Source organism: Megascapheus bottae, chromosome 7, assembly GCF_031878675.1.
Source record: "Megascapheus bottae isolate mThoBot1 chromosome 7, mThoBot2.hap1, whole genome shotgun sequence".
Lineage (NCBI taxonomy): Eukaryota > Metazoa > Chordata > Mammalia > Rodentia > Geomyidae > Megascapheus > Megascapheus bottae.
The window spans coordinates 75,559,477-75,847,834 of NC_143515.1; the positions used below are offsets into that span (position 1 = coordinate 75,559,477).

The 288,358-nt window shown below is 39.0% G+C and overlaps 1 protein-coding gene across 2 annotated transcripts; it reads right to left on the reverse strand.

Moving 5' to 3' along the window:
* Positions 1-152,090: 152,090 nt before the first annotated feature.
* On the reverse strand, positions 152,091-154,328 carry Lratd1 (LRAT domain containing 1). 2 transcript variants are annotated; one of them, XM_090336215.1, is made up of 2 exons: positions 154,131-154,328; positions 152,091-153,024 (listed from the first exon to the last, which is right to left on the reverse strand). In XM_090336215.1, the coding sequence occupies exon 2, from the start codon at positions 152,983-152,985 to the stop codon at positions 152,092-152,094; it is 894 nt and encodes a 297-aa protein (XP_090192341.1). In that variant the 5' UTR covers positions 152,986-153,024; positions 154,131-154,328; the 3' UTR covers position 152,091. The 2 variants fall into 2 exon arrangements, with proteins under 2 accessions (XP_090192341.1, XP_090192342.1); XM_090336216.1 differs by lacking the exon at positions 154,131-154,328 and adding an exon at positions 153,778-153,831.
* Positions 154,329-288,358: the final 134,030 nt, after the last annotated feature.

Below are 288,358 nucleotides of genomic sequence, written 5' to 3' on the forward strand. Positions count from 1 at the left end.
GTTGGTCTTCAGGCCTGTTTTTGTGCCAGTACCAAGCTGTTTTGAGAATTATAGCTCTGTAATAGAGTTTAAAGTTTGGTATTGAAATTCCTCCAGCGCTGTTCTTTCTGCTAAGAAGTGTTTTTGCTATATGGGGTCTTTTATTATTCCATATGAACTTTTGAATTGCCTCTTCTATTTCTTGAAAGAATGCCATTGGGATATTGATGGGTATTGCGTTGAATTTGTAGATAGCCCTTGGCAAGATTGTTATTTTCACAATGTTGATTCTTCCAATCCAGGAGCATGGGAGGTTTTTCCATTTCCTTAGTTCTGCTTTAATTTCCTTTTTTAGGGTTTTAAAATTTTCATCAAAAAGGTCCTTTACATTCTTAGTTAAGCTAATTCTTAGGTACTTTATTTTCTTTGAGGCTATTGCAAAAGGAGTTGCTTTCCTGGTTATTGCCTCGTTCCTCTCACTGTTGGTGTAAAGGAAGGCAGTTGATTTTTGAGGGTTCATTATATAGCCTGCTACCCTTCCAAAGTTTTGAATCAGCTCAAGGAGCTTGGGAGTAGAGTCTACAGGATTCTTTAAATACAGAATCATGTCATCTGCAAAGAGGGATACTTTTACTTCTTCTTTCCCTACATGGATCCCCTTTATGCTTGCTTCTTGCCTTATTGCACTGGCTAGGAATTCTAATACTATTTTAAATAGGAGTGGAGAGAGTGGGCATCCTTGTCTCATTCCTGATTTTAGAGGGAATGGCTTTAGATTTTCACCATTAAGTGTAATACTAGCAGTGTGTTTGTCATACACAGCCTTTATTATATTGAGGAATGTTCCATGGTACCTAGTTTCTCCAGAGCTTTTAACATAAAGGGGTGTTCACCAACCAAACAATGGACAAAGGCTTCATATCTAAAATATATCAACAACTCAAAAAATTGAATCACTCCAAAATTAATCTCCAAAGTAACAACCATCCCATTAAAAAATGAGCCAAAGACTTAAAGAGAGTCTTCTCTGAAGAAGAAACAAAAATGGCCTATAGACACATGAAGAAATGCTCAACATCTCTGGTCATAAAAGAAATGCAAATCAAAACAACTCTAAGATTCCACCTCATTCCAGTTAGAATGGCCAGGATCAGGAAAACGAATAATAACAGATGCTGGAGGGGATGTGGCCAGGAGGGATCACTACTACACTGTTCATGGGAGTGCAAACTCATTCAACCACTATAGAAAGCAGTATGGCAGTTCCTCAAAAGACTAAACATAGAGCTCCCCTATGACCCAGCAATTCCACAACGTGGCATTTACCCAACCATCCAGAATCTAGGGCATACTAAATCCACTAGCACAACAATGTTCATTGCAGCATTATTAACCATAGCAAAGATATGGAACCAGCCTAGATGTCCCTCAGTTGATGAGTGGATCAACAAGTTGTGGTATTTGTACACAATGGAATTCTATGCTGTTGTCAGAAAAAAACGACATTGACCCATTTGTTAGGAAATGGAAAGACTTAGAAAAAATCCTATTAAGTGAAGTAAGCCAGACTCAAAGGAACATAGGCTCAATGGTTTCCCTCATTTGTCATAATCAGTAGAAACCTTGGGCTCTACTAGCGGAGATCTGCAATAGAGCAAAACCTTGATACATATGGCCATATAGTATGAAGCTAATTGAAAGGACCTCCAGGATATTGAAACAAAAACCATATAATGAGTGATTGCTGTCCTTAATGTACTATGTTATCTCTCATCTCCTTTGCTGTCCCTTAGGTATCTCATATTGTTACAGTATCTCACTTTGTTATCTGATATATTGAATTTATTTGTATTTGGTTATTTGAAATTTGATAGGCAAGGGGGGAAAACCAAGATGGGGGGGTAGAGTGGAGGGGAGGGTAATGGTTACCAAGATATGCGAAAGGGTATCAATGTATGTGAATTAATGCACCTTCTATCTGGCAAATATCATGTAACCCTTTTATTAATTACAACAAAAATATATATAAAGAAAGAAAGTTTAGGGAAAAAACACATTTCATAGGCTGAGGAATAATAATTAAAAATAAAGGAGGGGGAAAGTTTCTTTTTATTTTTAATATCTACAAAATAACCATTGAAGCTTGCTGTAATTTCAACCCTCTTTAAAACATTCTAATGTTACTTCAGTGGGCTCTTAATTTGGAAAGAATGAAGGAATCATTTGGAAAAGTTTAAAACTTCAGAGAGCTGTGTGATGGGCCCCTGGCCTGCTATAGAAAAGCAGCTTAGTACTTCAGGCTGGGCTTTTCCAACACCTTGCTGTGTAATCTTCATAAAAATTACTTTTAATGTACCCTAGCTCGGTTTTCTCTTTGAGATGAGTAGATCAGGCTAAATGATCCAGAACACCTTTCTGCTCTTAAAAAATGCCAACTATAATCTTATTAATTTAGTTACATAAATTGTAAAAATGAAAACTTCAGAGAAGTAAAACAACTTCTTTACACATTTTACAAGTGAATGGTGTAAAGGGAATTATAGAAAGAAATGTTTAAAATTCTTGAGAGAATACTTTGGAGCAATTTGAAGCAATTGAAGAATGTGGATTTAGATACAAAAATTGATTGGCTAATTGCAAACCATTCTTAACTACTCATTAATTCACTTTGAAGAACATGATTTGCTTAAATTAAGTCCCTGAATATTTTTGACAGGGATATAAAAGTGTAATGTTAAAAAATAACCAACCCTCTCTGCACTTCGAGCTCTTTTCTATGTTTGCAGTACTGAGGAATTGAACCCTGGTCTTTGTTCGTGCTAGGTAGGCACTCAACCACTAGGCCAAACTCCCGGCCCCCAAAGATTATTTTTTAAATCATAGCTTCATTTTAATCATTTACTCTAAGTATGATCTATTATCTGATATCTATCTCAAAATATTGAGCTAATAGTACCTTGTCATTAGCATGTACATTATCTATTCATATTGCTCCTTCTACGCTAAGTATACTGATTTCTTGTGTGTAACCTTTGATAACTAGGAGGCATAAAGTATGAGGATCGCAATCTGAGGCCATCCTTGAATAGAAGAACTATTCCAAAGAGCAAATGACTAAAGCCAAACATAGGGGTAAGTATGATGTCTGAGTTCAAATCTCAGGACTGGCAAAGAACACAATTGCTCACTTAGTTGGAGTTTGCTTTGAGGAATCATACCATAAGCTTGCCAGAAAGTGGATTCAGAGACAAGGAAGTGTTGCTTTGGGCAAGCCACTTCTATCATGGGTGCTGGTATTGTCATCCATAAATAAAATGATGGGCTGGGTTAGACTAGGTTTGCTTAGTTGAGGATTTATGGCCTTTAGAGGTGTGCCAAGAATGAAGAAATTATATGAAAAAGAATGCACCTGCCAAGTTTTCTGGGGTGAGCATCTCGAGAAGCTCAGGGGAGTCCGTGATGAGTTAAATGCATCCCTCATCAATGATCCCCTGGCTCCTCAGCCTGTCAGCTGTGGACCATCGGAATGCCAGTGACAACTCAGGAGAAAAGATTTTCTGGGGAAACTGGTGGCTGAAGCTATTTCCTGGCAAAATATAAAACTGGTATTTTGATAACCCCTTTTGGCAATAGTTCAGAACAAGGAAAAATCAAGGGTATATTTTTATTGGTCACATAACCCAGCTTGACCCTCTAGTTCAGTAAAACAAATGCTATTCAACCAGTTCTTCAGAATAGCTGCAGATGATGTGGCTGCTAGGAGAAGATATGGACATAGAAAATGACTGTATTAATCTGTGCAGTGTTAGAGTTTTATAACAAGAGAGACAAGTGTAAAATGTTTGCTTGGGTCCCACCACTAACGGGTCTCTCTTAATCAAATAAAGCTCGGCTTGGGATGAAATCTTTTTCTTATGGAAGGACCTACAGAGAGGGACCTGGTCAAGATTGGGCCTGGAAAAGAGCAGGGAGTGGGAGATTCAATAAATTTGGGGCTTTCGTGGGGCAAGGGGAAGAACTTTTGAGCTGAAAAGAGGGGTAAGCCTGAAATCCAGAGGAAAGAGGTTGATTAAGATCCTGAAGTTAAAGCTAGAATTTAGGCTCTTTTACCAGTCTGCTTCACACGATGTGCACTGGAAAATGGGCGTGGGAGCCATCTTTCCACACTGGAAAAATACTCAGATCCCTTTAATGGTCAGAAGGTTTCTTCTTGGTCATTGAGATACCGAGTCTGAATGGCAGATCCAGAGGTTTCTAAAATGCTCATGTGCTACAGCCCACAGAAGTTGCTCATCTGGGTTATCTGGCCTGGCCGCTATGTCCTTGAGGCACTGGAATGAGAGCAGAGATAAAGACTGCCATGGGGCCTGGTCTCCCCTGAATCTTTAAAGAGCAGGTGCTTCTTTCTGTGGCCTGCTTGCGTGGAAAAGGAACTCATATTTTCAATCCTTCCATTTCCTTTTCCTTAAGAAATCCCCAGCTGCTTTTTAAATGAAGACTTACAAACAGCAACAGGAAATAAGAGAGCACATGCAACACAACAATGCCTATTACTTATTATTTATTAATACCCTATGTATTTAATGATGGTTAAACACTATTTACTAGGGAACTGTCTGCAAAAATGTTGTTTATGTCTTTCTCTTCTGGGATATTCTACTTCCTTGTGCAACTTAGAGTTTTAAACTCCTCTCACTCACTTCTGTGTCTTTTGCTTTTCCAAAGTCTATAATACTAAAAATCTTTGGATGAACTAGCAGTTTCAGAGGGTTATTAATCCAGAGTTGATTTTTTAAAAACTTTTTCATATTGGCATTGATATATTTTGTTGAAACAAAGAGCAAACTGGATGCACTGGCCATGAAGTTCATTCTCTTGCACTGTGTTTCAGAAATTTCTACAGGCAGATTAAAATTTGTAGAGAAAATAATTCTCATGAGAGATCGACCTGGAAAAGTCCCATCGTCCTCCTCTTCTTCCCCCATCTTCCTCTCTCCTCTCCCTTCATCAGCTCCCTTCCCTTCCTCCTTTCTTCCTTCCTCCTTCCCTCATTTCTTCCTCTGTTTTCTCCCTTCCCAATTCCCTCTCCCTCTTTTCTCCTCCCTCCCCTCCGTACCCTCCCTCTCCTTCCTTCCCTTCCACCCTTTCCCTCTCTTCCTCTATCTTTCTCACCTCTCCTCTCTTCCCCTCCTTCCTCTCTCCCTCTGCCCCTTTTCCTTAGCCCTCTTGTTCCCTCTCCAGTCCATCCTTTTCTCCCCTTCTCCTTTCTCTTTTTCTGTCCCCACATTTGGTCCCTCTCCTCTCCCATGACCCTTCTCTCTTTCACCTTCTTCCCATCTCTTTCACTTCTCTTCTCCCTCCTATCTCTTCTCCCTTTCCTCCTCCTCTCTTATCTTACCTTCTATCATCCTTTCCCTTCCCCTTCCCTTCCTTCTTCTGCCTTTCCCTTCCACTTTTCCCTTCTCCTTCCTTTCCCCTTCTCTTCTATTTTGTCTCTTGCTCTTTTTTCCCTCCCTACCAGTCTTTCTCCCTCCTTCCCACCCCTCCCTCTATCACCCTCCTGCTCTTCTTCCTTCCTTCCTTCCTTCCTTCCTTCCTTCCTTCCTTCCTTCCTTCGTTCATCTTTCTTTTACATGTTCTGTGCACTTAACAAGTTGTAGACACTCCAGGAGCTCTGAGGAAACATATACATTATAATTTGTTCCTATTCTTTTTTATTTTTTATTGTGATTAGTAGAAGGGTTACATTATATTCACCAGATAGAAGGTGCATATAACTTCACAAACATTGATAACCTTTCTCATGACATGGTCCACATTTCCCTCCCACCCTCCCCCTTGCTTATCTTGATTTCCCCCCTTCCCTATCCAATTTCAAATAACCAATTAAGCACATACAAAATATATCAGATAACAAAGTGAAATATTATAATAATATGAGATAACCAAGGGATGGCAAAAGAGATGAGAGATAACATAGTACATTAAGGACAACAGTCACTCATTATATGGCTTTTGTTTCCTTCTCCTGGAGGTCCTTACATTTAGTGTCATGCTATTTGGCCTAATGTCTCTAGATTTTGTTCTATTGTAAATCTCTACCAGGAGAGCCCAAGGTTTCTACTGATTATGACAAATGAGGGAGACTATTGGGCCTATGTCCCTTTGAGTCTGGCTTACTTCACTTAATATGAGTTTGTCTAAGTCTTTCCATTTCCTAACAAATGGGTCGATGTCGTTCCTTCTGACAGCAGCACAGAATTCCATTGTGTATAAATACCACATCTTGTTGATTCACTCATCAACTGAGGGACATCTGGGTTGGTTCCATATCTTTGCTATGGTAAATAGTGCTGCAATGAACATCATTGTACTAGTGGATTTAGTATGTCCTTGTTTCTGGACGAGTGGGTAAATGCCAAGTAGTGGAATTGTTGGGTCATAAGAGAGCTCTATGTTTAGTCTTTTGAGGAACTGCCATACTGCTTTCCATAGTGGTTGAATGAGTTTGCACTCCCACCAACAGTGTAGTAGTGATCCCTCCTGGCCACATCCACTCCAGCATCTGTTGTTATTAGTTTTCTTGATCCTGGCCATTCTAACTGGAGTGAGGTGGAATCTTAGAGTTGTTTTGATTGGCATTTCTTTTATGACCAGAGATGTTGAGCATTTCTTCATGTGTCTATAGGCCATTTTTATTTCTTCTTCAGAGAAGACTCTCTTTAAGTTTTTGGCCCATCTTTTAATGGGATGGTTGTTACTTTGGAGATTAGTTTTGGAGTGATTCAATTTTTTGAGCTGTTGATATATTTTAGATATGAGGCCTCTGTTGTATGGTTAGTAAAGATCTTCTCCTATTCTGTAGGCTTTCTAATTAATTTACTAGCTATGTCCTTTGCCATACAGAAGCTCTGCAGTTCAATGCATTCCCAGTTATCCAGCCTTTCTCTGATTTGTTGTGTTTCTTGGTCCTTACTGAAAAAGTTTTAACCTGTGCCAAGGAGGCCTAGAGTATCTCCTATTCCTTCTTGTAAATTTTCAGTGTGTCGGCTTTTACCTCAAGGTCTTTGATGCATTTGGAGTTAATTCTAGTGCAGGGTGACAAAGAAGGATCCAACTTTAGTTTTCTGCAAGTGCTTAACCAGTTCTGCCAGCACCACTTGTTGAAGAGGCTGTCTTTCTTCCATTCTATTTTTTTGGCTCCCTTCTCAAAGATTAGGTGGCCCTAGGTCTGTGGTTTAATATCTGGGTCCTCAGTTCTATTCCATTGGTGTTTGTTCCTATTCTTAAGAATAGGAATTCTTCCTAAAGGGAAGAAAGATGCCATAAGAATAGGAATTCTTCCTAAAGGGAAGAAAGATGCCATAAAAGCTGCCAGTAACAGACAGTTATAGCTCATTGTGAGAGGTGTTATGCTAGAAGGAGAATCGGGACACTGGTGCCCAGAGGAATGGCCCAGAACCAGCCTAGGCTGCATAGGAAAAGCTTAGTGGAAAGTTGATCTTGAACTCTTGAAGACTGTGAAGAAATTTTTAGGTACCTAAGTGTAAGGTAGGAAATTTCCACACAGGATAGGTAGATGTGTGTCACAAAGAGTTCTTCCTGGATCCTTCCCAGGTGTAACCTTCAAGCATCCCCTTAGCCACTGGCTTGCTCCTGTGGGATTCCTCTGCCTACCTGAGCCATTGTCTACAAGTTCAGCAATCAGACTGTCATGTGTCCTTCAGACTCCACTCTAGTATTGTTGAAAAAATTAAATGATCTAGAGGATGCAGCCAGAAGTGTACTAATGATGCTGTTCTTGTTATGAATTACATACCACTCAAGGGGAAGCACAGAAATGCTGGGACAAGGGGTGAACTAATTCAGCAGTGATACTCACTAGACAGTATGTAGAGAATGAACTATACGACTTGGGGGGGGGGGTGGTGGTCAGGGGAGAAATACTGGGAGAAAATGAGGGAAGAAGTGACGTCACTTAAAAAAGAATGTACACAATGCCCAACTTATATAACTGTAACCCCTCTATATGTCACCCTTTTAATATATTAAAATGAGTGAGAAGTAAAATGTTTATATATATATATTCCTCCCATCTTTATGGTTCAAGACAAGTCTGAGTTTGTGGGAAAAAAGTAACTTGAGGAAACTAGTTTTCCCGAAGGAGGATAAGGAGACAGCTCATCAAATGAGAAGTGGGAGAACCCAGTTCCAGTGCTGGTGGACAGGGATGAGTGGGTTTGGAGCTGCACCTTCTTTGGCAGATGGAGTGGAGATAACTGGGGAGGACTGGTGGAGGTGTGTGAGGGAGGTGGTGACAGAGTGCTGATGGCTGGAACACACAGGCTGCCTGGGTGGGAGAAGAAGTAGGTGGGGAGAACCGTGGGATCACGGGCTGGATGATGTTGGCAGCAGGAAAGAATCCTCTGGACAGTCAGCCTTCAGGTAGACATTCCAGCAGTGGAGAAGTTAGGACCCCGCACGGTTGTCACTTGCTTGTCAGTTATAGAACTGTCAGCCAACCTGGAAATACGTGTAGTATTTTCATTACTCCACAAACCCTCCTGGAAGAAGCAATGAGTCTGCGTGTAATTCAAACCACCGCAACCTTTGAGAATAAATTTAACACAAGAACTCTTTTGGAAGTGCATTATCATTTATGGGCCTCCCTACTTGGTTCAACTCCCCCACACTCCCACATGGACTGTCACTTAACTTTTCTCTGTGCTCACTTCATTTTCCATTTCATTTACTATTTACTTTGTGCTGGTACTGAGGCTTGACCTTAAGGCTGGGGCACTGTCACTAAGATGTATTGCTCAAGGCTACTTTTCTACCACTTGAGCCACAGTCCTACTTCCTGCTTTTTGACAGTTAATTGGAGATAAAAGTCTCTCTGACTTTGTTGCTGTGAGGATGGCAGTTGACTTTGCATTGGGATCTTTAGATTTCACTTTCTTGAGGAGCTAGGATTACAGGCATGAGTCACTGGTGCCTGGAAGTACTCTTTAAACTGCTTGTTTTTTGTAAGTGCTATCTAAATAATATTTAAATGTGTTTCATATTGCAAGAAACAATGGAAATCCAAACATAAGCAGGATGCTGTCCTTAGTCTCAAGGAACTCATCATGACACAGAAAAGACAAACGGACATGATATAATCTGCGATGAACATAAAACATGAAGGGACAAGCCAGTCATGAAATGATTTAGGAGAAGCACCTAGGTAATGGTTCTTGAACTGAGTCTTAGTGGAAAACTGGTCTTTCAAGTCAGAGGAGAGGGCAGATTGAAAGTGCAGAGTAATGAATACTCCAGTTGAGTGATATACCAAAGTGTGCCCGTGGAGACACTGTCGCTGACTAGTGACAGAGTATAGAAACAGTGCTAGAAAATAGTACCAAGAACTTGAGAGAAACTTTAGGTGTCATTCATGTGAAAGGTGACTTAATGGAAGAATGAATGACAAACAGTTCCCAATCCAGACACATGATCTCTTCTGTCCTCAGGTGGAGGCTAATTACTAGATGGAGTCATCTCCATTGTATGAAACCACGCCAGGTGGAACTCTGCTTATAACTTTTCTCTGCTTCATTCAGGCGTGGCAAGAATACTTTCACAGGATAAGTTCTTTTCCCACTTGTTAAACTTTGGTGGCTATGACTGGCTAACCACATTTGCAGAACCTGCTGCTGTCACAATGGTATTGTTTTTGTAAAACTAATGTCTATGGTGCTTTGGGGGTGCAGAGATGAATATGGATTGATCTCTGCTTTTAGGAAATATTTAATCCAGGTGGGATGAATATTCAGGTGTAAGAAAATTGGAAAGTGAAACACAAAGTGAAAGGCAGACAGGAGTGTGTGGGAAATGTGCCATTGAGAAGACTGTGGGGATACTGAGACATGGCTCACTGCTGAGGGTGGAATATAGCTTGTATTCCTTAAATGGAATCTTAGAGAATGAGTAGGAGCCAGCCAATCAAACAAAGCAAAGAGAGTCCTTTTCCCATAGAAGAAATTTCACCATTGGAATTCTGGACCTCTAAAGGTGCTCATAGAAGATGGGTGGGGCTGAGGGAGGAGGAGGTCAGTTCTAAGAAACTGCCTCGGTCTGGCTTGTGATACTATGAGAACATTATTTTAAAGTGTAATGGAGAACTATAGATTTTAGTTTTCTATGAATCATGTAGTAGGAAGAAACAGAGATGGGGAAGATTCAATAGGAGGAGACCAGTTGTCTGATGGTTACAACAAACCTGACAACAAATGGAAGCAACTGGATTAGGACATTTTTTTAAAAAAGGGTTAAAAATTACTGATTTGGGGAGAAGTATGACTATTGTGGGAGGCCCAATCATTTGACTAAATCATTTCTCCCCTTTTTTTGCCTTGGTTATGATGTTGTATGAGATTAGTAATAAGGAGGAAAAGTTAGGTGATTGGGTATGTACATGTGGGGGGGCAGGGAGGAAAAGGAGAGGGAGGGATAGGGAGAGAGAGAAACTAAAGTTTGCTCTTCTACATTTGTTGGATGTGAGATAAAGATTTAAGCTTTCCAACATATAGAAAGAATTTACAAGTGAAGAAGAGGAAAGGGTTGGGATTGTTTTTTCCCCAGAACAAATGAACAGAGAGAAAGAGAGTGATTTCTCTGTTTGAAATTATAATTCAAAAACTTTAGATCTTATTCACTGTTGACACAGCTTTCCGCTATTTTCCCAATGGATAGACTTTGGCTGACAACAAAGTGTGAGTGCCAGGAGCTAGATTTATTCTGTAAAGAAATTCCTCCTGATGTAGGGAATTCTGGGCTCTCAGTCTATGACTGTGTGTTCATTCTCCCACCACACTTGGTAGTTGGTAGTCTGTATTTTCAGGCTAATATTTGTGTGAAAGTTCTGGATCACAGGAGTGAATGCACACACACTACAACTTCTAGTTAGTCGCCTGTTGTGACATTTTTCTTTTGACACAAATTTTGATTTTTTAAGTTCAGAGAATGAAGGAATTTTTTCTACCTTAGAGACAAAGAGCATGAGAACATTTGAGATTCCTAACTAGTCTTCCTTGCTCTTTTCCTTTTTTCTTAATAATTCAGTGAATAACAATAGAATATCTGTCACATTTCAGGTACTATGGGGGATATCACATGGTCCTAGCCCTGAAGGAGTATGGTCTAATAGGGAAGATGGTAATATAGAAAAATAAAATCTGATATAGGGTGAGGCTAAATAAAATGAACTCTAGGATATAGAAACAAAAGGTTTATCTCATGCAATTGTTGTTCTTAATATACTATGTTATTTCTCTTCTCTTTTTTGCCCTTCTGGTTAATCTCATGTGATTACTGTATCTTACTTTACCAGGTAAATTGTATATACATTTATTTGTGCATTCAAAATAAGGAAGGGAAGGGGAAAAACAAGATGATTGGGAGGGGTGGTGGGAGGGAAATGAGGACAAAAACATGAGAAGGGGTATCAATGTGTGAGAAATAATGCACCTATTACCTGATCAATGTAAATGTAACCCCCCTATACATTATCCCGACAATAAGATACAATAAAAGAAAAAAAGAAAAAATGGTGAAATGTGAAGGTATTAGAAATGTATGTATGGCTTAGGAGGTTTGGAGTGGATTGTTACTTTGGTATTTTCTGAGTCATATCACTAAACAGTTTAAAATTCTTTTTTTTTTGGCAGCACTGCAGTTTGAACTTGCCAGTCAGGTGTTCTAGCACCTCCAAGCACCCTTCAAGCATTCTTCTTACAATAGCTCATCAAACTGACCCTAGGCTTGGCCTATTACTAGCTCTGACTAACTACAAATTGAAAAGAATGATGCAAATACTAAGTATTTTGTTCAGGTGTTGACCCTGAGTTCTTCAGCTCAAGGCTACTATCCTACCCCTTGATCCACGACCCCAGTTACATTTTTGTAGTGGTTAATTGGAGATAAGAGTCTCACCTTCTTTAGTGCCGGGGCTGGCTTTGAACCATGATCCTCAGATCTCAGCCTTCTGAGTAGCTAGGATTACAGCTGTGTGCCACTGCTCCAGGCTTCTGGACACTCTTCTTGATCAAGCTGGTCATCATTCTGTGAGAAAGCCTGGTACCAACTGCCAGCCCTGTAATGAGACTATTTGTATCATCCAGTTGGGCCACTGCCTCAGCCAATGTTGTGTGAAACCAAAAGGCTCTTGGCCAGGAAACAGAGTCCTGATAAACAATAAAGTGATGTCACTTTCACCCACTGAAGTTTGGATTCGTTTGCTACTCATCTGGTAACTAAAGCCGGGCTCCTGATGTCTTGATTATACTTTCTTCTGTCACCAAAGCTTCTTCAATTGCTTTCTTTCTTCCTTGCTCACTGCTCCTAGCCACACAACAAGTCTCGCTAATTTTACTATGTTGACTTCTCACCTATTTACCTTCTTCCTACATTCCATCATTTGTTCTTGTTTATAGGTAGCTCAACGGACCTATTCCTTTCTTCCTATTACTTCGAATTACATTTTCCTCTCTTCCTCTAGGATTTCCAGTCCTGTGAAGTGACACTTCTCATGTGTTTTAGAGTTGTGGTCAGGTGGAAGGAGTTACTTTGTGTATTGTAGCGTGTTTAGCAGAATCCTTGTACGTAACAATAGCATCCTCAGTGTTGATACAATAATCAAAATTGTCTCCAGACATTGCAAACATTGCTGAGGAACAAAATTTCCTCTCTTCCCCATGGAGAACCACTGTTTAAAGGCTTGTTTCTATTTCCCTGTTAGAAATCCCTTTGATGTCTGACCATTACCTCTGGTTTATTTTTCAGCTGAGTCCCCCTTTCTGGCAGGGTAATGAGGAGTGTGAGAGGTGGAATGATGCACTGAATGTTTGCAGTTCACTTCTGATCTAAAATCAGCAGTCCTATTTAATTGTTTAATTTCTCTGCTCCTAAGCTGAAGATGTCAGAAATATAAAGGTGCTCTGTGGTAAAATACGGAAAGCTTTTTTATCTGAACCCCTTTCATTCTGATCTGCAAAAGACATGATCTATCTTTTCACTTTGTAAAATTGCTAATAGATGTTACTTCTCGGGATCTGATTATGTGCCAGACACCTTCGTGCTCAGGGCTTTAGAGGAATTACCAGACTTAATCTTCACAAAAGCTTCAGAGGCTTGGCACTACTTTTATTTCTATCTTTCCAGTGGGGAAATTTAAATTGAATACTCTTTCCCTAATCGCCCAAGTAAGAGGCCAATGTCCAGGATCCAACCAGAGAAATGTTCTCTGTGGCATAATATTATGACAGAGACAATAACGGCTTTCATAGCACCACAGTCAGAAAACAGGATCTTGGGCTAGATCTGTTCTTGAATGAGTGAATCTACTTTTCTAAATTCAAGTTCTTTCAAGTTCTTTTCTTCAATAAAAAATGGAGAATAATATGTATCCCACATCATATTATAGGGTTAAGTGAAAAAAATCTAATGTGTAGGACACAGTAGATGCACAATCAAACTAATCCAATTCTTTTGCTATGTGTTTAATACCTAGTCCTTCATCTACGTCACCCATGAGTTAAGAACTGGAGATATGCATGTTAAAAGCTGTTAAGATGTTTACTGTAAATCAGTGTACAAATAAAGTTTGAAAAAAATGTGGTGTGTATTTTATATGGAGAGAGAGATAGAGAAATACAAAGAGAGAGTTTTGCATGTCAAGGATATGCCCATATAGGACAATGTTTAATATAAATTCCAGGAAATCATTTTCTCTGTCATTGTTATTTAATTTAATAGGAAAAGCAAGCTTCAGAATAGTTGAGGTTTGTGTTCGTTACATGGCGGGTCACTGGCAGAGCCATGATTCCAACCAAGGCCTATTTAATTTTGAAATCCAAACTCAGCGAGTCAAGTCATCAAATTTTATATTTTAGAGCTGTTTTATAAGTTTTAAATAAATGCCAAAATTTCACTGGGTAGAAAGTACTCTGTAGGCAGCCCAGTTGTGATGTCTCATGCCTGTAATCATAACTATTCAGGAGGCTGAGACCTGAGGGTTTTGGTTGGAATTCAATGGGTTCGAATCCAGCCTGAGCAGGAAAGTCTGTGACACTCTTATCTCAAAGTATCCAGAAAAAGCTAGAAGTAGTGCTGTGGCTCTAGTGGTAAAGCACTAGTCTTGAGCACAAACTTGCTCAGGGACGGTGCCCAGGTCCTGAGTTCAAACCCCAGGACGGAATGGAGGGGGGAGAAAAAATTCTGTAGGCATAATATTCCTTCTGAAATGGAATTCTATGGTGACAGTGGCCATAAAGAGCCTGGCTGCCTGCACAACAGAGAATCTCCTGGGGAAGCACACCAGGAAAAGACAAATGGAGATGAGGAGCCCTTTGCACTTTACCCTGTTTTACATGCACCTCTCCTCCCCGCCCCCAACTGTCTAGAGACCTGAAAAATCTTCAAGATAACATAAAAAAAAAGCTGTGAATAATTGTTTTATGCTATAGGTCCCTAGAGAAATTAAGAAGTTTGGACAGTTAAAGAAACAATGCTATGAGAAGAAGCCCTAGGGAAATTAGACTTCATAACAAATAGAAATTACCCTGAAATAATGGATAGCTTTCTAGTTATTCTGAAGTTCAACAAAAAAGAAGCAATCAAAGAGACCATTTCATGACTGAGAAATTAAAAAAAAATAGAACACAAAACACAAAACTGTATTTTGGACCATGAAACTAGGAGGCATGTCAAAGTCCCCATCTCTGATGGTTTTTACAGAGATAGGCCTCAGGGACAAGCCCGCTTAGTGTATTCCAGTAAACCAAAGAGCCATGTGAATCATTTTCATCTATTAGTGTCGTTTTATTTGTTATTGTTTTTTTGTTGAGGAGCTGTGAAGTTATCAGGAGACTACAACAAAAACAAAAGGAAATGTGATGCAGAATTTCACAAAAATAAATGAACTGAGTAGAACATGTATCCCTAGGGAGATCTAACTACTAACTGAAAATGAAATGGAATAGATTTTATAAAGAAAAACTGTTTTTGTTGATGCAATAGGATGATCAGCAGTAGATTATAAGGCCAATAGTAAAAGCAAAACTAAACCAACAAAAGGCATGATCATTATCCTTGATCACTTACAAGGCCTTTCCTGTTGCCTCCATCTCTTCCTTGAAGGGTTCCCTGCTCCAAGGATTTAGGCTTGGGGATCTGAGAACTCACAACAATGACTCAGAGTTTTAAACATGACTGATACATTTTTCACTGACAGTAGGATTTTTGTTTGTTTGTTTTCTGATCTGGAAGAAGGTAAAGAATCAAGTCTCATTTATTTTTCACCTTCCACAGAGCCTTGCCAACCAGTGGTGGGGAGAGAAGGTTGATTGAAAGGATGGACTATTCCGGGGTTTACATTTCTGGAAAAGAACCTGTGAAGAAAGCCTAAGAAAATTATTTTTCCTACTGTAGTGACAAGGTCATTGTGTTCACAGGAACAGTAATACTGACAGTAAATTCATAACTCTGAATACCCTTCAGGCGGCTCTTTCTCACTACTTAACCTTTCCAAGTCCTTGACACACTAACATAATTATATCCACCCTGCTTGAATTATTTCTTTCCTTCACCAGGCTGAATGCAGCATGGGAAACATCTGTGAGAGAGTGATATTGATCTAGTTTACAGTGGTGCTAAGAGTCAATTCTCATTATTTCTGTTGGGTTATGTTCTCTATTCTATGAAACCACAATGAACACTAAACTAGCAAACACTGAAGCACTGCTTCTAGAATAAAATGTAGGGTTAAGTTCTAACAATCTCCGTTCATAATATTTTTGTCTATCAGTGAGTACATTGCCTTATTTTGGTATGTATTTCTGTATGGTGATACTTTGTAGAATACAGTGACAATCTGATTCCTTAACATGGAACTTAATAAACACTACTTTCATGTGTGAGTACAGCTCTAACGCACACCTTCTCTGTAGCATATATCCCTCTCTCCCTGTTTTTCCGTCCCATTGCCCATCTATAAGTTATACCATTCATTTTCTACATAGTATCCAATGAATACTGCTGATGCATTAGTTCACTCTGTCTCTCCATTTCTGTGCCTTCCCCGAAACCAGGTGTACTTAGATACAATACAAAAGGTACAGGAAACAAAAACAGTGATAACAGAGAAAATGAAATATCTAAAAACCTCTTGCTTTCATTTCTTGTAGTTTATTTTGATACGCATTATTTTGTATGATCATATACACATAGCTATTTAGCCTTTGTGATCCTCTCCTGAGAATAACTTCCTTTGGTCTCACTGTGTGAATGTCTGGTTTCTGTATAATTTATCACATCCAAGTATATGCATTTTTTGTCCTTTACCATACAGTATGTCCATTTTTAGATTTATAGGCACATTTTAGTGATCACCAATGAGGGAAATTATGCAGCCTATGTTTCCTTGGGTCTGGCTTACCCTTGCTCAATATTATTTTTTCCATATCTTACCATTTCCATGTGTCTTTTTAAGATGGCTGTCCATTATTTTCCAGAGTGACTGGACAATGTCAGTTACATGTTAATGAGCTAAATATAAGCTATCTGGTTTAACCCACATTTGCTTGGGCACTGGTTTTGTGATTTTAAAGAATCTTAGCCATTTTTATGGAGGTACACTAACATCTCACAGCATATCTCTTTGTTGATTAAAGACATGGGAAGTGACTTCATGTATTTATACTTTGGTGAAATGTCAGTTCATATCTTCTGTCCATTTTATAGTTGGATTTTGTATGTCTTTTATGCTTCTGAGGTTCTTTATGCATTTAACTTCTAGAATTTTGACAAAACTGAGGTTTGAAACCAGTGCCTTGATCTTATTAGACAAGTACTCTGTCCCTTGAGCTATCCCTTCTGGCCATTATTTGCTTTGTTTTTTCAGATTGAATTATGTGCTTCTTGGACCACAGTTCCCTAGCACTATCTCCCAAGAAGATGTGATTACTGTTATACACCACTAAGCCCAGATTAATTTTTGTCATTCTTTTTAGAAAGCCATTATTTATTCATTTTTTCAGAGGTGGAGATTATTTATTTAAGAAAATTTCTATTTTTAATTTTTTTCAGTTTTATTAATTTTCTGTTAGAATAATTTTTGCTGTGGTTTGTTTTATGCTATTATGAGATATTTTTCTCATTTCTTATGTAAGTGTTTTTTGCTAACAATTTCCCTCTCAATACAGCTTTAGCATGGTAAATTGGATTTTCATTTTATGTTGTCCAATTCTATTTCTTACTTTTTGCCAGACCTAGGGCTTGACCTCAAGACCTGGGTACTATCCCTGAGCATTTTTGCTCAAGGGTAGTGCCCTGAAACTTTAGTCACAGATCCACTGGTAGCCTTTTGGTGGTTAATTGGAGGTAAGAGTCTCATGGTTTTTCTTGTTAGGGCTGGCTTCGAACTTTCATCCTCAGATCTCATCCTCCTGAGTAGCTAGCCAGCACCACCCAGGTCATCCTACCAGCTTTAAAAACTTCTTTTGAGACTTTCTTTTTGACTCAGCAATAATTTCAGAAAAATATTGCTTAGTGTCCATGTTTTTAAGGTTTCGTTCTCACCTTTCTGATACTTATTTCCAGCTTAACTTAACAAGGCTAGAGAACATTCTGCATGATTCCATTTCCTTTAAATTTGTTGAGGCTTGTTTTATAGACAAAGATATGATCTGTCTTGGTGAACATTCCACAAGTATTTGAACAGCTGAACAACGTGCTGCATTTGGGTGGAATGCTCTGTGTGTGCCAATTAGATCCTATTGATTAGCTGTGGGTTTGGTTATTTTCTTGTTTGTTTTTGCATTTTTAAAGTTCTACTGGAATTTTGTTATTAGTCTTGAGTGTGTTGAAAAATTGATCTTGAAATCATCAACATAATGGAGGAGCTGCTTATTTATTCTGCAGCTCTAATTGTTGAACAAATGGTACTCAAAATACTTGCATATTTTGAGCTTCTATTTTTTGGTGGGAAGACAGGAATGTTATAAGTTTCCTGATGTATTTAACCCTGGGTCATTATGTTGTGTTTCTCTTTGACTCTAGTAATTTTCTTTGCTCTGAAGTCTACTTTATCAGATAACAACAGTGCCACTCTTTAAAATTATTTTCTAACCTTTCCCTTTCAATCTACCGATGTATAGAATTTGAAGTAAATTCTTTCAAGTGACATATTGTTAAGTTGTATATATTTAAGCTACTCTGAAAAAAAGCTATTGGCTTTTGATCCATGAGATCAGACATTTCAGATTATTATTGCACTGCAAGTACCTGCAGCTGGCATCATTATATTTCTTTGGCTATGGTTTCGTTTTGCTTTTCTTCTGATGAGATAATTAAATATGTTTAGGATTTATTTTTAGTGCACTGAAAAATATATTTGTTTGTGTAGTTTTCAGATCATCACTCTGAAAATTATAATAGATACATGCATCCCACAATAGTCTATTGGTTTTAGTATTTCCCGCTGTTTGACAGAAGTGTGAAAGTCTCATTTTTATTTAGGATTAAAAAATATCTTTTCCACTTGTTGAGGAATCAGATAGTATTTTTTCTTTTCAATTGCTCAAAAAGATGCAAAAATGCTTATATAGAAAAGCACATTCTACTGACCTTATTCTATTCATTCTTTTTCTGTCTCCTTTTCCTTTCTGAAATACTCTATTTCTTTTATTTTTTTGGCTCAAAAATTTTCCTTTAGCTAGTCTTTAAGAGTAGGATTCTGAGTGACAATTTTTTTTTTAGTTTTTGTTCAGCTGAGAATGTTCACAATTGCCCTTTATTTCTGAAGTAGTTTCTGCAGATACAAAAGTTATGGTTAAAGTTTTTTTTCTTTCCAATACTTGAAAAATGTTGTGACCCTTCCTTGTAGATTCTATAGTTTCAGGTGAAATTTTTAATATCATTAAAACTGGTATCTCTATTTTGGCACTGTGTCATTTATTTGTGTTCAAGCTCTGTATTCAGTTTTCAGAAGTTTAATTGTGATATATTTTGGCATGGGTTCATTTGAGTTTACTCTGTCTAGTATTTGCTCAGCTTTGTAAACATGTATGCATGTAACTTTAAAAAATTCAGAAAAAAATCTTTCTCTTCTAATACTCTGCTGCATTTTCTCCAATCTTCTAAAACTCCAGTGATAAGAACTGAGTTTTTCTGATTTCCTCTACATCTCTGAGACTGTTCATTATTGTGTTTTCTTTGCTCCACTTTTTCTATTGCTTAATTCTTTCTGGTAATTTTATTGTTCCATCTCATGTTTATTGATTCTATCATGTTTGATTGTGTTGATTCTGCTGTGAAGTTCACTCAAGTTTTTACTTTATATTTTTATGTGTTCAGCATATGATCTCTGATGATTTGATGACTTCCTCTCTGCTGAGTTTTCCTTTTGTACTATATATTTCAAGAAAATTGGTAATAGATGGCTTATGCATTTTTATTCTATCTGCTTGTTTTTGTTTGCTTAAGCTGCCACAACGACAATTACCAAACGTGTATTGGGCAGCATCTTTTATTTTTATTTGTTTTTTGTCTCTTGGTGGTGGTAGAGATTGAGCTCAGGGATTCCCAAAAGACAGTTCTTTTGTTTTATTTTTCAAATAGCATAACATGTTAACACTTTTCCTGGACCAATCTTTGCTGTGCCTTTCTTCCTATCTCCTTCTTCTTAGCTGAAATTGTAGGCATGTGCTACTATGCATGGATCACTGGATAGTTTAAACAATAGAAATGTATTTTTCTCACCATTATGGAAGTTAGAAAGTCTAAGGTCAAGTACAGACTGATTCACTTGCTTTGAGTGCTTTTGTTTAAAGAATTTATTAACATTGATTTTTACATGATATTTCAAATGATGTATTTAACAAGTATTCAAGAAGGGAATCTCTATATACAATCACTGGCACTTAGATTTTAGAACGCGATTAAAATTAGGCTTAGGGTTTGTATGTCATAGATACACATTAATCTATGTAATAAAACATTATGTCTATAGGGTCATAGATTTTTATGTCTATGTAGTTGTGTTTATATTTCCAATACCATGTCCATAGCATTGGGTATGCAAATATTGAGTCCTTGCTCTTGTACTGTTTGGATCTAATAGCCACATATTAAGGATACCATGCGCCTTTTGTTCCTTTGGTCTTGACTTGTCTCACTCAACATGATTTACTCTAGACTCATCCACTTCCCTGCAAATGCCATTAGTTTATCTTGTCTGTTGTCTATGTAGAATTCCATTGTGTATATATGCCACAGTTTCTGTATCCATTCATCTGCAGTAGGGCATCTGGATTGTTTTCATCTCCTGACTATTGTGAATAGTGCAGAGACGAACACAGCTGAGTAGGTGTCCTTATCATATCTTGGGCTATGATGTTCAGGATAGATGCCCAGGAGTGGTATGGTGGGATTGTAAGGAAGGTCAATTTTCAGTTCTTTAAGAAACCTCCACACTGCTTTCCAGAGTAGCTGAACTAGTTTACAATCCCACCAGCAGTGCAGTAGGATTCCTTTTTCTCTACAATCCTGCCAGCAACTGTCAAATTCTTGGCCATTCTTGTTGGGGTAAGGTGGTATCTTAGGGTTGTTTTTATTTGCATTTTCTTTATGACCATGGATGATGAGCATTTTCTCATATGCTTTTATGCCATTTTAACCTCTTCTTTTGACAAGTCTCTCTTAGTCCCTGGCCCATTTAGTGATTGGTTTGTTGGGTTTGGGGGGGATTAGTTTCTTGAGTTCCCTGTAGATACTGGATATTCAGCATTTGTCTGATTCATTATTGGTAAATATCTTTTCCCATTTGGTTGGCTGTCTCTCTACTTTAGTGGATATGCTTTTATCTGTGCAGAACCTTTTTATTTTTAGGTAGTCCCATTTATCGAGTCTCTCTCCAATCTATTCTGACCCTGGGATTCTGCTCAGGAATTTTTTACCTATGAGTTCCAGTGTCTCTCCAACTCTATCGTGTAGTAGTTTCAAGGTTTCCGGTCTGACATTGAGGTCTTTGATCCATTTTGAGTTAATTATTGTACATGGCAAAAGGCTAGGGTCAATTTTTAGTTTTTGCATGTGGCTGTCCAGTTTTGCCAGCACCAATAATTGAATAGGCTGTGTTTGTTCCACTGTATATCTTTGGCTCCTTTGTCAATACAAGTTGACTATAGGTATGTGGTTCTATTTCTGGATCTTCTATTCTGTTCCATTGTTCTTCTGGTCTATTTTATGCTAATACCATGCTTTTTTTTTATTATGGCTCTACAGTAGAGTTTGAAGTCTGGTATTGTAATACCACCTGCATTGCTCTTTTTGCCTAGAATTGTTTTGGCTATTCTGGGCTTTTTCTTGTTTCATATGAACCTTTGGATTGTATCTTCTATTTCAGTAAAGAATGTCTTTGGGATTTTGATGGGGATTGCATTGAATTTGTATAACAATTTTGGCGGTATGGCCATTTTCACTATATTGGTTCTCCCTAACCATGAGCATGGGATGTTTTTACTGGCTTGTATATGGCTTTCTTCTTACTGTGCTCATATGTGACAGAGAGAGAAATCATGAGCCCTAGTCTTTTATGTGAGAGTCCCTGTCCTATTAGATCAAGAAACTGTACTTAGGACATTCTCTATCCTAAAAAATGCCCATAAAACCTTTATTTATAAAGATCATCATTTTGGGGAAGATGTTAAGCTGTCAGCAGAGTAACTTTAGCAGGGCACAATTACATTTGTAATACTGATTGAAAACCTTCTCAGTAAATTCCAGCATCTGATATGGATTGACGTTGCTTTCAGTAATTACCATTTCTCATTCATATTGTGATTTTTTTTGGTTCTTAACATGATAGGTAGTTTTTAAACTTTATTCCAGATATTTTGTGTATTATGTTGGCAGATGCTGTGTCCTATGTAAAAATGTGTCTTCCCAGAGAGCTATTTAGACTAGTTTTAAATTAGGTAGATTTTAGTCCACTTGGAAATTGTTGTCCCAGTGACAGTTTAATTTTATAATCTTTGTGGCAATGTTTTGATCTGCTTGGCTTCATAGAAACTACAGGAGTTTTGCCCATCTTTGCTGCAGCCACCACAGCTACCAAAGGAACAGAAGAGTCGTCCCTGGGCCAAATTAGCACGACTCTCTCCTTTGAGTCTGGATGGGTAGTATTTGCTCAGTCTACCCAGAATTCTTCCTTATTTGGGGGCAGGAGATGAAAATTTCAAGGGTGGACAATAGTGTTTTCTGGATTGGACTACTTGCTGGGGCTGTTTCTTCCCATCTGCCCATGCTATATTTATTTCTTATTCTCTTTTTGTCCACATTTTACAACTTGTGGTACAGTCCATATCTGATATACTTCCCCTGAATTACTCAGCCAGTGCCTTCTTCATCAATAAGGGTGTTTGTGAAGATGGTTAGGTTTTTACTCCATTCTGACAGGTTTGTCTAGACAAATGTGGAATAGAAATCAACCTGTGGAGACTTTTTTTTTGCCAGTCCTGGGGCTTGGACCCAGGGCCTGAGCACTGTTCTTAGGTTTTCTCAAGACCTGAGCTCTAACACTTTAGCCACAGCACCACTTCCAATTTTTTCTATATATGTGGTACTGAGGAATCGAACCTGGGTCTTTGTGCTTGCTGGGCAAGCACTTTATCACTAGGCCAAACTCCCAGCCCTTAGAAATCAACCAGTTTAGTACATCAAACACAAGGCTTGGATCTTCTCTGAGAAGTGTCTGTTTTCATGGTAGTTATGAATTGGATATATAGCGTCCTGTTCTGTTGAGATGCCTTTGTTTCTATCACATAGTTGCCTTTTAGAGGCAAGTAAGAAAAATGATTGCTTCTTCTTCTTGGATTTTTGTAAAAGAGTTTAAAGGATTTCAGAAAAGAAGTTGCAAGCTTTTACATTGCAAAACAGGCTATTTAGCAGGTATGAAATTCATCTATAAATGGGTAATTATTTTATCTCCTGTCACAGAGGAAGCAAATGTTCCTTAATTATGGCTGATAGGACTATAATATCAAAACTGGAGAAGACATCACAGAATAGCTAGAGCCAAACCTCATATGTTACCCATGCAGTAAATGAGACTTACTAAAAGCAATAGTTTGTCTCTGAGATCACAAAGAAGTTAGCAGTAAATGGGTAATGTGACAGAGTGGTTAAGAGTGTGCCCTTGATTCATAGCGCTCTGAGTTTAAGTCCTGGCTCTGCAATTTCCTGGCTTTATGATCTTGGACTTCAGTCCTATATCTTGTCTATCTAATTTAGTTTCTCAATGGTATGGTAAAGAATCTATAAGATACTATCCTTACTCAGATAGAGAATGTGTTTTCTACCATTCCAGAGACTGTTCAGCTTTAGGTTAAATGGTTTCCAGCGCTATGATGGCAAACAAGTTGTATTTCCTGTTATAGGTCCCATTCTAGTTTCATTCATTTTTTCACTAAACTATTGCTGAATAATAGCTATGTACAACAGTACTGGAGTGACAAAGTGAATAAAATGCCTCTTATTTCCTGTTCACCTGTTCACGATATGGTATCTGAACCTACATGAGTTAGCTGTTAGTGATGTATAACTTTAGTTTAATTAACCAGCTCAACAATTTTCAGAAATTAAGATTTCTAGGGGTTGGGAACATAGCCTCGTGATAGAGTATTCACCTAGCATGCACCAAGCCCTGGGTTCCAGTCCTCTGTACCGCATGCACAGAAAAAGCCAGAAGTGGGGCGGTGGCTCAAGTGGTAGAGTGCTAGCCTTGAGCAAAATGTGTCCAAGGACAGTGCCCAGGCCCTGAATTCAAGACCCAGGACTGGCAGAAAAAAGAAATTAAGATTTCTAATGTATTAACAGGTTTCTATTAACACATGCCTTGCATAACCTTTGGAAATCAGGGTTTTGGAAGTTGGAAGAACTCTTCCTTTGGGAAACACCAACAACTTCCTGGACTGAGTCAATTTATTTGGCAGAAAGTTTAGTTCCAATAAGGTGATTTGAGGTCCATTCAGAGTTAATTTGTTGTTTTATCAACTGCCTGTAGAACGTCTACCTTAATCAACAATTAATTAGCTCCATTCACAAGGAAGAAGTAGAAGAAAAATTCAAAGAGGGAGAATGGGGGTATGGATGTTAATTTTATTTCTTATCTCAGAAAACTTTTGACCTTGGCTTCAAAGTAAAAAAAATAAAGTGGAGGCTGTTAATACCGATAAACAAAACCATTCCCTTCAAAGACATTTTGAAAGTGACATGCAGCTATCAGAGGCCGCATTCAGCTAGGTGCAATGGTTCCAAGCTTGAGACTAGAGAACAGCTCCAAGTTAAAGCAATGTGGTACCTTAGTACCATGCTGGAGTGCCTTACTAAGGACGTATGGGCTTTGGACTTCATGGTATGAGAAAACGGATGAGTATTATAAGCTCTGAGAATTGCAAAAGTTAACTTTCTTTTTTCCCTATTACTGTCAATTGAAGCTCAGTTGTTTTCCTCTCTAAAATTTAAAGGATGAAAACAATTAAATGTTTATAGAACACCATGCTTTTTCTTACCAACTCTTAGAGGTGTTATAAGTTATTACTTTATACATACACTCATAGAAATGTCTCCAGGATGTATGGCAGTGGAACCCAATCTGATTCTGACTGTGAGAAACATCTTGAAAGCCTTTGCTTAGTCTGCATATTGATGGATAACCATTTTGACCTGCCTGCTGTAGATTTGCCTTAGGGTCGAATAATGACATCCTCTGCCATTTTCAGAGAGAGAGAGAGAGAGAGAGAGAGAGAGAGAGAGAGAGAGAGAGAGAGAGAGAGACAGAGACAGAGAGAGACAGAGAGAGACAGAGAGAGAGACAGAGAGAGAGACAGAGAGAGACAGAGAGAGAGACAGAGAGAGACAGAGAGAGAGACAGAGAGAGAGACAGAGACAGACAGAGAGAGAGAGAGACAGAGAGAGAGAGACAGAGAGAGAGAGAGACAGAGAGATTTGTTAGATTTTTTTTCCCTTTAAATTCCCCCAAACAATACAGGTAGGGAATGAAGAGTCTTTGCTGAAAGCTGTTATCTAGCTTAGGCTGAAGTTCAGTCATAAAACAGTCATTAAAAGATGAAAATAAAGCAGTTGTTTTTCGGGATTAACTGGTTCTGGGCTCTATTTGCGTAAGCAAATTAATGAGCTGGAAAGTCTCATTTTTACAAGTACTAAATTGTAAAGACACTACAGGGACAGACGCTTCAATGTTATTGATGTCTGTTCGAATGAGACAACAGAATCTAGAATACTAAGGAAGCTTCCTAATTTAAAAATGGTCTTCTAACTGCTAGCAACATCATTTCAATCTTGGTAGAGGAGAGAACGGCAGATCTTATGTCTCATTTTCTTTGTGGTGGGTTTTCAAACCTGAATGCATAGTGCCAAATTACCAACTACAGAATGTATGTTATGAAATTTGTCTCTCCAAGATGGATGAGTTAAAATGTAAAAGAAAACTATTCTCTTTGGAGCAACTTTCCTTCATCCAGTCTCTTTCTCCTTTCTTCCTTTTTCTTTTCTTCTTTTTTCTCTTTTCTTTAAACATGTATAGCCTCCCCCTCCTCTTTCTTAAAGCATTTATAGCCTTAGTAAGTTGTCAACTACAACTAGTGACTAATTCACAAGGCTGGAGAAATATAATCTCCATTTGTAAGGGACTCACAGTCTAGTAAAGGAAACATGTACATGAAATTCATAAGTAGGTGTTCAGAATGGAGCATGATATAGGTTTTGTTTCCAGTGTCTTTAAGCCCAAAGGAGTTTTCCTGAGTCAACAGGAAGAATGGGAGAAGGTCTATCATGTGCTTTGAAAAAGTCTAGGATTGCAGCACTGAGCTGATCCTCTTCTAGTAAAGACTCAATGAAAAGTTTTGTGAAGAAGGTCCCAATAGCAATTCTTAAGAAAGAAAAGAAAAAGGCATGATTAGTTTAATAATTCAGGAGAACAAATGATTGTCAAATCATCAAATCTGATTTTTTTTTGTTATTTTTGTTGTTGGTCTTAGGACTTGATCTCTGGGCCTTGGGCTTTGCTCCTGTGCTCTTCAGCTCAAGGATAGTGCTCTATTCCTTGAGCCACTGTGCCCCTTCTGGTTTTCTGGTTAATTGGAGATAAGAATCTCCCTGATTTTCATGCCTAGGCTGGTTTTGAACTGCTATCCTCGGATCTCAGCCTCCTGAGTAGCTAGGATTACAGGTGCCTGGCTAAATCTGATTTTTAATAGACAATATTTACTTATACTTTTCCAGGCAGTGCCATCCTAGAATGTCTTAGCTCTTCAAATCAAATGAAGTCCTAGCATAAAAGAGACAGACAATCTTTATGGAACTGTATTTCTATGGAAATTCAGAGTATCATACTTCGAGCTGGATTCCCACGCCCAGTATGATCATAGGTTACACTGATTCAAAAACCACTTTTCACATGACATATAAGCCTCAGACCATTCAGGTACCAAGCCTAGGAGACTGTGGCTGCTCCCACTTGACTGCCATGATCTCAGAGGCCTGAGAAGGTTAGTGCTGCTGTTATCATGCTTAGCAATGGACTGAGCATGAATCTGAAGAAACTTTAGTTCACTCCCTTCAAGTTCCGCTGCATAGACTGCACGCCACGTGTGAGATAGAATAACAAGGTGAAGACAGAGAATGAGATCTGGGCATTGCCATCACTCCTCACACCTGGCACATCGCTAAGAGAGGACCTGGTAGCATAGTGACAGAGAAATGGACTTTTCAGCTGTGCAGAAGTCATATGATTTAGTCATAAACCCCACAATGATGTATGATTCATCCATTTGCTCCTTTTACCAATCTATTTTAAAATATCATCATATGTACTTGTAGGCACGGGGGGGGTATAGTGGCAAACAAGACAGGCAAAAGTTTATTTTAATCTGACAGCTATTCAGAGTTGGGGATCAGAGCACAGGTCAATAAATGCAAAAGACAGTAGACCAAGATAAGTTCTGTACAGAAGCCTATTGCTGATAAGAGTGGCAGGGCTGTTGACATTTTAGTAAAACAGCCAAGAAACAGCTGATAAGGAAAGAACTAAAGGGGAAGATATCCAGTGAAAACTTTTCCAGACAGAGGAAATAACTGAAGCAAAGGCCCTGGGGTAGGAATCATCCTGGTTAGTCTAAGCCAACAGTTACCACCAGAGCTGTTTGCAGAATGGAGAAATTGTAAGAAGGAGCTAAGCTGAGGCAGAGAGGTCAGTGGCAGGCTAATAGCTGCCTTGAGATGAGGCAGAAAAGACGAAGGATCAAACCTTTGGAGGGGACCTGATGCAAACCAAAATGCTTGTTCCGAAGACAAGATACAGGTGTCTGTCACAGACCTCAGCTCCTCTGTCCAGAACATTCCCAAAGCCTCTGACCCTACCTTTAGTTGTACATGACTTTCTGGTTTTACAGTATACTTCATATTCTGCTGCATTGACTATCTCCTCCAAACTCCCTAAGGGAATTAAACCTCCAGTTTTGGAAGATCACACAGCCACAGAAAATTCCCTTGAACACTATAGATTTCAGAGGACTCATTTATAAACATTTAACTTGCTAATTTATCAGATACTCTTGTCAGTGATAGAACAAAAAAACACTGTACAAACTAATGGTTCTTCTATATGTCATAATATTACCTTGTTTTCTTAATGATTCTGTAATAATCTCTAATCTAGGAGGAACCTGTGATCTGTCTATGAGTGTTTATTCTACTCCTCCAATTCCTACTGTCCTGACTTTATCCTAATTTTTCCTACCACGTCTGTTGTACTTGCCCTTTTGCTTTCATTATTGGAGTCCAGGTCCATCTAGGGAGACATACAGAAGCTACTGAATTAAGTTTTGGTCAATCTTTTCTGTCTCCTCTTTTGTTCTTACCTTCCATATTTCAAAATTTAGCCCTACATTGTATGTTTGTAGTCAAATAGTTGACCTCTTTCCAAGACAAAAATCATCTTTCTCTTCCAATTTCACTTCTTTTAGTCCTTATAAGAAAAGGAAAATAGCAGAAAGTCCAACTCAACAGTCCAACAGGTTTTATTCATGTTAAAAACCTGTGAAGGGCAATGGAGTCCTTTCAGCCTAGTTGAAAGGGAAATGGCACATCTCTTTCCAATTAAGATCTCTAAAATATTAGGCAGAAAAAGTAAAGTGAGGTGGGGAAGATGGAGCGGAGATGAGAGAGCAATCTCATCTTGAATAAAGAGTTTCAAGGTTTTAACAGCACCTGTGCTCTCCAGGGGCATGGGCACTGGACACAGCCTTGACCTCAGGCCCTCTTCCAAGGCCAGAGGGTGTGTTTGTCCAGGGGGGAAGGGGAGAAGGGATACTTGAGTGGGGTCAGCAGCAAGGACAGCTCTAATATATGGCTGTCAGGAGGGAAGGTTGACTGCTTTCCATTTATATTATTTTCAGTCAGTTCTAGCACAGGATCCTCATGGTTCCAGAGGTTACTCACTGCCTCCGTTCATGTTTCATCCTTTCCTGTTTCTATGATTTCCATCTGAAATGTCTCTCAAGGGATATATGCTAAAGGTTTATTTTGCAGTGGATAGGATTTCTGGAAATCACTGGATCCAAGGGATCTAACCTCATCAATGTATCAATCCATTAACAGGTTTATAATGAATGGACTGATTAGAAGACAGACCTTGAGATGGAGACAAAAGGGCACTAGGGATATGTCCTTCCCTTTCCCTTTCTCTGACCTTTCCCTGCCTCCCTCCTTCTTTCCCTCCCTCCTTCCCTCCCTCCCTCCTTTCTTCTCTTCCTCCCTGCCATCCTGCCTTCCTTCTTCTCTCTCTCCCTCCTTGTCTTTCTTCCCCTATTCTTTCTGCTTCCTAGCACTGTGAGATAGAAGGTTTGCTCTAACACACTTTACCCCCTGTGATCCTTTACCTCTCCAGAGTCCCATAGGAATGGGGCTAGGTATCACAGACTGAGGCCTCTGTAACCATACTCCAAAATAAATCTTTCCTTAATGTTAAATTTTTAGATGTGTCCCAGTGATGGAAAGCTCACCAACCACATGGTTTGCCTTAACCACTTCTATTTGAAATAATCTTCCTTTATTTCCTCCTATTTCCAACTGTCTAATAATTCCCCAAAAGTTTCCTGGAAGACCTCTCAACTCCAATTTCTCATCCAATGAATGACTTTATGTGTATGTCACACCATTATCTTGGATAATCATGTCCTATTTCCTTATCAGTCCATTGTCTGGTAATCTTTAGTTCTGAGACAATATATGAATTATTTGAGAGTGACTCTCTGGGTTCTTATAAGACTTTTTTAGTATCTGGAAAGTTAGCATGGCTCTTGGAAAACAAAAGGAGATCCAGAGCTGAACAGATGAAGTTTGAATGCTGAATGCTTGGTTTATTCACTGCATGATTGTAGATAAATGGTCTAGCATATCTGAACCAAGTTTTCCCAGTTTGAAAATGGTTATGACAGTAGTTGCAATGGTGAACTGACTCTAAGAAGCAGAAATACTTGGGTGATATAACTACTTATACTGGTCATAGAAGTTGGTACTAAATAAATTACACCTACTATTTTGCTTATTACCAGTGTTACAATCATAAAATAAGTGCCATTTACGACCTCAGCTCACTTTGTATTGGGCTCAACTTCCCTGTTGTTAGGTCAAGGGGGTTGAAATAGGGTAGTTGTTTTGCAAATGCTTATGAAACCTCATATTTTTCTCGAGTGCTCTTTTTAATTTAAAGAACAGACACTGAATTCAAAATGACATGCCATCATTAGGGCACAAAATTATTTTCAAATTGCAACCCTAAAGGTAGCTCTGAGAAAACTCAATATCCTCTCAGGTCCATTCTAGATCTAACATTTGGTCTTCATTTTGTGGCTTTTGAGGTAGAAAGAAGCCACCATCCAACCAGGCAAGCAAATCCTTGGCACAAAATGTTCCTACTACTGAGGAATACACCAGCCTCCTTCAACTTCCCCTAAACCCAGGTGGGGCCCTCCCTTATTTACTTGCCAAGGGAAGTCCTTTGTGCTAAGGAAGCATTCCGTACTTAGCCAGTCAAAAGATCCTTTCTTACCATGCCCTGGACATGGAAATTCTCTTCAAGTTCAAAGCAATGGGAACGGTTGGCTCTGAGGATAGGAAAATTTACACTCAGTAAATGTTATTGATTTCCATGCTCAGGAGATTAATTTAGAAAAAAGAATCAGTTATTAGTGTGAAGGTGATGGCGATGATGGAGAAAGGGAGGGGGGAGCAATCGATACCGGGGAGCCACCATTAATGTACTCCCGTCACTATCGTTTTGACAGGTTTACAATCAAATGCTATTGATTTCTCATCAGGCTGTTCAGCGGGCTTCAGGAGGTGAAGCTTCTGGGTTTTGAGAAATAAAGGGTTTTCTAACAGATGTTTTGACTCTGGCATTTAGACCCAGGAAAGAGAGCTTGAGATTTGCTGAGTAAGCTTTTAATTTGTCTTGTGATTTCAGTTCATTGGCACTTTGTTGTAATGGGCTGGAAGGGAATTACGAAGGGCTGAGATATCCCTGATGGGAGACACGGCGTTGTGTAGAGAGTGGGAATGAAGCGGTTAGTATAAAGGCACAGGGGAGGAATGAGATGCTCAGGGTGATGTTAGACTTAGGATAGGAGGTGGGAGGTGAGTGACTCCCTCTGAGCTCTTGCCTTGCACCAAACTTTGCCTAAGTCATATTATTTGAACCCCACTTCCTGAAATTTACAGATACTGAATGGACATTTACATTCCTCAAATAACTTTCCCAGTGTTTCCCATATGGAAACTCTTGGGTACAAGCTTATTTAAACCATTCCCTCTCTTCACCCCACCCACCAGATATTTTAGCTCCCTCGATGATGGAGGCTAACTTATGCCTTGTCCAATTTAAGAGGCCCTGATAAATTAAAAAATACTTGTGAATTTCTACCTTCACATCTCCTATTTCTGCTTCTAGCTACCTTTATTTGCATTTTCCAGTAAGAGTGGTAGGTATATTGTTTGAGTACTTCATTCTTCCTGGTTGGTAATGATGATTCTTGACCTTGACCCCGGGTACATGTGACAGAAAGGATGACCAAGAATCTGTTGATGGGTCCGGTGTCCATCCTTGTGAGGCATGAGTTAGTATGTCATACAATTTCTCGTCTTTTTATGCCTGTGGATTTTCAAAGAAATGACCCAACTTCTAGAATTCACAGCTGGATAGACTGTTAATACTCACAAAACAATCTTAGGAGATCTTCAGTATTAGGCCTTTGTATGAATAATCTGTTTCTGTCTTGGAGTGAAGCTCACTGGACTTGAATTCAGTGAACTTATTCAAGAATAAGTTCTGGTGTTGTCTCCGACTTAATATAAATATATTTTGCTCTCTAAGCATAACTTTCCTCATCTATGCATGAAAGATGTGGAATGGAACAAAGCTCTGAGACCTTCTCAGATGGATTCTTTTACCCAGGTAGGACAATTTTTGTTGTTGGTGGTGGTGGTGTTGGTGTGGTGGTGGTGATGGGGCTTGAACTCGGGGCTTGGGCGCTGTCCCTGAGCTCTCCAGTTCAAGGCTAGTGCTCAACTACTTTGGGCCACAGTGCCACTTCTGATAATTATTTTTAAAAGAAAAAAAGATTTGTTTGGAAGGAAAATATATTTTTGACATTATTTCTACATTTCTCTTTCTGAATCACAACTGAGAATAGTACATATTGTTAAAAATCATATCTGAGCAGCATAAGTAGTATTAAAAATAACAGGTCTAGCTACCACAAATAGAATAAGGAATAATCCTGGCAGATTGAGCAAAGCTATCTGATAATAGGTTAGATATAATAAACTCAATATTCATTTAATGTACTGCCAGCCAGCAAACAATGTGTGATATTAGGAGCTTAAAGTTGTAGAAAAGATGTGTAAGGAATTCTTTTTCTTTTTTCGTCTGTCATGGGGCTTGAACTCAGGGCCTGATTGTGTCCATGAGCTCTTTTGCTCAAGGCTTGTGCTTTACCACTTTGAGACAGTGTCACTTCCAGTTTTCTGGTGGTTAATTGGAGATAAGAATTTCATGGGGGACTTTCCTGCCAGGCTGTTTTTGAACTGTGGTTCTTAGATATCAGTTTCTTCAGTAGCTAGGATTACAGGCCTGAGCCACCGGCACCTAAATGGTTTATTTGCTTATTTGAAAAATTGAAGGTAAGGGAAAAACAAGATGAGTGGGAGAGGGTTGGGAAAGGAAAGTAGGAGAAAAATGGGAAGGCGTAACAATGTTCAAGAAGTAATGTACCTGATGAATGTAACTGTAAGTCCTCTATACATCACGCTGACAATAACATTTTAAAAACATCTATTTAGTAGGCTTTTTTTCTATCTATCCAGGTAGTAGAAAAAAAACATGTGGGTTTGTTTTTAGAACAGAATGTGATAGTTTGTATAGAGTATCTAATTTGTTGCTTGATAAAAGCTCCTTTAGGGTTGTTTCATTTTATTCTAGTGGCAGAAGCTAGAGATTTGTTTTTCTCAAAATTCATCTGAAACAAAGCTTGAAAATGAAAGGATTAGGGGCTATTTTAGGGGCAGAACTAATATTCTGTGATTCATAGATGACTTCTCTAGGGCAATCCACTAAGACTTTGCAATGCCATCTGTCAGCAAGGCTCCGAGTCTACTTGGGATTACTTAAAGAACAAGGAAACAAACCTAGCTGCTTTGAATTGAAAAGAACATAGGTATAAGGTACTGGATAGGTGAAGACCAGCCCACTTCTTAGCCTCAAGGCAGCATAATCTAGTGACACTCAAATGAACACATAGACTGAAGACAGATTTGAAAGAACAACTCTATGGCAGACAAAAGATGCATAGGGCAGGGTGGTAGGACATACTGATTTAGATACAAGAGGAACAGTGATGGCATTCCTACGGTGACATTTTAATTCATGGTATTGACATCATCTTTGTGCAGACCCTGTGTAAAGAGGGACATTTAGAAGGATGCGTGTGCTCAGGCAGTTAGCAGACTCCCTAGTCAAACATGCCACAGGCATGAAGCGTGAGTGGTAGGTGAAGCCTAGTTGCCTTTGAGCACTGAAACTGTGGGAATGATCATTACTGGAATGTAACAGAGATTCTGCTAACTAGTAGCATCAGCAGGAGATGTTTCCCTTTGTTGTGTTCTTGATTTTGTAAACTTCTCCATCTCCTCCTCTTTAATCTTCAAGCATCCTAGAGCTAGCTTTCTGCATCCGTTTGGAATGTTTTATAACGGATGAGGAAAGCTGAAGACAGGTGAAAACTGACATGGAAGAGTGAAGGGACTACACATAGTGTTACAACAAATGACTCCAGTTTTTCAACTCATATATCTGTGCTGTAGTTTAGTTACAAATTAGAATTCTAGTAACATATAACAATAAGCACAAGAGGAAACTCCCCTTAGAATCCTTGAGGGAAGAAGAGTTTGCCTGAGTATCTATCTGTAGAAAGTTGTTTCAGTATGACTCACCTTTGTTCTTTCCACTTCCGGTTTTGCTCACTTTCTTTTGCTCATTATCTACAATTCTGGGCCAATGCTTTCTTCATGTTAGACATGGCTACCTCCATACTGACCTCAGGCCTTTGTGATAAAACCACCCTTAACTGCTTTGCCCATAATTCTGCAGGACGCTAGCAATGCTTTTGTGCTTTCTCAGACTTTTTGTTAACTGAAGGGAATGATCACCACTAATGGGTGGTACTCTGCTAATCTACTGATCATTTTGCTCAGCCAAGGGAAGAAAATAAGCTGTGTCCCTTCAAGGCCCTCGTGTGGGTGAATTTCTCAGAGAGGAACTTTTCCCACAGTCCTTCAGGGTGTGGGTCTCAAGTCCCTCACAAGAAAGTCGACGTGCAGGTCACCAGGGCTTGGTCGCCCTTTATATCTGTCTTCCACTCTCTACCTGGGCAAATAGCAGTCACAAGTTATGTACAGCTATATACATTTCCCGGAAGCCCAAGTTGCTCTATCAAAACTAGTATCTCCAAGATTGTCAGTAGGACATCTCACTGTAGGAGTTTGCATCTAAAGTTTCTTTTTACATCTTGTTACCTCTATGAGATCATAACATCATTTATTCAAGTGTCATGACAAAGACACTCAACATAGGAGCTGGAAACAATGCCATTCTAGCAGCGGTCACTGCTCCTCAATTCTGTCAGTTAACCAGACAAAGGCCAGGAGCAGTGCTTCCAGTGGACAGTTCGATCTTTCTCATGAACCAAATCAAGAGGGGAGAAAACTATAAAGACATATTTCTCTATCTGCAGAAACCATTGTAAAACAGAAAGATTCCTCCTGTTATAATAATTTTCCTTAATTTACGTAATAATTCAGAATTTGACAAAGAACTTTCACAGCTCTGCACCTGAAGAAATAATAATTAGTAATAATCATAATAATAATAACCCTTTGGCAATAACACAGCAATTTCACACAAATTGTCCCTCTCTCGATGAATGACTTGGGGCCTGTGTGGCAATAGTAACTCATTCCCCAAAAGACTTTCTAAAGATTCTGATTACCTCGGAGTGTCTGTACTGGATGGGAAGAGTGAGGGACAATTCACTTCTCAGAAAGTTTGCATAATTTCTCATCAAGTCATCTGTCCTTTTATTGGCAGTTCTGACATGACCTTATGGCTGTGCTTCTCAATTATCTCAAATCCATATGCTGTTAAGATGCTAATAAGGGAGGAAAAAAGTCATTACCTGAAGAAGCCACCTCCTGTAGATTTCTTTTGGGAGGTTCTGTTGGCAGTCCTTTTGAGCCATAAAGGAGTGAAGGGAGCGGACTGCCCTGATTTTAATTCTTAGAAGGTCGCTGGTTAGACATATAAAAGGGCACACTCTTCTCCCTCACCCCTTTATAAAGAAGGCTTTAAAATATTTAAATCATCCAGGTTGCCTTTTCCATGGCTCCATTATGGAAAGCAACATTAATGACAGTGCAGTATGAAGAGGGCTGAGGCAAGCCAGACACTTGGGGAACAGGAAAGGGGAGGTTTTTATGAGGTTTATAAATTTCCTACCTTTATACATTTAATAAAAAGCTTGTGTCTAAATTATGAGAATGTTCTTGAGAATGAGGCACGGGTTTTCACAACCTTTAGTGTCTGAAGATATTTCAACTACAAAATAATAACTTGACTGGAACTTCCTGGAGTGGGTAAGTAGTAAAAATGACAAGGGGCCTTCAGAGATGTTTTCATTGTATCCATTTATCATCTAAAACTCTAGTACAAGCAGGATTTACTGGAAGAATAACATATTCCTATATATTAAATGCTGGGTATGTTATAACTTCAAATGGGCTTAGAAACTATCTATCCAATTACATATGTTCCTCCAGAAATTCAGTTGAGATTACTGCACAGAAGTGATTTCAGACTACTCCTTTTTCACATATAATGACTTCAATGCTTGCTTTCCCTTTTGCTCTTCTATAGCTTATGAATTACTTATAACTCTGAATAATCATTGTATGGGATTTTTCCAAGGTGAAAGCAAGAACTCCAGTGGATTCTCCTCTGAGACAAGACCATCAGAAATGTTTCTTTGGGCAACACTCCCTCTGAATACCATTCCCATGTCAAGATTAGCACGTTAATTAAGGAAATCAACATGTAATGAAAAGGCCATCTGATATAAGATTGAAATAATAGGGTCAACCACCAAGGTGGGGAGGGAGGGTGGAGGTGGGCAAGGGATAATGAGGTGAAAGAAGCAACACATGGATTTGAATGTTGGCTTTGTCTATGTCTTGGCTAGCCATATTCCCTCATGGATTCCAAACGATTTTCAGAAGAAATGAAGGCAAATTATGTCGCAGTATTATTTTGAAAATAACTAGGAGGATGAATGTGCAAGATCTTCATTCATTATCATTAACTCTGAAATTGATGACTATAACCAAATTTGTTAAGTCATATGGTATTCACTGTGGTCTTTCTGGGGACCCTGCACTGTGTTAAGTAGGCCCTTGGCAGCCAACACAACAAGTTGGTGTATACTCAGTGTACCTTGTTTCTCCTTTTTCAAAATGAGTGTCCTGACATGATGACTTATTGACCTGGTTGACAGCCAAGAGCCAACCTGGAATTGCATTGCATTGGTCAACAGTATTAGCACAGTATGCTCACTCATTTTACATTGTACGTTCCTCATTGTGAACTGTGATAAGCAGGGACAAGGCATTCTTCCAGTCATTTAGTACTCTAATGGAGTCAGTAAGTCTACAGGGAAGTAAATTGAAGCAGTTAAAAATTAAACTTAACCAGATTATGAAACTCTGGAATTCAGGCCAGTGTGACTGGTATCTCACACAATGTCCACCAGTTACCTCAGAGCTTTTGGACCCACTGTTCTTGTATGTATGTCTTTTTACTGTTTCAACTTCTAAGGGGGTTGTTGTCTATGATAACATCAATAGTGGGTATTTACAGAGCACATGTGTACAACACTAGTTAAAACACAATTTACCAAAGACGTAGAAAGGGTAAATAAAGGACACTGGAGCATGGAAAGAATCAAAGCCTGTCACACTCACTCACACACATACACACACACACACACACACACACACACACACACACACAAATGCACATATACATATGCACATGAGAGAGAAGAGGAGGGGGAAGGAACAGAATCAAGAGATTGGGCGTGTATAAACTTCACTGTACACATCTATGAAATTAATGCCACGAGACTTCCTTACCCTGTGAATGTGTGCTAATTAATCAACTAAATTTAAAGATAATCACATATGAAAAAAGGAATAGAAAAGAAAAGGAAGGCAGAGCACATAGGATTTATAGGGGTTAATGATAAGACTGGACCTCATAGGGTCCTGGTAAAGTGTGATGGAAGGTTCAGAATCCTCTGGAAGGACTGAGACTCCAGCCAGATTGATGGCATGCTCTACCGGCTGGAGTGCTGGGGCGAGGACTCTGGAAGCCTGTACCATAGCTGCTCATGTGTGTTTCAGCATCTTCCATTTATTCCATGCAGGTCTACCTGGATACCACAGGAGCTTCCTGGTGATTTTGGATGCAGGACTAGACTGTATGACTGGCCATGAGATAGCCTTTGAAACTTAGAGAGGGTCATGACAGAGTTTGTAGTGAGTCCAGTTCCTGGCAGGGGACAGTGGCCTCCTACAAATCATTTCTCTTTTGTGGTTCTTTAGGAAGTACATCTCTTAGTCTTAAAGCCGCAAAGGCAGATAATACTGAGATAATGACTGGTTCAGTGTCTGCTCAGTTGTGCTTACTATCATTTTTGAGACCATGTCAGAGGCACTGTTATTTCTTTCATGTTAAAGACTGCAACCATTATTGAAAAGGTTATGCAGATTCTGCAGCTGAGAGTTCTATGCAAAGCCGTAGGTTCTCCACCCATCCCAGAAGCACTTGAACATGACCTCAGGAACCCAGCTCTGCTTTGGGAATTTCCACTGGGGAGGCATTTAACTAAACATACTCGAAAGAATGAAGAGGCTTCTTGCAGGAATGGAATGGCTGTGAGAAGGGCAGTTTCTCTCGAAAGACGTCTCAGGGAACAGTTAGGAGGTGGGAATGTATTAATGTGACACAATGGGTAAGGGGTCATCCTGAGTCTGAAGATCAGTAGAGACAAGTCTTAGCTTGTGATTTTAAGAAGTCTTCCCTCTATCCTATAGAGTTTTAACCAGGAGTTTTTAACTAGGGTTGTAGCAAATTTGGAATTCAAAAAAAAACAAAACAAAACAACTGAACTGCCACGGAGTAAGACATTAAAGAAAGGAGTCACACAAAGCTGGGTATGTATTGAAGGATAAACAAAGACATGATCGGTGATGTGCAGTCTTCCTGACATTTCCATAATGGTCTAGCCAGGAGGTGGGGGTGTGAAAGGTGCTGACAGTGGAACAGGGACTGTGACTATCTCTCAGACCTCACATGTTCTTCTTGCAACTTGGTGGTGATGCGGAGTGAAGCCACACCCCATTCCACATCCCATTCACCAAGGCACAATTCACAGGAGTGTAATTTATCATCATCTCCTTTAGTGCTCTGCATGTTTTGTGATGGATGTATTATTACGGATGAAAGATGAACTTAGTTGTTTTTGTGAACTATTCCCTCTCTTTTCAAAATGCTTTTATTATCTTTAAGTAGTTGCACAAAAATATTGCCATTCAACAACACAGTTTAGAAATGCAGTGCATCTTGTACAATGTCACTCCTTTAAACCTTCTCACCCACCTCTCCCAAACTCCCTTTTCCTTCACTTTTCTTACTACTAGATTATGAGTTCTTTTTGTCTATTTTAAAAACAAAGCAGTTTACGTAAAAAGGGTATGTGTGTGTTTGTTTTGGGCTCTGAAATCAGGGACTAGGTGTTGTCCCTGAATGCTTTTGCTCAAGGCTGGTGTTTTTACCCCTTAAGTGGAAGCAAAGCTTCACTTTTAGCTTTCTTTGGTGGTTAATTAGAGATAAGATCTTCCTGCCTGGGCTGGCTTTGAATCTCTATCCTCAGATTTTAGCCTCTTGATTAGCTAGGATTACAGATATGAGCCACTAGAGCCTAACTATGGTCTATTATTTATCCATAGTCTAGCAGGATTATAAAATGTATTTGTTGGTCTCGCTAAGCAAGTCCTGTCTGTAAGTCTGAGCAAGTGGTGTGAATGGGTGGTGGCTATGTGATGTGTGGAGATAAATGGGTGGAATAGCCCCATTTGTGTGTATAACCTGCTACCATCTCTTCTCCAGAATGTAGGTCCGTAAATCAATAAAGCGAAAATGGCAGGAACCAGAATTGAAAATACACAGTGGAGAAAATCTACTGAGACATTTATAAAATGTTTATCTTTTATGACAACTTCATGACAAGTGAATTTCACAGTAGACAAGCAATTGGAAGCCAAGGTATGCTTAACATTAGACATCATTAGAGAAGGCACAACTGTTATGAATTTCATAACAGGTTGATTAAATGTTCTTAGTGAATCAATAATTAAGTAAACTGGTCATTTATTGAATCACTGACCTATTGATTACTGAAGATGTAGTTAACTTGGAGTTTAATGGATGATTTGTTTAGCTGTAGAAATCTTTTTTTGGCTAATAACAATGCAGATGTGTATTTATTATGCTATGTGCATTAGTAAATAATAACTACTTAAACGTACTTGGAGATACAATGCATTAAAGTCTTATAAATGTGTTTCACATAAGAAGAATCAAGAAACAGAAAGCTAATAAAAATAATAGTTAGGCTAACTAGAAAGCCTACAGAGTAGGAGAAGATATTCACTAACTATACAACAGAGGCCTCATATCTAAAATATAGCAACAGCTAAAAAAATTGAATCACTCCAAAACTGATCTCCAAAGAAACAACCATCCCATTAAAAGATGGGCCAAAGACCTAAGAGAGTCTTCTCTGAAGAAGAAATAACAATGGCTATAAACACATGAAGAAATGTTCAACATCTCTGGTCATAAAAGAAATGCAAATCAAAACAACTCTAAGATTCCACCTCACTCCAGTTAGAATGGCCAGGATCAAGAAAACTAATAACAACAGATGCTGGCGGGGATATGGCCAGGAGGGATCACTACTACACTGTTGGTGGGAGTGCAAACTCATTCAACCCAATGGAAAGCAGTATGGCGGTTCCTCAAAAAACTAAACATTGAGCTCCCTATGACCCAGCAATTCCACTACTTGGCATTTACCCAACCGTCCAGAAACAAGGGCATACTAAATCCACTAGAACCATGATGTTCTTTGCAGCATTATTTACCATAGCAAAGATATGGAACCAACCCAGATGTCCCTCAGTTGATGAGTGGATCAACAAGTTGTGGTATTTGTACACAATGGAATTCTAAGCTGCTGTCAGAAAGAATGACATCGCCCTGTTTGTACGGAAATGGACTTAGAAAAAAAATCTTATTAAATGAAGTAAGCCAGCCTCAAAGGAACATAGGCTCAATGGTTTCCCTCATTTGTCATAATCAGAAGAAACCTTGGGCTCTCCTAGCAGAGATTTTTCAATAGAGCAAAACCTGGATACATAAGGCCATATAGAATGACACTAAATGAAAGGACCTCCAGGATATAGAAACAAAAGCCATATAAAGAGTGATTTATGTCCTTAATGTACTACATTATCTCTCATTTCTTTTGCTGTCCCTTGGTTATCTCATATGGTTACAGTATTTTACCTTGTTATCTGATATAATGTGTATATGTTTATTTGGTTATTTGAAATAGGATAGGGAAGGGGGAAAACAAGATGAGGGGTGGGGATGGGGGGAGGGAAATGGAGACCAAGACATGAGAAAGGGTATCAATGTTTGTGAAGTAATACATCTTCTATCTGGTGAATATAATCTATTACTTACAATAAACATATGAAAAAAATAATATCTAAGCTCAGAAAATAAAATCTTTGAAAAAATGGTTAGCAATCTTTTGCTTGCTTCCCATTAGTTGGGATTATGTCACATGACATAATAAATCTCAGCTGCCAGGGCACTTGGGGAATGTAATTTTTAGGCTAGCTCAGACTTTTCTACATAACTAAGGAAGAATGACAAAATTCACATTGAAAATATTTCTTTGGTAAAGCTGAAGGCATTATCTTTTTATTGATTTTCAAAATTCTTAACAATGCAGGATTAGAAACTTTTTAAAGCTATTACCCTGCCCTGTAATGGATAATATTTTATTTAAAATCATGGGAAGTTCTGAGTGAAATATGGAGCATCTCATTCCATCCTCTTTGTTTCAGTAATGAGAAAGGTGAAGCTCACAACTGCCATCCACACAGTACTTTGTAGAAACACAGTAATCTAGCTGTACTCCAGTGCTCTCCCCTGGAGCTGTCTTCCTTCTGGGCCATAAGAAGAATTAATCAATTGGATATTTTTGTTTATTTGTTTTTTTTTACCATTCCTAAATGAAAACTCTAGCTATCAACTGCTTTAAATTTTAATTTATTTCTCTTTCTACTGTGGAGTTCAGTTATTAGTTAGCTAAACATAATTGTGACCCTTTACTAGCTTTTCTTATAAAAAAATCTCTTACACACTGTGTTATAGGATCACATGGCTCCCTGAACTGGGAAAGGTATCCATAGGTCTTTCACTTCCATTCTTCATTGTGGAGATATTAACCTCATAAAATGCTACCAAAAACCTTTCTAGAAAAATACCCGAATGGAGAATTGCAGATGGGTTTTGCTTACCTGTTTGTAAGCCTGCTGCTCTAAGGTCTATATGTTACCATGAGTCAGAACTAGGGATTCAATCATCTTACAATTGCTTCTCTGAAATAAGTGGTTCAGTTGCAGGTCACTTTTTTCTTCCTGATTCCCTGTCTTTTACACTGACGAAAGGCTGGACTGGAATTGCCATCTCAACTCCAGTTGCATATTCAAGAACTGAAGTTTTATTAGTTTTCAGTGTAGGGTGTAGCCACTGGCGTTTTATAGATGATGCCAATCTCTACCTATAATGGAAATCCAAGAGGCTAAAATAAGCACCAAAGTACAACCCACTGATAGCATCAATGTACAACTGAGATCTTCTCAGAACTGCCCATCTCAGGCCTCATTTCAACCTGCTGAATCAGAAGCAAGCAGAAACTTAGGTCCCTGCAGCAATGCCTTTCAGATCTCTCATTTCAGATTTTGTATGTTTATGCCATAATATTGCTTTACAGAAATTGTCTCTAAATCCCCATACATATAAGTTCTCCCACATTAAGTTGGAGATTTGCTCATGATTTACTCCAGCCATCTCTAGCAGGCCATTTCTGTGTCATTGTCTCCAGGGACCTCTATCCCTTCACCATATCCTTGCTGAGCAGCCTTGGTTGTTTCTGCCTATGTGGTACAAACTGGTGATATTTCCTGTGGTTCTCTAAGAGTCCAGTCTAAGTGTGGGCTCGCCTGGCTTACCTCTAGTGTCACAAGCACATTCTGTTCTGCTCTGACTTGTGAATTGAGGGGATATCAAGTTGCTGCCTTTGGATTATTTTTCTCTCTCCCTTACAAAGTCCACAGGTTGCTTGAGGGTAAGGACTATGTCTACTCATTCCTATTGAATCTCTGTTGGTTCTCAAACAGTATGGAGGACCTACAAGAAATATTTATGTTTCACAGCACGCTGGAACGAGATGACTAGTGACATAAAAATCAAACAGACTGGTTTATAGATCAGATGAAGTGAGGTCAATTTTTGTTTTACTTTATGTGAGGGGTCCTGGGCCTCTTCCATTTCTGACATTTGAAGTCTAGAGAGCTTTTGTGTGACTGTCATCCAGACATAATCCCTGATGTTTTAGTTCTGACTCAAATATATTTTAACAACACGTTGGCACATATAAAGAGTTTTTCATCTATGCTTTGTATTTGAGTTGTACATGGAGTGTATTTATGAATTTTCACATGGACTCGAAATAAAATGCCTTATCCTGTTCTGGAAAATAATCAGCCTTCTGTGTGTCTGAGATGGAAAGATGGTAGAGAGAATTCAATAAGGATTAGGTGGCAGAATGCTTCTGTTGGTTTTGTCTTTGGCCTTTTCATCCCCTTGTTTGGTTTTCAAGGAAACCATGACTTTTTCTGTCTGGTGAGGACAGGGTCAGTGATGGATATGTGGATTTCACCACGTGGACCAATCTTCTCTGAGCTATAGACACAGCCACATGGTTTACCACATCCACATACCCATTCTGATTTGATCCCTACAATAGCCCAGAATAGGGCTACACATGGAAGGAGTACGGTTGTCCCTGTTTGCGGTGGATGAAGGGAGAACCCAGAGGCAAAGTGATACGCTCCAATTCTTGGTGCTCTTCAAAGGGCTGGTTTCTATTGTGTCTCCCTGAAAAGCATCTGGATATATTTAGTCTTACAGATTTCTTGATCCTACCTCCAGGAGATAAGGCTCAGAACCCTATAAGTTTCATAATCCCCACAGAAATGCCTTAACATATCAAAGAAGGAGTACTGTTTGGCAAGAAAGAATCCTTTGTAAAGAATAAATTTGACTCCCCTGAGGACCACAGTTCCTCCCTTTTAGGCACAGGCTCTAAATCTTGCCATGTTGTCACTGCCACCAACAAGAAAGTGTAGAGGGAAGGACCCACCATGCCAACTGACATAATTTCTCCATGAAATTTTTATGTGAAATAGCTACAAATGGAATTTTTATTTGAAGAGGTTGTACAGATGGCCCCAAGCCTCTGTAAGACTTGGGAACTATCTTCCTATGACTGAGTGAAAACCAGACTGGAATAATTTTTTAGAAGGCTGGAGTTAGCAGACAGGATAAACTGTAAATGGAAAATTGAAGATGAGGTCGTGGGCTGTCTCTGCCTGACAGCCAGTTTAATTTCCTGGGTAGAATTTGTTCTCCAAGCGAGAGGAGTTCCCTGAAATGGGTCTAAATTCCTTCATCTCCTTTTAGGGTGGAGAAGACTGGGAGAAACAATCAGAGTACCAGTTTTCTATCTGAGACTGCCACTGATCTGATGCTCCCATCTTAGGGGACCTGTGGGTACAGACAGGTGTGACTCAGCCAGCAGCTTCTGAGAAAGGACTATGGAGTCTGCGTGAAACAGTGTGGCCAGCTCATGCCATTAGACAAGGTAGAAATAAACCCTCAGGTCTCAGAGCATTTTTCCCTTCATTAAGCATTTTTTAGCTTATGAATCATCACAAGAAACCCAAGACGTCACTACCCACATGTTTCACTGGATAAGATCGATGCCAAGAGAGATAAGTTCTCTGTTCACCGTGGTTAATATCCCAGAGCCACATTCCAGGTCTGATGTGGGGCCTGCTTCTCTTTCCACTGGCCACTGGCCCTGAGAAGTAGGTGTTCCACTCTTACCCAAAAGCTGGACTGAGGCAGAGGTGACAAGCTCAGTCCCTATGAGTGCACAGCCTGGGATTTAAACCTGGTGCTCTTCAATCTGATGCCGAGGGTCCTAATTACCTCATCCCTCTGTTGTGTTTCTTGAGGGCTTGAATATAAATTGTGCTTCCCAAATACTTTTAATAGCAGCTTATATGAATCATACATAGTTTAGTCTATGAGCCCAAATGGGCACTCATGAACACACACACACACACACACACATGCAACTCAAATTTGAACCTTCTGAACTAAAATTCTCCTATCACACATTCTTTCTTTCTTTCCTTTTTTTTTTTTTGTTTGTTTGTGGGTCATTGGGCTTGAACTCGGCCTGGGCATTGTCCCTGAACTCTTCAGCTCAAGGCTACCGCCCTACCCTTGAGCCAAGCCCTACTTCCTGTTTTCTAGAGGTTAATTGGAGATAAGAGTCTCTGGTCCTTTTGTGCCTAGGCTGGCTTTGAACCTTGATCCTCAGATCTCAGCCTCTTGAGCAGCTAGGATTACAGGCTGGAGCCACCACGCCCACCCAGCCCACACTCTTACTTTCTATCTTAGTCTTTCATGTATAAGATGATAGTCATAACCCGCTGGCAGTCTGTGACCTACAGTTTGAGAAGCCCTCTCTGTTTTCTGCAAGTATTCTCTTGTGGTATGTATTTATATCTTTTCTACTAATTCAAAACCACAAGTGGAAGGACTGGTGATGCTTTGACCTGATGGGTTTGATTTTGGTTTCCTCTAGCTGTGGGGCAGGCCACAGGCTCCTGGGTACCTCCCAGACCACAGAGTTGTCAGGGTGTTGGTAGCGTCAGGGGATGCTGGGGCTTCTGGAAAATGAGTCCATTCTTCACAGCCTCCTCCCCTTTCCTAAGGACTGTGAGCAGTAATAAACATGTGCACAAACAGGGAGACTTTAGTGTGTTTATTGCTGCTATTGAGAAAATAATGTGATAATAAACTGGGCCAGTAATGGAAATTGCTCCTAAGAAGAAAATTATGTTATTAGGAGTTACATGCTGCCATCGGCAGGCATTTATTTCATCTCTCCGAGTGAGAGCTACCTGGCTGGTTGGCACTGCTCTGGGGATCCTGGCGGTGGCCGTCACATGCCTTGCTCCAGTGACCAATTTCAACGTTTGGCCTCATTGACCTCTTCACATGGCTGATCTTTGGAAAGTGGAAGGCTATAGTGGTATTATTGCATTTTAATTAGTACACTGCATTGAATCGCCTGGACTGGATGTGAATGAAAAAAACTCTTCTTTATGAGAGGGTGAAGGAGTTAACCCTGCATACAGTTTGAGTGGCCTAAGCGGAAGAGAGTCAACTTTTAAATCAGCTAATAACTAATTCTGTGTTCAGTTACAGACATAGGGGTGAAATTAAGGCTTGAGAGCGTAGCTCCTTTAGTAATTAGAAAGGAAATGACAGAAAAGAACCCCTTAGTCTTGAAGAGCCAAGATGGCTTTGATGTTACCCAGACATTTATAGATTAAGATCAAAATGCTCTTTGAGCCTTTTTCTTCACACTTGGCATGTCTCTTACTGTTCTATTTCACCATGTTGGCTCACATTCCGTTTCTGCTGAGAATCTTGCCATCCCAGTTCTACCTGTCAAAACCTTGCTCATCTCTCCACCTGTTGCCCCAACTGTGATATCCTAGTGGAAGCCATTCCCGACCCCGAGCAGCCCTTTCTGCCCTGCATCAACCATGGACTGCTGGCTCCTCTGCCAGGGAACTTGTACAGGTGTTCTGAGTGTAACTGGAACTGTAACATATTCTTCTTGAGACCAAAACTTGGTCAGCTCAGTTTCAGGCCTTGGTTCATTGCTGTTTCCCTTGCTAGTCCAGAGTATGTCAGAAGCCAGCAGGCACACCAGTGATCTCAATCCACTGTTGCTGGCTGTAGGTTCTTCGCCATGTGGGATGAGACAGGAGCTAGGTCAGACACCCAAACCCAGGCTCACCTCTAAGCAGATAGCCTTCGTAGACTTTGCCCACTGGTACTTTTCCCTTACCCCAGTGCTGGCTTTATAGTAAGTAAGCTGGAGAAAGCCAAGTTTCTCCCTGAAAGCTGAAAGGGAGGCCTTGCTGGGTTCTTTTGTGATGACAATTTTGTCTTCCATTTTTAGTAATCTTATACTCCAGAGGTGAGAGCTCCCCCAACCTTTAGTGTTTCCTCAAGGAAAAGAGCTTCCTTCTTTCCTTGCCCTACACAGACAGCAGGGATTGGCCCAGCAGGTCAAGCTAGGTTTGTTCCTAATAGAACTGGAAACACTTAAGGTGTTGGCCAGCCACTGTGGGGGGAGATGGGGGTTTGGAGGGGATCATGCTGTGTCTTACATTTCCAAAACTCATTCTGATGTGTTTTCAGACTAGATTGCTGGTGACTCAGATAGTCATGTAATATAGCCCCTGACTACTACACACAATGCACCTTTACACAGAAACAGAGATTTATAACATGGAGAATGCATAGAAGACTTGATTTGTAGATAGTCCTCAATTACTTCTCCTTTAATAACAGTTGTGATTGTCTTAGTTTCCTCCTTGTTCGTTATTGCATGAGCACAACCACTGTGATGCTTTGCATGCACACAATACAAGCTTGGGTTTCGCCCACACCCTTGTCCTAGGAGACTGGATGTACAGTCAAATGGGAGAGGGAGCAGATACCATTTCTTTGAATTTGTCACACAGAGGAGCATGTTATTTACTGATGTCTGATTTTGCTTAGTGTTTGAAACAGCTAACCTCTTCAGAAGAAAAGAATAAATGTTTCCAGACCTTGAACCGTATCTAACATAAAACATTCTCTTGGTGAATGCCTACTTCAATTCTAACTACAGTAGCTCCTCAGATGAGTGGTAATGACCTTGTAATGACCTTGTGTAGGCCTCTCCACCACCAGCCTACTTTTCTTTCTCTTTTGGCCACAGTAAGTTTGGTGAAATATATGAAAGGGATTTAGGGGAACAAAAGGAAAATGAGGGAGGCAAGAGATGTGTATTTGTATATCTGCATTTATTGTAGTTTCTTTCAACAATAGGGAGAAACAGATCAGAGCACAGTGTTTATACTGTACATTATTGGCCATTCATCTAGCTGACAAACTTTGGTAGGCAACTGGTAGAAAGAAGAGGCTCAGCCAGTCATGGATTGGTTGGTTCCCTCTTACCGCATTTCTATATTAATGATGTTAGTACCTCAGACGTGACCTTGTTTGGAAGTAGAGCCTCTGTGGATGCAGTTAGCTGGAGTCGGTGGCCCTTATCTAATATGTCTGCTGTCTTCATACACAGGGGAATTTAGAGATGACCAGGCATCCAGGAGAATGCCATATAACAAGAAAAGCCACGGTCAGTGTTGCCAGTGATCCCAACGACCACCTGGACTCAGGGTCGAGGCTGGGAGCTGAGTCTCCATCATCCCCTTCAGAAAGAACCAAGCTTGGAACAACTTGATCGGAGCCTTCTAGGGTTAGAACTGTGGGAAAGGATGCATTTCTGCTATCCAGATGTCGTGGTGCAGCAGTACTCTTCTAGCTAGAGGCTCCCTTGTGGAGAGTTTATCTACCAGGGGTCAACTATGGTCCAAAAACATAAAATGGAAAAAATAAAAATCCCACAAATAGACAATTCACACCTTGGACTTGTGCATCGTTCTGAGAAGCGTGGCAATGATGACTCTCTTACCTTCCAGCTCTGCCCTGCGTGGGATGTGAATCTTCTCCGTCTCTCATATCAGCGATTTTGCTGCTGTGGGTGGCTCAGTGATTGGTCATCCCATTGTTTTCTCCACATCCCAGTTACCACCCAAAGAATAACAATAGTGATGCTGCGTGGTTTCAAATGTTCTCTTTGACTATGATAACTTATTATTAAATTGTTATAACGACTGTTCACATTTTTTCATTGTTTCCATTTATTTTTGAATTAGAATATATTTATATGAGAAGGCTCCATTGTGCTCGTTGAATGTATATGTTTCTACATATGTGTCCAAATACATATGATTAGGCCTTCTGCTATATTTTGATGTGCTTTTGTTGATCTCATACTGTTTCTAGTTTAAAAGTTGGAGTATGTTAGGCTGTGTCTGTAGGGTAAATTCTGGCTGATGTAAGGTTTGTTATCTTTGGCTTCAATGTCTACCCAGGGACTTGGAATATATCCCCTGGAAGAAGAGATCTGTATCCTCACTGTTACAGAAGCTTCAGCAAACTTATACCCAGCCCTGTCAACTTTGGTGGAACAGGGTCTTTTGGGTAAGAGTCAGGGGTCTGGGTTCCTCACCATCCTTCCAGTAGCCTCTGAAGACAAGGTATATCTGAGAAGCAGGGTCCTCTCACCTCCACAGTTAGTTATCCTTGGGCGTCCACAAATGTCCTTGTCCCTGGGCCTCTCACTTTTGCCATCCCTTGGAATTTTCTCATGGGTTTTGTGGGACATGTGGACATGTGATGGATGCTGTCAGACAGTATGGTTCACCTATTAAAATGGACATACCTACTCATTCTTCTGGTCTCTCACTCACACAAAAAAATTAGTGTGCCATCTTACTACATAGTGTCACATGCAAAAATGAAGCATGTCCACTCTTTCCAGCATCGGGTTGTGCTCTGACTACAGGGAAGTGCAAAGGTTGTTAAAGATGATAGGATTTCTCATTTCAAAGAAGTCAATTGTTCTTTGAGGACTGTGTTTTCCCTGGTGGATTGCTAGTTGACTCAAAAGAAGCGCAGCTTCCTTCTAAAATGTATTCTTTCAGGCAAACAGATCCCACCAGGCCCTCTGCTCTCTCCTGTAGACCTCAGTAAGTAACGTGGAGAAATTCCTTTCTAGGCAGACCCAGTTCACAGTGTATATTGGAAAGCAAAGGCTGGAGGAAACTCTTAATTTTTCTTCTGGCCACTCTAACCTCTGAGACCTGGCTGCTTGTTGAACAGCACTGGCTTCACAATTGCTGTCATTGCAGGGTCATTTTGATGATAGGCGGTGACTCAAAAGTTGTGGCCTTCTTCAGCTCATCCCCATGGGCTGCAATTTATCGGGCTTGTTCTAAGCCCAAAGGTGATTTTTTTTCCCCTGTAGAATGTTTGGTAAGTTTCTGCTCAACCATTTCTTATGCTGCTGAGGCATGACACATAGTTATCATGCTCTAAAAACTGTTTAGATGCCTTCCACCCACTTCCAGCCAAATAACAGGAGAGAGTTTTCTTAAAGTAAAAATTTTCCTTGGCCTCCTTAAAGTGTAAGAAGTGCTTGTTTGTCCCAGTGGGAGATTTCCTTTCTGACTTGAAGCAGGAAAGGGAAGGAATGTGGGCTGCTCAGAAAGACAGGTGAGCTTGAACTTTGCTTTCTAAAGTAATCTTTGTGTGATTTTCAGAAAGACACTAAAAGTCATGTGTTCCTGACTCATAAGTTATTAATAATGCTTTTCCATTTTATTTTATTTTTAATAAACCCTTTTATTTAGGTTTTTGCACAAAGGGATCTCAATGTAACATATCAATGTATATGAGCACAATGCATCTTAATCTAGTTATCCGTTCCATTGCCCCCAAATGGTCTCCTTAAGTTACTTGGTGTCATTTTCACATATGTACAAGGAATTCTCCCACCAGTGATCTTGCCATACAGTGAATACTGGAGTAACTATACATAAATATGCCACTGGTTCTCAAATCCATGAATTTATTAAAAAAATAAATTTTGAAATGGATGACTTAGTTCACAATCTATTGTGTTCCCAAACAGCTTTATTACTAATTTTTTTAAAATTAGTCCTTAAGATGGCTTGGTTCTTTGGAATTGTGATTATCTCATGCAAAACAGGTCAAAATATTTCATACCTCTCTTATCTTTTTATCATCACAGAACAATTGTCCACAGAACTCAAGTTCCCTTAGGATACTTTTCATTGGTGATGGGTGTCAACATTATTCCTTGAACCATATACACATCAGCTTCAAGATCTTATGAATGATTTTCACCTGCTTGGTTATACCAAGAAATTGGAACTACATTCTGCTTTCTGGAAAGCAGGAAGGAGTTTTCTCCAAAGTCTACTCTCTGAGTCATCTTTCACAAACTTGTAACTAACACAAAAGTCAGTAGAGGTGAAGTAGAGATACTGCAAGGAATAAAATAATTGGAGTGGAGGAAGAATCTGATGCTAGTAATCATAAAGTACTGATAGGTCAGGGGGGTTCTAAACATGGGATACTTCAGGCAGTAAAAGACACACCTATAGCATCAGCAGATTTTAAGCCTTTGGTGTGTAGCACACTGCCGGCTAGTGCAATCTGGGGTGTAGGAGATACAAGAGCTCCAACTCAAACCGCCATCATTTCTCGACACTCTCAGCTCTTGCTCCAGTGTTTCTGTGTGTTTGGATTTCCCTGATGATGTACGCTCCCATCCACAAGTCCTGACACCTGCTGCCGAATGTTTCCAGTGCCCTCCCTGGAGGGACTTAGCCTGGAACACACTGGGTTTATTAATTACCTATTGATTCCAATGGTGAGTTTTCAAAGAGCTTTTAGTTGGGAAACCATGTGGTCAAAATTGATTTTTTGAAAGGTCACTCTGCTGGCTTTGTAGGAAGTGTAGCTGCCTGGTGGAGGGGGGAGGGAGGGAGAAGAAGAGGTGGAGGCTATTGGGTCCTGGGCGGAGGAGGAGCATTTTTTTAGCCAAGATAGTAAATGGAAGGGGAGTGTTTGTCAGCGCAATGGTGTGGAGTAAGAGATGGATTCAAATCACTTCCACCATAAGGAAGTGATCACATTGTCTAGAAAGTCTGAGGAATACACTCCTGAGAAAAAGCGGGTGTGTGGGGGGGCATCAGAATGGTTTTCGGACAGGTTAGCCTGGTTGCCTATGTTCTCCACTGACACGACAAATACATTTCATCTAGTGTACGCTCAGTAGTTTCATGAGCCAGAAGTAAAGCAAAGTGAATGCCTGATCTCCGAGGACTGTTTCCCTCACATTCCCAGCATTCTCCTGCAGTTCCAACCAGACAACCTGCTAGTCCCTTCAGCTAAGTATGCCAAGTCAGCACACTGTTAGAGGGCTTGTCCCATGCTGCCCCGGGCTGCAGAGACCCCAATCAATTCCCTTCCTGTCCTGACATGCACAGTTGGAATCTCTCTCCTCCCTGGAAGTCAGAAGTCACTTGTTCACAGTGAAAAGGTAACTTTATAGAGGAAGATTGACTTCTGTTTACCTGTGGCTTGTGACCTCGCAAGCACCATCGTTGGCGAAATAAAAGTCACCAAGAAATCCCTTTCTGGGTAGAATCTTTCATGACTGCAAATGCAAAATACCCTGAATATTCTTTTGGTACAAGAGCTGATGCAGAAGAAATTCATCCAATAAAATCTGGCAGCAGCGTCAGAACAGCCACCTGGCAGGCTTCCTCAGATTCCTGCTGGTGGCATTGCTTCCGAAGTCAGCCTCGTATTTGAACCCGAGACTTCTGTCTCCCTCTGAATGGTGTCCAGGGACTTGCTGTTGGAGCATCTTTACCCATTCTTGGACCCAGCCAAGTTTTAGGGATTCATTATGAGCCTGGCCTATCACTGCATTTTGGCTCCATAAAAACACATTGTGCGGCTCTATTTTCTCTCCATCTCTGACTCTTTAAACCACTGATCTTTTAGGGAAATGTGTTGGGAAGAGTTACTTAACCTCTCTTGACTCTAGTCATTTTTGTTGTTGTTGTTTTTGAAAGGCTCTGTCTCATCCCAATGATTGGGATTCTCTGCCCTTGAAGACCTTTTCAGGTAAAGGGCTCTTTTTAGGAGCAGGGAAGACGGTTCTGCTTTGGAAAATGGCCCAGAGCATCCTATTCAGTAGGAACTTTGCTTTACACCCCATCTCTGGTGAGTTCTCTTCAGGAAATCACATGATCCTGGGTTCAGCCATTCATAATGAGAACTACTCTTCCTTTAATCTTTTAACAAAAATATGCCAGAGGGAAGGGGATGATCCTGACATTGACTGCAGAGCGTGAGAAATAGCATGTAACAGTGAAATAAAACAAGCTATTTGACTTCTGAAGAAGACTGATTCAATACCAGCACAGAAAGGAAAGTCTGTGCTATGCTTATCACCAATTAACCACCAAAAACCTGGGAATGAAGCTGTGGCTCAAGTGGTAAACACTAACCTTGAGCAAAAGAAGTTCAGAACAGCATCCAGTCCCAGAACCAGCACAAAAAAAGAAAGAAAGAAAGAGAGAGAGAGAGAGAGAGAGAGAGAGAGAGAGAGAGAGAGAGAGAGAGAGAGAGAGAGGCAAGAAGGAAGAAAGAAATGGAGAAAAGAAAGGAGGGAAGAAAGGAAGGAAGGAAGGAAAGAAGAAAGGAAGGAAGAAAAAAGAGCAAGCTTTCTTAGTGATTTAGTGTGGAAAGTATTGCATTCTATCTTCAAAGGTTAAGCTACCAGAATAGAAATAGAATATAGTCTGGCCTCCTCTTCTGTGGGCTCCATGTTTGTGGATTCAACCATCTGTGCTTGGAAAGACTTAGAAAAAATCATATTAAGTGCAGTAAGCCAGACTCAAAGGAACATAGGCTCCATGGTTTCCCTCATTTGTCATAATCAGTAGAAACCTTGGGCTCTACTAGCAGAAATCTGCAATAGAGCAAAACCTTGATACACAGGCCATATAGGATGATCCTAAATGAAAGGATCTCCAGGATCTAGAAACAAAAGCCATATAATGAGTGATTGTTGTCTTTAATGTACTATGTTATCTCTCATCTCTTTTGCTGTCCCTTGGTTATCTCACATGGTTACAGTATTTCACCTTGTTAGTTGATATAGTGTATATATGCTTATTTGGTTATTTGAAATCAGAGGGAAGGGGGGAAAACAAGATGAGGGGTGAGGGTGGGGGGAGGGAAATGGGGACCAAGGGATGAGGAAAGGTGTCAATGTTTGTGAAGTAATGCACCTTCTATCCGGTGAATGTAATGTAACCCTTCTATTAATTACAACAAAAATATATGGGAAAAAAGCATTTGAAGAAAAACATATCTGTATCAAACATTGTCATTTTTCCTGACTCTCTCAAAAATAGAGCATCACACTCATTTACATCACATTTACATTGTAGTAGGGATTGTTAGTAATCTGGAGATGGTTTAAAATATTTGGAAGGGTGAACATAGATGGTATTCAGAATTCTATACCAGTTCATTCAGAGGTTGAGTCACTGCAGATTTGGGTATTTGTGAAAGATACAGATACAGTTGGAAGCAACTCCCTGAAGACACCAAGAAATCAATGCAGTTTAGGAACAATTGAATTACACTTCAGTTCTGCCTGTATATGTAACTTGGAACAAATACTATATACTTTGAGAACATGAACGTATGGTGAATGGGATTTTCTGAGGGGAGATCTAACATCCCAAAGCCATCCTCTCCAGGGCACCTGGGCTCTGTGAACATTTTTGTTTCTGGAGTGAAAGTTTAGGAGCAACTCCTACTGTTCCCATGAGCTCAACCTAAGATCAACTAGCATCTCTTCTGTATCCTTCACTTTGTTAGTCAGGACCAAAGCTACCATTAGCTTTGAGGGAGAGGATTCCAATTACTTATCTCTGTCATTGGTGGATGTTTCTCACACATGTTACTTTTCTATTATTTCTAACATAAAACATGTTAAGGATAGAGAAGAGTTTAGAAACCCAATGCAAGGAAGAGGAATAAAGCCAGATAAGACATCTAAGAAATGAGAACAGATATAAGATAGTTGAGATGACAGTCAGTGGTTCCATGGAGCTGAGTAGCTCAAGTTTTACCTGGAGGAGTAATTTGTAAATTGAACATTGAATGTTTTGAAGATTCTGTGTCATAGTCTCCTGTGACTCGCTAGTATCCTGCGTATGAACTAGCACACGTGTTTTGAATCAGCAAATAAGCGAATGGAAAAGTATCAATGGATAAAAGCATCTCTTATTTTTCTCAAGCAATGGCAACCTGAAGATGGGGAGAAAATTAAGACAAGGTAGTCACCAGTAATCCCTGGAAAGATCACTTGTCAATTTCAACACAGCAAAGGCCAGAGTAAGATGGTTCATGGTCCTTCCTGTTGAACTGTCTGGAAAGACCCAGAAGAAATTGAGGTATCAGAATAGTTGTAGCAGTAGTGCCTGTGAATCAAATCCTTTAGGGCAATCTCCCTTAATAAATTTGCCCAATTGCACATCGGCTTAGTGGTTATATTTACCTGGAGGTGGTGGGGTTTCTCCGAAGAGTGACAGTCTTGAAAGACTACCCAAAGCCTGGATGCAGAAGAACTCTGGCTCCAGGGCTCCCAGAGTAATTATAGTATCAACCGTATCATCAGTGCCAGCCAGGCCTCCTGAGAAGGCTGAAATCAATCTCTATCATTTTGCTTTTATTTCTTCAGCAACTGCAAGTACAGAAATCAACTGGGGATAGTCTAGAATTTAACATGTGCTTATCTCTTTTGTGAGCATCATTGAAATCAGAGAGTGCAATTAAGTCATCCTGATACCAATATAAAAGTCACTGATTCCTGGAGAGAGAATTTGAGATGCGGCACTTCCCTCCAATAATCTTCAGCATTTTACTCCATTGATCATCCATTTTTTTCTTCCATTTCTGAGCACCATCACTGACTACTAGCATTCTGACCCCTTGACATAATCCAACACTCCTCACTGTCTTAGCCCATGTAAAGCCCAACTTCCAGTCACCACATTCCAAGTCTGTCCCTCATATTCCTCATCCTTCCAGGTAAACTCAGTTCCATAGTGCAGTCCTAGACCCTGGGTTCACTGCCTCCATTCTGCACCTTTGCTCTGACATGGTCTGTACCTGAACTTCTGCTCCAATCGCTTTCTACACCAGCTCTCAAAGGGGCTTCCTGACTGATACAGTCACTGGGCATTAGAACTGATAAAGACACGAGATGGCTATAGAGCTATCATCAGATGGAGACACTTTACAGAACTTTTGCAGAGCAAATGAGAGTGGACATGGGAATGACAGGCCAACTGTGATTCTCCCAGAAGACGGAGGATGAGGGATGACATTACGGTTTGAGTCTGAAGTGTTCCTGAAAGGTCTGTATGTTAAAAGCTGGGACCTTATCCCAAGGTCAGAACATGCAGTCGAACTTTATGAGTTAGGGTATAAATGCAGGATGCATAGTCATGGGGTATGTACTTGAAGACATATTGGAACTCTTCCTCTTCTTATTCCCACGATTCTCTCTCTCTCTTTCTGCCTTTCCCTTTCTCTCCTTGCCTCCAGCTTCCTCCTCCCCACCCTTTCTCTTTCTCTATCTATCCTATGCTCCTACACATCCAAAGCAAACAGGACCAAACAACTACGGACTGAAATCTCTAAAACCATAAGTGAATATAAAGCTTTTTCCTTATCAAGTTCATTATCTCAGGGTTTTGGGTAGCCATAGATTCTCATCAGATTCCTTTGTATTGGAAGCTGTCTGGACTTTATTTCTCGCAAATATAATTCTTTTTGTTCAATCTACCATGCAGTTGTTTAGCATTATTGATGTAATGACAACACAAAAGTAAACATTCAAAGTATTTATTGATTGATGCAAATGATATATTATTAGTAATATGAATGAGCTCTGTAAAATCCTTATTATAGGCACAGTATAAAATTCGCTGTATCAGTAGACTGGGAGTGGATAGCGGTTGGGGAGGGGAGGGAAGTTAGAGATCCTCAAACCTGGTTTATTTCAAAGGACTTAATGTTCACTTTGTTTCCATGTAAATACCTTAAGCTCCATTTCCCATAGGACTAACTCTACTCCAGTTAATATTCCAAAGCATTCTCTTAAAGTCAATTTCACAAGTAATTATATAGAATCCCTGGTTAAGATCAGAAGACATGCTTCTAAAATAGAAATACTGCACACAAAGGAAAGGTCATCCACCCCACATGGTTATTTTATAACCTATTGTCTGATATTTTCCCCAAGACAGAGATTTTAATAATTAAGGGTTTTACTGAAAGCATACAGTGTTGCTAATTAATGCAATATATAATTCCCTTAACTCCTCTACATTCTATGATACCATTACAATGATGTAATAATAGGACTTAGAATGCATCATTTTTAAACCTTTGACAATGTGAACAAACCTACATTTGCACAATAATTTGTAGAATCGCACCAAACATGTATATCTATCTAATATTTGAAGTGAGGTTTTGCCCTACCAGGAATATCCTACAAAGTCCCCTGGAATTACTACGATGAATCTGAGTCTTTCTGTGAGAACTTTCTAGAAAATCAGAGTATGTTGATTCAGAGTTCACTCTCTTCCCTGAGGACATTTCTCCTGCTTATAATTCTGGAATTTTTAGTCTTCTATACACAGGAAAGTCTTCAAATTTAACATCTTTTAAAGGAGGGGAAATTAAGTTTTCTTAGGGGGAAATGTTGAGTTCTCTTAGAGAGTCAGCAGGAATGGAAGACAAAGTCAAGTGTGTAGTTTCCTGCATCTTATGCTCTTGTTCCTCAATGGCTATCCAATCAAAAACTTGATCTCTTAAAACCCCAGACACTTTTCTGCTGACTGTTCCTGGGCTTATTGAGAATAACTCCAGGGTGGAGGTGGCTGGGATGCAGGCCAGTCTGATGGTTGATTGATGTATCCATTTCCTCTGTCTACTGGAATTATAAGCAGGAGAAATGTCCTCAGGGAAGAGAGTGATCTCTGAATCAACATACTCTGATTTTCTAGAAAGTTCTCACTAGGTTTAGTGGCTTGCAACACAACAGTATAAGGGGACTTCAGTCCAAAGTCCAAAGTGAGGTGCACTGGACCATTCAATCCAGGTACCATCGGGACTGAGCTCCTCTAGAGAGGTGACAGAGAATTAACTATTTCCACATCCTCTTCGGCTTCTGAGGACCACACACGTTCCTTGGCTTATGGCCTCTTCAAAGTCAATACTTCTCAAGTAGTTTGCACATTCCTTTACTTTGACATGGACATTATATGCCTCTGCCTTTCATATTTAAGTACTTTGGAGATTTCTCTGAGCTAATCACAGGATTGATTGTGCATGTACCCAAATGTGAATTCCTTTTAGTACTACTTTTAGAGTCAAATGACATCATTCCAGAGTTCAAGTACTTGTTTTTTGAAGCTCACATACCAGTCTTTCTTTGCCCCTGGTATTTGGACAGTAAGTATGGCATTGTCCTTAAGAACAGATGATTATCCACCTTAAATTCACCTGAATTACTCTTTGTCACTGTATCAAGACAAATCTGTAAGTTCAAGGGATTAGAACATAGATATTTTGGGGAGATCATGGTGCCAAATTGTTACCAGAGTGCATTTTATTTCTACCAGGCATGTTCACTGGGGTCATAAGATAGCCTAAAGAACAATGCTACCACCATTACCATTGTTAATAATAATTAATAATAATGCACTTTTCTCCTTTCTTCTTTTTCATTGCTTCATCTTTCTTAATGAGCACATATAACTGTCTTTAACATTATTACTTCATTCAACCCTTAAAACAGTCATAGGAGCTGTGAATTATTTTCCTACTTTTTATATGAGAAGATTTTATGGGAAAAGCATAGGGTTGACACTATATTTCAATTTATGCTCCTGTTAAAGAGTTAATGACCAAGGAAAACTAGCATATAAGCTTAAAAGAAAGGAACACAACCTATCTGACATGATTTCACTCCGCCTTACTAGCTGCCAGTAAAGATGGTTTGCAATAGCCACAGGTTTTTTCAGCCATGTCATCTGAATTTAGGTATATGCTCATGAAGACCAAAAAATAAAAAAGCCTAGCTGGGCACTGACAGCTCATGAGTATAATTCTAGTTGCTCAAAAGGTTGAGATCTGAGGATCTAGTTCAAAGACAGATCTAGTTTCTTGCCAGAGCAAGAAAGTCCATGAGATTCTTATCTCTAATCAACTATAACCCCCAGAAAATCAGAAGTACCACCATGACTCAAAGTAGAAGAGCAATAACCTTGAAAAAAAAAAGAGATCAGACCTTGAGTTCAAGATCCTTGGCTGAAAAAAAAGGAAGCCTGATCCAGGGTAAGATGCTTTTCCTAAATAGGACATGTATTTTTACATATGCATTATAGGAAGCATCCTAAATATTCAGATAGATGTTGGTATAATTCTCAGTGTGCAACTCCATCTGATCTACTTGGCAAAAATTGTTTCAGGGAAATATAGTCAAACCATTCCACAAAAATACTTTGAAGGAGTCTTTCTAAATGGAGGTGATTCAAAGCTTAGACTAAACAGTCATTCTAAGCCACATGCTAAAATTTATTATCTGTAATAGCAATATTACTAGTGCCCATGGCTCCTATCTCTAACACATTTGGCTGTGAGGCTATATAAATTTAGGCTTCTAAATTTATATCAAGTAGACAGTTCAGGTGGTAATGAAATGCTTTAGGTAAGTATAATTTTCTTTTCAAAAGGAAAGTGACAAAGAATTGCCAAGGTTTGGGGGTATAATAACATACTTTCTGTTTAGCTAGTGACACTGCTCCAAAGAGTTCCACTTTCTTGGACTACCAGTACAGAGAGACAAATTGTTCTGATGCCCTTGAGTGAAAAATGGAAGGTGAGGCCTTTTTGGTTCCTTCCTAATCAGGGTCTGAACTGGGAGGATGGAGGGAGGGAGCTGCAGAATAGCATAGATCTTCTTTCCAATGGCAGGGTATGGACCCCTCATGTGTTTAGGGGGCTTATGTCATTATTTTCATGAATAGTATTCTATTTGTAACATCATATTGACCTCCATACTGTTGTGGGATTGGAAAAAAAATAAGGTCCTATCCATTCTTAGACAATTCTGAATTGTTCAGTCTTTTGAATTGTATCTCCTGCCTGTCCTGGGGCTATAATTTGAATCTGTGTGTTTTTACTCAACTCTTCATCATATACTGCCTCCGCCAAGCCTACACATCTGGCTTTTGGTTGGTCATTTGGAGATTAGAATCTTGTAGATTTGTCTTCCCAGGTTGGCTTCAAAATGTGACTCTCAGATCTTACTTAGCCTTTCTGAGTATTACAGATGTGAGTCCAATCTGTACATCCCTTGTGCTCAAAAGGCTGCTAGAGTGGGGGTGGGGTGCCATATAAGCTTCCTAGGGCTGCTTTGACAATGCCACAAACTTGGGGGCTTCATGCAACTGAAATGGGTTCATTCATAGCTTGGGAAGCTAGAAGTATGAAATATGTCCTTAATGCCATATGTTCTTTGAAGATCTAGGGACTGACTCATCTTCTTACCTATTCTATCTTCAGTGGTTGTAGCTCTGTCACCCTGGCCTTTGCCTCCATTTTCATATGACATGATTCCCTGTGCGTGTTGATTCATGTCTTAATGTTCCTTTTTAAAGGAAGCCAACTAGTATATTGAGTCCTTGACCCACTGTGACCTTATTTTGCTTGGCTTGCATCTTGACTTGATTCCATTCAATTTCACATGAAACTGACCTTTTTTGGGAATGGAATACATATACATATATATATATATGGAGCATAGCTCCATATAATATGAATACACACACACACACACACACACACACACACACACACACACACACATATGGAGCACAGCTCCTAGTTGTAGGAAAAACCTAACTTACGGATACTCATTTATTTCTACCTCTGTATCATGACATTTTGATGGAGACAGTGATTTAATAAATGAGATAAATTTGAGTTCTTATGCTCAGTAAACAGACACTCCAACATCTATGGCAGAGACTTCTTTTCTTTTTTTTTAGATATTTCTTTCTTTTTATTTATTTATTTTTTTATTGTAATTAGTAAAAGGGTTACATGATATTTGCCAGATAGAAGGTGCATTAATTCACGTACATTGATACCCTTTCACATGTCTTGGTACCCATTTCCCCTCCACACACACCCCCTACCCGTCTTGGTTTTCCCCCCTTCCCTATCAAATTTCAATTTCTTTTCTTAGGAACGCCTTCAGAATTGGTGTCTGGACAGTGACATGGTACCTAGACATTGGAGTTGTTAAAAGGAAGATCCTGAAAGGATGAAAAGGTTGTGAAAAGGAAAGAGAGGGAAAAGAGGTCAACGGAGTGAGTGCTATTGAAGAGAGAACTTAGCCTTGAAGCTCAGGTTCCAGGCTGAGTTCTCTGTCTAGAATTGTCAAGAACTACCTCTTGCTCCGTGCCCTGCCCCAGAGACAAGTAGTACCTGGGATAATTAATGTTGTCCAATCCATCCTCACCTCATACTAACAAATGAATCCTGTACCAACTCAGTTGAGCAGATCCTCATGCTTCAATGCCATTCCTCTCCCACCTGTAAATCTGCTTCCATAAAGGACTATTTAAGAGTCTGTCCTTTTCTTTTATTGAGGGATCATATAAGAAATGATCAAATGAAACATGTTCCAATATCTTCTGTAAAAGAACTGCCAAAGAAAGGATCCCTTCCATTGTTTTCTATGTCCTTACATAAAGATCTCTACAATGATTGCCTCTTAAAAGTGGACACCAGGAAACAATTTGTCTTTTCTGCTACCCTGTTTTTTTCTTGTGAGCAGGAGCTGATGACACTAATAAATTTGGTGCTATAGAGTTTTGCTTTTGTTGGTGGTAAAAAAAAATTGCACATGTTCCTACTTTTTACTAGATGTGATTCTAGGATTTTGTTTGCTTTTGTATTGTAGCCCATCTGTTAGAATAAAAGCATAATCATTTTAGGAGGTGAGGAGAAATGGCCTGGTGGCAATGATTCCTTGCAGTATCAGAATTTGACTGTAATAGTCAGAAAGGGTCTACCAAGTTCCGACACTTTCTTTAATATTCTGAATACCACTGCGACATTGGGTGAAAAAACAGCCCATCACATTACTTGGAACAAGAAGTTTACATTGATATGGAATATATGTAATTACATGAGTTATAAAGTAACTTTAAGAAAGATGTGTAAGTAAGAGTAGGAATGGAGAAGCCAGCAGGACTTTGAGCAGATGCCTTGCGACACCACTTGAAAAAGTGAAGTTTCTTAGTATTTCTCCCCATAGATAATGAATGATTCCATTGCTGTTCAATGCTCCTTTCATTCTTCTCCAGGGCAACTTGGTCTCTACAGAACCTCAGGATGTCTACATTTCAGAAGGGCTGCTCGTCATGATACATTCTGTGGGAATCCCTGTGAAGTCTTGCCAGGGGTGAGCTGTAGAACAGCAGCCCCATGCTAGAGGAAGGACATAAATCAGGACTCTACACTCATTCTGTCCCTTATGAATTATGGGGGAAGTTGGTATTCATGTGAGGGTGTGTGGCAATATACGTGTTTGTGGATACTCCTGTCATATTTTGTTCCTAGGCATGAAGCATCCTCAGAGTTTACCACAAACACATTTTGTATTTTATAGTTATTCTCCTCTTAGCTGACACCACACACTAGATAAATAAGATTTCCTCTGTATGGAAAAAATGAAATAAAATATGGGCATAGGACCAACGGATTTAAAAGCATGTGTTGTGAATACAGCTGTGGGAAAATAGCAGCAGAAAGTTCAAAGACTGAGGAAAAGAAAACTGGATTCAAACTGCTTCCAAATGGAAACAGTGGGGATGGACTGGGATATGTTCTTTCCTTCCAATATAATTCATTCATTCCAACATAATTCATTCATTCATTCCAATATAATTTTGAGCACTAAACACTGTTAACCATTCCAGAACGATTGTGACCACAGACAGATACTACTAAACGGGGTGACAGATCTTATTTAATTACTTGGATGATTACACAAATATCACACTGCAATTCTGACTAACTCCGTCAAGAAGGGAATGCTGCTAATGGAAGGTGGTGAGAGGAGTAACCTGGAAAGTGAGTTTGTGGCTAACAGGAGAGCAGTTCATTCACAGTTGATTCATTGAAATGCCCAGAGAGCATCTCAGTTCCAGCTAGCCCACAGGCAGGTGAAGGGGTCAGAGTCTCAAAGAATGCCAGCAAAGAAAGGAACTGATGCAAGCCCTCATTTCATCAGAGAGGGAGAACCTGGGCTGGATAAGGTACACAGTGCAGGTGAGGTGACCCAACACTTACCATCTCCTTTCTAAGTCTTGTTTTCCTCCCAGTACCTCCATCCTGTGAGCACTGTGTGTTTCATATGGTGGTCATCTGATGTGTGTACATATGGATATTGATAGGTGACTTAATTGGATGCTTCTTCTTTACTCTCTCACTACCTAGCACGTAAGCTCTAGAAAAATAAATACATTCTCTTGCTTTCACCTGTCACTGCTTATCCTCCTGGTTGTTGGAATGCTTGGCACATACTTGGCATTCAAGTAGCATTGACTAAATACATAAGAACACTGACCCCAGACTATAGGGGGTGTTGGTGGTTTGTTATCTCCCTGTCCTTTGTCGCTGTTGCTGGGAGATGAGGCCTGTTTTGTGTTGACCCCCTGTCTATCTCCATTCAGAGAGGGTGGAGGGTCATGGAGGTACATCACCCAGGTACTGCTGCTCTCTTCACTCTTCACATTGGAAACCAGATGAACTGACTATGTGTTGGCGCTGGGAAGGTGGAGTCTTACCAGAGTCGATCGACTCTGAAGATGCAAAAGAGAGCATTGGAGCGCTAGATAGTTACAGGTGCACGCTCATGTAAGCAAAATTCTGGAGGGAACAGCAACAATCAGAGCCCAGATTCAGTTCTCTCGACAGCCTCATTCTGTACAACAGGCATGCTGCACCTGGGGGCTGAGAATTTCCAGCCAGGACTTGGACATCAGACAACAAACACATAGCACGATTGCTTCCAGGAAGGGCCCCATCAGAGACGCAGAGAAACTCACGGGGTGGGGTGGGGGTGCTGTGAACAAAGCAGTACAGCACAGAGAACGCCCGATTGGGCTCCCGCTTTGGGTCTTCTCATCCTTTTCTCTGATCTCCTAAGGCAGTAGCCAAGCACTTCTTAGGCTGTCTTCATGAAGTCTCTACTCTTTGCCTCGTGACAATGAGGTGAATAGCTTTCAATTCCTGACCTTAGAAGGCTTCTGACAAACAGGAGATGGAGAAAGGATTACAAAGCAGGGTTCCATCTCCTGACCTAAGGAGGAGGGACTTGCTTCATTGCTACAGTCCTGCTGCTTGGGGCATCCAGGGTGCTTCATTAGACATAGAGTTGAATAAAGTAGTTGTTACTCATAGGCGTCTCCAGATTCTCCCTTCTTCCATGGGAGAAGAACAGGAAGGGTGTGTGTGTGTGTGTGTGTGTGTGTGTGTGTGTGTGTGTGTGTGTGTGTGTGTGTTCTTGGGATTTGAATATAGGGACTAGCACTTGCTAGCCAAGGTCTTCACAACTTGAACCATACATACTCCTGGCCCCCACTTTTTTTGCTTTAATTATTTTTCATATAAGGTCTCATGCCTTTTTACCCTTTGCTTTTGTTTTCTATTTTTTGGTTCATTTTCAGTCTTGGGACAGTCTTCCACCTCTGCCTCCCACGTAGCTCAGATTAGAGATGTACACCACCATGACAAGCTTATTTATTAAAATAGGCTCCCACTGATAGTTTTTTTTTCCAGGACTGGCCTTGAATTGGGGTTCTTTTGACTTGAACAGCTGGGATTATAAGAATGAGCAACTGTGCCAGCCAAAGGGGATGTTTTTAATTTTCACTGTGACAAGCTGAGATTGAAACAATTATTAGACTGTTGGTATTTTAGATCCTGATATCAACAACTCTTATTTTGGAAAAACTGATCTTTATGTGATGAATTTGATGCTCAGGAGTTAAAACTCAAAGACTTTCATGTCTCTGATGCTGTTTCGCTCAGTGTTGTGGACTGCTTCGTCTGTCTCTGAATCACCCTCAGGTCTTAGGGGGATGTGGATATTTGTATTATCAGATGACTTCACTTCCTTGGGATGAGTCCAGTGATTCCAGCATCTCCTAAATTCAATCAGCACAGTCTGGATATTCTCAGCATTCTGGAAAGATTATCCTCAGGTCAACATTATCATAACAGCTATGGATGGATTCATATACATTAGGGATGTACAAGCATATTTAGCTCTTGCAAGGTGATACTTCCAAAACTGAGTGGGCAAAAAAACCAGGCCTACATTTATTCATGTTTGCATGTGTGAATGTATGCATACATGCTTGCCTTTACTTCAGCTAGCTAAAAACCAAAGCTGAATTTGAATATGTGTCTCGAGGAAGAGAGTTACCAAAATCAAATCAGGTCTCATTCCTGCCAGAGAGACAGTGATCCAGAGACCATCACCCCAAAAAGTTCAATGCAGCCGGGGGAAGACCTTCTCCCACCACATGCATCAGAGATTGTGTTTCTCTTTGTATCTAGGATATAATCTGTTTTTTTTTCTCCTGAGAAAAACACTGGATATGGCAAAAGTTTTTTTTTTTTTTTTTGCCAGTCTTGGGCTTGAGCTCAGGGCCTGAGCACTGTCCTTGGACTTTCTCAAGGCTAGAGCTCTACCACTTGAGCCTCAGCACCACTTCTGGCTTTTTTCTATGTATGTGGTACCGAGGAATCGAACCCGGGTCTTCATGCATGCTAGGCAAGCACTTTAACCACCAGGCCAAACTCCCGGCCGGCAAAAGTTTTAACCTCCTGAAAAATTTGGAATGTCTTTTGATAACACCTAACGTTCATTTGTCCCATTTGTTTGAACTCTGTGCAACCCCATTTTGTGAATATTTACACACACACACACACACACACACACACACACACATATGCACATCCACCCTTTGCCTTTGAGCCCTGGTAACCCCGCTCTCTGAATTAAATTTGGATTTGCCAGCAGAGTGGGCTCCACTCCATTCTGAGAGACATGTCCAGAGATCAGGGTCAGATTCCTGTATCTTCTATCCCCAGGCCTCTCGTGGTTCTCCAGTCAGTCTGTTTGTAATCCTGTGCTCCCCTGGTGACTACTATGCTGGGCTGTGCTCCCCACCCCAACACCCACATGCACCTCAGCTAGAGCCACACTCAGCCGATCCTGAGAATATTGTGACTGACACCAGCCATCTCACAGCCAGGTCCAGTGAGGTCTTTGTGACCTCCTCTGAACATCATCCTTCTTCAGCCTACTTCCATGGCAGCAGGTCCATGGATTACTTGCTGGGTTATTTCATTTTTTCTTTGTTCTTTCTCCTAGTGCTCACAAGTAAGCCTTGCTAAGTTTTATCATTGTGAATTTTCCTAAATTGAAGGCGTTCTTTCTCTGTCACGTATAGGTTCAATCTTGTTTTAAGGACCAGCGTCTTCTTTCCTAACACATTCCTTGAAGATTCTCCTTGAGGCTGTTCCTATACAAAATGAGCAAAAGGAATGCATTCTTGGCCTACTAAAGCACCTAGCCTCAGAAAAATTCTGTTTGTTCCACTCTTCCTGAATCAGAGGTCTCTACCCAGTTCCTAGTCATCCAGTTGTATCCAATTCACTATATATTTTAAGTACATCTGATCTTTTCTTAATGATATCACTGAAATAACTGTAATGTCCTACACATTGACCTTGCCATGACTCTGCCCCCATTCACATTACATTTTTTTTGCCAGTCCTGGGGCTTGAACTCAGGGCCTGGGCACTGAGCCCTTGAGCTTTGTCAAGGCTAGTGCTCTACCACTGGAGCCACAGCATCGCTTCCAGCTGTTTCTGTGTATGTGGTACTGAGGACTCAAACCCAGAACTTTGTGCATGCCAGGAAAGTACTCTACCACTAGGCCATGCTTCCAACCCTCGAATTACATTTTTAAGAACCATCTCTTAGTAGTAAGCTGGCACTGAGTCATTCAAGTGTGGTCCTTGAATTCTTTTCTCTAAAGGGTGTGGTATTGTTCAATCTTTACATCCCTGAGAGAATGCCAACCACAGAAGAACATTTCATATTGGACTAATAACTCCCTTCCTTTACATCTCCCCAAGTAGAGTAGGAATGACAGGACTCACCAGTGGAATCCTGGGAGATTGACAACTATGAATCTGACTTTCTCCTTTAGGCAAAGAATAGAATACGTAGGTGGCCAAGTTGGATGTTCCATTATCTGGTCTAGAGCACGAGTATTTTGCCTGCTTCATTTGGGAACAAGATGGAACTCAGAGAAGGAGGCAGGTGTAATTTTATCTGCCCCATTACCCTGAGCAGTCTTTCTTACCAGACACAGGTATATCTGTCTGGATCTATGTCTCCCACAATGCTGGAAGGAAGACTGAAGCCTATCTTTTTCTATTTTTGAAAGAAGTGTCACCCAGATCCACTCCCACTCCTACCTGTGGTTAGCGTCTCCTTGTCATCCTCGGCGCTTCTCACAGGAAAATCAGTTCAATCAAGAAGTAATAGCTCATTATTTCAATTCAGTCTTTCACAGAACTTTTTCTGAAGGAAAAGTCTAAGACTTATTTTTTCTCCCTTTACGAGTCAATATCACTTGATCAACTTGATGCCAAATAGCAGGCAGTTGCTTCTAAGACACTATGGACAAAGTCAATGCCCGAGGAAGTCTCAGTCTTATCCTGAGCACTGAAAGGAGGTCATAGGAGATTAAGGAGAACCCATTTGGGGTTGTTGATCTGCATCCACACACTTCTTCACAGCATTCGTGTTTCAAAGGCAAAACATCCAGGGCGTGATCAGCTAATGATTAATCTAGAAATGCATAACATATAGCCTCACCTCTGTTCATCAACTAAACACAAAAAAATATACCTGAATAAACGTTGTAAATCCCCAAGAAGCAGAGCCACTTAAAACTTGGCTGTGGGGTGTGTGTGTGTGTGTGTGTGTGTGTGTGTGTGTGTGTGTGTCTAGACAGAGAAAAAGAGAGACAGAGAGAGAGAAAAAAATCAGAAAGACAGGAGACTAGAACAGACAAAAAGACAGAGAGGAGAAACAATGTGGCATAAACATATATATTCTTATCTTGGAGTTATTGTCGGACACAGAAAAACCTACCTCTGTGTGAAGACCAGGAGACAGTGAATATTGATCACCTTCGATGGTAAATTTGCCCCCAACTTTGCCTATAGTAAAGAAGAAATCCTATTTTGTGTTGGTCTGATTTCTCTGGGAAGCAGACCAGACCCCAAGAGAAGATTAAATGCATAATGATTTATTCATTTAAATTGCCTGAGTAAATATATGTAAGCCAGGGCAGGTTAGGGAAACAGCTGGGCATTATTCACATCTGTACTGGAACAGAGTGGAATGTTGAGTGGGAATGTCTAGGACTGCTGTGCTGTCTAAGAAAGTGTTCACCAAACTGACAATCTCTGAGCCAGTCAGCTGACCCTATGTCATGCATCTCCCTGGAATGTTTACCACCTCATCCTTTCAAGAGCTCTCTCACTGGAGGCAAAGCCTTGTTGAATCTCATGCCTGCCTTAGCAGAAACAAAATACAGTAACGCCAACCTTCACTGGAAATGTTAAGGATGTTTCATATTGATTTTGATTTAAACATTCCTCGTCACTCTTTATTTCATTTATTTATTTATTTTTGACTGATTTTTTGGCAGCTCGTAGGTATTGTGTCCCTGGTCCTGGCCATGGTTTCTAGAGAGCGGCCCTGAGCAATTTTGGCTTCAGTACAAGCACTGATGGATTTTGAGGCTCTGGATCAATGATGCTCCCTGTGGCTTGAGGCCTGAAAGGCACATTCTCACAGCCACTGTATGCTCTTTCTGCAGGAAGAGAGGGAGAAGACTGGAGAAAAATGCCCACATGGGAGAATATTAGTGACAGAAACCAGCATGTCTCTAAGTCAAAAAGGTTCGGGGAAACTTCCCTTTTGGGAGCTGCAGGAGGAGATGGAGAGACAAAGCAGGCAGGAGGCAGCTGGAGAGACCCTTCCCCCACCACCGAATGAACAATACATGAAATTAGGTGCATAAAATATTTAGTATAGATACAGCTTCCCTGAAAACAGGAAACCACCATAGGAAGAAAAACCTCTTTGTAAGGAGTTATGCTCATCTGAGAACGGCAATTGACCCTTCCTTAACAGTTTTCTTCAGCTATAATTGGCACTGGAGACAATGTCAATCCTCAATCACACAGCTGACTCAGTTGTATGTTGAGACGGAGGTAACAAATGACTTCAAAGTATCATAAATTCAATGTGTGTGTCATCTCAAGTAAGAAACCCATGACTTTTTCCTGGGAATCATACAATAAGACAATGCTTTGTTTTAAAAAAATTGTCAGGCTTCTTTCTTTTTTTTTCTTTAAATTGAATTTATTTTATACCTACTGTAGCATTCAAATGCTTTATCATCTTACATGATTTCTTCAAAGTATATTATTAAGGGTACATATAGAAAAGCATTTTTTAATAAATAGAAACAAAGCATTGTTTCCAGCTTTTATAAGATGATATAAAATTTACTCAACAGAATTAATTTTATTACTACGTGGAAGAGGGAATCACTAACTTTTGGTACAAACAATGCTAGCCTTCTTTTAATTATTAAGAGTATTAGCTGCCTAAAAAATGATACAAAGCATGCTGTGATTTTCAGAATCAATGAGTACTTAACAAAATGCAAAGTGACAATAAAACAGTAAAGATTTTCTACATACAATGATACAACAAGTAGCCATATATTATTAAGACAAAGCAAACAAAAATTTGTTTTTTATACTTGACCTGGTTGTGCTTTGGCTTTGCCACTGACACTTTGGGCCCACTTGGAGTAGGGGATTTCTTTTCTTTTTTTTTCTTATTTTATTGTCAGGATAATGTATAGAGGGGTTGCAGTTACATTCGTCAGGTAATGGGTGCATTACTTCTTACACATTGATACCCCTTCTCATATTTTTGTCCCTATTTCCCTCCCCATCATCCTGTTTTCCCCCCTTTCCTTTCCTATTTCAAATAAACGTTTATACAATATACAAGGTAACAATGTCAGATAATATAACAATGTGAGATAAACCAAAAGGTAAAAAAAAAAAGAAATCACATAGCACATTAAGAACAAAAATCACGTAAGATAAAGCTCTTGTTTCCATATCCTAGAGTTCCTTTCATTTAGTCTCATCCTATATGACCTTATGTACTTAGGTTTTAGCTATTGTAATCCTCTGCTTGGAGAGTCCTAGATGCTCAGCACCATTTTTTAATTAAAGAATTTATTAACATTGATTTTTATATCATATTTCAAATATCATGTTTAACACACAAGTATTCAAGAAGGGAATCTCTATAATCACTGGCACTTAGATTTTAGAACATAATTAAAATTAAGCTGAGGGTTTGTATGTCATAGGTACATATTAATATGTGTTATAAAATATTATGTCTATGGGATTTCTAACATTAAAATTGCTTTTAGGGTTGGGGTATAGCTCTCTACTAGAGATTCTCCATAGCAGTTAGAAGGCCCGGAATTCCTTCCTCAACATGTTTCTTCAAGGTATGCATCGTGCTCTTCTAATGACCAGGAAGTTGCACTGGATAGACCACCACAGGAATTGAGAATTGGTCGGAAGCAGGCAAGATCAGAAGTGCAGAATTCACAGTTCCAGGCCAGTTGGTTTCTTAAGGCCTTTTTTTTTCTCTTGAAATTGTTTCCTGTTTCAAAATACTATCTGTTCTGATAGTAGCTAGAACTGATAGCAACACATGCACTGGACAATCAATAGACATGCATGGAATAAAAAATATGATTGAATGAGCATGTGAAATGGTAATGATTCTAGGATGAACAGCAATTAGATGCAGCATTATGAATTAAATTCAAGAATAACAGTATAGAAAATATTGACTAGTTCAGAGCAGAAGCAGAGATGGGAAGTGGAAGAAGCTAATGACAAAGGAAGCCTGGTCTGGGGCACAGAAGACCCTGAATGCCTTGAGTGAGCTGGACTTGGCCCTTAGAGAATGGTTGTAGGATAATCTTGGTAGATTTCTTCAGGATAGCACTTCTGTTGAGAGCCTCTGCTTGTCCCAGACTGCTAAATAACAATTATAGATGACTGTAGACAAGTCAACTCTTCTCTCCCAGAGCTCACACAATGAGATCAACACTTTCTCAAATGTTTAGTCCTACCCTGAGATTTAGATCTACAATTCTTATTCCTGCTCTGTTCAGAGCGGATGAATCTCTGCGGATGAGCAAGTTGCTGGATTTGAGCTACCCCTAAATTAGAATTAGAGAGCAAAACTTGCATGATGGAAGCGGAGTGCTTTCTCCCTAAAGGAAAGAAGGACAAGACATGTATAACACCCTCAAAGTTTTGTTTTCCTCTCAGTTTGTCACTTCTTAAGCCCTCTCTTCAGACACTTGTTCAGCCTGTTCTCTCTACTACTGTAAAGTTTCTGACCCTTGCTGATTGACCATCTAAGTGGAAGGCGTACTTTCTTTTTCTTTTTTTTTATTCGTACTTTCTTTTTTTAATTTAACTTGTCTATATGGCATTTCACACTTTTCTTTTCTTTTCATTTTTTTCACATGGCATTTTCTTTTTTGGCTTTGCATAATAAAATTCAGTGGACAAATCATGTGTGACTTTCCCTATTCTTCATGTCTCAGACATCAGAGATTAATATAGTTTGAGGGACTCCAGGACTTGCCTCATCTGAAGATTTTAAATGACAAAAGGAAAATTCAAACTCAACCATTTGAAGGATTTAAGCACTTCTTTCCTAAAAGCAAATTCTAATTCTCAGATTTAAGAGTATTCAAACTTTGCAAACCCCAAAGTGTACTGGTGGTATATACAGCCTTTGTGACAACCACTTTGGGTTCTTGGAGTAGTCTTTTACTCCTTTTAAACCTAGCTATGGCTGTGGATCCTACCTGATAGACAGACCAGCAGGCAATGGGGCGTGCGCTGGTTTGAGTCCTCCCAAGAGCTGTGTGTTCTAAGTCTTACTGACCTCCATTCATGAGTGCAAAAGCCAAAGTTCCAGGAAGATTTATAACCTGTCTTAGGTCATTCAATAGAGATGAGGTTATTCTCAAATTCCAGGTCAATGTGTTTGATTATTGATCTATGTCTTTTCTTTCTTGTTTCCTACCATGGATTGACAATGCCTTACTGGCTAACTTCCAGGGAAAGCATCACTGGAAACACACACACACACACACACACACACACACACACACACACACAGCACACACACGTACATGTGTATGTCTTTCTGATCAGAAATTATCACTAGCAATTTATATGTGTGCGGATCTTTTAATCAGGGTAGTCACTGGATGCTGGAGCAGTGACTCCACACTTCCAGTGAGTGTATTCAAATACCATTGGGAATGGCTTCCACCAAGAGAGAGTGATACTTGCTCCTCTGTGACAGACCAGATCACTCAATCAAGCTTTGTAGTAAGTTCTAATTAGCACTCTTGTAGCTGCTAATTGTTTTGGCTTTTTGTTTTCTTAAAACTTGAAATTGAATGATATCTAAAAGGATTCAAAGACTTCTTTAATTTCAGAAGACTAACAGAGAGACAATTCCAACCTGGTTATTGCTACTAAATCTACTAAATCTCCTCTCATGAGGTAAAGGAGGTCACAAGGAGAAATTATTTTTGTGTAACATAAGTTCAATTTAGGCCTTCTAAAGAGAAAAGATGATAAATACATTTTGAATGAAAACTATGGACCACTATGTAAACTATGGGGTCTTTCAAAATGGACTTTTTTGTTCCATTTCAGAATATCACTCCGTGATCATTCCAGGGTCAGGAAATGATGTCTTTTCGTGGGCTTCATTAAACTGGCTAGTAACATCCTTTGTATCAGCTGATCACTATGTAATATCTTGTGCTATTAAAAACTATGTGCCCTTAAATATTTATAATAAGGAAAGTAATATTCAGCATCTTACATGCATTATTAACAGTCCCTAAATACATCTTCTAAATCGATTGCAATGTGCATTGTAATCCTGCCAGGGAAATTTACCTTCTCATTTCAGTTATTACGTTTGGGGACAAGAAATGATGGGTCTCCAAGGAACACGGTGGCCCACATACAGTGTCTGTATGTTCTGTGCTTCCAGAGGGATGTTAATGACTCCTGTGTGCAGCCATATTCAGATTAAACCAGAACTTCTCTCACTGGGGTTTCAGAAACGTATTACACGAAAGGAAACAATCAGTTGAGCTTGGAGCCACCTGCATTCCTGTCCCATCTTTGTTTTGATTTGTGGTTCATTGTGGTGAAGTCCTTGCTGAGCTCTCTTTTCTTTCTTTTAGAAATGAGGACTTGGGCTAGACAGGCCATTTCCTCTGGGGGAGCATGGTGGAGTTGAGACTCACACCTCTTCAGATGGAGGAAAAGCAAGTAGGAAGACCTGGCCAGCATTCGGTGTAAGTGCTCTGATGGAATCAACTTCACAAACTATAACCACAATAAGCACAATTATCCCAGCTGGATCTGAATCAGTGGTCAGGTTGTAGCTGTGTGACTAGGAATTACTCAAGAGGAAATGAATCATCCTGCTGCTATTCATCCTGGAACAGGAAGTAGTATCATTTTTACAAATAGGGTGCAAAAGACTTCCTCATCTACCTGGTAAAAGAGTTAGACTGAAGAAAAATCACAGATGTGGAGAAGTCTAGAAAAATACGGTAGGTCAGGGACACTTGGCTCTGATGAAGAAGTTAGTCAGGGAGGGAATCCGTGGTTTGGATTTGTCTCTGGCTCTAAGAGTAACAAGCGCTGAAAGCTGCTAAATTCTCTCTTGCTTAGATCCTTAGTCTTCAATGGCATCTTTTTAAAAATATTACTTAGAGGCCGGGAGTTTGGCTAGTGGTAGAGTGCTTGCCTAGCATGCATGAAGACCCGGGTTCAATTCCTCGGTACCACATACATAGAAAAAAGCCGGAAGTGGTGCTGAGGCTCAAGTGGTAGAGCTCTAGCCTTGAGAAAGTCCAAGGACAGTGCTCAGGCCCTGAGCTCAAGCCCAGGACTGGCAAAAAATTTTTAAAAAATTACTTGGCTCTGAGTTAGAATTTAGAGACAGTGGGGAACGAGGGACTGTGGTATATTCCCCCTGGTCCAGACTGCTGTGTCAGGGAGGCCACTGCTGCTATTTTATCAGCTGCTGCTGGAACGGAGGCCTGGGCTCACCCAGGGTGCCAGCGTGGACAGTCTGGAGAGACCTGTTCTAGCTTCCTTCTGGGAAGCTCTTAGGATGAGTAAGAGCAGGGTGGTGTCTGGGGAAGGCTGGAGAGGCGAAATACCTGGATATGCCATGCAGACAAGTTCAGCTTTCATCAAGGAAATGGGAACAACCAAAGTCTTTTGAGGCTGGCAGTGATGTGTGGGGTACACGTGCAGTAGAGGAAACCTTGGAGGCAGCATGTTGCTGCGACAGGGATCAGAGATGCCAAGCAGCCCAAGGTCATTCCCAGGATTCTATGCCAGGTTTCAAAACCACCAGGTGCTCGATTTGTGCTTTTAAGTATCTGGAATAAAATTGGTCCATGTAATTCAAGCTCTGGTCTTGAATTTTAAGTAGTTCAAAGTCTCTGTTCTACACAGAATAATTAAGTCATCACTTTAGGGGCTATTATGATTTGAATCCTTGGAAAAAGACAAGGAAAGCCTGGGCATAATGACTTACCGCTAATCCCAGCTGTTAGGGAGGCAGAGATGGAGAGGACCGTGGTCTGAGATCAGCCTGGGTGAACAGTTAGAGAGATATCATCTCAACCACAGCAGCAGCAACACCAAGCTTGCTGTGTGGGATGACAGATTCATCCCAGCTAGACAGGAAACACACAGAGAGAGATCGTCATTAAAGCTCAGCACAGGCAAAAGCATGGGGCTGTAACTCAGCAATAACTAAAGTAGGAGAGAGGTTGCGGCTGTTCCTCAAACTGTAGAGCTTCTGTCTAGTACAAACCCTAGTACACCAAAACACACACATAGAAACTAATGAGGAAAGATGAAGTCGTATGTGCGTATGCAGGTATGCAGACGCGTGCAATGCCTGTGCACTAGCATGTGTGATGATTGGATTGGAGAATATTGTGCATAACACAAGCTGTAACAAAGTATCTGTGATCTTGTTCCAGCCCTGTGCAATTAGCTATTTAAGTCACGAGGGATTGCAGTTTACGTGGGTCTCTGTTCTGCGTTCCTACAAGTGGAGATGGAGAGTGAATTTGACCTCTAAGGATCTCACTAGACTCCAGGTTTGTACCCAGAGTTGGTACCCACTGTATAATGAACAATGAATTGTCAGTTCCCTGACATCTTATATATTTTTATAGGAAAGAACAAGTATGAGAAAAAATGAAGAAACAGTATATTAACTTTGACTTTGGAGATTTCATTAAAAAATGTTTTTAAAAATAGTATGAACAAGCCAACAGCAGAGAGACCTTTCACCATGGAAACGGCGGAGGCAGACATTGTTCTATGGAAATCAGTGGAAGTGACAGCATGAATGTGTAAGACGAGGTGGGAAAATATGATCTTTTGGCATCTGCACATCCATAAGGGATGAACTTCTGAAATCAGATATCTGATGGTGCTGAGCTCACTTCTGTGAAACCCAGACACATTGTGACAAATGGCAGGGCAGGCTTTTCCACAGCAGTACTGCTGGCATTTTGGACCAGGTACTTCTGGGCTATGAGAAAATCGTGGATCTGGTACTCGGCTTGTCCATCATGACCCACTTGCGATCAGATAATCTCATCAGGATAGACACAAGAGCCAGGCTCCAGGTCTAGCCTAAATGCCCTGTGGTGGAGTCTCCTCACCAAACCAGCACCTTGCAGAGGATGCAGAGCAGCATCCTTGACCCCCTGCTCTGTGAGTCTGAGACTCCTCCTCTCTTTGGTATGGAAAAATGCACATATATATGTATATATCCATACTTCTCAGTGCCTTCCTTCCTGGAGGCTGAATTGTCGATTGTGCTCAAATAAAGGCTTTCCAGAAGGATAAGGAAACCTACATGCTGGGGACATACAGACCTAGTTTGATTCTCAGCTCTGCTGTTTCCTGGTGGTTTTGACTTTGTAAAGAGTTGCATAAGCCTTGTTTTCTTCATTGGAGATGATGTAGAAAACCCTGTGATGTGGTTGAGGGGTAAGATCAAACTATATTGATCAAGATGCATTGTGTGCATAAACCTCTTTGTGCAATGACAAATACTTGTGCCGCTACTTAAAGATTATAAAATAATTAAAAAAAAGCAAAACAACAAAACCCACAAGATGATGCAAGTGAAGAGCTGAGAGTATAGATGCCCTATGCAGGCAGCCATGCTAACCATTATTAAAAGAAGGAGCAAATGTGAACCTCCTGTTTTGGTTCAGGTAGCATAAATCATGAAAAGTATCTTGCACTGAATGAAGGAACCAACCTCGGTGACACAAATATTCACTGTACTATTAATTGCAAGCAAGGACAGACAGCTTTCAGGTTGGATAACTGAGGTGTGGAGACACACACCATTCCATTTGGTGGCATATAAGAACATCAGTTTTATTCAATTCAAAGGCCAGACTTAATCTCTCCAGAGATGAGACTAGAAGGCAAGATATCAGAATTGAAAATACTGCAATTGAATCAGAGGAAAATTAACATGAATCCGAAGGAAAAGGACCTGAGCAGTAATATATCTTCCTTGGCTATAAATAATTATAGCTGAATGAGACTGTCCAGAGAAGTGTAGGACTCAGATTTCAGAGCATTTCGGCTAAGCATGTACTCACTGCCTGAGAAAAGCTAATGTCATGCATTCATTTTATTCTAGTATTCAATTAAAAATGCATTTATCAAGAGATTTTTTCCCCCTTTGTCAGCTCTCTTCTGCAAAATCTGTTCCAAAGAGAAATCTTCCTTCCAGTTCTTCCTGGCCTCAATCTTTCATACAGGTGGAGGGATAAGCACTGATTCATGGGTCAGAGAATTAGGTTGTATTGCTTTTGAAATATTGGTGCATGGTAGGAATGGTTTCCAATTACAGTGAACCGAGTATACAGTCCCCTCATGGTTCTATTTAAATAACTGCTGAATCGCCAAGGCTGCCTTCCTGTTTCTAGCTCCCTGAACAAGTAAATAATGGAAAGAGAGAAGAAAATCAGCCTTTGTAATAAATACCCATACAACCTGCCGGTGGGCCCTCATTCCTTGTTCATATTCCCTCCCTTCCACCACTCAGGCTTGGGAAGAACAACTCTGAAGATAATAGTGGCCTCTTAAAAATAATAAATTAATGAAACCTGGAATCAGAGCTTAATATTTAGTTGCTCACGTAGGAATATTGGCAGCGGTGTGCTGCAGTGGGAAATACGATGAACTTGGGAATAGGATGGGTGTCGGGTTGACTCTTACTTTTGGAATTTGAGTTCCAGTGGATTTGGAGTCAGATCTGCCTGGTTAAGCATTTGTCAAATGAATAGAGCAACCCATAATTGGCAGGCTGAGAACCAGGAGAGTGTGGGGGTCATCTCTTGTGGAGCTCTGAACACCCAGCAGCCATTAAGTAAAGGGACAAAGTGGTAGTACATTGTTGGTTTTAATTTTCTTCTTAGATGTATAATAGATTTTCATTGGATTTATGTTTATAATAATGACAGAGCTGATAACAAAAATTGCCCTGAAAGCAGGTGTACAGGTGAAGTTTTAAAGAGCAGCAAAATCCTGTGACAGTTGGAATCTGAAATTTCCCCCTGAAGGATGGTCTTTGAAGCCATGAGTGGAGCCTGAGGATCTAGATCTAACCATCTGTCCAGTCACTTATCCCTGATGGGAGTCATAATTTGATTCTGAGATGTGGTAGAAAATAGAAGATGGGGCCTTTTTGAAGCAAGTGGGTCAGTGAGGTTGTGTCTTGTTCCTGAGCCCTGTCTGTCTCTCTGTCTCCTGGCTGTCATGATAGGAGAAGCTTGGCCCTACCATGCCCTTTGTGGTGATGGTTTTCTGCTTCACTCCAGGCTAAAACAATGAAGCCAGATGAGTGTGGACTGAAATCTCTGAAACAATTAGCCAACGTTTTCCTCCTTTTACATTATTTTTCTCAAATATTTGCCACAGTGAGAAGGGGATGACTGACAATTGCTAGAAGATCAAACAGAGGTTGACATTCTTTTAGGAATGACATAGTGAGTGTGTGAGCTATCTGAAGATGTGTGGGTGATTGGGGCTTATTGATAACCATAATCCAATACTTTGGTACTGTGTGTGTGTGTGTGTGTATGTGTGTGTGTGTGTGTGTGTGTGTGTGTGTGTGTGTGTGTGTGTAAAACAGAGACATGATTGCAGAAAAATAGACTTGCCACTCACCTGCCTGCTAGAGTCACTCAAGTAGGGAAAGAAGGAGATGCTTTTTATGGCTGCTCATCTGACAGTCCTAAGAGGGCAGAAGCAGGAGTTCTTATCAGGTGGTAGGAAGCTGGGGATTCAGAAGCCCGGGAGGAAACTGCATTGAGGTGGCGTCAGTGGTCTGTGCCCAGCTGGCTCAGGTGTCCAGTGAAATGGCTTCCAGTCTCTCCCTGGCACTCAGCATGAGATGAACTCATTGCTTCCTGACTCTATCATCCATAAATATAAGAGAAGACAAGTCTTCTGTAGGCAGAGGCTGCTCTTTACTACACAGTGCTCACCCTTGTTTTGGATTCGTTTGCTTTTGCCTTTAAAGTGAGATCTAGATTTTGAAGGAATCTGTCTTCTGTCTTGGATCCTCCACTATTTACCCCACCAGCTTGCCAGGGATGACACTAGAACTAAAACTGTGGTACTTGGAGTTACAGTAACATCATAGAAGTGTAGACAGGGGCTAGGTCTGCAGGGGAAGGGTCTACCCTACAGAAACCCTCTTACACAGAGATGTGACCTACGTGACAAGAAATAACATGGAAGACACCTACACAGCCTTGTGCCTGTCTTTTTTCTTCCTTTTATGCCAGAATACAACGACTTTTAAATTTGTGAGGTCTATAAAGACTTTGGTACACTGCAAAGCATTGTATACCTTCAAATGTACATGGTTGGCAATGGCTATAAATCATTTCATGGCTGGGTTTCTGTTTGTTTGCATTTTTGTTTCAACCAGATCAGTTTCACTGAAGTGTTGCTAGTTTGAGGACAGAGTCACCAGAAACTCCAGCTGCAGTGGGTGTGAAAGGCCTCATTTTGGTGGGAGTTATCACCAGAAACCTGTTGGTGCCAGGCACAGACTCACACGGCGAGACGGCTTCATCACCGCGCTCGCCAAATGTGATGAGAAATCATCAGATTTAGGTCAGCTTCCTTCCTTAATGAGGGAAGAGGAAAAAGAGACTTGCCAGTTGAAATGAAAAAGAGCATTTCTATCCTTGGCATCTGTTCGGTTTGCTAAATACTGCGGCTAATCCAAGCGTGGCAATTTTTGTGCAGACCTGAAGGATTGTGGAGGCAGGGCCTTAGTGCAGACTCCGTTCTGGACATCAGACGCTGAGGGTAGAATACTCTTCATGTCTCACCCTCCTGGGTTTCCAGGACTTACACTGTGGGGCTGGACACACAGAGGGGAAAACTCCTGAAATCTCATACCTGATGACTCCTATCTGGATAAGTTCTGTAATGAGGCAAGTGGTAAAAGTTTGCCAGATATTGTAGGAAAGCAGTGAGAGCTTCCATAACAGCCAAGGCAGGGTCTCCACCTCCTCTTCTCTTGATGCCACCATGCCAGTCTGGGCTTCACCTGCCATCCACTGGGGTTCTTGTTGACTGACTGTCTTCTGTGGGACCAAGCATCTCGAGTGCTAAAACTGATGACCAATCTTTCTATTGACCTTTATCTCTTTGTGTTTCCCAATAGTGCACATGATTTCTGTCCCAGTAGAGCTAATAAATGTAGAGTGTTATTGAATGGTGATTGGGAACATGAAGTGACATTTGAGCTTGAAGAATATTCCAGGACGAAATAGTTGAAACTATCTATATTTTGGGGAGAAAAAAAAGGTTGGATTTTCATGAGCCACAAAGGGTGAGTATGAGCTCTTTTGGGCCCAGTTTGGGACATGGGTGAGCTTAGCTTCTTTGGGAATCATGGTCCGGAGAGGCTGGAACTTGGGTTGATAGAGAAGTGGTAGGAAGTTTAGGTTGCCAAAGGACTTCAATAACTCCTGAGGTTTATCTTTTGTGCAGTGAGAAGCCTGTGAAAAGTTATGTGGATAAAAGGCATTAATCAAGAGATTGATGTGAGAGTGGGGAAGACCTGAGGTAGACACGCTAGGGTTGCCTTAGAGGCTGGAGCCATGCTGTCCGTGAGAAACCACGAACACCGAGACTAAGGGCTGGCAGCAGCGGGGTGAAGACCATAGGTTACCATTCATCCATCATCATCATTGTGCTCCCGGTCAGCCATGTGACCTTAGCTATTCAAAACCCAAAGACCTTTATCAAATCCCCTGGAAGGTTGTCTTCTATGATGCCCAGGTTTAAGATGAGCTTGCTGAGCTTCAGGGAGATTACGTAAAATTTTAAATTCAAAAAGTATATACAAGGAAATATCCCATCAGGAATTAGAATTCAATTCTGTTGTGTTCTCAAGGTGGAGTGGAGCCTCTGAACCACCGCCACTAGAAGTCACTGCCCTTTCTAATGCCATCATCGGAGAGCTTGGTTTGGAGTCATTGCCTGGCTGATTCCCTGAAGGCTCACCTGAACTGCACGTGCTCTGGAGGCTCCCTCCCGTGAACGACATACTCATCTCCCTCCTCAGCCGCTCCCCCTACATGTTCAAATTTTGTGGGACCATGTGAAGGGATTTTCCTCTGAAAGTTATTCTCTTCTCCTCTCACCAGCATGCTATGTATTTTACTTAGAGATTGACAAATTAACAATCACTTACTCACATCCTTTCTTTGTAACCAAGAAAATGAGTCCTAGAGCAAAGTCCCTTTGTCAAATCGTCTTTGAAAGCTAGTGCAAGGTGAACCAGAACCTGTCTCCTAACTTATTTAATCATCATTTTCACTGCCTAGGAAAGTCTTTCCAACAATATGTAGTTTCACTTAAAAAGCTGTCGCAAAAGGGAGTTTAGCATATGGCAGGTATTTTTAATTATAGAAGTTAAAGGCACTATCCTTGGATGGAGAAACTCACTTTGGGAAAAATGATTCCTATGTTGACAAAATATCTAACTCCACCCATCTGTTCCTGCATTTTATTTACAAAACACTCATGCCTGAGACTTTACTGCATGGGAATGGAGGGTCCAAGATCAATCCTGTTACAGAAAGTCCTAGATCAGACATACAGAAGAAAACATCCAAGCCAATGAATAATTCTTCAGTATCTCTCTGCAAGTACTTTAGATCAAGATACATAAAACTGCATAATTAATTCAGACATCCCTGCTACCCTCCCAAACCACAGCTCATGAATGGAACACCTACTCTAGGTTAGCTACCATGTGGACGAGCGTTGTCATATTTGTTATCTAATTTAGATATCCAAGTGGCCCTGTGGGAGACAGATTCGTTCCCCTTTTGCAGCAGAGCAAATGGCATTCAGGGAGCTTCAGAGATACACTCAAAATGGGAAATCTAGCATCTGGCACCTTTAACAGCTGGAAATAGGATGAACAGAGGGGGATAAAGCACACTAGGATGCAATAAGAAAACAGAAGAAAAAAGTGCACAGGGGGTAAATCTGAAGTCTCAGAAATGGGATTCCTGCAACTTCTTTATACCCCTGCCCCTTACAAAGGCACTGAAAGCTTTGTTTCTATTATATTAAGTTCTCCTGTAAAGATTGCTGGGGTGGAGGTGGTGGGGGGAGTTGTCCTCTCTAGTAGTAGACAGGGCTGTGCTGGAGTAATTGCTTCACTGAACTTGAACTTTTTGCTATATTCATAGACACTAACACTTAGGGGCCAAACAGTCACTGAGAAAGTAACAGTGGTATACAAAACACATGCCAGTTGTTAAACTGACAGTCAGAGAGATGCCTTTTCAGGTTAAGAATGTAACTATCTTCAATCCAGAAAACTTCATCACCTCAGTGTCAAAGTAGTCTAGGAAATGTGGTTGGCAATAAAAATAGTGCTCAATGAATTTAGGATGAAAGCAAAAGATAAGAAGTACAGGATACTGGTTTTAAGTTATGGCCTGCAGTCTAAATCTTACTCATCTCTTGTTTTCGGAAATAAAGTTTTAATGAAACACAGCCATGCATCTATGTATCTCTGACTGATACACTATATAAGGAGAGTTTAGTAATCACAGAGATTATATTGTTTTTATGTCTAATTATTTTTAATTTATACTTTTTTGTTATGAATTTCTTTTTTGACTAATATAGACCACATTAAAATTGATACACCTCATTGTTGTTTTGTGTTTGAAGGCTCCTAATTCTGTCTCTCTTATTCCCATTGTTTGTTTTTTGAATGACTTAGCAGTGTATTTATTTTTTATTTTATTGTCAGGATGATGTATAGAGGGGTTACAGTTACCTTCATCAGGCGGTAGGTACATTGCTTGTTGAACACTGATACCCCTTCCCATGTTTTTCTCCCACTTTCTCTTCCCCCACCCCCTCCCAATTATCTTGTTTTATCCCCTTCCCTATTTCAAATAAACAAATCCCATTGTTTCTTTTAAAAAGCTTCCATGCGGTTTGCTGCAAATTAACCTCCAAATAAAGAAATTAGAACCCCCCCCAGAAAAGAGCCGCATAGAATGTTATTATGGTATAGGATATGAAGTGTCCCCTAAAGGATTTCTGTATTCAAAGCTTGGTGGCTAGCTCTGATCTCAGGTTGATCAACAGACTGACCTATTGGTAGATTCACCATTGGTGACATAACTGGGAGTTGGTAGACCTAGGAGATGAAGCCTGTTGCCCTGGGGAGAGGACTTTGAGGGTTAGGAACTGTCTCTGGGTTTACTTACCCCCCCACACCCCTTCCTGATTAGCTTCTACTCTGAGATTAGCAGTCTCTCTATCATGCCTTTCCACCACTATTCTCCGATTCACCTAACACCCAGAAACTATACAGGCAGCCATCCAGGAGATCAAAACAAATCTTTCCTCTGTTAAAATGGTTTGTTTGCACTGGGGTGTGTAAAACTTCTATCTTCTTCTCTAAGCCTTGCTTTTCCTTAGCAGAATCTCTCTTCAGAAAACATACTGAAAAAGTAAAATCCTGTTTGAAGTGCACAAACTTCCTGGTGTCATTGGAGACACTGAGCATCCCCATCACATAGGAATTATTTTGCAGTAGCCCTAAAGAAGGAATGGTTAAGAGCCTCTGCAAAAAACCACAGCCATTAAGCACAGGTAGTAAACTTGGTGGCAGAGCTTTGCTTAGGCTACCTAAATCTGTGACCTGCAGCTTTGGAATGGACTCCTGCAGAAGCTTCTTGGCTTCCATGTGATTTCTTATCTAAAGAAAGTTTTAAAAGCTTTCTTTGGTTTGCAATCACTACAGCAGGTCCTCTACTTCAGTAAGACCTGATAGCACATCATCTGACCTCTTTCTTCTCAGCCTCTTGTCTTTTATGACCCAATCAATGATCAGACTGTTGTGAGTGTCTTTTGGCTGTCCTAAAATACTCTGTCCCGATCTCACACAATCTGGACATGTTGGAAGTCACCAGGCAGTTACAGCTCCCAAACTTTGCACTGGTTTGTCTTATGCCCCACTCAGAGAAAGGATACCAGTTTTGTAGACTCCTGCAATCCTCGGGTCATCTTGCAGCAATGAGAAGAGTTTATAATCACTGGTCAGTTAGCTGAATTTTCACACCAAATTATGTTTGATTCTAAATAATAGCACAAGTGAAAAAAGAGTTTGGGACTTTGGTAAAGACAAAATGCTTTCAAGTATTAAAGTTGCATATGATAAATACCAATGGCATCACTGAACTGGTCCACTATTTGGCACAAGATTTAAGTCTAGAGGAAATGTCAGCCTTGATAACAGACATTGTGTGAAACCTGTACTTCCACTTGCTACTCCCTCTGAAATTCTGAAGATGTTTCTTACATCAAATCATCAAATCAATTTTCAAAATGAAGAAAGAGTTCTGCGACTGTTTAAAACTTCTTTAAAAATTGAGAACTTGTTGAAACATACTAACTTATTAAAACTGTAAACTAAGTATAGAAACTTGATTCATTTTAAAATTGTGCATCCTATATGTCCCAGGTATTTGTTTAATATTATACAGGAATTTCTAAAACATTCCATTTTAGGATAATTGTCCCACAGATAATTTTATCCTGAATTAATACATATTTTCATCTCAAAAATAATGTTTTTTAAAAAATAAATTTGTCATAGCATGATAAAACGAATATAAATGCCTGGAGCACAATTGGATTTGTGAACATCCAGAATTGTAGGGTCTGAAAGCCTAAAAGTTCATTCTCTGGACTCCTAATTTTTCTACATGTCATTTTTCTTCTCATTTCCCATGCTGTGTTTTGACTTCTGGCTGCTGTGAGTCTTGATGGGTAAAGGCGTTTACTTCCTTCAGCTCAAGATTGAAAATCTCAGAGAAGCTTCTGATTGGTCCAGCTTTGCACATGTATCCATTCCCGGAACCATCCAAGGTGGCCATTGTGACCAATCAGAAGACAACGAGATCTTGGCATAGGTACAGTGTGGCCTGTGGCTATGGTCTGATAGCAGAGGAAAGAACATCTCGGATGCAGAATTTCTGGGACTGGAAGCTACTTCATACAGACCATGACTCATGGCTGCTTTCCTTCATTTTCTTCCCTACATGCTGACTTCAAGACTTCAGCCCACATCTTTACATCCTCAGATAGGTGGTAAGTAACTTTCTAATCACACCTAATATTCTCCACCCAGGCACTGCCACTACAGGATCTCCCTAAGTGCAACTGCTTCATACTGCTTAGAGGAAGTCTAAAATACTTAAATCATTGCCATCCCTGCAACTTTATCACCAGCTACTGACTTCCTAAATCCGTTTCCTCACATGTGCTCTGTGCTTCAAACACGTAGCTCAGACAAATGGCAGTTGCTTCTCTGAGACACATGCTGCTCTCTGTGCACAGAATATCCTGCCACTCTATTTATCCAACTATTTTCTAACTTCGGAGCTTCTTTCTTTGGAATATTCCCCAACAGCCCAGTTCCCTGGATACCATCTCACTCTAAGTGCCTACCAAACTTACCATGATGGCCTATGCTGGCTTTAGCTTTTATAAATTTCAGAAAAGTTTGGGTAGGCCCCATTTATCTCTGTGTATTCAGACAGATGGTCTGCCATCACCACTCTTTACCCGCTGAAATATTTGGTGTTCATCTACCATTACTGACCATTCTCTTTCCCACCTGGACGACACAGAATTACCACAGTTCTTTCTTCTCAGTTCCTCTGGGTATGTATTTGAATCATTCAACTGAAGTGGGAAAGACTTTTATTGGATGTATCAATATCATTGAAGAAGATCCAACCAGAAGCAACCACTCTGGACCTGATATTTTCTGTCTCCTACATCTTAGAGCCAAGCATTCTTCATTTCAAATATTATAGAATTCTCAATTTGACTAAGAAAACCTTTTATAGTTTGCTTAGAATTTAAAAACACATTAGCTTAATTTACATACACAAGCAGGTATATATATGTGTGTGTGAATATGCTTTATATAATATATAATCATCAATAACCTTCCACATGTCTTCAGACCCTAACTGGATATTTCCATGTTCATCTTTGCAGTCAGACAATGACAAGTGCTGGCAGGGTTGTGGAGAAAGAGGAACCCTACTGCACTGCTGCTGGGAATGTAAACTAGTGCCGTAATAATAATAATAAAAAATCCAACATGTAACAAGAAGATCTGGAGCTTGGGAGCCCTAATTACTGAGTAATAACTTCTGCTCAATTAAGCTTACAAATCTCATGATCTGAAGATGGTAATGTTGTTTGGAATCAGAAATACAGGATTTGGGTCTTGGCCCTCTCCTTTCTGAAAAAAAAAATCACAAGGAATTTTTATGTAATTTCAGTGAGCCTTTCTTTCTGCATTTATATAATTACCAATTTTCACCAGTTAGTGCCACAAATTAAAAGGTGACATGTAGGAAAGCGAGTTCGACTTTCAGTTATTACAAAAAATAAATACAAAGGTTCAAACCTTGAACTTTTGATCTGTGAGCTCCATGGGAAGATACAGTTTGATATTTCTCCAAACAACACATAGAGTGTCAGAGGCAAGTTAATTGCCTAGTGCAAAGACTATGCTGGCTGTGCTTAACACCTGCCCATGAAGACTCTAGGGACTGTGGAAGGTTCGCTGTGGAAAGCAAAGAGGCACAAACAGATGTGCCTGACACTTTCTGGGTGCCATCAGCAGGAGAGGAAGCTGCTGCCTTTCCTCTGTCTCCAGTAGTTTGACTTTGAAATGTAGCCACACTTTGTGAAAATCTTCCCATTGAAGCTTCATTGTCTTTACTGTTCCTCAGGGCAGCCATTTTTTCCTGAGAACTCTATGCTGTGCACCATAACTAAGATGCTTGAAGGATGATTACAGATGCTGAAAGAATGGCGGAGGCAGCAACGCAGACTTCAGAGGTGTGCACATACCCGGGACAGGACAAGTTTGACAAGCACTTACAGGGAAGGCAGTACTTGTCAGTGATTTGATGTCAGCAATGCTGGAAGATTTGCCCAACTCTTCCAAGGCTCTCCTTTTCTCCAATTTGGAAGGAAAATCAGTTTAGAATTTGTCTGGAAGAAGACAATGGAAGGAAAACAGCAGGTGAAACCTTCAAGTCTGACAGATTGCTTCTGGTCTTCACATTAACTCCTTTGCTTTGATCATGCATATTTGTAAATAGCTTGCAGTTTTATTTAAGTTTTGAATAACACTTCTAAATGTACCCGGCACATACCAATGTTTAGAACTAACCACTTACAAGGTTTTCTGGGAAAAGTGTGTACGTATTCTGCCCCAAGAAGCTGGAGGTTTTGCAAGGAACTGTTATTGTACATCTTGAGCTCCAACAAGCAGGAGGCGGTAAGCCACACACACACACACACACACACACACACACACACACACACACATGATCTGTGTCCCATAAATATTAACAATGCATTAGTCAGACTAAGGTATTCTGTATTTCCTAAGAAGTGTCAATCACAAACAAATAGGTTCTATTTGTAGAGAAGAACAGATTTAAAATGACAACATCAGAGCATTTCTCAGAATCTTTGGAAGGACCTGCACTTAAAAAATTTTTAAAAAGACAAAACCACAACAAAATTTCAAGTGAGCTATTTTGAATGTCTGTCAGATATGAGATTCTCTCTCTCTCTCTCTCTCTCTCTCTCTCTCTCTCTCTCTCTCTCTCTCTCTCTCTCTCTCTCTCCCTCCCTCCCTCCCTCCCTCCCTCCCCCCCCTCCCTCCCTCCCCCCCTCTCTCTCCCTCCCTCCTTCCTCTCATCCTTATATCCCAGATGGAGTGGTTTCTGGGGAAAAACAATCATGGTTATATTCAGGAGAGCTTACTTGGCAAGAAAATTATGATTGAACTCATGCTATTGTGACATAATGTAGGAGTTTGTAATTGCAATTTGTTATGAAACAGTTGGACTAAGTCCTAAGGAAGGGTGTTTTAATTCTCCATGGAGACAATGGGGAAAAGTGCAGAGGCAATGTGGCATACCAGTGCAGTGTGAGGCTGACCTCTTCCATTGGTATTAACTGGCAAATCCACAGAAATTCCAGGTTGGCTCTTTGCTCCATAGATCTAGAAACAAGCATACTAATGTACCAGAGTTGATCCTTTTGGGGAGACCAATTTCTACTACTCAGGTATATAAACAAAGGGCAATGTTGTTTATTAACCAAGAAAGAATTCTCAGGCCAGCTCATCTTTCGTGCTTACTCCCTTTACTCCCTGTAGAAAATCTGCATTAGAAGTCAAAGCTTCCAATAAACTCACAATCAGGAAGCTGAGTGAGGATGTTTTAACCATAATGTGTAGTGTTGGCATTGTGAAAAACCTTTAAAGACCCACCAGGTCACCATATGCCAAAAGAAACCTTTAAATTTACATCCTAGACCCTTCTCACTGCTAAACATCTTTAATGTAAAGTCTCTATATTTTCCTTTAATTTTAGCAATATTTCTAATTATTTAAGATTTAGGCCAGACAGATGAGATGGCCTCTCTTCAAACTGATGCTTTATTTTTTTAATTTTATTTTTTATTGTCAGGGTAATGTATAGAGGGGTTACAATTATATTCGCCAGGTAATAGTTGCATTACTTCTCACACATTGATACCCCTTCTCATGTTTTTGTTCCCATATCCATCCCCCACACCCTCCCAATCATCTTTTTTTCACCCCTTCCCTTTCCTATTTCAAAAAAGCAAATAAACATATATACAACATACTAGGTAACAAAGTCAGATATAGTAACAATATGAGATTAACCAAAGGGCAGAAAAGAGGAGAGAAATAACAGTACATTAAGAACAACAATCACACAAGATAAAGCTCTTGTTTTCATATCCTAGAAATCCTTACAATTAGTCTCATCCTATATGACCTTATGTACCAAGGTTTTGAGCTATTTTAATCCTCTTCTAGGAGAGTCCTAGATGTATACTAATTATTACAAATGGGGGAAACCATTGAGCCTATGTTCCTTTGAGGGTGGCTTACTTCACTTAATATGATTTTTTCCAAGTCTTTCCATTTCCTTACAAATGGGGGAAATGTCTTTCTTTCTGATGGCACCATAGAATTCCATTGTGTGTAAATACCACATCTTGTTGATCCACTCATCTACTGAGGGGCAACTGGTTTGGTTCCATAACTTCGCTATGGTAAATAGTGCTGCAATGAATATCGTTGTACTAGTGGATTTAGTATGTCCTTGTTTCTGGAGAATTGGGTAAATGCCAAGTAGTGGAATTGCTGGGTCATCAGGGAGCTCTATGTTTAGTCTTCTGAGGAACTTCCATACTGCTTTCCATAGTGGCTGAACGAGTTTGCACTCCCACCAACAGTGTAGTAGTGATCCCTCCTGGCCACATCCCCTCCAGCATCTGTTGTTATTAAATTTCTTGATCATGGTCATTCTAACTGGAGTGAGATGGAATCTCAGAAGTTTGTTTTGATTTGCATTTCTTTTATAGCCAGAGATTTCAAGCATTTCTTCATGTGTCTATGGGCCCAAAGTGATATTTCTGCAATATTTGCTCAGTACTTTGAATGCTGTGCCATGTGCAGGGAGAAGGCATGAACTGGCTCTTATCTGCCGATCTAGGAAGTCTCTTCTAGCCCAACTTTTCACTTGTCTTCTAGCAAAATAGTGCTAACAGAAAACAGGGCTTAACCTTCCTTAAAAGATAGTTGAGACCTCCTATGATTAAAAAATCTGGTTTAATTGCTATTTTCTCTAATCATATGTTCCTATTGAAAATGTAGCTTGGTCACAAAGCACTTGTGTAGCAAGTGCAACCTCCTGGATTTGATCCCCAGCACCAAAATAAAACATTGGTACATTCTGACATATTAATCCCATCTTTTGATGCTGGTTCTCTCTCTCTCTCTCTCTCTCTCTCTCTCTCTCTCTCTCTCTCTCTCTCTCTCTCTCTCTCTCTCTCAGATACACACACATATTTAATCTGGGGATGCTTTTGAATACTTATTAGATGCCTTCTTTATGTATGATTTGCCTACCTGTAATCCTGGCTACTGGAGAGGTGGAAATAGGTAGATTGTGAATTTAAGACTAGCTTAGGTGAGGTTAGCAAGACCCTAACTAAGAAATACAATAAAAATAGAAAGGTTGGAGACCTAGCCCAAGTGGTAGACCACTCATTTACTTAGCAAACACAGAGGACCATGCTCAATGCCCAGTACCACAAGAAGAAAAGGTGCCTGCATTTGATAACCTTGGAACATGAATTATCATTTTCACATGTTGGATGAAGTAACTGAAGCTTAGAGAAGTAAATTGCTTTGATTTTTAATAAATGTATAATTTGACCAACAATGTGAAAGTTATAATTGAAATGACACAGTTCCTTGTACTCACAAGATGAGAACGCTTATTTGTTGAAAAGTCCTTGTGCAATCTTAGACGGTAAGCAATAAGTCAGGGAAGCATGACACAGAAAAAGGAGGCCTTTGATAATATGAATGTCTTCATTTACAAGGTGAAGTGACAATTCTTGCTTCACTAGTTGAATGTAAGAGGATTTGTCAAATATATATTTTAGTGCTTAGAATATAGTATGCCATAAATAAATAATAGCGATTACTATTACTGATATTTTCTCAGTGGTACACATGTAATCTCTTATCTCTTCCATATTGGAATAGTAGGGAAAGTTCAGAAACTTACATCATATTCATAGGCTATAAGGTTTTATATGTATGTTTATGTTTTATATGTATGGCTACTCACTTCTGTAGTACATAATGCCTGGGTCCATGATAACTGTTTGACAAAATCTTAACCAAATTCATAAGTGGAATCATTCTTCCCCCCCCCCACCAATTTATTCAATTCCCTTTGTTCTCACAGTAAATTCATTCTTAAAGGAAATGTCTCATATTTAGATTTCATAAAAAATAAATCAAATTCTTCCTCTTCTATTAGGTACTATTGAAGGCATTGTCTCTCATTATTTAGGTTCCCATAGAGATACTTTCAATGGGACTCCGAGATGAAAACTTAACAATTTCCAACAATTTTATGCTTCCTTTGAGAAGATCCTAACGTCAACCTTTCTTTCTTACTAATGCCACAGGAAAAGAGACGGCTGGTGGAAAAGCAGGTATAGGTGTGTCAGTGTTTCCTAGTTCAATGGAACTAGGGCTCAAGAAACATATCATATTCATAAACTGCTAAATGTAATGGCAACTCCTTTGTATAACTACCCAAAGATAAATTAAAAAAATAAAGTAAAAAGAGTGAAAGAAATTTCTGTATGGTGTGATTTCCAGTTTTCTAAGCCAAATCTTTTCTTTAATTGCAATAAGACACATGAGATGAACCAAGGCAGACAGAATTGTATTATCTGTATATTCCATAAGTGTGTTCATTTTGCCCCAGAAAAGCTCTGCCAGTTTGAGCCCATCAAAACCGTTGTCTTCTCAGAAGCTTAGAGTATGAGTTTTTTGGAGCTTGCTCTTTTCAGATACAATTGAAGATAATGCCACCCTGGAGTTAAGAGTGGGCCCTAAACAGAATAAGGTCAGTAGATTTCTCAGACTAGGAAGAAATATAGGGAGTACAGAGAACACAGCATCCAGGCAGAATCCCACGTGAGGTTGTACGTGCATTGGAGCCCCGGGACATCAAGGAACCCCAAGGTTTGCCTTCAGCCTCCTGGAGTTACTGGGCAAGGGACAGATTTTTATTTTCCCCTCAGTCCACCCAGAAGGATCAACTCTGTCCACAAGTTCACTTTAGCTTCTTAAACCATGAAATAGTTGATTTCTGTCACCTAGTTAGTGACAAGCTTGCATAAGAGCTTTCGGTAATTCATGTAGCAGCTTTGGCTATTAAAAAAATCAATGATGAAACTTACTGAGGTGCTTTTGAGTCAGAAATGATTGAGCCTAGACAAACTAGAATTCACAATTATTACTCCCCAATTGAATGATTTACCCTGCCAGAACACCTGAAATATAAAGCAACACCACACATGTACTTGAAGAGAGATGAAATCCTGGCTGGAAACTCATTGTGTGTGTCTTTGCATCAAGACTTCTCCCCTGGTCTTTGCTTGACTGTTGTTTTGTTTTGATTTTCAGCTGACCTTTGTTCTGAATTGAACTTGAACAAAAGTAATGGGATTTGATAGGGCAATAAGATATTGGTTCGGTTTTTCTATTACTTGGTGAATTCAATTCATGGTGTGAAGAGTGTCAGGGGTCTTGCTGAAGATATTTCAACTTCTGATTAGCATTTTAAAGAAGATGCTTTAAGTTGGAATTCTATTCAGCCTCAAACAACACAGAAAAAAAGCAAAGCCACTGATGGATATTCCTATCAGAACCACTGTCCCAGTTCTGAGCTCCAAATCATGGTTTCTTCTGATTCCCCAGGAGATAAAAAAAAAAGGAATGTAAATACAAGTAAGCACTGAGGTGAGTGGAAAATCTGTGCAACCATCAAGTGTTTGAAAGGGTGATCTACTGGGAAGTTAAGAACCCAGAAGCAAGTGGCAGTTTGGGGGTTTGTGTTTCGTTAAAGGATGAAAAGTTCAAGGGCATTCCACAGTCCCTTGAACCTCACAACCTTCTTCACTGAGAAATGTAAGTGGATGGAGGACAAGCAGAAAACATCTTCATCCCCATCATTCAAACCACGTCCATCCAGCATGGACCCCTGGTCTCATACCTACTGAATAGGTCAGCTAGAATTCAACTCGAAGTTGAATTCTAGATTCCAGCTCTTTCCCAGAATTCTATGCCTGTCTCTTGAAGAATCTCTAGACAGCCTCTTCCTCTGGCTGCTGGGAATGGCTGGTTTCTCTGAATCTAATCTCAGAGCTAGTCACTAATGATACTATAAAACACTGGGGAGGAATACACTGGGGAATGATACTATAAAACACTGGAGATTGTATAATTACTAAAATCTATAAACTTTGTCATCTTTGCTGTTTTCAGTGTCAATAAACACATTCTAATTTCCAAGAAATTCTTTGTCCTCCTGTAAGGTGTGTGTTTTCTTAAACATCACGTAAGAATTACAGAATAATTCCTAGTGAATTTTCCATAAGAATTAAAATGAGGTAAAACCATGCCTCTGAGTTTCCTTAGAGCAGGAGGTAAGCCCTTTTTTCAGGTAGTAGAACTCAATGTGAATTCAATGGTATTAAAATCTTAAAAATCAAACTAGCATTTGATTTATGTTATTGAATTTCTTGGATGTAATTAAATTAATTTTAACTAAAAGCACTATTAATATGAAGTTTTTGGAGGCTGCATCCAGGCTCATCACTGCGCAGACGAAATAGTTCATCAATACCAGGCTAATTTTATTAGCAACAGTGAGTGAACACTCTTCACATAAAAATGTCCCAAGTGGTAATCGACAATTAATGCTGCTGTATGTTAGGGCTCTCTATTTCTATTTTTGTTTTTAGTTCTTCTCATGAAACTTGGTAAGATTTGTCTTACTCTAGTTCTTGAATTAATTATGTAAATAAAATGCTACATACCTAGAAAAATAAAGAAAATTGTCTTAAGATCTCACAACCCACCCCAGGATTTCAGCACTTTTGAATGGATTCGAAGTCCTTGCTCATTACCCAGTAATAAATCAATAATAATAATTCAATTTTTATTTCATCTTCTGTGGCTGAAATGACAGACAGTGAAGACATGTGACTTGTTAAATGGATAAGTGACCTATTGTTCATCCATTAGTCATCCAATAAATATTTATTGATTATTATATTTGAACAGTGGTGCTGAAAGTTGATGATGTAAACACAAATATGACAGTCAACCATTATGGCTCATGTCTGCAATCCTATCTATTCCGAAAACAAATACCTGGAGGACAGCCATTGAAGGCCAACCGAGGCTTGCTAGTCTGCCTTTCAATAACAAACAGCAAAATGCATTAGAGTACCAGTCTAGCAAGAGACTCTGAGGTCAAGCTCCAGTATTAACATAAATAGTAAACAAACAAACAAAAATAGATATAAAACCTGATGTCTAGAAGTCAGCATACTGAAAAATGAACCACGAGTGATGAATGCAATGAGCCAAGGGTTGAAATTGAAAATGGAGTTAGTTGTATGACTGGTACCAGTCTCTGAGAGGTACCACTAGAGGTAAAAGGAAGAGAAAAGGAGGGAGTGTGAGGAATTGAGACTGGATGCAGTTTTCAGGACAGAGGCCTATGTCATGTACAGAAACCTTGGACAGAAAAGAGTTAGACAGGGTACAAGAACTAAAGAGAGGCCTGTACCATCAGAGCACTGAATGAATGGTTTGGTTGGGGATCGTGAACATAACTTTTCTCTTCCATGAGAATTCAGGTAGCAATGAGAGAAAATGAAGTTTTATGAACAGAAAACAAGAGGAGAGACAAAGGTCAACTGAGCTGAATCTTGCTGGGTTTTGTAATGAGATGGTCAGGCATTTGTGTGGCAGAGCTCACAAAGATATTGAAAGTCTGCTCCTCATGTAGGCTTGGGCTCTGAATGTTTTCAAGGTCTTCTCTCTTCTTGCTAAATTCACAGAGGCCTTGTTTATTCACCATGGACATAAATGTGATCTACATATAAAGAATTTTCGTTTCTTCTTTGTATGCTAATTACTATATCTTCAAGAAGGTTTTTACTTTATTCATCTAAGATCCCAGTTCTTAGGATCTCTAAGCTTAATGTTGAGCCCAGTAGGTTCTGCAGTAGAAGAAAGTGTCCATCGAGTATGGTTTTATGAATGGGCTTTCCAAAGAAGACTTCTGTCAAGGAAGTTTCCTCATTGTCAGTTGTTTCTCCTGCACCCACTGATGTCATACCAGCTTAGTATTCTTGGTCATGATGCATTATATATATATATATGTATTTATGTATATAATATATACATGTATGTATATATATATACATCATAGGAGTGGATCATTATTTTTTTAAGTAGCTTTGCACAAATATTCATGAAGAATACTGGTCCTTAGATTTTTTAAAAAATCTTTGACAAGATTTATTTCTTCCTTCACTGTTTGATAGAATGTAGTAGTCAAACCACCTAAGCCTAAATTATACTTATGAGAGATTTTAGGTTTGGATTTCTTTAACTGATGTGCGTATGGGCGTGTGTGTGTGTGTGTGTGTGTGTGTGTGTGTGTGTGTGTGTGTGTGTGTGTGTGTGTCTGCATGCATGCGAGCTGGTCCTGGGGCTTGAACTCAAGGATTTGTTCTCTCTGTGAACTTTTGTGCTCATGGCTAGCACTCTACCACTTGAAGCACAGCTCCACTTCCAGCTTTTTGGTTGTTGACTGGAGATAAGCATGTCATGAACTCTTTAATGCCAGGCCTGGCTTGGAAGTGTGATCCTCAGATCTCAGCCTGTAGAGTATCTAGAATTAAAGGTGTGAGTCACTAGCACCCAGCTTATATTGTGATTTTTAATTCATCCGTGTCCTCATGTATCAGTGTGTGTGATTGTATTTCTCAAGGAATTTGTCCATTCCTTACAATTTGAGGAATGTCATGAATAAAGCTGTTCACAATGTTGTCTGAATGATTAAATTTAGTTCCTGGTGCTGGTGATCTGTATCTACTCTTTTCATTTTTCACTTTTCATTTTTATCATCTTTAAATATAAAAGTCTTAGAAGTGATGCTGTGGTTCAAGTGGTAGAGTGGTAGCCTTGAGCTGAAGAACTCAGGGACAGCCCTTAGTCCCAGAGTTCAAGTCCCTTGACAGACAAAATAAAAGAAATATAAATATGAAAATATTTTGCTCAATGTAGTACATTATAAATGTCACTTAGGTCAAGATGGTCTATAGTGTTGCTCAGATAGAATCGTGTTGCAATCAGGAGTTTGTTGTTCGTTATCAGGTTTTAAGAAAATACTTAAACTTCCCACAGAATAGTGACGGTGTTTTCCCTTTTGTTTTTGTCTTTTGTTCCTTTATGAGTTTTGAAGCTCTGGTGTTCAACTTATCTATATTTATAAAGATGGTTACATCTGTTGTCTATCTGATGGATTGATCATTTGAGCATTATGCAGATTTCCTCTTAAACTTTACTTCTCTCCTTTAACTTGAGTAACATTAATATCCACATCTAATCCATTATTTTTTATATTTATGATTAATATATTCTACCCCATGAGACTCATTAACTCATCTGTGTCTGTATATTTGAAGTGCCTTCTTAAAAAGCACCAATATTTTATTGATGCTTAGAATCTTTGTTGTATTTGTTATGTTCTATCTAGTATGTTCTACGGGAAGCCAGTAGAGTTGAGCTGAATCTTAGTATTTTACTATTTGTTCCTTCTCTTTCTCTTGTTTCTCTGTTACCCTCTTTTTTTTTTTTAGATTATTGGACTGTATTTAATAATTCAATTGTACTCCAACCATTAGTGTTTTTATAGTGATTGTTCTAAGAATTACCTTATCTGCTGCTAATATTGTACAGTCAGCATATGATTCATTTTGTACCTTTCCATTAAGAATCTGCAAATCCTTCAAACTCTGGGTTCTTTTTATTGTGTATTCTTTACACATTTTACATAAATCCAAACTGTAAGCCCTTTAAGATAGTGTGTCAATGTTTCATTAAGTGGTTCTATGAATTTTAAATAAGGAACAATGCTATTTCATGATGATACAGGTAACTGTTCTTCATTTTCTCCCAAATATTTGCACTTCCATCTGAATTAAGATGAGGAACGTTAGCATTTTTTGTGGTAAAAAGTTTCCTGGGTTCTTCTTTTCATTTAACATGTTTTGTATTGGGTTCATTTTAGAGGAGAATTTTGTCTAGTTGATCTATGTTGATGGTTCTTAAATTTCTATTAAGGAAGATTGAATTCCGTTCTCTCTTCCTTCCAGCTTTTCTTGTACTGTCATACAATTTTTCCCAATACTGGAGCTTGAAATTGTACTTGTCCAGCTTTCTTTCTTGACTAGTGTTCTACTTATCCCTTGAACACTGACTCCAATTTGCTTTTTTGCTGGTTATTCTGGAGATGGGTTCTCTGGAACTTATCTTCAGTAGGCTGATCTTGAACAACAGTTCTTTGGATCTAAGTCTCCTGAGAAGTGAACCACTGATACCTGGTCGATATTGTTTTACATGTCTTTTTTCCCACCTGTTAGATCATAGGATTTTCATTCTCTCTCTTCTCTCTCCCTCCCTCTCTCTCTCTCTCTCTCTCTCTCTCTCTCTCTCTCTCTCTCTCTCTCTCTCTCTCTCTCTCTCTCTCTCTCTCTCCCCCCCCCTCGCTCTTTCTTTCTGTATATATCTCTCCACCGTTTGATTATATTGAAAACAGGTACGCTTTCTTTTATGTTTATCTTTGTTGGAATTCATTGAAATTCTTGAATCTGTAAATATATCTTTCCCCAAGTCATGGAAATTTAATCAGTAATTCCCATCTTGCCTTCTTTTTTCTTATTTTAATTTCTTTCTTTTTTAATTTCTTTCTTTTTTTTTTTTTTTTGAGGGTCTTGGAGCTTGAACTCTGGGCCTGAGCTCTTCAGCTCAAGGCCTACCCCTGGAGCAACAGCCCCACTTCCCATTTTCTAGTGATTAATTGGAGATAAGAGTCTCAAGGTCTTTCGTGCTAGACTGACTTTGAACCTTGATCCTCAGATCTCAGCCTCCTGTGTAGCAAGGATTATAGGTGTAAGCCACCAGTAATTTTCTTACTTGAATTTCTTATATGAATATTTTGTATTGTCTCATTGTTTTTTGAGATTCTGTTCATGTATTTTCTCCTTCTTTTTCACCTCTGTTTATTATACTAGATAACTTTCCCTCAACCATCTTCAGATTATATGACTTTATATTCAGTTATTTCCCTGCTCATTCAGGGCATGGTTAAAATTTTTCTATACTATATGCTTTACTTATAGAACTTCTATTTTGGTCTTGATTTTCTTTTTCACAGTTGTTAGGTGATTTTTCTTTTTGTCAACTTTTATGTGCACATTTCATTTATAATATATGAACAAAATTATATCTTAAATTACTTGCCTACTGATTCCAACATCATGGACATCTAAAACTTAGTCTTCATTGTTTTTGTTGTTATTTTTCCCCTCAAAAGCAGAGATCTGCAAACTTTCTGCCAAGAGCAAGATGGTAAACAGTATACATGGAGTTATATTTTCATATTATAAAATCTCTAAATTCTAATATAATAGTCTAAAGAATTTGGGGGCTGTTTTGTTTTGTTATTTTGTGTTATGAGAGGTGTTGTCCTTAGCTGGTAGTTTGAGTGCTAGTAGTCATCCCTCCGTATGAAAAGTTTAGAGTTCAACTGGAGATTTGAGCTAAAACATGTGCACATAATTTAGAGGTCTTTCTCTCTTTGGGGAACTTTCACTTCACTTTACAATTAATGTGGTTTATATAAATTTTTTTGATTCTGTTCAGTTTTATTATTGTTACTATTATTATTATTATTATTGCTATTATTATTATTCTTTTGCCTGTTCTGGAGCTTGAACTCACAGCATGGGTACTGTTCCTGAGCTTGTGTTCAAGGCTAGCATTCAGCCATTTGAGTCACAATAGTATTGACATTTTCTGATTAGTTTATTGGAGATAAGAGTCTCATGGACTTTCCTGTCTGGACTGGCTTCGAACAGTGATCCTCGGATCTCAGCCTGTATCTGTTCAGTTTTGATAGCAGCCAGTTTTATGTCATCGTGAATAGGCTGAGGCCTTCCCGCAGGCATATATTATAAAACTAACAAATTCACCCTATGACTATAAGGTTCTTCTGAGTATCAACTCCTTTCAAGAATATTCTTACCTTTATTTGTTCTCCAAACCCTTTTTCTATAGTTAATTCTCTAGCATATATTTCGTGTCCTTTGGAAGGTTTCTTGGACAAAGCCTTTCATGCATATCATGAAGGAAGATGAGATACAGTTTTGTATTGAACATCATTTTATAAATACATTTATTTGTTTATGAAATAAGGAAGGGAAGTGGAAAATAAGATGAGTGGGAAGGCATGGGGAGAGGGAAAGTGGGACATACACATGAGAAGGGGTATCAGTGTTCAAGAAGTAATATACCCACTACCTGAAGAATATAACTATAACTCCTCTATATGCTACCCCAACAATAAAATACAATTAAAAATAAATACATAATCAGTGGAAATGCATGATGAAAAAGCAAAAAAATGTTTAAATCATTTTGGAATTTCTTCACATTCATAATTCAGATTCACACTCAAAGTTAAGCTAAGACTCGTGTGTATTTTATAAAGTCTCATCTTCTGTGTCACCTGAAGTATTGATGGTGTGACATTCTGTTAAAAACATTACTCCACGAGTGTCTTCAAGTTTTCCTTTCAAGCTAACTTCTCTGTAAGTTTTAATGCTAGTACTTTAATTTATGTTTAAGTTTTTTATATAAAAGTATTGTACATAGGGGTTACAGTTACATAAGTCAGGTATTGAGTTCATTTCTTTTTGAACAGTGTCACCCCCTCCCTCATTTCTTACCACTTTTGTCCCTCCTGACCCTCCCCCACCCCAAGTTGTATAGTTTAGTTCCTTTCTGGTGAGTATCCTTGCTGTTACCCTTTGTCTTGCTATTTCTTTTTTTTTTCCATATTGCAAGGTTGTTTGCAATGGAATGCTCTTAGATGACAATCTATTCACGGTGTTCCTCAAGTTGTCACCAATGGCCTACTAATGAGAATCTCAGGAATATTGTTCTCCTGTAATGCAGAGAAATATGTAGTATATGTAGATGTACGAAATGAAAACTGACATCTGGCCAATCACAACTAGAAGACCCGAGTTCAAACTTCAGATGCTAGCATGTGCACTGTGGGCACGTTGTAATCGGCTAAATACGGTACTTTGTAAAAGGGAAAGCTCTTCCAATTCTAAGCTCTTGATCTCTAAATATTCTCCATGGATTTTGATATCTGCTTTTCAACTACCTCATTCTTCCTTGAGTTCATTTATGGTGGTAACTTTTCAAAATACAGGGAGTAGTTGCTGACATCTATTACCATTCAAACTCAAAAAGTTCTTCTGGAGTTATATCATACCTCACTTCTGCTCATTTATTGATCAGCACCAACTTAAATAATCAATTCTAACTGCAAAGGAGGCTGGGAGAAGAAAATGTTAGATAAAGCCACTGGCACCTAAAGAGTACACTTTGTTCAATGTGTGGCAGCAGGTAAGTATCAGAATACTTTCACAGTAAGTATTATGCAGTAATAATACAGTGGGTGAAATTGAGCTTTGGTACTAGAATTTTTTTCACACCAACCTCTGCCTATAATAGCTGAATAATCTTGGGTAAATTACTTAGCTTCTATAAAGCACAATTTTCTCTTGCAAAAAAATATTAGAAGTAATTGTGTCACTTAAGTGACCGATCTATGCAGGGTTTTTGTGATATACCATAATATACAATTGATACTTCAAAGTGTCACAATAAACCCTTAGCCAAGGGACTTTCTGTCCCTTAGCATGTGGTACAGAGACCTTTGTGCAGGTGTTCAGTCTTCCATCCCCTCAGATACTCACTTATTCTATACTTAACAAGATCTCTTTCAGTGGCTTTCTTTTCCTGAATAATTCCTAACATTTGTGTGTTCTGTTCAGTCTGAAAAACCATCTTGTAAATTATTGTGATATCCTCCTCATTATGGAGATTAATATATTCCATAGAGTGCCAAGCAATGCATCATGTATATATTAGTGATCTCTGAAGAAGAGCTTGAAATGGACTTAATAAATATTGTTCAGCGATAATATCTGAAGATCACTGGGCCTGGGGCTGTAGGGCACAGAAAGGTAATCAAATTTTAGTCCTTGTGCTCATATTCTAGTAGGGGAATGTACAAGCACTGTAGTTATAGTAGTTTTGAGTGTTTGTTATGTGGCACATGTTTTAGTATATTTAATATGTTTTATTTACTTTGATCCTCACAATAATTCTATCAGGCAAGTACCGCCATGACATTCTTTTACCTTTAATTTTTTAAAAAATATTATCTTTAAGTACCTGAACAAGGGGTTTCAATTCAGCATGTCCATTTATGAGGCAAAGCCTCTTATCAGAGTCACTCCTCTAACATTCTCCCTCCTTTTATCCCAAGCCTACCCCATTCCTCAAATTATCTGGTTTCATTGAGTATTATGACTGCATTTGCACCATCCCCTCACATTCCTCGCTCTCTTCTGCCACCTTCTTAAGCCCTGATCCCCTGGGACAAAACAGGTGTTAGCTTCCTGACATTCTTTTTGTTAAACTGCAGTTACTTGTTCAAATGAGTTATACTATTTTAATCTACCACTTCCTATGTTTTACTTCAGGCAGTTTTATATGCATATGGCCCTGGATCTGTTTCCGTGTGTGTTTACAGTTTATATCTAACTTTCACATATGAGAAAAAATATGTTGCCTTTGTCTCTCTGAACCTGATTTACTTTCTTTATCATTATTTTAACATTAAGTTCTAAGGCATCTCTAGTTGTTTAATTCAGCATATTTGTGACTACAATGAAATCTGTAAGGTTAAGGCAACGGAGTTTCATAGGTTTAGGGACTTGCTCAATCTTTCAGTCCCCAAAGTCTGTTATTGCCTTGCACTTCTACAGCTGCTAGCAACTGTGGTGTGGTAATTTGCAGGAAGTGCAATTCTGACTAGAAGTAGAGTAGAACTTGGAATTGCAATGGGAGCTTGATGCATGGAGATGGGTGAGAAGGAAAAGTTTCTTGGGGAAAGAAAACAGCCTGATTGAATCTTGGGTGAAGGGAGGAAAGAATGATTAGTAGTAGCATGTGAAATTTGGAAAAGTAGCCAGAAATAGAAATAAATAGATGAGCAATGTTTGGGGAAATAGAATCGACAGAATAAGGAAGTAATAGAAAGAAGGGATTCCAGAGCTTTTTTTAATCCAGAAAACTAAGATCGATCGATCTATCTATCTATCTATCTATCTATCATCTATCTATGTACCATCTGTATAACTATGTATTATCTACCTACCTATCAATGTGAACAAGTGTCAATGACAGAAAGTATGGCAAGTTTTGTCCATTAATTTTTGTTAAGTTTTGTTAATTAATTTCTTCATTGATTATGCATGGAGATAGGCCAAGGGGAGCTGCTAGCAAAGTGCCATTGAACTTGCCATGTGATGCACTGTAAGTGACCTGGTCTGATCTCTGCCTCATTCACTTCAACCAAAAAGAGGAACAATTTTATTTCTGTCATGTCAGCTCAAGGTGGAAACATGACCTGGCCCTTCTCTTCCTCTCGTGTTTTCATAAAGGTACCTAGATGTTCAGAGATTGGAATCCTGCTTAGCAGACCCAGGGCTGCTTTTAACTCTGCAGAAGTAATTGAGATTTATGAACTTCTTATTAGCTCCTTGAAACAAAATGAGAAACTTGAAATTCCCATCTGTCAAGATTAAGGAGGGAAGAATTTATTTCTTGCTCTTAAAATCTATAATGATTCCTTTTCACCTTTCCCCTTTTGTATTACTTGGGGGCACTATCTCCAGGAAGAGTTAAAGATGGGTTAGGAAAAGAAAATGGATGCCTGAATCTTTAATTCTGCAAGCAGGTTGAAAATTTACTCTGTGTAGGAATCCTACTGTAGAGATATAAAGATAAGAAAAAGAAAATACTTGATCTAAGTGCTAAGTTAAGTGATGGTGACTTAAATCATTATGATTTATATTACAGGCGAAGAAATTCACATTTTCCTACATCCTCTGCCAAATTTCTCTTCAAGGTCATTTTAAGGAAAGATTATCTACAATTACCAAAGTCATACTTATATTCAGGTTTTGATACCAAATCAAATACCCAAATTGGTCTGTTTTCTTTGTTCAGTGCATATATTTAGGAATGGTTTCTGAGAACCTTTGGAGTCTGGCTATTTGTCAAACTAGAGCTTACTAGGAAGAAGCCCGTGCTGGGAGTTTAATGTGAGAAATAGGCTATCAGACTAGATCTATAAAGTGGTTGTTTGTGCTTTGTGTGTGTGTGGGGGGGGTGTGTGGACGAATATATGTGCATGCATGCATATGTGCATGTGTTATGTGGGGAGGGTGTGCATGTGTAGGTTGTTTTCTCTACTCTCATACTGCAGAAAGTTTTACATGTGAAATTTTTCTCTAGAGTCTATTTTATGAAATATAATTGAAATCAAAATGCCAGTGATTTTTAATCATACTCCCAATTTATATCTCATGTAGCCATATGCCAGTGTTCTCGCAGTGTTACAGGGATATGAATTATGTTGAAATTGGATTAGGCAAATACACATTTTCCTTAAAAAATAGATTTCCATGGCAGTAATTTAATTCCACCAACTCTAAAGATTCTCTCAGAAATACTCTGTGTATCTTATCAGCAGCTCGTTGTGAATTTTCTTCTGGCTACTTTCTTTGCCTTTTCATTTTCTCCTAATACCCACTGTACTTAACAAACATTAGCAACCACAGGAAGTCAATTTATATCAAAAATATCCCTAAATGTAAGGAAATCAAGTCTTCAAAAGAAACCATTAAGATCCTTCTTCCAATTCTTCAGTTTTGGGGAAAGTAAAATAGGATGCAATTAAGTGCCATTTCTCTTCCAAGTAGATGCATTAAGCCCTATCACAACCTGAGAATTTAAAGTTATTAGACCAGGGCTTTAGAGTCCCCGAGGTTGTGAGGCAGGTATTATCTTATTGTCCTATAATAGAATTAGAGTTTGCTGAGGACACTCGTATAAGCAAAACAGTCCAAGCTGTTGGAATAATTTTGCAACACTAATAAAGGCAAAGGCTTAAACATTTAACAGGAGAAAAATAATATTGGACCAAAGATTCTGTCTTAAATACATGCCCAGTTTTCTCTTCTATTACTTTAGAAGTGATAATAGGGCGTGATCACCACTGTGGCTCGTGACACCAGATAGTCCCATGTTATATCCTTGTCCCTGAACTTCTCAGTTGCTTGACCTTGACTAAATTATTTAATTTCTCTGTCTCAGACACCTGACAAGGTTGCTCTGAGGATTAAATGATCTAATATAAATGAAGTAGTTAGTGCAATGCCTTACACAGAGTGTCCATTCAATAAGTGATTTCTATGTTACTTCTGTTCTGTTTAATTTACTATACTTGGATGTGGTAGAAAATATAGTAACCCCCTCCCCATCCTAACTTCTAGAAGTGGTGAAGAAGATCTTACATATAAAGAAAGAGACTGTGCAGATGGGAATAAATTAAGACTTGTTTGAGTTATACTGGGGGGCTCATGTAATCACAGGAGGGAAAGGAAGAATTAAGAGGGTTAAACAGGGACAGGGATGTGAAAATGACGCAGAGGGCAAAGTGAGGTATTTGCTGGCCCTAAAGTATGGGAGTGGCTGCGAGTCAAGGTAAGCACACATCTCCTAGAGATGGAAAAGATGGGGAAATAGAGTCTTTTCCTAGAGCCTATGGAGGAAACTCAGCCCTGCAGACACCCTTGATTTGGTACGATTTCTGATCTTCAGATGGTGAGATAATCAGTTTGTATTGCTTAAGCTCTTTACTTTTGGTTTTACTTTTGGTAATTTGAGAACTAATATCGTGAACTCTTCGCAGACAGAATGATTCATATTGCTTACCACATGGGGAACATGCTGCATAATCAGGAGTTCAAACTCTCTCACAACAGGAGTGCCTATTCTCAGACACATGGGCATTTCATTTTTATAAGACAGACTGACTTCCTTTCTTTTCAGTTTGCTTTCTATACTACCATGAGGAACGTTTAACTTTGCCTGCAAGCTCTTTCTCTCTTCTCAGTATATAAGAATACTTATTTGCTTTCTTAAGACTAAACCTAAATATCCCCACAGTCCTCGACATTGGTCCTCACCACTGCCCTTCATCCTGGTTACAAGGTTTGCTTTTCATGGGCCTCATGATATACAAACCAAGTGGACCTGCTCAGGAGAAATTTCCCTCCTAGCTGGGCTCCAGTGGCTTGCATCTGTCCTGTCTGTAATCCTAGCTACTCAGGAGGTTGAGATCTGAGGAGAACAGTTAGAAGCCAGCTTAGGCAGGAAAGTTTCTGTTATAGTTATCTATCTATCTATCTATCTATCTATCTATCTATCTATCTATCTATCTATCTATCTATCTCTATATCTATATCTATCTATCTATCTATCTATCTATCTATCTATCTATCTATCTATATATATATATATAGAGAGAGAGAGAGAGAGAGAGAGAGAAAGTGGAGCTGTGACTCAAAGTGCCAGCCTTAAGCAAAAGAGCTCAAGGTCAGCACCTAGGCCCTAAGTTCAAGCCCCACAATTGACCCAAAAAAATTCCTCCTAGCCAAAACATGGGTATATTTAGCGTCTAATGTTTGTCATTGAGGAAAATAATGTCTGGCCTCTAGCTCCTATACATTTTCTAGCTCTGACAGCCCAGGAAAGAGCTGAGCTTGAGACGGAGCTAGTGACTTTAAAGTATACATAAAGTATGTATCATCGTTCTGTGAACACCAGTGTGATGGGTTTCTTATTTTAATCCTCAGGCTTGTTAGGGTATGCTAGGCTTGCCTGCAAAGAGTCCCCACCCATACCCATTTCTCTTCCCTGAAAGCTCTAAGCATTTAGGATCATATGTTTACACTGTAACTAAGCCCTCACAGCCTGTAAGCTGCCTATTTCCCAGCTCTTTGCTGCCTATCTTTCCTTCATAAACAATTGCATTCCTCTGTGAATTCTCTCATATATTTTTCCACATAAAAATCACTATTTGGTGTTCAGCCAGGAAGTCATCATGTTAGAAAAAAATAACAATAATCTTGATTGATTTGATATTAAACCTGAGGCTTTTTGGTAAAGAATGATTTCACACCAGTCCAGAAAACATAGTGGGCTAAGAATCTGAGCCAAGTTGAAGTAGTCAATTTTAGTAGGAAAGGGTGCATGGAAATGGTCAAATTAACTCTAGAGCAAAAGTGAGGAAAGCAAACATGATATGAGGATCACAGTTCAAAGCCAGCCCAGAAAGGAAAGTCCAGGAGGCTTTTATCTCCAATTAACCACCAGAAAACCAGAAGTGATGCTGAGGCTCAAAGTGATAGAGTGCTAGCCTTGAGCAAAAGATCGCAAGGATAGCCTCCAGGTCCAGTTTTCAAGCCCCAGGATCAACAACAACAACAAAATAGCCCCACAACAAGCAAACAATGGAGAACAAGACAACAACAAAAGTAATTGACCAAAGAGGAGAGAATTTATTTACCAGTATCACTTCAAAGACAACTGGCTGGATTTGTTATTTGGTTTTTATTTCTCATCTGTTTTTGATAGCATATAGTGAACAACTCATACTCATTTTATTGGTTTTACCAACTCCTTTGGGTGTAGCCAGGAAATATCTACTGACAAATTCCAGCTCGTAATTATCGAATGAGTGTTGTGCTCACTTAAGAGAACAATGCATCCTATTTCTAAATATATCCAAGTAGAAGCTCTGTGATCAGTGCAAAAAGCCTTATTGATGTTACTGCCATAGCATTCACCTCTAAGTGCTTGTGGCCTAAGACAGGCCACTCTCCCATGTGAGGAACATTACTTGTAGCCTGGCTTACATAGGAGCTGACTTAGCTCCATCTATGGGGGCCCAACCAGTAACTATACCAAACATAGTATTTGCAAAGGTAGACCCTCTGCCAAAGTTCCTCTTCTTTTCCTTGAAATGAAGACTAATCAACAACTTTTTTTCTTCATGAATGTGAGTGAAGACCTAAAATTATGGAAGTTTAGCATTTGGTACCACACTCCTGAAGTTTTAGTAAGCTATCTAGAGAAGTGGCAAAGTTCACAGCTACCAAGAAAAGTATGACGTTCAGAGTCTGCTTTCCAACAGTTATTGATTGATATTGGGGAAATTTAGCCATGGAAGGAGATTTCTAGTTCTAAATCATCCAACTAAAGATTAATGGATGCCATCTTACACAAGAACAAATAGAGAAAACACCATGTTTTAACTCAGCCAATATTTATTGTAAGTTTCTCAGGAGTCAGGCACTGTGGCATGAAGATACTGGAATATATAAAATTACTGTTTCTGTCCTCAAGAAGTCTGAAGGACATGCTTAGGATGATAGGCATTTTAGAAAATTAAAAAGTAACAAGAAGCTGAGTGCAGTGGCTCATGCCTATAATCCTAGCTACCCAGGAGGTTGATATCTGAGGGTATCGGTTCAAAGCCAGCCCTGGCACTAAAAAGTCCCTGCGATTCTTATCTCCAATTAACCACCAGAACACTGGAAGTGGAACTTTGGCTCAAGGGGTAGGGTGGTGGCTTTGAGCTGAGGAGCTCAGTGACAGCATCCAGGCCCAGAGTTCAAGTCCCACAACTGACAAAAAAAAAATAAAAGGAATAAAGAAAATTTGATCTACGAACATAACCTAGAAAAGGTTTAGCATGTAATGCTGTTTGATGAGCCCACTGACTGACTGAAAGATGCACAAAATACAAATAAAATGCAGAAGAGAGTGATGGATTGGCGGTGAGGGCCTTGACGGGCAGCAGAGTTTTATGTGGGAAGTTCTTGCTGCACTATGCTGCAGATGACATAAGGAAGTTTCACTTTCAGAAAATGTGAGAAGGGGTCTCCAAACGTTTGCCTCCAGCCCCCCATTCTGTTCCTTACCGTTCAGTGTCGGAAGACAGGTTTGGCAAGGCTTCCCAGTCCCCATCATGTATTTAAAATAGCTGCCATGGGACCCAGAGTTTGGCCTCGTGGTAGACAGCTTGCCAAGCATGCAGGAAGCCCTGGGCTCAACTCCTTGGTACTACATATACAGAAAAAGGCAGAAGTGATTCTGTGGCTCAAGTGATAGAATGTTTGCCTTGAATGCTCATGGACAGTGTCCGGGCACTGAGTTCAAGCCCCAGGGCTGGCAAAAATAAAAGCAAAACAAAACAAAAAAACAACCCCACAAATAGCTGCCATGTACTTTGTTCTGTGGCCATCTGAAGTCAGGTATGCATTGTCAATCAGATTAGAAGGTTCTAAAGCTCTTAGTTTTCCTGTTCCTTGAAAAGTTTTACTATGATCAAGAACTAGTGACATTAACATTTCTCCATTTACTAGCTGGCATCCATTACAGGATTTAGTTATTCATTTCTAAAAGCTTCCAGCTACTGCTATATCACGGGAAAGCTGACAGATATGTAAGTTCATGCACTAGCAAGAGAGCTTCTTGTCTCTAAGCTACTAAGATAGTTAAGAATCCCTGTAGTTTATTTTCTTCAAAGACCCTAATTCTTATTTCTTCGTAAAACTTCTTTGGACACCCTGTAAATTAAATGCTAATGTACAGCTAAGCCTGTTTTGTTATGAGAACATTTTTAAAACCAGTAGTTGAAACTGTGATGTCTGGATATTATTCATGAAAAATTTGGAAGCTTAGTATACAGCTTCAGAAATCTAGTGGATTATTGGCACATGAGGGATAAATTCTAAGAAGTGATAGTTCTTCTAGACAATCTTCCTTCTGAATGTGGTCATCTTAAGCAGTAGTCTTTAAGTTGGCTGGTGCTTGTCACAATGTGTTTTTTTCTTTCTTTTTTTAATTTACTTTTATTGTTGGGGTGATGTACAGAGGAGCTATAGTTACATCCATCAGGTAGTGGGTATATTACTTCTTGAACACTGTTACCCTTCCCATGTTTATCTCCCACTTTCCCTACCCCCACCCTCTCTCACTCATCTTGTTTTTTCCTTACCTTCCCATTTTCAAATACACAAATAAACACGTATACAATATACCAAGTACCAAAATCAGATACTGGAACAATATGACAAAAAACAATATGGGAAAAAAGCAACCTTTCCTTAATATTAAATTTTTGGAACTAAAGGCTTATTGTTCTAACTATATCTACTATATTCCTATTAAGTTTTGTAGTATTGATACCTCACTCTACTGATACCCTTTCTTCTACACATCATTTAAAAATATGAAATCTATGCCAGGGCATAGTGGTTGGTGCCTGGAATCCTAGCTACTTGTGGTTCAGAGGCTGAAGGTTGGGGTCTGGACAGAGTTAGACTGTATCTCAAAAATAAAAATAGAAGCCAAGTATTGGGGGTGTGGTTCAAGTGGTAGAGCTGCTTGCTAGAATGAAAGAGTTGCTGGTTTTTCTATCCTTAGTTCTGTAAGAACAAGCAAAAATAACAGGAAGCATGGCGTAGTGAGTGGCTGATAAGTTATTTTTTATAGTATATAGGACTGCTTCATACAAAAGCCTATTATATGACTTACCTACTAATAAACTCTTGCCAGCTGATTCCCGCCCCACACAATGATATAGACCTCATAAAACTACTGTTTATAGACATTAAAATAATCTAAAGTGATGATGTAAAATTTATCTTTCATAACTCCTGTAGCTTCCAGTTTTATTTTATTTTTTGATTCAGTTCCACACGCATTTTTCTCCTGACTATATCCATCAACACCTGACTCCAATGCTCAAGCGTCAGCTCTTGCATAGAATTTAGTTTCAAAACTGGTGTATGAACACGTGTGTGTCAGTTCGTGAGTGCAATGTACCTTTATGAACGTCATCCCTTTTCAGCCTTCTCCCCACCTGTCCCAGCTCCACCCATCTTCTCAATGCTCCTAATTCCATGTTCACATATTGACATTGATTGTTATGACTGCATTAGCACAACCACTTCAAGATAATAATACACAAACAATGCCAACGTTATATGATGAGCACAGTGGAATATTCTAAAATTTCAATTGTGTAATATTTTCTTTCCGTAAGTTGCTTCTTTAGTACTGCAAGATTCCTGGTATTTGCATGAATACTGAGGTTCTTCTGATAGTTATGAGAAAGCATTCTTGTGATGATTGATGTTCAAAACTGCTTAAAAAATGTCTTAGGATATTAGGACGTGATGTTATTCTCCTGGGCGGATAAAAAGAAATGGAAGCATTTAAAAAAATCTAAGTGGACTTTTAAAAATAAAGAATGGAAATAGTTCATATTTTTAAACCTATTGCACTAGAGCTGAAAGCTTTGAAAGCCAGTTTCAGTTTTTGTCATGTAAATTTTGTGAATGGACTTAAAAGTGTTTCCTTTGCCTGTTGGGCTGTTGGCCGCTGCCTTCCAGCCTCATCAAAATCAGCAGGGAACACACTTCTCTACCTTGAAAGGTTCCTCAGAGGTAGGATGGGTGAGCAGGTGCTTCCTGGGGCGGGATGAGATGTTAAAGCTCCAGCTCAGAGGATATTTGAAGTGCCCCAACACTGAATGCAGTCGATATGCCTTGAGTTTTGAATTTCAGTTGGAATGTGACCTTTAAGACTCAGATATGTTATTGGGGGAGGGAAGTCTTGAGGCTTGCACTCAGGGTCTGGACACTGTCCCTGAGCTCAAGGATAGTGCTCTATCATTTGAGCAACACTGTTACTTCTGCCTTTTCCTGTGATTGAATTAGAGATAATGTCTATCCTCAGGTCTCAGCCTCCTGAGTAGCGAGGATTACAAGCAAGAGCTACTGCCACCCGGCTAATATTTTAAATTTCGATGCTGATATTTCCCAAACACTTTGTGACATTTCAACTTTTCAACTCTCTCTCACAGGAAATAATAAATTGGATATTTTTTTTTAAAAAAAATGTGTTCCTTTCATTGTAAGGCAGTACTCTTTTGGATAGCTTTTTCAAACATAGATATAATATATATGTATATATTATTTTTTAAGATGTTGGACAGAAGGGTTACCATTGCATAAGTCTGGTAACTCTTTTTGGACAATGTCACTCCTTTGTTTTCTCCCAGTTTCCCTCCCATTCCTGACCAAGTAGCAGAGTTCATTTTCCATATAGGGTATACTGAATATCATAATTGCATTTGTTTACCTTTCCTCCTTCCCTTTCTGTGTTCTCTTTTACACCTTAAAGAAAAAAAAATACCCAAAGCAAAAACAATCATCACTACCACCACTACCACCACCAATAACAACAACAACAAAACCCATGTCTATATTTCTTGGAATATTTTAAATGTTCAGAGACATTGCACTTTTGGTTCCTCCCCTAAGTGGATACTCTTTGAGATTGACTGTGTGTGAATTCCTAGAATCCAGTATATGGTATCCACAGTTATGTTTTAGATCTAGCTTCCATGTATGAGAGAAAACAAGTGCCATTTGTCTTGCTGAGTTTGGCTTACCTCACCTATCATGATTTGTTCTAGGTCCATCTATTTTGCTGCAAATGACATAGTCTTATTCTTTTTAATGGATTGGTAAAATTTTATTGTGTAATATATACCATATTTTATTGGTCCGCTCATCTTTTGTAGGGCATCTGGGCTGTTATTGAGAAGTAGATTTTAATACTGTTCTTCTATCTGTGTATTATAACAGGATCTAGGAAGCATTGAAGGCGTAATTTGTTTCTTTTTGCTGCTGTTTTTTTTTTTACCACAGAACACAATGATTGCTTATATTTCACAACAATTTGTCTAGTCCTTCTTGAACTTAATTTGAAGATAGAGTATTGCAATTATAAGATTCAATTATGAAATCAAGAAGTTGAAGTTCTCTTCCAAACTAGAGAATTGAAATCTAATGAGAAATCACTGCATTTATTAGGCTTGTCGTCTGGCTTTCAGTGCGGAGAGAATTTCGTCAGTCGTAGGAAATTTTAAGAAATATTCTGCAAAGAACTGACCATTGTGTTCATGCATATACAGGTACCTCTGGACCCCATTCATACATACCCTTTGGGGATGGTAAATGGCTCAGGAACATGAATTCCTCATGTAAATTTACCCTCTCCCCTCAAACGCTGTTGTTTCTTTTTTCATATATTTTTATTGTAATTAATAGAAGGGTTACATTATATTCCCCAGATAGAAGGTACATTACTTCACATACATTGATACCCTTTCCATGTCTTGGTCCCCATTTCCCTCCCCCCCCCGTTGTTTCTTAAAGAAGAGAATTCCTTTGTTCCCTTTATTCTAATATTTTTTAGTTCTTTTCCTTGAATTGAAATGCCTCTATCAACTTGACCACAGATCATTTTCCTTCTTCTTGAACTCTTACCAAAAACCGACCTCTGTTTTCCTGAGTCATTTTTTAAATTTACTATAAATTTCTCCAGTCCTCCTTTTACTTGATTTTCAATTTTTCTTACCTTACTATATTCAGCATAAAGAGGATTTATGAAAACAGGATATGAATTTGACTGGTTGGTAGGAGGTAAGCCACAGGGATGATCATTTTTATGCAAAGACAAGGCTTGCAGAGGTCTGATAGCTTAATATAAGTAGTGATACAGTTTCTACTAAAAATGTTTCAAGATTTCCTGCTAATAAGAATTGTGGATTGGCAAAGCTAACATTTGTGAGTGAGTATTTCTTGGATAGGAAGGCTAAATTGTTGAAGGTAAAATGTCAAATAAAATGCAAAATAAAATTTTGTAGGCATTCTTACAGAGATACAGTATACACACAGTTCCAGTTTACATATATTCCAGTTGCTCAACAGTAAAAAGTCTAAAAAGGCATCTTTTGGAGGCAAACGAAAGAAAAACATTTTATATCAAAGATAAGTTCCAAAAATCAATCAGCATGATTCCATCAGCTCCCAGGTACATTCCGTAATAAGTCTGTAAAATAAAGCCAAGTTGTTATACCTTTCACAACTTAAACTGCTATCTCAGGAACAAAAAAAACCCATCAAAATGGGGATAAAATTCCCAATTCCTAGGGTAGTGATGGGATCTGTATCAAATAATAAATGCTAACCACTGGGAAGTTATTGGTAACTGGAAGGTGTCATGGAGATGGCTAAATTTCCTCTCAACTCCAAAGAGCTTACCATAACATTATTTTTCACTTGATCTCCATATGGAGAATGTGAAACACAGAGCAGAGTGTGCCTGAGTTCGACATAAATTTAATTGTAGCTCTATTAGGCAGATATATGTCATTTCCTCTATATTAATAGCTTCAAAGTACTTATATGAGGATATCAAAATGAAATTTCCTGAGAAATAGCAAGGTAAAGTACCAAGTTGCACAACCAAACATTTTTCAGAGTTTACAAAATGTTTAGTTGAGAACTGGCTCATGGACTCTGGAATTAACCAGGTAAGTCAGATACATGGAATCAGCTGCAGATTCCCCTGCTCCAGAAAGAGTAACACAAGGGGAATTGCTAGTTACTGAAAAGAACAAGACACTAAGAGACTAAGTTAAACCATTTTCTTTATTTTGTAGACAATGAGGTTATGCAACATCACCTGATCTGTGAGGGATGGGACGTTAGGTGGTTCTGATAGTCACCCAAGCTTTTTCTCTGGAGGCAGTTTCCAAGCTTGAAGTAGAGTCTAGAGTCTCCCTCAAATGTGAAGCTAGAGTTCTTGAGGCAGAGCACTAGAGAGAAAGAAACTTGAAAAGTTCTCGGAGGTACACACTAGAACATATAAACTCGGAGGTTGAACAATTCCAAAGAGTTTTAAGAGGCCAGAGGCCAGATACCTAAGAAAGCTCAAATGGCCCTCAGGATGTGGAGTAATGGAGGAAGAACAGTCAATGCCCCTTGTTTCTAAAGTGTTAGACCAGTAGATGTGTGGATGCTCCCTGTGGATGAGCTGACATGACAGAGGTCACTGGAGAGAAGAATTGGTAATTCTTGCCAAGTCAGCCACTCCAGAAAGCCCAAGCATTTCCAGTAAGAGCTGATGCCGGTTTGAGGAAGGAAGTGGCAGATGACCAAACAGAGAAAAGATGTATCACTCATTTCTCCAGGTCACAAGATTATTTCTTCTACTAGCCTTCACTGGCTAGGAGGAGTAACCAGCTAGTCTGTACAATGCTTAGTGAAGAGAAAAATAGTCTCATCACCTACATGTCCTTTCCTTCAAGAGAAGCAGCAGGAGCTATAGGTCTTCACGTGAAGGAAGAAGAAGAAAAGCCCAGATTTAACTAATAATTGGAGTTGGGTACATTCTAATTTCTGGAAGAAACTGAGAGTTTATTACCTATGAATGAGTCAAAATGCATAAGAAATCCCCAGTTTCATTTTAGCACCTGAAGAAGATAAACTCTATTGGACATATTGTGAAGGGGCATGGAGAGGCAAGCCAAAAGAACATACAACTCTGGGGTCAATAAACAAGTTACACTTGCTGATAACAAAATGGAGTGGTGCCCTCCAGTGCTTTCTTTGACTTCTTTAGATAAAGTTAATTATCATTCTATTTGTGCAAAATTACTCCTTTGATCAATTGGTATTTCATTGTATCAGGGGAGTCCTGTGAACAAAAATATAGTATAGCCATCGTATTTTTAACAGAGAAAAAACTACTATTTAGAGGAATTGACTTTTTGGCCCCACAAAATGAGAATCTGCTTTCTCATAAATAATCAAGAAATAAAGAAATAAATATAAATAAATACTAGAGATGTGTTTCTCTCAGTTTGGAGGAACAAGGTTATTTCTGCTAAAAGCTGGTATACAGAAGGAAAGAAAATGAGACATAGTCAATGAACTTTCAGTTTTGAAAGTATTGCATAATCAGAATAGATGCTAGATTGCACTCTATTGGGATGCAGTGTCTAGGTCATGTCCTAGGCTTTAGAGCTAGCTGTGAACAGGATACAGACACAGAAATTTGAAAACTATTATGTGGAAGGAAATAATAAAGATCAAGCCAGAAATGAATAAAACAGAAACAAATAGGCTGCTGCAAATCATCCATGAAGTAATAATCAATGGAACCAATACAATGAGAAATGAAAAGGGGATATCATTGCCTGGATAGAGAGGATCATAGAGAAAATCCCAGCTACTTAGGACCTAGATGTTAAAAGGCTGTGTTTCAGTGACCTGAGCCAACGTGTGAGATCCTACATTAAAAAAAATGAACCAAAGCAAAAAGATTGGAGACTTTACTGAAGGGTAGGTAGAGCACTTTCCTTGAAGGCTTGAGGCCCTGATTTCAATCCCAGTAACTGAAAAAAAGAAAGAAGACTCAGAGGGGTGCTTTAATGATACTATAAAAAGGAAGAATAAAGGACATATTAATAAGCACCAGCAGAGTCTAGAGGATTATAGGATTATGTTTCAAAGAATTGCATTAAAATACACTTAAAATAACCTAGAAGAAATGGATACATGCTTAGATGCATATCAACTACCAAAATTGAGCCAAAAGGATATAAATAACTTAAATAAATGTGTAATGAGGAATGGTACCCAACCTGGATTTTAGACAAGACTGGAAAATGTCATGGCTGACTTTTACCATGTATTTAATGAAGAACTGACATCAATAAGCCTCAAAATACTTCATAAAATAGAAAAGAATCAAATGCTGCCAGACTAGTTCTATGAAGCAAGTATTGTCATATTACTAAATGTGGATAATACACATACATGAAGAGTTATTTCCTTGGTGAAAATAGAAGCAAAATTTTTCAATACTTTTAATACTAATTCCATGACAACCCCAGCCAAGTAAGGGGTTATATTTTATGCTAAGTATTAGAGAAAATCTTAAAGATTTTAATGAGAAGAAAGACTCAGATTGGCACTTTAATGATACTATAAAATAACTTGCTTGCTAGGTGGATGGTAGGCTGTGATACCATTTAGCAATCATTTGTAAAATTTGCGGTAAAAGGTGATAGTGCTTTGAACTAGTGTCAGGCATATATAGTTAGTCAACAGCAAAATAGGAAAATTGATCGATGTGTTTCATAGAAACCCAAAGATTTTAGGCCAAGTGAAAAAACAAAATTAGGAGATGATAAAGAGAAACCTAAAAATGCTTAAACTTAACTACAGAGCTGGTAATAAAAGAGTGTAAGATAAGACATAACTTTGTGTAGTCAGTCAGGAGTTGACAATTCCTCACAGTGAATTGCAGAGAACCAGTAAGACAATTGGAATTGCACAGAGCCAGGTTCAAATTTGACTTCTTCCAGTCACTAGGCATGTCTACTTAATCATGCCATGGACCAACAAAGAGCTGACGTGCAAATAGAGGAGCCCTTGGTAAAGGTGACACATTACACAACAGAAGCCTCTCACCAGCTGTTCCAACACCCTTCTTTCTGGCCCTTCTCGTCTACATATTCCACCCTTCATTCAAAACTTTACTTGGTCTGTAATAGGCTAGGTCTTGTGGAGATGAATAAAATCTGAGACTTCAAAGGTCTCCACATGATGGGGCTTATTTCTGATGAGTTTTTATCCCCCAGTGTGTATAGAGCCATTTACCAAGCATATGTCTTATTGCCTCATCTGATCTCTGTGTTAAGGCTTTGACGAAAGAGGTCTGAGAATCAAACTTGACCACTCTGAACAGTAAAGAAGCTGGGTGGGGTTGAGCCTCAGGGTTTTGCCTTCTTCACCGTAATCCTGGCCTCTGATAACACGGCCATGTATGTATGTTTTACAAAAAGAGATTTCTGCCTTGTGTGTTTTCTGCCTCCCTGTGCTGCATTATGGTGAATTCAATCAGTCCAAGGAATAAGTTCAGTCTAAGAAAGTCTTTGGACCCTTGGTTATCTCATATTGGTATAGTATCTCACTTTGTTATCTGATATATTGAATTTATTTGTATTTGGATATTTGAAATTTGAAAGGGAAGGGGGGAAAACCAAGACGGGTGGGGGGTGTGGGGGGGGGAGGGAAATGGGTACCAAGACATGTGAAAGGGTATCAATGTATGTGAATTAATGCACCTTCTATCTGGCAAATATCATGTAACCCTTTTACTAATTACAATAAAAAAATTTTAAAAAAAAGTCTTTGGAGATAAAGAAAAGATAAAAATAGTGGCTCAGTCAGCGTGAGTTGGTAAATTATGTGTAGAAAGCTTTGTAAGCTCAATTGGATTAGAAAATTTAAGGGAGTTTTTTGGTTTTTTAATGGACAGGATGATTCAGTGGAGGTTTGACAGACACAAACCAGTCTGTGTGACCCCTAGCCACAATGAGACTTTCTGAGTTAGGGTGTTCTGTTCTGTGAAATGAAGCCGGTAGAAGTCTATCTAGTGTTGGTTCAGCTCAGAAGAGAAAATAGACAAGAATAGCTTTTAGTTAAAAATTAGTTTGTGAAAAATCAACCTTAGTGTTTATTTCTGCATTGTAAGGTAAACAGTCTGGTAAACTGTGATCCGAGGACCGGTGAAGAAAATCCTGTCAGGAATGGACATATAGGAAGGACCTTGAAAGCCCACAGCATCTCTTGGGACCCCCACAGATCTGCTGTGTTGACGGCCACATGGAGAAGAGCTATTATCCTCAACAGTGGTTGGTATAACTTCTGGAATAATGCATCCATACCTTGGATTCTCTCATCTCTTCTTCTTTCCTTCTCTGGACATCTCTTTGATGAAAATGGTTGTATCTCTAATAGTAGGTGAGAAAGTAATTAAAGATGGAGGGAAATAATTGGAAGAGAAATTAATTAAAAGAAGGGACCCAGGACCCAGAAACAGTATTGGAATTCATATTTTTGCTCTGACTTTGCCTTCAACACCCAGAATAGACAAGGCACACAGCAGGTTCTCAAGAAAGGTTTTGCTGTTGATAGATCTAAAATACAAGAAAACAAGAGTCCTTTCTCAGGCTCCTAAGCATATAAAATTCAGGATATGATTCAAGTTGTAATCACTCATTATTGCAGTTGTAGCCTGTATTCTATTTCAAAGGGGATCTTTTGTTTTCTTTGTAAATATCTTAAATAGATTGCATTCACTGACAAGAGAATGTTTCACTTTTGGAAGACTTTTGCATTTATTATCCTTTTTGCTCCTTTTTTTTCTGGCTGCCCCCACAACTAAGCACAGGCCACCCAAGATATTGATACAAGATGCTGGAGAGCAGTTTTCGTCACTTAGAAGAAAAATTTAACTTTTTTCTCCCTAATACTGTGCTACATACAGTTAAGCTTAACACTTTTGTTGAAAACTGTGAGTCATTTTTCATAAACAGGGATTGTCAAAAAGTGCTTGATTCACATTGTAACAACAACAAATATAGAAGAACTTCCAAGCTGAATAAGCTCCAAATTTTCAGTCATTCTACAAAGGAAGGAAGTAGGATAATTACTGTCTTTGGAAAAACTCTTGGCTTTATGAGTCTGGAAGATAACATAGTTACTATATAGTCAGTTTCCCCCAAATCACCTCATTTTCCTGGGGTAATACTATTTTCAGGGTTGTGTGTATCTATCTATCCATCTATCTATCCATGACTAAAAATATAGTATATTTAATTTTATAGTTATATGATTCAACATAAATTAATTTTCTAGTGAAGAACACAGTAGAATGATGTCTAATTTGGTCAGACAAAAGCACACCTAGGAAAGCCTGCATGGGGTAATTATACCTCTGCAAAAATGTTATGTTGAGGTAGAAGGAAATTCAATGTTAAACCTTTCCACCTGTGTAATGTATCAAAGTAGACAAGGCATGATAACTACTTAGTACAAATATAAATAATAATGTATCATGTCTGTTGTGGGGTTTGGACTTTGAACATGGGCAAAGTCCAGCTCAAGGCTATCACCTTGTCCCAGATCCTGGGCGTTGTCCTTGAGCTCTTATTCAGCTTACCCCTTGAACCATGGTGCCACTTCTGATTTTCTAGTGGTTAATTGGAATAAGAGTCTCATGGTCGTTAGTGCCAGGCTAGCTTTGAACTGTGATTCTCAGATCTCAGCCTCCTGAGTAGCTAGGATTACAGACATAAGCCACCACTCCCAGCTATAATCCTCCTTTTATAGCATTAGAATGTCACTGTGGAGACATCAGTAAACCAAGCTAAAATGCATCTTTCATCTGCTTTAGAGAGACACAAAATTCCCATCATACAGCTACTCATGTTAGGACATCTCTCAGTTAGTTTACTAAATCAGCAGAAACTGTTTCACACTCATGAATATAGGAAGTGATAGAAAAATAATAAGGTATGTATTTCAAAGAAATTTATCCTAAGAAAATATGGTAGACAGGAGATCATGGGCAAACATTTCCATTGTAATATAAAAAAAGAAATAAGGTCCTACAATCAAAAGAGCTCTCCATGGTTCTGTCCTGGGAAGTAAGTATTGGTGCTTATCTGGTATTTGCTGTTTTCCCCATGGGAGCAATTTGTGGAAGAGAGCTGGTCAGAAGCAGAATCATATCTGTGTTCTAGCCTAACACCATCTTGAAGACATTTCTTTAATGAGAGCTACATTGTCAAGGCTATTAAAGGCTTTGTAACAAAATTGCAATGAGCAAGTATTAGAGCTGGAATTCATTGTCAAATAGGTATGACTAATTCTATATTGCCTCAATATTTCACTGATAAACAAAAACAATTATTCCAATTGTTCCATAACTACTCTTGGCCTAGTGATGACTTATGCCATGACAGCATTTTTTTAGTCCTTAGAACAAAATTATAGTTAACAAAACTGAAGTCCACAAAGATAGATAATTTGATCCAAGTAAAATGGTCAGTTTCTGGGAGAGACAGGATTCAAAAGTCAGCTATTTCACAGTCCAAAATGTGTTTATTTACACTATAAAAAGTATCTTCATGCATGATTCCCAAAAGCATATGGCTCAGAAAGAGACTGGCTTGTTGAAAATGAGGAAGACAACCAATTGTCATCACGGTGGCCTCACCTTTGGTAGGTAGCCAAGGAGAACGTGATGGCTGACACTGAGTAGATGATGCAGAGGTGCAGCTGTTTGCCTGCATTAACTGGCAGAAGCTGGCTGATAGATAAAATGTAGCATTTATTATATTGTAGGGGGCAAAACACTAACCAAACCTATAACTAAGAAATATTCTGAGAGACTAAATAATATCCTACTTAAAATGAAAAAATGAAAAAAAAATATTCTGATCCCAGTTTTCCATTTATTTTAGTCGTGAATTAAACACTTTTCTATTTGTTAAACAAGACATTATTGGGTATGATAACCAGTTCTTTTTATTTTTTTTCCAGGATTATTTGTGGGTCACTTTTTTTTTCAGTTATGGGGCTTGAACATAGAATCTGGGCAACTTCAAGGAATTTTAAACATAATCCTGTTGGCCAAGACTGATTCCTATCTTGAAAGTGCTAATACATTTCAGCTCCTTCAGCTCCTCAGTGAAAGATCATAAATTTGTCTTGCAAAAATTAATGGAAAAAATCAATTGGGACTGAAAAACGAGATTCCACATAAGCTTCAATAGCTACTCAGTTTGGCAACTTAGCTTCTATCTTTGGGCCTCAATACAACGAACCACAGTATCTAGATCTCTTAACGTTACGGTAGACTGCATTGGTTGTTGACTATTGTAACATCTTTCCTGCTTCTCCCTGTAAGGAGACTCTTTGAAAGGACATTGATTGTTGAGGAAGATGTTCTCTACCAGGCTGACATTGGCTGAAGATGCTACTTGCTTTCCATATCTCTTCTCTCACTACAAGATTAGCATATGAGTCTGCTGGGTTTGGCTCACCACATGGCTAAAATAGCAGGAGTTTCTTATCTCCCAGGGCTGAAGCACAGAAGTCCAAGATTAAGGAGTTATTCGGAGTATTGCTTCTTTTTTGTTTGTTAGTTATTTCTTTTGAGTCGTGAACATAAGTTTCTTCCATTTTCTTCCCTGACTTCCCTGGCTTGTAGCAGCATTCTCTCAATCTGTGGTTTGCCACTTGGTTCTCCCTCTCAAAAGCTCTCTCTTTATCCCCATTTCTCCTTTTCATAAAGGTATCAGACATTAATGACTTCATCTTAAGCTAATCAGTAGGAAAGATCCCATTTCCAGGTCAGCTCACTTTTACAAGTATAAAGGGTTAGGATATTAGCATCTTTTCTAGGAGACAAGCTTCTATGTGTAATAAACTGATAACACATATTAGGTATATGCCTGAATAAGAAAAATCTTTGTTGCTGTCAGCCACTCTGAGTTGAGAATTGTTTTACTGCTGTATAAAAACAAACAATAACGGCAAAACTCTATCATCTGCTTATAAAATTAGATGAGATATGAGTAATACTTTGTAACCTCCATAGCCTTATACAGAAGAGAGAATTAGTTCTGATCAATTTCCAGTTACCAACCTGTATCACAATGGAATCTCACCTTGTGTTGTTGAAATTCCCACAATGGTTTAAGAAAAACACTAAGTTCCCAACTATAAGGTCTTTCTGACCTTGGCTCCTTCATTGCCTGTCTTTGAGCTATTCTTTCTTGACTATAAGATTCTGTTTCCCTGTCTGTAAAATGAGTGATTTCAGTGGTTCCTAGGGGGCTCCGGCCCACTCAGACGCTGTGTTTGGCTCACACTCCCCACTGTTTTGTTCCATGGATTAGATCTCCCTGGTTTTGCCTCAACTCACTTAGCTGCTAAATGTGTTGCTTTCAGAGACATGCTGCTTTCTGAAGGGCAGCTGTGTCTGAATAGCTAATGGATGTAATCAAAGAGGCAGCAAATACTGCCTCGTGAAGATAGGACTGTGCCAAAGAAAAGGAGTTATTTCAGAAAGCTCCATCCCAGGAAATGAGTGGAAATGTCTGTCTGAGTCAGAAGTAGATGCAGAATGCCTGCTCAAGTGATTGGCATTTCTTTGAAGAACAGCGGGCTCTGCAGAAAGTGTCCAAGTATGGTCTTCCTCACGGGAAAATGAGCATCTTAGACTAGTTGGCTCGAAGGCCACCTGGGAAGTATCTGAATCTGATTCCAGGGCTATTTCTGAAGCTCTGCTTCTGGGAGCTGTGATTGTTCAGCTGACAAGTGATGCTTAAAAAAGGATGGGAGTGAGGATCCCAGGCCTTCAGGTTCCCAGCATTGCTTAACAAATGTAATGCCTGTAAATGCTCTGTGTCAGAGGAGTGGCTAGGAAAGTGACAAAGACAACTTCGGAAATAAGTTATGAGTCTACTTTCACTCTCTCACTTACCTTGAACAAATCCTTTAATGTCTCAGTGTTCATATTTACTACTTGGTAAAGTGTGGGCAAATACTCTTACTACATAGCATTGTTGGATGGTTGACTTAGAAAGGTTCTTGACACCTTATTGATGTCATTTTCTTGTTTTATTGACTTTTGATAGGCATGAGCGTAATACATAAAATTAACATTAGACAGACTTTTCTTTTATATTTTCAGGTCCCTGCATTAACAGATGAGGTAACTTAGATGGAAAAGAGTTTGCATATTTTTCTAACGTCATACAGTTAGTAATATAAATGGTATTGCAAAGCCTCTCCTGTTGGTAATCTCTCTGTTGCACTAGCCTTCTAATGAATATAGTTTGCTCCAAAAATATAGAATCCAGGTGATATAACAGACATCAAACATAAACTCTGAAAAGCTAGACCCCATCTCTTCTTCACATTCTCTTACCATGTCAATCCAGTAGTTGATTGGAAGGGATTAAGCTGTAGGATGAGGTAACACTTTTTATGAGGCTGTATGAACAGTTTATCTCAGCTATAATTTTTGCCTTGATGGATAATATGAGTATTTTTCTTTAATTACAAAAAGGGTGTTTTTCATCTGTCTTTCTTTCATGTTTGGCTTTTATCTCTGGGACTCTGAAACAAGGCAAAGATACTTAGTAGTTAGGCAGGGAGCCTTGGGTAGACACAAGTGAAGATTTTACACTGTACCGGAAGAAGGTTTTGTGAAAAGCTTCATAGTTGTGTTGTCTGCTATCCCAACCACCTTCCAATGCAACTCATGGCTCCTGCAAACCTCATAAAATCCTAAACTCTCTATGGAATGGTCCAGAAATTCCTAAAGTTGTGCTTGATTTGGATGTGCTTTAGGAGGTAGATGAAAGAATAAGGTTAACTCTTCCTCTTTCAATGTGTTCCCCTGGCTCATGGTAAGAGATCTAGTCCTGAAAGCCTTATACTCCACTCTCACTCTGGAAGTTTCCTGATTAACAGAATTTGCAAATGCTAAGTTTCCTTTCACTTCAGAAATGTGTGACTCACTCTTTCATGTAATAAATTATCGGGTAAAGTTCTGCATAGAGATTGTGAGCCCTAGATCCCCTGCAAGTTCTTTATGTGATTCAGTAATTCATATGCAGAGGTAGAGTAGAGGTGGAGCTGGAAAAGGAAATAGTTTATGAGGTATATTGGCCTCTGACCTAACCAACTTCTCTGATGCAGTTTTACTTGCAACCTCGCTACCATTTCAATCCAGCTCCTGATTGTGTTTTCCACTTGGTTCAGAATCAGGCAAGGTAGAGACATTCTCCAAATTGGACAGCTCATCGGCTATTCATATGAATTGAAAAATGAGTTAAGGGAGAGAGCTCTCCAAGTCAATTAAGCTTGCTATATGAGTGATTTCCCACATGTTCAAATCAGCCATTTTGTGTAGCTGTAGCAATCTGTAATTGGGAAAGTAGTTGGACAAGGACAGCAGTCCAGGTAGCTTACATATCCATCTTCCAAATTCTACTCTTCAAATGTCAGTTGAAGACAGCCTTCTCTGATGCCTTGGACAACTGAAATTTCTTCTACTGAGTTACACTTCCTAGTCGATTCTCCCCCTGTAGCTTTTAGCAGTTTCTAGCACAGTAGTTTGCTGTATCTTTCCCCCAGTGACCTCTTTGTCTCTGTGTGTATATTCTGCAAATACTACATTTCTCTATAAATCTGATCAGTATGCAACAAAGACCAGGGGAAATTATATTAATAAATTGAGACTGGAAAAGGACAATGGGTACAAAAGCAGATGCTATGCAAATAATTTTTCCAACTGGCAAAATTACAAGCTGCTGCAGTTGTCTGACTTATCTACTAGTCTAGAAATAAGTCAGCCAATAAGAAACTCAAATTGTTTTTTTTTTTTCTCATTTTGATTCAATAATATTAGACACCATTTTTACTTGCAACCTAGTCATGGTAATTCAAACTTTTCCTTTTTATTCTAAACCCTCCTCAGCTCAAATTGTGTCTACTTGATCCATCCCTTAACCCCTGTAACTATGAACGCTGTCAGTAATGCTAGAAGTAAAGTTGTTAAGAGATGGAGCTTTGGAATTTAGCAATCATCAGTGACAATCCTCTCATAATGTATTATTAAATAGTGGGTTGCAAGTACTTTCTAGAGGCACAGCATAGCACTAGAGTAGAACTAGAAGTCCATTCGATATAAATTTGAGACGTGACTTTGTATTTAGTAAGATAAGTTTAAAGAAAAAAGGCCAAAAAGAAAATAGCTGATGCATTTCTCGTATATTTTTCTGTATCCTCTTGACCCCATCAGTATATTTGAAGCTCTTTCTGGCAATAACTTCTTGACTGTCACTTTATACCAATTTCTGTAGGCCCTGAAGATAGAAACTGAAGACCTTCCACCCACATAGCTGTGGTCTTCATTATGCATACAGATAATTAGGGAAAAAGGTTGTAGGATGTGTACACAATGCTGGAGGTGAAGAGAGAATGGGGAATGAAGAGAAATTTTTAAAGTTGGAGAACACCTATTAGGAGATTATTCTAGGAAAAGGTAGCAGTGCATTTTGAGAGATCAAAAATAATGTGCACTTGTGACTATTACAAGCTAAGGAAACCGAAAACAAGGGTAGATTGTCCTTTCTGGATGTTACATTCAGTTTGCCGGCTTTCTATTTATACAAAGATCATGACTTATTTTTTTTCCTTCTTCCTAGGCACCTTTTTGCAAATTTCCTCTTTACTTCATATTAGTCAAGTTAAATTTATCATTGTATGAGTTAGATATTTCTATGGCATAACTAGAACCTCTTGTTTTGGTCTGAGTCTCAATTGATAGAATAAAGTCGTTGGCTCTTCCCCCATTTTCTGTCTCCACACTTTTTGTGGTGCAATTTTCTGGTTCCTCCAACAACAATGGAAAAAATGTTCTTTTCCTTGACATCAGACATATCCACTTGAGTTTCTTTTACTTACAGCATTTTAGCAGATACGACAGGAGCAGAAGTTTGGCCTATACTTGTGCACTGGGCTTTTTCTCCTGCTCAGCAATGTTTATCCACTCCCTGCTTTTCATAAGATGGCTCGATCATTGTGGCCTTCTCATAATCAAAACCACTTAGAGCACTGTGGAGATCTATGTCAGCTGAACCCACAGTTTGTAGACAACTTGTCCAGACAAACTCAACCTAGACCAGCTTGGCTGACCGATTGATGAAAAGCAAACTGAGCTGAGAAAAGTGAAGCCACCCATATTTTTCTCTCAGGACAAAACAAGACCTGTTGTTGTATGTCACCTATTCAGATATAGTTTTTAAAAAGAAAATGGTGACTGAAATGCTTTTCTGGTTTTTTTGTTTGTTTGTTTTGGTGGAGGAAGGGATTGTTCAGTGATTGACAACCAACCAGAATTTCACACTCATTTTCTGTGTATGTCTATCTCCTTGAGTTGTTCTATTTGCACATATCTTGGTCTAAAGAGAGTCTCATGGTCTAGAAACCCAGTGAGATCAGATGTCATTGGTGAAGTTCACAGTCTAGTTGAGAAGATAAGAAACCACAGTGGATGCGGAGAAATGCCATGGAAGCCATTTTAGGAGAAAAAGTTAAACTTAGGTAGGGCTAGTCAAGGCCTGGCATGAAGAGAGCCAATAAACACAGGCAGATCAAGCAGAGCCCTAGATCTTTCAAAAGAATAACTCAGAAAGCTTGAGGCTAAGCTTATGCTGCTTCCTGGCTTTATTTCGACTGCAAAATCAAGCACAGAATTTACTCTTTGATTTTTAAAATTGTATCTGTTATCTGATGCTTAGCATTTGCCTGCCAAATAATACAAATCTTTATGGACAAAGGTTTAAAATAGTTGCATGGAAGAATAGGTGACCTAAGATTATGGAAAAGTCCTCAAAACTATGTAAATTTGAGACTCAATATTCATAATTCTTATTGAAAGGATTAAAAAACATTTGAAAAGTGCAGAAGAGTTTTACCAACTTAGAAATTAGTGTCTTGTTGATAATCTACCACAATCTGTTTACATACTATTCTCTAATATTGACGGAATACTAAGCCAATAGCATAATACTTTCTCTTATGCTATTCAGCTTGATCTATTGGACATCTTTGAAAGTGCCAAGGCACCTGAATATAATGACATCAGAAAAACTCTTTCACTCATTCTTTTAGTAATGGTCAGGCACCTTCCCAGACAAAGGGGAAACTTATGAATGAATTCATTGGTATTGGTTGATAGTATAAATTTTGTAGTCACCTGTATCCAGCTACAGTATGTGGGAGCTCAGAGACTTGGGTGTAAAAGTACAGAGCAATAAAATTACTTGTATGAAAAGAGTCAGTCTTAGATTGAGCATGTTTATAAGTTCAAGAAGATGGAGAGATATCTTCTATTCAAATAGTCTAATACTAGATGAACAAATAGCTGGAAAACACAATAACAAAGCCAAAGATAAACTGACTAAAATTTATTTTAAAACACTACCTGAATAATACTATGCTTAAATTGAGAATTTGAAAAATGCAATCTTATTACCTCACTCTACTAAAAATAAGCAAAACCCATAGGAAAATTAGAAAAATGGGACCAAAGCTCTACTTAGTATGAAATAAGTCATGCTGACTAATTTCCTGGCTTAAAGCATCAAAGTGAATTGAATTAATTAAAATTTAGAAAATTTTAGTAGGTATAAGAATAACAACAAAATCACAGGACTTGTAGGTGTTACAGGTCACAACAATTACTAATTAAGAAATTTATAAATAGTGTGGGTAAATCCAAATTATGATTAAGAATAAATCATTCAAAGCTGATGATACTGCCTCAAAAAATCATACTAATTTTGAATTTTCCCACTGAACCCTCAATGATAAAATGTGATTGAAGAAGAATGAGAAACCTGAATAAAGCATGGAATTGAAAAAGATAGAAATAAAATGATTCTAAAAGAATCTAGGCTCAGTTTTGCATATTTTATGTTTTAATAGAATAATTCCCATGCTGTTGAAATTGTTCCAGTGCAGAGAAAAACCAGAAATAATCACTAATTTATTTCACCAAAACATTACAATTATAGCACAAGCAAAGTAACAATGACTCACCTGTAATTCTGAAAATAAATAGGAACAAAAGGGAAAAAAATCCCTTTGTATAATACCAAGAAATAGAGATCCAGAGTTACATTTAAAAAGTAGCATACCCTGATCATATAGATTTTATCTTTGCAATGTAAGACTTTTTAAAATAAAATCACTGGAATTATTTTAGCACATCTTAGAAGTATTAGAAAAAGAACATTCTAATTGCTCAAAATAGTCTTGAGAAGTCATTTAATTAAACTAAACTCTCATTCCATATTATTGAGAAAAAGAAAGACAAGCATCCATGCCTTATTACCCTGGCATGTAACAATACTTCCTAAATATTATATAGAATATGTAAAATCAATAACAAGCTGCGTACTACTGGTGAATCAATAGAGAGATGCCCATTAAAAAAATGGAGCAAGTCAGGGTCAAATAAAAACATTATCGTAGTGTCACAAGAAACTAAAGGCATAAATAAATGCAAGCAAGAGTGTGGGCAAAGTTCTGCCAGGCCTGGAAGCCATGGGTTACAAAGCATTTCCCATGACCTCCTCGATTCCAGTCTCATTATCCAGTTAATGTAACCTTTAATCATTTCAGTGTAGTTCTTTGCAGGCATACTGACATCATTAGAATAATAAAGAATTTGGAGAATGCCTTGCTTCTGCTTATTACAGTTCTTACCTGGAATGTATAACAGGAATGACAGAGAGCCAGTCTGTGCTCTGTGCTATTTCTGTTGACCAATGTAGTCATAATAAAATCTGTAAAAACCAGACCTCTGTGGTGGAGGGCACTTATGGTAAGCAACTAGATAGAATTCCATGCTTTGTCTCTAGCTGATCATTTTCATTTGGGATCTAATGAATTCCTTGTTCTCACACTGTGGTAAGTCCTCAGCTTCCTTTGTAGGTTGACTAAGGCGTAGACAATTTAGTACTGGGTGGCACACAAAGGTTTCAGTGATTAAACCTAATATAGGGTATGAAAAAGGACCATGGTATCCACCATGCTCAGCAGCCTTTAACACACACATTTAGTGACACGACTTCACTAAAACGATAGAGAATTACAGTCTCGAGGTGAGGCTCAAGAACTTCAGGGCAAAGTCAGAATACAGCAGGGAATCTTTACCCTTGAACGGGAGGAGAGTGCCATGACAAAACCACTCATGGGAGAGTGGTGGATGGAGGGACAACCCACACCAGCTGAGCCTTCCAAAAGGATCAGGTAGTCGAAGGACACATGGCAGAAGAAAGCCAAGACAGCACAAAGTTCACCTTAATGCTCTTCCCTTGATTATGTCTTAGATCCAACAGGAAATCAGGCAGCAAAGGGGCCTGTGGTTGTGGTTCCTGGAGGACTTGCAGGCAGGGGACAGACCATAGGGGACACAGTGCTTCTATCCAGAGAGGGCAGCAGATAGTATCTCACAAAATGCCAGAACTGATGATGGTCTAGAATAGATGGTCTAAGACTATACTCTAACACATCCTTGATTCAACAAATATTCATTGCATGCCTATCCAATGCACAAGGGTATAACTATGTTATAAATCAATCAGGAAAGAAAGATAATTCAATAAATGGCACTAGAAAATTGAGAAGCACTTTGGAAATATTAGATTAGGGCTTGTGCAGTACTGTGCAAATGGACTCCTTCAGTATCCTACCTACTTCTGGCTGGCTTCTTGTACTACAGAGACCATGAGGCCTAAAACCACAGGTTATACAATGCTAGGGTTCAAAGCACAGTTTCTGGAGCCAGAGAGTCTGGGTAAAACTTCTGTCTCTGTCATCCATTAGCCACATAATAGGGAGCAAACACTTAACCTATCTGTTTCTCAGTTTTCTCGTATGTAAAACAGAAGTGAGGAGAACAAATAATAGTATTTATCACATAAGATGTTGTGAAAATCAAATTACGGAACTATAAAGGCACTTTAAACCAATGCCCAACACACAGTATATATTGCATAGGGTTTTTGCTAGTACTGTATTTCTCAGATATCGGCTTTGTGCAGGAGATATGATTCTGCAAAAGAAGGCAGCAGAAGTGGCACTATGAAGTGAGTGGCTGACATAGAAAGGCTTGGTCTCATGGCTCATGTAGGGGTTCTGCTTCTCGGACCCCGTTGGTGTCTATCGTATGTGTTCTCAGAACTTTCCCATGGTATGACTGAGAATTTCTTACTCCTGACTGTGTAACAATCCTGGAAATGTACTGCTTCAGCTTAACTCCTGTAGGCAAGTTTTATTCAGCTTGAATCAGCTGAAAGGGATTATTATTCAATATTTGACCAGGATAGATGCTTGCTTTCTTTCCAAAAAATTGTTTCTCTAAGATAGTGACTTATTTTATTATCAAAATAAAGTCATTTAGGGCCGGGAGTTTGGCCTAGTGGTAGAGTGCTTGCCTAGCATGCACGAAGGCCCAGGTTCGATTCCTCGGTACTACATACATAGAAAAAAGCCAGAAGTGGTGCTGAGGCTCAAGTGGTAGAGCTCTAGCCTTGAGAAAGTCCAAGGACATTGCTCAGGCCCTGAGCTCAAGCCCAGGACTTGCAAAATATATCTAAAAGAAAATAAAGTCATTTAGCAATTAAAAAAATCAAATTAGTATTTGAATAATCTGAACTTGAAGCAACTTAGAAATGCACTGAAAGAAAATTATAAAGATGCTGTCAAATTGTTTATATCTTAATGATCTGACCTGGAATTAAAGCACATGCCAAAGATCAAGAAAAATGCTATAGCAAATAACATAGTAGTCCTACCCTTTAGCATGTTAGAGTATATATATATATATATATATATATATATGCATTACCATCAAATATTAAAGCACAAGTAGAAATGTATTTAAAAGAGAACAGCAAGAAATTTATATTGAATAAAGACTCATAAAGCATGCATTTAATAGCAACTTACAGTTTTGCAAATTAAAAGTAAGGCTTCATTTTTCTTTTTGAGGTTGGAAAAAAAAGAAAATAAAAAGATTAAAGGATTTATCTTCATGTTGGCAAGGGCAGCAGTAAGGAAATATGCTCATTCTCTGCTGGTGGGAATATAGATTGGTGAAATCATTCTAGAGGACAATTTGGTAATATTTACCAAGGTTTTATGCATCCTACTCCTGGCTCTGAAAGACATGCTTCAAGCTGTGACTGGTACATAAAAAACAGCTTGAAAACAAATTCTATTTCAGGCAATTGCCCACAACCACTCCCTGATTGTTCCTGACTGACTGCTCTCTGCAAATCTCTTCAGCCACCAAGTCACAGCTCCAAGCCTCAATTTTGGACCCTGGGTTATATCAAATCCTTTGGACTTCTGTAGTTGTCAGATTGGACTTGACATCTCATCCAGTCCCAGCCCCCAAACTCCAATCCAATGTCTGCTTCAGCTTTAGAACAAGATCCCCTACAATCTTGCAAACTACATCTGTAGCTTCTTCCTCTTCTGGCTGGCCCCAGCTAGGTTGTCTCTACCTCCATCTCTCCCCTCATTCGTCAATATCTCACCAGGCCCCTAAACAGTGCCAAGGACGACTCATTTTTCCCAATGCAGAAGATATTACGTATACATATAATGGAAACGTCTCCTTCCTTTGATGTTATTTGTGTCTTTCTTCCTTTCATATTATTATATGTTACTGTATAGGTGATGACCTGATTCTTATTGACTGTTTCAAGAATGCAGTATTTCTTGGACTATATTTTCTGTAGCTTTGCAGTAAGCTTTTTTAATGATTACTATTCTCTTCCAATATTTTTGGATGCTTTCAGCTCTGGGGAAGTAAAATCCCTCTCTTCTCATTTAAGACTTAATGGATTTTTGTGAGTCAGCTTTAGTAATTCCAAAACTTCCTATCTTACCTTTCTCTGTAAAAATGTGACCAAAAACCCAAGTTGTCTTTAGATAGAGACAGGAATAGAAGGTGTACTGTGCTTAATACCCCTTCTATTCTTTGTCATAGATCCACTTAATATGGGTAATTTTCTAACCATTAATTCTCTGTAGAAATCACAATGAATTTTGAAGAGATAGTGAGTGGTTAGACTAAATGGCAAGTGTAGTCAGCCAAGAATCTTTACTTTCTCATTTCAGTACCTGTAATAGCCTTTCTGAAGTATTGTATTGACTGTCCTGTGGGAGAGACAGCACGTGGATATTTATCTGAAGATTGACCACTTTAGAAGTTCAAATAGAATAACAATCCCTTGGAGGTGGCTTGTCTTACTTTCTTAAATGCCTAAAACGAGTGTGCACTCACACACACACACACACACACACACACACACGCACACACACATACACTCACATACTCATGCACACAGGTGAAACTTTTCCTGGTAAAAGTCACCTTTAAAAAAAATTAAACATTCTCATCTGTTCCAAAAGCTTTCCCTAATGTGTGTTTAATGTCATTTTTACTGACTAAGTCCAAATTGAATCTATTAAGCATAGCTGGGGAGAAAAGTATGCAAACTCCATTGTATAAAACCACAGGATGTAGAAAAGAAGACCATTTCATTACTTCTAGAATATAAGTACACTCAACAAATAGGTGCCAAATATGTCTTATGTTTTCTTTGCTTGGTGCATTGAGGGTCTTGGTTAGACCATTGCCATTACAATGGGTGAGGAGAAAGAGAAAACAGATGAAAAACTGAAACAGTGAGATAGGGGCATAGTGTGGTCAGAATGGAAGTAGGTGGTGGGTGGCACTCCTGGGGATTTTGGAGAGAGCATTTGAGTTTGAATGTAGACAAGTCTATCTAGATGGTAAAGAAAGGAATTTACCAAAGATGCAAATACCAGTGAGAGATAATGACAAGAACAGTGGCAAGAAGTAAGAAAGAATATGATTTACAGGGGTCATTGCCAGTGAGAGGCAAAGCTTCTTGAATAGGATAGGATAGACTAATAGGTAAAATGTGTACAAAGTCTTTCATCCATCTCTATCAGTCCTGGAGATTGTTTCAAAGAAACAAAACATTGAAATATAGGAAACAGTGTCAAAATCTAACTAAAAGATTTTAAAATTAATTTAATGACTGAAAATACTTGCAGTTGCATTTGATGTAAGAAAACTTGTCCAATATGAGACTCAGACTATGCACTCATTGTGTTATAATTGGGTAGGACTTAAAAGCATGAGGATTAAACATAAGAAAAGATTATAAAAATTTCCACAGCAGGGAATCGAAGCAAATTCTTTTGGTTTCATTCCTAAGCTTTTAGGATGATTTAATAACATTGTTTTTAAACAATCATGATTGTGCACATAAAGAAACTCCAATGTAGAGAACTCTAAACTTTTAGACTTAAGGTTGAACTTGTATCTTGACTTTAGATTTATCATTTAGGGTAATCGAAACTACAAGGTAACTTTGTAGAAAAGGTGTGTAAAGTTGTGAACTTTTAATCAAAATATCAAAATATATCACAAAAGTCAGAATATTTTTTTACAGAGGCAGCTCCATGTTCTACAAGTGTGATGAAGGGTCTTCCAAGATCAATTCACAAATTTGCTATAAACTATTAGTTTAGGATCTCTCTACTCTAGTTTCCCAGATGAGAAAATATGTCAAGCCTGTATTTGCCTATAGTTTATGTTGTAGTACTAACCTGCTTCTTTCAGGTTCCTTTTTTCATCTGAAAACATGATGACATTCCGTACAACTGGGCTTAGATATGATCCACACTGGAGTAGTCTGAGCTGCCATGCTGAAATACTAGAAATCTTAACTGAGATCTAGGACCAAAAAACACCTTGGAAATTCTGATAAAAAGATTTAGTGTAATGTTTTATAGACCCCTGCAGTCTGGCAGAAGAACTAGAAACTTCACCAGAGATGACTTCCTACAGAGTAGCTGAGATAGAGCCAAGTGACCCTTCCTCTAATGATAACTATGATAAGGGAGGTAGGAAAGCTGCCTGTAGATATTGATACCCATAGCAAGAAGATTCTTGATGAGGACTCAATGTGTAAAAGAAGGTAATCACACAACACGGAAACTGTGTAACTTCTAGGGCTAAATTCAACTGTCGTGATTTAATAGAGTTCAAGTGTAAAAATCAATTGTATTCCTAGACTGAGAAGTCACAAGTTAGAACATGAAGCTATAAAATTATCTGAGATTCGAGAGGAATATATATAGATGAAGCATAAAGTTAGCATCTGAATTTTTCTAAACACTTGATTGAACCCTAAGACTCAAAAGAAAGCACATTAACACAAATGAATGACTGAATGAGTGAATGGCTGACCATTTGCAGAAGGAAACCTGGAAAACCAGAGTGGGAAGAGATTTTGTTGGCATTCTATTGCATGGTGAAGAATGCTTGGAGTCAGACTTATCTGACTTAATTTACTAGATGTAGCAAGACAAGAAAGAAACCCAAATGTAGTGGAACAGTGAATGAGCTCGTCAGTCTAGAGTCTATAAATGTCGAAAGCATTTGTACCAATAAGATGAACAATTCACTTCAATGGTCACAGTTTCCTTGCGATGGTCATGTGGTGGCAATGAAGAGTCTAGGTGAGAATCTCAGGTCTCAGGGACGATGCACAGCCATGACACACTGCAGGCAGAGCTTGTTACCTAATCCATTTGAACATTCTTCCAGCCTACTCTCAACTCTGAAGTGAACTCTTTCTCACCCATAAGAACAAGTTCAGGTTTCTTAATCTGATATGAAATGGACTTCTTGACTACTTTTGCTTACTTATTCAGCCTAGTTTATTTTCATTCTTATTTTTAACTTACGTCTCAACTACAAAACAAAAACATTAAAGCACACATTTTATTGTCCCTATGGTGTGTTTTGCACATTTCAGTATCTCTGACATGGGGATATCTTTGTTGGTCAATGGTATCCCACAACTAATTTGCCTGCTCTTTGCATCTTAATGTAATCTCCATATAATGATGGAATCCTCATAGATGTTTTGATTTCTTCAAAGATTCTTTGATTAGAGGCATAGAAATATTTCCCTGTTTTCCATAAGTTGTGTACCTGATGATCTGAATCTTTCACTGAGCTGGCACATAAGTCTGTACTACTTTAAGCTTTTATCCTTTCTACATCCCTCTATGATCTGTCAAATGAGGCCTCCTCTGCTCCCAATTCTGACAGTATCTTTTTCACAGTACTTCAATGATTTTTTCTTCCATATCTTCCTGATTTATGAGACAATGAGATCATTTATTCCCGTATCTTTAAGACTTGGTTGAGTGTATAGTGTATAGCAATACTGCTTGTAAATAGTATGATGGATGGTTGAGATCTTTTGACAATATGTTTTTCCAGAGTCTGATACTTCTTCCAAAAACACCCACTATAGGCAGGGCCAGCAACAGTGGAAACTCACACAATCTGAAGATAGACTTACAGGCTAGAAGCGAGGCATCTCCAAGGTCAGGCCAGGTAGCGAATGGCAGCAATCTTGCCTTTATTCATAGGGCTCAGGCAGATTGTGAAATTGTCTTAGCTCCATGGGAAGTGCTGCCATTATCTGTGTCACCTTCCCGAGGCATTACGGGGGTGGATTTGTCCTCCACAAATGAAACAATCCAATTGGCTCCTCTGCAGGAACTTTGCAGGCCCTGGTCTCTCTGTTGGCAAGGTCTTCCTCAAAACATGGTTCTTTGCCATCTCTTTGTTCAAACCTCTGCTTAAACACAGGGGTGACAGAGCCCTCAGCTCTTCTGAAGTAGCATTCTCTCTCATGTGTGTGTCTGCACTTTCCTTATAGTCACAGCCTTGCTTAGCACTTCACCCACTCACGACTCGCGTTTTAATGTGTCCCAGTTATGTTTATTCCTTTATTGTTTCCCTAGGTCATTTCAATGAAGGCTAAGACTTCATTCACCTCACCCAGCCACATAAAAATTGCCCAGTATACAATTAATGTTGAATCAATAACAAATTAATGAGTGCAATCCCCTCTGCCTTCTCTCAGTGGCAAGAGAGAAAAATGTGAGAAAACATACCTACACTTTTCAAGAATTTATTATACGTAATGCCATCAATTTTGTAAATTCCCTAGCACTGATGTTCAATATGTCCTGAGTTACTAAGCATTTATAGCCCTCTTGTTCTTTTCTAAATGCATGTCCTTTTTTCCCCGCTCTGGTCTTTATCATCATAAGTACCCACTCCTATTCTAAGAGAGAATTTTAATATATGTTTAACTATGTTTAACTCTCCAGCCAAAGAACCATGCATTTTATTTCCTTACTCAATAACATTAATGATTTCTGATGGTTTACTCCTACATTGTATTTGCTAGACATCCCAGACATTTTATAGTACTCCTGTGCAAAACATGCCCCAACCACCATAGTCTGAGCTAAATTGGCTCATTTGCCAGTATTATAAGACCAGTTTGAGTGGTAGCCCTAATGTTCTCTTCCTTGCAGCTTTGGGCTTCCTGTAGGATGCAGCAGTAAATTATCAAAGAAGACAAAAAGCCATGCTATCTCTGAGGTTTTTATATTAAATTCAAAAGTCCTTAGAAGGATGGCAGATTGTGCACTCGTCTAGTTCAATATCTATTTAGCTAGTCACAGTGTCTGGACCCAATACCATGATATAGGAATACATTAGGATATACTTTCACTACGTTGTGACAAACGTCCAAAATAACAGTAATTTACACAAAGAAGAAATTATTATTATTTTTCTACAAGTCTAAGATTTGTAGCAGCGAGGAATATGAGTTTCCTTTTAGTCCAGGCTCATTTCATCTAGTGTCTTCAACATTCCTAAGGTTTTATTTTTTAGTCTACAAGGTTTCAAACTGATCATACCCAAGCTCTATTCCAAACAGTAGGAAATAGTGAATCTTAAAGGAGAAGACACATTCTCTTTCATTAAGAACACAGTCAAAGGATGATGCACCACTAAAGCTCTTATACTTCCCATGATCGGAACCACGGTACCTGAACATGCTTCAGTATAAGGAAAGCTTAACCACACGTGCAGATAGCTCAACCATAATGCAGTAATGTTGTTCTTACTATAGGAAGAGGGAGTAGTTAGTGGCACTTGACTAACTTTCAACTTGGTTGGAGTCTGTAGTGGCATCTCTGCAGCTAAGAACCAGCATTGGGAGATTTGACATTCTGACTGATTCCTCTGTGGTCCAGAATGTTATTTTTACAAGACAATTAGCTGGTTGCTAGGAATTGGTTTTTTTTAGTTTTATAGGTTCAAATAAATATATGGGTATGTGTTAAATATTTACATTCCACACTTGACCCTCCTGTTGAAATCCTCATCCCATAGTGATAGAATAAGAAATAGGATCTGTAGGAAGATGGGGGGTGATGATGGGATTAGATGATGGGAGATAATGGGAGGAGATGAAGCCCTTTTGTCAAAGCTAAGAGACCCACCCCCACTCCATCAGCTATGGAAAGTTAGGTTGAATAATAGCTGGTCATTTATGAGGAAGTAGACTCTCACCAGACATAAATCCATTGCCACCTTGAATTGAATTGCTGTTGTTCATAATATACTTAATTTATGCTATTTAGCTGCAACATCCCCAATAGAATACAGCATTCTGCAGACACTGAAAGATAAATGAGAAAAATAATTCAGAATGAGAAAAATGACCATTGACTTGCCCGAGCAGTTTGTGTTAAAAGGATCACAGTGGAAGCTGTGAGAAAAGCCAAAAGAAATTGGAAAGTCGCTGTAAATGTGTGAAGAAGGGCAAGAAGCACAAGCTCATTGCAAAGAAGACATTCCATGACACCTTGAGACGTTCTCATAATGTGCAGTCTAGAGCGAAGGGTTTGTAATGATTATTAATTGACCCTCCAAATTCTTGAGAAATTCAGAACACATGTTCAGAGTGGCCAGTTTAACTTGCCAAGAAAGTACATAGCTCACTAAAGATAGAACCAGGGGAAAACCAAACCAAAATGGAATCCACAGTTCCTCAGTCCCAGTACAAGGAAGAGCCATTCTGAGCTCAGTTACTGTTTCATTCATTTATCCTTTGCTCAACAAACTTAAAGCAACAAAAATGTTTATATAGATAGATAGATAGATAGATAGATAGATAGAGTTATTTGAACAGAGAAAAAGCACAGTGCTATAACCATCACCCACATTAAGAAGGAGTTTGTTTCAACAACTTAGCAATAATCAAATTTGCTGAAATAAAATATTGAGATGCATCTTTTAAAAATCTATCTAAAAGTACCTACTATCTTAATATCTAACACATTATAGATTAATTTTTCCATGTATTAATATAAACAGTAATACTATAAGAAGTATAGTTTTGTTGTTTTGTTCCATATTGTGTTAGTATGAATCATTGTTATTGCATGTAAGAATAGTGATTCAACTTTATAAATGTGGAGTATGAAACCTAATGTATATTAATAAAATTATTTATATATTCTTCCGGTAGAGGTTTGAATTATTCCCTGGTTTTTGCTATGATGAATAATATTAATTTTAGCATATGTAGAGACATCTTTTGTTACACCCGTGTATGGGTATCACTTTAAATGCTCATCTATGGTATGCAAAAATTCTAGATGTTATATAACTTTATTACTTGAAGTTTTCAGTCTTTTTATTTTAGCTTGTGAATAAATGTGTAAAGTAAAAATAGAAAAAACTTCCTTAGCTTAATAACTAAAAATGTTAACTGTAATGGGAAACATTATATGTAATATTGAAATTTTAGAATCTACTCCTTCTGTATATGGGGGGGTCTCTCTCATGCGCTCTCTCTCTCTCTCTCTCTCTCTCTCTCTCTCTCTCTCTCTCTCTCTCTCTCTCTCTCTCTCTCTCTCTCTCTCTCTCTCTCTCTCTCTCTCTCTCTCTGTGTGTTCTAATATGTGTACCTTGGCTTAGGCTCAAAGCCTCAGATGTTTTTGCTCAGCTTGCTCATGGCTGCCACTATTCTATTTGAGCCATGTCTGAAGATCAACATTTTGCTGGTTAGTTAAAGATGGATTCTTGTAGATGTTTTGCCCATGCTGGCTTTAAACCTTGCTTCTCCAGATCTCAGCATCCTAAGTTAGCAGGATAATAGATACTGATGTAACATTAGAAGCTATTTCTTTAACATTAAGAAATATAAAATAAGTGTTAGCATTGGAAATAATGGTGAATAGTGAAGATAATTATGTGTATCCTAGCAAAGGTAGCAAAATGAATAAAATGAAATAAAGTAATGAAGTAAAACTATCCCCAAATTCTGAATGGAGGCAATAAGTATCAGTTTGAATGGTGATTCATGTCACAATTAAAGATATAATGATTTATATATCATAGTCCCAACTACTTTCATATGCAATTGATATAGGTGTTATAGCTCAGGGGTAAGTGCAGCAATTATCTGCATGATCTTTTTCAGGCCCTACTGGGATGGATTCGCCCACTACAATCCTCTTGTCTCTGCAGGAATGTTGCAGGCACTGTTCCCTTTGCTGGCAAGGTCTTCTCCAAAAGGGTCTGCCATTCCTTTGTTCAAATCCCTGCTTAAATACAGAGGAGCAGAGCCCTCCATTATTCTGAAATGGCATCATCTCTTACCTATGTTTCACTAACTCTTCATGAACATTTCAGTATTCCCTGAAAGCACATCCTAATATAATCCTTCCATGTATTCTTGGGTCCAGGCACTGTAACTTAGCTAGTGTCCTTAGTAGATATTGAACTAGGTGATTGCACTATCTACTGTATTGGTAAGGATTTGGGGGGGGGCGGGTCATGGGGCTTGAATTCAGACTGGTTGCTGTCCCTGAGCTCTTCAGCTCAAGGCTACCACCCTACCCTTGAACCAAGCCCCACTTCCCATTTTCTAGAGGTTAATTGGAGATAAGAGTCTCGGGTCCTTTTGTGCCTGGTCTGGCTTTGAATCTTGATCCTCAGATCTCAGCCTCTTGAGTAGTTAGGATTATAGGTGTGAGCCATCACATCCGGCTTGGTAAGGATATTTAAATTTGATGTGAGCATTGAAGATGGCACTGCTTTTTGTCTTTTTTGTTCATTTGGCTTGGCATTCTACAGGAAGCCCAGCACTTTGAGGAGATTGGCACTTGTTCAGGAGGTGATGCCGTTAGGGAACTTTAGCCTGCACTCTGTGCTGTAACACAACACCAGACAGTCTACAGGAATCCATTAGTTGAACAGTAGGGAAGGATGATCAGATATAAAGAATACCGTGAAACCCTCCATCTCTGTACCGCTGCACAGAACAATGTGGATAATTTTTTAAAAAATCTGGTTCTAGGGGTTATACAACTAGATGAAAAATGTGACGTGAATAGCACAATATCATTTGTGTACTTAAAGTCAAATCATTTTTATTTGACCACATAAAGTAAAGAGCGACACTCAGCAAGTCAAACTGGCATTCTGTGTTGAGGGCAAGGGAGATAATAATAGAGACTAGATATGAAAGAAATTAATCAATCAGTGAAGAATAGAAGGTTGCTGGGATCAATGGTGATGAAATGCCATGAACACAGACATATAGTAATCTTTTGAAAATGGTGTATATGTGCCCTGAAATCTTTCCTATCCATTCAACTAGTAATTCAATATCCAGAATCATATACTAAACAAATAATTCACAGTAAAGAAAAAGTATTTGTCCAAAGAATATTGGACAAATATGCAACATTGTATTCAGTATTAGTGTACACAGTAAAAATATTTAATAATAAGGACAATGATTAGATAGCTTGTGGCATATCTATTAATATAATAATTTATAGCCATTAAATTCATGTTGACATAAAACATGCTGGCACTGATGATGTTATCAGCATTCTCATAAGTAAAATGTTGTTATATCAAATTGCATTTGTGTGCAAATGATTGAAATTGAGGTATGTGTTGAAATATTAGAAGAAATGCACACATGTGATTGGTGATTCTATGTGGCAGATGGTACAACAGACCATTTTTTTCTCTTTTCTCTTTCTTCCTGCAGTTTAATAGAATTTGGGACTTTAAAAAATGTAAGACAAATTATGCCCAGAAAAGAAAGCATTGCTTCCAGTTTAAATGCAAATCTTCTAAGAAATATGACTGATTATGAGCTGTCAGTGCTTTTTCTAGGCGTAAGGAGGGGGAACAAATGATAAAGCCGTCTTAGGCCTTGGGCTTGGGAATAGCCAGTGTTGCAGGCTTTACAAATTAGAGTGCTCAACTGGATCTTTTGATTAAGTCACTGACATAGAGGACCGATGGGATACGAGAGTGAGAACTGGAAAAACCCACAATGGGCTGAGGGGAAACTTGTTTACACTGCTCATAAACCAATGTCAACCCGGGTGGTATACTTTTGAAAACGGCCATCTACTGGGGAGTGCATCAAGAAGATAATCTATTTCTTACACTTTGGGAAGCTTGGAAGTTCAAGATCATGGCGACAGTTGCTCATTTGGTGTCTTGTGAGGGCTTCCTTTCTGTCATAAACGGAACTTGTCTTGTTTAATCCTCACTTGGTAGAAGAGGTGAGCTATGACTGTGAGGACACCATATGGTATCACTTCCTTGTCCTAGTGCCACCCCCAAAGCTCCTGCCTCCTAACAATATGGGTTTTGGGTTCCTGTGAATTTTGAGTAAAGCAAACATTTAGACCACAGCATACAAAAGAAGATTGTTGTAAAGGAGGTATTCATATACTGCGGTCTCCTAAGCTCTCCTAAAGACCCAGGATACAATTCTGTCTACCTCAGGCTTAACAAGAATGACTTCAAGGGACATTAGGATTTCTTTCCAGAACATTCAGAGGTCAAGATTTTGGTCAGCTGTAGGATCAGCGTGTGCTGGAATGAAGACAGCTTGTTCCTGTTACAACTAAGGAGTCTTTAATGAGGCATAAAAATGAGGTGAGATCAGCTAGGGGTCAGGGGCTGGGGATGGGACAGGAACTGAGGAAGGGGCTCTTAGTGCAGAGATGGAACCCTGAGTTTCAAGAAACGGGGGGGTTTACAGTATCTTGTCAACCAAAGGCATGGCCTTCTGTTCACAGATCATCTCTTTTACAGCTGCAGAATGTGTTTGGGGAAGGAAAAGAAAGAGATGTTTTCTGTAGGTCTTTAGCAAGGGTAGCTCTGGCAATTTTCAGGATTTCTGGGGGGTAGATGAGTGTTTCCAATTTAAGTCATTTTTCCCATCATTTAGTCTGTATCGAGCAGTTTATTTTGAGAAACAGTCTTTCTCAGCACCCTTTGAGCATCATTATTATGATGAAATTTTATTTCATTTTCTCCTGACTTTTGTCAAATTTTATAACTCCATGCTTGGAAATCTAAGAGAATAAGGAATGGGTAAGAGAAGATTCATTCCCCCCACATCCTGCCCACTTGCAAATTTACCATCAAAAAGGAAATATAGGAAGTATTTTCAAAAATAAGGGGAAAGAAGGTGGGAGCTGCATGCCTAGCTACTCAGGAGACTGAGATCAGATCTTGAGAATCATCATTTGAAACCAGCCCCAGTATGAAAACACATGAGACTCCATCTCCAAAATAACCAGCAAAAGCAGAGCAGGAACCCTGTCTAAGTGATAAAGTACCAGCTGAACTCCAAAATAAGACAAAAAAGAGAATTAGAAAACCTGAAATTCTAATAGTAAAATAAAACTATTTAATTTCAATTAATTTCTGTTGACTGTCTTTTTTTTTAATAGAAGCATGGTAGGTGGACATTTTTGTAGACATTTAATTCCCCTCCATCCTAGCCCTGTGAGTGGGAGTTTATGGTTTCCTTTCCAAAAAATAAAGAATAGATGCCTTGGCTAGAATCAACTACAGGCAATGAGTTAAATGTATAGCCATGTAGGTTTTCAAAGTCTAATTTTCCTTCCATTGTTATCATTCTTTCATTCTTAGATGAATTAGTTAATGGATTTTTATTTGTTGGGACTATTCTAACCTTGTTAGTTCCTGGTTCATGAGGAATAACTATGACTCATCAAAACTGGAAATGTCATGTGTTGATGCACTCTCTAGATTGGAGAGACATAAACACCGATTCACCGTGATGATGTCTCCTAGGACTGTTCTCTTAGCTAAGTCAAGCAAGCCTCTACATATGTGAAGAGATACTTCAGCCAGATCTCTGTCAGCCTGACTCGTGTCATTTCCCTGCAGTTAGGAATGGCCTACCACTTAACAAAAACTGTTTTGTACAATCATTGTAGGATGTTGCCAGAAAAAATTTAATTAAAATCATGTCTTACATTTTTTTGTATCCACAATTTTTTACCTACAATAAAAAAAATTAGAACCATGATCTGCATTGAATTTTTCCAGTCTCAATTACCTGTGAAACACTTTTCCAATGTATTATAAATTACAGAATATTTGCTAAACAATAAATAAAAATTCCTTTGAGAATGAAGTTGGATTTCCAATGGTAGACACAGGCTTCTTGCCCACTACCCTATTAGCCAGTGGGTGCTCTTTTTGCAGTTTAGGATGACAAAGAAAGGAATTTCAAGACGAAAGTTTGATTCCTTTTTAACTTTTAGACACACATCTGAAAAGTTCATTCCAGGATACAGAAAATCAAGTCTAAGTGAGTTGTGAGGATATTGTATAGTTAAGGCAGACTTCAAATGGGCTTGCATTTTTGAATATCCTAGTACATCTTTTAGTTACATAATTTAGGCACATTATTTATTATTATTATTTTATTTGTGTGTGTGCCAATCTGAGGATTAAATACAGGGCCTAGGTACCCCTTAGCTTTTTGTTCAGGGCTAGCATTCTACTTTTGGCTTTGGGAGTTGTTAATTAAAGATAGGAGTCCTATGGACTTTTCTCCTTTGACTGGCTTCAAATCATGACCTTCATATCTCAGTGTCCTGAGTAGCTAGGATTACACATGTGAGCCAGTGTAGCTAGCTTAGGTACATTGTTTTTGACCTAAGAATTAATAGCTCATCTCAGAATCGGCTACTATGACAGAGTAAATAGACATTAAGTAAGAACCTTAGGTGAGTTTTCCCTGTGAGAAAGACATTTGATGATTACAGAATCCTGTTACAATTTGTAAGCCGGGTTATCTTTAGTGGGATGTTGCAGCTTCCAAGCCTCTGTGTCCCCATTTTCCCCCCTAGAGGACAGTAAGGCTTGAATGACATAGGTTGAATAGAAATATAGCAGGTTACCATGTAAGCTACATAAGCTGAGCAAATGTCCATTGTTATCTTTGTGTCATTGACCCATTTGCTTTCTTAAAGAAAAAATTTCATTATTATAAACCAATATATCCAATGAAAGAATTTTCAAGGAAACAAAACACCCTCATACTACAAGAATGGAGGCTTAAAATGTTATGGAAATACTTGCTACTCAAGATTGCTCTGATGGATGTATTTTTCCTCTAAGCAGTCCATATTACATTCTGAATGTAATCCTATTGGAAACATAGAACTCCAGTATCAGCAGTCTTCCTTGAGGCTTCTTGTCAATTTGACAGATTTGACAGGCAGACAAATTTAATTTATTAAAATATTCTATCTAGCATTTTTAAAAGACAAGGGGTTTTTACACTGTGAATGGACTGTTTTCACAGCCTTATTATAATAAATGCATAAAGTCAGCTGTTTTTCTTTAGGATTCATTTACATGAGATTCAGCATTTAAAGAGCTGTTGCTTCAACACTGATACCCAAAAGTTGGGGCCACTTCTATTCTTTGCATATAATCTAGAATCTCTTCTTTCAAGAAATAGGAATTCCACACGAGACGAAGTGGTTTGTATGTTCAACAATTTGTACAGACCATGAACTAATGTCATTTCTAAGGGACACCACTTTCCTAAAATTGTTCTAGCTCAATTATTAATTCTGCTTTGGTAAGAGTCTTGGTCTTTGTTTCGTACCCAGCATATGATCATTTCCCTTTTGGTATCTGCCATTTTGCTTCTTCTGTTCCTTGCTAGTTCATCTTTCCCCTCCGAACTTTCCTGTGACCCTGTCCTTGAATTCTCTCCTTGATCCAGTGAAGCATTTGCATTTAAGATCTCATCCTTCTTCAGTCTGTTATCACTTTTGGGGGTCCAGTGAGTTCTGTGAAGCTAGTATATTTGCACAGCTTTCCATTAGACAACTTGTCTCAACCCGTGAACTGGGTCTTAAGAAAGCAATCTACCTGTCAGTCAAAGACTCTGCCTAGAAATAAGCAGTAGGAGGTGAACTGACAGGTGAGTCAAATGCTGATGACATGCTAATCTTGTCAGTTCCACTGCAAAAGGGTTTTGAAGCCACCCGTCTTTTAAAAAGTCTTACTTATACAGACATTTTAGGATGGAACCTATTCTGAAAATAGCATTTTACATAATTTGACACAAAATAGTTTTTCGTGTTTAAATCACAAGAACAAATCTTTGATGATATTCTCAAGTATTAATAAAAGTCCAAGAATTGTTTGAGAAACATTATTCACATATCCTGTGCTGGTCAATGAGTTTGATTTCTCAAAGCTAATGTATACTTTTAAATATGCCTTTGTTTTCATTGTGATACATTATCTTTATAATGAAATTGTGCCTTGATAATGATCTGTATTCCAGGCTCCAGTGAGATAGGATCAACTGTGCCATTCTTGTTTTGAAGGCCAGTGTAAGCTATTTACCTGGCTTAAAACACAGGCTTGCCTTTATTGGTGAGTCAACAACTACTGAAGGAGTTGATCTCTGAATAGAGTATTAATTTAAATGCAGTACTTATTCTCCTAGCAGGATAGTTGTCTTGGAATGACATTAACTCATTAACTGAATTGAGTTACCTCCACATTGGTTGAGAGGCACATAGAGAGCTGTAGTAGCCACTAAGGAACCAAGGGCCATAATGCCAAGATCCCTGCCTCAAGATTAAAGCCAGCTTTAAATGGCAATCGGGTTCCCAATGCCTTAAATCGATTATGCTTGGCATAGTTTAGAGGCTGAAAATTGGAACCTTGCACGGACAGAATGAATGCTCCATGTTTGGATAATGCATTCTTAGTGGAAGAGGATTACTTGGGTCTGTTGTTGCTATTGAAGTGCTCGCAGGAAGGAAGAGCAGCTTCACAGAAGAGACCCTAAATGAAGGGAATCCTTGACTGAGGGTGAGGAGGATTTTGACCAAAGAGGAAAGAATAAAACTTCTTGGACAAAGGGGCACAATGTCCAAACTTTTGAAGGAAGGAGCCAGTACAGATAGCTTCTTCAAAATAACTGCTGTAGGATTTGGGGGTCAAGTTTGTGTGGAAGTAGAACAGATTGGCATAAAGTTTGCATGCTGTCAAAGAGCCGGGATTTTATCAGATAAGTTAAGGCAAGTGCTTTCAGACAGGAATGGGTAGTAATTATTTGGTTTGGAACACTTAATTTTTGTTGGTTTATAGAGGGTGGGGTAACTTGCTGTGCTCCTGTTTTCTTATGTGGCTCCTGTATCGCGAAATTCGACAGAAATATAGCAAATGCACACAAGAGGCCGTGATCTCTGAAATCAGAATAGCGAAGCTGCGCAGTGAAGATTCTCTCCCACTGTCTCCTTTGGAAATTGCTCTCTGGGTGGTGTTTCATCAGAATCCCAATTTATTCGGATCTCTGAACCCAATTTAATAACCATATTTCATTCTAAGGTATGCTACTCTTGAGTTTTGACACTTTCCCTCAACAAGACAAGATGGCTTAAAACCTCAAATTAAAATGGCTTTTCTTAGATACCAACAGCTATACCCATGGCTCCCAATAGATAAAACTACATTAAATATCCAGAGGTACTAAAAGAATCATATAAAAACTCCCTGGAAAAAGTGTGGGGCTCTGTTTCTAAGAGTTCCAGGGGAAATATCAAGCATAAAAGTATTCATATTTTATAAGGCATTAATTCAGCTACTTTTTCAGTTCGCAGTTACATATCCAAATGCCTTCAAAGGAAGGTAGTGTTCTTTGCCCCTCTTCTCACCACTAGAATGTCAGACAAACTGACTTTCATATAGGGGAAGATGAGAAAAGATTTAACAGCCCAAGAGATAACAAACCTTGGGTTGTCAGTAGACTTTTTGTGGACTGACTAGGTTTACTTCTTTTAAGGCAAACCTCAGATGCTTGCTAAATTTGCAACTCTCAATTACACAGGGGAGAAAAAATTGTATTTTTCACCATAATAAAACTTATATAATTCATTCATGAACAAATGTACATACTACTATACCCCGGGCAGATAAACTTTTCAAATGATGTGTGGCTGGTCTCTAGTCATATGTGGTAGAATGTAATGCTGCTTGAAATTTAGTGGGGAGCTAGCTTTTCTCCCTTCCCCTATTCTTTCGTTCATTCAACGGACCCTGACTGAAATCCTACTGTAAGTAAAAAAATGAATGTTCACGCCCATACCTAGTAAGTTCCAGAGAGACATAGCCAGCAGTGATACTTATAGTGGAGGAGAGAGAAACCTGAGGTGCCATGAACAAATTACCCTGTGAACAAGTAGAAGAAAATGACCAAAACCACCCTAGTGGAAAGCATGGAAGTCGGCCATGAAGGATGGAGACTTAATGGATTGCCCCTTGGGAACTGAGATTGTCAATTTAGTACCAACCACAAGCCTGAAAGTCACAGAAGCATGAATGAAAAGCACATGGTCTACAGCCATCCTGTGTGGCCTGAGTGGGGGCCAACAATTGAGGGCCAAGTGGACTATGGTATTAAGGGATGCTTGAGGACCTCACTAAGACATTGGGGGGAAGGTTTGTATTTGTGGTGAGGGATGTGCTGGCATTTGGAAAGATTCCCAGACCCAGTGGTTTGTGGATAGAGGAGCAGAGGATAGAGTTGGGAGGAAAATCTCAGGGAAAAGCAAAGTATAAGTTGTAGATTCCGGTTGAGGTAAAGAGCAAATGAGATTCAAATTAGGCCAGAGATTACTTCTGATTGTAGCTAAGTCAGTATTTATCATAGTCCCCAGATAAAAGATGGCAGGCCATACTGCATCAAAAGAGAATAGAGATGCATTCTCCTCTTCTTTCTGTGCTCTTCTTCCTGTCCCCTGCCAAGCAAGTCAGTGATTACCGGGTCTGTGAACCTCTCTTTCCTAGGCTTCTTCTGAAATCTGTGCTTAGGGCTGAATTTGGTTTTGGTTTAACACACACACACACACACACACACACACACACACACACACACACACATCAATCTGAGAAACCCTCAGAGATGTGGGTAAGGGATGTATCGTTAGTTTGCCCATTCTAAAACATCCGTCAGTGTGCACCATGGCTTCTCAGAGATGGTAAAGCCTTCTTGGGATAGATTGCCCAGTGTTGTACTGTTTATACAGTTACATTTGAATTATTTCAAATATTGGTTTAGCTCTATCCCAAATATGCGATGAGAACTTCCCATAAAATAACTATCTGTAGTTGATCTGAAGTTCCAGTGGAAGTGAGAGGCCTCTATTTCTATTGGCAAGTCTGACAACATTACTTCTGAGTCTTGTTTCTCTTTGGGTTTTCACCCCGTCCCCAAACACACACACTTAATGGGACACAAAAGGCAGGAGAAAACAGAGTGAATGATTGTCTTTGAGATGTGTTATAAAATCACCAGTTTTTCTCTCCTAAGTTTGTACATCAGTGAGGAGGAGAACGCTAGTGTGGAAATGAGGGAAGACTTAGGATGCGGCAAAACTGTCAGAGAAGAAAATGGATGTACTTATATCACAAATTACCTGCTAACGCAAGTATGAACGGACACACTTGTAATTTTCAAGGTTCTGAAGTTTCTCCTTGTTGCATGAATAAAACAATAATAACTATATTTGAGACTGATAGCAAGAACTTTCTTAGGAATTCTATAAACAATAGCCTTATATAATTTTTTGCTGAAATATTGAATGACTTGCAAGTTAGCATTCATGGGGCTTGAACTTGGCCTGGGCACTGTCCCTGAGCTATTCAGCTCAAGGCTACCACCCTACCCTTGAGCCAAGCCTCATATCCTGTTTTCTAGAGATTAATTGGAGATAAGCGTTTCAAGTCCTTTAGTGCCGGGCTGGCTTTGAACCTTGATCCTCAGATCTCAGGCTCCTGAGTAGCTAGGATTCATTTTAAATGAACTTATGAGTCTGATATTTTGGGTACCAGTTCTACTCACAACTAATATTTCATAATCATCTACCTGCTGGACAAAATTTCCAAGACTTACATACGCATAAAATAATTTGATTATAAAAGTTAAGCGGCATACCAATTATCTCAATATTTATTGTATTAACGAATAATGTCTATATACACAAATATGTGTGACCATACTGAATCAAATCTAATTTTCCCAGAGACTGAAATGAATACTCGAGACCTTCTCTACATACCAAGGAAAATTTTAGCAATAGTTACAAGAATGCGATTCCTTTTGAAGGAATAATCTTGTGATTGCAGGCAAAAGGAATCCTTCCTTGAGATGAATGAGTGATGAACTTTGAGACAAGACACAATTCTTAGTTTGCTTTCTCTTCTCTCATCAAATGATAGGAGAACATTCTTTATTTTCCCTGGACTCTAAAATAATTTCCCTTTTTAAATTTAGACTTTCCTAGACACAAACTGAATAGTCCAAATACCATTTAGTTGCGATCAGTCAGCCTGAACCCTCATAAACTATTTTCACAGAGCATTCAAAGGTGTATAAACTATCAATTTCAGTGAGAGGGATTCTAAATTTCCCTTCCAGTGGTGTACATTCTTGATTTCCTGGTGATGCAGAAGCTGACAATCATTCCTAAAGCAGTTGCTGTCTCTTACAATTATGGATCGCCGATTGCATACCTTGCCCTATCAGCCATCAGGGACTGGTGAACTCCACAAGCCTAGGGAGCATTCATTTGATATGTCATCCAGAGGCAGCATCTTAAGAATTATCCTCCGCAAGAACAGCCGTATTTCTATTCCCTCCAAACCCCACCCCACCCTGCTCTTTTTGCCATTTTGTTGAAAACACTTAAAAATCCTAGACCTCTTAGATTACAAGTTCAAAGGTGGCAAATTTTGAGTTCAGAAATCAGACAATCTTAGAAACTATTGAATAGCTGGAAAATATGGTCTTAGCTTCTTTATGTCTTCAGTTAGAATAGAGAGCAAGGATCTTAGGTAAACAATGTTTTAATTGTAAGTCTTTCTATTTCAAAAGACATGGAAACACATAGTCTCGCTTTTTAACCTGCAGACTATTGCATGTGTAACGAATTATCTTTGAGGTGAAAACACAAACTAAAGCCTTTTCACTTGTTTAAAAAGAGACAGCATGGCTCCATCTGTCTCAATGAAACTGGCAGAAGGAAGTTTGGAAGATATTCCAGTGAATAAAGAAAATTAGGTGGCTCTATCAAGACTATGCAATTTGTTGTTAAGGTCACTCAAATTTAATGCTGCTCTATTATTGCCTAACAAAAACTTAAGTCATACAGATGTTGAAAGCATATCACAAAATGTAAGTAATAACTAATGTGATATCTGAAGACTGCTAAGGACAGGTTCATGATAAAGACAATTCACTATTTTGAAAATATCAAAGTGTCATTATTAAAACCAAAGCACTCACCGAGGAAGCATGCTACCTAGGGGAGGAAAGCATGAATGTTTTTTAATCCAGTGAAATTATGCAACAGGGTTGAACTTAAAGCTCAATTCTGTGACTGAGATTAAACTTTACAAGTATTTTCCAACTGCAAGTTAAATTATGCTCTTAATAAAATGTTGTTATAATGTGGGACTTAAATGTTTTTAATATTGAGAAATACTTTATACATATCAATTTGGATCACTGATATATTTTTGACTTAAAATGCAACATATTTAGCTTGTACAGACTTTCTTGTTTCGAAGGAGGAATACACTGTCAAATGAGGGCATTTTATGACTAATTCTGTTTCAGAGTATACACAACTCTTCTTCATTTTTAAAATAGTATGTATGGTATAGCACTACTAGAATGATCTGTCTTTTATACTTCTTTTCCTTTTAGTGGTAGTTGATTTCCAGGTTTACCCCAGAAATTGGGGAAGGAAAGATAAAGAAAGATTTTCTATGCCCTGGTCACAGAAGGTAGGACAGAATTTATCTCCACCCAGGCCCCTGCTCATCAAGGAATGAACCCATGTTCTCTCATACCCACAGCCAGCGCTAATTCTCAATGCTTATTAAAATGTTAAGAAATAATGGCTTAAGTTGTATAACTCTGTTGTTACAATCTAGTGAGACAATATTAAATCTACCATACACGTCAAGTGAATCTCATGCCATCAATCAATTTCACCTTTTTGGATTTTTGTAGCCTCATCAATGATGCCCTAAAAAGAGAAGCCTTTTGCAAAAGGCTTTTTGAGAAATAAAACTACTAGATAATGTCTTGATAGACTCTCTCCAATGTCTTATTTTAAGAATTATTTGGCATTGTTCTTTGTTAACATCGACCAAGAAATGAACAATTATTTTCATAGAAATAGGAGAAACCTTACAAACCTTTCAAGTTTCCTTTGTAATCAAAACATGCGGAAGTGTTGTCATCAGTCAAATCTGTGATAGGCCAATACACTCACGAATGCCATTCTAACTGCCCAACTCATATTTTTATTGCCATCTAGTTTGAGCAAATGTCAAGCTGATTTTCTTTTTCCTGTTAAAATAATCCTCTTCATAAGAGAGAAATCAGAGACAAGAGATCTCAAAATTAGGTGTGAGAGCCTCACTCATGACTTTGGCTGAAGTCGCACTTTGTGAGTGACAGGTGGAAGACAAAATGTCAAGAAGGAGTCTTGTTGGAACAAGTGCTTATGATGGTGTTTAATATAGCAGAGAGCCAAGGTACAGTTGTAGGTCACAGTAAAGAATATGGAGTCTGTAGATACAGTAAGTAATTTTGGCTTATGATCTGCGGTCTATTATTTGCCAAAGTACTAAGTCAGGGAAATAAACAACTTTCAATTTCCCATACATGCAACAGTTAAGTCGATTGTTACAAAACTTTTGCTGTGGTATGTGATGAGAGAAAAGCATAGGCGTTTAAATATATCTTTTCAAAAAATAAATCACTCGATAGACTTCAGAAAAATACTTTAGTTCATATTTCAGTGATTTGACCCCTTGATTCAGAATTAGGAAATGAATCCAGAATGAAAACCCACAAAAGAAAAGAAAACAACAACAACGACAACTGTAAAACCCTCACCGAACAAAAATGCTTCATTTGCTAGGGAAAAGGCATTTTCAGTCTCAGCTAACCTCAACTAGTTTTTATTGCATTAATACAATGCCAAGAAGCTGGCTTTGGCCATATATATTTGCTGTCCACTAAATTATAGCTGTCAGCGTGTGATGATTGCTTTCAACAAGTTTCTAAACACTATCCTGTGACAGATTCCTTTGAAAGAGAAGTAGGTGCTGCAGTAGGATCTCCACACACCAAGGTCAAGTAACAAGTAATTAGGCTGGCACTAGAGCCAGAAGAGAGAAGTTTGCAAATCCTTGCCCAGGAAAGGAATTTCACAGGATTTAAATGTTTTGAGATACACATTTGTTTTTTCTCTTTTTGTCCTCTTCCTACAAATACTTCTCTGTTTTCTGAATCATTTGTAAGGAAGAGAGAAGAAAAGGCAGAAACTCTGCAAGATTCCTTGGGAAAGAGAGTAAAAGAGATAAAAGAACAAATCGGAATGCAAATGGAAAATGGTAATGATATATTAAAAAAAAAAAAACCACACAAGGAGAACAGAACTTCCATGGAACCTGCTAGCAATCTCCACCAACCAAAGCAGTAAACCCTTCTAACTGACAGAAATTCAGTACAATACACACGTTAATGAACGACTCCACCAGTGCTAGGGCTGCTGTTTTACCCCCCTCCCGCCCGCAAAGTAATTACAATATATTCAAAAACAGAATTCTCATAAGAGCTGAGAAAAATAGAGTGAAAAAGGCAACGTTTAGCTAAGCTCTTAGCTAAATCCACTCTTAATGGCCCCCAGTATTTAAACTATCATGGATTAAAGCCATGAAAATAAAAATTTCAATTTGAAATTTTATTAGCATGTTGCTAAGATGGTCAATAAAAGCATCCACACGATAGGCTTTGTTGACATCGTTGGAAAACTGCTGTCTCCTTTTCAAAATTTCGTTTCCACCCTTCCCATCATCTAAGACCTCTATGTGAGGAAAAGCCAAACTAAATACACTGGCTATGTTGTTGTCCTAAGGCTGGGTTTCTAGAATGTTGCCCTGCCCCCCCCCACTCCTTCTGGTCCCAAACTCTTAAATAGGTGACTATTTTTAAAATGCAACCCAAGGAGGAAGCGATGTAGTGTTCAGAACAATGAGCGCCCTTCTCCAAGTTTCAGACATCAGGTAACTTGCCGTGTTTCCCGGGCGGGGCCGGCTCTCCTCATCAATTTGCTGCGCCATTTTCCCTCCAGATTGGCACCTGAAACATCCCCCTTCATCCATCCCGGAACACTGCCAGGCAAACGCGGGTGGGGTGGGGTGGGGTGGAGCGGCTTCTGCTTCCTTAGATGCAAACAATGGGAAGCAAAAAGAAAAAAAAAAAACAAAAATCCTATCAACCTATCTAAGCTTAGCCCGGAGCCTGGAGCCTGGAATGCTCTGTCGGGAGACCTAGGAACCGGGGGTGGGCTGCACAGTCCCGGGCGGTCTCCGGATACCCCACGGTGCTCGGGGCTCTCTCTCTCTCTCTCTGGGAACTAGTCACAAGTGCACACGGTTCACAGCCATGGCTACCGGAGCTGAAGTGTGTGCAAGTGTGCGCCCTGAAAAGCCTAGTCCTCGCCTCCCTACGGCCTGTGCGTGCGCATCTGGGGGGCTGAAGACCCCTTCCTACCACAGGGTAGTCACCCCCCAGTTGGGCAGAAGTCACTGATCATTGATCCCCCCCCAAAAAAAACCTCCCACAAGTCTGACCCCCAGTTTCTCCCTGCCCATTCCGCCTTTCCCTCTGAAACCCCAAGGGGAAGGCGCGCGCTGAGCTTCCCACACGGTCGCCGTCCCCCGGGCTCTCTGCAGGCGCGCGCAGTCCGGGGCTCAGTTCCTGAGAGCCCCTGCTGCATGCAGGAGGAGGGCGAGGCTGCACCCCCTCCCCAGCCCACCCCCTTAAAACCGGCCCCCACCGCAGGCGGCCAGGCCGCAGGGGAGCGCGGGGGAGCGCGGCGCCTGGGCCGGGCCGGGCGGGGCGGGGGCGGGCGGACAACCCCCCCCTCCCCGGCCCCTACTCCTTGTCCACGAAGTCGGCGAGCTCCTGCAGCACGCGCAGGCGGCCGCTGGCGTCGATGCGGCGCTTCTCGCGGATGAGGTCTTCCAGGCTGTGGAACCGGGCGGTGTGCACTTTGCTCTCCCCGAGGTGCACCTTGAGATAGTAGGGCGGCGCGCCGGCGGGCACCTCCCCTCCGGCTTTGAACTCCCGGTTGCCGAAGCGGCACCAGGCGGCGAAGCTCTCCGAGTTCGTCCAGCCAATCTCCCCGCTCTTGAGGCCCAGGTGGCCGCAGGCGTTCTGCACCACCAGCTCGGCCACCAGCGGGCGGTAGCGGTACCAGCTATTCACCACCCGGCCCACGTTGGCCGCGCCCGCCTCGTACAGGCTGTCCTGGCGGATCTCGCCCTGGTGCAGGTGGATGATGTGCCCGCCGCCGACGTAGACGGCCCAGTGCGGGGCGGGCGCGGGCTGCTCGGGCGCCGGCGGCAGCCACAGCAGCTCCAGCAGGTCGCCGGGCTCGCAGAGCGCGGGCAGCGCCGAGACCGGGTAGACGCTCAGGTCGGCGCCCTGGGGCCCGCCCGTCACTTTGGAGAAGATGCATTCCTGGCCTCGGAAGGCGGAGAACTGAGTCTCGTTGAGGAGGAGTTGGTGCAGCAAGTGGTGGTGGTGGTGATGGTGGTGGTGGTGGTGGTGGTGGTGGCGGCCCGGGCTCTCGGGGCAGGGGGCGCAGCCCGGAGGGCCTTTCACACCGAACTTGTCGGGCTGCCCGCGCTCGTCCAGGTCCTCCTCCTCATCGGAAAAGAAGTAGGCGACCCCGACCCGCAGCTCGTCCTTCTCGATCCCGGACGGGTCCCCCGTGGGCAGCTCGCTGTAGTTGAGGTGGGTGATGCGATCCAGTTGATTGCCCATCAATGACACGGCCAGGCGAGGCGGGCCCGGAACTGGGATCTAGGGAAGGAAGAGGAAGGAGCAGCGCCTTCAGAACGAGGGGGCGGGGGTGACAGTCCTGGTGTCCTTCCCCGAGACGCACGGCTCCCCCGGGGGACCGGGGCTCGCGGCTGCCCACGCGACGGCGCCGGGACCACCCGCGCCGGCCGAGTCCCCCCCCACACCCCGAGGCCTCTCCGGGGCAGGGACAGAGGGGCAGGGACGGGGGCGGGGGGGGAGGATCGTGGGGAGGAGCCCACGCCAGCGGCTAGCTTCTGACCTTGCCCGGGGAACCAGGTGTAAAGTCTCCCAAACAAAATCTCCAGCGGGCTGAGAGCGAGCGAGCGAGCGAGGGAACGAGGTCCCGCGGTGGGGGGGGGGGCGCGGGGCTGGGGCAGCGTGGGAGGCGCCCCAGGAGGACAGGAGGGCGCGCCATGAAGGGAAACGGGGGTGCCTGCCGCCCCGCCGGCTGAGCCCCCACCGTGGGATCCGCGCTTGCCCGCCCACCGCCAGGCTCAGCTTTGGAGGTAGGTCTCCCCCACCCGTGACCGCGGCACATTCGTGGGCAACATTGCTGCGCCCTGGGCGTTCAGATACCGGCGCACACAGCCACGGTGAGAAGGTCTCGGACACCCCCATGACCAGTCTTCGCCGCGACACACTGGCACGCGCACGACCGCCTCCCTCCCCTGCCACACACACACACACACACACACACACACACCCCGGGCAGCCTTGCACACTTGCCGATCGCCCAAGCCCCCGGGCACACACCTGCCCACGCAGGCAGGTAGGAGCTCTGCGCTCACTTCGCACGCCTTTTCCCCAGCCCCGCGGACCCGACTGCGCCAGGGCGAGGCTGCTCGGGCTAAAACGACCTAACAAAGAGCCGGGGGGGGGGGGGGGGGAGGAAGGCTGGGGGAGCCGGGGGGGGGGTACTAGTGCGTGTGCGCCCTGTGTGTGCCTGTGCGCCCGTGTGTGGGCGTGTGCGCCCGTGTATGTGCGTGTGCATGTCCACTTTCACCCCCAGCGCCCCCCCCCCCCCGCTCAGCCCCCCTGCACAGCATCCCAACCATCCAAAGAAGAAAATCCCGTTTCCCAAGGCAACGAAAACCGCTGCTCCATACCCGTGGTTTCCCTGCTCCTGAGACCCCAAACTCCTTTAAAGTCTCCTCGTCCCCATGGGGGCGGAAAGGCGGCTGTCGCGAGCGGGGCCCGGTCGGCACGTGGGGCTGCAGTTCGGCTCTACCCGGCGCCCAGCGGTGCGGTGCGGTGCGGTGCCCGGCGAGGTGCCCGTGCGCTGGCTTCGGCGCTGGCTGGGGACGTCAGGCTCCACCTGGGCAGCCCCGGCTCAGCTCTGCTTTCCCACTGTCGAGCCGAGGACTCCAAGTAGCCGGAGCCGCCGGTTCCAGGGCCCGCCCCGGCTCTCTCATTGGTCGGGACAGGTGCCCGGGGCCCGTCGATCTCCGCTGGGGTGGGCGGGGTCGGGGCGGGGCTCCGGAGCGCTCCACCCCGCCCTGCCCCCAGCTGCGGGGAAGTCGCCGGGCCTCCTGGGTTCGCGTGGGTGTGAGCCCCCGGGGTGCTGGCGCGCGTGGGGCGTGGCGCTCCTGTCTTGGGGCGCTGCGCTTGGCACCCGTACCCCCCCCCCACCGCCTCTCCCAGCTGATGGTAACGGAGCCACACACTCCGCCTGCGTTCTGTGTTCCAAAAGCACAGACTCCAGCAGTGAAGCTGAGTCTGGGGATGGAAGGAAAAAAAAGAAAGAAAGAAAGGGCAGAGCACGCAGCTCTCAGGTTGGCCCAGGCTGACAAATAGCCGGGGCAGGGGGAAATCCGTGATGAGGGTTCCGGGAGCCTGGATTTCTGACGTCCCCTGTCTCACAGACTCTTTTTCTAGGAGGACACCAAAGCCTCTGAAATTCCACTGATGGCACTGGGGCCTCTGGGAAACTGCTGGCCCAGAGCTTCCTCTAGGTTTCCTCCTGCCTTTGAGAGCCCTGTCAAAGGACACCCCCAAAGTCTTGTGCCCTTCCCCCTTCCCTGAGATTCATTGGCTTCTGGGCTTTCTGTTACAGGACTGGATTCCAAACAGTGATCATGAAGCTGATTTTCCAAACCTCAGCTTGCCATTGCAAAATGAGAAGCATGAAGGCGGGTCTGGTCTGGATGGAAATGTCTTGAACCACTGTGTTCTGGCTATCCCATGCACATAAAGAGAACGCCCCTAAGACAAAATTCCAGACCACCATTTCCCGGACCTTATTGCATGAGCTCAGCGCCCTTCTTCTTTTCTTACAAACCTGTAGCTGTTGACTCGCCTCTTCTTTACAAACTTACCTATGAGCAAAGGCCCTGTGGTCTACAGCCTTTGCATTCTGGGTGTTGTTCCACATGGTATACAGTAGGCTCCCTCACTTCCACTCTGAAAAGAGACTAAATGGATGGATATTCGAATGGCCAAGTCTCTGGAGGATATTCACTAATACAGAATAGTCAGAACTGAGGTAACTGAGTTACAATGCCTGTGCCAGCAATCCGCCAGAGGTTTCCAGAAAAACAAGACAGCCAGTGATTAACCAGGCTATGTAGTGTTTGTTGGCTGAATAAAAATCTTGCTTGTTTGAGAGAAGTTAGTGAGCCTGAGGTTGGTGGAGAAGGTCACATAGTCTCCAGTCCATGTGTATCTTTTGGGCATCTCAAGTTACTAGGACAGCCTCTAAATGGGATGATTGATCAAAGAAAGTGTTTAAGAATTACTGAAGAACAGCCATCTGGGTGTATGTATATATACACATGTACACACACACACACACACACACGCACGCACACATATATATGTAACACTGGGTTAAATTTAGGGGTCTTGGCTCTCCTTTTCTATTTTTTTTGTGCCAGTAGCGAGGCTTGAACTTAGGATCTAGGCACTATCAGCTTTTGTGCTCAAGGCTAGCACTCTAGCACTTGACCATGTCTTTACACCTCCTGGACTTTTCTGCCTGAGCTGGCTTTGAATCTTGATCTTCAGATCTTAGCCTACTGAGTAGCTAAGATTACAGGCATGAGCCACCAAACACACCATGGGTCTTATTTTAATGCTATTTCTTTCTAAGGTATAGTGTCACTTTTTATATCCAAGCTAGTTTGGGCTTCCACCCTCCTACTTGGATTTCCCATCACTGAGAATGAAGGGTAAGTAGATCTGGCCCAGCCATTGGGATTCCTTTGTAGCTGGCATAATAGGCATAAGCCACTGTTCCCAGCCATTAGTTGAGACAGAAATCCCCAAATGCCTTTTTGTTGAGGCTGGCCTCAATCTGCAATCCCTTGGCCTCTGCTTCCCAAATAGCTAGGATTATAGGGCTGAACCACTAAGCCTGGCTCAGCTATATGATGTGATTTCCTTTCATCTTTTTCAAAATTTTAGTCATTGACTATACACAACTTATTAGAATACAAGTTGCCAGTCTTGGAACAGGCTATAAATAATAAGCCACTCTTTTTGGCCTGGAAGTCAAGAGAACTGAACAAGTGAGTTGTAGGTCTTGTTACAAACTGGCCACGAGGGATGTCTGCAAGAGGATGTCTGAAGAGTTCATTATTGCTGTTGGTGAGCAGCTCATTGAGGGTACCTCAGCGCTTGACTCTGAATAACCATGTGTTTATTCTTTAACCATCTTTTCATCATCAAGATCAAATCTTGCATACAAACATTTGCAGCCTACTTGCTGTGGTCAGCCTGAACTGTTCTCTTCTCTGCTTTTCCAGCCTCCAGAGCAAACACACTGCTTTTCTTTGCGGTGATATCCCAATTAATGTAAAACATTGCCATTAGTGCCTTGAGATATAAAAGTATCAATCTGCAACTGATACTTTTGGAATCTCCCTGTTCCATCTTTTCTCTTCCTAGGATAAAAGGCTTACTACTTTACTCATCACAAGGGAGAGTAGATACCTTGGGAGTCCCCTTGAAACAATTAGATTTGAGAAAGAAGGTAGCTGAAAGTTAATAGGTGAATATATCTGCAGGTAGCCTTCTGGCATTTATAAAGATAATGAAGAAATAGAAGGAAGCCAATATTAGAAAATGTTTGTGTTCAGCCTAAAATTGCTTGTAAATTGGTTTGCTTATTATTTTTATCCCCGTACTAACTGCTTTTCCATTTACAAAAAGTCAATGTCAGAACAGAGTTATCTACAAACACAACTTGAAGTCAGAACTCTGTTTTAATACTTACAAGCTAAATAACCTTGGGTGAGTGATTTAACCTTTCTAGAGGTGAATTGAGGCCATCATCTATAAAATATAGATAATAACATAATGTACTTCACAGAGTTGTTGCATGATCATGTATGCAAGTACAATGTTTGACACATAGTGGATTTCCAGTGAATGCAATCTCCTTCTTGGAGGAAGGGGAGAAGATCCATTGCATGCCTCATTTGCTGTGACATCTGTCCATTTCTGTTTTTCCTTCCGCCTAGGCGAGGGCTGGCATTAGATCTGGTTATGGAATGAGACTGTTCTGGGCTTGTGGTGATAAGAGGCCCTGTCTGTCCTTAGAAGTGCTCTGAGTTCTAAAACTCGTTCTGGCTTTCTTTATGTGAGATCTGGGGCTGATGACATCCAGAGTCCAAAACAAGTTTGCACCAGTTTTAGAAGAACATCTCCTGGTGTGGTTACCAGGAACAGAAAAGTCTTAGGAAGTCATGATTAGAGTTCTATAAGCTTTCTATAATCCTTCTTTATGGATACCAATATTTTTCCCTCTTGATTCCTTCTTCAGCACAGTAGGAAAGGCTTTCCCTCAGATTTTACTGACCAGGTAGGTCACTGGCTCAAACTGTGATCTTTTAACCCTGCAACTGGAGGCAAGGGCTCAGAGGAACGCACACTGTCTCCATCTTGCCTAAGCATTTTGTACTTAATGAAATGAATTATCCTGCTTCCTGTCTGCCTCAGGCAGTAAGCGTACTATCCTGATTGGTTCTAAAGAACACTCTGTAACTATCTGAAGCAGAGGTAGAACTATGGCTTCCCCAGCCACACTTTCTTTCCTTTAAGGCCCACAGCTAAATGCCATCTGAAGGTCAGAAGTGAGTTGTGGCCATGGACGGAGGTGGGAATAAACCACTCACTCCCAGGCTGAAGTGCAGAAATGTTCACGAGATCCTTTATAGTCTTTCCTTTCCCATTTGGACACAGGTAGACGATCCAGGGTAGAACTCCTAGGACCTAGGAGATAGATAGAAAGAGGCCTAGAGTTTGGCCTACTGGTAGAGTGCTTGCCTAGCATGCATGAATACTCGGGTTCGATTCCTCGGTACCACATACATAGAAAAAAGCCAGAAGTGGTGCTGAGGCTCAAGTGGTAGAGCTCTAGCCTTGAGAAAGTCCAAGGACAGTGCTCAGGCCCTGAGCCCAAGCCTAAGACTGGCAAAAAAAAAAAAAAAAAAAGAAAAGAAAAGAAAAGAAAAAAAGAAAGAGTCTGGACCTTCTGAATGACTATGCAAAGCAGATTGATGATCCTTCCCAAACAAATGAATAAACCATCCTGGGCTGAGCCACTAGAAAACTTGTGGTCCTTTGTTATAGCGGTTAGCCTGATGGATACTGATTGATACCTAAACATGTTTGTACCCAGTGCGAATCTTCCTCTGGGTCCCCCTTTAGCTTCAGGTTTACATACCTTGGGTGTGATATCACACACACACACACACACACACACACACACACACACACACACACCCCTTTAAGTAATTGTACCAAGGAGTTGCCATTCAACAAAACAGTTTATGAATACATCTTGATTATTATCATCCCCTTGAAGATTCTCACCTCTCCCTCCTAACTACTCCCTTCCTTCTTTTTCTTAATTTTGTGTTCTTTTCCTCAACAGACTAAGAAGCACTCAATGACCTAAATAAAATCAAATTTGGATGGTCGGTGCAGACCATGAGAGTTGATGCGTGCATACAGTGTATTTGACAGCTGGAGCTTTCTGTCAACACTCAGTGCTTGCATGGATGATGGCCTTTATTTAGCCAGCTGTCTTTGTATTTCAGCTTCACTAATGCTTGGCATATGCGTTAAAATAGGTAATATTCTAGAAGATTTGAATGTGTTCTACAGTACTACATTTTCTCTAATATCATCTGAAAACTGTATAAAAGACAGACTTGCAGGTTCTTTTCCTAATTCCTAATTGAAACGTGAGCTCAGGGTTGGCTCTGGGAATCTAGAGGCTATCTCTCACAGACATTCTGAATGCAGTATAATAATCACTAGTCAAACAGTATTCACATGTAATAAATTATTCTTTTTTCTCTTGAGCCCAGAAACAACCCCTGTGGATGCAGCTCTTAATAAATACTTGGAGTTTGGTTCTCTAGATATTTTCCGGTCTGTTTCAATAGAAGTAAGGCTCATTTTAGACTTGCTTATGCTATGTTGCTTAAAGAAAGGATACTCATTTGCGATCAAATGTACGTGAAGTCGAGTGGCCGGTTTAAAAATTGTAGTATAGTTGTATGACAGATACGACGATTTGTCTCTACACTATTGTATCCCAGCCCACTGTGCTTCTAGGGTTCTTGTAAGACTGGAAACCAGAGGCTTTTGGTCATGAGCATCAAGCATTTGCTTGAAAAGAGTTATTTCATATTGCTTTTTGTATTGCTTCTGGAATTTCCTCCCTTTTCCGGCTCCCTTCCTATCAGAGATTCACAAACCTGTCACCTGTGCTTATAATAACTTCTTGTGCCTTCTCAAGGAACTCTTGTGTCTCTTCACCCTTTTCCTTCTTTGTTTCATATCACTTCAACTGTTCTAGCTTTTTCTCAGTTGCATAAAAATATTTGTAAATCCAACACTTCCCGCATACACACCCATAGCTAGTACTGAGAATTGAACTCAGGACTTCATATCTTTAAAACATCTCCTAACTGCATGTTGCCTAAAGATCCTCAAATGTGAGTGGTGACACACTTTGGGTCCAGGTCACCACAGCCTGTACTCTGTATACTCATTGCCGTGCTGCACAGCTCTTGTACAGAAGGAATGGAGGGCTCCCTTGATATTAATCTGGTGTTTCTTACTGTCTTCTGAGAGCCATGTGGGCCACATGAGAAGATCCTCTCTTGCCTCCTCTGGTTTCCTTATAGCTTCTCTGACTATGCTTAGCAACAGGTGGGCTCATCCCCTTCCATTTGTGGCTCCAGTGTTGGTTTTCTTCAAGATTCTGTTTCCAGGTGCCCCTCCCAATGCATCATTGACTGTGATCACATTATACATCTTACAGTTTTATACTGGAACTAAAGACTCAGATACCCGACTGTCTTCTAAGACACGTCGGTGTAGCTGTCCTCGGGTGCTGAGTGGGTGCTATCCCCAAATGAACCTGGACTTCTCTCACATCTCTTGTGTGTTGATTATGTTGCCCTTCTGTGGTTAACACAAAAACCTGAGAAGCAGCTATCACTTTTCCCTTATCCCAGCCCCACCGATGGCATGTAAGTCCCATTGATTCTAACTCAATATCTGTTTCCTATCTTCACATTTGACTCATTTTTACTGCTGTCACCCGAGTCCCATTCCCTAATGAATCACTACAGGTGGTTCTCCCACTCCACTCTTTTCCTCTTCTCTCCCTCGACTTCTACTCACTGCACAAAGAATGAGTGCACTCTGTCTAATCCATATGTTGCTTTACGTTACTTTCATGCTTGGAATGCTCAGTGATATTCTGAGTCCTTTTCCTTCAATTCTTCCTCCTACTTCCTCCTCTTCTACTCCCAGAGTGACTGCATGGCTTAGCCCTGGTTTATTGTTGTGCATAATCTTCTGCTATCTGACCTCTTGCTTCTTGTTTCAATCATGCTGTTCATGTCTGTTCATTGAAAACCATTTATCTGCTCACTGTTAGCCCATGCTCTCCCTTGTTGTACTGTTCAAGTTCTCTGAATGGAAAGTCTTTCTTCCATCTTTCTCTGGAAAGAATGTTCAGGTCTCCATTTAAATTGTGCCTCCTCTTCATAGCCTTCTCACTTGCTGCATTGGCCTTAGAGGCCCTTCACGTATTCTGTGCCTGATTTTAAGCTGGAATGTTGACATTGCCTCGCTCTGAGTGTGTGTGTGTGTGTGTGTGTGTGGTGTGGTCACACTTGTGAGTGCACACGAGTTGGAAGATTAGTAGTGCTTTGGAAGGAGGGTCTGCATTGGCCCCTAGGTACCTGTCATGGCACTCTGTCTCCGATGTTAGGTAGAAGATTAAGATGTCTCAGTTGTAGTTGAGAATTGAATTTGAATTCATAGCCCTTGTGAGCCAGGAATGTGCATCTTTCACTTCTTTCTTCCTCCCTCCTTTTCCTCCCTTCCATTTTCCTCTCCTTTCTCTAGTCCTTCCTCTTTTCCCTCTCCACTCTCCTTTACCCTCTTTTTGCTTTCTATTGCAGAAGAGGGAATCTATGCCAAACTACTACTGATAAGTGCATTACTGATTAAGAGACACTTTCACATTTAATACAGTGGATATGTTTTTATTTTAAAACAGCAACGAATAACAGATACTTAAACTTGTGTTTTTCTTGTTCTTCAGTGTATTTTCCTTTTATGTTATGGTTCTTTTTTTATAACTACCAATGATAATTGTTTTCTTTGCTTAATATTTATCATAATGAACTATTTACTTTTCAAGATATCAAAAGTTTGAATCCAATCACAGACAGAGCACATAGTTAATAAAGTGTGGTTTGTGTTTTAAAACGTGTACTAAACAATGACCCCGACAAATGGCTAACAGCCTATTTCTAAATCACCAAGGGCAAAGAGCTTAATCAATTTATGCATTAACTCTTGTTGCCATTCTGCCATTGTTCTTCCTCTAAAGCTGTCTTAATTGCTTTCTGTGTCTTTTCCTCTGATTCTAATATTGGAGTTCTCATCATAATCAGTTTTGCTGTAGAGCTTCTATTTTTGAGTGTCTGAATTCAAATCCTGCCTCCACTACCTAGCTGCTGCATGACAGTAGGAGAAATGATTAATTTCTTTCTGTCTTGAATTGTTTGTCCTTTAAGTATAAAGAATGTTCTTTTTGTTCCAGAAAGGGCTTTGGTCTGTTTTTAATGAGATAATACATAAATGTCTTTCACACAGTGTGCAGGCTAGAAAAAGTCTTATGACTATTTGGGCTAAAGCAAAGAATTTTTCCTTTTTCTTCCTCTGTAACATCTCTACTATTCCATGATCTTTAGTGATAGAATTATATTATGTTTGTTAGTAGATGTAGTAGTATAGAAGGCACATACTCTCAATGCAGTTTGTGTTAGATAGGCGGTGGTGGCTGGCAAATGAACAAATGGGAACTAATAGATGTTAATGTCAACTTATTTTTTTTCAAGGATAGAGAAGGGAATTACAATGAGAGTGTCAGGATGAGGCTGTTTTACAGAGACTTTGAAGAACAAACAGGCCTTTTCCATCAGGCAGGAAGGAGTGGAAACCTGTGAATGTCTACTCCTAAACAAGTGCTCAACAAGGTGGGTCCTTAAACTAGGTAAGGAAATAGGTGAGGAGGCCTGGATCTGCTCTGCTGTTGTTGGAGCTTCCTTTTCTCTTTCCCATGCCTGTGTTCTCTTGTTCGTGCTTGCTCTGTCACATGCTCTCTTGCCCAGTTTACATAGCAGTAGATAACAGACCAAGAGGGCTTTCAGTTTCAAAAAAAAAAAAGGAACAACCCAGGCAAATGTTTAAAAATGATCTAAATAGCTGCCATCATTACAGAAAGCTAACATGGTTTGGTGAGTGTGGGATATGAAGGAAGCATGAGCCCTTCTGTGACACAACCTGGCCTACAGTGCCAGGTATGTAAAAGGGACCAGAGGAAGGGATGGAGCTGACAGGTATCTGTTAGCTTGAGCTGCTGTAACAAATACTGCACACTGTACAGCTAAGATAACAGAGCCTTCTTTCTGATAGGAGTTGGTCGCTGAGAGTCCAGAGACACTGTGACAGCCCTGGTGAGTTCCTGATTTGCAGGCCACCACCTCCCTGCTGGGTTCTCCCAGGCCGGGGAGTGCAGGAAGTCCTTCTTCTGTGGAGATGACTTATCTCATTATGTGAGCTCCATGGACTTAACAAACTCACAAAGATCCCCACGTGGGAATATCAAATACCTCCAGGCTGGAATGACTGTTTTAACGTAAGAATTGTAAGTACAAAAACATGCAGTCCACAGCAGAAGATACGCCATCATAAGGACCTGAGATAGTGAGAAAGTAGAGGAAAGTGTGGCTTTGAGATCTTTGTAGAAAGTATAATAAACATTAAGGATTAGTGACTGTTTGGATAATGGGGACAACAGGATGAGATCAGAGGAGAGAGAGGCTCTCAGCTTGATGGATTGGACATGAAATTATACCTATGGTTATCTGAGTGTCTAACTTCTCAAACCATAACACTGTTTCATGGAACCTTTTTAATTTAAATTTTTGTTGTTGGTGGTGGTGGTTATGGGGCTTGAACTCAGGGCCTAGATGCTGTCCCTGAACTCTTTTGCTCAAGGCTAACACTCTATTGCTTCGAGTCACAGCACCAGTTTTCTGGTGATTCATTAGAATAAGAGTCTCATGGGCTGGTTTCTGATCTCAGCCTCTGCAGTAGCTAGAGTTACAGGGGCACTAGGTGCCTGGCAAAAAAATCCTTTTATGGCTTCTTTGAATTCAAAATGAATACAAAAATCCCTAGCAGCTTGTGCATATTTATCTTCCATTATTCACTAACTATTCAGAAGGCCTGTTTTCTTATCTAAAAATGTCACCAACCCCACTTCCTACCTTCAGGGCTTTGGTCACAGTGTTCTTTCCATATGGCCTGTGTACTCCACCTGATCTATTCTGGAAAGCAACGCTAACCTACCACCCCCACCCACCCTCAATGGAAAAACTTTTACAATGATGCAGCTCCCTCCTCTCTGTATCTGATTTCTCAATACATTTAATCAGCTACCTCTAGCAGACAGAGTGCTTCTAAGGCTGTCCGTTTGCTGCCTGGATACATGAGGAGATTATACTTCTTCAGCTTCCTGCAGTTACAGTTTTTAACTTGAGTTTTGGCAACAACAGACACTAGGTTACTTTTGGCCTTCGCAGTGACAAGTCTTGAACCTAGAATGCTTTCTCAGTGTAGCTCTACCATTTCTACATTTTGAAGGAAGAAGCATCTGGAGCTCAGAGAGATGGACTTTAAAATTCATCTGAGTGACTAAAACCAAAATAAAGCCAAACATAAAGCTTTATTGTGGGTAAGCTATAAGGAGTTGGGGATTAATTTGCCAATCTAGCATGATTAAGTCTATCCTGAATAAGATGACCTCTAATACTTGGTATCAATTTATAGAGTAGGAATTAAACCATGGATTCAGCTTTTATTGCACAGTGTCAATGAAAGAGAACTTTCTGGGTTCTTAATAATTTTTTTTTCTTTAGTTGCTTGTCTTCAGGGTTTGGGTGCTGTCCCTGACCTTCTTTTGCTCAAAGCTAGTACGCCACTACAAGGGTCCCAGCACCACTTCCAATTTTTTTGAAATAATTTTATTGGAGATAAGAGTATCATGGACTTTCCTGCCCCTTATGGGCTGGCTTTCACCTGCAATGCTCAGATTTCAGCCTCTTGAGAAACTGAGATTATAGGCATGTACCACTGGTGCCTGGCAATACTTTTTAAATGGAATTATATATATATATATATATACACACACACACACACACATACACACACACACACACACACACACACATATATATATATAATGGCTTATAGACAATAGGCTTTTTCAGACAGGGGACATATTGATAACAAAGTGTTCACCCCAATTCAACACAGTTTTTCACAAACTGTAATGAGTATTCACCTCTTTTCAACTAGTTTTTCATCTTGTACCTGATTTAATATTTGACTTAATTTCCTCAGGGTAGAAAATAGACAGTACTGATCGGTATCAAAATTTAAAGATCTTTTTGCTTACTACGTTCTACTGCATTACACTTTGCATCCATGAATAGAAATAAAACATAAAGATCAAAACTTCTGTTTATTAATGTCCCTTCTTAGAAGTCAGTTGCACCTGTATCTTCAGACTGCTGGTTTCAGCCAAAGTGTTCTTAAATGTTGTTATGCTACCAATGAGATTGGGCCCTCTTTTTCCCATCTGTATATAACAGAAAATTGTATTGCATCTTTTTCTTAATATCTCTATTTTGGTGGAATGCCTCTAATTTGAAATGTGTATACACTGTCTCCTGCCCTGGAGGGCTTTCATCAAAAGGAGATGTCTTAACAAAAATTGAACACTAACAATTTTCTTTTGCCCTGCTGTTTATTTTAGAATAAAAATCCCATGCATCCTTAATACTTTGGTTTCTTCAAGTTATTATCTCAAAAGTGATTTTAGAAATATTACAAATAATAATACATGATTGAAAAGCAAAGGAGAATTTCCAACTGGATGACAGCACTATTCATAAAATCTTCAAGTAGTCCCCTTCCAGCCTGAAATATTGGCAGAATTTCCCACCTAATTCACAGGGATATCTTCATAGATAATTGAAACCCTTGTGCTCACTGTTTCTTTATGTTTTCTTACTCAAATCAAATCCTCCCTTGTGATTAGCAAAATATATGTACCTTTAAGGCTTTGAAGTACACACACACACACACACACACACACACACACACACACACATTCCTCTTCTGTGGCTTTTGTCTGAAATAAAGGGAGGATGACGAGAAAGAATTTGTTTTATATTGTTTGTCAGTACTGTATCAGTAATTGAGACCTGGAATGCAAATTGGGAGATTTGAGCATTTTTAGTCTTGAAATCTCTGGTGGTTTTGAATAAACATACGTCTTTTTTATTAGACCCCTGTTCGCTATTGACTCCATTGTGGGTCACAACAAGAGTACATAGGAGACCGAATGAGATAGCATCCTTCAATACACATGTCTGGGCTCTGTTCCAGACCTGTCTAGGAGAGGGCCCAAGAAAAATGTTCAGTTTTAGAAGTTGGCATAGGTCCACATATTATCATCCTGTGGCTGTAGGCATTTGTAACTGAGAAAGTCTGGAACATGATAGGAGGGGAGAAGGCAGGTTGTGGTGAAGTATTGAAGATGGGGTCCTGGAATAATGAGGGATACTGCTGGGAATCCATGGAATGAGATGCCACGGCACCGAGGGGCTGGTGAGACGTCCCACATCTTCCTTGCCACTTGAACTGGCTTCTGTACTCATATATTTATTGCTTGTTTGTTCATTTTCTTGTTTTGTAGCGTGCATATGTATGCTTGTAGTAATGAGGATTGCTGCTGAAATACATTTTAGGAAGGCCTCTCAGGAGATTCCTCACACCTCTATGATGGGGTAAGATCCTGTCCTGCCTTCACATACCTCAAATTGTTTCCTAATAGGAGAATCACAGAGCCTTGTAGAGGGTGGAAGCAGACTGTGAAAATTGGCAAGCTTATCCCTTGTCAGGTGGTCATTTCCATTCAATTTGGTCTGCACCCATAAATATCTTGGAGTGCTATTATATACAGTTAAATTATAAGAGTGGAAGGGAGATAAAGAGAGAGAGAAAAATGAATGACAGTTAATGTCTTTCTGGACTGGCAAGAGGAAAGATAGATTTACAGATAACTATAGGAAAAGAAGTGATTGTAGGTATAAAAAAATGCATACACAGAACAATGAGATTCATAGAATCGACTAATTGTGGCTGGTTCAGATAGGGAAGTTTCTAGATAAGGCTGCAGGATTAGAATTCCCCTGTGCTGTCTTCAGAAAGAGCATGAAGGAAGATTCTAATTATTGTGTCTTGTATTTTATTCTGTCTCAAAGCAGTGGAAAGTCCTTCCTCCTAATAGACTAATCAAATTAATGAGACATGACTTTCCTGCCATCCCTGAAATGCTCGCAATGTACCCTCTGTGTTGTGTCAGTGGCCTTTTATCTTGCAATTGATGTCTACTTCCTGAAAGCAGGAAATGTGTCCTATGCTTTGGTGAATTCCCTTTCTTCATTGTGAGTGAAAAACCAGTGCTAGTTAAATAAGAATGAAATAAGAGTTACCCATAAGAGCACCAATAAGCACAATGGATATTATTTAGAAGTGATCAGAGGACTTTGATATCTACAGATGTCATCCTAGCTCTATATTAAGAACTTGGTATCTCCCATTTACAGATAGAAAAACTGACACATAAGGGCATGTACAATTGCATGCTACCGTAGGATTGCCCAGAATTCTTAGCTTATAGTAAAATGCTGATGAGAACTTTTCTATTTGCATAAAAGTATTTGCATTTTATAGGTGAGGATTTTAGACTCAGGGAGAGGAAATGTCAGGCAGGAAAATTGCCTCTGAAGGAGATGGTGTGTCAGAGTGGACATACTACCATAAAGAAAACACATACACTGTTGCTGATGGGCCCTGGACAAAGTGCTCTGAGAGAGACACTTAAATGCACACGAGATCAGCTGTGTTCTAAGAGAACACTCAGGGTCAAACTGTCTCAGGGAGGCCAGAGGGACATGGACTTGGGAACAAAGTCTCCTTGACTTTGCCAGCATATGTCAACTAAGAGAAGTGACTTGCTTTTGCTTGAGTTAATTTTTTTCATATATTTTTTATTGTAATTAATAGAAGGGTTACATTATATTCGCCAGATAGAAGGTGCATTAATTCACATACATTGATACCCTTTCTCATGTCTTGGTCCCCATTTCCCTCCCCCATTGAGTTAAATTTTTTTAAATATAATTTTCTTGTTACTCTTAAGCTCTTGAACAGAGAGGTTGCCATTTCATAAGTCAGGTAAGGAGTACATGTCTTTGCTTTTCCCAGTCTCCCCTTCCTCACCCTGCCCACAGCTGCACAATTCATTTTTCATCTAGTGAATACTGAATACCATGATTGTATTTTCTCCCTTTTCCTTTGCATTCATCCCTCTCTCCCTTCAGTACCTTCCTCTTGACCCACTCTCTTAAAAGGAAAGAACAACAGTAACAACAAACCCCAAAGCAAAACCACACCACCGCTCCAAACCATCCTGTTTCCATTTCCTGGAATTTGTTTTTGATAAATAACATTTTAAATGTTCCTACTGTATGGTATCCTTTAGTCTGACAGTGTGTGGATGCTTTGAGTCTGGTACTGGTGTCCAGTTCATGATTTAGATCTAGCTTTAACAAATGAGAGAAAACCCGAGTCCTTTGTCTCCTTTGGGTATACCTTGCCTCACTTAGCATGAGTTTCACTAGGTCCATTCATTTCCCTGCAAAATGACATATGTTTATTATTTCTAATAAATGAGTAAAATTCCACTGTCTTGGGGGTGCATGCATCTGTTTTAGGGCATCTGAGCTATGTGCAGCGATGAACATGGGTAAGCAAGAGTCTTTACCATATCCTAACTTGTAGATCTGAGTAGACGCCCAGAAGTGGTATGGGTGGCTCATAGGAAAGATACATATTTAGGGAAGATCTGTGTTTAGTTTTTTTGAGGAACCTCTAAGTCTCCTACCCCCCATCTTCACTAGCATTTGTCGTTGTTCAAATTCTTGATGTTGCCAATCTCATTGGGTGAGATGGACTCTCAAAGTTGCTTTGCTTTTTGTTTCCTTTACGGAAAACAATGTTGGAGTTCAATTTTTTATGCCCCTTCTCCAAATGAGAGGGATAGCTCAATGTAATTTATGAAGATCTTTGTAGGTGCAACACACTAAACAATCTGTATAGACAAAATGATAATAGGTTGAATCATTTTCAAATAATAGCATACTTACTGACATTTGTGAGTCTAAAAATTTTTTTTTGTTGTTGGCCATGAAGCTTGAACTTGGCCTAGCTGCTGTCCCTGAGCTCTTCAGCTCAAGGCTATCGCCCTACCCTTAAGCCACAGCCCCACTTCCCGTTTTCCCGAGGTTAATTGGAGATAAGAGTTCCAGATCCTTTTGTGTCAGGGCTGGCTTTGATCCTTGATCCTCAGATCTCAGCCTCCTGAGTACCTAGGATTACAGGTGTGAGCCACCACACCCAGCCTAAAAATTCTTTTTTTTTTGCATTCAATTTTATTTTGTTTCGTAAAAATGATGTACAGAAGGACTATAGTTACATAAGTAAGGTAATGAGTGCATTTTTGTGTGAACAGTGTAAAGCCCTTTCTTCATTTTCTCCCACTTTCTTCCTGGGACCCCCTCCTCCCAGGTTATAAAGTTCATTTCCAACATAGTATTGCATTGGTTCACCCTTTGTCTGGCAGTTTCCCTTTGGCAGATTTCCTCTTCCTTTCTGCAAATCATAGAAACCTGTATACAAGACAAAAGATACAGAAATCAAAAACCTTAGAAAGGAAGAAGTTACCCATTAGTGGCACTGTAACTGCTGCAGACTTGTGATGAACATCAGAAATAACTTTAGACGGATGCGGTGGCTCACGCCTGTAATCCTAGCTACTCAGGAGGCTGAGATGTGAGGATCACCATTCAAAGCCAGCCTGGGCACTCAAAAGTCCGTGGGACTCTTATCTCCAATCACCCACTGGAATAATCAGAAGTGGTGCTGTGGCTCAAGGGTAGCCTTGAGCTGAAGAGAGGGACAACACCCAGGCCCAGAATTTAACTCCCATGGCCCACAACCAGCCTAAAAATTCTTAACAGATAAAATTGAGCTAACCCTAGAGTTCCTGCAATTAGGTCCCTAATAATTCTCCTTTTTAGGGATCGATTAAAGCAAGGTAGATGCCAGGAGAGACTTTTACTAGCATACAGGTCCATATGACATAAAGGAGGGATGAATTATCAATTAGCAACCAGAGTTGCTGATGTAGTATTTTTTCTGGGTCACATAATGACATGGATGATGACAGAGCATAGAGCACCGACTCCCCAACTTTCTGTTCTCCTGACACCAAGTGTAGTATGGAATGGAACAGGAGTCTGTCTCCACAGCTCCAATAATTAAAGTTGAACACTCAGTTGCTTCCTTTAAAAATAAGGTGAAAAGAACCTTATTGGTTCCCTCTCAGAGGAAGTTTATGTCACCTGTGTTTGAAGCTATGGAAACATTTTGCAAACTGTGGCATGATGTGTGCCTTGTAGGTGTGATGGATAGTTTCTGACTGACAGGAGCCAGTGGCTTCAGATATAACGCTATAGGACAGTGGTGGGCAAGCCTGGCCTGGATCACTTAGTCCCAGCCCCAAATTGGATTTAAGGGGATGAAAGAGAATCTATTTCGGTTAGCCTTATCTAAATCCCTGGAGTGACCTGTCTTGCTTCCCAGATCTTCATCAAAACAGAGTGTGGACAAATCAGATGAGAAGGAAACACCACTATGACCTCACCTTTGCCAGGTTCTTGACACATTTAAGGAATTGTATTTACTTGGCTTGATTCTTGTGGCTGTACATCCTGGTATTTGGGTAACCTTGAAACCATCACTTTCTGTAGGCCTGAGTAAAAACTCAGCCTCTTCCAAATCTGAATTTTGGTAGGAACAATTTCTGAGATTCTGTCCAACCTCTTGATTTAAGAAAATTTTTAAATGAAGGGTTTATTCTCCTAGAAATTAAAGTAATTGCTGCTCAAGTATTGATGTTTTATTAGTTCAGTAGGTGAATAGTTCACTGTGTCCTGTTATTTTTTTTTCTTTTTCTTTCCTTTCTCTTTTTTTTCTTTTGCTTTTCATCTCCCCACCCCAAGATGAGCCTTAGATTTTTTTTTTAAGTTTTAAAAATTGTTTTTATAAAGGTGATGGACAGAGAGGTTACTATTACATAAGTCAGGTGAGACATTTCTTTTGGGACCATATCATTCCTTCCCTTGGTGTTTCCCAGGTTTTCCCCTCCCATCCCCACCCACAAGTTGTGTAGTTCAAGTTCATTTTCCTCAGCATGGTTTCCAGTGAGTAACTTAGTTGGGTTTGTTCAACTTTTGGCCGTCCATTTCTGTGCAAGTTCCCTTAGCCTTCCCAAAGACAGTACATGAACAAACAAGACAAAAAAAAGAAAATAAAAAAACATCAAAGATGAAACCTCTTGTTTCCATTTCTTGGAGTTCATTTCCTTGGATATTATTTTATATGATCAGGGGCACAGGAACAAATAAGCCTTGCTGAAACCCAGGCCTGTCTCCTACAAGAGCAACACAATCCCTGCTGTGTGCTCTGAGAGACAATGTGACTCAGGCTGGAGCCAGCGCCCCTTAGTGCTGCCCCTAGGAAAGCAGGGCTGTGTGAAGACTGAACCCAGAAATCAGAGGGCCTGTCTCTCTGGGCCTTTCCCACCTGTGTGGACTGGACTCAGACCTTAAAATCTGAGCTCCAGGAATTAATCACTAAGATGTAGTAGTCATTATATCCTTGCTAGTTACAGAACTCGAATAATCAGGGAAGATATTGCAAGGGCAGGGGAGAAAAAACTAAATGGCAAGGAAAGACATTGGCAACGTTGCAGGACAATATTAGGGAAGGAAGAGACACCTGAGCACGACTGGTTCTGACATGGTTTTCTTGCTTTAATTTAAGCAGTGTGTGCATGGAAGATGACTTCATAATTATTAAACAATATTTTCTGATGCCATGTATCATTTGTATTTGTCCTTTTTTGCACATTGGACATGTTTCAAATGTTATAATATGTGTGCATATAACAATGTATCATGTGTCTGGGAACAGGTAAGCACTTAGTGAATGCTTTGTTTGAGGTGTAACCAGCTGAGTGAAGTAAGTTAAGATGAATGCTTTCTTCCTCAGTGTCTCATGTTGCCTTTGGAAGATCCAACGTTGATTTAAAATTCTTGAGCTTCAAAGACTCCATGGACTGGAAGAAAGAAAACTTACTGGGAAACTGTTGCAAAGTATGAGTTCTCTGAACAAGAAAAATGACACAGGAATGGTACCTTAGAAAGTTGTTTATGTTCTTGAATCATGACAATCAGACAGGAGACTGGTAAAGCTTGATGTACTAAAAACAGATACTTGGTTAGACTCAGGCACTTACCTATTAAATTTCTGTTCACTCAGTGCTTAGTCAGGGTTACAGGGAATTCTGTAACAGAATATAATACATACGAAACCTGACAAAACAAAACAAATGAGATAAGGCAATAGATTCTTTCCAAACTAGCATTCATCATAGCAGAGTAAGGCATTATTACTAATAACCAATGAATAGTTGTAGAAAAGATAAATGCACTTACTCTTCTTAGGTAAACATTAACAATAGTTGTTACTACTTCATTCTCTCTCCCTTTTGGACACAAAAAAATGTTTATGTCTTTTTCACAGTGGAGCAAGACCGTGTAAACTGGGAAGGGGCATCTGTCACCCCAGGCAGGGATAGTGAGAAGTCTATTTGAAGTTTTCCAGCCTTCAGTTGTTTTTTTTTTTTTTTTTTTGGTTTTTTTTGGGGGGGAGGGGTGTTGCTTTTGTTTTTTCAATTTTACTTTTCTCAAGATTTTTTTTTTGCATGAGGAGACTTTCCAGAACGACACAGGATACATTGCTGAGAAGCCATTTACATATAGAATATATATGTATATATATATATGTATGTATATATATGCACACATTGTTGTTATATCCCTGAGGATATAGAATTGCTTCCCCCATCTTCTGCATTATAACTTGATTTTCCAAGACAAATGCATCCCCTAAGGCAACTGGCATTGAAGAAGAGAGACATGTTGATTTATATGGGTCTTTGATTTGTAAAATTCATACTTCTGAGCAGTAGTTTCTTTCTTTGTGTACCCTTTAGTGTCCTCCCGTACAACACAGTGTTGAATAAAAACGGCAACCATATCTATATGTCAAAATAAAAACAGTCACGTTTCGTCCTTTCCCATCTGAGCTGTGGGTAACTCCAGTTTTAAAGGAATAATTGGGTACAAAGTGCCATGTAGGCATGGATAGAAATATGTGCTCCCATTATTTCCCCCAGGAAACTGCATGAATGGCATGCAGAGGAGAACAGGGTCAGCCCGTGACCGCTAATGTGATTAATTAAAGGGCTTAGTATAAATGGCCAGTAGTATTTAGTGGTACCTTGGAGGGATTAATGCTGGTTAAACACATGGGTGGAGGAGGCAGATTAATGAGTGACTCAGTGACTGTGAAAGGGGTTGGATTATTTTTCAGTGGAGCAGTTAATAAACATCTCTACCTCCACATTACATGTGAGGGATCTCAGTTTAATCCTTTAAATGCTTTCACCATCTATAATTAGGTAATTAGTTTGAGGAGAATTGTAGCACATGTACAAGGAGAGAGAAAAACAACAACTGCATATGAATAAATAAGAGCTGTTTGTTGTGTATTGAATCAGTGCTTCTTGTTTCTTCCTTGGTGAGGTGTAACTGTGGTTCCTTCAGGGAAGGGAGGATGGATTTGCAATCTGAACAGAACACTGCACATACCAGATCTGGGAACCCCTGGCCCAGTATTAGGTGTCTATGTATTCATTTCTAAGCATGAATCAGAGGATTGCCTGGAATGTCTTTCACGGGCAGATAACATCAGATTGAAATGAGCCCACACCAGAGTTCTTGCATTAAGGAATATCTTGCTACATATTATTTTACATGATCAGAAGCACATCTGATTTTTAATTATCCTCCTACCTTTTCCTTCCTTTATTCCATCCCTCTTCTGTGACCTTTACATGCATTCACACCAGGATGACGTAGGTGCTAGGGGACGTTCAGAGCCTTTCCTATAACAAGTTAACAAGTTATTTGGAATGTGAGAAGTTAAGACACAGACCTACACCATGTTAACAAATCTTAAGGTAATGAGAATGTTGTGCTACCTTAGCGGGGCATGTACGTGGTCTAGGTAGGCCTTTGGAGTGTTGGTTTCAAAATCTTCCTTCCCCTTCCTGCTTCTTCTAATGTCCCCTGTACATATTTTCATTCTCTTCATTAAGTTTATAGCCTATCATGCCTGCTCTGATCTATTGTGACAATGAGGCCTACAACACTATTATTATTATTATTATTATTATTGTTGTCACATTGGGCTTAAACTCAGGGCCCTCACACCTATTATGCAAGAACTTTTCCAACGGAACTATATTCATGGCATTTCAAAAACTTTGTGTTTGAGCTCATTAACTTTTCTCAGCTTTGAACTTGAGATTCTCCTGACCTTATCTCCCAAGTAGCTAGAATTACAGAAGTATGCCACTACATGCACCTATTTAAAAATGTATTATTTTGTTTATGTATATATTTTTACATATATTTTATAAAAGGAACTCAGCTTCTATTTGTCTACATTCTGTATTTCCTTCCTTTAGACACCCAGACAACCCCTTTGCCTCATAAGACCCAATCACTGAGACTTACGCTACCCCTTTCCTGGGAGCAATTAATAACTGTTCTTCCAGATGTAGTCACAACCTCACGATTACAAAGAATGTTTTTTTTTTTTTTTTTGCCAGTCCTGGGCTTGAGCTCAGGGCCTGAGCACTGTCCTTGGACTTTCTCAAGGCTAGAGCTCTACCACTTGAGCCTCAGCACCACTTCTGACTTTTTTCTATGTATGTGGTACCGAGGAATCGAACCCGGGTCTTCATGCATGCTAGGCAAGCACTTTAACCACTAGACCAAACTCCCGGCCCCTACTAAGAATGTTTTATGAGTTTGTTTTTTTATTTTAATCATATATTTCTAATGTATAAGAATATAATTCATTTTGAACATAAAAACAGCAGCCTTGCTTAGTGGATTCCTACAGACAATAGAATCTTTAATATTTCCTGCGTATACAATTGTATTATCTTCACGTAGATGATATCTCATGGGTCCACTACACATTGTGTGATGATGTTTTTGTTTCTAATTATTTTCCTAGCTAAGTTATATTTTGGGAATTTGTGATTAACAAATCTTGCAGTTCTTAAATTCATTCACTGTGCCCAGTTTTCCATGAAAATGAACCCATCGAGCTCTTCTGTTTATTATTGTTTTAAATATTATTTGTTAAGATTATTTTTATGGATTTTTAACTACTAGTGATAGTTCTCCATCTTTTTGTATACTCTAATTATCTTTTCTTTTCATCACATTTATTTTAAAGTTCTACCTTTTATCACTGCTTCTGTTCAGATCTTTTTCTGAATAGGCTTTTGGTCATATACTACTGCACTTTACTATGCTGATTAATTTTGATTAGATGACTAGCTCAAGTCCAGCTCCAGCTCACAGCCAACTTGGCAAATTCTGTTGTAACAGGGTTAGGCCCACTATACCTCTGGAAAGGGCTTCTTTTGTCTTGAGGCATTTTTGTTTTTGCTGGTCCTGGAGCTTGAATTCAGGGCCTGGGCTCTGTCCCTGAGCCTCTCTGTGCTCAAGGCTAGTTTGAGCAACAGTGCTTCTTCCAGCTTTTTCGGAGTAGTTGAATGGAGATAAGAGTCTCTTGGACTTTCTTGCTATGGTTAGCTTTGAACTGTGATCCTCAGATCTTAGCCACTCGAGTAGCTAGTATGGCAGGCATGAGCCACCCGTTCCCAGGGTTTGTCTTTAATTATTTAAATATAATTTTATTGTTAATATTAAGATGTGGTATAGATTACCTACCATTTCATAAGTCAGGTAACGAGTTTATTTCTTTTCTGATGATGTCACTCCTTCCTTAGTATTGTCTTGAGAGTTTTATAGTCTTTATTGCTCATTCACCTCTCTGATTCTTTGAAATATTTATATATATGTATATATATGCACATGTATGTGTGTATTTGTGTATTTGATTTGACTTTTATAATTGATTGTGTTTGCTGCAATAATTGCTGTATGTTGAAGATCTCTCTGTCTTTCTCTATCTCAGAAACAAAAATTCTCAAAAGTGTTTTCCAGTTTATTGGAATGTAAGATTTAACAATCTTATCTCAAAACACTAGATAGGTTACAATAGGAAGAGCCAACCAATCAATGCCCAATCAACAAAATTACCTTGGGTAATCAGTCAAGATTTCACCTCTGTTACTATGTACCTAAATTGTAATTGTAAATCTATCTATCTATCTATCTATCTATCTATCTATCGTATTTATATATACTACATGCATTTTATTTGCACATATGCACACCCACATTATATAATATGAACAATTCAATTGGCAAAGCTGTACAGTGAAAGAGCTGTTTTTATTAAAAATCTGTATATTAGAGAAATTTAAATTTCTTTCCTGCTCTGTTTTCTTTCTTACCTTTTTTAAGAAATAAAGAATAAACAACACATACCACCTGTTTCATATCCAAATAAACAAAGAAAGCAAATTAAGTTATGAAACATTTCTTGGAGGAAAACAATTATTCTTATTTTCAAATTCCTTTAAAACTCATACCCTAAGTAAAAGACTGCTTCAAATGTGTGATGGATGCCTGGCATTATGTTTTGAGGGAAGACAATTTCAATGCTTCAGTATCCAAAATATCCCAGTAGCTGAATTGTCATTGCTCTAATTTACCCTGAATTTTCTTTCCAGACTCTCATCTTTTTAGGCCCATATAATTCTCAATAAATCAACTTATGGTTCCAAGTTTTTCCATTGAAAATTTCCATATTTAGTGATTATATCTTACATCCCCAAGCTTTGTAATTATCTGGAGCTCCTCTCATTTAGTAAGCTATAGTAGTATAGGCCCACTAGAGAAAATCATCAGTATCATATCCTCTGCATTGCATGGCACTTGAGGAGCTTTCTGAATTTATTCTGACAGTCACAGTTGAGCAGAGCTGAATTCAACCAAAGCTAAGCCAAAGACGATTCAGATTTCAAGGTTAAATTGATGCAATGATTAACCATTGGATAATATGTGTTAGCGCTAACATCTGTAAGTTTCTTGTAGATTTGTATTGTCTATTTTTCTTTCTTTGAAATAACTTTTCTGTTTCCAATTTTATTACTTTTGAACTTAAGCACTTTTTTTGTTTTTTGCCTGAGCACACTGTCCTTGGGCTTTCTCAAGGTTAGAGTTCTACCACTTGAACCTCAACACCACTTCTGGCTTTTTTCTATGTATGTGGTACCGAGAAATCAAACCTGGGTCTTCGTGCATGCTAGGAAGGCACTCTACTACTAGGCCAAACTCCCGGCCCCTTAAATACTTTTTTATTAGTGTAAATGAATTATGGAAGGAGGACTTCATTGTGGTAGTACAATTTGTATAGATCAAATTCACCCTATCTATATTATCCTTTTTTTTAGCCACTCTACAGGTTTTCTTTGTTTCATTATGCTATTTTCATACAGATAAATAATGTACCAAACTTGAAACTGTTCTTTGTTTTTTGTTTTGCTTTGTTTTGTTTTGTCAGTTATGGGGCTTGAACTCTGGGCTTGGGCACTCTCCCAGAGCTCTTCAAGGCTAGTTCTCTATAACTTGAGCCACAGCACCACTTCCTGGACAATGTTTTTGAATATCAGAAATTAAAGTTTCCCTCCATCATCTGCAATCACAAATATTCACAAACAGATGTTCATCTGTTCAATGAATTGGATGGAAGTTTTGGAAGTTTTCTTGCTGTGATCCAAATTTAAGGCAGTATAATTGAGGTAATCTAATACTATGACTCCTGAATGGGGTATGAGCTAGTGTTGTTATTCTCCAAATGCCTAAAACAATATGTAAATCATTCATGAGTTAGGAAGTTGGGATTCTAGCACCAAGCCTTGGAGACTTCTCAGAATCACTGATTTTCTGTGACTTAATTTTATTATCTATGAAAATGGCATTGGGATGGGGGAGAGAGGCACAGCGTGTTACAGCCTTAGTGACTCACAGGAGAGAGAAGGCAGTGGGCAGAGCTGCTTTCTAAGAGTGTTGAAAATTACAAATACATTTGTGGTTGACACCATGACTTCTGAGTGTGTGAAGAGCAATTGGAAAGCCTGAGATCAGACTTTCTGACTGCTGAAGGTCCTCTCAACCATATACTAATGGAAACACTAGCAATTGATCTATCATGTGTTTTTCTCTGTCATGAAAAACCTTCAAAAGGCTTATGGTGAGCTTTGCTTTGTCTTTCTTCGGTAACTTCACAGGATTTCCTCATTTCTATTCTAGACAGAACTCCTGAGAGGTCGGAATTGGGATGCTGTGTATATTTAAGTCTCATCTTCCTTTGTTCAGACTTTGCTGAAATTATGTCAGGAATCCAGTCAATTATGCATAATTATGTACCCACCAACTATGTTTTGTAGCTTTCCTGTCTGGGCATTTTTTTTCAGAGTCATTTAAAATGATTCTAGCTTCCTTTTCCTTAAAGAGAAAGGTCATGGAAAGGATTCTTTTATTAAAACAGAACAGTATCCATCAAAGTAAAATTCTCTTTAGCAGTCCTTCCCAATATTCTTGGTGTCCACAAGGCTTCAGCCCAGGGTACTTAGAATGTGATCAAAGCAGGATAAATGAGACTAGGGACTGAAAGAACCAGGGATTCTTCCTATTTCCCTTTTCTTGTGCATTTATCTTTCCTTGTTCCACTATAGTTAAACATTTCTTCCTCCAGACTTCTACCTCATGATACCTGCCTACTGAATTAAAATATAGAATGCAGGGAATGAAAGCTGCCAAAGCTATCACAGCTAGCTGTGACATTTTCAGTCAATGTCCCATCAGGCTTGTTCCTGGTCTGTAGTGTTATTGTGAGATGATGGACCCCCTCAGAGGCGGGGCCTACTGGAGGAAGTGAGGTCATTGATTACATGCCCTGGGAGAGGAAATGGGACTGATCCTTTAGCTTCCCAGCCCCAGTGGGTGACCATCTCTCTCTCCTGGGTGCTCTTAGCCTGGGAAGATGGGAAAGGTAATCGGTTACCAAAATCACTGGGGAATGTCTGAGCAAGTGAGTAACATTTTGTGATCGCTCTGGCATAGGAAGGTGCTTCCTTGAGAAAAGCTAGATGATGAAAAGCCACTGAAGCATTTAAAAAAAGGTAACAAGCCTACTGGGACATGCAACTCCTAATGAATTGAGCAGCCTGTGGAAGAAAACTGACAATGCCAGTGCCCTTGGGCACTGATTCCCTAACAGTTTTAAGCCTAGAAAACATCCTAAACTTTCCCACTGAAGCTCTCCCTGTATGGTGTCTACCATTCCTAGACCAAGAGCAAAGAGCTTCCACCAAACTGGACCCATATTATTTGTGTTTGCTTATAATAGTTGATCAGTACATTATCATTATTTGCAAGAAAGGATGAAAGTGTCTCAAACTAGAGAGAAGCAAAAGGGGTAAAGGAATACATTGAATTTTATCAGAAGATTTTTTAGATGAAAGACCAAGATCCACCTTTATATTTGGTAATACATATAAGTAGCTCTCAGAAAAGAAGTAGCTCCCTTATCTATCAAATGTGCTAGAATATATTTTAAAAACAGTTTCAAACTTAAATGATACCCATTTAAGTCTCCTACCCTTTTGAGATGTTTTAGTGCTGACAAAGTATGAGCTACATGCATTCATGGGAGAACAGAGTTATCCTTGATTGCATGAAAGCTGGTTATGAGGGGTAAGTTTTCTTATGATCTCCAAGATGATGAGGAAAGTCTGGGTCCAAGGAAATTTCCTATGGACATTAGATCAATTAGGTTGGCTTCCACATCCATGATTTGCTATGGCTCTGAATTTTATCTTGTAAGAGGGAAGGCTTTTTTGAGACAGATGCACACTTATGTGAGTGCCTCCTATGTACTCCCACATAGTGAGATGGCTATTTAAATCTTTAGCTCTACCTACATCAATGTCACAGACAAATGTGGAAGACTATTCTATTACAGCTTTAAGAGTCCTTGAACTCATACCATTTTTCTCCCATAGAGAAAAACATGCACCATGAAGATTTTGATACCTATTGTCTGATGCATTTGTAAATTTCTTTTCTTTTCTGCACAAAAAATACATGCTACTCTATGTAGATTTAAGTGTGTGTGTATATATAGGAAAAGGTGATTAAATGGAAACTACTGGTGATGTGAAACTCTTAGAACTAATTGCTGTTAGCATTCAGAGTATAAAGACATATTCTAGTTGTTCTTGCACATATTACAATGATTAAGAAATATGTTCTGGTACATATGTTGTTCTATAATCTAGTTTTCTCATTTCCAATATATAAAAAGCAAACATTTTTAAGGTTAGTATAATTTTGCAACATAGAATTCACATTGATATATGGTATTTCATTATGAGGACAGATTTCAGTTAAAAATACCTTCATTTAGCATATTTAGTACTCATTCATATGTAGTTACAAGCCCTACTATAGAAAATATCCTGTTAATTTTTAGCACCTCCTAAAAATGCATGTAGTATTTACCTGAACCAGATATTATATTGAGTATTGAACAACTGTATGAGCCATTAACAAAGGAAAATAAATGTAACATGTTTCCCTGCCATATTGGTATTTAAATATGTATTAATTTTTGAAAAGAAAATATCGTTTAAATGTTTTATAACCATGAAATTCAATCGGAAGACATATGTACACATGTACATATCTACATAGTCACTTCTTTGATGCCCAAACATAGTATCTATATTCACTATACTTTGTTCTTAGTTATATATAGAATAAGTTTTAGAATAATCTACTCAAGTGGAATTTCTGGGTCAGTGCAATTCACACAGTCACTAACATTGACATACTTTGGAAAAGTGCCTCAAGAATGAAGGCTGATCTTGTGTATACTCCAGACATGAATGCGCAAGAACATTCTGATCAACATTACCAGTTGCAATAAATGTTACTTCATACACTTTAATATCACTTGAAAGTTCTGGAGCTTGGATGCCCTCCTTTGTCTACTAGGTATAATAAGATATTATACTCAAGGGCCTGTGGTTAGGGTTATGTGAGATAAGGCAGGCAGTAGAGCTTTCTTCATTATAAGGGCTCAGTAATGTGCTCAGAATGGAGTTGAGTTCATTTTGAAAAGCCAGTTCATAGATATGGCTTTACTGATAGCTTCTCATCTGAATCTTTTGTAAAAGGCACAAGGCTTCATTTATCTAGAAGGTAGAAAGAAAAATATGCCTCAACAACTCTGAAATTTATTTTGTAATCAAGTGAGCCATGTGATCTGGAGTAGAGCAGGAACCCTCAAAAAGTGGGGACTTTCATAATGAGCATAATCCTTGATGAAACTTGGAAAATATGAAGGATAAAAGGACCTCTTCCTGCTGCTCCCTGCGCTCCGCCTGTGGAGTGAGAATTTGGCATTGAGCCTATGGACAGATAGCCCAATAGTGTGTGTGTGTGTGTGTGTGTGTGTGTTTTCCTGGACTGGGAAGCAATAGAGCCTGATAGTAAACATTTCTGTGGGTCTGAATTTCAGCCCTGCAACTTGTTAGCTAATTGAATTTGAGCCATTTTCCAAACCTGGGTAAGGTTTACAAGGTCTGGTAATTATATTCAGTAGAGTTTTGTGAGGATTAGCTGAGGGAGTGGGGGTGAGTCACCTAGCAGAGAGTCTGGGACTTGGTAAACATCCAACATGTAGCTGTTGTTACATTCAGTTAATCCCTGGCACTTTGCCTTTGGTTTGCATAGAGGCTTCTTGGGACCACTGAAAGTGGCTTGCTGGGATGCCAAGGTCCAAAAGATTTTGCCCCTGATATTCATCAAGGTCTACAGCAACCTCTTGAACAGAGAATTGTGGGAAAACCTTCCTCCCACTTTCTTATTTTTCTCCCCACTTTCTTAACTGTAACCATGTTGCTTGTTGATGTTACTTTCTTTTTCTGAGTGCTTTATTTTGTCCTCATGAGTCACATTGTCTATTGGGTCTCCTTTTTGTTTTGTATTGGTGTCTAGCAAGCTTAGAGGTGAATTTATGGTTGATCTCTAATATGTCTGGCTACACTGAATGTATTTATACCCCAGGCACCCTGCTGTCTATATCTTATCTATCTTTTATTCATTCCTCGCCTGCTTGCATTTCTTTCAAATTTAGTATTATCTTGTATGTATTTGGTAAACAATTTTCAATTGCTTTTAGGACAAAGCAGGCAGAACTAAAGAAATAAAAATAAAAGAGAAAATAAAATTGACCCACAAAACACACATTCTAAGGTAAATAATTCCCATTCACAGATGCTGTGATTTCCTTCCTCATATACCTGACTAATGATTTTCTTTATTTTCTTTGGTCTATTTGTCTATCCACTCATGTTCCTTAACTGTAGGCATGCATTGCATTATTTTCATAGAACATAAGATAATAAACATGGTCTTTTATTATGAAAGGTCTTCATAAAATGGCTTTCAATGGCTGTCTAGTGCCATACAGACTGACCACTATTTAAGTATCCTTCTGTTAATATTTAGGTTTGTTCTCCCTGATAGTTCCTTTCTACAAAACATTTATATGTTAAAACTATTTGACACTGTCATGTCTTTTATATCTGTGCAATGTCTTTGTACCCCTTTAATCAAAATACTTTCACATGCGTCACTGGCAGTAGTGAAAAGGGTGATTCTGATGAAGATCAACAGTCAGTTGTAACCTCCTTGCACAACTTTTGATGTTCAGGAGGAAATAAAAGAAATTAAAGTACGTAATTTCCATCCTGGCCAAATCAGAACAATAACATTCTCTGAAACAGCCTTGAACAAGATGGGCAAGTCTAAAAAACATGGAATGAAAATGACTTTTCCTGTGGCATAGATAGAGACATCAACAAGGAACAGATATGACTTAGAGATTAACCTTAATGCCTCTTGTGATTTCTTCAGTTACCACAAGTACCTCTGACCATCTAAAACTACCCCCCAAAGGGCACTGCATCCTTGCTTTGCCATTACTTCTTAGAGGACCCAAGTTTGTGAGTATTGTCAACTCTTCCACTCTTCCTCCCACACTAGATCCCTTATCACTTTTGGGGGGCCAAACTACAAGAATTTTGTATCTCTTGGTATACTGAGTTGGAAATTTCTCTCACTTAATTGGGAAAGTCTGAAAGGCATTTTGAGATAGAGGCTACTTGGACTTTTAGTGTTAATTAAGGACTAAGAACTTCAAATTCCTGCCTTGCTTCCTTGCCTGTGACCAGCGATTTAAGCATTTTGGATGCCTTTTTCCTCAGGGTAGCATGCTCTGCTTCAGTTTCCTGTCTTAGACTACTTTATTTCTAGGCTACCTTGGAGTTGAGGTTCATGATTCCTTCAATGTTGTCTGCAAGGATTCTACTGATTTTCTAATACCTCTTGCTTGCTCAGTTTTCTGAGGAGCAAACTGAGTTTACTATAGACCCTACGTAGCATCTACCATCTTGAAGACCAACTAGAATTTTGATTTTCCTAACGACATCAGGGTAATAACTGGTTCACAGAGTCATTTTATAACCATGCCAGTAAGAGACTAGATGATGCAACATTCATGGATTGAATTAGTCTAACTCTGTTTCATTATAATTGCTTGGTTTGGATTTGAGAGCTTTACATGAGCAACTGGAGAGAATCAATAAAGAAAACCATCACCAGCTTCTTAGTAGGCTTTTGTTTATTGTTTAGTTTATTACTGACAACATAACAAAGAGAGCGCTCTCACCTCTAGCTCCATAAAGAAGTTAAGTAACTTATGGAAGTTTAGAACTAGACAAAACCAAATCCAGTACTCAAATACAATCTCCACAAGAATACCACCTAGAGCTTATAAAATAATTAAGAGCATATTTCTCTGTAAAGATCAATTAAAGATGATATTGGCTTCCCTGGTCTTCTATTACATTTCACTGTCAATGAGTGGTCACATCTTGAGTCAGCACACTTCAATCTTGTGCCATCCTCTATCTCCTTCCTGTAACCCTAGTTCTGCATTCGCACATCAGCAGGTGATGTGTGAAAGTGCTATGCCTCCAAGAAGTTTACTTTTGGAGTTTGCCTGTTGAGAAAAACAATTCTATCTTGTTCCAGTACCAAAGAGATGAGATTATGACCTAGCATATACAAGTCATATAAACTCAGTTTTGTTCCAAAAAGAGAAATCTTGTGTAGATCTTGTGTAGACCACCCTTTTTTTCCTTAACTAAGCTTCAATTTATGGCATTTGACTTTATCTCGCAAAATCTTTAAACATACACAGCAGCAGTGTCTGCATTTGAAGATGAAGACGTCACAAGTGGCTCAGAAGACACATTGGCATCTGTTCTTTACTCTGTCTCACTCTCTATGTTATCATTATTATTTTCTTTCTTTTTTTTCTTTTGAGCTTCTGAAGTGATCTATGTTTGGGCAAGTCAACAACACAAGTCAAACCTCCGCCCCATTTTCTTTCAGGTTCTTCCAAGTAGGAACTGGGGCTACCCTTTCAGAGCCTGAGTCCGAGGACCAGCCCAGAGTGTATTCTTTCTTCAAAACGTCTTTTCCAAATGGTTACCAAGCATGCCATTGAACATGGGGTCCTACCTTTGGTAATAGTGGATTTGCAATAGCATTGCTTCTGATGGATGGAATCTATGGCCTGCAAGCCTGACCTTAAAGAAACTTTCCTGAAGTCAAAGCTCAGGCAGCTAAGCTACTTCTTATAAAAACAGGAATGGTTAAAGTTAAGGATCAATGTAACCTAATAGTGATTTTAAAGCAGGATAAAACATCCACAGGCATAATTAATTCATGCATCCATTAGTTAATTAATTCGCTCATCCCATTATAGGATCAGGGCATGCACTTCTCCTGCATGTGGTATCTCTAGAATACAAAGGCTCACGCTGTGTTTGGCTGTACTCTTACCCAGAATGAGGAAGGACTCTGAGGATTTTTCTGCTTTCTTACACAATGCCTTCCTTCTCTGCACGGGGTTTTGGGACTTATTTCTACTTGGCAATGTGATGGCTGCACAGATGACCTTGATGAAATGTGTCCATGCATCGTGACGGAAGTCCATCACCCTTCATGGCGAAGGAAGTCCACAGTTGGTGCTGTCCTGAGTCTTGCTTGGGACTGTCCACTCCCCAGCACTGTTGATCTTGAGAACAAGGTGACATCAAACTAACAAAGGTCCTGTGACACAATGTCATTCAGCAGAGCTTGAGGGAGTCCAGGAAAAATGATGTCCCTTATGAGGCTGTTGAGAAAGCTGAGAAGTCATGCTTGTCTGGAAGAAGGCTTGAGCTGCCTGGAGTAGGGCATTGAAGAGGAACCCACTACTGTGTTAATTGCAGAATTATGAAGTGCTCCTCTCTTTTTCTATCAGGTTAGGATATATTTTAAGCTCTACCAATGAACTTTCTGGCTTTCGGGAACTGAAACCTTTCTGAATTGCTGATTTAAGAATTACTTAGTAATTTTCTACTCTTTCTTTCTGGGGGATGAGCATTTGGGGGAAGACATTAAGATATAGAGGTCCAATCAGATCTTATTTCACAAGAATGCTAATATAATGACCACTCTAGGTAGACCAGCCTTAGGATAACAGTGTCTTAGTCCTGTCATTATACAGTGGCACAACTTGGTAATGGAAGCCCTGAAGAAACAGAAGAAAACTAAAAATATTCAGGTAGAGAATCTACTTTGACCCATCATTCATTCATCCATCTATGCATTCATTCATTCATTGCTGAAGGAGCCAGGAGATTGTAACTAAACCTCAAGTGTTTACTACTTAGGAATAGAGTAAGGGGCACCAGAGTTTTTGTTTGTTAGTTTGTTGAAGTTTGTCTCATTTTTTCATGATCTGCCTGGTTTAGTGGTATCTTAGCTTGGTTTCTCCATGGTGGTACTAGCACCTAGGACACAGCTGATCCTCAGTTCCTTCAACCTCCATAATCTTGAGCATCCCCAAGGTCATGGAACCTGGTGCTAAGAAACTCACTCAGGGCTCTTCAGAATGGTCCCCTCCAGGCGGAGCACTACTGATGGTACCTTTGCCATTCCACAAATTGATGAGTACACTAAACCCAGGGTAGTCTATTTTTTTTAAATTTATCCTGACAGTGTGACCACACAAGTCATCTTTTTTAAAAAAAATCACCAAATAGGACTGGGGTTTATCTTTCCTTAATTTTTTGATAGATTATGAAAAAGAAATCGTTTTTGAGTAATCAGCATGGCAGAGGGGAATCTCCATTTCTTTCTTTACCACTGCTGCCTAATGTACAAAAAATGCTCTTGATTCCAAAGTAATAAACCAGGTACAAGAAAATAGATACAGTTTTTTTCCCCATAAAATGTTAGGCATCTTTTCATGACTAATTTGTAACAGCTTCTTCAAGACTTATCTTCACCAAGTAACCACGAGACTGGTTGTACTCATTAACCTCAAGACCCTCTTTCCCCCTCTTCATAAACTGGGGTCCACCTTGAATACTCTGTAATCCTAAAAGGATGGCATATCATGAACACTGTGACATGACCAAATAGAGAGACCTTCACTTACACATAATTTTGTTTGTACTATATGAATAAAAGTTGATATTTAGAAAATAACAGAATCACGTTACTGTCTGAATAGTCATTCCGAGTTAATTACGCAGTGAATCTTAATTACCTACATTAGCTTAGCCTGGTAAGTAAAATGAAATCGTTTCTGTACACTGCCTTCCAATCTGCCATTAATAGCATAAACAGAGATTCAAATATTCATTTGCTTGGTCAACAATCACCAACTCCAAGGTACTTTTAGCTCCTGGTCATATTTTCACCATAGAGTAACAACATTCTCCACATCTAAGTCTCCACATCTTCTTTTGAAATAAGAATGACAGAAGCATAGTCAGTTCAGGCTGCTATAATGAAATATCTAGATAAGGTGATGTGTAAGAAATAGAAATAGTTCTCTCTTGGAGCTAGAAGCTGGGAAAGCCACAATCAGGGCATCAGAAAATTTAATGTCCACCGAGGTCCTCTTTTCTGGCTCAGAGGTGGCACCTTACTGTGTCCTCACAACCTCTTAAGGTGCACTAATCTCTTTGGGGCTCTATTATTATGAATCAATTTTCCCTCAAAGGCTCCACATCCTCATACCATCACCTTGATAGTTAGCAGCCAACACAGGATGGGCACAGCAAGCCCTTAATAATGTCTGCAGCTTCTTGCTTCTAAGAAACACAGGGCGTGAATGGCAACCCTTAGGACCTTTGCTCAGGAAGTTTAGATTGGTCTAATACAGTTAAAATTCTTCCTCTTTGACTCTTGAAATCTTGTATGTGCAGATGGTTCAGCTCCCATTATTGTCAGAGTAGTGACCTACCTAGTATTAAGATTGATTTCATGTTTTTCTGGATTTGGATATCATGTTTTGTGTCTTTCTTCTTCACCACTTACTGCAGCATATTTCAGAAATCACACCTTTGTCTTTGTTTGGCTCATTCCAGCAATAAGAAGACTGAGTCTCAGAGTGAGTCAATATTTTAACCAAAGTCCATGCAGCATCTAATGGCAAACTCCAAAGTGGAATAGTCTTCTAGCTTACATTCCTAGAAAGAAAAAAAAAACTACTTAGTTTGATGAAGTTCAACCATTTATATGCTGAGTATAGAAGGGAAACAATTTCAAAAGACTAATCACAATAATGAAAAAGTTCCACTAACAGAACTTTAAGAAAAGAAAAAGAACTTTAAGCTCTTTGATACAAGCATAACATTGGAAAAGGATCTTGATGAAGTTTCCTTTATCCAATATGCAGTCTTAACCTTCTCCAGTGTATCTGGAAACATGGTGCATAATTCATGTAAAAAGAGTTTGTTTTCAGACTCTGGAGAGGAAAAAACATTAATGGCAAAATTAAGGGAAGGTTATGACCATTTTTGTGCTAGGATAGAGCAGACCTGAGCAGCCACCTGAAGTTTGACACAGGCCCCTTCCTTAGGAAAGAAGCTCAAATAGACATCTTAATGAAAGCAGCTACATCAATGAGTCTAGAATCTTACTGACCTTGCTCTTTCTTATACAATGCCTCATTTACCTCTGCAGGCCCTCCCTTTCAAATCTGAAAGCATTCAAGTTCTAGGACCTCAGTAGAACAGTAAATGTAGAACCATCCTCATTGTGTTTCAGAGATGAGAAACAAACAAACAAAAATTTGTGTTGAAAATTAAAAGGACCTCCAGGATATTGAAACAAAAGCCCTATAACCAATGATTGTTGTCTTTAATGTACTATGTTGTCTCTCATCTCCTTTGCTGTCCCTTGGTTATCTCATATTGTTATAGTATCTCACTTTGTTATCTGATATATTGAATTTATTTGTATTTGGTTATTTGAAATTTGATAGGGAAGGGGAGAAAACCAAGACGGGTGGGGGGTGTGGGGGGGAGGGTAATGGGTACCAAGACATGTGAAAGGGTATCAGTGTATGTGAATTAATGCACCTTCTATCTGGCAAATATCATGTAACCCTTTTACTAATTACAATAAAAAAATAAAATAAAAAAAGAAGAACTGGAAAGACAAAAAAAAGAGAAAGTATTGGGATGTTCTGATGAGGAGGTTAGAAGACTTTGTAAAACTGAAATATCTGACATTGGAAACAATTACAGTGTCTCCACTCACAATTCATAGGCACTTGCTTATAATCAGGAGGATGCTGGTATCACATGTTATCTAATAGGGAGGACAGGAGTTTTCTACAGACAAACTGTAGACACTGACAGCTGACTCACCCAAGGCTTTTGATGAAAATGCAAGTGCACAGGACAATTCCAAAGTTGCAGTAGTTGAAATTCTGGGAATATACCTCAACATGTGCCTTGTTGACTTGCTCCTGACTTGCTTACTCTGTTTAAAATAGAGAATTTGACTCGGGTTTAAATTAGCCTGAGGAGATGTTTGGGGGAAAATTTATCAGTGGTCTTGTTTCTCTTTTGTGGCTAGCAACAAGCTATGAGTAAGCTCAGTACTGATTGAAGTTTTGTAGCACTCTTCACAATAGCAGAATTATGGAGTTAGCCCAGATGTCCCTCAAAGGGCAGAGGAATGAGATAGATATACACATTACAATTTTACTCAGCCAATAGAAAAAATGAAATCGCATCATTTTCTGGAAAACGGATAGAGCTGGAGACCAGAATGTTAAGTAAAATAAGAGCTTCTCTGAAATATCCCACAAATGTAAATACCACATTTCCTCTCATTTATGGAAACCCAGTGAAAAGCAGACAAAACAGAAAACCCAGTTTCATGAAAGTTAGAGAATTATTCGGGAAATGGGAAGGAAAAGGAGGGAGAGAGAAGGAATAACAAAGAGCAATATATGAGTAAATATGATGACTGTATTTTATATAGATCCATGAAACAGTTCAACAAGTATGACGTGGTAGAGCCCAGTTATTCTCTGCCCTTTGACTTCCTGAAAAGTGTCTGTAGGACCTGTTAAAACAGAGACTGCTGTGACCTGCCCCTAGTGGTTATGATTCAGAATTTCTGTGTTGAAGTTCAACAAGTAAATGATCTAACCATTTTCTAGGCGCTACTGATGCCATATAACCAGGACTCCAAAGGGCTACAATCATTGTTTGAAGTCAAAATTCTCTTGGACTTCTTTTTTCAGTGAATTAAACTTGAATGAGTTGTTCTGATTCCCACTGCAGAAATGCTGATTCCATTTTTCAGTCTAATACCATGTGTATCTGGTGAGGTGGGCCTGCCAAAAGGTTCAAGTGCTTCCCTATGTGTGGGATAGATTGGGATATTCTGTTAGAAACTGCAAAATAAAAGAGTGTTTTGTCCTAATCTCAAGTCCACATTTATCATTTGATTTCCACATAGAAAGACAGAAAAAGGCCAAGTTACTTGATTTGGTCATCAAACATCCTTATTCTCCTTGTGTTCTTTAGAAAGTTATTTTATGGAAAAATAGGAATATTTGTTCATAAAAATTGCTGTGTTCTGCATTGGTACCACTTTGACTCACAAGTTTGTACCAGACTGTGTGTGGATGAAATGATGTTCCAGTGAAAGACTGATGTTTAATTACAGGGACTTTAAGTTACAAAAGAAATAGCTAAATTAAGTATAAAGAACATTTTATGTGTGATGTGTTAGCCTTTAAGATTTTTAATACTAGTTTCTTATAGACTACTAGATTGACAACCATAAAATCTTGTCACTGATTTGTTTTGACTTTCATCCAGGGAAAAGACTGATATCCAGATTGTGGACTTGAGCAGCTTCTGGAGTCTGAAAAATACTCATATTCTTGGTCTACAGTTGATTCTAGATTGTTCCTTTCATGAAGTTATATTTGGATGTGGATTTCGGAGACCCAAGCTAAAATCAATGACAGACAAATGTGGCTTTTTAATCACAGGACAGATAAAAAGAAAGAATATTTTGTCTTACAGACAATATGTCATCTTAGTAGAGGAGAAAAAAAAAAGCCCATGGCATGGACAAAGTTCAGTAAAATATTCGATGCATCCATGAATCAAGTTGTGTCAGCTACATTGGAGTGGAGCCTTTTTTTAAATTTTTAATAAAACAAGTCCTTTTGTGAAGTCAGAGAAGAAGAGTAGGAAAAAATACAACACGATACATGACAAAGTAATATGCAATGAAGCAAGATATAAATCTTCTTAACCTAAAGGCTGAGAGAACAGATAAAGTAGGAAAAAGGTTTTACATCCTTATTTAACTGTTATGAAAAGAGGAGCTAAAATCCAAGGACACGATATAACTGGATTTCTCTCCTGTGTTTGCCAGATTAAGCAATATATTCTCAGAGAATGAAGCCAGATGTGTACCCAGAACAGAAATGCTCTGGGTGTCATTAACAGACTCTCCCCTAACAGCTTGGGTGACGACAATTACAAGAGCAAATGGGAAGCCAGACAAGTACCTAGGAAACATAACTGAGAGGTTACCTGGGATTGGGCCAGATTGTAAGGGGAAATATCATTATAGCACAGGCTACTGAGTTTTGAAGGTGGCATACCCACTATGGGAAAGCAGACATGAAATATGTTATTAGGGCACATAGCTAGGCATTTATAAATAGCTCTGAGATAAGATCTTAACTTTTATCCAGAAAGATCAATAAGATTGAAAGAGGAACTGGATTTGTTGAAGACTGTTGAAAATGGACACTTCTGGGGTGGTGGGTTGCATATCTGTTAGGCATATCTGGACCTGATAGATCTCATATCTCCTCTTTTGGGAACCTCAGGGTATTGAATAGTGAAGCGCTCACTCGAAGAGAAAACAGAAAAGGGAAGAGAAAAAGCCAAGCCAGCACGCAGAGTTAACTCCGCACCAGTGAAGAAGAAAAGCAAGCAACTTGAAAAGTAGGTTAAAGTTTCTTCAAGTTCACTATGTTGGCTGAGAAGGAAGAAGACAGAAAAGAGAGGAAACAGGGACTCCGACTTGTCCCTGTGTGAGAGCAAACAGAAAAGAAAGAGATTTCATTGCTAGGAGAAGAGCACAAGATTTTCAAGGCCTGGGAAAGGAAAAGGAAGCTGGACAAGAAGGGGGTGGGATGTAAGGCATATTGATTTTTACTGGCCTCTGTAGGCACACAGCTTTATGAGGTTCATGGATTTGCTGCAGGTGATTTGAAACTGAGCAGGGAAGATCATCCTGAAGATGTACCATTTCAGTCTTTTAACTTATTTTATATTCATTTGTCTATTTACATTTCCAATACAGTAAATTTGTTTTCAGAATTGAACAAAAAGATTCTAGCTTCCTCACCCCAAGTAACTCAAGCCCAAGAGGTAAAATCAGTAGTCACTGGCTTGCAGGAATAAATTATCCCTTCAAATCTTTCTGTGAGTGGAGAATAGCCCCAAAGAAACTCAGCCATGAAATTGGTGAACTTTGTGAAATTGTCTCTTTTAAAAGTTTTAACTATAGGAAAACTCCATCACGAGAGACTTAACACTGGACATAGAGCACACATGTTTAGTTTTGAGTTCTGGAACATACAGTTCAAAATGGAGATAGAATTTCAGAGAGACAGATGTTAAGAGGGATGTAGCTGTCTACAGCTTGAAAGAAGGAAAATAAAAAAATTTGCATATGTCACACATAGAGAGGCTGTGTAGTAGACTTTTTTTCTTCCAGGAAATCAGAAGGTACATTTCTCAGAAGATAACTTCTCAGTGCTGTTTAGATGATGATCCTGGGACAGGCAGAAGAGAAGCCTGACCGACCTTAGCCTCAAATTGTGGGTTGTAGGTGTGGATAGAAGGGTGAGCAGGCCACCGGGAATCATGTTTGGATTCTGGAAACCGCTCTGTGCTTTGGAGCTGCCGGAGAATGAGAAGATTTCCTTGGAATCTGTTGGCATTGTGCCGTTGAGTTTTCTTAATGGGACTCTTGAGAAAGTGGAGATTACACAGCTTCCATTTTGGAGTTGTCAAAAGTTGAAACCATCAGTTAGAAGGTGGGCCAGGATACTCTGCTTGCTGACCAGGATCCTTTCTAAGGAGATACAATTGGCTGAAGAACGGATATTAGGAAATATATTAGTTTCTAGGCAAATCTCAGAAATGACTACACACTTCAAGGCATATACAAATACAAGTTTAGTGCTAGATTACAGCTCTCAAATTGTGTAATTTCTAAGAAAGGCGAAATTAAAGTTCAGCAAAATGAGATATGAGAAAGCCAGTACTCAAAAGGGGTGGAGTCAAGGGGAAACAGGATGGCAAATGAAGAAAAGATGGAGAAAATGAAGTCGAGGATCCACAGTAATTGGTGTTCTTAATGTACTATGTTATTTCTCTTCTCTTTTGTTACCCTTTGGTTAATCTCATATTGTTACAGTATCTGACTTTGTTACCTGGCATATTGTATATATGTTTATTTGAAATAGGAAAGGAAAGGGGGAAACAAGATGATTGGGAGGAGGTAGGAGAGGAAAATGGGGACAAAAACATGAGAAGGTGTATCAATGTGTGAGAAGTAATGCATCTACTATCTGGCAACTATAACTGTAATCCCTTTATAGATTGCAATAAAAAAGCATGTAAAAATGAAAGAATCCAATGTATAGGCTGCAAAATTAAGATGAGTAAGAGAAGGAGTGGGGAAGGAAAAGATCAGTGAGAATGTTGAAAGTAGTGGCAGTGTGGGAGAGATACTGCATTCATAAACGGCTTTGGTACATGGTATCTCCTTTGTATAACTACTTAAAGATAATAATAAAAAGAAAATCACAAAAATAAATACAAATTTTTCTTCTGGCTCTGTACATCTAAGATGGGTCTCCTGGGACTGAAATGAAGGTTTTGCTATAAGTGTGGCTATCTTCTGATAGTTTCAGGGAAGAATGCGGTCCCTTGTCTTCTGACGTTCCAAGAGGCCAGGAAGTTCCATATTTCTTGGCTCCCGCTCTCATCCTTCGTCTTCCAAGCAGCAGTGGTGAGGCTAAATCCTACATGAGTTGACATTTCTTTCTTGTGTCCTCCCCAACTTTATGGATCCTTGTTATTACATTGTGGACAACCACATAATCTGGAATAATCTCCCTATGAGGAGCCTTGATTTTAGAATAACCTCACTTAACTAGCCTAGATAGTACCTATGACCTTCATTATTTGCTAGGCAGAGTAGAATTATGCTCAGGACCCTGAGATTAGGATATGAGTATTTGGAGTTATTATTATTATTCCTAAAATAGTAGAAAAAGAGATCTTTGACTATTGTTCTCCAAAGTTTAATTTAGAAGGCATGGGGAAATTTAGATTTTTTATTTTACTTTTTCCTTCAGGATGTAATAATGGGGGAAATTCCTATTAAAATGTGGACATTTTCAGCTGGGTGCAGTAGCTCATGCCTGTAATCCTAACTACTCAGGAAGCTGAGGTCTGTGGCTCACGGTTCAAATCCAGCCCGGGGACTAAAGACAGTGAGACTGTTATCTCCAATTAATCACTAGAAAAGGTGAACTGGGGCTGTGACTCAAGGGTTAGGGCGATAGCCTTGAGCGGAAGAGCTCAGGGACAGCAGCTAGGCCCAGAGTTCAAGCCTCATGACCCACAAAAAAAAATATGCAGACATTTTCATGTTATTATTCCTTGTACATTTTAAGCAAAATTTCTGTAATGTGTCTGGGCATAATTTAAATCAAGGGATGGGATATTGATGAGTTTTTGGCCCAGGATGCCGTATGCCTGTGATACTATTTAAATCATATTCTGACTCTTTTTTGATGGACTTCTGAGATGATAACTGATCATCTCATGTCACAGGAATGGCAGAGATAGGACTTTGCCATACACCAAAGATCTTCTCCCCTAAAGAAACTAACACATTGCTCACTAAAGTCTTGGTCTTTGACAGGGTGGGTTAAGAGAGAATAAAAAACAGGGAAGATGAAGGAGAAATAGCCTTTTCTTCCTATGCCAGAGAAACTAGGTTCTCTTCCTCAGAGTAGGAGGTATTATGTTGGGCAATCTCACCTTTTCTTTCTTGTAGTATTTTGGTTATTTATAGCCATACTGCTTTCCCTATTGACTTCATGGATCTGTAAAAGCAAAACAAACATGTTCCTGCCTTCTATTCCAATGGAGGAAAACTATGCTTGTCCACGGTCCCAACTCAGCACTCAGTTTTGGACATGGTGGGAAAAATCTCTCCTCCTCCTTTAGATCCCATTACTTACTATAAGAAAGTGCATGCTGCATTCATGCTCAGGCCCAAGTTGCAGGCAGCAAGCCACCTTTATCAAGAAATCACAAGTTGGTGGTCCTTGTGTAGTCTTTGCTACACTGATCCCCATCAACCATCAGTCTTTTTAAATTATTTACAAATGACAGAGGAGGGGAAGGGAAGGAAATCTTGGTACTTCCTAACCTACAATACTCTAGGAAAGAACTAGACACTTTTGCAAGTAAAACCATAGAGATGACATTAAAGTAAAAAAAAAAAACACAAAAAACCCTTTCCTCATTCTACCTGAGCTGTGACCTCAATTCCTATCTATAGCTTGCAAAGACACATGTTTTTATAGAGTCCTAACCCACAGTGTTGGTGTCTTCATTGTTCTTTTCATCAGTGTTATCTCCATAGTTAAAACAAGGCTCCAGTGTTGCCTGAAGAAAGTCTGGACAGGCAAATCAATTCTTTAAAGATTTATAATAGGAACTAGGTATTATTATTAGAGTTCCAGTAAATTATGATCTAAACAGGTATTGGATTTCTTAAATTGATAAAAAATAAAGTACTGTCTACCAAAATCTCATTATTATCATTGAGAGAAATGTTTTCAATATATCATTGGTTTCTGCTTTTGTCCTGTGATAATCACTTTGGTTTATTATAGAACACTTGAGAAATATGGAAAATGTGTTCATCTGCATAGCCCAAATCCCACTAACCAAGAGAAATCACCATTGAGAACTGTGACACTGTGCTTTTATTTCATGCAGACTAGCCCTCCTGTGACATTCCAATGACTATTCCTAGATCTCATCACTGTAGATATCCTGGAGCCCTTTGGAATTGTTCTTGGACTTGACTGTCATTGTAGTGTTGCTCTCCAATGAAGGCATCAAGCTTTGCTTTTTTTTGTTTTCTTCTGTTGGAAAAGCAAATGATAATATTCTGGAACATTTGTTACACTTTTGTTGCATCCCTTGGGCTTGGTGACCTTGAAGGTAGGAACTATCTGGACAATGGAACAGGCATTAGGAGGTGGGAGCTCAATCCAGTTGATGGTTGTTGTCTAAATTCAGTGTATTGCCAGGTATTTTTTCCTCCTGATAAAGTAAGATGTTTTGAACTCCATGAATCATTTAGTGTTTCTTTGCAACCAAATGATTAGGAATAACCTATGTTTATAATCCTTTCTCTCAACAACAGCAAACAGCAACAAAGCAAAATGAAACTGTCATTCTCCTTTCATCATGGTTTTATTTTCTTCACAAAAGGTAAAAAGAGAGCAAAAAGATGTTTTATTTTTAGAACTCAATTACACAGAGGTAGCTTCTATAAGAGACTCAATCAAAAATGGTGTCTCTAGAAAATATTCAGAAATAAAGTGCATTCTAAAACTTTTTGGCTTTTAATATCACCTGTTTTATGTTTCAGTTTCCTTCTTTACTAGTATCCATGTATTTCATTCCCTTCCTTTCAAATGGCTTCTCAATTTCATTACAGTAAGCTGTAGCTCTTGTTATAATATAGACCAGTTGCTATCCTAAACCTGTAAAAATTCTGTATATTACTTTTTCTGTAATGACCATCTTCAAGTGTGTGGGGACAGGAATCTTGTAGGATAGACAATCAGGGTCATTTCTTTTTCGCATAGAGAAAATCAATTCACAGACCATCCCATTACTTTATTTCACTTGCCTGTTGAATACATTTGTGGCTTTTTACAACCACATAAATCCTTAAGGTGCATTAATTGTTGGTTATTTTGGCAACTCGAAAGCCACGAAGCTGGTGCATGGCAGGCCTGAGAACAGAGCCAGATGTTTAGCATCCAAGTTCTGTGCTCTTAGCAGTGGGTTCGCTTTCTAGCCAAAAAAACTAACACAGTTTCCATGTAGGTGACTGAAGAAACAGAAAAGATCCTTGACTGAAGAGCTTTCACCATATAGGAAATTCATTTTCATGTTTGAAAAGTATTTCAGCAGCTGTGTTGTCTCCTGCTTCCATGACCCTCAACAGAGTTGGCAGAGGTGTGGGAGAGAAAAATAGGCCCAATAATTATGGGTGGGGGAAGGTTCTGTCTGACTGCAGTTGCCTGGAGTGCTTTATTGACATTCATTAGGCACTTGCTTTGTGTCAGGGATTTTCTAGCCCTGGAGATACAGGACAGAACAAAATATACAGCCTTGACTCTTGGAGAGCCCATGCACAAATGTCCTAGTGTTTCCTTTGTTGCTAATATTTGTTGGAGGCTTGTCTTCAGTAGCATTTATTTACATGTTATCATTAGAATGGATAATTCTTAGTAGCAGCACAATTGTTACTGTTTACTAGATCTTTACAGTATACCAGGGCCATCTTAAAGGAATCGCAAGTGATTGGAAGCTGGCTGGATAATTCTCACTCTATAGAAAAAGAGACAGAATAGGAATATGCATCCTAGCTTTCACCTAGGCCTGCTCACGTCTTACCCTTGTCCACATTGCCTTTCCTTACCAATTGTTGTACAGTAGAGATCCAAGAACCTAGATTGAGGTGAAAACTAAAATAGCATTTTTTCCAAAAAATAATTTCCTATCAGTTAAATTCAGCTTTCAAGTCAATGGAAAACATTCCATTTCTTTACTTAGTTATTTATTATTTGTGCATCTGTTCATGTTGAAGGCTAGATAGACAAACATTACTAGCAATCATCTTTAGTTGTTGTATGTAACCAAGAGTATATAGTATCTCATACTACATTGATTAAAATTATCTTGTCAGTGGACTTACTGGCAAGGCTATTTTAATCATTATTGTATTGACTTTCAATGAAAATACAAATTGTAGCTTAACAAAGCCCATGTTTGTAATGTTGGTTGTCACTCAATATTCACTGTGGGAGTTGAGTTACCACTGGCTGATAAACATATACATGAACTTTCATAGTCTTTCTGCCATCTGAGTTTGCCAGTCCATGGAGCCCAGGGCTCAAGTTCTCTTTTTCAAAATAACTTTCAGATGTTTGCCTGCATCAATGTAGGTTCAATGTACTTCATCCCCAACATTCAGGCTCAGCAATCCTTCAGATGCGGAATTTTCCTGATTTTAGAATATGTGATAATTCCTCATGAGCCCTTCTAGGATAGCAAGAGGGTAGGTCATACATCACAATGGGAAATTCACTCAGGTTTCGTATCCAACTATAGAAGAAAGAAATTAATTTACATAGTATTTTCAGTGTGCTTATGCATTGTCCTGACTTATTCGGTGAAGTAAAGTGTGAAATTTTCACCTTGTGACAGCTTGATGGTACACAAACATTTTCAGATGTTGAAACATTGTGTAGTGTTCAGACTAGACCGGCTCACTTGGTATCTCTAGTCCTTCTCCTTTCCTCTCTCTGTCCCTCTTGGCTATCTGGTCTTTCTTCTGTAGAAATTCATTATGACAACTCCTGTGTTAAGAACTCAGAAATTTACATTCCTACCAACAATGTAGTAGTGTTCCCTTTTGGCCATGTGCCTGCCAATATCTGTTTATTATTAATTTTCTTGATAATGGCCCTTCTAGCTGGAATGAGGTGGAATGTCAATATTTTTTGATTTGTATTTCTTTTATAGCTGGAGATGTTGAACATTCCGTCATGTGTCTGTTGTCCATTCTCTTTCAGGGAAGTCTCTTTTTAAGCCTTCTGCCCACTTATTGATGGGGTTGTTGCTTCTTTGAGGATTGTTGGGGGAGGTTGTCAATTTTTGAGCTCGAAATATATTTTAGATACAAGGTCCTTGTCTATTATACAGCTAGTTAAGCATCTTCTCCCGATCTTCGGTTTATCTTGCTAGCTAGATTCTTTGTCATACAGAAACTCTGCAATTTAATGCCATCCCATTTATCTAGCCTTTCATTGATTTGTTGTGTTTCTGGATCTTTATTTAGGGAGTTTCAGCTATTTTTAACAGAGGATTACAATAGCTCAGAATTATGTGCATATAAAATAATGCTTATTGAAATGAACTCCAAGAAATGGAAAAAAGAGATTTTTTTCTTTTTTGTGTGTGTGTGCTGTTTGCAGCTATGACTTCTTCCTTCCTTCCTTTGCTCCCTTCCTTTCGTCCTTCTTTCATTCTTGTTCCTTTTGTTTGTTCCCTGTTGGAACTGTTTTGATATACTTTGCCTTGTATAGAATTTTATTTGATTTGGGAACAGGAAGGGGAATTACAAAAATGGTAGGACAAAAGATGAACCAATACAGCAATGATACTCACCAGACATTATATTGGAAATTAAAATTACAACTTAGAAGAGAGGATAGTTGTGGGTGGGAATGAGTGAAAATGAGTGAAAATGGGTAAGATTGTTCAAAAAGAAATGTACTCAGGACTGTACTTATGGAACTGTAACTCCCCCGTGCATCATCTTTACAATAAAATTAAATATATATACACAGCACAGAAAATGTCACAAATAGGCCCATATCTCATAATCTTGAGCCCACTGGAATCAAGATTTCGTATAGAGGAGGTAAAGGCTACCCCAGATCTGGAAACAAGTCTGACTCAAAAGAAAATTTGTGAAGAATAACAAATAATATTAGTAGCTAGTAATTATGAAGAGAACATCTTATGCTAACTCATCCTGCTAAGGAATTTTCACCATCCTTTTGTTTAGTGCACACAGTGGCTTGGGAGAGTAACATGCTGAAAGAGGTACAATAATTTTCCTGTGATCTCCACTGTCCACAGGAATCCAGTCAGGTAATTTAGCCTCCTCAGCACCATGTGAGAGCGTAATGAAAAATGCGAAGTTGGAGAACCTGTGAGACGTTGAGGAGACCTTCTCAGAAACAACTCTATACACAGGTGGAACTTTCTACTGACATTTCCATATTTGTGCATCATTTGACCATTTCGGATGTAACTTGACAGATTCAAACATGTGTCTTAATCAGATTAGCTAGCCCATATAGCATTACTAATTCTAATTAGTTGTCTAATGAAACATTGTCATGATTTCACTTCTCTCTCTATTGCCTGTTATAAAACCACTCAGAGTTGTGCAGACCTTGTTACAGACATCTTAATTTTTCTTCTCGTAGCCCTTTGCTCCTTGTATTTTGTCTCAAATTTGGAAAATGCATGGCTTAACCTCCCATACTATAGGAAACTTGTCTTTCTCTTCATATCTCTTAGAGTCCTTGAAAGGTTTAGGAGTTTTCTGGTCAACTGACCATTCTCTGGGTTTCCAGGGCCTATCAGTACAGTCTATGCTGTCCTTTGATCACCTGTTCATCTCCGGGATGACATTAAAGTATGTGGCATGCTCTGAAATGCATATCCTAAGGGAAGCTGGAACTGGCTGGAATAGCTCAGTCCCTTCCAGAAGCAGGATGGTCTTCAATGCTTTTACCTCTCAAGTGTTAGTCAGACTTCCACTACTGTGATGTAAGACCTGATGTAAACAACTTGAAGGAGGAAGGATTTGTTTGCTTGCTGTTTTGGTAGGTAGAGCACCTCAGGACAGTTTACATTGTGGAGCCTGAAAACTCAGGCTCTCTTTTCCATTCTTACACTTGTTCTGACCCTGCTTAAGGTGCTGTCAAATCTGGAGTAGGACTTCCCCTGGGTGAATCTCTCGTAATGTGAGTTACAGATACATCTAAAGGTTTACTGTATTGAGCTTCTAGATTTCTCAGCTGACAATCAGATTTATCCATCAGTCCCAATGTGTCATGTTTCTCTGTTGTAAAACTAGGGATAGACAGTCAATTTTGAGGTCCCTCGGCTGTGCAACCAAGTGTGGTACTGACAGAAGAGATGGCATCTGTTCCTGAAAGCCTTTCCTGAGATTTAAGAGATGAGTTGGTTCTGAATGCTAGGTTTCCATTTAACCCGCTGCCTACCAGGAAGTACTAAGCTGTTTTCATGTGACTTGTCTGTGTGAATGTTCAGTCTCACCAGACTTAAGACAGTAGTCAAAGTCCAGCCTGAGATGCAGTGAATTGAAGTGGTGACCCAGAGACCATGACCTGCCTCTCCAGTCCTTTTTTATTCAAAGTACTTCAGCTTTTCACCTCAGGATCCCAGTGGACTTGCTGCACAGTGGGCTTCAATCTAAAGGGCCTGCTCTTCTATTTTTGTTCTTCAAAACTGACTTCAATAGGAAGCTGTGATTGACATTTAATGGAGTGGGTTGAGTTGCTGTAGTGATCACAGCACAATACCTACAATAGCTAGAACACGACTATTAGTGATAACATTAATAACTCCCAAGTGATTTGGCCTCGTTTCCCATTTCTCTATCTCTGCTTCTACAAGGAAACCTTTCTATTTTATTGTATATTTTAAGTGTTCTGTCTAATCCTTCACCTGGGCAACCCATAAGTTTTGGAAGTTCTGTCCAATATGGATAGCAATTCAGCTTTTTATGCCCTTCACCCTCACACTTTAAGCTGAATACACTGTTCTGCTATTTTCTCAAAAGGTACACCTGTCATGATGTTTTCTTAAGCAAACAAAAAACAAAAATCAATTGTTTCGGGCATGTTATTCTTCTAGGAAAGAAAAAGAAGTATCCCAGTAGCCATAACAAAAAATGTATTTACAGCAAAGAAGTTTGTAACTCCTGCTACAGTTGTAGACAAATACAGCCCTTTGGTACTTTGGTCCTATTATTTCTCATGTCCAGTCCAACTTAATTCACTCTGAATGATGTTTTCAGCATTTTGCTGATCCCTCTTTTATATAAACCTTCGCACATTTTTTTCTCTTTGCTTCTTGGAATACCTTACTCAAAATCGTTTCCCACATTAACATAGCCTCAAAAATAGGTTCTGAGATTAAGCCCTTCCCGTAGACACCTATAATGCTGTGGGTTAGATTAGAAGCTTCTGGAATGTGTCTTCAAGAGAGGCTGTACTTTCGACCATCTGGGAAGGATCTCATTTCACACCAGTGAGCTGTGCTTGCTCGCTGAGGGAAGACCCATGTCACTTTGCCACTGTACACAAGTATAGTCCTGGTGCGACGTCAAATCATTACCGTCAGAGAAATGAAAACAAGCCCATTATCCCCTTCTAAGCGGTTCGCCATTTTGGATCACAGAACACTGTTGCCCCTCATGAGACAGAATCTAAGTTTCTGCCAATTTCTGCTCTTCTAGTATCCTGTAGTCTTAAACTGCTTTTGCTTTTAAGTCAGGAAAAATTTTGGTAACAAATAAATACATATTTCTTCCAACTTACCAGAAAATTGAAAACAGAATATTCAAATTCCTTTATGAGATTAACTCATGTTTTCTAGGGCATCTTAATTTAGGGTGTAAGAAATATCCCAATTACTATGTTTAGCTAAAATTGGATTCATTTGTATTTTATATTAATTTGCTTCATGTTGGTTTACTTTTCCCATGATATAGACTACATTATACCTTAAGGGCGAGGCCTCCATGTGTGAGACAATATTTTTTTTTTAATTTTAAATTTTTACAAATGTAAGAAGAAAAGGAATTTCATGGTACTCTTTCCTCCAGAACCCTTTGTTAGGGGTCTTTAAAAACATTTCATTAAAATTTATAACGGGTAGAACCACCAGGTTCAGTAGCTGCTCAGGAGGCTGAGATTTGAGAATTACAGTTTGAAGTCAGCCTAGTCAGGAAAGTCTGTGTGAGTCTTAGCTCCAGTAAATTACTCAAAAATGCTGGATGTGGCACCGTGGCTCCAAAGTGGTGGAGTTCAAGCCTTCAGCAAAAGAAGCTCAGGTCAGTACCTAGGCCCAGATTCAAACCCCAGGTCCAGAAAAAAAAAAGAATACTACCATAATATTACATACTATTTATAAAGCACATCACAAACTATTTATAAAGGGTGGCATCGTAAAATTACATATTCTTTCTCAAAATCAACTACTGGGCTGGGAGCATAGCCTAGTGGTAGAGTGCTCACCTGTCATGCAAAAACCCCTGGATTAGATTCCTAGGTACCTCGTACACAGAAAAGGCCAGAAGTGTCGCTGTGGCTCAAGTGACAGAGTACTAGCCTTGAGAAAACCCAAGAAAGGTGTCCAAGCCCTGAGTTCAAACCCCAAGACTGGCAAAACAAACAAACCAAAAAAACCAGCTACCAAACTCTGATTGAATTTAAATACATTTTATGAGATGGAGATAACTGACAACTCCTTTGATTACACTCGTTTCAGATCATCACATCAGGTAAGTCTCTCAGCCACCATAGACAAGAAAGGATCTAGTCAATATTCATTCACACCCTACAGAGAACACAAAATGAGATTCTAATACAAGGCACACATTTGCCACGTTCGTGGATATGTAGGAAATACACTACATGTTGGAGTATTTACAACATAAAAGATACACTAAACTAACAATAAGCAAACTGGAGAATACAGCTCTGTTAAACACATTTAGAATATAAGAATACAACTTTGGGGCATAATAGCATTCTCTTTACAGTGTAGTATGTGAAATTTTGAGCTTCTTTTGTCCTCAAATTAATTGTTTGACTAAAGCAGAAAAAAAAGAAACTGACTTTCATTTTTTAATTTGTTGTGATTAACCTTCTGTAAGCAGACCATTAAATTAAAGAAATCTATTTCTTGGAGGATCTGTAACCAAAGAAGTAATGTGTTTGGAACATCTCAGATTATGTTTCTATAGAATGCAAGAGCAAAAAGTAAACTTTCATATCTACTTTATCTTATAAAGTGTAAAAAAACCTGCCACCTTGGCATGCTCTTCTGCTCAGGGACTGCTTTGCTCTAGGAGCTCCTGAGTCTCATTCCATATTTTGGTTCTGAAGTATAAAGTTATCTTCACCCTTCCTCAGTAAATGAGGGAAAAAGGCATTGCACTTTTCATAAAGTTAATTACATTAAATGTATCAAACGAAGTTTTTGTGGTTGCTCCATTTTTAAGAGTTCCTTGTAAAGCTCTTGTTTATGCTGAGAAACAAAGATTGATCACCTCTCTTTCAGCCTTCCTTGTCTTTGCTATGGTTAGCTGGTTATGGAATTTTATGGCTCTAGGATCAAGCAATATGTGAGACTGGTAAAATGCTTGCTTAACATGTATGCGTAAGGTCTTCAATTCAGCACCTAAGCAGATAAGGTGAGGTTAGAGAGGTTACATGACTTGTAGTAGGCCATGGGTCAGAATCTGAGTGTCCTGAACCCTGGTTGGAACTGTGTAACTCACTTTGCTACCATAGCCGGCACAGAACAGCTGCCTTTGCCTCTTTCTTGCCAAATGGAACTGTGGGAAGTTGCAAGTGCCCATTAAAATTCTACTCACTAATTCATGATAACACATTAAAAATTTAAAATCCATCCCTTTTGTCAAGTACCTTTCCTTTTTTATTAATTATCTAATCACAACAGGCTCAATTGATTAATAACTCTTGTTACAGGCATTTCCAGCTTATTGATAAAGTCCATCTGGGTTCTCTCATGCGCATAAAGGAAAGTTTATTTAAAAATTATTAGAGCACTTAAAAGGAAGGCAAACAAAACCCATTCTCAACAGCATTGTGGGAAATTCATGGGGGTGGATGGATGGTAATAATGTTCAGGAGATTCTCTCTTCCTGATAGAGCCTGCCTACAGGAGGTAATATCTTAAATACAGATTGCATTTTCTGATGGCAGAAAACTGTTAAACAGCTGGATTCCAGGAAGGAAAATAGCCTTGAGTAGAAAGGGTGAAACTCTAAAACAAGCTGTAAAAACAAGCGCCTGATATTTTTATTGATGTGATTTATTTCGAAAGGGAGGCAAGTAAATATTTAAAAACAAACCCAATAATTTTCTTTTTTATTTGTTCAGACAAATGAAAAGGTCACTGCCCGAACTCCTGATAGGATATGTTCTCAGAAAGCAGGACCACTGCAGTGATTTTTCAGCCTTGTAATTACTGTCAGTTTTCAAAGAGCATGCACATTTGCATAATGCAGAGAAATGGATTACCAATACAACAAAACGTGGGATGGGACATCCAATCGGACAAAAAAAAAATGACTGGACTTCAGGAGAAATGAACCCTTGTAGCTTACACTAAATGCCCCCAGGTCCTTAGAAAGCGTGTGTGTTGCCAGCTGATGGGAGACACAGATGTTTCCCACAGTCTCTCCCTCTTCTGCAGGTGCTCTGTACAAGGTGTGACAACACCTGAGAAACAAGAAGTTAGAAATGCAATCCCAATATCCACGAATATGGAAGTAGGTAAATTGAAGGTCTGGGTGAGGTTGGGAGACTCGGGGGAGAGGGCAAGAATGATGGGAGTAGTGACATTGATCAAGACGTGTTGTACTCACAAACTAGCCTGGAAGAGTTGAGGTTCAGGAATGTCAAGGAGCATAATCCAAGTCTCTAAGGTGAAAAACATTAGAAGAGACTGGAAACTGGGGTCTTTGGAATTCAGCGAATCCACCATGGTCACTTCAAAAGCTCCCGCCTATGGTTTCATTTGCATCTCCATGTTGCTACCATCTGGAACACGAATGCATCTCCCTTGAATGCGGTCACACACAGACACTTGTGTACACAAGTATGTTGGGGCGGGGATCTTCTGCCATCCCAGACACTTTTCTCACCTTTCCCACATCAGAGTACAGTTCTTTCCTGGGGCTGTAGGGAAGTTTTCCTTGAAGAAATTTCCTCTAAGCATTCATGAGACAATTGGCATAGGGTAGAGGTCATAGTCAAATGCATGTGTGCAACTTCTAAGTGCTCTTGAGTCTCTCATTACATTTGGACATCACAACACAGAGGGAGCAGAGATAACGGAAGCTATCAATCACATCAGAGTTTGTCCATGAGATGGAGACAGAAAAGGCTGAATTCCATCCTTGGCATCCTTCTAAAGGGTCTGTACATATTTTCAGTTCATTCTTGGAGGAAGTTTAAGTTGTACGAATGGTCAGACCTAAATGATTCATTCTTTCCTACAGCTCATTCTCTGCCCTACATATACTCTGGGTTTTAAAGATCTATTAAAGTTACCGTTTTTCAGCCAGAAAGGCTTTAGGGAACTCTTTAAACCAAATTTACTTTTTCCAAAAAGCTAATAATCACTACTTGCTATTAAAATACTTAATTGCAGATAAGTCCTCATTAATGTACAATTAAGATATCTGCCATTCCTAGACTAGCTGATAGCCACCAGAAAATATAGCTGATAAGCTTTCTCAACACTGAAAAATCAGGACCTAAGAACTTGACCTAAGACATGTTAAAATGCTCTGAAAACCCAGGTCTAGATGATCTTTTCCAAACACATAATAAAGACCATCAAAAACGTGTACAGGTCCATCTATTTCCCATAGGTATGGAAAAATAGTCATCCATCAGAAAGCCAGGCCGGGCTCTTCTAATGCTGAAAATATCACAGGGGGAAGTCTAAATGGCCGCAGTCTCCCCATGGTGCTACCCTAGGTAGAGCTGAGTTCTCATTTCGCTTTGGCTTACAGGGAGAGCTTGTTAAAGGCCTTCAGTGAATGAGCTAGGGTTGCGGCTTGGAAACTAAAATGGCAAAGGAGGTTTCCAAGAAGAATTGACTCATCTTGTATCCTGAGTAGCTGACACAGTTTGGGGAACGAACAAGCTTATAACCCTTCCTCCTGTGATTCCAGACAAAAAATGCTCACTCCAGCATAATTTTCATCTTCTTTCATTTGCCATTTTCCTCTAGAAGACATGATTGCTCATATGTCCATAGCCAGAGATAGAGAACTTGGCAAGGACTCAATGGCCCATTTCCAGATTAGGCAGCTGTCTTTCTCCAGGATGAGGCAAAATTTCCTTTTGCAAAGAGCAAACACAGAGATGGTGAAGATAGTCAACGATGTAAGTTCAGTTCCATGGTTTTTGTAACCTCTGTGGCTCTCATGGTCTGTCCACTTGTTCTTCTGTTTGTTCCCTCTTCTCGTACCCATTTCTGCCAAGTTTAAAGATTTGTGGCATTGTCATTGCTCTTTAGACTTTCTTATTCTTCTGTTTTACCTTCTTTCTTTCCTCACTTCTTTATCACACAAATAAGGCCTGTTAGCATAGCAAGCCATCATAATTAAAATTTTTTTTTGGCAGAGACTTTTCAGATCTGTAAGCAGATGTCACAAATTGAAACATGACAAGTCACCTATGTTTTATAGAAGAGAACACCAGTACAAAATGTTTAAAGAGGGCTGGGACTTTGGCCTAGTGGTAGAGTGCTTGCCTGGCATGCATGAAGACCTAGGTTCGATTCCTTGGTCCCACATGCATAGGAAAAAAGCTGGAAGTGGTGCTGAGGCTCACATGCTAGATCGCTAGCCTAGAGAAAGTCCAAGGACAGTGCTCAGGCCCTGAGCTCAAGCCCAGGACTGCCAAAAATAGGTTTAAAGATTAAGAAATTCAGTGTCCATACTGCTACTTAGAGTTGAAGGAGGTATAATTTGTATTTCTCCATTTGGAAGTTTATTCTGTCTTACCCAAATTTAATCTAAAGAAAAGTCAGATATCGTCATGTACATTGATTATTTGTTGGCTACTCCTTATTTACACTTCCAATAATCAATGTGTTTTTCTCTCCCTATGGAATTAAAACCTTTCATTTAGTAAACTTCTCTCTCTCTTTTTCTTTTTGACATCAGTCATGGGCTTGAACCTCAGGCTCAGGCACTATCTCTGAGCTTATTTGTTTAAGGCTAGCAGTCTATCACTTGAACCACAGCTCTACTTTTGGCTGTGTGGTAGTGTATTGGAGATAAGGGTCTCCTAGTCTTTCCTTCCTAGGCTTGCTTTGAATTGAGATCTTCAGATGTCAGCCTCCTGAGCTGCTAGGATTACAGGCATGAATCACTGGTGCCTGGCTTCATAAGCTGACTTTTAGGTAAAACAGAGTGCTACAGTGAACTCCAGGAATCTGGTGTCATGTTTTCCTTTGTCAAGAGAAATGCCGTGCTCAGGAAACAGGAAAGCTTACATGTATATAGGCTTCGTCTGTCATGAGACTTCAGGGATGTGATTTATTTTCTGAAACATGGCAGTGATAATATCTGTTATATTTTGAACTCCAAAGACATTTGTAGTGCAAGAGCCAATCATCCATTTGTATCTCGATTGGCCTGTTTGATTTATCTATGATAATGATATCTTGGTTGCACAAAATATATAGTGTGGGTGGTGTTCTTGCACCATATATATGTTAATCATCAAGTTAGCTGCATGACTTTTTCAAATCATTCTTGACCTTGATTCATGGCTTCTTTCCCTGTCTTGAAATGATCTCAGGCCTGACATTCAACATTCTAACTCAGGCCTCTGTGTGTGTGTGAGTGTGAATGTGTGTGTGTTTGTGTGTGTATGTGTGTATCTAGCTAATTTTGTAGGTGTGGTCAGAAGTTTCCTCTAATTCATCTCGGAAGCCCATAGGCTCTACAGCTTTCTTATCATGATGGTCAGCCTTAGCTGACCCAAGATCTCTGTGCGGAAGGCCCTCATTGATCAATGTCAACATAGAAAACCAGAAATCTATCCTGAAGCAAGGCCCTATGTGCTGCGGGAGCATGAGGGAAAGTTTTCAAAATCAGCTAGGGAGTCAGGGCAGGAGAGAATTCATTGTAAGCATAGCTATTGGCCAGGCAGGCAGGCAGGCAGGCAGGCAGGCAGGCAGGCAGGCAGGCACGGGATGCTGAATGAATTGGAAAGAATTTCCTGAACAGAAATTAATCTATTCAATAGCCTGAGATGTAGCGATAATTATGAGTGATGTATTTACTTATTGGGCTACTTTATCTGCACACTGTGATCGCAGACTAAACACTAGTTGGGGACTAAGAAGAACCATGTTTTTCTGAGAAAAGGAGGAAAACAGAGCTTTTGTTTGTTTGTTTGTTGGAAACACTGGTTCCCTAGTCTCTGAGCTCTGAGAACGATTCTTGACCCATCTGGGCTCAGGTCACAACGATGAATGGATGAACAATGAATGGGTGACAGATAAATGGGAGTTCAGGAGGCAAACCACATGGCAATTTGAAAACAAAACAAGAGTGGGGAGTTTAGACTAGTGGTAAAGTGCTTGCCAAGCATGCATGAAGACCCGGGTTCCATTCCTTGGTACATACATAGAAAAAGCCAGGCGTGGTTCTGTGTCTCAAGTGAACCTTGAGAAAGCCCAAGGACAAAGTATTTAGGCCCTGAGTTCAAACACCAGGACTGGGAAGAATTTCAAAATAAAACAACAGTAACAAAAAAAGACCCTTCTTGTATTTCCTCAAAATCCTGATGGAGAGGAGATGAGGCACCCTGGCTTTTATCTATGATTTTGCAAAGCTCTCTGGTAATCTGCTGTTCTTCTTAATTGGCCTATTCATGCATGGGAACTGCCTTTGGTCATGATAGGTTGTTTAAGGAAGACCACAGTAGAAAGATTTTTATCTACAGTTTTTTCATATTTCCAGTTAACAAGATATGAAGTCTTGATTTTCACAGGCAGACAGCTTAGGAAGCTGAGCCTTGGGAAGAGCTCCTGCTCACAGAGGAAGCAGAGATCCCTGGTATTTAGCAAATATGAATACTAAATTACTTGGTCACTTAGGTGGAACTGCAATGTGTTTCCAGATTTCATATTGTGCTCTGTTTGAGTTATAACCAATGCAGTTCTTCCACTATGGACAATTATTGGTAGAGTGTCGGTATGGCAGAGAGCATCCAAAGGTGGCCAGAAGGTAGGGTGTGGGTAAAGAGTGGGTCAACATGGGAAATTCAACATCCATGGCTGCTTCTTCTAGGGGAAAGATTCATATTTTTGGATTCTCAGAGTTCGTCCCCACAAAAGTAGCCCAATGACAACATAGTTGAGCAATCTGACATGCCTACATGTTGAAGCGATGGCTATCTCACTGCTTAGGTGTTCTCTAGAATTCATCACTGCACTGTAGCAGTTTGGTTCTCCCAATGTGTGTGCAACCCACGTGTATACACGTGACTCTCCCTCGTTTATAATTCACTTTCCTGGTCCATTTGGGAGTAGTCCATCATGACATCTACTCAGGACTCTGGACTGGAAACAGAGGGATAGTAATTTGAAAGAGAATCTCCTTATTTGTATGTGACAGATGTAGCTTCAAGGTAGAAGCAATGGATATTTTTATTGCCTACAAATAACCAATTTGAGCCTCTAAATGAGGCCATGAAAATGGAAGATGAACTCAATAAAAATCAAGCCCTTGAAACTAACTTTGAACATATAATTTTAAGAACAGTCATCTGGACTAATTATGGAAATATTATTGGCATAGAACCAATGAAATTACCTTAACCCTTTTTGGTCCTTCTCTCTGTTTTCTTTTAAGAAAGAGATAATACAATCTGAAATGTATATTTACCGCAGTAAAACTTTAAAGAGCAGTCTTGCTGCGTGGTGAAACTTCCTAGGTAAATGCTATCCCCTGGGCTCTCTTTGACATGTTTCAACGTTAAGCATGGGCAATTTGGGTTGTGAAACTGGTTTGCAAATAAATGAATTTGAGAGATCTGTTTAACAAGAAGGCAAAATAGTGATCAAAGTGTTTAGTTGATTAGAAAGGAAATGGGGGAAAAGGAAGATGAGAAGAGACAGAAATGAAGGGATGGTTTTATGATATTTGTATATACGATCAAGCCTTCAACCAGACAGCTCTGAAGCCCCCAGAGGATTGAAATATTCACTCTTGGGGCTGTTGGGAGTCTGTAGACTAATGAGTGCTGATGGCAGGCTCACCGTGCTTTTCTGCTTACAAAATTCTTTCAGTTATGCTACTTCCTTTGATCTCTGCAGTCCGTTAGGACAGCTAAGCTGCAATTCAATTCCCATTTCACAGATGACACGGAGAGTTGACTTGCCCAGGAAAATCGATTTGGCTTTTAACAGAGGCATGACAGTCAATTCTTGCCAATAAGCTATTACTACCCTACGTATTTTCCCTCTAAACCCACCTTCCTCCTAAGTGAAACCATTGTTCCATTGCTAGGAGATAACCAGAAATTGAGCTTCACACACATTTGAGTTTCTTTAATAGTTCTCCTTCCTGATAGTTGCCTTCCTTACAAATCTCTCTACAGAAATTATATTGCTGGCTTCCTAAATTCTTGCTGAGTAAATACATTTTTCTGGAAGGAGTCCTATCTTAAAGGAAATAATACAGGTTGGTCAAAAGGACAGGATGTGGCTGCAGTGGCCCACGTGTTGTCTTTGATATTACTCAGAACCGAATGCAGGATCACATTCAAGCTTCTTAGCTTGGTAGTGAGTACGTGGTACTTCACTTTACTTTCAGCTTTTTAATATACCTGTAAGTATGGTGGCACATACCAGCTTCCGTTCCTTTCCAAAGATGCTTGCTGGTTCACATCTCTTGCCTATAGGAAGCTCTCACGTTCACAGACAGCCAACATCTCTTCTTTGTCTTCATCTGCTCCCTTCCTTCCCCTTCCCTGTTCAAACTCTTTTTTTTTTACAGTAATTTTAACTTTGTTAAAATTAATTGAAGTGGGTGTTAGTTTTCTGGTGTGGCTGCAGTCAACTGCCACCAACTTAGCAGTTTAAAATAATGCAGATGATCTTATAGTCGAATTTTTCAGAGGTCTTCATATCAGGGTTTAGATAGTGCTGTATTGCATTCTTGTGATTCTGTCTCCTTTCTGGCCCTTCCCAGTTTTTGAGAGCACCAACATTCCCTGAATCAACTTTTATTTTCTCTATTCACAGTCAAACATGAAAGAACAATCCCTCTTCATGCTTATACTTTTCTCCTCCTCCCCACTCAAAGGGACACTTGCGATTATGCTGATTCCACTTGGGTAACCTAACTAACCTCCCTATTAGAAGGTCACATGAGTAGCAGACTTAATTCTATCTGCGACCTTAATTCCCTCTGCCATGTTGCCATGTAAGGTATCAGAGTCACAGGAATTGAAATATAGAATCTTTTAAGGACATTTGTCTGCCATTAACTTTGTGTTTATGACAAACACAAACTTTTGTGTGCGTTGTCAGTATTATTTTATTTCATTTTCTAAATAGCCATTTAGAGTTACTTCTTACCAATGTATTTCAAGAAAGAAAATAGAGGCTTCAGAAAGTTACATAAGCTGCTCAAGTATTGAATGACCCTTTGAAGGTCACAGGACCAGAAAGAAGAGTAGCTGGAACTTGAACCAACGTTGTGACCCCAGTGAATGGAAACAATATGCATCTGGTTACCTAAACAAGGGATCTAGGCATTCCAGCATTCCTTCAACCTGTTCCACTTTGTATCCCAAATACCCTTCTAAACCTGCATTCTCTGAACACTGAGAAGGCCTACATCTTTCTATCCTCTTTCATATATCTGGTGTCTCATCATCTCTCAGTATCACTGCAACCATGTATCTGTGGCTTTTTCCCCTTCTTATCCCAATATGGGCTACAGTTTGCACTAGAAATGCTTCTGTACATATCAATGTGTGTGTGTGTGTGTGTGTGTGTGTGTGTGTGTGTGTGTGTTGGCCTGGATGGATGCTATCCCTAAACTTCTGTGCTCCAGGATAGCACACTCACACTTGAAGCACAGCTCCATTTCCAGCTTTTAAGTAGTTAATTAGAAAGAGACTCATAGACTTTTGGCCTGGGATGGCATCGAACAATAGGCCTTAGATCTCAGCCTGATGAGTGGCTAGGATTCTAAGTGTGAGCCACCAGTGTCTGGCTGGTGAGCCATCTTGTAATGGTACTTTGATTTGGTCTGGTTTTACTCCTCAAGTACTATGTGCTCTGACCAGGTAACCTATTTGATCTGAAGACCACTTTGCAGGAAATCAATTATCCTTGCCTCTCACCTGGCTGGCTCCTGCTTTCTGCTTGTTTGCCATCTTTCCTAATATTTCACTAAACGTCTTGATTCCTCTTGCTCCCTGAATCAATACTCCACAGTGTGAATTGTATTATATTGTGTACCATACCTATCTTGATTCTGACCCAAGATTCTTATATAATAGCCAACAAACAAACAAATGTTTCTTAAATTAGAGGAAAGCTTTGTTTTGTCATTTCTGAAAGTTCTCTTAATTAGAATTGCTGTGGCTCTTTTTTTACTAGGGGTACTTTTGGAAGTCTCTAGATGTACTAAGTTTTACTCTCATCATTCCTCTAATATATTAATGGCTTCTTCATTTATAGCTCCCATCTTATCCTCTTTGTTTAGCTCTGCTTGGATATCTAGTTCATAAAAATCAACCTAGCATGGTTAACAGAGAACTCAATTCTCCTCTCCAAGAAATTCTTTCTAAAGCAGGAACAAACCATTTTTTCAGTTACCCAAGACAAAGATCAAGGGCCATTTTTCATATTTTTTTTCTTTCCTCATCTATAGCTTATCCATCAGCAAGATGTCTCCATTCTATCAACTGAATAAATCTAAGACTGAATCACCTCTTTCCCTCCCCAATGTACTGGATTTTATCTCCTTCACTTTCTTCAAGGCTGACTGGAATAGTCTTAGCCGATCTCTCCTCCCATCTGACTCACCTGGAAACAATCGATTATCCATGAAAAAACCAGATTGGCATTGTATAAATATAAACCATTATACCCTAGCCTCAAATCTGCCTGGAGATTACCATTATACTTCAAACAATTTTATTCAAACTCCCAATGTAGCCTGTACCCTCCCAGGGTAGCCAAAAACTACTCTGGACTTCTCTCTCCTCACTAATACTCAAGCTCATTTCTGTGTTGAGTCTGGAATATTTGCTGCTGTCTCTAACTGGAGTTTGGATTACAGACCATTTTCTTGTTGTAAATTGCTTGTCATTCCTGTCTTAGTGCTAATGACACCTCTTTAGAAAGGATGACCTTTATCCTGTAAACTAATTATCACCGCCCTGTCCCCTTCCAAGATGGTATCTCATCACCTTACTTACTTGTATTCAAAGATGTCAGTATTGATATATTTCCCATTTAATTTATGTAGGTTCTTATATGCAAGTCTGGCTGTTTTCACACAGAAAGAAGAACCCTCACTTGGCTCAGTTCAATTTTTTGCTGTGTTATCCAACATACAGCTCACAACACCTAGTGTGGTAGACATCTATAGCTATGTGTAGTATCTTATTTATGCATAGGAAGATAAAATTAGTAGTGTGAGTTTCAAATTTGCAATTGTAGAAAGATAATTTAGGTTTACCTTCTCTGTGTCTGAACGGTATTAGCAAGAAAGAAAATATTCATAGGTTTTCTAATTCTGACCTATTACCATGTAATTCCCCTGATTCAGGGCTTCTGAATACAAAAGGTTGATGTTCCATGGAAATCCTTGGTTGATTCTCTGCTTTAAGTCCACAGACTATTTGCAGTTTGTTATTTGGCCTTCTTAGGAGTCCCAGGTTGCATGCTAAATTTCTTCCTAAATTTTTTATTTTGGTCAGTCATGTGGCTTGAACTCTGGGCCTGGGCACTGTTGCTGAGCTCTTCAGCTCAAGGATGGAGCTCTAACACTTTGAGCCACAGTGCCACTTTTGTTTTTTTCTGGTGGTTAATCAGAGATAAGAGTCTCACAGATTTTTGTGCCCAGGCTCGCTTTGAAACCTGATCCTCAGATCTCAGCCTCCTCAATGACTTCTTCCTAACATCTTTAAATCTTAAAAGCAATTGAATAATATATGATTCAAACTGTTGCCTTTCAAAAAATAATTTTTGATAGTTTCTAGAACTAATACACTAAGGCATGTCCTAAGTGTGTGATGTAGAGAAAGTGTTGCACCTTTGTGAGTAGAATGTCTGGAAACAGCTCTGTCCACTGTTCTCCTCTCAGCTGTCCATATCGACCTAGATGAAAAGAGCCTTCTTCTAGACTCAAGCAACATAGCAATCTCAATGAGCGTGACTGGGCTAGAAAATCTAGATTTCAGTAACTGATTCATGTTAGCTATGGAAGTGGATTAAAATGATCTACCAGTAGCTCACATCTATAATCCTGTCTACTCCAGAGGCTAACATCTGAGGAGAATAGCTTGAAGCCTTCCCAGGCAGGGAAATCCCTGAGACTTTTGAGCTTTTTCCAGAAAAAGCTGGAAGTGGCCTTGTGGCTCCAGTGGTAGAGCATTAGTCTTGAGCAAGAGAAGCTCAGGGACAGCACCCAAGCTCAGGGCAAACCCCAGGATCACCAAAAACAAACAAACAAAAGCGATCTACCTAAAAATGACGGGCACATAATGAAGTCACATGAAATGTCTGTGCCTTTTGTGGTTTGCAGCCAGTTCTTGGGATGTTCTTGTGAATGTTGGACTGGGGGAGGCGTTCCCACAGCGGGCTTTCAGAAGGGTGTTCTCAAGCCCTTTCCATCCACACAAGCGTGTAATTTGTCTCTTGGTGGATTGGGGTTGATTACTGTTTATGACTGAATGTTGTGCTTTCATCTGGGAAGACTTCATTAGGCAGAGAGAATGAAACAGGTGCTGCTGCGTTGTTGTGTGTGACAGCCGGATCATTCCTGCCTCCTCACTCTGGCTTGGGCCTGGAGAACGTGATCCAGGGCATACACCACTGCCTGTGTGATCCTTCTGATCCGTGGCTCCGTGATCATATTTCCATTCACTGTAGCAAAGAAGTGGATACTGTGTGTGTGTGTGTGTGTGTGTGTGTGTGTGTGTGTGTGTGTGTACAGATATATTGGCAATGTTGGGGCTCTCATGCTTCCTAGGATGCTACTAGCCATAGCTTCAGCCTTGCTTCTGGTTTTCCTGGGTCATTTTGTGAGATTGAATCTCTCTTCTTACCTGGGCCACTTCATGCCTGAGCCATAAACCATCTACTTGAGACTTCCAGTCCTTGCTGAGAACACAGACCAGCACAGCCAGGTTCCCTCCTTGGAAATGGAATCCCACTCACTTTTCTGCCTAGACTCGGCTGGCTCTGTGATTCACCCAATCACGTAGCCTCACGTAGCTTGCGCTGCCAGGTGCTCGGCACCAAAACCACTTACGCATTGAGAAGGGGGATCATGGATGTCACTACCCACGCTGCCATCTACCATGACCCTCCAATCTATAGCCACACGAGTAGCTAGTATTACAGTCATGAGTCTAATGTGACCCCACTTTTAATGTGGAACCACTGATGGCACCTCAGGCTCTGCGCTTTCCCTTTCCCTGTTCCCCTGGTCTGGGAAACCTGATAAGAAAGTCCGGGATACTGTTCACCAGGAACTGTTCAAAGGAAAGTTCACATCCTGTATGCATGAGGGACTATCACTCTGTCTCCAGCCTAACCATGATCAATCCTGGAGCCACTTTGTTCTCTCATCACCAGAATGAGTGTTGTGGAAGTTTGTGTATCTGCTCTTCTCTTCACATATGTATATGTATATGTATATGTACCACACACACACACACACACACACACACACACACACACACACACACACACACACACACACACAATAGCTCACCATTAGTTTCCATGTCAGACTCAATTTGAGGGTAGGAAATTGGTCACATCTTCTTCTAAGCAGCCATAAAGTACTTACTTTTTCTCTTTGTTTTGCTAAGATGCAAGGGGAAGAATATTGGCCATGGGGTTTAGAGGCCTGAATCTGAGTCTTTTTTAAGCCAGTTTTCAGCTCTGAGCAAGCCATAGCCAGAAAGCAGTCTATTCAGATGAAGGGATGATGACCCAACAGCGGCATCCACAGCAGGGCTGGTGGGGTTGATCTGTCTGGGGAGGCCATGGCATTCCCCTCCTGCTCCACTGCTCTGGCATGCGCCTCCCAGAGATGCATGCTCTGCTGCTTAAAGCCAGGGCCTTCCCTGAGGGAGCAGAGCACTGCTCTGTCAAGGAGAATTGAGCAGCTGCACGCTCCTGCTTGACACTCCAAAGACGCTCTCAAGAAATGGCTTACATTCTTCAAAATGGACTTCTTTGTTTTTGAAGAATAATTGTATACATTTTTTGCCAATCCCAGAGCTTGAACTCAGGGCCTGGGAACTGTCCTTGGATTTTCTCTACCACTTGAGCCACAGCACCACTTCCTTCTTTCTCTGTGCTTGAGGTACCAAGGAATCAAACCGAGGGCTTCATGCACACTAGACAAGCACTTTTACCAGTAGGCCTCATTCCCAGCCAAAATGAACTTAAATGATTACACATCCATAAAAAATGTCAATGTAACACAATATTTATAAGAAGCACAGGTTGATCTTTCCTAATCCAAAACACTAAAATCTGAATTCCTCTAAAACCTGACATGTTTGCTCAAAATTAAAAGTTTCACACCTGGCCTTATGTAACAGATCATAATCAAATTACAGATGTGTTAAACATTGTACAACATTACCTTTGGCCTTCTGTATAAGTTGCATATCAACTATGACTGTGTTGAGTTCCTTAAATATCTTGTTTTTTAGATGCAAAGACTTTAAAATTCAAAATACTTTGGTCTCAAGTTTTTTGGAGAAAGAACATTCAATATGCAGGAGGATTATTTTGATAATTTAGAAATACAATGACTAGAACATAGAGTAATGTTCTGAGAGGGACTGCTACACTATCTGGAATATAGAAGACATTCTACCAAAGTTAACTGTCTTCCCTCTATCCTGATGGCTCTTTGCATTCCATTATTATCCTGAGAATTTTAGCAGCAGACATTTTACTTGGTGATCTTTATTCTGCGCCTGGTCTAAAGGTTGCATTTTGTGATGGGTTATTTAACTGAAAAATTTCATGGTCCTAGCAGCAGACTGTATCTAGGGTTGTCCTTTGCACCTAGACAAAAGGGCATTCAGACTGTTTGTGGTCATTTTCTCTAAGGCCATATAAAAGGAGAAAATCACCTTTGTAATGATTGAGTCTAAAACAGGTAGATTGTTTTAGGCAGAGCCCAGTGAAATCACTCATTTGACTATGATGTGTATCTTACACTGCGATGTGTATTGCAGACTGCTGTGGATGACAGTGTGAAAGGAGAAAGAAAAACAAAGTGAGAAATCCAACTTGGAGATACATGTGGGTGTGGAATCAGCATCTTAAATGAAAGGTAATTGTTAGGAAAGGAATCTTGTAGAACTTGTAGGTGGTTATGATAATAAAACACTCTGTAATTCAGAATCTGGTAATTTTGAAGGTAACAGCAAGGCAATGACAGTTAACATGAACTGCTTTTGCTATGTGGAAACTAAGCTATAAATGAATATCTTTTCCTTGTCTTCTTTTTTTTCCAGCTCAGTTTCTCTCCCACCCCCAAATTAGGTATTGTTTTCCAAAAAGGAAGTTGATCACTTTATTCTTATCCCAATTGAGGCCTTTGTTAAACATGGAAAGAATAGTTCTGTTTATATAAAGGAAAGATTTAACAGTTCTCCTGTATAAAAATAATAGGATTTTAGATTACCGGGAATGAATAGTGCATGCTCTTCTTTTTAGAAACGAGGAAAGTAAAGCCTAATTGAGTTAAAACTTATCTTAGATTATACAAACAACTAATAAATGAATTAATAAATGAATATCCTGCCATTTTAAGAAGCATTTCTGAGAATTGAATTTAGAACCTCTATCTTAGTAGGCAAGCACCCTACTCTGGCAAATTTAAGTCCTATCCTTGTCATTATGCTTTTTACAAGTTTTTCAGACAATCTCCTGTGCTTTGTTCATTATATACATGGACTATGATCTACCTACCTCTGCCTGCTCTAGCTGGGACCATAGACATGTACCAGCATGTCCAGCTATGATCTTGGGTTTTATGTTTTTCCTGTGTTGTAATGTATATGATATGATTGGCTACGCCTTGGTTTTATAAGAGATGTTACTGGTCCATCTATATACTTAATATAACTGAGGTTTATTTTAACTAAATTTTTATCTGTGTCAATGATGATTCAATTTGCTTATGAGCTTGTCAGGCTTTGTGACCTAATGTCGAGTGTTAAAACTAGTGGACAAATTAAGAGTAGAAGAAGTGTTTGGTTCCTCTTGAACAATTTCAATGACCAATAACTAACTTCCATAGGAGCTGTAAAGGCTCTGTCCTTTTCTCCTTTCTCGTTACCATGTTAAATGCAATACCCTGGGTCCTAGCCAGTCTCTACCCGCTTTTTTTTTTGTTTACCTTTTTTCAGAACAACTTCAGTCTTTTATTCTGACCCCGCATATATTATTAAAAGTCTCAGTTCTTCCTAATCTATCTGGTCTTTATTTTCTCGTGCTTGCCTTCTCACTTGCCCAAGTTTTTAACCTTGAAGTTGTTGGTGAATTACTTGTAAGAGTTATCATCTTGGTCATCTCTTCTGACTGGTGACTACACTGACAACCTATGGGAGAGGTGGTTCAGGGGACATCATTATGGATGATGAATCCAAGACTTCTTGCTTCCCAGACATCTGCTCAATTGATTTTCAAGGTGGTACATTAGTTTATATTCCTCAGGCTCAGTTTTGTTAATAACAGACGCTACATTCCTGTCATTAAATCAATGTCTAGCCCCTGTGATTATTTCTAGGGATAGCAGTGTATTTTAGAAAAACAGGTTCTTCTTGTTCTTAAAATCAACTGAATACCATAGCCTTAACTTTTATACCATTTTTCTGATCAAGGATACACACACAAACACACACACACACACACACACACACACACACGCATTTATAGTATTTATGTACATGTATGCTATATATATACATATTCATATATATAATCTAATTCAAGCAGCAAATAGTCTTCCTTTTTTCCTATTGTCACATCCAACCCCAATCCCTTAGGATGACAGCAGTAGCTTTTTCAGGCTCTAGAGAGATTGCCAAATGTATGACAGATTTTCTCCTTTGATTTCCACACTGGAATCTTGCCTGCAAAATATCCAACTCTTCCTAGGTAATTTCTCAGTTTTAGGCTAATTCCAATCTTGTTTAAACAAAACAGACTTGAGAGACATAAGTGGATTTTTAGACCCTAAGAGCTGATGTACTGGGATTCTCCCTTACCCTCTCCCCCACCACTAACTATTCAGTTCCAGAAATAGAAATCACTTGAGGAAGAGATGAAGGATTGTCAGCAGATCTTGGCAGCTGGCATATTGAAGAGCAGAGAATGGGGGAGAAACAGGCTCATCACTCGCCACTCTCTATGGGACCATCAGCAGTCAGCGTTAGGAAGACAGAGATGACACCATCAGCTGATATTCTTAGTGCCCATTCATTCATGGAATGGAATATGTGAAATTCCCACCACAGTGCTGAACACAGCAGGTCCTCAGCAAGTAGTGATTTCTTCTTTTACAGCAAATGACATCAGCCATCAAAAACACTATGCACACTTCAAAGGTCTCATTATTACTGTTGATTCTGTCCTGCTTTCTGAGTTTCACTCCTTCATTTGGGGCCACTCCCTAGGTCTTCTGGAATAGCATCAAGTCACAAAAGACTGCCTTTGATCTTCCTGGGTAGATCACACCCAGATTGTTAAGTACAGTTATATTCTTTACCCAATCATAGTACTAATGGTGACATCCTACTGCCTCCAAGGAAGTGAGGATACATCAGGATTGATTCACCAATCTAATGTCTCCATTCTTGGCTTGACCGGATGAGAGTTGTGAGAACAAACTTTGACTTTCTCCATGTGAGATACTTGCAACAAAGCAAGTCACTCTAGACTTTGAAATTGCACTTGATCCCTTACTCTCTGGGGAGTAGCCAAGGGCAGAAAAAAGGAATAGTACTGAAAAGCACCAGCTTCTTTAGAATCAGGGAGGCAGCTTGGTTCAAGCCCATGACCAGACATTCTACGGCTGTCAAGTGAAGTGGCAAGTGATTCTGGCACCTTAAGAGTCATTGTCTTCTCTCATAAAGGGAAGATGATAGTCGTTACTCCTTGAGTTGTTCAAAGGAGATAATGTGTAGTGCACTTCTCACATGGTGGATGGTCAAGCTTTCCAGGCTTTTAGCATATGCTGGAATGTGTACTTCATCCTCAGTGTTTATCTGCTCTGTGCTGGAGAAATGTCTCTGTGCAATTCTAAGGAATATTTCCACTTAAGTGATCTAAAAGACCAAAAAGGCCATCATGTTCCTCATATACCATTCATTCCTTTATTCAACCTATTGACTTTCATTGGTTCACCAGAAAGAAGATGCAGGAAAATAGTATCGTGTTAAAATATTTACCAATCTCTAAGAGATACATTAAATCAATAGAGGTGCTTTGTTATTTAGAGAAACCATATAAAATGCTCAGATGCTTTCATGAGATACAATAACATATAAAAATATTTTATTGGCGTGTGCCATCTCTATGTCTTAGTTCCATTAGGGATGCAATCAAAATATTTTTTTAAAAAGTGGTACTAAAGAACAGCAGAAGTTTATTACTCATAGTTCTGGAGAATGGCTAGCTAGGATCCAGGTTCAAATAGCTTCATATCTGGTAAAATTCTCCCTGGCCCATAGACTTTTCTTGGTGAATGCCTTAACACCTTACCTGTGCCTCCACCCTTACTTTTTGGGGATTTGGGTGATGAAGCGTCATGGTTTCTATGCCCAGGCTTCCTTTAGAATTCGTTCCTCTTGATCTCAGTCTTTGGAGTAGCTAGGATTACAGTGTCAGGCTTCAGCTCCTGTTAAAGGAGTTAGAATTCAAATCTCAGCAAATAAAGGTAAGGGATGGAATGCAAGTGTTATTGCATGGTACTACATGCACATAAATGCCACATATTAAATATGTATGCGACTGTGTTTCCTTGGGAAGAGTAGAAGCAGGTCATATTGTAATCATTATATAGATCTCTTATAACGAAAGATATGATAATTAATGTATTTAATGACCTAAAGACTAGTAGGTAGGCTCTCCTTCTTAAAGATTTCACCATATTCTAATACCATCATTCTGGAGACTAACAACTTTGACAGATAGCCTTTGTGGAACATTAATCTTCTAATTTATAGATTATGTAAATACAATGCCTGATGCATCATTGTTTATTCCAGTCACCAACAAGACTTTAAATATCCCTGTGTAGCTTACTGAACATACCTGTCTTGGAAAGTTGTACTCTTAAAGTGCAGTTTTGTACATAGGCTGTGCCCACTCCATTATTTTGCAGAAAACCGATCAACAATTCATCCTGCATGTTTCTAACATAATGTTTCTACACTTATGTAGACATAGATATCTGGCATGCCTTAATATTATTTGATTCTTACATTATACAATTACCTCATTTCTTTCTGATCCTACACACACACACACACACACACACACACACACACACACACACACACACATTCTGGATACCCTATGATTGATTTGCCATATAACATTTTCAGAAGCTGAGAAAATACTGATCAAAAGATAGGAACAGCTGTTTACTTTGACAGTTTTATTTTTCATTTTAAATTAATTATAGGGCACAGTATGGGTCCATTGTTGAAGAACAGGTTTTCTTTTTGCATCCACAGTGGAGAGTGGGGGATAGAGCTGACCCTGGCTCTGTGAGGTAAATAGATTTTATAAATATGCAGGACTATGTAATTATTTCTTAACATCAGGCTTGCACCTGGTGGGAGAGAATGGGGAACTCTGGAAGAATGCGTATGAGGGCCACAGCTCTGTTTGATCCCCTCTCAGATGTGACTCCATGCTTATTCTGTCACAATCTCACAGTAGCTTTTGGGCCACTAGCTTGAAACACTATGCAATTGTTTTCCTGATCTTCTCCAAAAGTTAATGTATGGTCCTGGTCCGGAGTCCTACTAGAGGAATGAGACTCATTAATTTCTCTTAGCATTGACACCATGGGGACAGATTTGAGCCTGAATTCTGGCCCAAGTTCTTGGGTTTTATCAAGTACAGGATAAGTATCAATAGTTTGTTAACTACCTTCTGTTTTCTTCTTCTGTCCTTGAAATTGCTATTTTGTGTCTGTTTAACAGCTTCACTTCCTTCTGGCATCCCTCCTGCTTGTGTTGCTTTCAACTAATTATGCAGCATGATTAGAGTAAATACCTAATAAATGGAGAACCACAGGGAAGGCTGCAATTGGATATCTCTAACTAAACTGTCTAGAAAGCACAGGATTTAAAAGCAATATCTGTGGACAAAGAGCCATATTAATTACACTATCAAACTCATTATAGTTGACACAGAATGTGGTATATTTTTGAAAATTTTTCCTTACTTACTGTGTAGTTCCTTTGCTTCTTCATATACATTTTAGAATAGTACTGCATTTTAGTTTTGCATACTTCTTGTCACACAGAAAGATATTAAACATGGTGCCATTTGTGCTTTCCAGACAGTTTCTGGATCAGCCACATATGAGTTGGTTTTCTTTCCTTTTGTTTTGGAATATTAATTTTTTGACCTGTAACTAAGTTCTTTTCCTTCCTTCCTTTTTTCTTCTGTCTCTTTTCTTTCTTTCTTCCTTTCTGTCTTTCCTTTTTTCTTTCTTTATTTCCTGTTTTCTTTCTTCCTTTCTTTCTTGATAAATTCTTTTTTTCCCCTGGGCTGACCTTGCACTACTATTTTAAATATTTAACTTTTATGTGTAGTTAGAGAAATGATATGCCATTATGCCAAGTAGGATTCATAATCCTTTAAATTTATCTTTTTATATGAATGTATTAATTATACAAAAGAATTTCATTATATTTCAGTATGTGTATATGATGTGCTTTGAGCAAATTCACTTTCACCCCATCTACTATTATTCATTTTGGTGGGGGGGGGTCTTGGGGCTTGAACTTGCTGTTCCTGAGCTCTTTCTTCAGCCCAAGGCTACTGCCCCATCTGTGAGCCAAGCCCCACTTCCCATTTTCTAGAGGTTAATTGGAGATAAGAGTCTCAGGTCCTTTGTGCCCAGGCTGGCTTTTTACCCTAGATCCTCTGATCTCAGCCTCCTGAGTAGCTAGGATTATAGGCATGAGCCACTACTCCTGGATTACTGTTACTCATTCTTATCTCCTCTTTTTGTACAAATAATAGTAGTAAGTTTCATTTAAAACATACATAGAAATACTTTGACCATATTAACACATTCTTATCTTCTAATTCAGTTTACCCACTCTCACTGTTCAAATCTCCAAACAGTTCCTATTTTTACCTCAAACTATTCTTTATTGACTGGGGTTTTTTTTAGATCTGAATTTTGAATAAGCGAGAGCATGTGATTTTTATCTTTCTCAATTTGCTCTGTTTCACTGATCATGATGATTCTCAGTTGCATCCATGTTCTTGAAATGATATTATTTCATTTTCCTTTACATATGATAATGCTATATGATTTATGTATTTCCTTTATCCAGTCATTAGTTTTCCTCTTCTTTGTCCCCCAACTTGGGCCTGGGGCTTGAACTCTGGGCATGGGTGATATCCTGGGGCTTCTTTAGTTCAAGGTTAGCACTTGACCATTTGAGCCACAGCCACACTTCTCTTCTAGTTGTTGTTATTGTTTTTGTTTTTGTTTTTGTTTTCCCAGTCCTGGGGTTTGAACTCAGGGCCTGAGCACTGTCCTTGGACTTTTTCCTCAAGGCTAGAACTCTGTTACTTGAGCCACAGCACCATTTCTAGCTTTTTCTATGTAAGTGGTACCTAGGAATTGAATCCAGGTCTTGGTGCCTGCTAGGCAAGCACTCTACCACTAGGCCAAACTCCTGGCCCCTGTTGTTTTTCCTGTGATTAATTGGAGATAAGAATCTCACAAATTTTTCTTCCTGCATGGTTTTGAACCATGATCCTCAGGTCTCAGCCTCCTGAGCAGCTATGATTACAGGAATGAGCCACTGGCCCCCAGCATTCATTAATTTTTGAGATACACATTTAATCATAAAGAGACTGCAATGCAGAGAGGTGGTATGATTTTGCTGATTTGTTTTTCTTGGCGATACCAAAATACATCAAAGGAAAAATTAATATTCCTAATCAGAAATTCTTAAAATTCAATTATATTCCATGACAAAGAATAGTTTCTGAAACTTCAATGCTTTTAGATTTCTGAGCTTCTCACTGACATCTCCATACTCAGCCTATCCACCTACATCAGTCTGCTGTTCCCATATTCATGTGGACTGAGATGATGAGAAGCTGTTGATCTAGCTTGTTTGATAGGTGTTAAATTTCAAAGTGAATAACAAAAACAACCAAAATATGAAAATTAGTTCTATCCAGTCTCATCCACATTCTCCCCTTATGTCTAGTGGAAAGTTGGTTCTTCTGTATTTCTTTCATATTTCTTTCCCACATTTCATAAAACGTGCTAATAATTACGCTGAATTTTTTGTAATAATTTGGTATTGTGTTAATGAAATATCTGTGTTATATACTTTGTGATAAAATGTTCATGAAGAGTAATTTAACTCCACTATTACTTGCAATATGGTGATGAAATGGTGCATGAGACTTCACATGTGAGACAGAAGTCCATACTGCAAGATCATTGTTAATTATAAAAAAAAAATGAGCTAGGTTTGGGGGCTCATGCCTCTAATCCTAGCTATTCAGGAGGCTGAGAACTGAGGATCATGGTTCAAAGCCTGCCCGGGCACTAAAGTCTGTGAAACTGTTATCTCCAATTAACCACTAGAAAACCGAAAGTGGTGCGGTGAGTCCAGGGGTAGGGTGGTAGCCTTGAACTGACGAGCTCAGGAACAGTGCCCAGGCCGAGGGGAGTTGGTAGGTACACTGTTCACACGAATATTATATACAAAATAGTTTTTGATAAAATTGGAAAATTCACTTACAAAAATTTGATAGTATGTTGTCAGTTTCACAAAGAAAAATCAGCGAAGCTCATCTGTATTCATGAATACCTGTGATCCAGTTTCAGTTATGCATGTCTACTGTTTTTTGTACAATTTCTTCAGTGGCTCTTTGTTTACTCATAGATCTCTTTTTGATCCTCCCTCCCACCCCAAATAAGGAGGGAACACTACAAGGAAGAAAAATCCATTTACATATTATGATGCATTGTCAAAATGGTTTCAGTGGTAAGTAGGATTCACTCCCATTTATGAATAATATATTTACACGATTATGTCTTCCAGTGAATTCATAAGATTGATGTTCTAGTGAAAGACTCTAAGTATGATGGATTGTAAGTAACCACATAAAGGCAGTCAATCTTCATAAGCTGGAATGGTTGTTGGAATGTCATGGAAGTTTTCCTACTGGTGTTTTATTGCTATATTCTTGCCATGCCATTGAGGAAAAAATGGTATCTGGCAACAGGGGAAAGTTTTGTGGCAACTGGCAGAAGCTTAGTTATAACAAGGCCTGGAAAGGCCTTGCTGATGCAGAGCGGGAGTCAGAAATCCAGGACTGGTGATTGGGAGTAAATGAAAAGTGTTCAAGTGTCAGCTTTTCAACAAGCTGACATAGTTTTCATCTCCATTTAGAGTGGAGTTGTCCAAAAGGGATGTGGGTATGGCTGAGTGACTTTTTGTGTTTATAAATGTACAGATATCTGCTTTTTAAAATTCAATCTATATTGACTTAATGTCTGCTGTGATACAACATTGCTGTTAGTGTTTGAATGGACTAAGTCCTCTGTCTTCAGAATATTTACATGGTAATGTGCTAGAGACAGGAAGTCATTAATAAGGAAGTAAATGTTCAGGAAGTCGGAAAATGAAAATGACTGGAGAAAAATAAAAGGACAAAAGGGAGGTTTGGGTAGACCTGGGCAGGTTTCCGTTACCATGTTGTGTATAAAAGAATGCCTCATTGAGAAAAAGATAGTAGAAGGTGGCATGCAGAATGTGACGGAGCAAACTGTGATCATTCAGGCACTGAAGCCATAATGCGGGATATTTAGGGTAGAAGTGGACTTGGACTATGTGATACAATTGCAATGAGATAAATAACAGACATGTCAAGATTGCCTGTGTTTGTGCATTGCCAGAGCACAGAAGACAGGATGATGGGATTGTCTAAGGACAATCACAGACCAGAATCTCCAGAGCATCCTCCAAAGTGCTTTTAGGTGCAGGGTCCAGTGGATTTATACCAAGTAGATTCTTGGGTAAGTCTTAAAGATTTGTCTCTTCCCTCCCTTTTCTGAGCTAAATAACTAAGGAACAATGTAAGGAAGTGTTTATTAACTTCTCATTTTGTGTTTTTAGATGCTAAGCCATCCAGTATTATCTTATTTCAGTTTTCTTTCTCTAAGATTGCCCTTTGGTCCTCCCTAAATGTTTAATCCTTTGTGTATAGTCTTTGAGCCTTCCTGAAGTCTGAGAGAAAATCTGGTCTTTCACCCTTTACCTGGATCCAACCCATGCCTTTCTTCTTCAGATTAGGCACTTGATGTTCTTATTTATAACAGTCCTACTGCATATTCAGGGCTTTCTGTGCTCTTTCTCCAGGGTCAAGTCCTGTTCTTGGCCTTGAGGGAGATAACGTGGAAGTAACAGAATTTTTTGAGACAAAATAATTCAACAGAAAGGACTTTCATTTCACAGCCATAGGCTTGAGTACTGGACTCTCTGGATACAAGATTCTCTTGTTAATTCTGTGCATGACCTTGGATGTGTCCTTTCATTTCAAATGACTGATTAGAATTTGAAATTCACACAGTGTGGGGAGAATTAAATGAAACAAAATGTAACTGTGCCGTACGTGTAATAACTTTTAAATACAAGTTATAGCCATACAAAGGGACTATTTGGAGATTGTTACAAGTGAGGGTTTATCTAGTGGGATACGACATAATTGTAACTACCCTCGAACTCTCTGTGATCTGAAATGAGGGATTTGTCTGTTGTAGAGATAGATTATTACACACTTGAACTCAGCAGCAAAGTTGTGGCTGAGTCTGAGACCAAGGGCGTCCTAGGGAATCCATAATTAACTCAGTGTTCAGAGGAATCACATTTATACTGTAGAATATTTAGCACAAGGACATGTACAGCAATACATGCAGCTCCAGGATTTAAAAAAAAGTCAGTGCCCTCATAAACAGATCTATAATCATTGAGACATTTTCAATAAACCATAATGAAATTTATTATTATTTCACCTATAAGGCTAAATGGATTTGCAGATGGATAAGAATCAGCTTAGCTCATCTCCTTCTGTGAAATTGCCCATTCAGACCTGCCCACTGCAATATATTCAGGAATGATTTGAAGCAAATTAGCTCAAGTGACTTAACATTACAGTCATTTGCGAAAACACTTGCTTAGTGTCTCCTGTTTCTTGCTGGGCCTTCAAAGTCGGCTTCTGCTTTTGTTCTTGAATTGCAGAAGAATGGAGGACAACATAAAGCAGGAAAATAAAATGCAATGAAATTGGTAGGGTATGTAAAGAAAACACACTTTACAGAAAAAAAAATTAAACCTTGATTCCACTTAGGAAGAATAGTGAAATGCAGGATAGGCTCACTTCATAGACATTGCTGTACATTTATGTCCAAGTACTTACCACACGTTAAGGGTGGTAAGAATACCAATTAAATCTGGCATAGATATTCAAGAGATACTCGTCCAGCCCAGCTGACAGTAGCAGCACTGTGGTGGGATACAGAGAAAGAATGTGAAGCTGAAGTTGGGGAGGTATCTTACTTTTCTATAGCTACAAATGACCACAAACATAGCAGTGTACAGCATAATTTATTAGCACATGGATGAGAAGTCTAACTAGCATTGTCTCTTTTACACTTTCCAAGACTTCACAGCTAAAAGTGTCTATTATTTGGCCTCTTGTGAAAAAGTTTTTCCAAACCCTGGCCTGCTCTGCTCTGGGCTTTAGAAAGCTGTAGGAGTCCAATTATTTTAATTCATCTTTTGTGGTTTTTATCTTTTCCTGTCTTTCCTTGTATAGGTGAGAGACAGGTGGGAAGATTTGTGAGTAGCAGGCAGATGTTAGGACAAGTTAAATGTTTTTTCCTGTTCTTCCAACATTCCACAGGAATCTCCAAGAACTGCATGCATTATTGGTCAGTTACAACTTAGTCCAGGTCTTGTCACCGATGGGACACACTTACTGGATATCTTGCTTTATAATTTTAGAGAATGTGGTTCCCCATTTGCACATTTGCCCCAGACCAGTTAGGGGCAGCACTTCTCCCTGCCTCATGATTAAGTGTAATAGACACCATTTGGTGGAACGATTATGGCAGTAACTCAGTTCCCAGGAATAGTCTATATATTAATTCATTTGATCCTCCCAACCGCAGATGACACATAAGTGTGGAATGCCTGTAAGAAACCTGAAAAGGGCTTCCTGCATTCCTTTGTTATATCTGTACTTTAAGCCAGAATTTACACAATCTTCTCATATCTACCTCTTATCATAGGGGCCAAAGTACCCTACTTTTTCTTGGGGGCAAGTTGTGTGACACATGTGTAAGGTACTTTTAGCATTTTTCTTAGTGAGCAGTCAAATTCTGGCTTGGCCAACAGGAACAACTAAGAATTAGCTCTTCAGAATGCTTGAAGGCAGAGTAATAGTCTTTGAAGATAGCTGAACCTGAAAATGTTATTTCACATGAAAAGGCATTTGCATTTTATGATTAAGGATCTTGAGAAGGGGAGTTGGCCCTGGATTCTCCACATTTGGGAAATCCAGCCCCAAAGAGGTTATAAGTGGGAGGCCTGGGTGTGAGATTTGGAAAAGGAAATTGGATAAGGAAAAGCAGAAGCTAGAATGATTCAATTGCTTGCAGGACTGTAAACCAAAGAACAAATGGTGTTTTGAGGAGCTGAAAAAGGCAAAGAAAATATCCTCACAAGAGTGTCCAGGAGGAACACAGTTTTGAGGACATCATGATCTCACCAGTGAGACCACAGGGGCTTCTGACCGTCAGAATACAAGGAGAAACATTTGTGGTGTTTAGATCCACAATGCTTGTGTTGATTTCTTATAACAGCAGTAGGAAATTAATATGCTAATTTTTTTACTTTATTCTGTTTTAAAGAGACAGGCTGAAAATAAATAGCTCTGGGTTAAAAAATCAAAATATCTGGTTGCATTTCAGCCTTTTAAAAAATGGGTAAATCTGAACGAGAAACTCTCACTTGTAGTTCCTTCCCTACAATACACAACTCCATTACATGGAGAATTACATGCTCTAAGTTATTAAGGCTATTTGCATCCTCCATAGTATTTTTGCTATTTTCAAGGCAGCTTTGTGCTGAGTTCTGTTTTGCAGCTGAGTTCTGAGGACATTGTCTAAATCCTCTTGAGTACCTGTTGTTACCTTTGGCCTTTTTGATAGAATTCATTCTTATCAGAATGAGACCCAACCTCCCAGAGGTGTTGATTTGCATTTCCTGAAGTAAGTGATTTGAAAGCATTCTTTTGCATATCAATTATTCCTTTGTGTGCTGTTTATTATTTGGGGGGGGGGTAAGTCTACCCTGGCATTAGGGTCATTAAAATTGTGCCATTTATTTTTTGCTCTTTCTTTACTGAGTTTTCGGAGTCCTTGTGTATTCTTGATATTAACTCCTCAGATGTATAGTTTATTGACTTTTTGTGCTACCTCTTTGCTCTTTTGATTGTTCCCAGTGCTGAGCTAAGGAAAGCATTTTAGTCTGGTGTAGTATATATTCATGAGTTTATATTCTGTGTTTCCAAACATGCTATCCCATTCCGAAGTTCTAAATAATTTCCATATTTTTTTTCTCTAAAAGTTTTATTGTTCCTCCTCCTATATTTAAATCTGTTTTGCATTCTCGGTTCTTTTTTATTTTGGTAACTAGGGAGCGATAGTGTTATGGGGTGAGGGGGAGGGGATTCCACGTCCCACCAGAGTCCACCACCCAGAGACAGTCTCATATAAAAAGGTGAATTTATTGGGGAAGTAGATGATGAACTGACTGGCCAGGGACACAGTGCAGACTCTGAGGGAGCAGATACTGTGAACCCGAGTGGCTCTCACGCTGGGTTTTTAAGGCCAAAACCCATGCTGTCAAACCTGGCGGCACATAGGTGGCCAATAGGATTGTTACATACACAGGGGGACCACACAGTCAGCTTCACCCACACATGGGTAGCCAAGTGTTTGAATTAACCCATCACCTAGTTGGAACAAGAATTTAGCTGATCTCCACACAGAGCAGGTTCCCCCCACCCTCCCCACAAATCAAGAGGATATCCTTCCTCAAGGCAGGTGGGGATAAAGTTGCCCCTCCCTAGAAGGGCAAAGATGGCTGGCTGCTTTACCATTGTTGGCCTTCCACAATGGGGCGGGGAGCTCTTAGTACATTCAAGATGGCGCCAGTCTTTGCTCTCCTTAATAATAAAAGCCCAGTTTTGCCTGTATCTTGACTTCATTTTCATTAATTCATGAAAATATAGGGTCCTTTTATTCATTCATCAATTGAAAAATTTGGGTTGTTTGTACTTGTTTTGGATAAAAAGAATAATGCTATTATTAAGATATAGCTATAAGTGTGTGTGTGTGTGTGTGTGTGTGTGTGTGTGTGTATGTATGTACATGTGTCTTCATTTGTAATGGAAAGAACCAAGAATAAAGTAGCTGAGACATTAAAACTGTTATTTATGTAAACTACGTATTTTAGATTTTGAGGAACTACCAAACTGTTTTCCAAAGTACTGACTTTACCATGTTACACTCCAACTGCATTCTAGGAGAGGTCTGATTTCTCCAGATTGTCACTAATACATGACATCCTGTTGTATTTGTTTTGTTTGTTTGTTTGTTTTTTAATGTATCTGTCTTAGTGGGTATTTCATGGTGGTGTTGATTTGCCTTTCCCTAATGTGTAATGACAGCAATAATCTTTTTACATGCTCATTATCTATTAGTGCTTTCTCGGAGAAATGTCTATTCATGTACTCTGTCTTCTTAAATTTGGTTGCTTATCTTACTATTAGTGAGTTGTGAGCATTCTGCATGTGTTCAGGGTACAGTTCATTAACAGATAAATGATTTACTGTATTTTCACTCATTCTGTAGATGTCTTCACTTTCTGGATTGTGATTTGCAACATAGGAACTATTAGTTTTGATGAAGTCAAATGGAATATTTTCTGTATGCAAGACAATGTAGTTCATATGCAGAAAAATTCATTTCTTTCTCTCATACATAATACAGCCGGGTATGGTGGCTCATGCCTGTAATCCTAGCCACTCAAGAGGCTGAGATCTGAGGATCGAGGTTCAAAGTCAGTCCATATACAAAAGACTAAGGGACACTTATCTCCAATTAATCACTAGAAAATGGGAAGTGGCACTGTGGCTCCAGGGGCAGGGTGATAGCCTTGAGTTAAAGAGCTCAGGGACAGCCCCCAGGCCCATAGTTCAAGCCCCATGACCCTCCCCCTCCACAAAATGCCTTGTTTACTTTTGACCAACACATACTTTCACATATCCATGTTGATAATCAAGATGGAGAACTTGTCTACCACAATAAAAGTAATCCCTGAACAGCCACTGCTACATGTATTCTGTCCCTAAATTGTTACTTTCCCAACAATATCAAGTAAATGGAATTACAGACAGTAGAGCAGCAGATGTATTTTGATTCTTAGTAAATGAAGCTCTATTGAACTGCCCATTAAATTCAAATGCTTAGTTTAGGATTTCTATGTCATTACACCTGCATTCTTTACTGCTTCAATTAATTTAAAATTTGATTTCCTATCACTTCATGTTCGATGTTATTCCTTCACACTGCATCTACAACCCATCAAATTGATAGGATTCTATTATACAACTATGTAAAATTATAGTCCTTAAAAGTCTGAGCCAAATACTCAAAAATGATTTTCCAAACTGGGTATAATTTAACAAGAATGTCAGCTGGATAGTTGTATTTCTGCCTTCCCTATTTATACCCTTAAACTGGTTTGTTAAATGGCAACTTCTACACACAACTACTTAAGAAGAAGAAATAAGAATAATGAATTGGTAAAGAAATGAAATCTAAAAAGTTTAACAGGAAAGAAGAATTTAGAGATTCATGTGAGAGATGTGGCTTTTCAATTTTGCTCTTTAGGAGAATGTTTTCTTCAAGTGAAACTATATATCGAAGCTCAAGACACAAATACACGAAAGCCAATTTGAAGCTTAAGACATCAATACACAAAAGCCAAGTTGAAGCTTGTCGCCCAGTAAATTTTCAATTATATCCTGACAAAAAGCAATAAACTCAAAGATTAGAATTTTAATATGCTATATATATACTTAAGTATATTTTCATATATATTTATTTTTAGTAATCTTTTCTATGACATGAGGATTTTTATTTGTTTGTTATTTGAAAAATTTAATTCATGGCCAGCGCATGTCAGTAAGCTACACATCCAGACTGAGAAATTCCTGTAAAAAAAAATGAAAAGAAACTTGGTTGTGATGAGTGTGGTTGCTTCTTTTGTGTGGGCCTAGGTGAATAGGCCTTTGGGTGAAATGTACCCACAGGCTTTGTCCTTTTCAAACATTCTCCACCTGCTCACCTGGGATGAGAGGAGCCTGATTCTTCAGCTAACCTCCTGGATTTTGTACCCATTTACCCTTTGTGCCCTTAAATGTGGTGCTAGATTCACACATACCCTCTGGAATCCCGTTAGGATTGATGTTATACAGAGCTCCTTCGATGTCTTTCTCTAAAATGCAATATCTTGGGGATTAAGGCAAAATAGCAAATGTCCTAAATATCATGCTAAATTCAATGTAATTTTATAATACTGGCCATTCTACATTTGATTTACATTTGGGTTTCATTTTATTAGTTTATGTGTTTTTATTATACCTCCCCAAGGCTTATTGTCCCTTAAGACTCATCTCCGTGGTTTCTTCAGTAAATGTGTAGCTTTTATAAAAGGGGGTGACATGCCTGGCCAGCCGGTGAGAGAGTGGCCAGTACCTAAAGGCCAAGCATCTGGAAATACCTTCCTTGGATTCTCCATTCTGGTTCTCACTCTGCAGTGGAGGCGGTACTATCTGTATGGCTCATCTGTAGTCACACCTGGAAGAGCTTCCTTCTCCAAACTCCGTCACAGTCATGACATTCTTAGTTATTTCATGGCTATATGAACGAAGCTCCAGAATCTTCTGGGGTTGGAGGCCAGCCCTAGATCCCAAGACTGCCAGAAGTTCTTAAAATGATGCTTTCTTCAGTGTGGCCACTATCTTCAAACCATCCAGGACAGGTACCTAACTTACAAAGGGAACAGGCTGACCCAGGATAAATGTACTGTGTGTTAATTTCGAATCAAATGCCTAATTCCATTGGCAAGGTGTCTTTGCTATATTATGTAGGCCAGTGATTTGTAGAAGTGACAGGTGCCCTTAACAGTGGACGGCAGATTTTATAAAGGGGGTGAAGAAAGGTGGCAATCACTTAAGGTCCCATGATTATCTTGTGGATTTCATGTGGAGGTAGTTGCAGTATGAGCAATGGGAGGGATATTGTAGAAGTGGAGTTGTCAAAACAACACTGTGTACGATAACACAGAAGGAAATGAGGACTGCTGAACTGAAAAGATTACACAGAAGAAGCAGGGATTGACTTCTGTGGTTAGGAATTATCAGTGGGGTGGATTAGAGGGCATCACAATGGCCAGAAAGGGCATTGGGAGATAAACTCAAGAACAGGAGTGCACAGGGACATGGCAGCTTTGTATTACAGCTCTGAATCACTGTTTTTGAGGACATATCAGCTACGATGAAAGGCTTACATCTGGAATAATTATGCCAATCTCTGTCGGAGTCACTCATACCCATTCTGCCCTCATAGGGGTGGGAGAATTTTTCATTGTCAGAGGCCCTTTGGGTATTGATAATATCATTTAAAATCACACAGAATTATCAATATAAGCAGACAGGCCATAGGCAGTGGACAAGAAGCATATGAATCTGTCTTGTGCTCAGTTATTTCAAAGGCTTTCTATGTCCGGCAGGTCTGTTATTTCCCGCTCCTTTTTTTTTCTGTGATAGAGATAACTTTGTGCTTTATAAAATGAAAAGCTCTGTAACAATAACAACATAAATTGTTCCTTCTTTTTTTTTTCTTGGTCTTTGTTTTTCCAGTTCTAGGGCTTGAACTTGGGAGCTAAATTTTGTCCTTGAGCCTCCTTGTGCTCAAAGATAATTCTCTACAGCTATAGCTCTGCTTCCTGCTATTTCTGAGTGGTTAACTGTACTAAAAAGTCTCATACACTTTCTTGACTAGGCTGGATTCAAAGCTCTTTCCTCAGATTTCAGCCTCCTGAGTAGCTAAGAATACAGGTGTGAAGGAACCACTCCTTCTGCTATCAGAGCTTTCTGCTTTATTATTTACTTCTTCAATTGTTTGGTCTTCTTGTCAATGATGGTGTGTGTCAGCTGATGAATCTCCATTACAAAGAGATTACTTTTTCCTTTTTTTTCTTAATAAAGAGAATGATGAGAATTGATGTACATTTAAGATCCAGTAAATTTGACCTGCAACAAAGATGGGTCTATCTTCGTAGGGAAGCCCGAATGTCTATATCTCTCATGGTTCAGAGTGAATTTGTTTAGGGGAAGGTCAGCCACACTGGAGTCATGCAAGGATTAAAGATGATAGATATTGGTGTATTATTTAATGATGTAGAGCATGGTGTGGGGGTTTTCTGAGAAGGGGGAAGACATTCAGAATTTGGACAAAAGAGGCAAGAGGAAGTTAGAGAACAAGTTTCCAGTAACTGAGGATTCAGATTGGGATGGCCAGTGATTGAAGGACACTTGGCATGTTTACTGGGCAAGAGAGAGTGAGAATAGATCCAGCTCACTGTGTGTCAGCTGATGTTCTAAACGTCTTGTGTTAATTAATTAGTTATAAGTGTCTTATGCAAATTACTTCCATTGAAGCTATAGAGTGGTGAGTTGATTGGGCAAAACAAAGTCAGGGTAAAGTGGCACATGTCCCATGTCCTAGCCCAGCAGCAGCGTCTGTTCAGCTCCTTATCTCTTATCTCTCTCCCCAGTGATGGCACCATCTGCAGCAGTGTAGGCAGAGGTGGAGGTGGGCAAATACCTGCCACCTGAAAAGCCTAACCCTGGAAACCTGCTAAGTGACTACAGAGAGGAAGTGTTCTCCTCCCTGGAAGAAATGGCAAGATCAGTTTAGGTTCTTTGTCCCTGAGCTGGAGACAGAGACTCCTAACAGCAAGTCACCAGAGCAAGGAATGACATTTACCAGTAAGCTACCTGGACCCTGTGCTGTGAGATTCTGGCTGCAGGCTCCTCAGCGGATCCAGGCTAAGGGCTGCGCCTTAGATTGGGAGTGCTAGAGTACGGTGTGCCAAGCAAGGCAGGATATGAATTTATCAGGCGTTTGTTTGTCATGGGTTAGGATTTATTTGGGGCTGCATGAATTCTTAGAGGACCAAGATGCTCCTGCCCTAGAATAGCCCCTGGTGCTTTTGGCTATTCTATCATACATGTGGATTGAATATTGAATTTAACGTCACAGAAGCCAAGTCATTGCTTGACAGGAAATTTGACAAATAATTTTGTGACAAAACAAAACTGGACATGCCATAGGGATGAAGGTTTCACATTTCAACAATATTTTCCTTGCTTAATATCAGCAAGGAGACTTCAGTTACTATTTCCCTTTTATATCAAGTCATAGATGGCATGTCACCTTCTATGCATTGTTTAGAACAGAGCAGTAGAGAAGGAGGAAGAGACGATGGAGTAGATGTCCCTACTAGACAAAGGTAAACATAAAGATCCCTTTTTCTTAAGGGAAGAAGGAAAGATAGATCAGGGCAAAAGTCAGGTTCTGGACTCTGTGTCTCCTTCAAGGGAAAGGAAAATTAAAAAAAAATTAACCTCAAGTTTCTAGATATGAAAGTTAAAAACAAAAAGTCCTTTTGTGTCACTAGTTTAGTATCTGAGATACTGATTTATTTTATTATTGTATTTTATTGTTGGGATAACATATAGAAGGGTCAGTTCCATTTGTCAGGTAGTGGGTATATTACTTCTTGAACATTGATACCCCTTCTCTCATTTTCCCTCTCCCTACCTCCTCCCAATTATCTTGTTTTACCCTTTACCTTCCCTATATCAAATAAACAAATAAATGTCTATACAACATACCAGGTAACAAAAGAGAGGCTGATTCTTACAAAACTAGAAGTTAGAAAAGGGATTGGCAAGGAAAAATGTACTGGAAATCATACCCTTGGATCACTTGGTTCAGAATGATTTGAAGTTTCTTCAGAAGTTTCTGTCCAATTCTACCCAGTGTACAGAGGATTCAGAGCTAACAGCCGGGAGACCTGACACGTGTGAGAGTGGGGTGAGCCTGCTGTGTGTGCAATGCTGTGGGGGCCCCAGTGGGAATGTAGCTGAGAAGCACCAGCAGGGATAATAGGACTTGGCTGAAGGTTCTGATGGTTGTGAAGAATCAGGTGAGCATACAATATACTAAACCTTGGGATCCATGAGGCCATCGAGAGAGGAGGAGATAGAAGCATGGTACTATAGAAGACAATCTCTGGGGACACACAAAAGAACTCCAAACCACATGCGACACAGACAGATGCAGTGACTCCAGTGACTCTCAGTCTCCTTCCAGAGGTGACACATACTTGGAACGGAGGGGTAGGAAATGATCTTTGAATTTTCTGACTGAAAGTTGTCAGAATCAAAGTAAAGTCTCTTGTGTCAAAACCTTAACAAAAGAGATTATAAGGGTGATGCACTCATATTTATATTTATTTTTAATAAAACACCTAGTACACAGATATTTTGAAAACCATCCCTTTGACAATGGCTATTTGAACACCTGCCCTAGGAATTCTATAAGCACTTCCTTCAGCAACAGCCCAGCTACTTTGATTATTGCTACCTTGTTCCTGATCCTTGTAGCCAAGGATGGAGCCCTCCTTATTTAGCTTGTAAAAATCTAAAACCACTTGTCTTGTCAAATTTGATTTTACCCAATGTCATATTTTTAGACCCCAAATTCTCCTGCATTGGTCGTTTATCATAGAAATTCCATATACACTTTTATTTGAATAAAGATATCTGTTGGAGCATTGTATAATAAACACCATTTGGTAAACCTCTTAATCTCTATTGGTAGAAGAATAGCTAAGAATTATGATAAGTCCCTGCTATGGATCATGGACTTCTTATACGTATTAACAAATCTATAAATATATAAGTAAATGCACAATAACTCATCTCTGGTCAGGTTGTAGAATTGGGAAGAGATTTTCTGTTGTATAACTGTATAATTTTGTGTCGCTTCATGGTATTGTGTAATAATTATATGTTTATTTGAAATTTGAAAAAGCAATTTTTAAATACCCTAAAAAAATCAAAAAGCAAATTCCCCAAATCATTTGTTTTCCTATGCCTCCATGAATATTCCTACACTCTGGCACAGCACAGATTTTCAGAACACTCTTTCCTGCTCATTTCCAAATACAATCAGCCATGCTGCTGTTTTTCAGATTGTCAAGGTCCTACAGACCTTGTCCTAAATATGAAAAGTCTAAGGTGGTTTTAAATGACAAGACGTATTCCCTCTTACCTCCAATGGCCATAGGAAATTATAGAAAGTTTAGTTCAAGTACAGCTCATTTATGATAGTGAATCAAAAGCGTGCGTTTGTCTTTTCCTTTTCAACATCACAGATCTAATGTACAAAGAAGATTATTGAAGACCAAAAGATCAGGTCATACAGGTGGGCTGTGTAAAGCTTCTAGAATTTTCCCTCGTGACCCTGGACCATTGGTCCAGCAAGACACTGGGCAGGTTGCTGACTGCTCCTGGGACCGGGGTACTGTGACAGTCATCAGGACCTTTGCCTTTTAACTGATGAGTGATACCGGAATGATCTGGATGTCATCAGCCTGCAGAGAAAACTTATTATGTACTTACAACCTGGCCTGGATTTTCACACCTCCCACACAGAGGGTAGGTTATTATCCTCCGTCCATGAAAGGGGAGCTTGCACCATGAAAGGGGAGCTTGCAGCTTCGAAGGCTTAACATCTCTCCTCAGTCCCAAAACTCCTACGTACAGACCTTGAATTGCGAGCCAAGTATCTTGTATTGTCCTTAGGACACAAAAGAATGTTCAGATAATCTGACTCTGTTTTCCTTTTAAAATTCAATCAAAACTCTCCTAATCGCCATGCCAATTATCTCTAGGTAGCCAGAGGGCTTAGGAGGAGGATGAAAGGAAATGACATTATCATAGGAGGATATATTTAATAGTGCCCTCATGATAAAATTATATAAGGATGACTCTAAGCCCACAACCGATGATTTAGATTTGTACATATTTTCTTTTAATTTAAACCATTTCAATCTCACCAAATTCAGTTTAATATGTTTCAATGTAGATTAATTGGCAAGGCCTACTTGCAGAAGGCATTTGTAGAAGTTCTGTATCTAGAAGGGAATTAGATGAATACTCAGCCCTGTCTCCAAAAAGCTCACTGGTGACTCCAACAGTGACAGGTAGGCTCGGTTTACATACTTAATTATACAATTTCCAGAGACTAGTTCCTTTGGAAAGGATATGTTTAAAATATTGCATTCGTTCACTACCAACAATATACCAAAGTTATTGGCATGTAAGTACTTAACAAGTGCTTTATTCACTGTTTCCACAGCCATACATAATTGCAAACTTTGAAGATGATACAGTGATGATAAAGAATATTTACTCATGCTTTTATCCAGAAACAATCAATCAGAGTATCTGAGAAAATAAGTGGTTTCTCTTCAAAAATCTTTAAATCAAGGCAAGTTCCAGCAAGACAATGTTAAAAGCAATCGTGCTGACTACCTGCATGTAGTACATGTTTCTCTCATAAACTACTTTTCAGTAGCATTTTATTTTAAAATTTAAAACCAGTTATCTCCTCTACCTGTCAGTTTTAAACTTTTGATGTCTGATTACTTAGAATCTCATCCCTTAAAATAGTCAATAATATTAGCCCAATTCTCACTAGCTTTTAAGCAAACATTTATCAACATAGGCCTTGTATCTCCATGCTTGCTTCGGGCAGCTCAAGTGACCCTACAGTTATGGCTCCATGTGTTTGCCAGCGCCCTACTAACATGGCCTCTGCTGTATCATAAGAATAGAACTGGTAGGATCCTTATTTGCAGAGACTAACTTTTCCATGATAATTTCCATGGCAATTTTAATAAAACCCCAAATGGAAATTCAATTTATTAAAAGCTCATCCTTGTTTCATGTCCTCATTTTCAATTTAATTGGAACACAAGTCTGAGACTAGAAAAAAAAATTGAGTGAAGAACTTTGGGGGGGAAAAAAAGCCTGTTCAATGTGATGTAATGGTTATTAGTGTGACTGTGATGTATTTGTTCTCTTTGGCCCAAGAAGCCCTGACAAAGGCCAGGCACTTTAGGGGAAACTCTTCTTGCCCACATAGGGACTAGACCCCTGTGCTGGTCATGAGCCAGCTCTAGCATGGATGGATTCTTTCCAGGGAAATCTTTTCTTGGCCTCAGCAACAAGAAAGTATTTTTTATCCTTACATTTCTTAAATATGTTCAAACATAAAACTAGATGTAACTCCCTTCCTTTTCATTCAAAACACTGTGAAACTAAAACAAGTGTACAAACTAAAACTAAACAATTTAGAAAAGCAAACATAAGATGTCAATAGTAATTCATTTTACTGACAGAAATTATGCTTACAGTAGTAAGGCCTAGATGAAGCTTGGAAATGTGGCATGCCTCTCCAATGCATGGGATTGAAATCCAGTTCCTCATCCCTCCTCGTCTCCCTCTGAACCTTCTTCCCTGCAGTTCTTAGTGATGTCATCTGGAGTTCACTCGGCAGGAATGCATCATTTGCCTGGTAAATCTGCCTCTGTTCTCTTCTCATTAGCCTGGGACAATTAAAGCAGCAGCACTGTATGGCTGGTGGCAACTCATTTATAAATATAATTGCACACATGGACACTGGAACTCTGAGAAAGGCTGTGGCAATGAAGCAGGCATGCCCGCAATTTTGAATATACTATTTTTAAAATTTAAATATGTAGTACTGATGCTAAAAAATTTAAAAGTCTTAGAGGGAAATTAATAACCTCTAATGCTTGTCCTTGTACTTCTGGTGTGAAAACAATTATAAAATAACTCTGATAAAGAGCTAGATCTCATCTCATGTAATTTTCATTCTCCTTCATTTTTACTTCGGAAGAAAAGCAAGTAAAACCTTCATGCAGTTATCAGGTAGACTTGAAAGAGTTCAGGGCAGGGTGGCGTGAGTAGATCTAGGTCTTGTCATTTTGACATCTAGGTGATCATTTTCAAATGGAAGAAACAGTGAAGCTGAATTGAGTCTATAGTTATATATGTGTTAGACTTGTTTTCATGAGAAAATTTCATTGGACTATTATGAAAAAGCTAATATTTTCCTGCAGATGAATAACTGGCATAACTGAGAGGGTCAGGGTCTTCACACACTAGGGGGAAAATGCAAATCTGAATTGACACTGGCTTACTACATGATGAATTTTCATCAAGTTTTGTGTAGAGACCAAGAAACAAGGAGGCACTTAGCAAAATAATTGCTCCTGTCTTGACCATGGAAGCTGCCCATCTTGATGCTCTCAGATAATGAAGAGAGTAGGTCTTATCCATACCAGTGCTGTTTCACTGTGGGCCCTGCCATACTAGAATGGGAGGACCCTGGACAAGAGAATTAACCTCTAGAGGCACAAATGCCTCTCCTGTGGAATGGAAGGGCCCTATCCTTGCTTTATTAAGCTAAAGTGGAGAACTAATGGCCACAAAGCAGAGGAGCTCAGAGAAGGTACAATTCAGCGTCACTTCAAACTTGAACTTTGGATCCACATTGCCAGTCTGATGATCACGGCTATCTTCTAGCAAGACACGTCCAGATTCATTTTGCAGTCATTTTCTGTAAGAAGGCTTCCAGGAAAGGAGACAAAGAACCACACGAGCTCCTGGTTTAGGTCCATCCCTCAGCTGCTTTGAAAAAGGAACGATCACATCAACCAAACAATTATTTACTGAACTGATGATGACTGCAATTGAAGCAAACCAATAACAAAAAACAAACTATAATGCTGCTTTTTATTTTTTTCCTTCCTGATATTTATAAGACTATTAATGTGATTGGTATTTGGATACATAAAAAGTAGAATTTTAACACAACAACAGCCAAAGGAGAGAACAATGCATTTTAGTGGCTTATTAGTATTGATTTTCTTTCTATTCCTTACCCCCTACTCCTCACTCCCTCCAAAAAAAAAAAAAAAAACAACCAAGAACAAGGATCCAGGGATGCTGACCTTTGTGTTTAATGAACCTTTGAAGGAGGGGTAGCTGTGGAGGGTTTGTGGAAAATAGGTTCATGACCATATAGATTGGTATTTAATCCCAGAATCAACCCAACATTTATGAAGAGGCACTCCAGGTTTTCAGCTATCCTTTTACACTCTCCTCTTAATAATTAGACATTAGAAAGTACATTGAAGGAAAACTTCACTAGCTGTTATATGATGGTTGGGTAGTTTAGAGAAGTTTTGTATCTTCTTTTTGCCAGTCCTGGGGCTTGAACTCAGTACCTGAACACTGTCCTTGGGTTTTCTCAAGGCTAGAGCTCAACCACTAGAGCCACAGCATCACTTCCAGCTTTTTTCTATGTATGTGGTACCAAGGAATCGAACATGGGTCTTCGTGCATGCTAGGCAAGCACTCTACTACTAAGCCAAAGTCCTGGCTCGATTGAGTAGTTTTAAAAGGACTGTACAAGATAGTTTATATTATTGTGTAATATAAACCTTGAAAATAAAAAATAGCACCTTTTTCTTATGAGACTAGAGTGGGGAACTACATGAAATTAGGTTGGGGAAATTTCTAAATATTATGTCCCAGCACCAAAAAATGTTATTGTAGATTATATTCATAATTTTTAGTTTAAATTTACAGAAGAGATAAATGAATGTAAATAGACACTAGGTAATTTGATCATCTAGTAAGGACTTGGATCTTCCATGACAATGAATCTCCATGGAATCAGCTCATATTTGGAGTCGGATATGAAAATTCCATGGCACCAGAAGGCATTATAATTCTTCAGAAGTTCTTTACACAAATGACTTAACATTTATTTTTTCCTTTCTTCTCTCGAATTCCCTTTTTCTCTTTTGTCCTCCTTCACTTCCTTATATTAGGTATTTAATTTTCTTTATCTCCTATTTTTCCCCCTGTCTGTTTACCTTTCAGTCTGGTAACCTCACAGTATTTGGAACCTTTTATTCCCTCCCCATCTATCTGCAATTGTTCTGAAGCTACTCTCATTCCCAAACAAAGATTAGTTCTATTCCAGTTCCTGTACGGTTGGTGCTGAGCTAGCTAGCTGTCCCTCAAGGTCATCCACATGTCCTCTAAGCATGCACTGGGTCCAGAGCTCATCTACCACTGCATTGAGGGAAAGACAAAACCAGTAATCATCTGATAACCAGGTCCATTTTGTCTTTGGGTATTCCTAGTCTTTCTTTGCCTATTAGAACATCTCATTGTTCCTCTTTTGTCTTTCAGGTGTGTGCTTGAAGATTTTGTAAGTCCGGAGGTGTAATAATGTCATGGAACAACCCTCCTCCCTCTGGCTCCTTCCTTCCGTGGAAGCCATAACCTCTTCTAAAGTAGGAGCTTGCTTCCTTCCTTCCATAGTTCTATGTCTTGAACAAAGAAGCCTTCATGAGGGATTGATAGTACCCAACTTTGTTAACTGATTGAGCCAACCTATCCAATAAGTAGAGTCTTTAAGACTGAGATCATTTTTTCCTGGCTATGTTATATAACTTTTAGATGGAGTCATTAGTTACTGTGCTTTGCAAACAAATCCCAATTTCATTCTATTATACTCCATATTTTTTCTAGAGAATATGTTTTAGCCAGATGGTCAGATTTTGTTAAAAACCATTTTAATAATATCAAAGCTTAATTATGATATTATTCATGTACAGGATTATTTTTTGGTTCCTTGCCCCTTCTTTATTTGTAGATATATTCTTTGTGTGTGAATATATGTGTGTGTTTGTGTATATTTTCATTGAAATTAGATCATGAAGTATTATTGGATGCATTTCACAGAGGATATGTATCTTGCATAAAAATTGAAGATTCTGAAAGCTATGTAATTTGAGCTAGATGATATAAATTCCAGGTTTGAAATTGTGTCTATTGCTTCATTCATGTCATCTACTCTAGTTTTCATGCCAGGGCTGCAGCATTTGACAAGTAGCTTCTTTTGTCTGGCCTCATTTTTATCATCTATAACAAGCTAGATTTGAATTAGATGATAGGCACTGGCTTCTTCAGGTTTAGGAAATTTGTACGTAGGTTTGCTCCCAATTTTTGATTTAAAAACATCTTTCATAAAACAGATAAAACCCAGTGTTTTACTATGATATTCTTAGATGCTTTTCATCATTTTGTGAATAGGAAGAAAGGACAAAACCATAAGCTGTTTCTCTAACCAGTTGATTGTTTGTTTTTTGAAAGTCTAAACAAAGTACAATTTTTTTCTTTTTTTTTCTTTTTTGTGGGTCATGTGGTTTAAACTCAGCCTGGGTGCTGTCCCTGAGCTCTTCAGTTCAAGGCTACCATCCTACCCTTGAGCCAAGCCCCACTTCCCATGTTCTAGAGGCTAATTGGAGATAAGAGTTTCAGGTCCTTTTGTGACCAGATGGCTTTGAAGCTTGATCCTCAGATCTCAGCCTCCTGAGTAGCTAGGATTGCAGGCATGAGCCACTGCGCCTGTCTAACAAAGCACCATTTTCAATTTCCAACTTTTTTCCCCACTCTCCCTCCCTTCTTCTGTTCCTCCCTCCCCTTCCTATGATTAGAATATCTGTACTGTCTAAGGTTCATGAAACTTTAGCTTCATCAATTTTTCAAAAATTATTTAGGATAAATATCCAATCAAAAATAATTTGAATGGATATTTATACTTTTAAATACAAACTCAAGAATCTTTGAAGGATGATTCATACCCATTCACACTTGAAAACCTCTTCAGAAATTGTTACTTTTTTTTTCCAGGATAGTTCTTTGAGTCTTTGACTCTTGTGATTCTATTACATTGATAACAGCTCAATGGGAATGCTTGCTATCTCTGGTTGTGCTTGTCTAAGTACCCTTGAATCAGAATGCTTGCATATTGTTAAAAGAATCAGCCACTCCCTGGCATATTGCCCACAGATACCTTTTTGGGAAATGTGTCTGCTTGATTATTCAGTGAGAACACACAATCTTGTGGGGCCATCAGGGATTCTCCAAACTGTCTCAATTCTCAAAGGTCCTTAATTTGAATAAGCAGTTCATTAATGCTTTAAATGAGCACCCAGGACCTCACCAAGTACTTGCATTAAAACAGGCAAATCACTTACTCTGAATCCACTTTCCCCAAATAGGACATGGAATGACTTTTGTCTTCATAACTCCATTGACACATGATTTTTACCATCTTACTTCTTCCTTTGGAATCTGATGCCACTGGAGGAATAATGCAGGGTCTGGTGGCACAAAGTTTCCAGTGTATAAGCACAGAGTTGAAGGAGATGTTTACGTCTTTTATGTTCGCTTCACTGCAGAGACTGAATCTATAGTAGATGAGTTCAGATTCTATGTTATTCAAATGTTCCTTACAGGCCAATAAGTAGATCCATCTTATAATTAAGACAAATGTCTTTGCTAACCCTCTGGCAGGGTGTTCTATCATCTTAGAGCCTGGTATACTTAGGACTCAGTATTGTTAGTTTAATGATCTGTCTTTCTCACAAGGCTTAGATATCCTAGAAGATGAAAGATTTGCCATATTTGTTTATTTTCTGTAGATCCTAGTCCAATGCCTGGTTTTTCATTGGATTTACATTTTCATGGAAAATTTGGGGAAGTAATAAAGTTAGCCCCACATTAAGTGGGACAGGTCAAGTATTTTGACCAAGAATTCACAACTAGCAAATTACCTCCGTGAAATTAGTTCAATACATTTTGGTTTTTATTATATCACTTCTTTAAATAAGGCATTCTACAAAGCAAAGAGTAGATGAGTAGAAATGAAATTGAATCTGGGATTTAACAGAGTGGTAAAATTGATAAAAATTTCTATAAATATGGGAAAGATGAGAAAAATTCCAGGTAATAAAAATAAAGATATACATATGAGCTTGGCAGAGATGGAGGAAACAATTCATTTTCCTTGATTGGAATTAGAGGCAAAGTTGAAAAGACAGTCGAAATAAAAATACTGGCCAGATTTGGATCTGAATTTTCTTGGCTGGGTAAACATTAGATACATAAATTAAAATACTCTTCCTTTAGGAAAAGTCAAAGGAAAATAATTACATTTTGAAGAAGCTACTCATATAATTACAGAATGATTGAAATTTATATTTCATCAACCTTATTTCAATTTTAGAGGCAAGAGGAATATCTACTAATCAATATTCTTTATTTCCAATACAAACTGTAACTTCTACTTGTTTTCTCATTTAGATAAACCCCTGGCTGATAGTACAGTATTAGATGAAGAAAATATTCTGACTCAAACATTTAGAATAAAATAATGTTACCTTTTTTTTCTGGTCCTGGGGTATGAACTCAGGGCCTGCTCATTGCCCTGATTTCTCTATGCTGTACCACTTGATCCACAGTGCTATGTCTGATTTTTTCTGAATGGTTTATTGGAAACAAGAGTCTCGTGAACTTTCCTGCTGGGGCTGGCTTTGAACTGCAGTCCTCAGATGTAAGCCTTATGAGTAGCTAGGATTATAGGCATGAGTCACCAGTGTCTGGTAATATTGCTATTTTAGCTAGACAAACATTTACCAATTTATGCATTCAATAATATTTACTCATCTCAAATGAAGAACTAGTGTTAAAGTAGTGTTAGAAAGTAAGCATAGATAATACACTCAAGAAGGAATTGATACTCTAAAACCGTGACTACACTAATACTTCTTTGACTCATATTTTCTTCCAAATGTTTTCTTTGTCATTAAATGGAGTCTATATCATCTACCCTTGAACTTAGTGATCTGCCTCTGGTTACCTGATCAACGTAACAACTGTCACATGTTCTGAGGTCAAGTCTTCAAAGACAAGGTCTTGGAAACCTTGAGTTGCCATTTGAGAAATCTGAGGCTGCCAGCTTAGAAGTCATCTTAAGCTAACTCATTTAACTAGAATATACCAGGAGGTACTGAGAGTACAATAAGAGAAGAGAGGCTTTGGGGCTATCCCAGGCTTCTTTGCCCTGTTCCAGTTCTAGCATCTCTGTCTGTGAACACAGAAGAAATTCCAATTTGTAGCTCTAAACAGGATTCTCAAATGTAGGACTGCCAGCAAGTACAACTAAGTGTTGGTTTTATAGGTAACTATTTGGCAGTTATTTGCTTTGTAGCAGTGAATGACTGGATCTGTAAGTATGATATAATATAATGGCAGATATCAGTACTAATGGTGTAAATAAATAATTATAGCATGGAGAAGGTAGTTATAAATGCAACAGTAGAAAAACACTTACATCTTTAAATGTGCTCAAAATAGGTGAGATGCATTCTGTTGAGGCAACCTATGAAGTCTCATACTAGGAGGCAGGGGACATGAGGGAGTGATAACTGAATCTTGATGTAGGATAAAATTTGAACACAGGAAGTGAGAAAATTCTATGTAGAAAGAACAAGTTATTTGTCAGTGCTTAACTAGTTGTATATATATATATATATATAATATGTAACATTTCTCGGTAGTAATGTTTATATCAAACTCTATAAGACAAGATGAGCATTTCTAGAGGGGTTTATATCACTTGTATTATGTGTTCACATCCAATTGTATCATACTTGTTATGCATTATTTGAGGGTTGCTGGAATTCCCAGAATCCTCTGTTTTCATTAAAACCATGTGGGCAAAACAGTTACCATCTTCTCATCCCTCAGGCATGGAAGAATGAGATATCATCCTGGCTCTCAGAGAGCCAAGTTCATGTCAAAAAGTAGACAGGCGTACTCATAGTGACAGTGCAGGGGGCTGTGTGTTATATTCGACACCTGGTGGCACCCAGGGAGAAAGGAGTGGCCCCACAAAGCAAGAAAAACTCAAACTAATCCATTAAGGAAACAACTTTTCCAGTCTGACAGGGAAGGAAAGAATTCTTGACAGAGAAGACAGGAAGGAAAACAAGTCTGAACAAAACACACACTATGTTAGACAGACTGTAAAGTTTGGAGCACAACCCAGAGTGCTGTATTTGAGTGTGGAGCTTGGGACAAAAGTCTAGAAAAAGAGGCAGGAGGCAGACTACTGTGGGCCCTGCATTCCTATTGTTAGGAAAGAGGGAGCCAATGGGACAGCAAAGTAAGGAAGCAGAAACCTCAACAGATCAGAAAAGGCTTTAATGGATATTGTAGCTGGGCTACAAATACCACTGAACAGAGTCAGGAGACACATGCGGTGAGGATCTTTGTGGGGGGAGGGTTGTTAAAGGTTATGTATAGCTGAACATGGGGGGAGGTTGTGGTTTGTGATATCCCACAGCTGCAGCAGAAGGTCCTGCGCTTTCAGATAGGACTGGGGATGAGGTTTGGCTGAAAATAGCTCGATTTTGATAAGATTACAAGAAGATGATTTCTAAGAATCGACACCTGGGAAGGTGAGTGATTCACGGGGGGGGGGGGGAGGCACGTGGGGGGGGTCCTGAGTTATAAGAGCAAGGCCGATTCTCATCACCTGTTAAACCTGAGCATGAGCAGTTTGGATTCCTTCAGAAAGATATGTGTGTGTGTGTGTGTGTGTGTGTGTGTGTGTGTGTGTGTGTGTGTGTGTGTGTGTGAGAGAGAGAGAGAGTCTTTGAACGGTCATGAGTGATTGAGCCCACACACATTCAAATCATGATTGTTTCATACGCTGTTGTTTTCTCTGTGTGCATTTTCTGGGGATAAAATGCCATCTTCATGGAAAGTCATCTTACGTTTGCTGACTTTCTGTCTCCACCATCTTTTACTCCAGAGGATAGAATTCACCGTAATGATATTACCTAATGTAGCCTGAAGAAGCTGCCACCTTACAGGAAGCAGAGGCAATCTTTAAAAAGGGTTTTCCCTTCATGATCCTTTCTGGGAATATGGCTTCTAGTGGCATAAAACTTGCATGATGCCATAAAGACTTTAATTGCAATCATGTATGGGCCCAGCTCTGCAGGAACCATTGGTCTCCTAAAGACAGATTAATTATGAGTGGAAGGACCCCAACTCCATGCAAAAACCACATTATTATCTATTATTACTGTCAGGAGATCTGGTGGTAAATAATTCAAAGCAATGCAGCCCCAGAGGGGAATTGTAAATGCCTATATTTCATGACCCATGACATCCCCTAATGTGTGAGCGACACTGTGTGATGATGCCATGGGAACTTGATTGAACTATCTCCTATTGCCACTGTCCCCTTTGGATCAGGTCATCTGAGCTGCCCCAAAGCCTTATCATTCATCATCCTCTACGAAAAAAGAAGATTCCTCCAGGAAATTGATTCCCATATTCCCCTTCTTCTTCTGTAAGGCCTTATAATTGTTTCCTCTGGTCTTCTAGAGTTCCAGAAAGAGTCTTTAAGATTGAATAACATTGTCCAGAAGAGATTTTTCTTGCCTGTTTTATTCTGTGAAAAATATTTTCAGAGTAATTAATAGCTCTCACCATATATTTTGAGGGGGGTCAAGGCCTGGAGAAATTTACAATCTAGGTCTGTATGGGAAAGAGCAGCATTAAAAATAACAGTGGTATAGAACAGATGAAACACTCTCTCATACATGATATTCTCTGGGCCATTTTAGCTGGTATTTACTTGAGCACATGGGCTGGCACCGTATGCATTCTGCTCTGAAGGCTGTTACTTTACTGTGTCCAAAATTGAGTACCAGAATCTGCCCTCTTGTCTTTCTCTAGGATAAGTGTCTCCCATGTATTTGATACTAAAGGGAACAATTCCATTATTTAATTTAATTCTTGCTGCAATCTTTTAAGAGAAGTACTGCATAATTTGTTTTGCCAATGGGAAGAGGACATTTAGAGAAGTTCAATAAATTGGCCCCCCGGCTCAGCTTCAAGTCCTGGTCTGCCTGACTTCAAAGGCCTTTGTATTCTGTGCTGTCTGAAAGGCTGTTGTCTTGAAAATTCCTGCTTGGAATCATTTCTGGAAATTTCTTTTTTGTATAAGATTTTTAAGAATATGGCCAAGAAATGATTTGTTGCTTATAAACTTCTATCATATAGCTCTGCTATTTTTATTATAATTAATATGGAGAACAGAGCTTGGCTGCAGTCATCTATCCTTTGAGATGCAGATAAAATTGAGCCAAGATTTTCCTTGCATTAAACTCTCATTTCCCTTATCTGTTCTCTCTTAAACTCACCCAGGAGTGGAAAGCAATCCCAGCTTTACAATTTTTTTTCTTCAGGGTATATGTGTGGATATATCAGATGTTTAACAAGTGACTGGGTTTAATTTATAACAGTGAAAACAATGTAAGAGTAAGCTCATTAGGTGGAGCATCAAGAGTAAGTACATAAATCTAATTATACAAAAAAATGTAGCTAGAGTTCATTGTAAACAGTACTAAAGTGGAACAAAAATCGAACTTGACTTTCCTTTCATAGTATATATTTATCTCCAATGCGCTGTACCTGAGATGCTTGCCATTCTGGTCTCTCACACATAACTGTTTCCATCCTCCATGACACCAACAGCTAGCCATGACCAAACTCTCCACAATACTTCAAAGCCATCTTTTCTTTTTTTTTCATATATCTTTATTGTAATTAATAGAATTGTTACATTATATTCACCAGCTAGAAGGTGCATTACTTCGCAAACATTGATACCCTTTCTCATGTCTTGGTCCTCATTACCCCCCCACCCTTGCCCCTCATCTTGCTTTCCTCCCTTCCCTATCCTATTTCAAATAACCAAATAAGCATATATACAACATATCATATAACAAGGTGAAACAATCTGAGATAACCAAGAGACAGCAAAAGAGATGAGAGGTAACATAGTACATTAAGGACAACAGTCACTCATATGGCTTTTGTTTCTACATCCTGGAGGTCCTTTCATTTAGCGTCATCCTATTGGCCTTATGTATCTAGGTTTCGTCCTATTGTAAATCTCTGCTAGGAGAGCCCAAGGTTTCTACTGATTATGACAAATGTGGGAAACCATTGAGCCTATGTTCCTTTGAGTCAGGCTTACTTCACTTAATATGATTTTTTTCTAAGTCTTTCTATTTCCTTACAAATGGGGCGATGTCGTTCTTTCTGACAGCAGCATAGAATTCCATTGTGTATAAATACCACATCTTGTTGATCCACTCATCAACTTAGGGGCATCTGGATTGGTTCATATCTGTGCTATGGTAAATAAGGCTGCAATCAACATCATTGTGCTAGTGGATTTAGTATGTCCTTGTTTCTGGATGATTGGGTAAATGCCACGTAGTGGAATACCTGGGTCTTAGGGGAGCTCTGTTTAACAGCCATCTTTTCATCCACTGTTTTTGCCTTTTGCCTCTTTAATTGTCAGTGTGTGCTTCAAAGAGAGCCTTCTCTTTCCTTCTTTTCTCATCTCTTAGCCATCTGGTAAAGCTACAAATGCTTGAGACTTCCATCTTTTAACCTTCACCAAGGTAAAGAGATGAAGCTGGCTGGCTATTCTATCCCCTCAAAACCCACACATTCTTGATCCTGAAATGTGTGAAGAAGGGAACTTCTCCAATCAGATTGGTTTTCATTCCTCTATTTTACATTCACATACTACATGAATTAACCCTTCGATAAAACTAATATTTTGCTGATAATTTCCTAAGAGTTCTTCATGTATAGAATAGAATGGATGAAAACTCTAAGAGAATTCTTTTAACCACATCATTTTTTGTATTATTCACTCTTACCAATCTTTACACATATACCTAATGTTAGCATATGGATTTAGACACATGCATTTATAAGGCTCAAAACCCTGGTATCATAATGCAGAATATGGTTGAGCATTATACCTAGAATTTCATATGATTTGTTCATCAGACAAGCATTTGACCTGCATTTTAGTTTCTTCATCGTCAGAAAAGGGAGAAAATTATGTTTACATGCAAATAACAGTGGGAGCCTATTTACCTTGCATGAGCATTTACCATAGTGTTTGGCATATATCTCAATATATTCACATTTCCACTTACGTTATATTCATTATTTTCAATAAGAATTACAGGTATTTCTGGGCATAGTAGTTCTCTAGCTATATAGGAGGCTGAGATCTGAGGATCAAGGTTCAAAGCCAGCCTAGGCACAAAGCTGTGATACTCTTATCTCCACTTAGACACTAGAAAACCAGAAGTGGGGCTGTGGCTCAATGGGTAGGGTGATAGCCTTGAGCTGAAGAGCTTAGGGACAGTGCCCAGGCCCAGAGTTCAAGCCCATGACTGACAAAAAAAAATTACAAGTATACAAGTATGTTTTTGCTATTTGTTGCCAAGAGGACATATTCTCTCCAATTGTAATTCCTTATTTCCAGCTTTTCTTTGGATGTTCTGCTTTACAGTCTACTCTGGATGTGTTCTGTGACTACCGAGGAAGAGTTGTTAGTTCTTTCAGATAGAACAAACTCCTGTTCTTGTAGTAAATTGATTCTGACTCTCCCTGCACAGTACTATTTAAATCATTCATTCTCTTCAGAAGTTTGTCTGCCCAGTGTTGTACCTTTAGGTGAGCTGATTAATCATTTAGGTGGTTAATCATTTTTGCCTAATGCTGTGTATTTGCTACATGCATTCTTGTCATCCCTGCTGTATGGAAGCTGACCCGAGAATTCACCATGCATCCAATCACTGTAAAGTTCCGCTCCTAGAAGAACTCAAAATGTGTTGCTTTTTTTTGGTTCCCAGTAGGTCTTTTGTGATTTTTGAAGCAATGCCAGCCATTTGCAAGCAAGTATAAAAATGTACTTACAGCCAAGCCCCAGTGGCTCATGATTGTAATTCTCACTACTCAAGAGGCTGAGATCCTAGGATCATGGTCTGGGCTTCAAAAGTCCCTGTGAGATTCTTATCTCCAATTAACCACTCAAAAACCAAAAGTATAACTCAAGTGATAGAGAACTAGCCTTGAGGACAAAGAGGCTCCGGAGAGTGCCCAGGCCTTGAGTTCAAGCCCCACAACCAACGGAAAAAAAGAGAAAGTTCTCAGATAGAGTATGCTTCCACACTCTTTTCTATAAAGAAAAATCTGAGGGCCTTGGAAAAATAAAGTCTTGAATGAGTTGTGTGTAACCAGTAAGAGGATGAGAATGTCACAGAGTTGTCCCTGGGGACCTACAGAAAAGAAGCAGCTCTAGTGACCTCCGTTGGACCATACTCTTCTGGAAAGGCTGAGGACTGATGCCAGTGCTCTCAGAGGACGAAGAGACCTCTGAGGTCACTCACGTGTCTGGCCACAGCCTCCCCTCTATCCCCCCGCAGAGAACCACAGAGCCCCTGCAGTCTCAGGAGGAGACGATCTTGACCTAGGAGCTTAGATTCAAAGTTCCCTGAATGCTTTCTTGCTTATTCCTTCTCTCCAACCTTAGCTCAACTAACCTTAGCTCAACACCATATATATGTTTTTCAGTCTTGTCTCAGGCTGAACATCCTTGACCAGTATTTCACTAACCCCAGGTCCTCTCAATCACAATTGCCAGGCATTTTCTTTATACACCCTTACTTTGCTATACAAAGAGTGGGGTGTTTCGGTTTCTCTATCCCTATTTTATGCATTTTCTTTCTCACATTTTGTCTCCCATTAGAACTCACATTACAGTCCTTTATACAGGCTATGGAGGTTGAATTGTGGCCCTTCAAGCCGGCTGTCCTGCCTGAAAATCCTTTCTTTCCTCCCTTCTCTTGTTAATTCAGTTGTCAATTCCTTCTAAATGTGTGCCTCTTTTCTGGGCCTGGAAAAGGTCCTAGTCTTCTTAGTATGTGTCTCATTTTTATCTTTGAAAATCAGTGCTACCTCAAAAATCATTTTTCAGAAAGGCATTTGAGTCCAGACAGGGCTCACCGGTGTACAGCAGGAATATTTGTGGTGGTAGTTGTTTTACTGGGGCTTAAACTCAAAATCCCCTGTTTACTACATAGTAAGTAATCTGCTTATCTACCACCTTGACCCACCCTTCTAACTGTGTTTTAGTGTCTTTTCATATAGGTTCTTGCTTTCTGCCGAAGCCAGGCTCTAATGTCATTTCTTCTTTGTCTACCTTCCATCTGGAATCTTAGATTCAAGCCATCATGGTGTTCATTTGTTGAGATTGGGTCTCACTGATGTCTTGGTTAGGTTGATCTTAAACTGTGATCCATCTGATGGGCTCCAGGACAGTTGGGATTACAGGCATGAACTCGAATACGTTAAACATTCATTCAATCTTCAGTTTTCACCACACATAAGCTTTGTGAATAACACATTGGAGATAGTTTTTGTCATCATTGAGGGTAAAATAACAATTGTCATTTAGCATCAGAAATATGTGGCAGGAGAATGATAAAATTGTATTGATCAACGAACGTGTAAGATAATATATTAAATAAACCTTGTTGGCATGTCAACCATGCTAGTTCATGTGGTTACATCCATTGTAAAGTTCAGGGAAAGCTGAGATATTTGCACTGGTCAGGGAAATGCAAGGATTCCAGGTATCCCTGCTCCTCCGAATATGAGGCTTGCTGAGCAATCATGGAACAATTAGTCACTATAATCCTTCACATCAGCTAATCTCTCTTATAGTCACGACAATAAGAATGACCACTAATGGTCCAGGACATTCCAGGGGCTTGATGACGTCCAGTAAATATGAAAAGAATATAAATCAAATGATGGAGATATTGAAAGTTTGGAAACTGAAAGGTAGGCAGGCTAAATGCCTCATCCAGATCTGCAGGTGCTTGCCTAGGTACCTTACTGATGCCAGGACTTTCAGACTCCAGCCCTTGCTTTGTCCATTATACACTGCTGGCTCCTTAACAAGGGACAAGTCTTCTTTATAGTTTGGAACAAAAGAGCAGCTTGACATTATGCCATTATGCTCACATTTGTACCACACCCTTGTTTTGGGGAACTCTGCCTCCCATTCTATTAAACCAATCCCAGACACAGAGCTCTGTGAAGGATTAAATACTCGGTGCTCACAATTTCCAAGAGATATTTCATGTCAATCTGCTGCTCATGGGTGCCGAAGCACTATGATTTCAGTACAATATCATCACATAAAATGTCATTTTATTTTCACGGGCACAGTGCTGTGATATGCAGTAACATTGAAATCAGGGGCCATTAGGACATTTTCCCAGCACAAAATGTGTCCCACAAGAAACAATGCAGCACGGTGTGTTATTTTCTCAGAATCGCAGGCCTCCTCCTCTGCAAGGCTCACATATTTTAAGCTTCACAAATAACACTTTCAAGAGGACTGTGAAATATAAAGCCCACACAGCTATGGGAGCCCTAGGGGGGGTCATATGTATGTGTTTGCTTTCTTTAGCCCGATTTTGAAAAGACACAGACTGTAGGAGGTGTTATGGTTGGTTTCCTGCGGCCTGGGAAGCGTGTGAAAGGCTCCCTTCATCAGCCTCTTTGTTGCACAACTTCAAAGAGAGGCCAAGAGAGAGTAGGTGTGTGAGCAGTCAGGACAGACATTCAATAATCTCTTTTGTTTGTTCCAATTGTGTTCCTGTGTATTGTTCAGGTGAACCTGCTCAGAGTTGAGAACCAGCAAGGGTGGTAATCTCATCTACTTGTCAAAACTTGACTAATGTAAGTTGCCATCTTGATTTAATTTTTTTTCTTTTTTGCTTTTCTTCCAAGTCTATTTGCCTTCCTCTTGAAGATGAAGTGGTGAACTAAGAACTCACGAGGAATCCTTTTATGTTTGGCTTCTATATTTTATCCCTAAGAAGCATAAAGGTAAGTAAATCCATGTGCACTTATTAATTCAATACTCTAATCCATTAGCCAAATACAAACCCAATGCTTAAGAGCATTTTGTCCTGAACAGCACACTGTTTTTCTTCCCTTTCACCCATACTGAGACAGGAATCTTTTGCATGATTTCCACACATTAGTAAATGCCTTCTGCCATGAAAAAACTTGTCATGTACCTGGGGAAAAGAGTCTTTCACACACAGAAACATCTATGGTTAAAATACCTTTTTAGGACCTTCACAGCAAGGACCCCAAAATATACTTAGCTATCAGAAAGATCTGAAAATCAATGGCATGGATAATATATGTGGTATTGCCAAAGAGGGTCCCCCAAATACCTGGCAGTGTATTTCTGTTGTTAAAGAAATGGTTAGCTCAGATGGGAATGAGGGTTGTTTTCTGAGAAGAATGAGAGATGGGTTGAGAAAGAAGACTTAGGCTGAGAACCGTGGGTCAGCTGGTAAGAATCGATACCTACACTGGCAGGTAAAACAAGCATTTAGTGAGTTGTCTTTTGGCTTTGCTTATTTTAATCAGCGGCATGGCAGGTCCACAGCCTTGTTTGAGAATAGTGGCTGTGATGAACAAATTATTCTTACTCAGCAACAGGGGCAATTTGTTGATCCAGCAGTGAGAGAAAAAAGTTTGGGGAATCATGAGTGTTGTGAGCCTACAAAGAACTTCCAATTTTATGTACATGAAGTTGATCCTCTGGTTGGTTATAGTACCTCCCTGAGTTGAAAGATCTAGTAAATTCTGGACAAGTATGAATATGTGCTTCAAGTCAAAAGATTTCTATTGTTGCAGGAGCTGTTTTGGAGGCTCTGAATCTCATGCCCTTTCAACTTCATCAGGCTGTAGGGTTACTGAAAGGCCAAAGTTACTGCATGTCCTGAGTCAGATTTCATTGTGGGAAAGCAAATAATAGAACAGGCACAGTTCTAACTTGCCATTCTCCCTTTGGAGAAAGGGAAGCGCAATGATGACAGTGATACTTTCTCTCAGTAGGAAGAAGAGGATTCTTCTCTTGATTACTACCCCAAAGCTTTAACTTAATAGATTCCACTGGGCTGATCCATACATCTAATATTAGTGTTGGTCTTTCTCTAACTTGAGAGTGCGCATTTCATAGATTTTCATAGATTTTTCCTTCTGGAATTTTGACAAGAAAATTATGATTAAGTCTTTTTTTGTGTTGTTGCCTGATGTCATCTCTTCTAATGTGCATAATCATAGACATACCTGTTCTGTCATGTACACAGCACTGTCCCAACAATCACTCTCAGACCTGAATGACCTGTTTCCTTCCCACACTAGAAAGGTGTTTGCGATCATGTATGGCTGAGTTTTAAAAACATCTATTTCTCTACATGGTCGGTGTGAAGAGGGCCTCTTAGAATACTACTGAACTAAATCATAGGTTAAGAACTCTGATTATATCTAGCAACAAGTAAACAACAAAGTCTTATAGCAGTGTTCACATGAAAGATAAATCAGTGGACTCCTCTATTAACAACTAGACACGTAGGTTTAATGTGATATTTCCCCATGCTAAAAGATTAGTACTTCCTTATCTCAGAAGATTATTAGAAGGTCAGAAGTCCCGATAAATACTGATAGGAAGGAAGTTCATCATACTCAGATCTATTTCACTATACCTTGTGCTATTTAGTTTTGTGTGTGTACACGTCTTAAAGATTGAACTCAGCCAAGGGCTCTGTCCTTGAGATTAGTGTTGCTAAAAGACAACACTCTACCATACGAGTCACAGCTGCACTTTCAGCTTTTTCAGTAGTTTATTGAAGATAAGAGTCTCACAGACTCTTCTTGTGCTGGCTTTGAGCTTCGGTCCTCAGGTCTCAGACTCCTGAGTTGCTAGGTGCATAGGCATAAGCCACCAGTACCTGGCTTTTAATATTAATTTTTAATGAAACTATTGCTCTATAGATATATAGCATGACACTTAGTATGCATTTATTATTTTATACACTTATTTAAACGTGCAAGTGAAAAATATTTATATATAATTTTATCATTTGATTAGTTATTAATTAATTTGCTTTCATTTCTTCCATGGTGGTTTTTGTAACTTTATGTTGCATGGCAGGAAGATTTCCTAGTGAGTTTGGCAGAGACAGCTCATATAACATTTGCCTCACATGCACAGGGTCCTGGTTTCCAGCTATGGTACTGCAAAAATAAAGAGAAAACTCCAAAAGAAAACATCAGGGCCTTGAGTTTTAGCTTCCTTCTATCACAAACTGGTTTTGTGATATGGAAACCAATTATTTCTTTTATCTGTCCAGCGAATCTAACATCTAAAAATGAATATGTTTAGTTAAGTAAGCATTAAAAGATTTTTTTTAAATCACGTCACAAGTTTCTAGGTAATAAATATGTGATTGGTGTGTGTGTGTGTGTGTGTGTGTGTGTGTGTGTGTGTGTGTGTAGGGGGGTGGTTCTTGTGTTGCCCATCAGTCTCAAAAGCTTCCAGAAGTCACAAACCAGACAGACAGGTTTGACCTGATAGATATTCTCTGATGTTTCCTGCTTGGTTCCTGTCCAAACTGTCTGACAGCCCTGTGTTGTTCATGTATTCTAGGTAGATGAGTGTGTAGGACTTTGTAAACTAAGATGGCTCCCAAAATCTATGCCTTCCAAATATTGAGCACTAAGAACTGTTTCTATTCATTGTTATGCTACAAATGTCTTTTTTAAAAATATTTTTATTGTGATTAATAGAGGGTTACATTATATTCACCAGATAGAAGGTTCATAACTACGCAAACATTGATACCCTTTCTCATGACATGGTCCCCATTTCCCTCCCACCCTCCCTCCACTTATCTTGATTTCCCCCCTTCCCTATCCAATTTCAAATAACTAATTAAGCACATATCAAATATATCAGATAACAAGGTGAAATATTGTAACAATATGAGATAACCAAGGGATAGCAAAAGAGATGAGAGATAACATAGTACATTAAGGACAACAGTCACTCATTATATGGCTTCTGTTTCCTTATCCTGGAGGTCCTTACATTTAATGTCATACTATTTGGCCTTATGTCTCTAGACTTAGTTCTATTGTAAATCTCAGCTAGTCCTGGGCTTGAGCTCAGGGCCTGAGCACTGTCCTTGTACTTTCTCAAGGCTAAAGCTTTACCACTTGAGCCACAGCACCACTTCCGGCTTTCTTCTATGTATGCGGTACTGACAAATCGAATCCTGGTCTTTGTGCTTGCTAGGCAAGTACTTTACCACTAGGCCAAACTCCCGGCCCCCAATGTCTTTACTTTTGAAGTTTTAACAAGTAAACATCATGATTCATATGATTCATATTTTAGACTTTGTACTACGAGGGATCTTAAGTTGTTCAGCAGAGCTTCTCATGAAGTTGTAATAAACCAGTGACTTTCTTGTTAAAATGAGTAAACGTCAGCTGTTGTGCACTGATGCAGGTCAATGATTTCCAAGTAGGACAGGGTATTTCATGAAGATGACAAAGGAAAATAAAGCAATCAATACAGGGTGGAGAAAGGCTAATGACCTCGTTAGAGACAGCTACAGGAGTCTTGGAATTCTGAGCTGATCCAGGTGATGGTTATAGCAGATGGATATGCACAACACAGTGGCTGGATCCGTAGACAAGGAAAATGTAGGTCTAAACCAAATAACATTAATCAAGAAAGAGGTTTGGGGAAATACAGAACAATGCAAAAATACTGGCTTTTCATACATCTACAATTTATAGAGTAACTTAGAGTAAATGACAGTTCAGGGGTCTTGAGCCCCAAGATTTGAAACAACACAGTACAAAGTTGTTTTGATAAAATAGCAGTGTGACATGAAGCAATTTCAGTAAGTGTAAAGGTATCTTCTGTGATGAGAAACAGGCCTGATGGTTTCCAAACTAAACTTATAGTTCTGGATTCCGTTGATTCTTCGGCCAACTTGCAATCAATGTGATGTTTTTTGAGGTCTAATACATAGATGAGTTTTGGTTGATTTATATTTCCCATCTGATGTTTCAAAAATATTAGAGTAAATAAATGAATATATAGTCAGCTATATCCTAAATAACATCTAAAGAAGAATCCAAGAAAACCTACCTCGACATGTAAGAGCAGAGGAAAGAGGAAATATATCATGGAGTTGAGTTAAATAAAATGTGACAATCTCCAGAATTTGTGTAGAGAGGGCATTTTGCAGAAGAAAACCATAGTGCTGATGTGTGGATAGAATTAGTGGTTGAGAGTTAGACATCCAAACTGGGGCTAGAAAAATGAGGTTTTGTGGCCAGTTTTGTTAATAACTGGCATGCTATATCAAGACAGGCCTAGAACACTCTTTAGAATCCTTAGAGAATGTCAGTCATCCAGTCCTAGCCCAACACACTCCTCACTGTGATCTGTGGGGAAACGGAAGCACAGGAAATAAAGGGATGGAGACTGATGGGTCTGTCCACGGTCCATCTTAGCTCCCAACTGCCTGTGCTACTCACTCACAACAGACCCTAACAAAGCCCTGATTTGTGCTGTCTCACAAGTTTCTACAGCTCGCTGTCAGATTGCCTTCCCCTGAAATAACCTCCAAACTGTAGCTCCAAAGTATAACTTTTCTCTCCTGAAGTCGTTAGGAGTCACTTGGTCCTATCTGACAAGTGGAGCAGAACTTCCAGACATTACAATGCCCACTCATTAGCTTCATTAGGTAAATCAGTGAAAGACTATTAGAATAAGAAATCTGCGCCCAGCTAGACAGCCTCCCAAACCAAGACAAGCCTCTTTCCTGGGAAGAAGCACAAAAAGAAATCAACTGAACCACAACACCAGCATAGCCCCAAGTATTTTATTGGGGTTCAAACCTTCTTATACCATGAATTAATCTGAATTATGAAATATTTGCCTATGAGCAAAAAGGTTTGTTTCCAATTTGCATAATCAATAAACTGAATCAGACATACAGGCTTTATTCTTTTTTCAAAATATTTATTTTGTTATTGTAGTGGTGATGTTCAGAGCGGTTACGGTTATATAAGTCAGATAATGAGTACATTTCTTTTTGAACCATGCCACCCCTCCCCTCTACCTCTCCCAGTGTTTCCTTCCTGACCCTACCCACAAGTTGTATGGTTCATTTTCCGTAATTCCTCTAGTGAGTATCACTGCTGTCTTTGTTTACCTTTTGTCCCACCCTCACCTTCACAAAGACAAATAAACTAACAAACAAAAGGAAAAGAAAACAGAACCAGCAATAATGACAAAAATCTCTCCTTTCAATTTCTTGGAGTTCAAAATATTATTTTTTCCATATATTTTTATTGTAATTAATAGAAGGGTTACATTATATTCACCAGATAGAAGGTGTATCATTTCACGTACACTGATACCCTTTCTCATGTCTTGGTCTCCATTTCCTTCCCCTTCACTTCTGCCCTTCATCTTGTTTTCCTCCCTTCCCTATCTGATTTCAAATAACCAAATACACATATACACAATATATCATATAACAAGGTGAAATGCTGTAACAATATTATTTTATGGTCATATGAATTATATGATCATAGCCAATGAGCCAATGAGAGCGTCTCCCAAGAATAAATAGCTTCCTTTAGTCTCACTGTGTGACTGCCTAGAACCAGTATAATTTATAAAGTCCATATATCTCTATCTATCTATCTATCTATCTATCTATCTATCTATCTATCTATCTATCTATCTATCTTCTAGTGGGTTGAGTTGTAGGTTTATAGACATATTCCAGTTACCACAAATGAGAGAAATCATGCAAAGTATTGTTTCTTGGGGTCTGGCTTACTTCACTCTATTATAATTTTTTCCTAGGCTTTCAATTTCAGATGGTACAATATCATTCTTTCTGATGGAAGCATAGAATTTCATTGTGCATATATGCCATATTTTCTTGATCAATTCATCCACGGAGGGACATCTGATTCCAGGTCTTGACTATGATAAATAATGCTGAAATGAGCACAGTTGTGCTGGCCCCTTTAATGTGGCCTTGTTTGTATTCCTTTGGGTAAATTCCCAAGAGTAGAATTGCTGGGTCATAGGGAAGCTCCCTGGTTTTTTTGTTTGTTTGTTTATGTTTTTGTCACACAGAAGCCCTTCAGTTTGATGCAATCCCAGTCCAGTCTTTTATTTATTCTGATCCTGGAATTTCACTTAGGAAGTTTTGACCTGCGCCTAGGAAGCCTAGGGTTTCCTCTACTCCTTCCTGCACTATTTTAGCCTTATGCTGAGGTCTTAGAATTGATTTTAGTACCAGATGATATATAAGGATCTAGCTTCAATTTTCTGCTCATGGATAGCCACTTTTGCCAGGACTATTTGTTGAAGAATTTGTCTCTCTTCCAATCTGTGTTTTTGGCTCCCTTATCAAATATTAGGTGGCTGTTGGTCTATGGGTTCATTTTTATTCTTTTGTTCTCAGATCTACCTGTGTGCCAGTACCAAGCTGTTTTTGTTCCTATATCTTTGTGATAGAATTTGAAGTTTGTTTTTGATATTCCTCTAACACTATTCCATATGAACTTTTGGATTGATTTCTCTATTTCTTTGAATTTGCATTGAATTTGTTAATTGCTCTGGGCAGTGTTGTCATTTTTACAATGTTAATTCTTCTTCCCATCCAGAAGCATGGAAGATTTTTCCATTTCCCTAAATCTATTTCCATATCTTTGTTCCAGATTTTTAAAGTGTTCACAGTAAGTCTATCATCTTTGATTAAGTTAATTCCTAGGTATTTTGTTTTATTTTTTTGAGGTTATTACAAATGGAGTTGCTTTCCTGGATTCAATATTGGTTTTCTCATTGTTGATGCCCAGAAAAGCTACTGATTTTTGTGAATTGATTTTATATTCCGCTATTTTGCCAAAGTTTCAGATCAACTCAAGTAGCTTGGTTAAAGAATCTATAGGGTTCTTTAAATATAGGATCATGTCATCTGTAAAGAGGGATAGCGTTACTTCTTTCCCTATTTTGATCCTGTGTGTTTTTATCTTGCCTTATTTCTTTTACTAGGAATTCCAAAACTAAGTCAAGGAAGTATGGAGAGCATGTACATCCTTGGCTGGTTCTTTATTCTGGAGTGAATAATGCTGGTTCATACAAAGTTTTAGCTGAGGAAGTTTCTATGAGGTCTTCACCGAAGACTTAAAATTATAGGTAGAACACTCCTATGTGCATGTTTCTATTTCATATATTTGGATTTGGATTTTTATTCATATTTGTATCTATATTTTAAAGTTTGCAATTATTTCACTTTTATTTCTGAATTTGATGTTCAGTAGACATTATGTAGGACAAATTTAACTTCAGACAATTTAATTCAGTGGCCTTTAAAGATTTCCCTGAAATTCTTTTTCCAAGTTTCCCAACTGTCAACTAAATCAAAAGTTTCTCAACTATTAACTAATTTAAATATATGAAAATAGGTTCAATTTCAGTTTCTGTGAAAATGAAAAGGATGGCATAAAATTACCAAAACTCTCCTGTCTCCTGGTCTTTTTTAATCACAAAGATTGCCTACAAAGGTTTAAGGAAGATGCTTAGATTTTATAGGTCACACATCCTCTCTGTCTCATTTAGCCCTCCATTACATGTTAGCAACAAGCATTTTTACTCCTGTCACATCCAAATGGTCTCTTTTATTAAATATTTGTATTATCTTTAAACAGTTGACATATAAAGACTCATGCATATTATGTGACTTGAATTCAAATTTACCATAAACCTCAGAGAATAGTCAGTATCTGAGATTTTGTGATTTGAGAGAACTTTGGTAGATATTAATTAAATTTCTAGAAGAAATGAAGTCTAGAAATTGATGTGAGAATTTCTGTCAATCTCTCCATTTGCTCAACACATGTCATTGTGTCCATATTTTCACAACAGTAGTCTAGACATAAAAACATAAAAGAATTACAATAACAATAATGATAGCACCACCAGTGGCAAGAGAAATAACAATAGCAATAATAATGATAAATAATGTAGTAGTGCACATAATAGTATTCTCATTATTTCTGATTTTACTTTTCATGTTTCTGACACCTGTGGATAAAAGTCAACCTGAAAATATTAAGTGGAATATTCCAGGATAAAATCATTTAAAAGTTTCAGATAACTTTTATGTAGCATATTGTTATAATTGCCCTATTTAATTATTGCTAGTCTTTCACTTTGCTTATTAATGAGCTGTATCATAGATAATTCTGTATTTAAAAATCAGTGCACACACATAAATGTATACATATGCATATACATGCATACGTATGTATATATACATCTATATTTTGGTAATATTTGAAGTTTTAAGCATTTACTAGGGGTCTTGCAAGAATTATCCTAGGGATAAAGCAACGCTCCTATATTTATGTAATGCACTTTACTGGAATAGTTATTGTTAAAATGATTTTTGTATATATAACTTATTAGTTGATGTCTATGAAATAAACATTTTTAGCATCCAATTATCAGTTACAAAAGTGGGAACAGAAGAAACTAAGGAATAAGGGTGACATAATAAGCAATTACTAGAGTATATCTCTTAATCATTCTATTTTTTTTTTGGTCAGTCCTGGGGCTTAAACGCAGGGCCTGGACACATTTTTTGCTCAAGGCTATCTCCCTGCCACTTGAGCCAAAGCGCCACTTGCGGCTTGTTCCATGTATGTGGTACCAAGGATTTGAACCCAGGGCTTCATGCATGCTAGGCAAGCACTCTACCACTAGGCCAAACTCCCAGCCCTAGAGTATATCTCTTAACACAATCAAATTAAATTCCAGTTCTCATGACGATTCCCTGGGAGCCATGACAAGAATATTCCATGTGTACAGTTTCAAGTTATTTACATAGACTTTGAGTTTTTCTCTAATAGAAAAAAGAAGTCTAAACCAATATTCTCCACAAATATATTATCCTTTTTGTTAACAGCCTAACCACAGGAGAGTCAGTGGTCCAGGTACAAAGAGTATCAGACTTTTGGAACTATCCAGAACTCAGGTACCTGTCTTCTTGCATGATTTCCAGCTTGGTTATTCACTGTTGCTGTTGTTTCATTGTTTCCCATAGTGTTGATGATATCCGTGTTTCTTGCTCTACTCTGGGCCTTCATTAAATTTCCAAGTCTTAATGAAACCTTACATTAGGAGTTAAAGTTTTGAGTCTTAAGTAACCAAACAAGTTGTACATTCCTTTATGTCTCTGCCAAAGAAATATTTCTATTATCACCAGAAACTCTATTCCTTACTACCACATCCTTATCAGCAGCTATATAGTATTTTTTATATTTATATTTATTTTTATTGTTATTGCAGAAGTCCAGGTACTATAATCTGTAATCTGTGTCAGCTGCAAGTGCTGCTTGAAATTTTGTTTTATTTTTTTGCCAGTCCTGGGCTTGAGCTCAGGGCCTGAGCACTGTCCTTGGACTTTCTCAAGGCTACAGCTCTACCACTTGAGCCTCAGCACCACTTCCGGCTTTTTTCTATGCATGTGGTACTGAGGAATCAAACCCTGGTCTTCGAGCATGCTAGGCAAGCACTCTACCACTAGGCCAAACTCCCGGCCCTGAAATTTTTTTGCATAAAATGGATAAGGCTTTAGACTCGCCATAGCTGATTTATACTTTCATTTCTTTCTCTTTTTTTAGGGGTGAGGGGTCTGTCGTGGGGCTTGAAGTCTGGACCTCAGCACTGTGTCTGAGCTCTTCAGTTCAAGGCTAGCATGCTACTACTTCCGAATATTTGGTTGTTAATTGAAGTTAAGTATGTCATGCACTTTTGTGCCCAGGCTGTCTTTGAGCCATGATCCTCAGATCTCAGCCTCCTGAATAGCTAAGATTACAGGCATGAGCCACCAGCACCTGGCTTTTAGCCCTTTTGAACTTTGTACCCGATAGTAGGTGTTAGAATTTCCTACATTTAGAGATCATAGGGATGAAGAATAATTATTACATTAGTAAGATACCAAGTACATAATAAGTAATAGTTATTCCTTTTATTAGAGTTTTGAAAGAGAAATATTTGGCCCTTTACTAGTGGAACAAACAGTTAAATATGAACTGCTAAGAAATAATTTACTGGGATATAACTATGAAAAGAAATTATGTGACAAAACTAATTTTATGTTGTAAAATTCATTCTTTGCTCCACATTGGCCTCGGACCTGTGTTCCTGAAACACATACTCACATATTTCTCATCTTTCAATGACTCTTCACTGCTGCCAAAATCCAGTCCAAGCCACTTGGCCAGGCATTCAAGACCCTGAATAGCACTGAAGACAATTCAAATACAATTCTTACTTTTTGTCACACCTTCTTGTGTTTTTATGTTCCAGAAATTTTGTACCTAGCATTCCTAGATGTTTTCCTGGTGTTTTGTCTTTGTTTAAGCTCTATCTCATTTTATCATGTTTTTTTTTTCCTGTAATTTGGCCTGGTGATTATTCCTTTAAGGCTTTCTCTAAAAGCAATTACTCTAGGATTCTACAGCCTCATGTTCCAATAAAGCACATTGACTTCTCTTTTCCACTTCTCCATGGTACTTCGTGTTTTCTCTATTAAATTTTCTCCTCTCCCACCTTGTACTAATTTGGCCATAATATCAATTGTCACCCAAGTCCTGCATCTGCCTCAGAGCAGGACTGAGACTTTACGAGATTTAACCTTTGCAAAACCTTGATGCAGTTCCTGCTCTACTCTTGATAAACATTGGTTAAGTGAGTGAATTATACAAACTGAATAAAAGATCTTTGGATCCAGAGTTGAGTGCCTGACTTCTAACTTTAACTACTCTCTATGTGACCATGATAAAGTCATTCATCTTTCCTGGTTCTAAATTAATTCATATGTAACATATAAAATGAAGTGAATGGCTTCCAAACAAAGCTTTATAGGCCCAAGATAGTTCAGTGACATTCTTCAGGATCTTGGGAAGAAATGCAGTTTGAGGCTTCTGCTTTGGTTTTAAGAAGCAAAACCTATCCTAGATCTACTATATGAAATTATCAAATGAGTTTTCATTGAAGCAATATGTTAAACCTATTAAGTCATGTGATTAGATGACTTTTGAAGCTCCACTCATTTCTCTTATTTAGAAGAAATAAGAGACTCATTAAAACAACTGCTTCATTATAAGTAGGACAGACTTACTCTTACTCAAACTGAGAGATAAATAGGCAGTTATATGATTTTTGAGCCATTTAAATATGTGTCTTGCGGTCTTACTATGTGTCAGATCCTAGAAATATTATTTGGTTTACTTGTAATCTCAAAAATGTATAGTGTGGATGAAAAGTTCTTATTTGAGTCCATGCATGCATAACTAAATGGTTGAGTAAGAATATCTCCTACCAAGAGGGGACAGAACTTTCATAAAGGGCAGGGATGCCTAGCCTCGATTTTATTTGTTCTTTCATCCTGTCTAACATTTAAATCAATAAAAATGGACACTAAGAATTAAAGCACTCATAAACTGATGCAAAACATTGAAGTTGCATTGCAAATGGGTTTTCTCCAATTTCTGGGATGTAGTTATGTATTGGGGGGTTGCAACGACCACAACAGCCTCACCACAATTTCCCAACTGAAGTCTAGCTCAGACCAATGAATGGACTGATTACAAAGCCATTCATGTACTGTCCCATGCTGTGAGTAATTCCCACTGGTCAGCTTGTCTGTATGAGAATTTTATTTACGGTCCAGAAAACATGCAGTGAGATCTGAGCTAAAGAAGCCAAAAGAAAACTGTAATCCGTGATGTACAGGCTTGAAGGCAAGTCAAGGAAGTCTAAGAATTTAATAGTTGACATGGAGACTTCCCATGATTGTACTGGATTCAGTGGATTGGGAAAACTTGCAAAACAAAATAAGACATTTTAGGTAGGTTGTAAAGCAGAAAGTTTGGGACTGTTTGGATCAATTATTTTTAAATTCCTGGTTCAAGACAGAGTGCCCTGAGCATCTTCTAAGAGGAAGATATACAAATGGGAGATAATTTAATTCCCAAGAGTTCAAATCATTTGATTTGTGCTGATGAGGACAGCACTGTGGACTCACAATAAGACTAGACCTTACAATTATTTGCTTGACTGCCGATTTGCTTAAATGTTAAAGCATGGATAATTCATGTGAAGTATCCGAGGAAGTGATTTTGGCTTATTTTTATGGTTCTGATTTCCTATGCATAGTCTAAAACATAGCCTCAAATGATTGCTTTGTGATTGAATGAACCAGGGAAAATATGTTTCAAAACATATTTATGGGACACACAGAAGCCCAAGTTATTGTTCATGTAAACATGTACATTCTAACTTTGTAGAGTTAACTAAACAAGTCACAACGAAAATTGTCAATAATGAAGTATAGTTAGAGTAAATTTTAATTGAAAACAAAAGTAACTAAAAATAGAAAAAAAATGCCAAAGTAGTCTATATACTTCACATCTGACACAAAGTACAGGAATTTTAATTACCGGTCAAATACACTTTATTGTAAGATATTCCCAACTTTTCCACAGGTGGGGCTACATTTTATAGAATACTAAATATGGAGTTCTTACAAAATCCTAAATATATTCTTCATAATTTTAATTAATTTATTTTAAAGTATGATGGTAGTTTTAAATATTCAGGAAAGCATTTGAGGTTTTTGTTTTGTTTTAAATTTGGATCATAGAACTTGGAGAGAATTCTCTTAAATGCACTGGTAGACTCCACAGTGTAAGAATATGTCATCTTTCCTCTCATTGGAAACTCTGCATTCTTGAAGTAGTTACAAGTGGGTGCTAAGCATATTCAGTTCTCTATGCAAGAAGCAGAAGAAATCTTCAAATAGATCACCAAGAGTCCTGGAAGCCCATATCTTTAAATGGCTGGTGATTATGTATGTTTGATGTTTGTTTAGTTCATTACATTGATCCAGTTGTCATTAGAAAGGCTTCCAGTTTCTCATCTACATTTATTAGAATTATTTCAAGTCTTTCCTGTGACTTAAAAGCCTTGGCACATCTCTGTTGTCCATTGGGCTATGTTTCAAAGGATTCGGATGTTGGAAGTGGATAGCTATGCCTTGCAGTACTGAGTTACCACACTGGTGACCACGGTGTTAACTTCAGCCCATGGTACACATTTCCAAGAGACAGTATTTATCCTTTGACAACTCCCATTAATAAGAACCACCCTAAAGGATCTTCCAGGACCAGTTATGTCTTCTCATTTGTTTCTAATCTAATATTGAAAACCATGTGGAATTTATTATTTGAGCCAGGTCATTAACATAGTTGCATTTATGTTCAGTTTATTAACTAAGGCTTGTATTTGCAAGTAACAGGGGCACAGCTTGTACCAACATGAAACAAGGAAGTGTGTTGGCTGATGTGGTTTTGTTTGTTTGTTTGTTATATTGTTTGTTTGATTGGTTTGTTTGTCATTTTTCAGGGAAGGACAGTACTAGGATTGAACTCAGGGTCTTTTTTTTTTTTCCCCCAGGTAGACTGTCTACTACTTGAGCCATAAATCTAGCTCCCAGTTTCTGGGTTTGCTTTGATATGTTTGCAATGGCCTTGCTCCTTCTCCCTATCCCAGCCTGAACTGAGATTCTACCTGTACTTTCTTCACGCTACCACTACTAGATGTTGGTTGAGGTGGGTCTAGCCTCAAACTGTGATGCATCCAGTCTTAGCCTCCTAAGTTGATAGGATTGCAGGCATGAGTCACTGTACTTGGTGTCTTATGGACTCACAAGAAAAACTGAGCAACAGGCCCATGAACTGCAGACAGTATAAATTCCTCAGAATCAGGAGGAGAGCTATTGATAGGTTTCTTTCACCACCCTTCATACCTGCTTTCTTTGGGGTTAGTGTTGTGTTCTCCCTGGTCTAGAAGTATTACCTTGCTATTATTTTAGTTCCACAAGAATACTTAATGCCTTACACCCAGAATATTTCAAGATATTCTCAGTCAACTATATTGAGACAGAAAAACAAAGCAAAACAAAACAAAACAATGATGATCATTGTGTAAATGTTGGTAAGTGTGATTTCATTGTTTGGCAACAATTAACAGTGACTAAAAGCCTTTCTTAGTTACTCTTTGAACTGATGTAATGATTATAAGTTCATTGATCTACCTGTATAATAGTATTTAACTTAATTTTTGAAGAAAACATAATTCATTGTTTTAATTTTCATTTTTGGAATATTCAAGAAGATTGTGTGCTTGAACTTCAAAGACAACAGTAGATTAGTATTGCATACTAGAGAAACATAAACATACACATATATATACAAACTTATGTATCTATGAAATCTTATGCATAAAGCTCAGAATTAATTGCTCCTATTTTGTTCAATAATCTATTTTCAAGAAAATATATCAGGATACATATTATCTTAAAGAACGTAGAAAGACAGTTCAAGACTTATTTTGAAAAATGTGTTCACATTAGAGCAAAAACTAAATATAGTTCATTAATTATGCAAATGTGAGTAATTATACAGAGGTATGCAGATATTTACAACTGGAGATTTGAAATGTTTAATTGTGAAACCTGTAGCTAGAATTAACTAGAGCAGCAACCCTTATTTATGGTTTTTGCCAGTGTTCTAGTTCTCTTAGATTGTCTTACATTTCTACTTGTTTCAAATATGCACTGGTTCACATTAAATTGACTTATTTTCTTCTGTAGCTCACATTATGGCTGTCTCTCCTTAAATTTATAGAGCTCTCTTTATCATTCAAAACTTCTGTCAGCTTCATGTGATTTCAAAGGTGATAGTGGTTTCTCAACTTAACTGAGTGTTTGTTTGCATATTTATATGTCAATGTTCTGGAAGTAAAGTTCTTTCAAGTGGAATCATAGCTAAGGCTCAGGTGGGGCTAGGGAAGAATTTCCAGGGAGTAAGATCAACACTTACAAAGGAGAGAAAGAAGAACCATATGTAGTCAATGGTAGGCAAGCATATAGGTATAAAAATCATGAGAAAACTCATAGTTACATGTTGTTGAGTCATCTGTAAGCAGAGGGTCATCTGAGGAAAGGAAAGATAAAAGGAGCTTAAAGAGGAATTCTGAGAATACCAACATATGAAGAATATTCAGAGAAAAAAGTAAAATTGGCATCATTGTGACCCGATAAAGTCCAAGAAAAGGTCTATTTTCAGACAAGAATTGAGGCTTATATGCCACCAAGAGGTAAAATGAAGATGAAGAAATTTCTTCAAATTGATCAAGAAAAATTCACGGGAGTTTGGCCTAGTGGTTAAAGTGCTTGCCTAGCATGCATGAAGACCCGGGTTCGATTCCTCGGTACCACATACATAGAAAAAAAGCCAGAAGTGGTGCTGAGGCTCAAGTGGTAGAGCTCTAGCCTTGAGAAAATCCAAGGACAGTGCTCAGGCCCTGAGCTCAAGCCCAGGACTGGCAAAAAAAAAACAAAAAAGAAAAAAAAAAGAAAAATTCATTATTTAATTTCTATGTATATTTTCTCTGGCTCAGCAGGAGATAGGATTTTTGTCTGAATTCTTCCATATTTACATAATATTGGAAAAGGGCACCTTATAAGCCATGGTTTTGATATTTTTAAGTAATAATAACTGGCAAATAACTATCATTTACTAAACAGTTAACATCTTTAACTATTTTTTTTGTGTGTGTGGGTCATGGGGCTTGAACTGGGCCTGGGCACTGTCTCTGAGCTCTTCAGCTCAAGGCCACAGCCCTACCCCTTGCGCCCCAGCCCCACTTCGTCGTTTGTAGTGATTAATTGGAGATAAGAATCTCATAGTCTTTAGTGCCCGAGCTGGCTTTGAACTGAGATCCTCAGATCTCAGAGTCCTGAGTAGCTAGGATGACAGGCGGGGCCACCACACCCAGCTTTTAACACATTTAATAGCCACACAAGATAATACAGATAATAAACTAATACTAGTATATCCTATTTTTATAGCTTCATGTTTACTAGCCTCTGATATGTGTGTGTGTGTCTTTGACTCTTTAAAGCTTAATATTTATAACTTGTAAGTCAGTTTTCTTTTTGTTAATCTCATATTCTTCACTTTTAATACCAACTTTAACATACCTCTAATTCAGGCTTCTTTCCAGAAATACTTATTAAATATGTAACTACCTGAATGACACCTTCATCTGTATACCTAGAAGTTTTATTTTTTAACTAAACATCACTAAATTTGAATGCTTAATCTTATTCACTTGAAATCTATTCACAATCTTCTCCATCTAACTTACTCCTGGTTTAAAAAGATTACTAAATTATTCCTGCAACCATATTCAGAGATTCAACAACTTCTCAGCGGCATCTCTAGTTATTATCCATTTCATCATCCTATTTTTCATTTGGGGAGCAGAATTGCTTCTTTTTTTTTTCCTATGTCTTCTCCTTTACTGTATTAACTCAGCCACAAGAGTCTTAAAAGCAAGTGTGTAAATATATTATTGAGAATTGTTGAGTCTCTCTATACACTGTTGAAAAAAGAAGTAGTCCTTACAATCATCTTAAAAGTTGTGCATGATTGAAGTTCTGCTATTTCTTTTCTCTACCAATATCTCATTATTTTCATCCTGTTCATTGCTCCAGCTGTCTCCTGACTGCTGTGAGCAAGCTTCTGCAGGAGTGGCCTTTTATTGACTATTCCATTTACCATAAATCATTGGGGCTAACTTCTTCAAGTTTTCGCACAAAATTCTTCTTTTAAATGGGTATTACTATTTCTTTCTTCCAGAAGGAGAAGGACTTAACAGAGCTCTCTCTTCCTTTAAAATCTACTTTGTGGATTTATCATGAAATTTAAAGCAGTCCATAAATGAGCAGAGGCCAGCATATTTTCCTTTTAGCCAAGTGACAAGGTACATAATATACAATGTTCTAGCGAAAGTGGATGTGATTTGAGAAAGTATGCGAGGTTTTTCTTGCTTTGATTTGGTGTTTTAATTGATGAGAATATATCAAATAAGCTAGCAAATGAGCACATAGTGACCTGCAAACAATCAGAGAGTAATTTTAGCGAGAACAAAATGCTATCTTCAGTCTTCCATTCCATTAGCATTCTTTTAGCTAAAATTTTGTGCTTGACACTAGGTTAATTAATAAAGGGGACAAAAAATGATTATGCAATGAAATATCTCAGATTTCAGCTGGGCATGGTGGCTCACACCTGTAATCCTAGCTATTCAGGGGGCTGAGATCTGAGCATCAAAGTTCAAAGCCAACCCAGGCAGAAAAGGACCTGAGACTCTTATCTAGAAAATGGGAAGTGGGGCTTGGCTCAAAGGTAGGGCGTTAGCCTTGAGTAAAAGAGTTCAAGGACAGCACACAGGCTGAGTTCAAGTCCCATGACCCCCACAAAACAAAATTTAAAAAAGAAATATCTCAGATTTTAGAGAAAGATTCAGTCAAAGAAACAAGTGAGAAGTTAAAGATTAGTAGGAGGCACAAAGCAGAAGTGATCAATTCTGTATGAAACCAAGTTGAAGGGGAAGAAAAAATAATCTCTTTGTGGAAGAGATACATAATTAGATACTTAAAGGCACATACAAATTCTCTAAATACGTAAGTTAGAGAAAGAGTGAACTTGAGAGCAACAGGATAGCTCTAAGCATACATACTGAAATTTGAGATTATCCTATGAGAACGTAAGTAAATTTCCAATTAATCTCTCTCTACCATGATGCCGAGAAGCATAATTCTCTGTTCTTCCTGAAGCTTAGTGATTTTACATTTTTTTTGATAATTAGGGCTAACTCAAGTCAATTACAAATCTCTCAAAAGAGATTCAGACACAGAATCATTCTTTATTATAGTCCATGACTAGATGCTATATAATGTATATATCTATCTATATATACATATGACTTTCTAGCACTTTGTATTTCTCCTAATCATAAACAGTTTAGAACTACACATGAAAATAAAATTTATTCCCTTCATCTTGTTTGCTTCATTTATGTAAGATGGAAAGGAAGATGAATCTCCTCACTCCAATAGTGGGGAATTATATGTTCATATGAAAACTTTTTAGGAATGACTGATGAAGGTAAGTATAAAGTCAAATTTAGAATGCTTTGATTCTGCAATGTTTGTGTATAAATCATCTATATTAAGAAAATGATGGCTAAAATACAGCGATTGGAGGGTAAAATGTGGCTCCGAGGTAAAGTGTACAGCTCACATTCACAGGGATCTGTTTGGACGTCTAGTATCATGAAAGAAGAAAATTTAAAACCCCCTGATACTTATTAAAATATAGTCTTGATAAGGAATTATTAACGAATTAACAACGAGAAAAGATAGGAGTTTTGGTATTAAAATATAGAATATGTTAGGAGAAGAATAAAGTTACTAAGGCAATCAAAATTTGCTATCAGCTTAGCATGCCTGCTAAAGTTATATGTATGTAAGCAAAAAGATCTATAGTAGATATGCAAAATACAAAAACATAGGGACTTTCATACAATGTTGAAAGGAATATGAATTAGTGCAGCCATTTTGAAAATCAGCATTGATGTTCCTTAAGAAGCTAAACATAGAGTAGCATATGATTCAGATTAACAGCCTGTTGGAAAATAATCTGAATGAATTTGTCTTTCAGAAAACTGCCCACTTATGATTATAGCAGCAGAATTCACAGTAGCCAAACATGGATAAACCTAGATGACACACAGTTAAGTTGTACATATATACAGTGAAGTATTATTTAAGCATAAATATTTAAATTACTGTTATAATTTAATTTAGAAAATAAATTGTGTTATTGGAAAAAATCGAGGAAACTAGAAATAAGCCAAATCAAGAAAGTCAAATATTGCACACCCTGTTCTGCATGCAGACTACAGCCCTAAAAAGGACAGGAGTATAAAATTGTTTGGTGGGTATACCAGTGGGAAAGCAAAAAAAATGAGGAGAAAAATGATTAAAGTACTTTATATACTTGTGTGATATCTAAACATACAATGAAATATGTTATCAAGAGAATGAAGAGAAAAGATACTAAATGAGATAATATGTTTACAACTCACACATTTGCTGAAGGAAAAACAGCCAAATTTCATAAGGCATTTGCATAAAAATAAACACACAATTAAAATTGGCAAAGGCTCAAGTACACACTCAAATGAAGGCCTACAAACAGCTGAAAGTTATGTGGAAAGCTACTTATTTATCAGGGAATTGCAAACTCATAGGTAGAATGAAATAGTAGTACAGCCTCACAGTTAGTAGAATGACCATTACAAAAAAGGAAAAAGATATCCAATGCTGAGAAGGATACAGAGAAAATGGAATCCTTGTACAGTGTTAGAGGGAATGTAAATAGTGAAGGGATTACAGAACAGAACATGAAAGCTCCTCAGGAAGTTAAACATAGGACTATGAGTTGGGCATCTAATTAGATGAGTTGACTCATCTAATCCTAGCTCATTGAATGGAATTCAAGGGATTGTACTTAGAAGCTAGCAGGCACAAAAAGAGTTCATGAGAATCTCAATCAATGTCTAAGTGCAGTGGTTTGGGTTTGGTGAGGTAAGGAAGACACAGAGGCACTTGCTTGGCATTCATTTCTAGTGACACAAGGAAGCACACCTCCTCAAAACAACCAATAAAGGGGCCGGGAGTTTGGCCTAGTGGTAGAGTGCTTGCCTAGCATGCACGAAGACCTGGGTTCGATTCCTCGGAACCACATACATAGAAAAAAACCAGAAGTGGTGCTGAGGCTCAAGTAGTAGAGCTCTAGCCTTGAGAAAGTCCAAGGACAGTGCTCAGGCCCTGAGTTCAAGCCCAGGACTGGCAAACAAACAAACAAACAAAAAAACACAACCAATAAAAAAAGGGGCTAGAGGCTTGACTCCAGTGACAGAGGTCCAGCAATTATATTTTTGTGTGTGTTCAAAGGATGTGATGTCAATCTGTAGAAGAAATACTTGTATTCCCCATAAACCACAGCACTATTGATGAATGCCAAGACATAGAATCAGACTTTATTATTGTAGGCTGGGAATGTGGTTTAGTGGTAGATTACTTGCCTAGCATGCATAAAGCCCTAAGTTCAATCCTTCAGTACCACATAAACAGAAGAAATAAAGCCACAGTGATCCTGTGGCTTACGTGGTAGTGTGCTAGCCTTGATCACAAGGAGCTCTGGGACAGTGCCCAGGCCCTGAGTTCAAGCCCCAGGACTGGGGAAAAAACAAATAACTTTAATATTTACACCCGCAGATTAGCAAAGAAAATGTGACAACACAAAACTTTACTATTTGCATTAACAGATTAAGAGACAAAGAAAAGGTGACACACACAGTGGTAAAGAACTTAGCTTTGAAAGAGGAGGAAAGGATGCTATTTACCATGAATACACATGGGGGACATTCTGTCATATGAGGTTAGCCAGGCACAGAAATGTGAATAGCAGATACTCTCATGTTTGTGTGGAGATAGAATGTGGAAATCCTAGATAAGAGGAGTTTTTAAATGGTGATTAGCAGAAGCTGAGGATGAAGTTGGAAAGTTCAAAAAAATTGGACATAGGACAAAACATTGCAGTTAAACAAGAGGAGAAAGTTAAGAATATGATTGTATATTACAGGGACCAGAGGTAATGACATCATCTTATGTGTTTGAAATTTGCTAAGAAAATAGATTTCAAGTGCTCTTAATACAGAAAAAGTCAGTGTGTGAAGTGATGTGATTATCAACGAGTTGAATTATTCATTTTTTTAAAAATCCAATAGTATATATCTATTATAGGAATGTGCAATTCCACTTGTAAATTAAAAACATTGGACTACAGAGGCTTTTTTTCCTCGTCTACTTCCTTGTGGTATCTACACAAGACTTTGAAAATAAAGAAGTTCATGGCTCTCTTTTTGTCATTTTTTTTTACCTAGATAAAGTATGCTTTGAGTATTCTTAAGTGCGCCATCTTGGTATTTGGCTAGGAAGACAGCGAGGCTATTATTCGCATGACAGAAGATCCATGTGTTTCTTTCATTAGGCTGAGCAAAGCTGCATTGATTGGTAATGTGCACGTATACTTGAGCATGTACACATACACACACAGACACACACAGACACACACACACACACACACACACACACACACACACACACACGAAACTAAACCCATTTCCAGTTAGTATGGTCTGTTTCTCTAATTCCCTAGGCATCAGCTTGAATATTTGTTTTGCCTTCTCTGCCCTCCTTGGGTTTTCTACATAAAATTTGAGTGCCTTGATCTTCTTTCATGAACTGCTTGTACTCAAACTCTGTCATGCTGTCTAGGCTGAGCAGGTAAGCTAGACGAAGTTGATAATGGTGATGTTGGCTCTTGTTTGTGAACCATAATGAGGTTGTGGTTCAAGTGGTTGAGTATTAGCTTTGAGCAAAAGAGGTTCAGGGAAAGTTACTAGGCCCTGAGTTCAGGCCCTAGGACTGGCCAGAAAAATAAAAGGACATTATGATTGTAATTGTGAGACTGTTGTGATGCGGAGGGGGGAAGGAGACTGGGGAGACAGTCAGATAATGTCAGAGAATGAATACATTGATATGGAACCAACCTGTGATTATTTATAAGGATGTCATAAGGAAGCTCACCAAAGCAGTTGAATGATAGTGAGGTAAGTCAGATGTAGGACAACAGGTAGGAAGGGTTAATCTCACTAAGGTATAGACTATACACTTGTGAAAGACCCTGGGGAATCCCTTTCAGACATTCTTACACACTGAACAACAGAAAGGAATCGCAAGTTCCTTGGGACTAGGTACCAGTGGAGTGGGAGGGCAGAATGAGAGGATAAAGGAGGACCAGCACAGTCGAGGTCCTGTATAAGCGAATACACAATGGAACCATTGAGCCTGCTGAGTTGCTTTGAGATCAGGCAAGGAAGATAAGGGAGAAGAACAGAGAAGGTGATTGCATCACATTATAAGTGCATACAGAAATACCATCATGGAATCCCCTTTGTGCCAACAGTATTTGCTAATTAAAACAAATTATGAAACAAAGAGCATAAAACAGAAAATGAGAATCAATAATGTATGGACATGTGTGTGTTTATCTTCAATATATGTATATTATCAAGAATATAAGAATGAAAATATTTCAAATCTGTGAGGACATCATGATTTATTTAACAAATGACTTTGATCATTTGGGGAGCAATAAAGATTTATTGTTACTTCTCTCACCACACCTTAAATAATATCAGAACCTTCAAAGAGCTGTTGATAAGCCAGGTGCTGGTGGCTCAGGCCTGCAAGTCCAGCTATTCAGGAGGTTGAGAACTGAGGATTGCAGTGCAAAACAAACCCAAGGAACAAAAGTCCAGGAAACTCATCTCCAATTAACCACCAACACAAGAAGTGGAGCTGTGGCTCAAGTGGTAGAGCTAACAAGCTCAGGGACAGAGCCCAGGCCAAGATTTCAAGCCCTATGACTGACAAAAAAAAAAAAAAGAACTGTTGTTAGGAAAATAGCAACAACAGATACTTTAGAATGACAAAAGGAGAGTACAGTACATTATTTTTATAACTGAAACTTTACAAAACTTTCTAATACAGGATTCAAGCCCATAATTTCTGGAGGAATATAATGATATGGTTTTAGTCAAAAAACTCTTACGGAATGAAAAATGTGACAAAGAAAGTTAAGGGACATTTAAATAATTGGAAAATATATTTTATATATGTATATATCATCAAAAGATTATCACAATTGAATGGTTTAGTATTTCTATTCTTTCACATAATAACCGTGGACGTGTATGTGTGTAGAGCATCAAAGATCTACGATCTCTTAGCAGAGTTTGATATATATATTTATATGACAATGTATTTTTTTCTTAACTATATTCAGCCTAAGTTCATATATTATTTCTCCAGAACTCCTATAGAACTCGTCTAAGGATTTCACCAGCATTTTCCCCTGACCCTAAACTGGTTATGTAACTTCTGTTACTTGACGTTCCCTTCCTACTAGGCATTTTACATACTTCTGAGATTGTGGATTGTACACTCTTTTTTTTTTCTGTGCTTGGCTTCTTTTCATTAGCATAATATTCTCCATATTGCTGAAGAGGCAGGATTTCCTTCCTTTTGGACACTGGGTAACATTCCTTTAAGCAAAAGTGGATTATATACTTTATTATTCATTTATTGTCATCTAAGTTGGTTCCAAATCTTGGCTGTTGTGAAGATGTTGTAATAGATAATAGACTGTAGATATTTCTAAGAGAGATTGATTTAATTTGCTTTAAATGAGTACCTAGAACATTCATTGTATCACACACGCACACTTATATTCGAAAGTAATTATTATACATGCACTTTTTTTACTGTAGCACATTTTCAGTAGACAATATTAGAAACAATCAATGCACCACTCATTAGAAATTCTTTCAGTAAATTACATCATATTTTTTGTAGGAAGTCTTCTTCAAAACTTGAAGAAAGTACACGACTGATGTAGAAATCTGTTATGAATTCTACTACTGACTAAACTTTATGTTAGACAGTATTTTAATCCTGTTGACTGCACACTTGTTGTCTATACCACTATTCAGAGAACAAGATGGGTTTTATATGTGATTTTTAAAATGTTAACTTTCTGGGGGGCATATGCATGGTTCCTCAGTGTCCAAAATTCCCAAGTTGATACATGAAAAGGATGGAGTTCACATAGAGGGTTCAAGTCTGTCTTTTAAGTGCCATTTGCTCTGCTGACTAGAAGTCATGAATTCCTATCTGTTTTTATTTATGTATTTATTTAATTGTGGAATGGTTTTATTTTTCCATCCATTAGCTTAGGTAACGTAATCTAGATCGGTTCCATGATTTTCTTGAATTTAATCTTGGTGTCACAAAATCTGCTGTTATTCTGGTGGCCTTGTTAATTTTCTCCTCTCTTTTTCAATTTTGTATATTCTTTCATTATTCTGTATATTTAGTATTTTTCTTATCATATGTATGGAGTTAATTCTCCTCTGATCTTGGCTATCTGAAGTTTGGAAGCCTCCGTCATGTGAATGCCTATCTTTATTTAGGTTGGAAACATTTTCATGCTACTTTCGTGCTGAATAGGTTCTGAATACATAGTCTTTATTTTTTCTTCCTCACTTATGGCCATAATTCGTGTTTGGTTTCCTCACAGAGTCTGGGTTTTAAGTGATTTTTATGCATCTTTTGATTATTCAATTTGGCATAGTGATATCAAATTTTCAATTTCTTCTGTTCTATTACATAGACTTTTAAAAACTAAAACAGATTATACATCATATTTCAAATGTCATGTTCTACAAATAAGTTTTCCAGAAAAATCTCTACATGATCCCTATATGGTTTCTATATCACTGGCACATAAATTTAAGAATATAATTAAAAATAATCTGAGTTTTTGTATGTCATAGATACTTATTGATCTAATGTTCTCCATGTTGCTATATCCATGGAATATATATTCCATCATAGACCTATATATCTATATGGATTAATTTATATCTCCAAATTCATGTCAATGACATGGAGCACCTGAGGATTGATTGAGTCATCGCTCTTGTACTGTTTAGATCTAATACCCACGTATCAAGGAGGCCACGTGCCTTTTGTTCCTTTGGTCTTGGCTTATCGCATGCAACATGCTTTGCTCTAGTTCCATCCACATTATCTTGTCTGGTAGCTATGTATAATTCCATTGTGTATGTACCACATATTTTGTATCCATTCATCTCTACTGGGGCATCTGGGTTGTTTTCATCGCTTGGCTATTGTGAATAGTGTGAAGATGAACATGGCTGTGCAGGTGTCCTTATCATATCCCAGGTCATGATGCTCAGGGTGATGCCCAGGAGTGGGAAGATCTAGGTTCAGTTTTTTTGAGGAACCTCCAAAGTGCTTTCCAGAGTGGCTGAACTAGTTTACATTTCCACCAGCAGTGCAGTAGGGTTCCTCTTTCTCCACAACCCCACCAGCATTTGTTGTTGTCTGAGTTCAGAATACTGGCCCTTCTGATTGGGGTAAGGTAGTATTTTAGGGCTGTTTTTGTTGGCATTTCTTTTATGACCATGAATGATGAGCATTTTCTCATATGTTTCTTTGCCATTTTTACCTCTTCCTCTGATAAGTCTCTCTTTAGTTCCCTTGCTCATTTAGAGATTGGTTTGTTTGTTTGTTTGTTTTTTGGGGGGAGATCAGTTTCTTAAGTTCCCTGTAGATACTGAATATTATTGAATATTAAGCCTTTGTCTAATATATTGTTGGTAAATATCTTTTCCCAGTTGGTTGGCTGTCTTTCTGTTTTGATAGATATGTCTTTATCTGTACAGTCTCATTTGTCAAGTCAGGAAATTTCTGCCTGTGCCTATGTGTTTTAGTGCCTCTATTACTCTGTTGTGTAGCAGTTTCAGAGTTTCAGGTCTGATATAGAAGTCTTTGATCCATTTTGAATTAATGTTCACTCATGGTGACAGGCTGAGATCAACTTTTAGTTTTCTGCACAATAATTGAAGAGTTGTGTTTATTCCACTGTATATCTCCAGCTCCGTTGTCGAATGTAAGTTGACTATAAGTCTGTGGCTTTATTTCTGGATCTTCAATTCTGTTCCATTGATCTTTTGGTCTATTTTTGTGTCAGTACCATGCTGTTTTTGTTATTATGGCTCTATAATATAATTTGAAGTCTGGTATTGTAATGCCACCTGCATTACTTTTTTTTTTGCCTAGAATTGCCTTGGTTATTCTAGGTGTTTTGTTGGTCTATATGAATTTTTGGATTATTTCCTCTGTTTCAGTAAAGAATATTTTCAGGATTTTGTTGGGGATTGTACTGAAGTTGTATAACAGTATTGGCAGTATGACCATTTTCACAATGTTGATTTTTCCCTATCCATGAGCATGGGAGGAATTTCCATTTCCTAGTATCCTCTTTAATTCTTTCTTTAGGTTTTTGTTTTCAATAAATAATTCCTTTACATCCTTGACTAGGTTCTTAAGTATTTCATTCTTTTGGGGGCTATTGCAAATAGGATAAATTTCTTGATTTCTCTTGTTTGTGTATTGTTGGCATACAAAAAAGATACTGACTTTTGAAGGTTGATTTTGTATCCTGCCACTTTGCCAAACTGGTTTATTAGTTCAAGGAGCTTGAGAGTGGACTTTATTGGGTCTTTCAGGTATAAGACCATGTTATCTGCCAATAGGGATAGTTTAATTTCTTCTTTTCCTATGGTTCCCTGTTACATGGACTTTTGAGTGAGTTCTCTTTTAATTTGGGCAATTTAGCCCTTTTTATTTTATTTTTTCAACATTCTTATCTGTCATTGAACTGCCCTCTTATAACTTGCATTTCTTTCTTTGCCTTCTTTCAGCTGCTCATTTGTATTCTTCTCTTGTTCATTCATGTTCTTTGTTCAATTTCTTTTGTTGCTTCTTTATTCTCTGAATAAATAGTGTTTTCAATACCTGTTCTATTATTTCATTAACCAATATAGTGGCTTTTTATTGAGTTAGTTTAAATTTTTTCTTCTCCATGATCACTTAAGGCTTTTACTGTGGCATTATTGGCACATAGCTTCTACAAACATGAATTCTATGATATTTCACTGGGATTTACCTATGTGGATCCAGGACTGTGAAGTTTCGATCTCTGTATACTTTTTTTTTTTTTGCCAGTCCTGAACTTTGAACTCAGGGCCTGAGCACTCTCCTTGGACTTTCTCAAGGCTAGAGCTCTACCACTTGAGCCACAGCACCATTTCTGGCTTTTTTTTTTATGTATGTGATACCAAGGAATCAAACCCAGGTCTTGGTGCTTGTTAGGCAAGCACTCTACCACAGGCTAAGCTCCCAGCCCAATCTTTGTATACTTTCATTTGGTGTTTTCTGCAGCTTTATGAAAATGAAGTGATGGCAGAAACATGGTGTAAGTATTTGCAAAATAGTTTCTGGGTGACATATAGTAGATGGAAATGTTCAAGATACTAGATATTGGATAAGTCTTCACTCAGAACGAGGATCCACAGTTTCTCAGGCTATTACAGGTGATGAACCAGGGCCTTACATTTGTGGTAGGTTCTCGTGAAGAAAAGTCACCATTACTCATTATTTTCTATGGATGTAGCATCTGAGGTATATCTTTGTGCTCTAGAAAGAATTTATTTTTGTATTTGGCTTTTTGAGATTGATATTGATCAAGATATTTTGTGTTCATAAACTGCTTTGTTAAATGGCATCTCCTTTGTACAGCTACTTAAAGATAAAAATAAAAAGCTATAAAAATGTTCTTCATTATTCTGCAAATGATATTTCTTTTGTCTTTATGACTATGTAGTATTCATATGCATATTTTATATATGCACATATATAAATAAATTCTAATATATTTTCTTTATCCATACATCTTTTGTTGAGTACCTTACTTGAGGCTTCTTTGAAAATTTGACTATGATGAAAATAAAACACACACACACATACACATCCACACACACGGCTATTCCAGTATCCTTGCAAAGAGATTTATGTTCTTTTAGATGTATGTCCAACTGTTGTACAGGAGACAAATAAGGTAGTTCTAGTTGTATTTTTATTTTCTTCATCAACTCCATACTGATTTTTATAGGGATTGTACTAGTTTTCATTCCTACCAACAGAGTAAAAGAATTCAATTTTTTTCTGCAAGCATTTGTTGTTGTTTGTTTCCTTCTTTGTTGTGAATATGACTGGAGAGAAAATTTTCTTTTTGGCTGAAGATGATGAATATTGCCTCATGTATTTATCAATGTCTGTTTATTAATTAGAATATTCTTTTGGTGTATATTTTTATAGTTCTTTATATAATTTTTATTAAAGAATTTATTAACAATGATTTTTACATCATATTTCAAATGATGTATTTAACAAACAAGTATTCAAGAAGGGAATCTCTATATACAATCACCGGCACTTAGATTATAGAACATAATTAAAATTAGGTTGAGGGTTTGTATGTCATTGATACATATTAATCTATGTAATAAAACATTATGTCTATAGAGTCATAGATTTTTATGTCTATGTAGTTGTGTTTATATTTCCAATACCATGTCCATAGCATTGGGTATGCAAATATTGAGTCCTCGCTCTTGTACTATTTGTATCTAATAGCCACATATTAGGGATACCATGCACTTTTTGTTCCTTTGGTCTTGACTTATCTCACTCAACATGATTTGCTCTAGAGTCATCCACTTCCCTGCAAATGATAATTATTTTATCTTATCTGTTGGCTATGTAGAATTTCATTGTGTGTGTATATATATATATATATATATCACATTTTTGTATCCATTCATCTGCAGTAGGGCATCTGGATTATTTCCATTGCATGGCTATTCTGAATAGTGCAGAGATGAACATAGCTGAGCAGGTGTCCTTATCATATCCTGGGTTATGATGTTCAGGGTAGATGCCCAGAAGTGGTATGGCGGGATCATGGGGAAGGTCTATTTTCAGTTCTTTAAGAAACCTCCACACAGCTTTCCAGAGTGGTTGAACTTGCTTACAATCCCTTGGTGTCTATTTTTGAGCTTCTTGTAGACTCTGAATATAAATCTATTTGTTGTACAGTTGGCAAAGATTTCCCCCATTCTATGAGGTTTTCTTGTTTTTGGTAACTTTTTTACATTTTGTTTTGCTAGGAAGGAAATATTTAATTTAATATTGTTGTATAGCACTCTAGTTCATATTTTCTGAAGACTGAGTCTTTTCAGAAATGATTCACTACATGGCCTCTTACAGAAGGACTTTGGCCACATTGTGACTAATTCTTTACAGGGCTCAAGAGATAGCCAACCTAATCAGATTTCTTGTCTTGGATCTTTTCTGATTCGATTTGGCATGAAGTTCAAAACTCCCAATAGCCCTTCATTATCAAGTGGAATGTGTATACAGAATTGTACTCCTGAAGATTCTAATTTTTCAAGTAAGATGAATGGTTTTCTTTCTTTTATTTTTTTTACTTTCCTAACATCCTACTTGCCAATAGAATGTCTCCCTCTAACTCACATCAATGACTGCTTAACAAATGAACTATAGAGGAAAACAAATGAAATCTGGCTTATTTTTGGCTGTTTGATTTTCAAACAAAAACAAATGCATCCCTGTTAGCATAAACCTGAGCAGTCTCCAGGAAGATCCCACCCATATATAAAGAAGAGGTAGCTTGAAATATTTAACAGTGGTTTACTGAGAGTAACTAATCATTTATCCAGAAAATGTATCAATTCATCTGCCACAGTATGTTTCACATGCAAGAATGTTTATGTTCCCTAGCCAAATAAATTCAACCAACCAACAAACTACAATCCAAATGAAATCTAAGTTTATCTGGAATCGATGTAGGTCAGACCCATTTTTTTATCCACCCTAGTGGCTCCTCAATAGAGTTAACTAATAGGTCTCAGTAGGAAATGTAGAGGCAATTTGTATATTCATGAGTATAATTACTGACCTGTCTTACACTGCAGTATTCGAGTTTTGATTAACAATCATTTCTGAGTCACAGGGACTCTATCACCTTTAGGTTACCTACCCCGTCATAGTCTGACTTTTTTAAAATCCCAATCATGGAAGAGACAATACTCACTACATCTTTCAACGGTCCTTTAGCCTCCTGTTTTCCTCCGTACTTCAAATACTTCCCCAGTGCCTTTTTATACCATTATGACTGCCAGTACATAGTCAATACAATGATCTCAATGTGTGCCCCACAATTTATGTGCTGGAATTTAACAAAAAATGGGATAGGAAATAGGGGGTGGCCTTCAGGAAGTAGTTAAGAGGTAATGATGGGGCCCTCATGTGTGGAAGTAGTGACCTTACCAAGAAGGTTAAGTAACGGGTGGGTCTCTTCTCCCTCCTCCCCAATGGTGATAGATGTGTCAACAAAGAAATGCAAAGGAGCTCTTCCAAGATGCAGAATCTTCCCAGCTCTATGAATCTACACATTTCTATTCTTCATACATTATTCAATCTACAATGTTTAGTAATGGTAGCCTGAATGGACTGGAACAGTAAATTATAAAATATTTATCTTTTAAAAACAAATTCATGGTACATAAAAAAATAGACATTGAGTAAATGCCTCATAGAGGTGATCGTCTACAGAATCTGTCATTTCTACCCCACAGTGGAGTGGGTTGTTTGATTATCATGCCAACTGGAAAAAAAATTCAGCACCTTTGGACCAGTATATGTCATGAAACAACAATCAATGTATGGTGATAATTCTCCCATACCCATAAACTATGAGGTGGAATTGGTGTGCTATCTATCTTAATTTTATTTACTTATTAATCACATACTTTACCAACTAGATACTTACCAATTTATAGTTCTACTATTTTTACTTCTCAATCATGGATTAGAGTAGCAGAAACGAACCAATAGAATGCCATTTTATTGAACTTCAAAGTTTGAACTTGACCTTATCAAGCTTCTGTTAGCAATATGAAAACAAGCTGAAGGGCTGGGAGTTTGGGCTAATAGTAGAGTGCTTGCCTAGCATGTACAAAGACCCGGGTTTGATTCCTAAGTACCACGCACACAGAAAAAAAAGCTAGAAGTGGTGCTGTGGCTCCAGTGGTAGAGCTCTAGCCTTGAGAAAGCCCAAGGACAGTGCTCAAGCCCTGAGTTCAAGCAACAGGACTGGCATAAAAAAAAAGAAAGAAAGAATAGAAAACAAACTAAAAGAGGAAAGAGGAATTATGGTATTGGCTAGGGTGATTGGCTAGGGTGATTGACTATAGCTTTTGAAAGAAAGTTGGATTGTTGTTGAAAGTAATACAAAGAAGGAATGAGATGCAGGGAATCTCCTGGAACAAAGAACACATTCTTATACTATTGGTACAAAGTAATTATTTTTATATTTTTATGACCCTTACTATTCAGATACATCAGGAGTAAAAGTTTAAGTCGCTTAATGGCATGTTCTGTTTGATCAGATGAGAAATGTAAATATTGAATAACAAAAGGGGTGAAAAAGTGAAAGAAGTTATAAAAGTCAACTACATTATAGTGATGAGTTGCATAATGAAGTATCCTGGAATCTACCTATACTTTGTTCTTTTTTTGCATTGAAGTTATATAATTTAGCTTAACTCTTTATTTTCAATAATGTATTTCATATTTCAAGTATTTAATGAGTAGCATTATGTTGGTAACTCTATGAATGTTATGGTGAATTAATAAAGTATTGCTTATAGGAGGATAATATTGTGAAATGTTGAACTTGTAGCTGAATGGGTAAAATCATTGCTATCTTTGTTTTCTCATTTAGAAGTAACTGCCAAAGGTTAAACTTTATCTTTAATATTAGATATGGAGAAAGATGCGTTCACTAAAGAAGCGAACATATTGGTGTTTGTCACTTTGACTGTTCAGAAGCAAACACTTTTTTTTATAATAAAGATTTAGAGGGATGAGAGTCAGAAGTAGAGAGGGGCAAGATAATTTACCTGCCTTTTGACAATGAAGCATGGGGCATGACTAAACTCAGTCAATCACTAGCTCCAATCCAGGAAATTGACTTATGAAAAAATGACAGAAGTGTCGAGTCTTTTTGTCAGAGGTCATCTGCAGTCACGGCAGTGGAGTCAGGAATTCCATGATGGAACTGTGATTGCCCTGAGCCAGTGGTGGCATTCTAAAACCAGCCAGTGAGGACTTCAGCTGCTGTACGGCTTTTTTTTATGTTTTATACCTGAGTCTTGCATGCCAGCCTTTGAGTCAGTATTGCCAGCTACCTGCTTCCATTACAACACATTCTTTTTTGCCGTATTGATGAATATTATATTTTTGTTATTTAATCTCAAGATCATTGCCTAGTTCAGTGGGTTTGACTGGTAGGGGTTGCAAATGACACATATAAAAAGGACAAAATTGCTAGACCTGGTGGCTCACACCTGTAATCCTAGCTACTCAGGAGGCTGAGATCTGAAGATCAAGGTTCAAAGCCAGCCTAGGCACAAAAGGACCTGAGACTCCAATATCCAATTAACCTCCAGAAAAATGGGAAGTGGGGCTTGGCTCAAAGGTACGGCAATAGCCCTGAGCTAAAGAACTCAGGGACAGTGCCCAGGTCGAGTTCAAGCACACACACACACACACAAAAAAAAAGACCAAAAATCTACTGTCAGCAGCTTGCATGAAGCCTGGGGCTTGAATTAAGGAAGAAACCATTTTTCTCCAGATTGGGTAAAAGCAAAGGACAGCCTGATAAACCAGAACTGAACAACTCATAACTAAGAAGTCGTAGGGAAAGCAGAGGGCAAGGGGTGAATAAATAGAATTTGTCCTGTAACTTATATTATAACAAGCAAGGTCACATGATTATGTTTCATAATTCATTTTTTATTACAGAATTTATTAACACTGATTTTTACATCATATTTCAAATGACATGTTTAACAAACAAGTATTCAAGAAGGGAATCTCTATATACAATTTCACAATTCCTTTTAACTCGGTGGTTTTTATTTTTTATTTTCCAGTCCTGGGCTTGAGCTCAGGGCCTAAGCACTGTCCTTGGGTTTTCTCAAGGTTAGAGCTCTACCACTTGAGCCACAGCACCATTTCTTGCTTTTTGCTATGTATGTGGTACCAAGAAATCAAACCCGGGTCTTTGTGCATGCTAGGCAAGCACTCTACCACTAGACCAAACTCCCAGCCCAACTCAGTGGTTTTTAAAGTATTGTAAACAAGCCAGGCACTAGTGGCTCACGCCTGTAATCCTAACAACTCAGGA

What these genes read in the sequence shown, in the direction of transcription:
- Lratd1 (XM_090336215.1), bottom strand. Translation starts at nt 152,985, where the DNA reads ATGGGCAATCAACTGGATCGCATCACCCACCTCAACTACAGCGAGCTG.